At 39.7% G+C, this 216,387-nt stretch overlaps 9 protein-coding genes and 2 long non-coding RNA genes across 24 annotated transcripts in view; 6 read left to right on the top strand and 5 right to left on the bottom strand.

Moving 5' to 3' along the window:
- Window positions 1-1,248, bottom strand: part of LOC141766807 (uncharacterized) — a 3,014-nt gene extending 1,766 nt beyond the window's left edge. Inside the window, exons 1-2 of the mRNA XM_074633969.1 lie at window positions 1,130-1,248; window positions 1-393 (exon numbers count right to left, since the gene is read on the bottom strand). The exon at window positions 1-393 is cut by the window's left edge and continues 1,766 nt beyond it. Coding sequence (XP_074490070.1) covers window positions 1-393; window positions 1,130-1,137 — 401 coding nt within the window. The 5' untranslated portion in view covers window positions 1,138-1,248. The remainder of the gene's footprint in view (window positions 394-1,129) is intronic.
- On the bottom strand, window positions 565-4,507 carry LOC141766809 (uncharacterized). Its single transcript, XM_074633971.1, has 3 exons — window positions 4,446-4,507; window positions 2,794-2,867; window positions 565-2,682 (listed from the first exon to the last, which is right to left on the bottom strand). The coding sequence occupies exon 3, from the start codon at window positions 2,677-2,679 to the stop codon at window positions 1,420-1,422; it is 1,260 nt and encodes a 419-aa protein (XP_074490072.1). The 5' UTR covers window positions 2,680-2,682; window positions 2,794-2,867; window positions 4,446-4,507; the 3' UTR covers window positions 565-1,419.
- Window positions 4,508-58,273: 53,766 nt separating this feature from the next.
- On the top strand, window positions 58,274-98,795 carry ankrd26 (ankyrin repeat domain containing 26). Of its 10 annotated transcripts, none has more exons than XM_074633983.1 (45): window positions 58,274-58,427; window positions 60,414-60,720; window positions 62,372-62,486; window positions 62,639-62,812; window positions 63,387-63,493; window positions 64,172-64,309; window positions 64,503-64,657; window positions 65,106-65,142; window positions 66,095-66,164; window positions 66,251-66,302; window positions 66,396-66,592; window positions 69,003-69,174; window positions 70,964-71,025; window positions 71,105-71,204; window positions 71,429-71,533; window positions 73,143-73,210; window positions 73,296-73,365; window positions 73,457-73,501; window positions 74,023-74,289; window positions 75,101-75,202; window positions 75,284-75,354; window positions 76,627-77,514; window positions 79,109-79,290; window positions 79,600-79,794; window positions 81,699-81,717; window positions 81,808-81,949; window positions 82,745-82,958; window positions 83,092-83,275; window positions 84,378-84,524; window positions 84,732-85,194; window positions 86,275-86,780; window positions 86,879-87,031; window positions 88,030-88,205; window positions 88,437-88,530; window positions 88,695-88,724; window positions 89,120-89,197; window positions 90,633-90,767; window positions 90,910-91,022; window positions 91,568-91,715; window positions 91,820-92,110; window positions 92,914-93,149; window positions 93,266-93,509; window positions 96,990-97,035; window positions 97,164-97,267; window positions 97,387-98,795. In XM_074633983.1, exons 2-45 carry the CDS (start codon window positions 60,518-60,520, stop codon window positions 97,471-97,473), a joined length of 7,185 nt encoding a protein of 2,394 aa, XP_074490084.1. In that variant the 5' UTR covers window positions 58,274-58,427; window positions 60,414-60,517; the 3' UTR covers window positions 97,474-98,795. The 10 variants fall into 10 exon arrangements, 9 of the variants coding, with proteins under 9 accessions (XP_074490084.1, XP_074490081.1, XP_074490082.1 ...); XM_074633980.1 differs by having other exon boundaries at window positions 76,627-77,577; XM_074633981.1 differs by lacking the exon at window positions 58,274-58,427 and adding an exon at window positions 59,990-60,144 and having other exon boundaries at window positions 76,627-77,577.
- Window positions 98,796-105,772: 6,977 nt separating this feature from the next.
- LOC141766904 (myoD family inhibitor domain-containing protein-like) lies at window positions 105,773-109,825 on the bottom strand. Its single transcript, XM_074634074.1, has 4 exons — window positions 109,640-109,825; window positions 109,142-109,227; window positions 108,076-108,339; window positions 105,773-106,047 (listed from the first exon to the last, which is right to left on the bottom strand). Exons 1-4 carry the CDS (start codon window positions 109,702-109,704, stop codon window positions 105,773-105,775), a joined length of 690 nt encoding a protein of 229 aa, XP_074490175.1. The 5' UTR covers window positions 109,705-109,825.
- A 1,728-nt stretch (window positions 109,826-111,553) lies between these two features.
- LOC141766806 (uncharacterized) lies at window positions 111,554-117,652 on the top strand. Its single transcript, XR_012593689.1, has 4 exons — window positions 111,554-111,707; window positions 115,025-115,155; window positions 115,337-115,531; window positions 117,505-117,652. It is a non-coding gene; the product is annotated as an uncharacterized LOC141766806 (long non-coding RNA).
- LOC141766805 (forkhead box protein P2-like) lies at window positions 113,572-130,760 on the bottom strand. Of its 2 annotated transcripts, none has more exons than XM_074633967.1 (16): window positions 130,687-130,760; window positions 129,175-129,343; window positions 125,985-126,089; window positions 124,604-124,690; window positions 123,573-123,660; window positions 122,591-122,774; window positions 122,080-122,184; window positions 120,439-120,526; window positions 119,944-120,081; window positions 119,026-119,218; window positions 118,616-118,686; window positions 117,823-117,924; window positions 117,582-117,703; window positions 115,446-115,515; window positions 115,245-115,360; window positions 113,572-115,145 (listed from the first exon to the last, which is right to left on the bottom strand). In XM_074633967.1, exons 2-16 carry the CDS (start codon window positions 129,328-129,330, stop codon window positions 115,016-115,018), a joined length of 1,755 nt encoding a protein of 584 aa, XP_074490068.1. In that variant the 5' UTR covers window positions 129,331-129,343; window positions 130,687-130,760; the 3' UTR covers window positions 113,572-115,015. The 2 variants fall into 2 exon arrangements, with proteins under 2 accessions (XP_074490068.1, XP_074490069.1); XM_074633968.1 differs by having other exon boundaries at window positions 115,276-115,360.
- On the top strand, window positions 120,241-145,443 carry ppp1r3ab (protein phosphatase 1, regulatory subunit 3Ab). Of its 2 annotated transcripts, XM_074633966.1 has the most exons (7): window positions 120,241-120,539; window positions 123,537-123,694; window positions 131,662-131,760; window positions 137,579-138,368; window positions 139,715-139,782; window positions 139,867-140,003; window positions 141,284-145,443. In XM_074633966.1, exons 3-7 carry the CDS (start codon window positions 131,673-131,675, stop codon window positions 144,200-144,202), a joined length of 4,002 nt encoding a protein of 1,333 aa, XP_074490067.1. In that variant the 5' UTR covers window positions 120,241-120,539; window positions 123,537-123,694; window positions 131,662-131,672; the 3' UTR covers window positions 144,203-145,443. The 2 variants fall into 2 exon arrangements, with proteins under 2 accessions (XP_074490067.1, XP_074490066.1); XM_074633965.1 differs by lacking the exons at window positions 120,241-120,539; window positions 123,537-123,694; window positions 131,662-131,760 and having other exon boundaries at window positions 137,321-138,368.
- Window positions 145,444-151,236: 5,793 nt separating this feature from the next.
- Window positions 151,237-161,759, top strand: samtor (S-adenosylmethionine sensor upstream of mTORC1). The gene is given in 6 exon segments (XM_074633964.1): window positions 151,237-151,373; window positions 151,375-151,634; window positions 157,255-157,396; window positions 157,554-157,682; window positions 158,795-158,909; window positions 159,210-161,759. Coding segments are annotated over 6 exon segments (1,401 nt in total). The 5' UTR covers window positions 151,237-151,251; the 3' UTR covers window positions 159,843-161,759.
- Window positions 161,760-163,661: 1,902 nt separating this feature from the next.
- Window positions 163,662-172,169, top strand: tmem168b (transmembrane protein 168b). Its single transcript, XM_074633959.1, has 4 exons — window positions 163,662-165,182; window positions 165,928-166,070; window positions 167,694-167,968; window positions 169,428-172,169. Exons 1-4 carry the CDS (start codon window positions 164,034-164,036, stop codon window positions 169,973-169,975), a joined length of 2,115 nt encoding a protein of 704 aa, XP_074490060.1. The 5' UTR covers window positions 163,662-164,033; the 3' UTR covers window positions 169,976-172,169.
- Window positions 172,170-175,598: 3,429 nt separating this feature from the next.
- ptdss2 (phosphatidylserine synthase 2) lies at window positions 175,599-213,123 on the bottom strand. 3 transcript variants are annotated; one of them, XM_074633961.1, is made up of 13 exons: window positions 213,105-213,123; window positions 208,721-209,098; window positions 202,841-202,942; window positions 197,911-197,993; window positions 193,753-193,820; window positions 192,574-192,708; window positions 191,367-191,417; window positions 190,781-190,894; window positions 189,161-189,279; window positions 188,720-188,834; window positions 187,460-187,605; window positions 185,151-185,336; window positions 175,599-180,099 (listed from the first exon to the last, which is right to left on the bottom strand). In XM_074633961.1, the coding sequence occupies exons 2-13, from the start codon at window positions 208,954-208,956 to the stop codon at window positions 179,946-179,948; spliced, it is 1,509 nt and encodes a 502-aa protein (XP_074490062.1). In that variant the 5' UTR covers window positions 208,957-209,098; window positions 213,105-213,123; the 3' UTR covers window positions 175,599-179,945. The 3 variants fall into 3 exon arrangements, with proteins under 3 accessions (XP_074490062.1, XP_074490063.1, XP_074490061.1); XM_074633962.1 differs by lacking the exon at window positions 213,105-213,123 and adding an exon at window positions 210,955-211,145; XM_074633960.1 differs by lacking the exon at window positions 213,105-213,123 and having other exon boundaries at window positions 208,721-209,212.
- LOC141766802 (uncharacterized) lies at window positions 179,981-185,674 on the top strand. Its single transcript, XR_012593688.1, has 3 exons — window positions 179,981-180,120; window positions 180,459-180,519; window positions 185,144-185,674. It is a non-coding gene; the product is annotated as an uncharacterized LOC141766802 (long non-coding RNA).
- Window positions 213,124-216,387: the final 3,264 nt, after the last annotated feature.

The raw sequence follows: 216,387 nt of genomic DNA, 5'->3' as shown, positions 1-216,387 counted from the left end.
AGCAGCACTGGGACGATGGGTTTCCTCTCCAGGCAGTCTCTGAACAAAGACATGTTGGCCTCCAGGAGACACCAGCGGCTCCTCACAAACTCTGGGCTGAGAACCAGCAGGACCTTCTGGCTCTCCTGGATGCAGTCGGACATGTTCTCCAACACGGTGCGGCCGGGAGTGAAGTCACGCTCGTGGTAGCAGACCTGCAGGCCGCAGGACTCCAGCTGGTTGATGAGGGAGTGGGTCCACTGGTAGTCAGTGCTGCTGTAGCTGATGAAGACATGGTAACTCTCACCATCTCTCAGTGTGGGAGGAACACAAATAGAGGGAGACAGTGGGACAGCAGGCTGTGACTGAATGTCTGCAGTCTGCTGTTCATTGGCTCCATTATCTATGAAAACACTAAAGTGAGAAGAAAATATGATTTAGAAATGCAGGCATCTTTTTCAAAGATTTCATATAGCCATGTTTTTCATGTCAGCATAGCTCCAAGAGTCATTAAAAAGCACATTTAAAGTTCATCCTACTGCTCAGTGATCACACTGCTGCTCAGAATAATTCTTAAAATCTGGGAATAGTCAAATCAGAGATTTATTTATAAGCACATTATACATGTTAGAAAATAAACGCTTCTCAAAGTCACCCTGACACTCCCACATATAACACAGATCAACTGATTCCCAAACAAGTTTAGGTTTGTGCTGAACATGAGTCATATTACTAAATGCTGATTACAAATGACACAATATACTGTAAAATGAATCCTAGACAGCAAAGATTTTCAGTTGATTTCAGGTATAACAATATCCTAAATCTAAAAAGAACAATTCAAGCAACTCAGTGCTGCTCCAAATATACAATACGCATCCTATTTGTGTATAAAGAAGTAATCAAATAACCAAAAGTACAAAGTTATTGAGAAAGATCCATGTTGTATAAAAAATACTTGAAATGTGTACATAACAGACAGAAAATGTTCATCAGTAAAGTAGATTCATGAAGAAAAAACAGCTCGATGACATGTAAGCTTTCATACTAAAAACACAACAACAGCAGAATCCTACTGCTCTTTTTAAGAGTGAAAACTATAATCCCACTAAGAGGACAACATACAGTACACAGCATCGTACATCCATACCTGTTCATGATACAGTCAGTTCAAGCAAATGTAATAAAGAGTGATCGCACCGTGTGGATCAGCAGGAACTGAAAGTAAACTCAGGAAGCAGAAAATGCAAAACATCCTCACTGTTCTCCTCTCTCTGGTTTGTTAAAGTGACAGCCTCCGTTCTGATGTCTGGGGGGCTTCTAACATGAAGGAGGTTACTGTGCCTTTAATGGCTCTCAGTGGCTCGTTTTAGTCCGGACATTACATGTTGACTGGGGGATTCCTTTAATCAAATAGTGAAGACAAACATGTGGACACTGTTATGCCCATTGATCTGTGCTCTGCTGCTGGGAGACATACTGGCAGAAACACACCCCTCCCTCCAGGTGGCCAGTGGAGCTGGGCTGGGGAAAGGGAAAGTGTTTTTTAGCAAGGCAGCAGGCGTAACCTGATGAGAAGTAGAGCAGAGCTCTTTGAAACATGTCCTCAGCACAAACCTGCTCTGAAAATGTCTCTGCAAACTTATGTTTGCAACCGTCCAGAGAAACATACACCAGATAGATTTCTGAATTAGACCAACAGCCCATTAACACCTTCTCCTCACAGAGGATTGTGTTTGCCTGGCCTATAGCTTTCTGCATTTCCCTCACTATGTTCTTCAACTGATCATTTTCCCAGCGAACAACCTTTATAAAAAAACCCACTGCAAAACAGAGACAAACAATAAATAGCACCAAAGATATAGTGTTCTCACCTTTCCATGAACTACTTAACAACATACTTATCCCGCATGTAGGTAGAACTATCGTAAGGATGAGCATTATTGTATAGAAAGCAAGCATCAGTCCCCTACGCCAAAATGGGAGCACTTTATCTTGAGAGACACTGTTGATCATCCTCACAGCCTGTCTGTACTTCTCGTGGTCCTCAATGATCAGGCGTAGTTGGTCTGGAACCTCCATGTCACTGAACTGACCACAATCCCATTTATTGAGTCCCTCCTTATTGACAGCAATCAGAGGCTGCAGGGCCTTCCCGTTGTAGATAGAGGGAGGCTGGTAGGGCACCACAGTGGACCCTTGCAGCTCCTGGTTGGCGGTGCAGAGCACCTTGAGCAGCTTATTCTTAAAGTCGGGGTCGTTGGCCTCCAGGTAGGTGAGGTGGCAGAGGTGGAGAGGAACAGAGACTCCTGGCTCCAGCAGCACTGGGACGATGGGTTTCCTCTCCAGGCAGTCTCTGAACAAAGACATGTTGGCCTCCAGGAGACACCAGCGGCTCCTCACAAACTCTGGGCTGAGAACCAGCAGGACCTTCTGGCTCTCCTGGATGCAGTCGGACATGTTCTCCAACACGGTGCGGCCGGGAGTGAAGTCACGCTCGTGGTAGCAGACCTGCAGCCCGCAGGACTCCAGCTGGTTGATGAGGGAGTGGGTCCACTGGTAGTCAGTGCTGCTGTAGCTGATGAAGACATGGTAACTCTCACCATCTCTCAGTGTGGGAGGAACACAAATAGAGGGAGACAGTGGGACAACAGGCTGTGACTGAATGTCTGCAGTCTCAGGTGAACTCATTGGCTCCATTATCTAAAGAGAAGATAAATGTGAGAACATTACACAAATTATTAATGGACTACAAGGATACTATTTACCATGATGGTAAAGCTACAAAGGATATTTATAATTGAATTTACCTACAACCCTTGTCGGTGTGCCAGAAAGAAGTTCGGTCCCACATTGCCTTAGCAGTGCGGTTTTATATGAGATATGTACTGTAGTATAGAAGAGAAAGTTAAAATAATCACAGGGGCTGGACACAACATCAACACCTATAAAATATATTTGTATGGTATATAGTATATAGTATATAGTATATAGTATATAGTATATAGTATATAGTAGGGCTGTCAAAGTTAAAGCGATAAGAACGCGTCAACTCAAATTCGTTTTAGCACCACTAATTTCTTTTTGCATTAACACAATCGATGATCCTTACAAGTTGCACATCATTGTGAAGGTCAAAAACAGGCTTTCCAACGATGTAAAATACAATGCCAATTAGCATTGTAACAACAGAGAAATAATCCACCAAACACAAGTTTCCACACTTTTTTCCCCAGTTTATATAATCTCAGTTTCAAAGGAAATATCATCATTATAACCGAAATCCCATCGATAATGATACAACTGAATGTATTCTACTACTCTCTACTACAACTGTAACTGTAAATACACTAAAATAAACCCTTTATGATGCAATTTATAAAGATACTGGCAGTCTGCATGTTTTTGCCATGTTGACTGTTTACTGGGAGTTTTACTTCAAAACACTAATAATTTCCCTGTAGCTATGTTATAAATACCATAAATCTCCCAAAAAAACATTGAAAAAGTAATAAATACAATGGATATTGATTAATATTCATATATAACTGAAAAGCTCAATGCTACACAGGCACATACATGGAGAATGGAAGGGCCCTTAGTTCTCTATGAGGTATCCACAGATTCGTCTATGCAAGCTGAATAGAATGGTATAAGGCTTGTTGGTGTACTTTACCACCTCCTTCCTGTTTTGATGACAGTAGATGTGGTTGGGCTAGCTAGTTAGCTGTTGAAAGTAAATCGCAAAAATATGCCTTGGTGAAATATTCTACCAAGAACACAGGTTTATGTCAGTGTGAGTGTAAAATGTAAACTTTGACTGCTTTGATTCCCCGTTAATAGCTGACGCTGTGAGTTTTGAGTTGAGGAGCATTTAGAAAGCTTGGAATTTTTAAGTTTCCAGCGATACAAGTATGACTGACAAGAAAATCATTCTAGATCCTTTGAACACAACATGCTCGTATATTTACGAAGGTTAAATTTGTACTGACTTTAATGTTAAAATACTTCGTAATAGGACATAGTTTGGACAAAAGTTAGTTTACTGATTCTGAAAGGTGAAGACCCCATGTTTTTAAAACAGTATAACATGTATTTCTTCTATAAATAGATCTTCCATTGCAACTTTTTGTAACTACGCCACAGCGGTGGACCCGGAACCGGGTCCGTCCAGCTCAAGGAGTCACCGAACTGATCCTGTCTGCCTGGTTGTGCTGCCTCATCCACAAACATACATCGTGACACATGTGAAGGTAGACTAAATATAGCAAAAACCTCTCAGTAAAACACAATGCAATTCAGTAGGAGCGTAAACTACAGCCTCCAAAATGACCACGTTTGAATCCATAGCTATTTAAAACAGTTTTAAAAAATGGAATATTAGAATTTAGATATAGTTTAAATTCAGTTTTGTAACTATTCTGTCAAATCATTTTTGGTTTCACTAAATAAATGTATTCTCATACCTGTAGATAATAAACTCCTAAAGCAGTGCAGCAATGCGTCGCCAAGAACAGTATAAGGAAGTTGGTGGAAATAAAACAGTGCTCTGTTGGGAGCTTTGTTAAAGGCATATACTACATTGTCTTGTATCAATGGCTTTAGCGGCTGACTTTAGTGACTGTACCTTTAATGAAAATAACTATCAAATGACGTCACCCCTCACCCTGCACGCCTCAACCTGTCTGCCTGGTTAGTGATGGTCCAACCTGTCCTGGTTTGCATATTTTCAAATACATTGGAAGATTTATAATCTGCTTAAGTGTCTGATGAAGTAGTACACAACACAATATTGTTGTGCTGTGCTCTCTGGTTATTTAGCTCCTTGCATTACATTTTCAAGCTATTGTCTGCATGCAGGTGTGTCTCGAACAACTCCACATCTCACCCACTCTGTCACGTCTGCACTGGCAGAGCTAAACCCAGTTTGGTCTCTGGCTGCCTGAACACTGCTGCATTCATCACTCTGCTGGATTTTGGCCTCTCCATCTGATCACATTAAAGGAAGACAGAGAGTGACAACAGGGTTTAACCTCAACATTACCAGTGTTAGACTTTCACTTTCATTTTGTGTGTAGCTCATCAATACAGGCTATTGTTTATCATCACTTTTGTTTTACCAACTGCCACGTAACTTGAGCTGAGAACATACCTGTAGATTGGCATGTCACTAGTACTTCAGCATATAGCATATTCAGGTTTCTCAGAACCAAGATAAGGGCTTTCTTATATTTCCAGTATATCGTATGATGTTTAAATGCACAAACCATACTAGTGTCCACATAAATGCACTCCCCGACTGGTGGTCAGAAAGCTTTTTATAAGTACGGACTTAAAGCCTGTTGATAACGAAATTGTAGTAGTAGTATGTAAATCTTTTAAAAATCAACTTCGCTGTAGGTTAGAAGAGACAACTACGACAACTAGTGATGCAGTGAAGTCTCTCTTTCCCTAAAAAGTTTAAAAAAACGATAATTGTAATTGCCTGAAAATATCACTACCACAAAACAAAGCTGCTGATCTTCAGTGACTTAAGACTATACGAAAAGTGGTGAATCATACCTTTCATTAGGGCTGTCAATCGATTAAAATATTTAGTTGTGATTAATCGCATGTTGTTCCATAGTTAACATATTAGTTAACACATTCTTTGTCTGTTGAAAATGTACCTTAAAGGGAGATTTGTAAAGAATTTAATACTCTTATCAACATGGGAGTGGGCAAATATGCTGCTTTATGCAAATGTATGTATATATTTATTATTGGAACTCAATTAACAACACAAAACAATGACAAATTGTGCCCGAAAACCCTCACAGGTACTACATTTAGCATAAAAAATATGCTCAAATCAAAGGTCATATCAGAGGTCAAAGGGCTCCTTTGAAAATGGCCATGCCAGTTTTTCCTTGCCAAAATTTAGCGTAAAGCTGAAGTAGGTGAGATTGGAGCAAATATGATTAAAAAAAGTTATTTTTATAAAACGGTCGCTATTTCGTGACAGTAGTACATGAGAAAGGTAGCCTGAAAAAAATCATGTTCCTCTGTGTCCTCCAGTGCTCCTGCCATCCATGTGTCGTCTATGAGAGCCGGCTGTCAATCACTCGCGAACTCCGACCAAACGGTCAAACTAGGCAGCACTGATCAAATATGAATCAATATTATGTTACGTCAATGCCTATTTCTCTCCTCAGATGTTTTCAGAATCATCTTGTAGTGCACGGTTTAGCTGTAAAATTAGAAAGTTTGTGAAATCTGGTGAAGGAAAGCCAAGTACCGGTCACATGACCGGAGCACAGCCAATAGGAACGCTCTCTCAATGAAATGACCAGTGATTGGTCAAAGTCTCCCGTCACAGGCTAGATGTTCTAAAGCCTGAAAACAGAGCCATGAGGAGGAGCCGAAGTCTAGTTATCTCTCAGAACACTTGAATTACAATATGCTGAAGGGTTATTATTGGATTTTTGCCCAATGATGCCAAAAAAAATTACTTTAAGTTTGGAGCGTTATTTAACCTCCTTCTTGACAAGCTAGTATGACATGGTTTGGACCAATGGATTCATTAGGTTTTCTTGTTTCATATGATACCAGTATCTTCACTCTAGCTTTAAGCCAGTCTAAAACACGCATGTTGCGTTAATGCATTAAAGAAATTAGTGGCGTTAAAAACAAATTTGCGTCAACATTGTAACTTTGACAGCCTTGAAGAATATATAATGTTATTTAATAATATTATGATATACATAAATATAAATGAGATCAGATAATGCCACAGATGATGCAACATCTGTAAAATATTTAGATGAATCCATTTAATTCATTTATTTCATGAGCTCGATCAGGTTGTTTCCGATACTTCAACCCTTTAGGAGCGGTAAGATAACGTCTGGGCTCGTTGTGTTTGGTTCATCAATTCTGTTGATGTTCTTTTGACTTAATGCTCATTGGCCACTTTTCCTGTGGTGAACGAGGTGAACTGGGCTTGTTAAATGGCTGAATATTGACCAAAAAGAGCTGCAGACCTAGATTCTGTAGAGGACAGCCCAAACATATCTCACATAAAAAGAGGCTCCATGATTCACTCTGTCTAATCGTAGTAGTGACTCTGGAGAGCGACCCAATAAAGATCAGTAAGCAAGGCCTGTCTGTGTCAGTGACCTAGGGCCCTTTTAATATCTGTGAGGTATTGAAAACCGAGGGGAATTTCATTCATCAAAACTACCTTCGTATCCCAGCTGACATTAAAGAACAATTTACAGGATAGGAAATCAAACTGTGCCATCTCTACTCCGACTTTTGTTCACAAATTACATCCTCCAGATCATTACACGGAGACAAACCGAAAATATGAGAGTTCTCGGCCTCAGGGGCTTTTTTTCCTGTTCGAGTGTTTTCATGCAGACTGGTGACCACTTCTAATCTTTTGGTGACAGGACTGAACAAGTGCCTCGAGGCAAAGAGGAAAGCTGCTCTAACAATGTAATACAGCTGTAATCTAGACCAACATCTGTTGCTCTCCTGATGCGTCCAGGCTAGAGGAGCACTGAGTGGACAGGGTGCTGAACGCTCTAACGCCCTTCACTCAACACGACCCCAGTAGGGAAATCAATCTCATAGAAAGTCACAGAAGGAAAGTCACTTCAACCACACAGGGATTTATCTTGGCTGTATAGTACATACTGACTGAAAGATATTAGCATATTCATAGATTCTGGGCTTTTCAATGAGGGAGAAGGACTAGATGTATTTATTAACAATTTCAAATTTGGTAATTGTACTTTTTGTGTAGAAAAAAACACATTAGACACAATCTATTATTATTATATATGGAGGAGAGTCTGGAGGGGATCTTTAATAAATAATATAATATATATAAATATATATAACGCAAATTCCTTTCAACGCCACTAATTTATTTAACGCATTAATGCAACTTGCACTTTTTAGGTTGTAGCGGACTCAGTTTTAAGATAAGATAAGATATTCTTTTATTAGCCCTGCAGTGGGGAAATTTGCAAGAAGCAATTTAAAGCTATAAAGCTATTCAATAATAAATATATACACACATTTACATAAAGCAAACATATTTACCCAATCCCATTTTGATACGAGTATTAAATACTTGACAAATGGTACATTTTGAACAGATAAAAAAAAAGAAATGCGAATTTTAGTACATATTTTAGTAGTTATAAACCATTAAGAACAAACCTTAGAGGCTGTTATGTCTGAAAAATCCCTCCAGGATGACACTTGCTTTGTCTTTTTAAGAAAGTCCGCTTCAATAGACCGTTAAACTGCATCTTCTGGGAAAGGTTTGCTAAAAACATCTGTACCCAAATCCATTTAGCAACGTTCACAACTGCAGACTGGATGTATTATTGCAAAAATCATATTAATGACTTAATAACATTATTAACGGCAGACTTGGTAGCTTTTAACTGACTATAAAGTTAGCAAATAATTTATTAAACATTACTAAAGTCATTGGCTACTACTTAAAAACCATGATAAAGAATGCCTTATTAGAGAGTGGTATCATTCTTTTTTATATTCCATGTGCGCCAAATGTGTCCGTAAATAGCAGCTCCACAAATACAGTACGACAGCTTTGAAATGGAGTCAAAATGCCATTTATTCATATATCATATTCTACACTCAAGCAATATTTCCACTTGCATAAGCATACAAATCCCAGGTCTCACACTGCATAAACCATTATTCACGCTTTTTTCTTTTTTTTTACTTTGGCAGTGATAAAGGCATTAAAGCTATTTATTAGTTGTGACAGATTTAGGACAGGTATAGATGGGTAATGAGAAGATGGAAGAGGCGGTGGAACATTCTGCATGTGTGTGTCTGTGTTTGTGTCTCCGTCTCTAGGTTTAGGCATTACATATTACAGCGTCTGAGCTGGGAGGATGAAAAATGCAGTTTGTCCACGGCCCTCTTGTGTCACCACATCTACCTGCTGAATGTAAATTTGGAGTCATTGCTGCTGTGATCTTTGTTTATGTACCAACTGAGACTTGATAAATCATCTCCTCATGCCTGGCCCAGCCTGTTGTCATGATTAATAGAGTACTGTCGTGATGTGTGTATGTCTGTTTGCACAGGCATGGTCCATGTGGATTTGTAATATATATGCACATGGAAGCATGACTGAACATTGAAATATCTGTTTATGAAACAATGATTTAATGCTTGTGTCTTACGCTCTATGGGTGGCAATGTCAGTCTGTCCGTCTGTCCATCCACCACTTTGGTCCAGGCTGAAATATCGCCATCAAATTTGTGTTAGCTTCATCATTGTGAACATGAGCTAAAATCATTGCTAGTACAGCCTTACAGAGCCGCAAGGCCATAGACTCTGGCTGCGTCCCAAATCGCATACTACGCACTATGTGTACTATCGTTAGGTATACTTTTGTGTGTATCTTTTCAAATGCACTGAGAAGTAGTCCTCCTTGCCGGTTGGAGGCGCGTAACCATGGTAACCGGTGTCAACCTCCTGTGACCAAAAACGATAATTTCTGAGAATCCTGAAATCGGGGCTAATTTAAAAACTGTATTACGCCTAACAAAGTGAAATCTTACACTTAAGTTGAAGCGTTGTTGAAGTTACAGAGCCGTCTGCCGTTGTCATTGTTATGAACGTTGTTGTGACTACCGCATTGCATTGTGGGATATTTATGCCGCCGTAGTGTCCAGTGTTTGCATACTGTAATATTTCACCGTAAATAGTATGCAATCCATGTACTATTGGTTTCATGCTTAAGTTTCGGACGTACTGAAAAATAGGATGTAGTGTGGAAATTTGGATGCAACTTCAGTCCTGTTTAAGATGAAGGCTGTATCCGAAACCTCCGACTACGTACTACTGATGAACGCAGTATGCAGTTTGTACTGTATACTGCATATCGCTTTTGTCAGTAGTATGGAACGTAAATCAATTTATTTTGTAGTACCCGAGGTCGGGTTTCTCAGGTTTCCGGTTTAGGAAAGCGGAAGTAAACGGCACGGACAATAGCAAACCTCCGCTACTTGCTTTACATTACGAAAATGACCGAAAGTGACTGTTCCAGCGCTTTGCATTGTGGGATACAGTAGGCGAGGTAGACTGGTCCGATGCATACTGGAGATTTTTTCCAAATCAATACAACATCCAGGTATTTTTGGCATATTGTAAATTTTGCTTTTGTTTGCATACTACATGCTACATTTTTGCCAAATCAGTATGTAATACTAGTATGAGGTTTCGAAATGATTTACAGCATGTCTTACTCCCTTCCTGTTTTGTCTCAGGCCTGTAAGCATAACAACACAAGCTAACTGAGTATATATACCATATGTGTGCCATTTTTCCCCTTCATCTCATCTGAACACACGGATATTTTCACAACGACATGGCCATCTGGAATGAAGCTAAGCGGGGAGGGAGGGTGGTGTGAAAATGTTTAATGTACGTATCATGACAACGGCTCGTATATCCACCGTCCTCGGTCTTCCAGTTTCCCTTTTTGAATGACGAATACAGACTACCGCCGCCTGCTGGTGTGGAGAGTTAATTCCTCCCATGCAGGCGCAGAACATACGTGGTAGTCGTCCATCGGCTGTCATCTTTGTGGTGTGTTCCAGTACAACTTTTTGGCAAGGACACAGGCGATGTGAGGCGTTTGTCGCCACTAGACCTGTCGGTTTGGTGCGTCCGGGCCTAAAGTCACACATTGTTTTACTGTTTACATTTGTACCATCTTATTGACATCATGGCAGACATCTGTAAAGCACTTTGACTTGCACTAACCTTTAGGAAAGGGACTACACAAATAAAGATTGATTGTTTTTAGCTCTTGTAATCTAGGTTTTCAAGTCAAAAGTGTACAAATTATAAGTACAGGTGCACTTCAGGAGGAGAGGGGTTGAAATCTTCAAATGTATGCAGACATCAATGTCAGACACTCACATTGAGGTCACAATATTAAGCCTTTATTAGTTCCTCATGGCTTTATTAATTGCACAGCTTGTTCCACTCGTTTTTGTAGTGATAAAAGTAGTTGTGATAGTGATAGTACTTCCTTTTTTTCAATATGCAGCTAAACAAATTACAAAGATGTTTTACCCAACTGTGCCATCAGAAATAAGCTTTGTGTGTACATATAATAAGACTGCATTATCATATCAAATCCCTTGACAAACACAATGTAATCACAGCTAATATTTGGCTTCCTCAGTGCATAATCAGTCACTTGGCCCAGATTGTGGAGTTTATGTAATGATATTTATTGATTTAATGGCCTATAGAATGAGGTTTAAAAAGGGCCAAGGAGGATGGAGGAGCACTGTGTTCGATCTAAACAGTATGCAATGATTTGATATACTAGATAGAGGAAAGTCAAATGGCGTTTTCAAAAAAAGTGGATGAAATAGGAAAATCTGAGGGCAGCAAAGGAAAAAAAAGTGAACCTCATAGATTAGGAATCTTCTGAAGAAGCAGTGGCAGGTCCTAAACAGTCGGGAACGGCAGTCGTATATTTATCTTTTTACAGCATGTCTGGATCTCTCAACGCACACAGAAGAGAAATGTGTTTGTCATTTTTTTTGCAGCCCTGAAATTTCCAGGAAGGCTTATGGAAAAAGAAGAAAATGAAAACATAAAAGAAGCATATGAAATCAAAGGCATCATATTGATGCAGATAAGCTGATTGACTGTGAGCCTTTCATCATAAATTTCCATTGCAAAGTTCGTACAAGGACAAACTTTACATTTCTACCCAAGTAAGGCTCTAAACAAATCATTCACACTTGAAGAAAAGTACACCTCTGGGATAATCCCGTCAACTGTCTATGCGTCATCGCCCCAGCCGACCCCGACTCCATTCAAATACATATACTAGTGCGTTCATGCTCTCTAAAATCTTCCAGTACATAATCTAATTGACTGGTACATCGATAAGTAAACCGAGGGTCAGTTTGATCTGTGATGTAACAGTGGCAGCCAGACGTGGTACAATGAAAGTTAATGAACACTTCTGCTTTGTGTTTATTCAGTGTTCCCATTTTGTTCATTGGCGTATATCCTGTGCAAATGCATTATGGCAATCTGTGTTGACACTGGGAATACACAGACAGGAGGAGGGCATTATTTGCCCAGTTTTAAAATAGGTCAGCAGAAGGTGCCACAGACGAGAGCCACGGCACAGACTGGTCTCCAAAAATGTCATTAAGTCATGTCTTATAGCCTAAATGCAGTACCTGCTCCATGCGCATGAACAACTACTTTAACTTTCACAATAAAGATTAAAGGAGGGACAATGATATGCATGTTACAGAGATACCTTAAAGAAAATCTGTCAATCATTTATTAATGACCACATGACCAAGGTCGGTGGAATTTGCTATCAGTACAGTTTGAATTGATGCAGCAGAACCCAAGATATCATCTATTATATTCAACACATTCGTCTTCTGGGTGCCTACATTACCCACAATGCAACTTGACCACCGACAGTTTGGTCAGAGATTCAGATGGGTTATACTAGTAGAAGTGCCACAATATAACCCAGTCAGTTTTTTTTGTGTTTCACCAGTGATCGACGTACAATGCGTGCTGGGTTAGATTTGTGTCCGACTTGCTCCCAACTTGCTCTGACATCATGCTCACATGGGCAACAATAACCTCACAAGATCGGGACAGCCACAGTTTTTAGAGCCAGGCGCCGCCAGCGGGCAACTCTGGGGTCTGAGAAGTGAAGCCAATGCTGAAGTGCCTTAAACTTTCATTCTTTCTAACAGCCAGCAGGGGGCGACTCCTCTGGTTGCTAAAAGAAGTCTGATTGCATAGAAGTCTATGAGAAAATGAGCCTACTTCTCTCTTGATTTATTACCTCAGTAAACATTGTAAACATGAGTTTATGGTCTCAGTCGCTAGTTTCAAGTCTTCTTCAATACAGCATGATGTTCATTTAGTAAATTATGGTCCCATTTAGAGTCAAACAGACCATAAAGCAGGGGATGCTTTAGGGCGGGGCTACCTTGTGATTAACAGGTCGCTACCATGGCGTTGTCCGTGTTTTCGTCTTACAACTTCAACCTTTTCACAGTGTTTTCAGTTCATGAAAGTTAACTGTAACTTTTTGGTTCCCTGAAATATGACGATGGATGGTGACGGCCATAATGCCAAACTCGAGGCAAATGGCAGTCCACAAACCGATGGTTGACGTCTCGGTGACTACGTCCATTTCTTATATACAGAGATTCTTATATAGTTTTACACACTTTTCACCCAATATGGATGAAAAATGAAACCTCACACTCAAAGCATTGTTTCATTTCAAATCCAATGTGCTTGAGTAGGGAGCCAAAACAATGAAAAACAATCCTAATACTGTCTGACTGCACTGTATGTCTAGACTTAAAGGGCTCATTAGCCAGAAGGAATTTTCCAATGTTAAGTAATTTCATATTATATTGAGTCTGGGTGGAGCTAACCCTACTTATACTATTTTATATACTATTGAGTAGCTTAATCTAAAGCAATACATTGTATTTAATGAACTAATATGCATGAAAAATCATTATCTATGATGTAACCATAATTTAAAAAGTATGTTTAGCTTTGAAGTACCTTAAAACTGTACTTATACACTACTATACGATACGATACAACTTTATTGTCAGTTTGCACTGAAATTCATTTTGCATCCATAGGCAGCTCAGTTTGAGAAAAAGTACACATACAATAGACATACTGTTACCATAGACAGACAGACAAGTAAGACCCATCAGACAAAAAACACAATTATTCATACATAACCCATTACTAACTCCAGTAATTAAATCCATTAATCCATTGCTAAATCCACTAACTGAGGAAACGTACTTTCTATCTCTGCCATCAATTCATTCTTTCACTTTTGACCAAGTAAAGCCAAACCAAAACTTGGCAGGCACACAAAAATAATATGTGATGATTCTAGTTATTGCAAAATATTGCTTTATACTGTAGATCGAAGAATGAGGAACTTGGCAAAGATGTTGTTTATTGCAGCTGTGAACGAGAAAGCCTCCCCTTTTCTAGTATCGTTTCACCACTTACAGATAGGGGAGAAAAAAAAAGAGGAAACACGCGAACATCTGCACAGAAATATGATTTTGAAAGTAGTCGATATGATACACGTGCTTTCTTCTTAGGGAGTCTGCTCAGTGCGATTGAAGGCCGGTACCGATTTAGAGTCAAATAAACCATAAATCAGGGGATGCTTTAGGGCGGGGCTACCTTGTGATTAACGGTCTGGGAGTTGTCCGCGTTTTAATCTTAGAACTTTAACCCTTTCACAGTGTGTTTTCAGTTCATGAAAGTTAATCATAACTTTTCGGTTGCCTAAAAATGTCTTATTCAGCATTCGGTTGTACTTAGCTCCATCCGCTCGTGTCACTTCTGGTTGCAAAAAAACAAGATGGTGACGGCCAAAATGACGAACTCATGGCTTAAAAACGGGAGTCCACAAACCAATGGGTGACGTCACGGTGACTACGTCCACTTCTTATAGACAGTCTGGCGCAGCAGCTGCTCTCCGCCAACCGCAAGACCCAGGGCATGATGGGAAACTGTTGGCTGTCACCTGACCTTTTTGGCCACAATAATCGTGTAGTGAAAATCTGATGTTGTGACAGAACTGATTGGAATATTAACCGTAGTTGTTGTTACCAATATTGACTATAATGAGTTCAAGCAAATGTTGGCAATTTAAAATTCAAAGCTTGAGGACATACTTGTGGCCATTTGCATGCGTTCCTTTGCAATCATATTAGAGAATTATGCAGTATGTACTGTCAATACTGTGAACAAATGAACATTTATTCAAATGTCACAACTTAATTATCTGGTTGAGGCCTCAACCTTTTGTTACACAATAGAATAATATCCCCTAGACTCTACAGCAGGAATCTGCACAGCTTTATTTCTTTTTCTCTGTTGCTGCAATCATCAAGCTTCAATTGTCTTCAAATTTAAAGTTTAATCAAATGTAATCCGATCAAACTTTACCTCCGATATTCAGAAATGCGTCCAGCAGCAAAATTTGATTGCTACATGTGGCTTTTTTTTTTCTTTTCAGTCGTGTAATCATGGAGGATTGTACATCTTGAGGCGCAGATAATACAAAGGAATGCTTTTGTATTGTTTAAAACTGCAGTAGTCAGTATATTTTTGGCATCATTGGGCAAAAATTCCATAATAACCTTTCAGCATATTGTAATTCAAGTGTTCTGAGAGAAAACTTGACTTCTGCTCCTCCTCATGGCTCTGTTTTCAGGCTTTAGAAAATCTAGCCCGTGACGGGAGACTTTGACCAATCACAGGGCATTTCATTGAGAGAGCGGTTCTATTGGCTGTGCTCCGGTCATGTGACCGGAACTTGGCGTTCCTTCAACAGATTTCACAATGGCGGCGGCGTCACACCTGTTTCATGTACTACTGTCACGATATAGCGACCATGTTTTAATCATAATTGCACCAATCTCGCCTACTTCAGCTTTAATCCTCTATATTTGTTTCTCTCAAAAGCATGATTTCAAATCTAATTAATAAAAATAGACATTTAAATTGTACAATTTAGTGAATCATTTTGATTTGACATACTTTATCTTCTGTCTTATACCACTTTAACGCAAATTGAAGGGACTCAATGTAAGAATCAGAAATTGCTCAAGAGTAACACTTGTGGCCGTTAAGTCAACGACAGTCAGCGTCCTGTTGCTCACACTGTGTAGACGCAAGCGTACGTCAGTCAAAATAGTGATCCGCCACACACACAAGACTGAACGTGATTGACAGGCATCATGTTGATTAACGTTAGCAACATTAGCAGCTAAAACCACAATATCACTATATATTTCACTTCACTTCACTATTTCCTGGGCCGGAGTCGATAACATTACTCACTCCGGAGTTAACCGCAGTCACTTCACTCAGCAACAGGGAAACAAGACACATTTCTGCTCGAACTGCAACTTCCACTGTACATTCACTAGATATTCTCAAAGCTAAACCAACATTAACTCTCTTCTGCTCCGCTGCTCGCTAGTTTTCTCACACACTCGCTGCTGCTGCTGCTCTCTCTCTCTCTCTTGCTTCACCACTCACTTGCCACTCCCACAACACTAGTTTTCACCCCCGACGTCACTTTCCTGTTTTGCAAGACGGGCTTTGCTAGATATAACTTTGTTTTTTTGTGCTTCCGTGGAATATGTGTTGGAGTCTGAGTTAGCTATTGTTGCACACTGTTAGCCCTGTAAGCGGAGCTGAAATTCCGTTGGATTCTCCTGGAATAACCGGCCCGCATTCTTCACATTAAAAGCAGTCTACACGTTGATAGAGGAAACCCAGAATGTCACGGAAGGTCTCATTTTTTAGGTTATAGGTTAAAACCTGTTCACACAGTGGCAATGTAAAAAAAAATATTAAAACAAGTTTATATGTGTAAAAACTTATATACAGTCTCGTTTAAGACACCTACTCAAAACGTGCTCTGAATAATGTGGATAAGAATAGCAACACATCTGTCTAGATTTCATGTTTAAAAATATTATCGACCACATCCATTCTGGTGTCGTGTTTAAACATATCGGCTTCTCATGAGAAGTGCTTAATTGTAGTGTTTGTGTTATGAGTATTAATCTGTGAGTACCTATGCTTACACTTTGCTTGTCATGTGGCGAGATCGACCAGCTTCTGACATTTCAGATATGTAAACTTAACCAGGGTGAACTCAACGTTTGCAGGATGCAGCATCGGTGCGTTCACATATTGAACGGGAACAAGGTGTGAACATGTGGACTATATGGAATCTGGATGTTGTGTGGCTCTCAAGAGGCGTTAAAGGCCTGATGGTGGAACGCTGACTTGAATGCCCTGGATGAGAAAACAATCAGTGCCTGTTTTCTGCTGATATAGAATATCCCAAAATTGGACACTGGGAGTTGAAATGCTGAGGAAACATGACTCCACATCATCTACTCTCTCTAGTGGGTCAGTCCAGCTCATGAAATATCACATTCTTCCCTCTGGGCTCTTGTGGTCAAAAATATAAAAGGCGCCATTAAATCACTTGGAAATATGTTTGGAAACGAGACCGGAGGGGCAATAGCCAAAGCTTGACATACTAATACTTTTGCACAAAAACAGACCCTGGTTTTCTGTGTTCATATACTTGTATGAAACAATGTTTTCGATTAAATTCCTAGAAATCATAATCTTAGAATAATGCACACATGTGTTTTCGTCTGGCCCGCTTTGGGATTGCTCTGCATTACAGAGGTTACCATGAGGCCAGTCCTGTCAGCCAACTCGCATGCAACAAATCATTGTGTGGATGTAGGATACAGTATGTACGGCATTGTTGTTTTGGCTGTTACCTCATCACTCCCCAAAAGGAAACAGCAGAGCAAAGAGTGCGGGGTGATGATAAACATCCCTCCTATAAGGGAAGGTAGACGCAGGGCTTTTTCATATTAGGTGTGATTGATTCGTACCATGCCCGAGTACAATTGCCCCCCACCCCATCTCTCCACTCCCCCGCTGCTCAGCTTTCACATTAGTAATGTTGTTCTGTACCCGAGTCCACTTGCGTCATCTTTTACATGTATTTGAGATCAGCTGTTTTAGAGGCAGAGCTTTGTAAAACACTCAATTCAAACTTGACAGAAACAAAATAAAACTCGTCGTTAGTCTTTCCAACAATCACCAGCTCTGGTTCGGTTGAGATAAACTCTCATTTCACAGAGTTTGATGTGAAAATATGCCGACTCTACACTCTGTTTCCCCCCCGCTGTCTCTCTCTCGGCCCGCTGAGCAGCTGAGTGGTTCTCGTTCTTCGGAGGCGCACCATTAAACTACCTAAATAAAATAACAAACATCACCCGACCCTTATGCCTACTATTATTTATATTTTTAGGAACCTCTCGTCTGCTTTCCTGCTTTATCACCCACGGCCGTGCAGTTCAGAGGATGACATCGGTGCATACTGCGCGCATATACAGATTTCAGAAGAGACCCGCTGCATTGAAAAAAGCCTGCCCTTTCAAAACTACTCGCTGACTGCTAACGTTACTCGCGTTAACTAGCGGTCAACCTCCGTGTTTTGGTACAGTTGGCTTTCACACCTGAAGTGAACTGTCCCGAGTACACATGATCCGTACTCCAGACCGCCTTTTCAAGTGAACTCCAGTACGGATCGACGAACCGTGCCCGAGTACGGTACGGAGCGTTCACTCTAATCAAACGAACTGGACTTTGGGGTTAAGTGTACTCGGATCCGGGCTCGGGTCCCTGATGTGAAAGCGCCCTCAGAGCTTACAGCTGGATGCAGCACTAGCGGTATCAGCATGTGACAGAATGGCTTTCAGGTGGGCGAAGTGGCAGCAGGCATGCAGCAAAAGAGTTAATAGAACACTGATGGGTTAAGTGCACTGCCATGATTAAAAGGATGCATAGGCCTACTGTTTTTTTCCGTGATAGGCATAGGCCATGTGACTGGGACAGTCAATCCAACAAACAAGTGTTGTTTTGCTCAGTAAGACAAATCTGCTGGGTCTCCAGTAAAGGTGATGTATCTTGGTATTGGTGGTTTCCAGTCATATAAAGGAAGAGAGTAACTCAAAGTTCCATTCGTTGTACAGCAAACCAACCTGGCCTCTCTCCCAACTCGTCAAATAGGCTATCGCCGCTCAGTCAGCGCCCCTCGGCATTGGATACCAACACACGGAGGCACCCTGTAGAGACTGTAAATGTAAAATTGTTAGTTTCGTTAGTCCCGTGAGTCACATGAGTCGTTAGTGAGTGAAGTTAAAAGGATAGTTTGGGTGGTTTGAAGTGGGGTTGTATGAGGTACTTATCCATGGTAGGTGTATTACCTACAGTAGATGATGGTTGGCGTGCCCCCAGCATCGAGAAACTGACCCCACTTCATAACACCCAAACTATCCCTTTAATGTCAATCACTGATCATTTCCTAACCCTAACTAAGTTGTTGTGTTGCGTTAACCTAATTTACTGTAAAAACTGAAGTTTATTCTGAATGAAAGAGAACAAAACTGAAGACTAAGAATTTAATAAAGGAAACCCTTCCAGGTGCAGTCGTAGTTTAATTTATTTATTAGCTGCTCTTACCTGACTTGGGTTAGGTAAATACTCTATCATGTTGCAGCTCATGGGAAAGTAACATTCTTATGACATTCATGACATTGAGAACTGATAATCCAGAATATGAATTTTAAATCAATTTATTGCTTCACTGTTGACATTATTTAACAGTTAACACACTATATAACAATTAGAGCTAAAGGACCATCAGGACCTGAGCTGCTTTTCATCTCAAGGAGACTTAACGTTTTGTTTTTGCCAAAGTTTCCTTGATGTGAAGCCAAAGAAATATCGTGCATCACCGAATGCATACAACATTTCTCAGTGAACGCACATGCAGCTGTAGAAATTTACAGCTATAAACTTCCCTCAATAAATACCTTAGTATATTTTACACCCCAAGAGGACAACAGAGGTTTAAATATGTTCTTGTTCATTTCTCCAACAAGATAAGAAAGAAGCAGCATGTGACCTTTTCAAGTAATTGTTTTTGTTAAACAGATTTTTTCCCTCATATTCATTGACGGTGTTAATCATCGAGGCATAACAATACAAGTGAGATGCTCTGATCCCTCGTGAGACCGGTCAGCTAAGCTCTTTCCAAAATCCAATAAGCTTGTCAAGTATCACGTTTTGTTTTTCATTTTGTCTTCGTTTCTGGGTACATCTGCGAGCTAATGACGGGACAGTCGGGTTTTTGATTGTATCTCATTTGTTGTCATTAAAGCGGTATCATTGCAGCGTTTGTTTGTCCCCTGCTTCATTTCTATTTTCATTAAAAATGTATGCCTTGTTATAAAAAGCTATGAACAAAGACCCAGACAGTCCCTCATCTTCCCATGAGTCGGTGCCGGTGCTGTAATTGATCCAATCAGTTTTCATTACACTTCCAATATGAGGGCCGTGGAGGGTAAAGCGTTGTTGTGGCTGAGTGTTACTTGTCCTCTGCTGGATCGTTTGTTTTCATACATTATTTTTATGATTGTCATATTTTAGGGAAGCTGTACGATAGCAGCATGCTGAGCCTGGTTTTACATACAGAAATGTTGAAAAGTACAAATTCAGTATTAGTTAAACCACTCAAAGAACTCAAAAGACATTTTTATGCCTCCGTTCCAGCAGCAGCCGTGGCCAGAGGCATTGTGTGTTCTCGGGTTGTCTGTACGTCCTGTACGTACGTCCCATTCTCCTGAACGGGATATCTCAAGAACACCTGGAGGGTATTTCTTCAAATTTGGCACAAATGTCCACATAGACCAGGGTCAGCAACATGCGGCTCCTGAGCCACATGAGACTCTTTAGCTCCTCTCCAGTGGCTCCCTGTGGATTTATGAAAAATTAGAGGAAATGAATAACTGTTTTTTTGGTTTACATTTTCATTTTTATTTATCATTGTTGTAGGTCTATAGTGTGACGGTATGATGGAGTATTAGGGCCACATCAAGGATAAAGTAGTCATTTTACATGATATTACAACCTTTTTTCTCGTAAAGTTATGACTTTATTCTCGTAATATTACGACTTTATTCACGTAAATTTATGACTTTATTCTCGTAATATTACGACTTTATTCACGGAAATTTATGACTTTATTCTCATAATATTACGACTTTATTTCTCGTAAAATTATGACTTCATTCTCATAATATTACGACTTTATTTCTCGTAAAATTATGACTTCATTCTCATAATATTACGACTTTATTTCTCGTAAAATTATGACTTCATTCTCATAATATTACGACTTTATTTCTCGTAAAGTTATGACTTTATTCTTGTAATATTACGACTTTTTTTCTCGTAAGTTATGACTTTATTCTCGTAATATTACGACTTTTTTTCTCGTAAGTTATGACTTTATTCTCGTAATATTACGACTTTTTTTCACGTAAAGTTATGAATTTTTTCTCGTATAATTATGACTTTATTCTGGAAATCTCAATGTGGCCCTAATACTCCGTAGTACATTTGCACTTTGGCCCTCACTGCATTAGACTTACAGTGCCGTGAAAAAGTATTTGCCCCCTTCCTGATTTCTTATTTTTTTGCATATTTGTCACACTTAAATGTTTCAGATCATCAAACAAATTTTAATATTTGACAAAGATAACCCAAGTAAACACAAAATGCAGTTTTTAAATGATGATTTCATTTATTAGGGGAAAAAAGATATCCAAACCTACCTGGCCCTATGTGAAAAAGTAATTGCCCCCTAAACCTAATAGCTGGTTGCGCCACCTTTGGCGGCAATAACTGCAATCAAGCGTTTGCGATAACTGGCAATGAGTCTTTCACATCGCTCTGGAGGAATTTTGGTCCACTCGTCTTTGCAAAATTGTTTTAATTCAGCCACACTGGAGGGTTTTCGAGCATGAACGGCCTGTTTAAGGTCATTCCACAGCATCTCAATCGGATTTAAGTCCGGACTTTGACTAGGCCACTCCAAAACCTTCATTTTGGTTTTTTTAAGCCATTCAGAGGCGGACTTGCTGGTATGTTTCGGATCATTGTCCTGCTGCATAACCCAAGTGAGCTTGAGCTTGAGGTTACGACCTGATGGCCGGACATTCTCCTTCAGGATTTTCTGGTAGAGAGCAGAATTCATGGTTCTGTCAATTATGGCAAGTCGTTCAGGTCCTAAAGCAGCAAAGCAACCCCAGACCATCACACTACCACCACCATGTTTGACTGTTGGTATGATGTTCTTTTTATGAAATGCTGTGTTAGTTTTACGCCAGATGTAACGGGACGCACACCTTCCAAAAAGTTCAACTTTTGTCTCATCAGTCCACAGAATATTTCCCCAAAAGTCTTTAGGATCATCAAGATGGTTTTTGGCAAAAGTGAGACGAGCCTTTGTGTTCTTTTTGGTCAGCAGTGGTTTTCGCCTTGGAACTCTCCCATGGATGCCATTTTTGCCCAGTCTCTTTCTTATTGTTGAATAGTGAACACTGACCTTAATTGAGGCAAGTGAGGCCTGTAGTTCTTTAGATGTTGTTCTGGGTTCTTTTGTGACCTCCTGGATGAATCGTCGATGCGCTCTTGGAGTAATTTTGGTAGGCCGGCCACTCCTGGGAAGGTTCACCACTGTTCCAAGCTTTCTCCATTTGTGGATAATGGCTCTCACTGTGGTTTGCTGGAGTCCCAAAGCCTTAGAAATGGCTTTGTAACCCTTTCCAGACTGATAGATGTCAATGACTTTGTTTCTCATCTGTTCTTGAATTTCTTTCGATCACGGCATGATGTGCTGCTTTTTGAGATCTTTTAGCCTACTTAACTTTGACAGACAGGTTCTATTTAAGTGATTTCTTGATTTAGCAGTGATTGGCTAGTGAAATTGAACTCAGCTTTCCAAAACATGTGGTTGATCACAGTTAATTCATAATTTAACAAGGGGGGGCAATTACTTTTTCACATAGGGCCAGGTAGGTTGGGATAGCTTTTTTCCCTTAATAAATGAAATCATCATTTAAAAACTGCATTTTGTGTTTACTTGGGTTATCTTTGTCTTACGTTAAAATTTGTTTAATGATCTGAAACATTTAAGTGTGACAAATATGCAAAAAAATAAGAAATCCGGAAGGGGGCAAATACTTTTTCACGGCACTGTATATACTATATACTTAGGCTATAAACTGTGTTACCTTCATCACAATGATCAAATGTTTTGCAGCTTCGGACAGATTTTTTTTGTTGTTGCCTAAAATAGCTCTTTTGATATTAAGAGTAAAGGACCCCTGACTTAGACTCAAAGATGAACTCATTCAGTTTTGGTGGTCAAAGGTCACTGTGATCTTACAAAATATGTTTTTTTACAATAACTCAAGAATTCACATGTTAATTATGACAATTTCACACAAATGTCTAAAAGGATAAAACAATGAAGTGATGACATTTGGACCGAAATGGATGTAAACTGCAACTTGCCGGTGTGCGCGGCGGGTTAGGGTTCGGGTCACCTGCAGGAAACCTGCAGCCCCGCAGCTAAAGCTCGACCAGGAGAGGCCAGACACACAGCCATCCGATGTTAAAGATCAAAGTGGGAAAATGTCCTCACCGTGATATCCCGATTTTCAAATCAATCGACCTTTCACTGAGCCCTGCCTCCATGATTAAAATAGGGCCCAATGGCTCACATGGGTTTCCATGTGACCAGTGTTGGTTTAATCTGTTTTTGGTACAGCTTGGGGGAAAAGAATTGCTCAGTGCACAGTGTCATCAGCATAAAATATATACTTAATGTCATATTACACAATAAATAATAATCACAATATTCCAAAACAATGAAGAGTTGTCTGTATCACAGTGCAACATGCAAGAAATTAAGAGGTAGAATTCAGCATCCTCATTGCAGCAGGACAAAACCGATTTTGTCAGCTGAAATGATGACTGACACTGGCAGATGTTATCAGCTGTAGCATGCTCATAGAAAACACAGTCTCCATCTGAGTTATTTTAAAATAAAAACTCTTTGAAAGGGGGTCTTAAATCATACACTTGGTTACTATGTGGTATTATGCTAGAGGACTACAGAGGCCACAGCTGCTAGACGTGTAATGCTAAATAAAGAAACAGCAATTGTTCTTTTGTATTGTATTGTGTAGAGCCATGCAGTCCTTTAAGTATGACAATTAAAAATGTTGGATCAGATTTTCAAACAAATGAGAAGGCTTTTGTTGCATGTAGCATAACTGTCTCCATGTAAAATACCTTTCAGCGCACACTAAAACCCTAGAACAGTCACATCAAGAAACGCAATGACTTATTGGTTCTTCTACAATGTGACGCACCCAAAATAAAATCTTGAAAAGTCATCAAGTAAACTTTAATTGACCCCCGCGTTGCAACAAAATCAACAGGTGTCTGGCACAACCTGTTTTTCATCCAAATAAATAATCACCGTTTCACAATACTGATGAGTAAGTGTTGGTGAAATACTGTACAGCAGAGACCCATCAGGAAATCAGAAATGTCTGCCGAGGGCCCGTATTTCACAATACAAAATTTTATCTAATAAAGTTACATTTTGCTTCCTTGGAAACACATATCATGAGCGTGCTTCTTCCAAACAAAGAATATGAAGTGCAAAGTGAGTTCAGAGTCGCAGCATCTGGCAAAACAATCATTGCGTCACTGTTATTATTATATTGAGCAATGACAAACAACCCTATCAAACCCTCACCAGGTTTTTCTAGTGTGCTTTTATGAGGAAAAGGATAATTCTTCGCAGCTTCCAACTTACACGGTCAGAAAGAGAACCGTGAAAGAGAGTTATTGTCGAGCCCCATGTTGAATTTCACGCTCTCTTTAAGGACAATCATCAGAAAATGACCTCGGGTAGTTTTGGCAAACCTCTGTAAAAACAGAATAATTCAGGCTCTGTTTGACAGATTTACTACGTTATCATGGAACATTGGACAGGCAAAGTTGGAGTATATCGGCTACCAAACTGCTGATAAACGAGAGGCTTCATCGAAACCAGATTTTTCACTCGGTTTTGTCATTAATCTTCACATAAGTTCCGTCACTAATCAGGAACAAAAGCACAAAGAAAAAGACGGATTCAGTTTGTTTTCTAGGATTGTCTAAACTTATTGGCAAACTTCATATTTAATCCTTTAACAACATCAAGCAATTAGAATCATTTTAAAAGTTTATTTAGGTGGAATCCCCCCATGAATGCATGCTGTTGTACAGCAGTACTAATAGTTAGAGATACAGAACCAACCCCCTCAAATAGTGATTATCCAATCATAGCCATTGCAACCGTAACTATGCACATCAGGCCTGTCAAGCTTTAGATTCCTCCACATGTTGAATTGGTATCGGTGGGCAACTTCTGGGTCTAAAAGGTGCCTTAATAAATAAACTAGCCAGCAGGGGGCGACTCCTCTGGTTGCAAAAAGAAGTCTGATTGTATAGAAGTCTAGGAGAAAATGAGCCTACTTCTCACTTGATTTATTCCCTCAGTAAACATTGTAAACATGAGTTTATGGTCTCAATCGCTAGTTTCAAGTCTTCTTCAATTCAGCATGATGTTCATTTAGTAAATTATGGTTCCATTTAGAGTCAAATAGACCATAAAGCAGGGGATGCTTTAGGGCGTGGCTACCTTGTGATTGCTCTGGCTCTACCTATCTGGCGTGGAGAGGAAGTCGTGTTGCTCTGGCTCTATCTGTTTGGCGACGCTGGGAAGCTGCTTGACATCTTTCTGGTTCCACCTTCTCACATTTGTTCACATAATATGTATTATTTTTTCATATGGATTGTCTGTGTTGTATTTTCATTATGCTGTCACTCTGTACACACAACATCTATTGCACGTCTGTCCATCCTGGAAGGGGGATCCCTTTTCTGTTGCTCTTCCTGAGGTTTGTAACATTTTTTTCTCCCTGTTAAAAAGTTTTTTTTTTTGGTTAAGTTTTTTCTCATCCGATGAGAGGGTCGCACTGTAAAGGACAGAGGGTGTCGTATCCTGAACAGATTGTAAAGCCCCCTGAGGAAAATTTGTGATTTGTGATTTTGGGCTATACAAATAAAATTGACTTGACATGAATTGACAGGTCCCTAACGCGGCGTTGTGCCGTCTGGGAGTTGTCCGTGTTTTCGGCTAACAACTTTAACCCTTTCACAGTGTGCTTTAAGTTCATGAAAGTTAGTTGTAACATTTTGGTCGCCTCAAAATGTCTCATTAAGCGTTCGGTTGTAGTTAGCTCCCCTCTCTCATGTCACTTCTGGTTGCAAGATGGCGATGGCCCAAAACCAAGATGGCGATGGCCAAAATGCCGAAGGTCAAGGCTTCAAAACGGCAGTCCACAAACCAATTGGTGACGTTATTGTTGACTATGTCCACTTCTACTTATATACAGTCTATGAGTGGTACGCATTGGGCTCTCGTAAGATGATGAATGTGAACTGCAATCTTCGGCATGCCCGCTAACTAGCTTCCTACCTACAGTCGTAACCGAGCGCAACTTCCAAAGCCAAGGAGCACAGCGTAATAATTTCGGACTGTTTGACAGCAGATCATGAGGGATTAGGGTAACGTTAGAAGCTCTATCGCAGGAAGGGTCCATAAACTTAAAACAACGTTACCTGAGGTAGCGTTGCATCAATATTTTAATGTCACAAGTTAAGAAGTTAACAGAAAACATACATCAACGGACAGTTACGTAGGCTAAGAAGCCAAACAGAGAATCATTTCTAATAATTTCATGTTGTAAATCTGCCCCTATTATCAGTATAAACTACATTATGTTTCATTCTACAATGGAAAGTTTGGGACTTTACGATACAACCACTCTAAAGATGGTGCTTCCAACAGCAATGCAGTTCTTAACATCAGTTCCTAATCAGAGAAAAATACACATTTAAAATATTGAAAATTTGATTTCAAGTAATAAGTTTTGTTACTGATGAGATTACTTTCAGGTCCCTTTTTGAGCTCTCCAAATGATCAGAGATTTGTTATTTCCTGGAGTGTTGAGTGGGCTTGAATATCATAGTACTTTTTATTTCACTTCAACAAGCTCAGACAGTAAAATTACAAGGTTCTTTCTGCATCCATTATTTGGTTTTGGTGAGAAGTTTTTCCAACGTTTTTTTGTCACGGCATCTTAGTTTATGGACTGTGATAAATAAAACAACTTCCTATAGAAGTCCTGCAGACTCCTGCTGACCCCTCCTATCTATTTGACCCTGGTCTGGAAGAGGTTTATGTGTTAGAGTAGATTTGGAAATCATTTGTTAAAAGTCGACGGTTTTGTAGATGGTTTTACGATGACCGTATGCAGGTCTGTCAACACGTGATGTTGCATGTGCACGCACCTCACCGTATGTGGATAGACAGACGATGCAGCAGTGCATTCCAGTTCTTTTACCGTCAGATGAGGGGCCAAGCTAAATGGAAACATGCCTCACATGATGACACCGACCTGGCATGCCATTCTCTTCACCCATAATCTCTCTTAATCCCAGCCCACTCAAGTCAAGCATCACTCCAGATGAGCCGTCTGGAGGAAACGGCAGCTGTCTTAAATGTAACCGGGCTGCAACAAGCAGTTTGGCTTTCAAGGAGGATTCGATGCCCGTTTAGCCTCCTGCGTCTACCACACAGTGTCAATTTACCCTCATTCATATGAATTGAACGCCGGTTGTGCCAAATGCACTAGAGGAGCGAGCAACAGAGACATCTAATATGGTTATAGTGGGATTGGAACCGGGCTTTTCTTAGGCCTTTCTTCCCCTTCCCTGAATGGCTGAGCCCCACAGGCGATGTAAATTTATGATATTGTGAGTTTGTTGAGTGAATCCTGGACCCTGTCTTGGTCTTGCTCAACTCAGTTTGAAACCTGAAACACGCACAGGCCGCGCAGAGAGGCCAAGAAAAAAAGGTCAACACAGGGTTGGCATTGATCATAACTTGGTTCAGCGGGGCGGTAACGACGGGGCGGGGCGGTATCGACACGTGATGTGAGTTAAAGTGACCTGCTGCTTTGAATATCGGTACCGGCCTTCACTCACACTAAGCAGAGTCCTTAAGAAGAAAGCACGTGTATCATATCTGTGCAGATGTTCGTGTGTTTCCTCTTTTTTTTTTCTCCCCTATCTGTAAGTGGTGAAACGATACCAGAAAAGGGGAGGCTTTCTCGTTCACAGCTGCGATAAACAACATCATTGCCAAGTTCCTCATTCTTCAATCTACAGTATTTAGCAATATTTTGCAATAACTAGAATCATCATATATTATTTTTGTGTGCCTGCCGAGTTTTGGTTTGGCTTTACTTGGTCATGACCTGCTGAGTAAAAGAATGAATTGATTGCAGAGATAGAAAGTATGTTTCCTCAGTTAGTGTATAAGTACAGGTTTAAGGTACTTCAAAGCTAAACGTACTTTTTAAATTGAGTTACATCACAGATAATGATTTTACATGCATGTTAGTTCATTAAATACAATGTGTTGCTTTAGATTAAGCTACTCAACAGTATATAAAGTAGTATAAGTAGGGTTAGCTCCACCCAGACTCAATATAATATGAAATTGCTTAACATTGGAAAATTCCTTCTGGCTAATGAGCCCTTTAAGTCTAGACGTACAGTGCAGTCAGACAGTATTAGGATTGTTTTTCATTGTTTTGGCTCCCTACTCAAGCACATTGGATTTGAAATGAAACAATGCTTTGAGTGTGAGGTTTCATTTTTCATCCATATTGGGTGAAAAATGTGCAAGATCATAGACTGTATATATAAGAAGTGGACATCGTCACCGTCACCCATCAGTTTGTGGGCTGGTGTTTTGAAGCCTCGAGTTCGGCATTTTGCCCGTCACCATCCGTCGTCATATTTCAGGTGACCAAAATGTTACAATTAACTTTCATGAACTGAAAACTCTGTGAAAGGATTGAAGTTGTAAGACGAAAACACAGACAACACCATGGTAGCGACCTGTCAATCACAAGGTAGCCACGCCCTAAAGCATCCCCTGCTTTATGGTCTGTTTGACTCTAAATGGGACCATAATTTACTAAATGAACATCATGCTGTATTGAGGAAGACTTGAAACTAGAGATTGAGACCATAAACTCATGTTTATAATGTTTACAGAGGTAATAAATCAAGAGAGAAGTAGGCTCATTTTCTCATAGACTTCTATACAATCAGACTTCGTTTAGTAACCAAAGGAGTCGCCCCCTGCTGGCTGTTAGAAAGAATGCAAGTTTAAGGCACTTCAGCATCGGCTTCACTTTCCAGATTTTTACTTTTCACTCATAACCATTTATACAAATTGCCCCCACGTTTTGGAAAATGAAACAGGACAATGATCTTAAGCATACAAGACAAAACTCTGAAATGTTCTTGACTGGCCAAGTCAGTCCTTTGACCTCTATCAAACTGACCGTGTGTTAAACTTGCTGAAGACCAGACTGAGGGAAAAAAAAGACCCTCCAAACAAGCAGAGGATGACAGCATCAACAGGGAGGCTGACCTGTTTTTCGCTTATGGGTTTTTGCCAATCTGCCCATACAAAAAACATAATTTTAAAGGTTAAACAGAGGGGTAGATCCATTTAACCTAGACTGCTATTTCCTGGGAGAAAGGTTGAGTTATGTGTCCAGCACAGAGATGGGACAGGTTCAGCTTATCTTCGTTCAAAGATTGAAACCAGGTAGAATATTTGTGTCAACTAAATCCTAACCTAGGAGAAGGGTACTTGGCTAGATTTGTTCGGTATTCCTGGGCTGGTTGCCGACTCTCCTTAGATGGAAAATCACAATCATGGGCCTGTTGTTTTTTGGGGATATTGCTCAGAAAGAAATTTTTGCCGATATTCTTTTTTCGTGTCAATTTTCTTTGAGCGGCGTTGCTCTATGGATGGCAATGTCGGTCGGTCTGTCGGTTGATGCACGCCTTCATGCTCCCCTCAGGAAGAACTGTAGTAACTTTGGTGATCCTTTGACTTTTCATCTATAGCGCCATCATCAGATCAAAATGATAATGTTTCCACTACTTTGGGTTATGACTAAATACCTGCAAAACTATCGGCACGCCCATTAGTTTCATCTGAAAGCTAAACTATGACGGTGAACATGGTAAACATTACCTGCTGATCATCAGAGATTTGTATAAATCTTAAATGTGATCATGTTTGCAAAAATGTGTCCATCTTCTGACTATGGGTCAACGACTACACAAATAATCAGTGAAACTCCACACCATCCGTCTCAATAAGAAAATGTCATCAAATGGTGAAGAAAAATTGGTGATATAAAGCAATCAATACTTTATAATAGCCATCATTTATAAATGGTAAATTGATAGTTAATTGAACTTAGTTAATAGTTATTTATTTGACAAACAATGAAATGATGATTAATAATGTTTACTAACTATTAGTAAAGCTATGATTGATGTTATTTTAACATTGTGTGTAATATGAAATAAGTAGTTTATAAATGCTATATATTATAGCTGATAAGAGACAATTACATTCTGATTACAGTAGTAAAGTATTTATTATCAATTTATTGTTGCACACAACATTTTATACACTATATTAGGTATTCGTTAGTGATTACCAAATGATTTGTAAACCTTTAAGAATTTTATTTGTAAGATCTGTAAACATTATACAGATAGATGGACCAGAAACCAACTATTAACCGTAGACAAAATATTAACTATCTATCTAAATAATGTTTATAGATGCTTTACAACGTATTTAATAACCATTTAACAATGTATTATAATCATCAGTTACAACTATATAATAGCCATCCAAATATTTTTAAGGTTTACAAATAATATCTTAATCATTAACAGATACTTATATATACAGTATATAAAATGTTATGTGTATAACAATAAGTTAGTTAATTAGTAAACATTATTAATTATCATTTTGTTGTTTAACAATAAAAGAACTGTTAACTAAGTTTAATTAACTATCAATTTACCATTTGTTTAATTTATTGTTATTATAAAATGTTACTAATATTATTTAAAGAAGAAAAAAAACATCAATAAATAGCTTTAACTGCAGAATATACTGTAAATAGTGGCAATCTGAAGCATACAGTTAAATTTCAACATATTCAATCTTGAGTTCATATCTCAGTGTTTTCTGTAAATAGCTGGCATTAATGGATTACATCAACATGCTGCGAGCAGCTGGTACAGCAGCTGAGGGGATGAGAGGAATGTCGGTGGCAAGAAAAAGCCTCCGTGGGGTCTGAAAACACTAAGCCAATGTGATCTATCGACATCCTGCTGAAGTGCTCAGCGGTGAAAGGACTATTGACTGCTGCATCGATTTCTTTTGTCTGCATTCCCTGAAGCCCCGACTTCATATCTACTATACCTGCTTAAGTTTTGAATGAGGTCCTTCAGGAAAAAAAACTGGGTCAATCAATACAATATGTCTCTGATCTCTGCTCTGCTCCTGTCCCCACGTCATAGATGATTACACAGATGACACATTTTGGTTTATTTCTCAACAGTTTCAGCGTTGGCTCTTACAAAATGAGAATTACTCACTTGTTCCGTTCAAGAATTCATTGTATTCTTTCCAGCCCAATGAGGGTGCCAACTGCAATTTCCCAAAACAAAAAATGTAGGCAGCCTGACTCTAATCTGTCAGTTCACAGCGGGGTTCTGCTGGGAGCTGCTCCTCGGTGAATACCAGACCGATGTGTCTTTAGAAATTGTCTCTTACCAGTCCTGAGTTGCCGTATGCTTTAATCTGCTCAAGAGACTGAATGGATGCTGACACCAACGGGAAACTTTGGTTATTCGTTACTTACTTACTACTTTTGTTTTCTCCATATTTCACAAATATGTTCGCAATGATAGTCAACGTAGGGCGGAGGTCGGGTTGGTGGACGGGTCCACTGTTTGTGTCCAGTCTGAAACCAAAAGTCAATGTTCACTTGTTTTAATCATGTTTTTTTTACTAAACCAAGTAGTTTTCTTGTGTTTTGTTTCAGTTCACAACATTAAAGCTGCAGTAGGCAGAATATTTTTTGCATCATTAGGCAAAAAATTCCATAATAACCTTTCAGCATATTGTAAATCAAGTGTTCTGAGAGACTTCTGCACCTCCTCATGGCTCTGCTTTCAGGCTTAAGAAAATCTAGCCCGTGACGGGAGACTTTGACCAATCACAGGTCATTTCATTGAGAGAGCGTTCCTATTGGCTGTGCTCCGGTCATGTGACCAGAACTTGGCGTTCCTTCACCAGATTTCACAATGGCGGCCGCGTCACAAACTTTCAAATTTTACAGCTAAACCGTGCACTACAAGATGATTCTGAGAACATTTTAGGTGAGAAATAGGCATTAACGTTACAGAATATTGATTCATATTTGATCAGCGCTGCCTAGTTTGACCGTTTTGGTCGGAGTTCACGAGTGATTGACAGCCGGCTCTCATAGACGGCAGCTGGACAGCAGACCTCAGATCAGCTCTTACTACTTGTTTTCCTCCGGTCTGTAAAATCTTGCAGATGCCGTTAGGAGCACCGGAGGACACATGATTTTTTTCAGGTTACCTGTTTTCAGAACGCCATTTAGTTGTATGGGAACGTCATTTTGTGGCAGACAGGGTTATTTTGTATAACCCAATATCACAAATCACAAATTTGCCTCAAGGGGCTTTACAATCTGTACATCATACAGCACCCTCTGTACTTAGACCCTCGATTTGGATGTGGAAAACTTGTACATACCTCAGGAAATGTCTAGCTAAAAACAAGCTCTTAAATATCTAAACCCTCTGTGTTGATTTCCTCCTAATAGAAACCAGACAAGTGGACAAATAGTATGGAGTCTTATGCAATTTCGGCCCAAATATTGTCCAATTATGTCTATTAAATCCTGATAATTAATATCCGTTCAACAAGAAAATTAGTGTCAGGCATCATGCCAAACCTATTACTCTTCTATAATACTGCAGTAAATGATGCATATGATTATATGATTTGGGTGAAAGCTAAACATGCTATTACCTCAGTGTGCCTGAGAAAGTTGTTAAGATGCCAAACTGTCTCTGTAAGTTAAAAAATGAATGGATATTCTTTTTTTACACAATGGATATAAAATCGAGAGCACCTTAACATTTTACTGACGTCACTGTTCTTTAAGATTGAAATCAAAATAAATAATAAATAGCAAAAAGAATTACATCCATAAGAAACAGGCTTATATTCTCTGCAGTGTAGTAACCATTCAGTATTTACTCTGGCCACACAAATACAATTAAGTGTGGGCATAGTAGTTTTTTTTTTAACAATAGACATCCCATTTTCCATCCTCTTAAATTAACCCTATAGCAACCTACTCCAGGAGGAACCAGAGCACTGAAATTACATCTTCGATCCACCCTGTCACTTCAGATCTTCACTGACGTTAACCATATCTCTCGGTCCCATTTCCAATGCACATGCAGTGACTTTTGCCGCAACACAGCTGCCGTACATGCGGTATCATATGCGGTATAATTCTCAAGTGCTTATTTTTCCAGAGGCATTATATTCCCACAGATTATACTGTGGCAAGGAAATCAGAAACCAACATGTGAAGTTTCATCTCAGACAAAGAGGGAAAAGAAAATAGAAAAAGATCGTAGTAATAATAATAATAATATGGCTTTTCCAGGTCAGGAAGCGCCATTAAAACGCCTCCAAGGAAACGTCTGATGATAATGAAGTTTGGCAGGCTGAACATCTGGAAAAAGGAATTAGCATCATGGACTCAGCTGCTAATAAACGTAATTAATGGAATAATATTTTATGGCTACAATTTACTCCCCTACAAAAAGCCTCACTGTCAATCAAAACCAGATTGACCGTTCATTTCATGAATGCATAATGTTAAAACAGGTTTCAGTGCTAACAATCATAGTTTTGTATCTGTCCCTTTTCATGTACATCCAGCCCAGTCTCACGGCAAAGCGTGTAATAGACCCACCTGTCCATCAGAAGAAACGTGTCAGTGTCACATTTGTGTTATGAACATGGATGCATAAAGAGAACTGAAGGCGGGCTCTCGTTCATTCCTATGAGAGTTCCTCAGTGGCGCTTGAAACCAAAATGACTCAACTGCCGAGTGATACAGTACCCGGATCATAGGGCGATCTTCCGCATCCATTGGGCCTATAGAGCAGGCGCAGTAGCGTTTCCTTTAACTCCACCTCCCAGCCCTCGGTCCAGCCCTCGGTCTGGGTCTCATTCACATGTATGGAGGAAGGGAAATAACTCTATTTCTCTAACGCTAGTGCATTTTACAGCTTTAAGGACATAATGATTTAAATAAGGGCTGTTCAAGTGTTAGTACTGGAAAGCAAAAATGATCCGCCAAGTTACAGACATTTCTTTCCCAATGTAAGTCTATGGGAAAAAAGTATTTTTCGGCCAAATGGCATCACGTGACGGACATAGAAGTTGGAATTCCACCGTTTGGCCACTACGAAAATTTGCTTCAAAGCCCGGCGCTCTTCCTGGGGGCTTGGTTACGTCGTATATAAAGTGAGAAAGGCCACTTATGGTGGGCAGGTGGGGTGGTGGATGGGTCCAACAAATCAGTGTTTTGTTTTACAAGTTACGTTAGTGACGTTTGTCACGTGTTTTCCGTACTGACATTACGTTGTTTCCGTACAGGTTTTACTTAGTTTACATTCTTATTTTAAACCCAACCGTGACTTTTTCCCTTAAGCCAACTAAGTGGCTTTCTTGCCTGATCCTAAGTCAGTGACCATGACGTTTTCCCTTAACTTCACAACGTGGTTTTCTTGCATAAACCTCGGTCAGTAGCTTTGTTGCCGCCTGCTGGAACTGCACGTTAAAACAGACGTGTTTTATTCTCGTCTCTGCGAGGCAAAACGTGACACTGACACGCTAACATCTGGTGGACAGGCGGGTCTTTTACACGCTTTGGCGTGATATCAGATTGGTACATCACACTTGGCCGATAATTTTTTTGTGAGAGAATAAAGGAGTGATTGTGTTGGTTAGAATAATCGTCTTTGGCCTCTCAGAGAGTCTATCTGGCTTCTTGATTTGTCTGGATCAGTCACTTTCTTCTAATACAGAGCTGTGACATTCCCACTTAGAGAAAAAGAAGAAGAAGAAGAAGAAAAGGAACGTTCTGTTTTCTAAGCTGGTGGACACCCAGTATTAAATTGTGATGATTTACTCCTGGCACTGTGTTAACCACAAAAAGCAGCCTTCTGTACAGTACATGATGGTAACGTAATTTAAACTGTGAAATTGAATTATGGTGAGATGTAGTATGTGAAGCAGACCACAAGTAATCATATATGTGGCTCAGACTTTCCTAATTGCCGAACAATTTTTTTTGTATGACCTCAAGCAAATATATGTTATTTTCAAATAGGGTACATGGGATTTATACGGCTTTAATAAATTTATAAAAACGTCCCATCTAATGTTACACAAGAAGCTCGGAAATGTGTCTGCTATACCTTAAAAAGAACACGGTGAACACTTAACCAGTCCCGTCTCATGGGACTGACACACACACTTGCAGTTAATGTGCAGATAATGATTTATTTTTACTGGAAACGTTAAGTTCCACAGCAGGAAGTAATGTGGCGCTCATACAGCGCAAGCAAAAGTAAGAGTGAGGCGGTCAGTACTGAAGGTTTGGGTTTGTATCCTATCGCACCCTCGAAGTTAGTCAGCATTTATTTTCCCAGATATTTAAGCCCCTGAGACCTGCAGTCCCAACCAACTTTACTGTCTTTCCGAGGCTGTAGCAGGTTCAGTTTTGGAGCTAGAGTGACGGTACAGATATCATATCAAACTAGAGAACCTAAGGTAACAACCATGTCATGCTATCGGGAAGGAGGCTAAATAACGTTCTAAAGTTAGGTTACATTTTGGAGAGGAAAAACTGGCATGGCCATTTTCAAAGATTTCCCTTGACCTCTGACCTCAAGATGTGTGAATGAAAATGAGTTCCATGGGTACCCACGAGTCTCCCCGTTACAGACCACTTCATGATAATCACGTGGAGTTTGGGGCAAAAAAGATGCAGGTTTTTGAATGCAGTGTATATTTGTTATTTTTGCTTATTTTAAAAATGATGTGTTTGAATATTTCTGCATACTGGGGTCCCTAAACAATTTTGGAATTACATTAATTGGGTATTAATGGAAAGCTGAGACTCTTGTGGATCCGATGAGCCCAACTGTGATCATGTGTGATGATGTTAGTCCCCATAGTAGTAATTTCATTGTGGTGTGTTGAGAGCATTTTTTTAAACTTGACCACACTGTATAAAATGACCTGTTGTGACATCTAGGATAATCACATCCTCATGAAACAACAAAACAAAAAACTGGTCCGTTGTTAACCAAGACCACAATCATTTTCCTAACCTTTAAAGGAACACTCCAGCAAATATATATTATGTGAGTGTCAAATAATCACTGCCCTTTAGGCTTGAAAGGTTGGTCTGAAAGGTTTGTAGCTCGCCCAGTTTGTGAAGGACAACAGCTGTACTCAGCTTGGATTGACTGCAGTTATAATGGATTTAAATGGCAACCCAGAGTCACTGCCATATCATAATCTTTTCCTGTATATTCTGTATATTCCAAACAATCGTTGCTTCTGCAATATGCCGCCGCTATATATGTTACTTCTGGAGCATATTAACTGTGTTGGAGTAACTGTGATTGTTCGACACACGGATCATTTATCCGTCTCAAACAAGAGTTTAAATTGGAAAAGTATCTGTTGTTTGAAAACCGAAAGTATAGACAGGCTATTTGTAACTTTAGAGTGAACAACACTAGAATTCCTACGGTCATTGGAGGATATAAAGGGTTGAATAAAAACAAGAGGATTTGCACCCTTTGTAATGACAATGATTTGACGAGTATCATGTTTTGTTTGAATGTAAGAATGTAAGCATAATGAACTATAGAGAAAGGTATTTGCCAAAATATTATTTAAACCGTCCATCTATGATTACATTTTGTTTTTACAATCAGATAAGCAGAAAGTTATTTGTAAACTAGGTGCCTTTTTGAAGAATGTCCTTTCTTTGTTTCAGTAACATCTGTTGTGCTTTAGCGATGCCATGTGCCGTCGTTTTGTTATTGTTGTATGTTCTGTTTATGCTCCGTACCATGTGATCGTGGGCCTGAGCCACATAAATAAATAAATGACATGAAAATGATTACCCTGAAACAGTACCAACCCACCGGGATTACAACTGGAATTCTTGATTACCACTCCACCACTGGTTTCCTCTAAAACCTGGGAACAAAGTCGAGGGAGCCTCAGATTCTGTTTGTTGTTTTTGTTGTTGTTGTTGTTGTTGATGCTTTATAGCCGGCCTCCTCAGATTACGACCCGGTTGCATCACATTCGTACAAACATCCCGCACTGCTCTTGTTGGGCCGGAGTGGAATCCATAACAAGTTTCTGTGTAAGGTCATGTTTGAACCTCTTGGTTAAAGCTACCACGAGGAACTTTCACTTTGTGTTGACTTTAACGGTCCCCGTGGACTAAAGTGGTTGCGTTTCCGAGCACCAGGGTCCCTTCAGAAAAACTCTTATTTTACTGCAGCCGGGTCCAACAGTCTGCCCTGCTCAGTCCTGGTTCTGGTTCTCCCGTGCCTCCCTCCAATACGGCACGGCCTCAGATCGTATCTCACGTTAAGGTACTGCGTCACTTACCTAGCAGGTGGTACAATAGTGTTTTTAAAGGTGCTCTATATGATATCCAGAGCATTAATAGAGCATCAAACAACTATTTGCTATGTAAAGATAGAGAGGAGTAATGTCTACCTGAGCAGAGAATGAAGTTGCGCATGCCTTTTAGTGCATGTGAGCGCGCCCCACTGGTTAGCTCACGGCCACCGCTACAGCTGATATTGCGTCCCGACCAATGGCGCCGTTGCGGAAACACCCACCCTCCGGTTCCCCCCCAGGTTAGCACTGTTAGCTCAGTCAGCAATATCCCGTTGTTTCCACTGTCAGCGCCGTTAGCACCGTTAGCTACGAGCCAGCCATGTTGAGAGCTGTGCGGAGGCAATAGAAATGCTTTCCAATCTCACATTAAACAATGTAAGGCGACCTTCTTCAATATGAATGTGTTACCATTTTAAACGTGAGAAGCGTTTTCCTGCTGTTTATCTTAAAAGTACACAGAGTCCGAGCGTGATAGTGTGTTTATTCTTTCTCTCCACTGTGCATCATAAAATTCCATGGGATTTTAATTGGCTCCCATTTGTTAACGGAGTTGTTGTCTTCTTCCATATGTTCTGATTTTAGCCCCTTAACGGCAGACACGCAAACTGGCAAACTGCGATGAGAAAATGCTCCTTTACTGAGCCACGATTCTCACTATGAACGATTCCCTGAACACTCTGCACAGCAGGTGGAAACAGTTGGACCTCATCAAATGTGTTTATGTTATGAAGATAGTAAATGTTTTGGTTGCCAGGGATTAATATGTTTCAATGTTTGTTTCTATGAATCTGTCACTTAGTCCTGTTAGGGGGTTGTTTTGGAAATGGTTGGAACAACAAAACAAAATTGCGAAGCCTTAGATGTGTTTGTGTTTTTTTGCTCATTTGGAAAGTATGTGGTTTCATTTTGTAACACAAAAGTTAAAAAAAAAGTATTAGAAACGCCTCTCAGTACAATGCAGTACAATTCACTACAAATTACAGCCTTCAAAATAACCATAACATTGAATTAATACCTCTCTAAAACTATTTCAACAAAAACTAACCTTCATTAATTTAGGTTTTATTGAAGTGATGTCATGTATAGATGACATTCGTCGTAGTTATTAGGTGTACTTTATAAACTGGCAACTGAGAATACAATACTGTATAGATAGACTACATCTCAACAACTGTAACTACTGGGAGACCCTGGCTGGCGCTCTCTGTTGTCCTTAATGTGTTTTCTCATGGTCGGTGATGACTCATGAACCGTTCCACTGAGTAATAGCGTGCCCATACACTCCCCTCCCACCTTCTCAGCTGATGTGACTTGAGCTATTGCTGTGCTTTCCTGACGGCGAGCCAAGGTTCCCAGCCGAGCAGACGATGAGAAACAAAATCCCTTCCAGATGTTCCAACCAATGGCCCTCATTTATTTATCGACCGAGAAGTCCGAAAAAACAGGGTTGATTTCCTTTCATTCTACTGCGGGAGCAGCGCTCGTCCCTGGTGCCCCCGGTTGGGGGTGTCATATTTACAGTGTGTGGCCTCACACACCTCGCGGGTGGCTCGTAAATCGAAATAACACTACCCACGTCGACGCACACCGCTTGAATTCATGCTACCAGCAGACAATGTTTACATGTTAAAGGAGGGAAGGAAAAAAACACATCTGACCATCAGATTAGATTTTCCCTGCATGGAAGGAATATTGTTTTAGACTCAATCAAGAATCTCATATTATAGAATAATAAACCTTGGATTTTGTGGCTCGTGTTCATGTGGTTTCAGACACCTGCACCAATATATCTGTCTTCGCTCATGTTGCTATTTCTTACCTCCACTCGTGCACGCTGGCCCACCGTGCTTCTGTCAGACGGGAGTGCATGATGAAAAAGATCATGTTGCTGCTTTTAATATGATTAAAAACTCTACACTCAAATCACTGGAGAGGAATAAAGTTGATCAAAGATACAAAAAAATAAGAGTTTTCCGTGTTCGCTAAAAGACGACATGTTACTCTCAAAGATGACTGACATGTTAAGTACCAGCCGCAGTGGTCTGCCATGTGAAATCAACAGGCTGCTCACAATTCACTCCTCTGTTTGAGTGATTGCTGTAATCATGTGAATTGTGAGCGGCTATTCACACTTCTGTTGATAGCCGTAAACAGCTGGGATGTGCCTATAGGTGGCAGCTATAGGAAGTTATGGTTGAGTGTGTGTTTGTGCATGGTATAGTGATTGTGACTACATTGTCAGTCCAGTCCCAGGTGCATTGCATGTTGATGGGCATTAATGATGTGGCCATGTCTTGTAGAAAAGCCCCGTCTCAAGATCACGTTTTAAGACTTAAAGTTCACACCACCAAGTCCATTTAGTAGCTGTTTTGGAGCTTTCTATTATGTCACACGTCATCTTCATAATGCAGATGGATTTTGCCCAGTTGTCATGGATTTGTGGATGTTCATCTTGTCCAAGTTCCTCCGTGGCAACTTGGGCAAGCTCCATCTGCAGATGAAAACGATGATTGTAAGCTTCAAAACAGCTGCTAAATCGGCCTCGCGGTGAGATTCTTTTTGCACTATTTCAAGTACAAGAATTAACTTTAAATCTTTATTTTTACAACCTTTCTTATTTTAGAGAAAGCTATATTGGTGGTGCTCGCTTTGGTGCATATTCCAAAGTTGTTACAGAAATCTTCTGACCAGGCATGTAGTATTATTCCAGCATATAATAGGAGTACTGGTTGGCCTTTGGATCTTTGGTTTGAAAATATTGAAGCTGGTATTTACAGTCCTCCATGTGCACTGCACTTAAAGAGGTTTAAAGAGAGTTTCTAGTAGAAACCCAAAATATAAGTATGCACCTGGAAATGAGCAAGATATGTCCTCTTTTAAAGGTGAAGTGTGTAAGATCTGGCGGCATCTAGCGGTGAGATTGCAGGTTGTAACCGACTGAAACTTCTTCCGTGTACCAAGCGTGTAGGAGAACTACGGTGGCCGACGTGAAAACGCGAATGGCCCCATATGTAGATATAAAACGGCTCATTCTAAAGTAACGAAAACAAAATTCTTATTTGCAGGTGATTATACACTAAAGAAAACATACTTATTAATATTATATTCCAATTTCTGCCAATAGATCCCCCGAAATGTTACACACTGTTCATTTAATTCAAATTTGGCAGCAAAAGGGCACTTACAGTACACACTGGACAAGTCAAGTTCATTTTATTCATATGGCCCAATATCACAAATCACAAATTTGCCTCAAGGGGCTTTACAATCTGTACAGCGTACGACACCCTCTGTCCTTTGACCCTCACTTCAGATAAGGAAAAACTCCCCCCAAACACTTTTAATAGGGAAAAAATGGGAGAAACCTCAGAGAGAGCAACTGAGGAAGGATCCCTCTCCCAGGACGGACAGACATCGCGTGTACAGAATAACTAATATTATTCTTGTCAGCAGGACTAGTACTACAATAGATTGGGGTTGCATGTGAAGGGCTAATAGGGACCAGACAGCAAATGTTTGCCCCCGGTGCCTCGGCTGGTTAACCTGGCTATACATCTGCAATGTAATCTAAACAAAGTGACACATTGAGTCAAGACTGTTGCTTTAAATTTTTGTGTGCAAGAAAACAGACTCCTATTCAGGTCAGGATGTTCCAGAAAGGAATTGCATGGAAGAGGTTCAAAGTGTCTGAACACACCTCTTAATTCTGCAGGTGACACCTCGTAGCACCAGACATAGCAGCAGCTGCTACTGGTTCTCGTCATCACTCCTCGGACAGCCTCCTGAAGCCTAACGAGCAACACGTGTTGCAAACGCCATCAGTCATTTCTGACACCATTTCAGCTTAGCCGGCGCAACCTTTATTCAACCTCCAACCTTCACTGCATCAGTGTTACTCAATTCCAGCTTTATCATGTGTGCTTTCACTTGTAAGTTACCATTTAAAAACAAAGATTGCCGTCCTTGACCCATTGCACTTTCTGTGCCGGCTGTCAGACAGAAACAAACAGAAAAGGAATCTTTAAGGGGGACATAGCATGAAAAACTCAAATTGTCAGCACAGACATCTGGGTATCTGGAGTGCCCACCAACCTATGAACTGTGAAATAAGACGACCCAGTCAGTTTTTTGTGGGCTGCCTAGATCAGAAAACATGTGATTCAACAAGCCATTCAGATTTTGTCACATGCAGGCTCATCAGGATATACCACCAGACACCCAGTCGGTGAATACAGGTATATTCAGACAGGCAGCATGAGAAAGATAATGTGTTTTTTGAACATTAAAGCATGCAAACATGTTCTAGTAGAAACCCCAAATACAAGTATTAACCTGAATATGAGTATGATGTTTCCCTTTAACATCCATGACTAAAGGAAGCTGTTCGTGTCAGAATTGGCTGCAACTGGTTCTTCGAAACAAAAGTATGTTAATCATCTTTGCACTGATTATGAGAGACTGAATTACATGGCAGGGGCCCTGACACAGCAAAGATGTTCTTCCAAACTAAATACAGAATGAAAAAATGTTCTCATGGCTTCTACAGTACCTCAAGTTAACTTGTTTTGCTGTTGGAGCAGCTTGAACTGTAATTCCTTACTTCTGTATTTAAAAGCAGGGGATGCTTTAGGACGGGGCTACCTTGTGATTGACGGGTCGCTACACCACGGCGTTGTCCGGTCTGGGAGTTGTCCGTGTTTTCGTCTTAAAACTTTAACCCTTTCACAGTTGCAGTTTTCAGTTCAACCTTTTTAGTGGCCTTAACAATGTCTTATTCAGCGTTCGGTTGTACTTAGCTCCACCCTCTCGTGTCACTTCTGGTTGCAAATAACCAAAATGTCGAAGTCGAGGCTTCAAAGGGCAGTCCACAAACCAATGGGTGATGTCACGGTGTCTACGTCCACTTCTTATACACAGTCTATGGTTTAAGGAAATATTAAATTAAATGTATCATGAGGAACATATCAGTTCTTAAAGGTCCCATATTGTAACAAGTGAGATTTTCATGTCTTTTATATTATAAAGCAGGTTTAACTGCTTTATAAATACTGTTAAACTATCAAAACGCTCAATATACGGAGAAATTCACACAGCCTGTATTCAGGAATTGCGTTTGAAACAAGCCGTTAGGATTTCTGTCCATTTGTGATGTCACAAATATACAATATTTAGACCAGTACACGGTTTTAAACTAAACGTTCTAAATGTGTCCCAGTTTATTTCCTGTTGCAGTGTATGTAAATAACATCAGCTGACAGGAAGTTAACCAAAGCTGTTGCCTAGCAATGCAATTCCATTGAAATGCACTAAAGCGGAGCAATCACCTGATTTGGTTTCCCTGAAACCTGACACACATGGCAGGTACGACAGTAACGAACAACATCAGACTTGAGTCCAGGCCAGAAGAAATGTCTAAGGACTCTATTATAAGTTTTTGTAACCCCCATATGTCCTGACCAATGGTGATCATGAGCTAAGGACAGTACCTGTGAACGATACACAGTGGGAACAACAACTTGGTAAATTGCATTACAGTCTACATCCTCTGAAACTTCACTTGTCCAGCGACGCATCAACAAGCCATCATTTAACAGATAAGCCATTTTCTTTTTCTTAGCTTCTTCCTGACTAAAGACAGAAGACAGACATTTGGAAAGAGTGGAATCACCTTTTTGTGCAGCAATGTATTCCGCACGACTTGCCGGGAGTTCAACAACCTCTCGAGTGGACTGAGACATGATGTCAGCGGGCTGATCAGTAAGCTGACTATCAGACTGTGTCACAGCAATATCAGGAACCTGGTCATTAACAAAGACAGTGTCAGACAAATCAAGACCATACTTCTTTGACTGGGCCCTGGTAACAGCACAAGCCGGAAAGACACTGGGGAGCAGTTGTCCCAGTTGGTCAGACTCAGAAGTGGTAGGAGAGCTTTCAACCACCTCAGGAACTGGCACAACCTTACCACCAGCCAGATCATTGCTCAGAATAAAGTCAACACCCTTAATTGGTAACGCAGGAAGAACAGCAACTTTGAATAACCCACTAACCAGGGCATGGTGAACATGTACATTATGTAAAGGGGCCGGAATATAACTCATTCCAACACCCTGTACAATTGCACTTGAGTTACATGATGAGATAGACGACAATGGTAAGATACCTGCTCGAATTATCGACTGGGAACCTCCTGTGTCTCTCAAAATCGTTACCGACTGCTGGTCTTTTGGATCACCAGTAAGAGAAACAAAACCTTTTTGAATGAAAGGTTTGAAACAGGGATCAGGTTCAACATCCTCACTGTGAACTTTCTTGATTCCTGGCATGGACACAGTCTTCACCAGACCCACACCTTTCGGTTGTGTCGGGTTATACGGATTTTGTTGTTTACGCTTTAGAGTCAAACAATCAGCAATAAGATGACCTTTTTTTCGACAGTAAAAGCACTCACGCTCACTACGTGGAGGAGACCGTGGTCCCCAGGTTTTCTCCAGTGAGGGATCAGGTCTCACAGGACGCGACACAGTGACTTTATCTGGACGAGAGGAAGACAAACACATTCTTGTGAGTAAGAACAAACTCATCAGATAGTACTGCTGCTTTACTCACTGAGGTCACCTTCTGTTCATTTAAGAACATTACCATTTTCTCTGAGAGAATTCTTAAAGTCCTCCAAAAGAATCAACTGACGGAGGGACTCAAAGTTATTCTTAACATCATTGGCTGCACACCACTTATCAAAAAGAACACCTTTCTCTCGTACAAACTCAACAAAGGTCTGTCCAGCCAGTTTCCTATGATTCCTGAACTTCTGTCTGTAGGCCTCTGGCACAAGCTCATAGGCACGCAAAATAGACTCCTTAAGAACCTTATAGTTCAAACTGTCTTCCAACGAAAGAGATGATACTACTTCCTGTGCCTTACCTACCAACTTACACTGTAATAAGATCGGCCACATGTCCTTGGGCCAATCTAGTGCAGTAGCAATTCTTTCAAATGCACCAAAGTAAGAATCAACTTCTGTCTCTCTAAATGTTGGCACAAGTGCAATATGCTTACTTACATCAAACCTAGTTTTATGAACATCATGTTTTGGTACACTCTCCTCGGATGAAGGTTTTAGGGACCGATTGGAAGTGATTCTCATGGCCTCTAAATCAAGCTCCCGTATTCTAACTTCTGCCTCCAGTTCTAATTTACCAAGCTGTAATCGATGATCATACTCTGCCTTACGCACCATTTCCTTCTCTTCTAACTGAAGGCGAGCCAGACGAACCTTAAGCTTAGCATCACTGCTAGAACCTCGACTGCCTGGAGAGAAAGCCTCAAAGCGTGGTAATGTTGCAGGAGGAGGATCACTTTCAGCTAATTTCCTCGGAGGAGTAGTTGATTCTATTTGCTCCTCCTTGGTTCTTCTAGGGAACCTGCATCATGTAAACTTCCATCAGAGGAATCAGGGTTGCCTGGAACCTCTAAAACATTTAAGTCAACCAATTTTTCAATTAATTTCGCTTTTATTTCTTTTTTTACACTATATTTGGACACTACAATGTTGAAGTGTGCCGCAATGCTAAGTAAGTCGTCTTTACGACATCTCTCAACTTGCTCCAAATTAGGACCATTCACAAAATCCTGTAGATTAAACGCCATTTTTACACAGATTTCCAACTACCACAGTGACTCATCATCAATTCGGTTGTTGAGTTGTTCATGGGAAAAAGGATCCCGGACGAGCCCCCATTTGTTACGGCCACAAAGTGGAACAATAACTTAACAACCAAATTAAACAGAGTCAAAGTGAAGTTCAAAAATTAACAGTTTATTAAAGGACAACTGAAGGTTCACAAATGTGGTGGAGGTAGGGACAATATAGTTGTGCCAAATAATCAAAATTAACAAACCAAAACTAGGCCTAACTAAATCTGTCTTCTTTAAACACAACAAACAAAAGGCTGACTAAGTTATCTACAAACAGCAGTTTACAAAACATACAGGGGTTGGCAACAACCACTAAACCTAGTGTTTCTAGACATGAAAAGAACCTACGTGCAAAAGTGTACAGGGTACCCCAGACTTACCTATGCCCTCTACCTCCTTACCACAAACCTTATCTTTAATTTCCCACTGGAAACAAGTGTCTTCACAATTCAAATACTTCATTACAAATGAGTCAGAGCGAGAGAGAGACAGCCCAGAATGTGCCTCTTTTATGTGCAGCCCACGACGGCGATTGGCTGGATAGAATGAGTGTGAGCCACTCTGCAGCTGGCAAACTCTGCACAGGTGGACTCCAATCACCTCCATTAACTCTGGATCCTGAAAGCACCTGCAAGACAAGGAGGAGGGGCAGAACAACACAGGAGAAAAGCTCTGCAGGCCTGTCTGGCCCTGCAGGCACGTAACAAGTAGAAACACAAAATACAAGTATGAACCTGAAAATGAGCATGATATGGGACCTTTAAATTCATAAAGTCATGTCCTTATTTCACACTTGCAGTTTTATCCAGTTGTGTCTTTTGGCCACATTTCCCATTTGTTATTAGAAATGTTGAAGCTTGTTTTTATTACAGGAATGTTTTTGCATTGATAACAGTTTGTCTGGTTGCAATAATAATTGGGACTTATCTTGGGGGTGCAGTTAGTCGGGTCGTATTAAAAGAAACACACCTCTGCATGAAGCGATAACTCCGCTGACACCTGCTTCAGTAATCAAAGGATGTTTGACGTAATATATGACATCAATCCCAGCTTCTTTTAAATTACCTACTACAGAGGGGAAACATGGGCTTTGAAAACACTATAATAAGGGAGTGTGGCAATTTAGGTGCTCCAGACATGTTTGCTTTAATTATAAGGCAATTAAGAATTCCCCACACTACCTGCTACATGCACCAATTCTTTTATGTCCTAATTGTATTGAGCAGTGCGATTTTTCAAATCCTGTCGTTATTATTTTTTCTGTAATGATGATGAATATGTTTTGGATCATGAATGAACATATGAGCAGCGGTTACCAAACGGGACGAGATAGACTCGGTAGAGTGTAGAAAGGGCCAACAATCTACATCTAAAGAATCTAGTCCCCTTGGAATAATGAAAACCCTGTTAAAAGTCTCTTCTTTGTGTGTTTGATTATTGTACTTCCTGTCTGTGTTTTATTTCTATTTAAACCGTAGCTGGTGTGCTGCCTTGGCCGAGTCTCCCTCGGAAAAGAGATTTCTATCTCGAGGGACTTCCTGGCAAACTTTTCCCCCGATCCCGGAGCCACAGGAAAAGCCCATGAATGCCCTCAGCAGATTGTGTGTGCTCATCACTCAAGGCTCAAGTGATTTGGTCATTAAAAAAATGTAAATGTAGACTGGTGATGGCGCTATAGGAAAGTGCATCGGGTCTCAATAGTCAATAACTTTTCCTGTTGGGATCCTCAATATGCCCAACAAAATGAATTTCCAAACTATGTTGGTCAAAGACGAAAACAAGTAATTAGATGTAAGTAAATACATAACCTCCTGTTCTTTGTGAACATTTAAAAAAAAAAAAAAAGATAACTAGATAATAGTCCAGTAGAAGAAAATGAAGAAAATGTGTTTGCTTCAGCTGAAAAAAAAAAATATTTTGAATTGCTTAATTGATTTATTATTAGATGTTTTTTCCGAATGTATTTGAGTAGTAGTTCAAAATGAAGCACTAAGAATTAGAGTTTTAGCTGAAGCACTGAAAGGAGTTAAAGTGGCAGTTTAATGCTTAAAGGGGACCTATTATGCTTTTGTGCTGTTTCCCTTTCCTTTAGTGTTATATAGTTTTTTGTGCATGTGAAAGGTCTGCAAAGTTACAGAAGCCACACCAAAGGGAGTTACTCTCCCCCAACAGAAACACTGCTCCTGAAATGCCTTGATTGAAGTCCCACCTTTTCTTCCGTAACGTGATGATGTCACCAAGTAACACATTTACATAATACCTGCCTGGCGGCTAGTTTGGCACGCCCTCGAACAAAGCTAGTTAGAGCGGAGCTGGAGCGGAGTCCAAAGAGTTTGATTCAGTTGACCAATCAGAGCTGAGGTTCTGTAGCGCAGCTTATATGAGAAAAAATGTTGAAAATTTTAGTATGTCAACATGGTCTATTAGAAACCCAAAATACAAGTATGCACCTGAAAATAAGCATCGTAGGTCCCCTTTTAAAAAAACTTCAAGGGTCAGTTGAAGTGTAAGCACAGAGTTTAAGCACTGAGCGGACTTAAAATATCAGTTGAAGTGAAGCGATAAAACTAATTGGTCACAGTGTCAGTTTAAGTGCTTCGGAATGCTTCACACCTGTGATGGGCTGTACGCTTGGGAGCCGACTGCATTGATCCAACAAGCTTCTTCTGGTGCCGAAGAACAAATTAGCACTAAAAAGAGCATTTTTTAGAATTTCCCAGGAATGTAAGTTTTTTTTTCCGTTGCAGCACTGCCCTAATTTCATAAACACGTGTGCCCTGCAGATGAATCTGTGACCTGTATTTCACCACATGTTGTATACATGAGTATTCATAGTATATCCTTCCACGCATTCTTCGGGTCAGAGGGGAGCAATAAGAGACAATATGTGGAAGGGGATATTTACATGCACTTCCTTAACACCACCTAAATTAAGAATTCCAATATGTAGTTTCCATGGATTAGGAAAGTTCAATCAATATTTGTGAACGTAAGCTACTGTCTCTCTCAAAGCCAGAAAACAGAGAAGTAAGTCTCAAACTTGTGATGCTACTAGGTATAAAGTCTGGAGCTGCTCCATAGACAATGACAATGGGAGAGTGATTTTGTGCACCCACATTTTCTTTTTTATAACCAAATTAACTTTATACTATTGTAGTGTTGTCAGCGTTTGCTGATCATTTTCACACCACTTTCACTCACCACTTAGCTTCATTCCATGTCGACGTGAAAATGTCTGTGTATTGGAATGATCAGATGAAGATGAAAAATTGAAAAAAAAGTCTTCTGTTTTTCCTCTTGACTTTCCTCGTTGGCTTGCTTTCCTCACTTCCGTTTCTCTTCTCGAGTGATTTGTCTCACCGACGTGCACCGCCGGCGATTCAACATGCTGAATCGGCCAAAAAAACCTCAGACACGGGCAGACTAGAGCTGACGGTGCGGGACACACCGCAAAAGCTATAGCCAACGGACGCTCACCAACGGCCCCAAACTGTCCGACAGCCGACCATCGGCCAAGGCCTTTTGAAAGAGGCTGCTGGAACACGGTTTTGAGCTCTGGGGTATGACACAAGCGTAGTGTAACAGGAGCAGCGGTCCTGCGTTTCTATTGGCTCAATTTCGGCGAATCCAGATACGATTTTACTACGCATGTGTTGTATCCTGAAGATATGACGCGTTGGTGACGCGTGACATCTCCTCTTTTCACCCTACTTGCCGTCGGCTTGGTGTGTCCGGGCCTTTAAACCCTATGACATCACCAATTTGACTTTTAGCACTCTAGTTTTTGGATTTGTGAGAGAGTTGTTCATGTTAACTAATATTTTTTGGACTTTCTTATCACCATAGGAATAACATGTATGAATTTTGAAAATGAGCGTATAGTTCCCCTTTAAAGCTTTCACCATCCTGAGCTAAAAATAGATGTGCCCTAAAGTTACTTGAGTTGTTTTAATTAACACATGAACATCGTGAATGACATCATCTCTCGGATGAAAAACAGCAAATGGTCCAGATAAGATCTAAGGACATGACTGACTTCCTGCTTTAAACCCAATTACCTCAGAGCGAAAGGCAACTACATGGGAATATTGTGCTCCTGTTCACTTCTCAACTTCCAGTTTAATGCCACTCACACTCATGTACCATCAAGGAAATATTAGCAGACACAGGAGTCTAGTCGCTGGCTGCTAAATTGCAAGAAACATAAAGATCACGTGACAAATGAAAACATGGTTTAAAGTGAAATTTGAGATTGAGTGTCCCTCTGAAAGAGAGAAATCCATCTGCATATCAAGCAAGATGATGTGAGATTAAAGTGAATTGAATGCGGCTTAATATTGGTGCATACTCAATCCATGTTCTTTTTGAGATGCACTCATGGATAATCATCCGCTAAGGCAGAAATAAACAATCTCCAAGCCCCAATTTCCTGTCTTGCCTCAGCGTTCGCTCACTTCACTTCTGAAAAGGTTACTAATCATGAATTCACATGTGAATGTTGTTTTTCCTCCCGTCAAGCCTCACACCACCCTCAACACTAGCGCCTTTCACGGCTCTTGTAGAGGGACCACTTGTAGACTGTCAGTCAGTTTGATGAGGTGTTGATTAGCTCCGTGTGAGAGAAAGCTGAGTCTTGTGAGGCAGCGCCTCGGATTCCATCAGTGCGCCAGTGTTTGGACAGGAAAACATGTGCGTGTTCCCATCATGGTAACAGGATGGAGTTGTATTAATGTTTAAAGCTGTTTCTGTTTAAGCAGATTGCTGGAATAGCTCAAGTTGTTTACGTTGTATTATTTATTTTTCCACTTTCAATAAGCATGCGTATGAAGAAATAGAAATGAGATTGACAACCCCTGTCCTTTTTTTAACAGTGTGTAACATTTAGGGGGATCTATTGGCAGAAATTGAATATAATATTATCAACTATGTTTTCACCTGATAATAACAGTTGTGTTTTTGTTACCTTAGAATGAGCCGTTTATATCAAAATATGGAGCGGGTCCTCTCCACGGTGTCCACCATGTTGCGCTGCCATATTTCTAGCCCAGAACAGACAAACCAAACACTGTTAACCTTTCCTGCTTGGGCCGGAGTCGATTACGTTACTCGCTGCCGTCGCCTCCGCTCTCTCTCTCGCTTGCTTCACCACTCACTTCCCACGAACACACACACTCTACACACCGGCTCTGCACCAAATGGCCTACTCTATACTTACAACAACTGGCTCTAGATAGGGCCATTCATGTTTTCGCGTTTAGCTCTCCAACACGCTTGGCACACCGGAGAAGCTTCAGTTGGTTGCAATCTGCAACCTCACCGTTGGATACCGCCAGTTCCTACTGCTCCTTTAAGATATTTGTGAACTCTGATCGAGGAGGCCAGTTACTACTGACTTTGGTGATGCCCTGACTTTTCCTCCAACATCACCGTTAAGTTGACACTTTTATTGATTAGTGAAATATCTCAACAAGCAGACAGATTGCAATGAAATTTGGTACAGATAACCATGGTGCTCAGAGGATGAATCCTACCGATTATGATCCCCTGACTTTTAATCTAGTGCCACCGGTAAGTCAAAGTTCCCACTTACCCAGTGAAATAGCTCACAAAATGTACAGACATTAACCGGGTTTCCACCAAAGTCCTGGTAATTTTAATCCCGGGAATACTTTTCAAGGAACTGAAAAGGTTCCTTCAGCCCATTGTTGTCTGCGTTTCCATAGCGGTCTACAGACCTGCGAAGATTAGGCAAATTCGTCATGGTTTAGAGGATGAGCGCTATTGATTTTGTTGATCCTTTGACCTGACTTTTAATCTAGCGCCATCATCTGTTCAAAATTCGCTTTTGTCCAATCTTAAAGGAGCAGTGTGTAGGATCTGCCGGTATCTAGCAGTGAGGTGAGGAGATTGCAACCAACTGAAGCCTCTCCCGTGTGCCAAGCATGTTGGAGAGCTACGGTGGCTGCCGCGAAAACGCAAATGGCCTTCTCTTAAGCCAGTTGTTGTAAGAGTAGCGCAGATCATTCGGAGCAGAGCCAGCGCTTAGAGTGTGTGTGTGTACGTCGGAAGTGAGTGGTGAAGCAAGAGAGAGAGAATGGCGGCGACGGCAGCAAGTAACGTTATCAACTCCGGCCCAAGCAGGAAAAGTTAACAGAGTTCGGTTTGTCCGTTCTGGGCTAACATGGCGGTGCAACATGGCGGACTCTGTGGAGAGGTGACCCGCATCCTATGTAGATATAAACGGCTCATTCTAAGGTAACGAAAACATAACAACTCTTATTATCAGGTGATTATACACTAAAGAAAACATACTTATTAATATTATATTATATATTATTAATAGTTCCCCCTGATTGTTACACACTGGTCCTTTAAGTATACAACCAAATACCAGTAAATATTCACGTAGCCTTTAGCTGTGCTTTTTCTGCTCACATGCTAAATTAAGATGTTGGACATGGTAAACATACCTGGTAGCATGTTAGCATACTGATGTTAGCTCAAAGCACCGCTGTGCCAAAGTATAGTTTCACAGAGATGGAAGCATGGTTGTAAACTCTTGTTCCACTGTACTGCAGATTCTATAGCCTTATAAGGATATGGACAGTGATGAGGATGAAGGAGGAGATCAGTCTGTTAAGTTTAGTGGTTCATAAATGATATTATAGATAAGCTAAGACCATATTTATGCTACAGTACATGAAGAACCTTGAATATGACTGTTACGATGGTTTATGTCTGTACTAGGACAGGATGGGACTGTTAATACAACCGAGGGAATAAATTAAACATCCTGAAGGGCTGAGAGGCAGGCGACAAAGAGAAGGTGCTGGACAAGATATTCTTTGGGATTATGGAGGATGAGACTCATCCTCTGCACAAACTCATATAATGGAGTGACATATTGGACATAGCGGCAGGCTGAAGCTTCTGGTCACTCACCCTTATCTCCTTTATTCTCCTGGGTGTTAGGAAGTATTACAAGATGTTTGTACGGTATGGATGGTGTGAATGTTAGCATTTTCTTTTTCAGTATATCTTGTCTTTGTAATAGTGGTTGATGACGAAATCACTGTAATTGTTTTGTTTTTAATGCTTGAATTGAATAAGCCCTTAACCTTGAAACATCTTTAAGGGTCAGACGGATTGGATTTTTCGGTTTTGTACCTTTTAAAATCAAACACCTTCAGCAAGAGTAGACCAGACACAAAAGGACATCTGAGTGAGATGGCTGGCTGGATGAATGGCTTTGAAACAAGTCCTCCTCAATTCAAGAAGATAGCTGTGATTAAGGATGAGGAGCTGGAAGAGTAAACATAGAGTTAGTGCACCTTTAAGGAGACACTCAGAGATGTGACAATGATCTGCGTGTGTGTGTGTGTGTGTGTGTGTGTGTGTGTGTGTGTGTCCGTCCGTCCGTCCGTCCGTCCGTCCGTCCGTCCGTCCGTCCGTCCGTCCGTCCCATCAACAATGATAACAGAGAGTACAACACCACATAAGAACCACAAATCCACCTGCCATGCTATGAGACATGTAATTGGTCCAAGCAGAGCAGCAATTGCTCAATTCCTGTGACAATAACAACTCTCTAAACTCTGTCCCCCTTTTTTGCAACGAAGATTGGGGTCTTAGAGAGTCCAGCTCAGTATTACACCAAAAACTTTTACCAGAGTGAGTGCTCATAATCCACAATCCACGGAAAAGACCCTGCAAAGACATGAAACATTGCTGTAGTGTCCGCTCTGGTTCATCAAATAAACACAGTAGAGATTAGAGAGCATTGTTCTGTTGCTTGGAATCTTCCCTCAGTTCCTAATCCTTTAAAAAGATATAGTAATTCACAAGTAATTGGCTTTAAATACATTTATAAACCTTGACTGAATAGATGTTCGATGGAGTAAGGTGTGCAGTAGCGTTCTATAACTTGGCGATATGGAGAAAATCCAATATCACAATATTTTTAAATACCTCGATATCCATATTGTGACGATATTGTAGGGTTGACTATTGGGGCTGTTACAAAATAGTTACACAATGAGATTTTTGATAGATAATCATCAGTAATGTGGATATAATCACTAAATGGCTAAAGGCAAATAACAGAACAGCTACAACAGTCTGATAAGTTCAGAAAATTACATAATTTTACTGAATGCAGCCTTTAAAACCAGAAGAAGACAACACTTCTGCCATATTACGATATCCAAAATCTAAGACGATATCTAGTCTCATATCGGTACATCTAAGAATGCAAGCTTTCGAGTGGAGGTGGTCGTCTCATTCACAGTCTGAGTCAGTATTTGATGGAGCTCTCCAACAAAACCACTAAGATTTACAGATCACAGGGTTTTGGGGGATTTACTGTGGGGTGGAGACGTCACACATAACGTGTCGTGACATTTAATGTCAAAATTAATAACCATAAAAGGCCTCAATGAATTCCAACATCCGCCTGTAGGTTGCATAAGTTTGGAGGATAATGACAGTCAGGGCCAGCACATCTGTTAGACAACTGAGGACTCTGAAGTAAGGGATTCAATTAATAGAATAGAACATACTTTACTGTCTGCTTTTTGCATACAAAAGGTAGAGATTCATCTTTGGTTTGCATGTGCAGAAGCTGCTATTAAAAGGCTACATTAAAACAACAAATCACATCCGGAAAGGACATATTAAAACACATAAAAACACAATACACCAATAGAAGCTACATTAAAAGGAGCACCAGGTACCAGGACCGAATCAAGGTTAAATAAATAGATATAAAGTGCTGTGTGTTTCATCTACCTGGATAATCTGAGACAATTCAAATCTACATGAGTTTTTCCTACATGAGGTGTTCAAGTACAACATCCCGTATTGTATTTCTATGTCATAGAAATAATAGTATTTTAGAAGAAAAGAAATACAATGTATTTCTATTACACTTTTCTACATTTAAATATTATTGTATTTATTACAATGTATCTTTAATAAATAGAAATACTATACTGTTGCATTTGAGCGTGAATTCTTGACTTTGAAATAGTAGTTTGACAATAAAAGAACATTTAAAATCAAGGTCCACTTACTCGCCTTTTCCAGAGCATTCAAACAAATCTCACAGTCTGGAAGGGAAACATTTTGTGAGTTTACCTCGTCAGAAATATTCATTTATTTTGTATTATTTTTCTCTGAAAGTGACGTATGAGTGACTTTTTATTTCTACATCATTTTTATCAATGAGAAATGTTTTTCCATCACAAACTGTGGTTGGAATCTCTCTGAGATGTAACCCACAATATCACTTCCTTGAGATGATGTAATATTACTTCACAACACCGATAAATACATTTGATTTCTATAACACAGCTGTTACAACATATTCAGCTGCAGCACAAAGTGGGTTTGAGCGGCTGTGCTCCAGTGGAAGTGAAAAAAACGTTGTGCCAGTTTAATCATCTGTATCACATTACTCTGTACCATTCTGTTCAATTATAATTCTAATTAAGGTATATGACACCTGAACATGTACTGCAGTCACGTGGATGTCTTGCTGTGTATTCATCCTGTCAGGGCTGTAATTGTGTTCACTATTGGACTCCGAAGTTTGTCTTACTCTGTACGTTGGCATGCAGTGGTATCCAGACTACATACATATTCAAATACAAACTATTTCCCTGTATAACGTCAAACATCTCATTCTGTAAATATCATGACATCATAAAGTAGAAATAAGCAAATACTTAGAATAATAAGAGTCAAATATGTGATGAATATGAGAACAATATTCTTTTATTCACTTGGAAACATAAAAAGCTCTTAGAGGATTGTTTTGATTTATCATATTCAAGGAGCTTTTTTGGCAATAACAGTAGCTCATAAACCGGTGATATTAAAATGAATGATTTGGTGTTCTGGAAACAGTGACACCCCTGTGGCCTCATTTTTTGAGAAAACATCTCAAATCAGAGTTTAAAAAGCAGAACAGAGACGTGAGGCTGTGGATCCCTGTCCTGGATCTCAAATAGGAACACTGTCAAAGCATCTACTGAAGCTTTGAGCAGTTGTGAAAAGCAATACTGTAATGAAAATCACTTGGATGGCTTAAATTAACCTCCACTAAATAATAATTAGCACTGTTGCACAACACTTTAAACAGAAGGGAGGGATTTATTTTGTCAAGCAAACTAACGACGCCTCTGCAAAACTTTACCTTGAAGCTTATGTCATATGTTTGCATTAAATAAATAAAAAAATTTTTTAACTTAGGTATCTTTTCCATTTTTCTAAAACCATTTAGTTGTTTTTTGGTTTCCCTTAAGGAAGACATTGTCAGTGTGACTTGGCCTCTGTAGGCAAAATTATATTATTGGCGGTAAAGTCTCAATTTCACGGCTCTAGAAAAATGTTAGATGCCTCAGTGCTTCCAAACGTAACACTGTGACCACTCTTTTCCCCACAGTGGTTCAGCAGAAGGATTAGGGAGGGTACATTTGGTGAGCAATGATATACGCATTGTGTAAGAGGTCTTAATTCACTTAAATGGCAGTTTTTGAGGACATAGACTGATGTTGTGTTCGATTGCATTATATAAGGTATTTCTGTTAATTTGTCCACCAGAAAGACCTTATAATGTGACAGCAGACTTGACAACAATTTAACATTTAGAGATATAATTTCCTTACTGTTGCTTATAGGTCTACTTCAGTATGCACAATGTGACTCATGCAGGGTCGAAATGAGGATGTGTCTTTCTTCGGAGCATATAATCAGCACTAGGACGACAATTAACATTATATCTGCATGTGGTGCAATTGAAAACATGGTAATTTATATCTCTATATGCTGCAGTTCTGAGTCATCTCTTCTGAGCTTACTTCAGTCACTTAAGTTATTATCATCCCCTTATACTCCATCCAACCCCTCAAATCAATTTCGAAAACTGACTGGCTGGAAGGCTCGAAGATGAAGAAAAAGAAAAAAAACATAGGTTTGATATCTGCCACAGCCACAAGTCTCTTCAAGCCTCTGCCTGCTTAATGTCTATTTGTTGTAGCTTATTGAATGAGCACATCACCTGATTCGATATTCTACTTGGCCTATATGCGTAAATATAAAATAAATAAACAAATAAAAAAATCAAATAATCATCTAGTTTTGTACTGTGTTCTTCTCTTTTTAAATCACAATTTTTTGTGATCAACTTTTTATTAAGTTTGTCAAATGAAAATCACTGTACACAAGATACCATAGACAAGCTTTTAACACAAACATTATACATATCACCATCATCTGAACTGAATGGACTGTAATGCTGTGCAATATGCTGCCTTCCACTGTGTAATTGTCTGAAATATATTAATTATTTATCTATTTATTTTAATTTTGAGAGTTACAAGTTCTTTTAATATGGTCATGGAGCATATATACTGTATATTTGTATTCCAGGGGTATCGTTTCTATGCAGAGGGTAGTTTAGTTTATTTACTGACTACACTGAGGGTGTTTTATATTTTAATAATTTATTTATTTATTGTGTTGAGTTGAATGTGCTACTTATTTTGTACAGTAATTACCTTGGGCCTGTTCTACCTTTTTTCTTTTCTTAAAGGTCCCATATCGTGCTCATTTTCAGGTTCATACTTGTATTTTGTGTTTCTACTAGAACATGTTTACATGCTGTAATGTTAAAAAAAAACTTTATTTTCCTCATGCGGTCTGCCTGAATATACCTGTATTTACCCTCCGTCTGAAACGCTCAGTTTTAGTGCATTTCAACGGAATTGCAACAGAATTGTGTTGCCTGGCAACAGTTTGGGTCCATGTTTACTTCCTGTCAGCTGATGTCATTCACATACACTGCAACCAGGAATAAACTGGGACACATTTAGAAGGTTTACGTCTAAAACCATGTAATGGTCTAAATATTGTATATTTGTGACATCACAAATGGACAGAAATCCTAATGGCCTGTTTCAAAAGCACAATTTCTGAAGACGGGCTGTGTGTATTTCTCTGTATATTGAGCGCTTCGATACTTTCACTGTATTTATATGGCACTTAAACCTGCTTTATAATATAAAAGACATGAAAACAAAAAATAAATAAAAAAACAAATATATAAATAGATAACAAATTATGCAAGTAAGTGTGTTAGGTCTTCTTTCATTCTATCAAGGTGACACGTTATATCTGTGCAAGAATTAAGTCTCTATTTTGATTCATATTCTAAATCACTGGGTTAAGAGATTGTATGGATCTCTAAGCTATTTTGCAAACATATGATTTCAAGATAAATGTCGCCCTCAAGTGGTAAATATTTGCTATTACACAACCAAGCTTTCTTTGCTTCGAAACAACCCTCCGTGTCTGGTAAACCAAACCTTTTTACACAAACCGAAGCTTCCTATTGGTCAGTAAAACCGCTCGTTGCCTCAAACTCATCTCTGAACTGTCAAGCATGTTCTTATAGAGTGCAACAAATATGACAAAGAAAGAAGTGAATTGCTATCAGGAGTAGATGATGGAAATATTACAATCTGCTAGGAAAGACATCTAAGAAAGTACACAATCTTCTAATTAATTACTTAAGGGCAACAGGAATAATGGAGAGAATTTAATTATTAGTAGTATTATTATTATTGAATGAATTATATCTGTCAACAATTTCTTCCTCACAAAACAAAAAAGCAATGAAAACAATGAATGTTTGCAATATCTTTAAAGTTTTTAAGTGAAATTATTGTCATACTCTGGCGTGGTCTTTTTTTATTATTATCTATTTATTTATTTATTTTATTGTGTTTTTTTAATTTTATTTTATGTTGGTTTTGTTTCATTTCTGTTGTCCTTTTATGTTTGGCACAGCTCTTTGTTTATGTTTTTTGCTATGCTTCTTCTGTATATAAATGTTTTTAATGTTTTCTGCTGTTACTATGAATACTGTAATTTTGAAATAAAATAAAAAAATATGACAAAGAAAGAAGGGAATTGCTATCAGGAGTAGATGATGGAAACAATCTGCTAGGAAAGACATCTAAGAAAGTACACAATCTTCTAATTAATTACTTAAGGGCAACAGGAATAATGGAGAGAATTTAATTATTATTAGTATTATTATTATTATTAATAATTATTAATTTGTATTTTATATATTTTTTGGTTTTTATTTATTTTATTATTATTATTGTTATATTTTTTTCCTGCCACTCTACTGTTCCACACTCAACTACATGGCGGTAATGCACCTCTAAGCTGGTTTGCCAACCGCCAATAAACACCAAAGAAGAAGAAGAAGAAGAACTCCTCTCTGATTGGTTCCTTGAAAACCAAACAGCCAGCATGCTGCTCTGAGCACACTGAGTTTAGCTTTAGCTCTGTGATAGATAGAGGTCTGACTCCGACAATCAACAGGTTAGTGTTTGACTTAATATACTAGAAGTTCATTAACATTAATCACACACATGCTTGCTAGAATTAGAGTAGTATAACCCCCACATACCTCATTTGTTTTCGTTGTGAGGAAGCTAATTCCCATCTCTGCTTTGATTCTTAGCCAAATTAGCATCGAGTTAGCAGGGTTAAGTTGGTTTCACTTTAGCAACTGCTTGTTGGAAGAACAAGTGTCTTAGTAACCGAACAGAGTCTTACAACTTTGCTGCAGCTGTAGAGACAGTGTTAATGTTAGATGTGCTCCTCTCTCTAGCTACTAATCCAGTTTAAATGTGGCGGTTTTGCATCATTTGTTGTGAAGTGACGACGTGGGAGGCGCAGCACGGAGCCACAACTGAGGCTGGGTTGCTAGGCAACAAATACTCCAGAAAATAAGCATCGTTTAGTCTGACCAAAAACCTGAGCGTTTTTCTTTTTCATTCTCCATCATGGATGACAGCTTAGCCATCATCCTCCTCTCTCCCAGAAGCATAGTGTTTTAAACTGACCTTTTTTCTTGTTATGTGATAGTAGTAGATGTAGTTGGCAGTGTGTGTTGTATAATAGCATTACAAAAAGCATTTGTTTTGTAGAGTTGTCAACAAATTGGATAACCTCTAGTCCAGGGGTCAGCAACCTGAAGTTCCGGAGCCACATGCGGCTCTTTAGCTCCTCTCCAGTGGCTCCCTGTGGACTTTTAATAATGGAAATAAATAACAGTTTTTTTGTTTACATTTTCATTTGTTTATCATTGTTGTAGATCTATGGTGAGACGGTTGAGGAAAAAAAATAAATCTTGAGATTACGAGAATAAAGTCATAATATTACGAGAATAAAGTTATGATAGTACGAGAATAAAGTCATAATATTACGAGAATAAAGTTGTGATAGTACGAGAATAAAGTCATAATATTACGAGGATAAAGTCATAATATTATGGGAATAAAGTCATAATATTACGGGAATAAAGTCGTAATATTACGAGAATAAAGTCGTAATATTACGGGAATAAAGTCGTGATATTACGAGAATAAAGTCATAATATTACGAGGATAAAGTCATAATATTACGGGAATAAAGTCGTGATATTACGAGAATAAAGTCATAATATTACAGGAATAAAGTCGTAATATTACGAGAATAAAGTCATAATATTATGGGAATAAAGTCATAATATTACGAGAACAAAGTCGTGATATTACGAGAATAAAGTCATAATATTACGAGAATAAAGTCATAATATTACGAGAATAAAGTCATAATATTACGGGAATAAAGTCATATGTTTACAAGAAAAAAGTAATATAATGAAAATAAAGTCATAATATTATAAAGTAGTAATTTTATGTGTTATTTTTTCTTTTTCTCGTAAAGTTATTATTCTCGTAATATTATGACTTTATTCTCATAACATTATGACTTATTCTTTATTATGATTTTTTATTTCTTTATTTTTTGCCTAAAATGTCTCTTTAGATAGTAAAGCTTGCTGAACCAGCTCTAGAGCTACGTTAGCATCCCAGTCAGTTACCATGGTAACAAGCCACAAGATATAACGCTAACATAACGTTCATGTAAACAACGCTGAGCTGAGTAATGTTAATGTGCCCGGGTCTGTAATCGCGCATCAAAATAGTCCTAATGAAACGTTATAACATGCATTAGTGCTAAATAACGCAGAGGACATGCTGGCTTAAAGGTATGGTGATGAAAACGGTTCATGTAGCTGCAGTTAGCATTTACCTGCATGACAGCTGTGTTTTTACTGTTGCCTAGATACGAATGCTTATTATCTCTCTATATATATATATATAGTTATATATGCAGTTGATTACTATGCCGTTTATGCGTGTGAGGATTTGCGGTAACTTAGTTAACGCTATATCTTATATGCAGAGAAACAACCGCAGTGTTCCTTCAGCACGGTGTTACGGTGCTTCTAATCCGCTTTGCACGTCTTATTTCCAGGGATGGCAGAGCCGCCTGTGGTGATGATCCTGATCCTCCAGCACCTGATGAGAGGCAGCTAGTGACGGTGCAAAAAGCAATGCAATGTTGTGCTGTGGTGCACGATGAAGAAGATATTCAGCTTTACTAAGAGAAAGAAACACCCGTCGTCCAGTACTCCTGACAACGGGAGTGTGCTTTCTGTCGGATATGAACTGAAGGAGAAGGACCTCGGGAAGGTTCACAAGGCTGCCTCGGTGGGGGATCTGGCAAAGCTGAAGCAGCTGGCTAAAAAGAATGATATCAATCAACTTGACAAGGAGAACAGGTGAGTGGGATTGAAACAAGCACTTGTTGTCACATCCTTGATAGTGGATTCATTGCTGTCTACAATATACCTTAGTAATGCAGTCCACATGCAGAGCTTAGTGCAGTCATGATCTCTTTATCTGTCTTATACTCTTACATATTATTTTGGAGCCTCTTTTTTCCCACTGTTTCATCTGTATATATTCTCTTTCCACAAATCTTGACTAAAAGTTAAAGGATATTGTTACAGGATTTATATGTTAAACACATCAAATAATAATAATAATAATAAATGTATTTATATAGCACTTCTCAAAACAGATGTTACAAAGTGCTTCACAAGACATTAAAAGCAGATAAATAAAGTAAAAGATATGGTAACTGCTAAAACAGAACATCACAGAACATATCAATAATAATAGAAGTGGTCAAATGGTAGGACAAGTTCATAAAACAAATATACAGCATATATATACATAAATGTGTATAAATGTACACATGCGTCCAGAAACGGATGTGTACATACATATGTTTATACCCTTCTAATTATAGGAATGCTATGCTAAAAAAATGTGTTTTCAAAAGTTTTTTAAAAGTGGATACAGAGTTAGATGATTGTATCTCTGTAGGAAGTGCATTCCAGAGTTTGGGAGCCCTGACAGCAAAAGCCTGATCGCCTCTTGTCACAAAATTGGACCTGGGAACAGCAAGAAGTAGTTGATCAGATGATCTCAGACCACGCACAGGCGTATAGGGTGTTAAGAGATCCAATATGTATTCTGGGGTCAGACCAAGTTGTGCTTTAAAACTGAGTAATACAATTTTAAAATGTATTCTAAATTGTAGGGGAAGCCAGTGCAATGATGCCAGGACTGGTGTAATGTGCTCCCTTTTATTAATGCCCATTAGAAGCCTGGCAGCAGAATTCTGAACCAGTTGTAGTCTTGAAAGTTGCTTCTGACTGAGGCAGGAATACAAGGAATTACAGTAATCCAGTTTGGAAAAAATTAAAGCATGTATGACTTTCTCCATATCACTGAATGACAGAAAATATTCTATTTTGGAATGAATGCATCCATGCAGATGGACTTGCATTTATATAGCGCTTTGGACATCGATGGACCTCTTTCTTATGCTTTTGACATAACAAAGCACATTTAAAAAAAAAAGTTCAGCTCTAGGGTATATTATTTAGTATATTGTGGAATAACGTTTGTATAGTAGAGCTGGGATGTCCAGACAATGTCCAGTATTTACTGTTTACAGTAAACTACCAGCTGTTTTAAGCACCAAATAAAATGTAAATGACACCCCGTTGCTTCTTTTCTACTTATGTTTCAAGGTAGGATCTAGTTACCTTTCACAATTAGTGTGTGTCAGAAGTTACTGTGGTGAGTAGTGTACGGATAGTACTTCAGACAATTTACAGAATGGCTTGTGATATATCATCATTGATAGATATATATATATATATATATATGTATCTCATCATGTTCGGCACCTCAGTAACATAATAGAACTTTTAAAACAACATGTTCTTGGATAGAAGAACTAGTTAAGTAAGGCCTATGTTAAGAATAGCTATAACATCCTTGTCAAGGTCAGTGGAAGTTTTTTTAGTAAGAACAATAATGCTTGTATATGAGAAACTCTCTCCTTCCCTATTACAGAACTGCACTTCATATTGCCTGCGCCAGTGGACATGTCGAGGTGGTGCAGTTCCTCGTCGAGAGCAAAGCCAAGCTTAACCTATGTGACAATCAAAACAGATCCGCCTTAATGAAGGTAATCCTGGATGATGAGACTCCACCACCGACTGATTCTTCATTTAATGTTGAATATAATTGTGATGATGATCATTGTTGGCTTCTTTCCTCGTACATTGTTTCAAGCCTTTCTCTGACCTCTGCAATCATGTTAATTTTCCTCTTTATCAGGCAGTGCAGGGCCAGCACGAACGCTGTCTGACCACACTGCTGGAGAACCATGCTGAGCCTAACCTAGTGGACATCAATGGCAATACAGCCCTGCATTTAACAGCAAACATCCCGTCCATTCCCACTGCTGCTCTGCTGCTGGAGCATGAGGCTGACATCAATGCACAAAATAAGGTGATTCTGTCTTTCTATCTACCACAGTACAAATTCTTAGCCTCAGGCCAAACATCAGGGCGATCTTCAGATAATACAGACCTGGATTCATGTTACCAAATTTATTTGAATTGTGAGTAGATCCAGCGGTGGGACAATATTTGGCATACTCCTGTATCTCAATATATAATAAAGTAATAACAGTTATCATGCCGTCACAGCTCATATATCATAATAACAGTCTTTATTGCAATAACCAAATATGGCCAAGAGAGGAGGACCTCTTAGTGTCTGATGGTTTTCACAACAAATGGTATCGTGCACAACACCAGGCATGGCACGGCATGTCAAAATAGACCAGAGCCATCATGGAAAGTTTTAGTTTATGAAAAGTAAAATGTTTTCTTAGAGAAAGATGTATTGTGCTTATCTACATGTGATGCTTTCAGTGACGTCTGTCTGTAGGCTACAGTAAAAATCTTATAAATAAAGAAGGATATTAAATGATATCTGATACTCGGTGTATAATGAGGTACTGCTGTTCTTATGAAACCTGTCTAATGAATGAGGTTGTTGACTGTGATCTAATTTTTAGGAGGGATTCACACCCCTGACCGTGTCAGTCCGTGAGGACCATATCGAGATGGCTGAGTTTCTCCTCAAGGAGGGCGCTGGTGTGAATTTTATGGACCAAGCCCAAAGGTCAGTACTAAACAATGACACATTTGCGAAACGCGTCCAATAATCTTTGACAGTGTTTACACCTGGCTTTAACAAACGTCTTGGGCGATCGGATCACAAGTGGACAGCGCTAAATACAAGTGTAAACGACAACCGAGATGAACTGTGATCCGAACACTCAAACCACTTTCACACGTCTGTGACCACATCTTTTGTAGTGTAAATGCTAATGTGTCCTGATGCGTCCTCGACAAGGACGTAGCATAAAAGAACAGAAAATACATCATCAGAGCCACAGCTCTCCTTTTGTTCTTCCTTTTTCTCATGTCAAGTTGGTTCTCAAGTCGCTTTAGCTGGCTATGTCCGTGATGTCTGAAAATTTTGAAAAGCCCATAGAGATATATATTACGTGAAACATCTTGGCAAATTCCGGCAGACTAGGCACGGGAAGTGCATTTGAAAACAGACATGATGAAGGCTAAGTGTTTATTTGCATATAGTGCAGGTAATTGAGATTTGTTCACAAGCGGTCAGTCGAGACGCACTCTAACGGCAGGTGTGAACTGATGTACTTAGAGCTGTCAACCTGTAATCAGATCACCCAAGACGCATGTTAATGCCAGGTGTAAACAGGGCCTTAATGCTGCTGAATTCATTGTTTACAGTTGGTCATGTTGCTATCATGGATTTTACCTCCAGGTCCCCACTAATGATCGCTGCTGGCAATGGACAAATCAATATGTTGCGGCTGCTCTTGCGGTACAACGCAGATATCACACTAAAGGATACCAAAGGATGGTCAGCTGATGACTACGCGGTGATGAATGGGCATCATCCGTAAGCTGAGCTTCTTTTCTTTGCACATATGTTCCTACAGTGGTCTGTCTTCTGTAATGTATGTAGTTGTGGTGTGTGAGTGGAACACAGAACAGGAACAATCAACCAAAGCCCATTTCATTTGTTTATTCATTAGGAAACACTTATTTTTTTTTCTTGTTATGACATTTTCCCTGTCTTGACTCTCTTGTAGTTGTTCCCTCCTGATCATTGAGCACAGTACCCAGAGGAATGACGGGCCCTCACATCAAGGTCCGAGCAAAAAGAAGCAGAAAACACTGCTGGGCAGTCCTTCTCAAGATGTTGAAGCAGGCTTCTCTTTGGGAGGACCAGCCACTGACAAAGATGGTAGGGAGAGATGTTTTCATCACATAATAGTGAATGAAAGTGGTGTTAGGATATTATTATTGTGTCTATTCATTATTGACTTTGATTATTTTATTTATTCCTCATGCATTACCCTCTTGACTGGATCTAGAGCATGGAACAAATGAAGCAGGGGGAGGTATTAACTTTGCTTAGATGAACTTTGTTAGCAAAAGCTGTCAGTTTGTGCCAGTAAAGATCATTAACAGTTTCTAAGGATGGATACTCAACCTTCTCCTGTTTTCAGAAAATGCACTTTTTCATGCTGCTTAGATTTGTAGTGCTTTGTGCGCCATGCCTTTTCTGCTTCTTAAGACTTAGATGCTCTCAAGATATCGCTATTTGACAGTTTTGATATTAAAATATGACATGTGCCTTTCTAAAATTGATTCAATTGAGGCTGAAATTAAGCTCCTCTGCTTTGTTGCAGATTTTGAAGATAATTCTCAGTCGGAGTCACTAAGTCGGTGAGCACAATTTTCTTCTTATGTGATCTGTAACTTTTTTTTATGTATATTTTTTTTATTAAATGCGAGACGCTACAGGCAAAATATTTTGAGATTTTGGGCTTTTTTTGTTTCCATAACAAGAAAACATCCAAAATACACATTTAGGTGTTTATTTTTACTACTTTGTCTATTTGGGTCTGTAGATTTCTCCTAAATTCTACAAAAGTTACCATTACATAATGCCTCATTTGCATATTTAAACATACAATTTCAAAAAACTTGTAATACAAAAAAATGATTGTCTTAATTAAAATAATCAACTGGAGAAGTTTCATGGTGATATCTATTAGTTTAAATGTTTTACCTTATTCACCTGTAGTGTCTTGCATATGTAGGTATCTCAAAATGAGCCAGAAGTGTCCACTTCAGTAGCACTTCTATACACCAGATTTTCCAGTTTCGTCCTTAACTTTATTCTGAATGTTTTTATAGGGGTTTTATATCATTTATAGCTCGATTTATTGAACATTTTATTCCCAAAAATTATGACTTTATGGAGTGATAAAAAGAGATATTCAGAATCTCTTCTTTAAAAACCATTGACTCTAATATGAAATGAAACAATAATTTTGAACCTGGCTTTATCCAACGTTCAGGTTTCTGGTCCGGAAATTTATGCAAATTAATATAATATTTAATAAGATAATGCCTCATTTCCATATTTAATCATGACATTTCAGAAAACTTGTAAGACAAAAAAGAACTGCCTAATGTAAGCAATCAACAGGGGAAGTTTCATGGTGATATCTAATAGTTAAAATAGACTCTATTCATCTGGGGTGTCTCCCCATAATCTTTATTTTTCTAGTACTAGTTCTCATTGAGATTCAGCATCTTTTTTTTACAAGGGAGTCATGAACAAGACTTACAATTTACTTCCTGGCTCAAACCATTCTTCTTCCCTCCTCAGAGTTTCAAAAAGTGCTGCAGATGAATGGGCTTCATCAGAAGATGACGATGGATCGGTTTTAATCGAAAAGGTTGGTGCTACTCTTTTTTTTCTTGAAAAGTGTGTTTTTCCCTAAATTTCATTCTGGCCTTAATGTTATGATATGCTGTCTTTCAGAAACCACAGAAGCTCAACCTAAGGAAAATGATTGCATCTAAAAGAGGAGAAGGTACTGTGAATCTTTGGCCTTATTCACATGTTAGTGTCCCTCCATAGCTTGTGGTTTTTAGAAGTAATCTTTTATCCCTGCCCTGCCCTGTAGCTTCCGCACTGCCTGACAGATCTTTGAGCGGTACGGAGTCTGAGCCGGAGAATGAGAATAGAGTCCAGCGACTTCCATCCCTCCCAAAGGCTTTACCGTCCAGCAGAGCTCTGCAGCTCCCAGTAGATCCCTCTCCCGTTTCCTTCCTTTCCAAAGCACCCCAGATGACCTCTACCCCTCTTCCAAGCTACAGAAAGGTAAAACGTTTGTGTTGCCACTTGCATTTTTATGACCTTTTTTCCTCTCCTTCTATTTTTTCCCCCCAAATGCTTAAAACAAGCAGCCGACGAGCAGAAAAGCAAAGCAGACTCAGAGCAGCCTTCAAGTAGTAAAGCAAGAACAGACTCTCAAGAGGAAAGCCCAGAAGCTGAGGATTCTGAGGAGGAGGAAGAAGAAGAGGAGGAGGAAGATGATGAAGAAGAAGATGATGATGAAGATGAGGAGGATGACGAAGAAGAAGAAGAGGAGGACGACGACGACGACGACAACGATGATGATGAAGATGATGATGAAGAAAGTGAAGAGGAAGATGGGGAAGAGGATGAAGAAGAGAATGAATGTGAGGAGGAGGACAGTGACAAATGTGTGGCTTCTGTCGAGGCCAACACGGCTGAATTTGAAGATATACAAAAACCCTGTGTTACTGACGCCCTTAAGATTATTGACAGTGCCGATGCTCAAAACATACCTGGTGCTGACATTTCTTACAGCGGTGAAACTAGCCCCGGTATTGTAGGTGAGAGTGTAGATGCAGCAGAGAAAGATGCCAAAACAGAGACTCAAAAAAACGACTGCCCAGCTGGAACAGCAAGCTATGCAATGCCAGCAACTTTAGACGTAGAGGAGGATTGCGTCGTGTCAGCCATCAGGGTAGAATCCAAATTTTCTGATGAAGATGACAGCCTCGGGAAGGAATGCACATCGTCACCCAGACATCACACGGGAACTTGTTCACCTACTGCAGTTAAGGAGGAAGAGTTTGAGCGAGAAGTGGAAAAGGATGACGACGATGACTCCTGGAGCAATAAACAAAACAGCGGCGACGCAGCAAGCAATGACGGTGCTGATGAAGAGGATAATCAAACGGGAGGATTTGGTCGCGACACGGTACTGGCTAATAGAAAAAATTTGGCGCCTGAGGACGGAGTTGAAAACGCAGACGGTTCCTCTGATGCCGCATCAAACAAAGAAGCGCTCAAAGAGGGGAAACGCAGATCCTCGTGGGGCTCCTCATTAGAGGACAGCGACGCTGACCTACCCAAAGAAGATGAGGTAAACAAGGAGACGCTTGATCAGAAAAGTGATGTCCAAGCATCAGATTTACAGCCAGAAGCAGCAACACTGCATTCAAAATGCACATTACCGCAACCAAATGAAGACCACCGGGATACCTCATGGGATTCTTCATCACCAGTGGTACCATCTCCAAAATGTGTCTCACGTCAGCCAGTGATGGATGAACCAGTGACCTCTTCGAGGTTATGTTCAACTCCTCAGTCCAAAAACAGACCAGCAAAAGCAGCAGTAGATGAATCAGAGTGGGATTCTTCTTCTGAAAATAATGATCAAAATGATAATGGCTCCTTCACTAAAGGTGACGTGCAGTCACCAGTTTCTAAAACAAATATTGGAACAGCAAACCAGACTGGAGAGCAGCAGTCTTGGCAAGAAGAAGATAAAGAAAGTGTTGATAAAGAATCCAATGACCCCTCTCCTGCAGTGTCACCAGTACCTGAGGAAATACTAGATAATGATGGAGGAAAATTAGACTCAGAGAATGATCAAGGCGACGATAGTAGTTGGGATGATGAAGATAAAAGTGAGTCAGAAAAACAGAAGACAATGGTGAGAAAAGATGATGAGGTTGCAGTCTGCGTTAACATCTTGAAGACACGTCTCTCTACGCCGAGCAAGTCGAGACCCACGAGTGCAACGGACAAGAAGTTGGAGGGAGATGAAGACGATGAAGAGGCTCCTCAAGCTGTTATTGATGGGAAGGATGAGTCCCCAGAGGATAACAGTCTGGCGGGTGTTCAGAAAGACAATCCCAGCAAAGACGATGAGACAAGCGAGGACTCTGACAGCCACGACCAAAAGCTGCAGTACGATTTCACCAGCGCCACAGTCAAAGTGTCTGACGATGTCGATGGACACGAGGCTAGATTAACTGCATATGTTCCACTAGAAAATAGAAGTGCCGTTGTTCCTGACCTCAATGAAGAACCGACGAGGGAAAATATTCTTTCAAGCCCTCCCGCTGCTGGTCAGCGCCATGATTCAGATGGGAACACGTTGTCTGATGAAGCGTTACCTCAGACTGACATTGACGACGTTGATCTAGACTCACCTGATGAGGCAGAGAGCATAGGCGCGGGAAGTCGAGAGCTAAGAAACATTGAAGAGTCTGTCATGCAGGTAAAAAAACAGGAGTACAAGAGGTAGTTTTTAGTTCGTAGGGTAGCAGTTTCTGATGTAGTGTGGCTGATTTGTTTTCATATGCTTGTTCCCAGTTTGCTTTTCGTTTGTGGACACATGCACTCGTTTAAAGTAGGTTTTAAAGTACATATTATGACTAATCAACATTTATTTTTTTATTTTTTTACACAGAAAAAAGATTCCACTGGGGATGAGGATGATAATGACCAAGAGGAGGAGAGAGATGATGAGGAGGAAGACGTCTCAGATGAAAATGATCCACCTGATCGTAAAGAGAGTGGAGAGTTCCTTTACGCCTCCTCACCTGTTCCTGAGGCAGAAGTCTCTAAAGATAAGAAAAGAGGTAAGGAGCAAATAATTTCTATCAGATGTTCTGAACATGCTATGAACTGTATTTACAATACTACGACCTCACATCCGGTAGTGTCTACAGGCAGTCTTTCAAAATAATATTATAATAATAATAATATACACAATATATAATAATAATAATATACACAAAATATAATAGTATCTGTCAAAACTAAACCCATTTAGTGCATTTAAGTGCAATATTACATTCTGGGTTTTAAAGAAAACATTTTCTGAAATGCAAAAACAAATAATGAATGAATGAATAAACGAGAAGTGCACTCGGAGAGCGCAGACCTCCGCCAAGAAAGGTTTCATGTACGTCGCGCGCCCCCCGCCCCGCCATTCAGCTTGCACCATCATCCACATGTGTTTTTGTTTATGTTGAGATCAGCTGTACGTCGCAGAGCAGCATAGCGGAGCAGCATAGCGGAGCAGCAAAGCGGAGCTTTGTAAAATTACTTAAGTGGAAGTGGTCAGAAACAAAATAACACTCAACTAAAGCGTCGTCATCACTCTTTGCAACAGTCACCAAGTGTGCCTTGGTCGAAGTAAACTGTAATGTCACTGTGTTTGATGAGGAAAGCTGGCAAAAGGAGAGAGCTGGGTGACGCGTCATGAACGCATCATCAGTTACACTGCGCATGTCTTAAAGCCTGTGATGTTAATGCACAGGCTGAGCGGAGTTATTAAAAAAAATTCCCGAAGCCGGATCATGATCCGGATCGCCACCAAAATCGAATGGATTGTTCATTGTGCCACACCCCTCCCCTCCAAAAAATTTCATTCAAATCTATTACGGACTTTTGGAGTAATCCTTACGTTTTACGTGTTTTAAGTTCAAAATTGATATTGACATTATTAAAAGAAACTCATTGGATGATTTTTAGTATTCAAATTTCTCGAGGAATCGTTCCAGCCCTACAAAACCTTACAAAAGCTGTGGTTGGTCCACATTGCTCCTTGATTTAGTTTGTTTTAATAACAGTCAAAAACACTGGTAATCTTTTCCTCTGATTGGAGAAATTCTACCATGTCATTGTTACTTTCTATCAGGGATTTTGATTCAAAGGTCCCGTATTGTAAAAAGTGAGATTTTCATGTCTTTTTTTATTTTAAAGCATGGTTAAGTGCTATATAAATACTGTGAAAGTATTGAAACGCTCAATCCACAGAGAGATACACACAGCCTGCATTCAGAAACTGCCTTTGAAACAAGCTGTCGGGATCTCTGTCATTTTATGATGTCACAAATATACAATATATAGACCACCAAACATACTAAATATGTCCCAGTTTATTTGCTGTTGCGGTGTATGTGAATGACATCAGCTGACAGGGAGTAAACATGGACCCAAGCTGTTGCCTAGCAACGCAATTCCATTGAAATTAGCTAAAACGGCGCATTTCACACAGAGGGTAAATACAGGCATATTCAGGCAGACAGTATGAGGAAAATAAAGGTGTTGTTTTTTTTTTAACATTACAGCAGGTAAACATGTTCTATTAGAAACACAAAATACAAGTATGGACCTGAAAATGAGCACAATATGTGACCTTAACTTTAGTAACAATGTTATTGCAAATGTGGTCATACAGTAGAGATGCAGCAAGAATTGTTTTGAATTGAATTGTAGCACCACATGAATTGAAATCAAATCAAATTGTGGGAGACCCAGAGAGTTTATCTGCTGCTCCTATCCAATGCATCGTGCACTGCTCTGCAACTACCATTGGTATTTAGTTATATCGTTATAATGAATCTGCATCTGTTGAAACAGACTTCCTGTCAGAGCTGGGACTAGAGAAGGGAGAGGAAGAGCAGGACTCCTGGGACTCTGAGGTACAGTAGAGACACAATACCTCGTAGAATCAGATGTTTCGCCACGCTGATTCTCACAGATTGATTTTTTCTCTTTCAGTCCCACTCTGATAACCCCAATATTCCACATGAAGGGAAACAAAGCTCGCATACTCAGGATCGAGAAATGATAACCACCGTTGAAGAAGAGGTCAAAGAAAGTAGGTCTATTTTTTTTTTTTTTTTCGAAATCATTCCAGGCACCATTTCATGCTTTACTTAATCGTAATCATAGAAAACTGTGCTTTAGTGTTTTAATGCACGATTATATTTGTCTGTGATTAATGGTTCGAGCTTCCTGTTTTCTGTCTAAATATGGTGTAGAATGTACAATGCAATATAATCAAAACAGCCTTTCCAACAATATGTTACATTTCTTTTGTAGACTTGTTTTATATTCCCTCTTTTTTAAGAGGGCAAGGAGGCGCTAGGATGGCAGTCCTAGAGCCTCGGAGGAGTGTAGGCAGGTCCAGAGGCAGCCAGGGAGAGGGTATGAATGTCTTGACTCATATAGGTCTGAGGAACAGCATGTAAACCATCACCTCATGATCACCATAAGAGAATGCATGCAGCATACACTACTCCTCCCTGCCTGCTACCCCCCCTTGAACCCCATTTTCCCAAATGTGGGGCCACAGGTTCTTTCTTAGCTCGCTTGCTTTCAGTAGGTTTTGGCTCAAATGAAGGTTCAAGGTTTTCTTTATTTCTCATTTGTCAATTCCAGCAAAGCAGTGATAGGAAATGAAAATCTTTGGTCTCAGGTTCCTTCAAAAATGCTCATAATATATATATCTATAAAAGGGGAAATCACACAAGTAAATGTAAAAGCAGAATGATAATGTAAGGCATAACATAGTGCAGATGGGAAAAGTGAATGTAAACAGGATATAGTACGTATATGCATGATGAGAAGTAATATATGTACACAGAGGTGTAAACAGGAATGTAGTATGTAATAATGAGAAGTACTAAAATATATAAATAAATATAATAAATAATAAAGGTAAAGTGATGAGCTCGGGAGATTAAGAGTTCAGCAGTATGATATTAATAAATGAGTGCAGCATTTATCAGCATTCTTGGCTGATGCTGAACTTGTGTCCCAATGAAACAAGGAGTCTACGTGTGTTTTCATATAAGTTACGATCGATTCGTACCACGCCTAAGACGGCGATTTCCTTCCCTCTCCACTTCCCCCTGCAGCTCAGCTTTCACATCAGTAAAATGTAAAAAAACTTGCGTCATCATTTAGGTGACATTTGTTTATTTTGACCTTTGCATTATGCCAGCCTAGCTACGGGGATAGGTGTTAAAATTCTCACAATATATTCACGCAACACTCACCAAAACTGTCCTGATTAGTCTTTTCCAACAGTCACCACCTCTGTTTTGGTCCAAATAAACCCTCATTTCACAGAGATCGACGTGAAAATATGCCGGCTCTACCCTCTGTTTACCCCCGTTGTTTCTTTCTGTCGTTCTTCGGAGGCAGACCATTAAATTAGCTAAGTAAAAGACGAACATCAGTAACACCCTAGTGCCTGCTATTGTTTAGATTTTAAGGAACCTCTCGCCTGCCTTCCTGCTTTACAAACCACAGCCGTGCAGTTCAGAGGATGAGATTGACGCATGCTGCGTGCATATGCAGATTTTGGAGGAAAAAATGTCGAATCTACTCGCTGACTGCTAGCGTTGCTTGCGTTAAATAGCAGTCCACTTCCGTGTTTTGGTACAGCTGGCTTTCACACCCGATGCGAACTGTACCCGAATTCACATGAACCGTACTCAAACCACCTTTTCAAGTGGACTGATCTGTGCCTGAGTGCAGTACACAGCGCGTTCACCCTAATCAAACGAACTGGACTTTGGGGTCAAGTGTATTCTGATCCGGGCCCGGGTCCCCTGATGTGAAATCCTCCCAAACGCCCGTGTGATGCCTAACCACGTATCTTTATGCTAATTAACCATGAGCTCATTTGCATGGGAATGCTTTGTGCAATGTTCTGGCAAACTCATCCAGCTTCATCAGAATGTTGCTTTGTTTTACAGAAGAAGTTAATTGTGTCTCTAACACGACACGCATGTCTTCTCTCTTGCAGTTGGAAATGACGGTAACGGTAAAAACAGAGCCGAACGTGTAGATAAAGATGACAGTAAACAGAAAGAGGTATGTTTGGCAACTAAATGACAAAGAAGGTCAAATAAATTCTGATCTGTTGGATCAAATAGCAATGTTATTCCTTTTCTACCAGACTGAGAAAACCAAATGGGAACCACTTCGTGTTTTGAGAAAACTTGAAGGAGATATCGAACGAAAGACAGGTAAACAGAATAACCCGGAGCATCGGGGTTCCTGTTGGTCTAAAATTTAAACGGTTTGTATTTAACATGGTGCTTTGTTTCTCTTTCACAGATGTAATGGAAGAGCTCGGTCTGGGTGATGTTGATGATCTTGAAGGTAAGATGAAATAATGAATTCTCCACTTTGTTTGAATATTTCTTAAATGATCATTCATCTAATGCCTCTGTCTGCCCCTAAACCTAATGCACATGCATCCTTCACGGTGTCGCTGCTGGTAAACTGTCTGATATCTACAGAGTAGCACCCGGTATCCACGTCATGAAAGCTTCACTTTCAAATACTTAGGAGCTGCTGTCTTTTGAAGCTTTTGTTTAAAATGTTCTGTAACACTGGCTTCACTAATTTTTGTATGTTTCGTCACACTTTTTGAAGCTAAAAAAGCAGGTCAGTGAACATGAACTATCCGATTAGACAAGGTGAACTGTTTACACCGGTAGCTGTAGTTCCTCGTTTTATGGAGTGCATTCGGCGTTCCAGCCTCTCCCTGATCTTTCCCATTGTTTGGTGTTGTCGGGTTCTGTGGTTATCCCAATGTAAACTGACCTCCCACCCTCAGCAACATCAATGTCATATTTCATTCATTCATTGACCTACAACTGATTGTGTTAACGACACAGACGCATCAGACTGGGACTCGGCCAGTACTACCAGTAAGAGAACCCTGCCTGGCCGCAGAATGCCCTCCCCTGGACTTGAGGAGTTCCCAGAATGCTCCTATCCATCTGTTAAAGAGCAGGAGGAAGACATTGCTCCGGCAGCGCCCCTGACACCTCAGAGGAGCTTCAACTCCAACAAGACTCTGCCCAGCACACCTCCTCAACCCCAACCCCAACCGCAGCCTCGATCAAGGAAGATGGTGCTTCAGAAACCAGAGAGTGAAGAAGGTAAGGCATATTAAGCCCTTCTGCCCTTCTTCACACACATATATAAATATATACAGTATACACCGTTGTAGGGTCGGAGGAAAAAATCTATACAGCATAGTATCATAATATTTTGCGGGGCAATATTGTATCGATTCACGGACGTCAAGTATTGATCTTTTATCATATAAATTATTAATATTGCAAATACAATGTCGACTCTAATACAAACTGTTCAGTTAGTCAGGTGCATGATGCAACATTTATGTTTTTATGACAGTGTTGGTCAGTCTGTCTGCTTGACTGACGATCCCATTTTGCTAAAAATGATTGAAGTGAGATGAAGGGACTGCATTGTTTTTTTTGTGAAAGCTGCATTGTTCAAAATACCTGTAATGGTACAGTAGTCAAGTCCACACAAGTTTGCATTCAGTTAAGTTGAACTACATGTAGACTAATACAAACAGTTCAGTTGTTCAGGTGCTTTTATGACAGTGTTGGTCAGTCTGTCTGCTTGACTGTCATTCCCATTTTGCTGCAATAAAAGTTATTGAAGTGAGACGAACAGAGTGGAAACTGTATCTTATTAGATAAAACAGATGTTGACAAACTGCATAATTTGTAGTTAAAAAACATAATAAAATGCAATATATCGCAATATATCTTATCACAATACTCGGCATATCGCGAAATTGCAATAAGGTTGCATCGTGACTTAAGTATCGTGATAGTATCGTATCATGATTCCCACCCCTGGACAGTATATACCTTTGATAAAAAAGATATGATTACAGCATTGTGCTCTGTCTTCTTTGACTTGGCTCTCGTTCAGATTCAGATTGGGAACCAGACAACGTGGCGTCCTCTTGCAATACAGCCAAAATAGACAATCAGCTGCGAAGCATAGCTGAGCCCCAGGCAGCGGTCACACCAGGTAAGGCTCACTTTAAAAATGCCCACAGATATTTGTGTGCGCATGCCCCGTGCTCTGGATAACAACTCTCTGTCTCCTTAGGTTCCTCTGAGCTCTCACCGTTGGCAGGAGACAGAAAAAGTAACGTAGAGTCTGACAAGCAGCAACAAAAGGTGAGAAATACCCAGAATATACCATCTCTGCCACAATCCTTAGTTCTTTTATTCCTGGCATTTTTGTCCCAGAAACAACATCGCCATTCATGCTTCCCAGTCACATGGAAATTAAAATACATCATCAAGTCATATATACATTAGGGCTGTCAATCTATTTAAATATTTAATCGGGATTAATCGCATGATTGTCTATAGTTAATTGCGATTAATCAAAGGTAAATTAAAGGTCCCATATCGTGCTCATTTTCAGGTTCATACTTGTATTTTGTGTTTCTACTAGAACATGTTTACATGCTTTAATGTTCAAAAAACACATACTTTTCCTCGTTCTGTCTGCTTGAATATACCTGTATTTACCCTTCGTCTGAAACGCTCCATTTTAGTGCATTTCAATCGAATTACAACGGAATTGCGTTGCTAGGCAACAGTTTGGGTCCATGTTTACTTCCTGTCAGCTGATGACATTCACATACACTGCAACAGGAAATAAACTGGGACACATGTAGAATGTTTGTTTAAAACCGTGTAATGGTCTAAATATTGTATATTTGTGACATCACAAACGGACAGAAATCCTAACGGCTTGTTTCAAAGGCACAATTTCTGAATACGGGCTGTGTGTATTTCTCCATATATTAAGCGTTTTGATAGTTTAACAGTATTTATAAAGCACTTAAACCTGAAAATCTCACTTTTTACAATGTGGGAACTTTAAAGCAAGATTTGTCAAGTATTTAATACTTATAATACTATTACTACTAATACTATTAATACTTACTTATCAACATGGGAGTCGGCAAATGTGCCGATTTATTTTTTATTATTTTAGCAGAGATCAAAGACTGGCCTTTTTTGTAGTTTTGGCTAGGTATAAGTAACTATGTTGGTCCATTGGGGGAAAAATTGGGTAAAACATTTAGATGTGCACTTTCTATTGTGGGACACGGCTCCAAATTCTATGAGCATGACAGCCACATCTGTTTTTCTGGCTTTTGGCAAAACAAATCATTACTGTGCCAGAAATCAAAGGTTCTGTTTGGAAGTGTAACAAGCTATTGCCAAACAAGTTGTAACTTATCCAAAATAACATTCTTGTAAATATAATTTTGGAGTCTTTTCTATAATGTAATTTGCTAAAATGAAAGCAATGTTTAAACGCCTCCGTATTTATTTGAAAGTTGTGTTTTTTTATTTAAAGTCCAAACATGGTTTTTTGTATTTTTGTCTCGTCTGTTTTGTGTTTTTCCTCGTTCGCCCATGCCATCAAAGGAGGTAGATGATGATGATGATGCAGTAGATACATGTGAGTTAGATCTAAATAACCCATGTCCATCTGGAGAGAAGGACAATGACTTTAAAGATCAACGCGGTCCTGAAGAAAGAGGCGAAGGGGGCGGCGGCGTCCCGTGGGAGAATCGCTACGAGAAGCTCTGGGTGGAGGTGGAGAAAAGGGAGGTCAAATCCACCTTCAAGAATGTTGCCGGTGAATTAAAAGAGAAGTTTGGAGAACTGCAGAAATCAAGGCGTTCTGCAGAAGAAGAAGAAGAAGAACAGGCCATGGCTGAATCTGCAGAAGAAGAGTCAAGTGATGAAGAAGAAGAAGGGGAAGTCATTGTGCGCCCCGCGGCGAGAGCGAGGAGCACCGTCCTTCTCACCATCCCCGAGCAGAGGGAGTCTGGACCGGACGACTCGGCGACAGAATCAAGTGACAACTCCTTATGCGAGGGCGGGATGCAGGTCTACGAGCCCGCAGCTAGCGAGAGCAACATGTGTCGAGAGCCGTATCTACTCGCTGATGATTTTCTGGAGGAGCGCAGGTCTTCTTCTCCTCGACTCGCCACAGCACAGAGAGACAGCTGCATAGATCCCGTTGCCACATCTTTTGCTGATGACACCATACGCATGTCTGTTGTTGACCGGAGCACATTCTCAAAGGATGACTCCAAACTTGGGCCGTTCCAGAAAACACATCTGGACCTTATCTGCAAGGACAACGCTGCTAATCTAGATGGAGCTGAAAAAAACAATGCGAGTTCAGAAGAGGATCCCGAGGAATTCGCCAAGTCTCGCCCCCCCTCACTGAGCAGACGTTCAGCATCTGTCCCAGGTGTTTCTGATGAAGAGCTGGAAGAGGACATGGAAAGATTTAAACTTGAGGTAGGGATGCTGAAGGTTGTCTTCCTGGATTTGGAGAAAGAAAAGGCCCAACTCCAGAAAGAGGTAGAGGACAGCCGCCCCTCCTAACAGTCCCTTCTTCATCGCCTCTCTTTCTCTTCTTTTCATCCATGTGATTAATTTCATTTCTTTTAATTGTCTGTTTCAAAGGGCCTGAACTACCCATACACCATTACCTCATCTTATTTCTTTCTGTCAGTGGTTTCCATGTCTTTATGTTTTTTTTTCCCTTTAGGTTTGATTTCAAGTAGAAGAGTTTATCTTGCATGTTTCTCTTCACATTGTTGTGTCCGTTTAACTAATATGTAGAATCAAACTACCACAACCATTTGTTGAAGGTCATTTGCTCTGCACTCAAGTAACCTTTGGTACTTACATGCAGTTAAAAAAAAAATGTTGGTTGGCATTCTTGATTGTCCAAAACTAAACAACCATCAGTCTTATGTGTTCTTCAGTAGTGACTTGTCCTTCATCATGCATGGACCTTGCATGTATCTTTACATTGAATAGGTTCTGTTATGTAAACTTTCTCTTTCTAGGTCATGTGGTGTGAAGATTGTATAAATAATAGCCTTCTTTTCCCCAAAAAAGAAGTGCAGTTGTGATGCCAATTGCTGAATTTTGTTTTGCTTTTCATGCATGCTGCACTTAAAGGGATACTTTACCCACAAAAACAACCATTTATTTATCAATTACTCACCCCGTGTTACCTTGAATTTTAGAAAAAAATCTTTGCATGAGACTGTTTATGCGTTAATGTATTAAATAGTAAGGTTTTATCAAAGATGCATGTGTTTGGGAAGTAGTGAGCATACGATTTGGATCATACTGCACGAGTTGTCTGAGAGTTTTCCCCGTGGAGGCATGCGAGAAAAACTATTTTCAGTAACACGTTTTCTTGAAGAATTCAAGGTAACACGGGGTGAGTAATTGATATACAAATGGTCATTTTATGGCTGGAAGTATTCCCTTAAGTTGGTCTTTATACATACGGGGATGGATAGATTTATTTTTTTGGCCAGCCTTTTGTTCAGTGTTTTGATATCTCTTTGGAAAGAAAGCATAGAAGTTGCTACAGAGTTTGGCATTTTAATTCACAGAGAGAACGACTAATGTAACTAAAATAACATACAGTATGAACGGCTAGAGATAATACTTTAAGAGATAATAATACTGTAGTGTTGAGCTCATGTGGAATTAGTAAAACAAATTAAATTCTACTTTCTTTAGATTGTAGTTTTATTGTTGGGAGGAACACTGTCTCTTCTAGTTCTTGGATGTTTACCATTCATATCAGACTGTCCAAAACTGATGAGATTTGTCTCAGTTCAGGTATGCCACAGAAAGCATTGTAATGTATGGAATTGTGCATCCTTATAATTAACTGAAATTACCATGTCAAATAGAGTAACCACACTAAGGTGTTAGGTCTCCGAAGGGGAGGGGTGACACTAAATTATGTATGACAAAGTGTACTAGTCCCTGCTCCAGAACGCATCCTAAAAAGGCTGGCCCCAACCTGTTTCAGTTAGGAATAATCTGTGACCGGTTATCAAATATTTACTTGTCTTTTCAGGTTGGCAAAGAGACGACACAGACGGCAACGGAGGTGCAACAACCATCCACTTCTTCCTGGCATACCGGTGGAACGGCACTGGAAGAAATGCGTACTGAGAAACCTGAGACCAGGTTAGGATCCCTGTCAAGTCAAGCTGGAGCAATTCACCAGGAACAGCAGCAGCCTGTGGCCACCAAGAGGTATGCAGCATTTTGGACATTTTCAGTCGCATTAATTACAATTTCAGAACAACAACAACAACAACAGTCAGATATTATCTGCAAGAAAATATTTTGTTTTTGTGCCTGTGTGTGTGTGTTTGTGTGTGTGTAGTTAATAAGACTCTTTTTGATAAATTCTCATTTATTTTTCATGCATTCAGGAGAAAAGAGCCGAGTCTAAACTTTATTTCGTTGATGCAATTTAACGAGGTTTCCTTCACCTCCAAAGGGCCCCAAAGTGTAGATGTCACACAACTTATTGACTATCAGGTTTATTGCTCTCCATAGCACCAACGGGGCAGCAGTGCAGACCTACAATAGCAACAGACAGCAGGGACACGCTGTAGTGGAGCCCTCACAGCCGGAGCTGGTCAGAGGGGCCCAGCGCTGCAGAGCCCCTCAGACCAACACCCATGTCAATGGAGATCCTCTCTCTGTGTTTGATGATAGCACTTTAAGTGAAGTGTCCGACGATGAAGGAAGGTATATATGCAGTATGCCACTTTTTTGGTATTTCAATTTCACCTCTCTTGTCACTGACTCGTAAGGTGTGTTTAGACTGAACGCAAAGTGAATTTTACAGGCAGCACAACTGCGCACAAAGTCGATGGAAAGAAGTGTGAAAAGTCACATATTCGCTCGCGGGAGAGCAAATGAAAAATGGATAAAATCAAAGATAATTGCGCGGGTCTGTGTCCCATGCGCGCTCGCGTGTGGCTACGCTGTTCAGACGAGACTCCAACACAATAAAAGCCAGACTAAATAGATGGGTTTTTAGTTTACGTTGAGAAAAAAAAAGAAAAAAACATATCATTGATATGTTGCGTGCAAACCGTCATACGGTAGTTATCAAGAAAATTTTTCTTTAAAGGGACTGTTTGTAACTTCTTACACGTATAAATCATTGCGGGTCGGTGTCCCATGCGCGCTCGCGTGTGGCTACGCTGTTCGGTCTCGGACTCCAACACAAACTACAGAGAAGCACCAAAACCGCAAAGTTCTATCCAGTGAAGCAAAACAGTGTTGGCCGCGGTCGGAGGACGCAGGGGAGACCGTAGCTTTGGTCTCCAGGGCCGGAGTCTCTGCTGTACTCTGCTCCTCTGCCTGCCTGCTTGCCTTCACTCACACACTTCTCACTCTTTCGCTCAACTCACGTGCATGCGCGCACACTACACACTGCAGAAGAGTTAGTTTAGCTGTGAGAATATCTAGTGAATGTACAGTGGACGTTTGTGCAGAAATAATAATTCCCGTGTCTTGTGAAGTGACGGGGCTGCGCAGCGAGAAACGTTATCGTCTCCGACCAACACTCCGGTGTCTCCCCTGTTCCCTCCGGCCGCGGTCGGGAGGCTGAGGCAGGAAAAGCCAACACTAGGATCAGCATTGATTCATAGAGAGACCTTCGTCTGGTCAGCTAACATTACTGCCAAGCAGCTGAAATATAGAGTGATATTGTGGTTTTAGCTGACGTGTGTCGCCTCGCTGTTTTGAGCGATGCTCATTCATGTCTATTGCTCTCAGTGAACCTCCCCCTGAATGAAATAAAGATTAAAAAGAAACATGTAGAGCGAGCACAAGCGCGAGCAACAGGGCGCTGACTTTCGTTGACTTAATGGCCACAGGTGTCGCTGTTAACAAGACATTTCTGATTCTTACAAACAGTCCCTTTAATGAACATACAAAAGGAAGAGAAAAAAGGAGAGAAACAGGAGGAACATAAGAAAAACTACTGGAGTTGTTGGTAAGTTTAGAATCTAAACTTGCCATCAACTCCAGGGGTGTCAAACTCACTTTAGTTCATGAGCCAATCACAGCCTAATTGTATCTCAAGTGGGCTGGGCCAGTAAAATTACGCCCAGTGGACAAATAGAAATAGCAGTGCATGTTATTGGAAAATTGGAATTAATGACTTCTCTGCAATTTTCACACTTTGCAAAGTCATCCAGTGGGACCCTTTGGCGGGACGGTTCTGGCCCTTGGGGAGCGCGTTTGACACCCCTGACACTCCACCAATGCACAAACATGATCTAGATGTTTGTGCATCGGTGGTTTGTGATGAATAAACACAGACTTCTACTGAACAAACCGAGGTAGAACTTTGCTTTGCATTCAGTCCAAACAAACCTTTACACTACTGGTGGTGGGTGATCAGTAGGAAGCAATTCTTCTTGATTTTAATAATTTTCCTCTCCGCATAGCTGCATGACTAACCACTGATTTAAAAAAAAAAAAAATGAAGAGTATACTGCATTATACCATTAAACTTCCAGCAACTCTTCAATACAGCTCTCCTCTCTTGAGAAACATGCACATAAGTTTTCCAAATAACTTTTTTTTAACTGTTTTTCTTCCCTGTTTTTTTTTGTTGTGTTCCGGTTTCCAACCAGTGGACAACAGAAAAACGAGGTAAAACACAAAGGCAGTTAGTAACCGGATGGAAGTTTGAGTACACGATACAGAATGAGAAACTGAATAATAGTTTGTTTCCATATTCAGAACGCTGAAGAAGAGGAGATGGCAGAAGACTTTGATGAAGTCACTCAGTCGTCCGACACGGCCACAGACGACATCGACTCTCCCACTTCAGGCTATCGTCACGCATCCCTCCTCGTCCAGAAGCTGGACTCAGCCACTTTGGGTACTGATTCAACCTGATTCAAATGCTAATTATGTAATAATAAGTCATTATTTCCTCTTTTTTAGGACTTTGTTACTTGATCAGTTCATCATCTAATTTGCAAAACTAGTGCAGTTCTTGTTCAGAACATGCCTGTTTAGAGCAGGCTGAATGCGCGACCTGTGGAGATGCTGCTTGCAGCTTTATCAAAGAACCGCTTGTACAAACGACTTCACACTCAACACTTCCTTGGGTCCTGAGCAATACACCTGCCATGACATAGATGCGTCGCACGCCCAAGTCGTGGTTACTCACGGTCAGAAACACTGCTGAAATACGCTCTAGTTCATGGGAAAAAACACCCAGGTTGCGGTTACTTGCGGTCAGAAACATCGGTGAAATACGCTCAGCGGAGGTAATTTCCAAATAGGCGTATTCGTCACTTGCTTTTACATAACCACTGCAGTTATAAAGTTGAGCATTGATATAATTAGCGGAGGTATTTTGCTGGCGGAAATTTTATTAGTGTACTAAGTTAGTATCAAGTCTTACACTAGGGAAATACAGTCTTACTTATGGGGGAAAAACACGCACGGGTAGCGGCTGTCTAACGGTCACACCGGTGAAATACACTCTGGTTTGATTCTACTTCCAGCTGACCATCTGCTGGTGTTGACTCCAGGTCGTTCGGAATCGGATGAATGGTTCTCGAAATATGCAAAGGAAAGACAGACAGACAGATTCCTTGCTTTATAGTTAGATACGTGTACATAATCTACCTTTGAAAGCAAGATCTTGCCTTATTATATCTCACAGACTCGAGAAGCATGGTGAAGCTGCAGAACATTTTCCACGAATATGAGCGCTCCATCCAAAAGGCGAGGAGTCGCCACGGGTACCTGGCGGACAAGGTGAGCAAGCTGGAAACAGAGAGGGCGGAGTTGAAGAGCTCTCTGGAGGAAGTTAAAGATTTTAAATCTGCCTTGGAGCGCAACCAGCTGGAGCTGCAGACCGAAGTCACAAACCTCAAGTGAGAACTGGTCTTGGTCTCTCTTCTCATATTTTGTGCATCGTATGGATTTCCTTTTTTTTTTGCTTATTGACTTGATATTTTGTGTATATTGTGTATTGTGTATATATATTATGTTTGAAACTTTGTGTAGATTCCAGCTGAAACAGGAGCAGGAAAATCGCCACGACGCCACCATGATGTACAACTCAACCAGAGATAAGCTGAGGAGGACGGAGGAGCAGCATCAGTTGGAGGTTCAGGAGAGGCAGAAGGTGGAGCTCACCCTCAGGAATCTGGAGCTGGAGATGAGAACGCTGGTCAACAGCATGAAACAGGTACTCCCGCTTAAACCTCTTTTGTTTTGTTTATTTTTGTCCAAAGTGTGCAGTGATTTTGTTGTGCTGTTTTCATTGTGTTGATGTTGGCTGATGTTGTATTAATAATGTGGTATGGCTGTCTTGATATTAAAGGGATAGTTCTGATTTTCTTGAAGTGGTGTTGTATGAGGTACTTATCCAAAGTAAGTGTATTACCTATAGTAGATGGCGATCAGCACACCCCCCAGACGAAGGTCTCTCCATGAACATGATTTAGATCTGATCTTAGTGTTGGCTTTTCCTGCCTCTGCGAAGGCTGATGCAGCGGAGCTCTGCACCGTGTCTCCCTGCTCTCTCCGCCCGCAGCCGGAGAGAGCAGAGGAGACACCGGCACCCGGTAGGTAACGAGACGATAGCGTTACTCGCTGATGAGCTCCGTCACTTCACAAGACACGGGAAACCTCTGTTGGTCTGGAGGAGCTGCAGCATTTATTTCTGCACAAACGTCCACTGTACATTCACTAGATATTCTCAGAGCTACTAACTCTTCTGCAGTGTGGAGTGAGCGCGCGTTCACGTCTAGAGGTGGTGCGAGCTGAACGAGAACGCGCGCGCTCTCTGAGTGATGGCAAGCAGGCAGAGGAGGAGAGGCAGCGGCCACACGCGAACGCGCATATGCGAGCGTGCATGTGTGGCGACCCGCTACATTTATACGCTTAAAAAGTTACAAATAGTCCCTTTAAACTGATATTGATTTTTTTTAGGTGGCTAAAATACATTTTGCTGCCGGCCTCGTCAACAGCAGTTTATGGCTTTACTCCCGGTGTCTGTACTTCTGCCTGTTTCTCCAAACTGGGGACGTGTTGACCGTCATCTACTGCTGTACAACCCGACTTCAAAACATCCAAACTGTTCCTTTAAGTTAACTTAGCTTTTTTGTGTAGATCATTTCACATACAGTTTGTATTTGTACGATAAGTAATAACTCATTATAGGGCATTTATTTGGAATTTTTTGGTGATGAGATGCTTCTGAGTATTTTATCAGTATCTAGCTTGTCCAGTTGTTGTTTGGTGTTTATATAATTGTTACATAAACGTGTTATATGTCTGCCAACCAGCTTGAAGAAGACCACAGTGAGACCCAGAGGCTGCTGGCTCAGGAGCGCAACGCTCGGACGCTGCAGGAGAATCTGCTCAACGGCCATCTTCGAAAGCAGCAAGAGATACAGGACGAGAACAAAAGAAACATGAGCAGAAGCAACGAGGTAATCCTCACAGAGTGACAGCCATCATTTTAGTTTTGGTTTTAGATTTAGATTCTTACAGTTTGCTCCCATTGATATTGTGGCTTAACAGAAAAATGTTCGGTAGCTCTAAGGCTTTGAAAATGTACATTTTGGGAATAAATACTACAGAAAAGAAAACCTCCCGCCTCGAGGCGATCTTAACCTGTTTCTTTCTGTTGTTCTTAGGCCTTGTCTCAGCTCACTGAGGCCAGTGACAGGGAGAGGGAGTTGCTCCAGCAGATTGCTGCCTTACAGGAGCAGCTGATCATCCTGAGAACAGACCTGGAGCGCTCCAACGCCAACAGCAGCCTCAAAGAGAGCCACATTTTGGAAGAGAACGAGGCCCTCAAGGAACAGCTAGAAGATGCTCGGCGAGATCTCAAATTCAACAGCGAAGCCCTGACCCAGACTGTCTTCACCTGCAATAACCAGGTGACCACCCTGAAGTCCGAGTTAGCTATAACGACGAGCCGTCTGGAAAATGAGCGGCAGACTCGCGAAACGCTGGACGCAGAGGTCGAGTCCACTCGTGTCCGCCTGGCCGGAGCCGTGAAGGAGGCCGAGCTTTGCCTGACGGCTCACAACGACACAGAGAGGGCTCTGCTCCGGGAGAAAGAGGAACACCAGTGGCTCAAAGACAGACTCACAGGTTAGTAGTGGTAGGAATGGATGGCCAAGTGTTTTTGTGCCTTGTTTCAGACAACATTCCCCCCTTAGAGACATGAAAGTTATTATCAAACAGCTTGGAAGAGCCGTTTGTACTCTAAGGTGCACCTTCCACTTCTTCCTAACTGGACGCGATACGAATGAGCAAATGAGCGAACATCAGTTTGTTTAAGTTTTTCCCAATGAAGATGTCCTAACGTGCTCCGTGCGTCAGCAAACAGGCAAAGCGACGTGTCGCTTGTTTGAAAAAACGCTCGCCCTGGCTCTGTTTTTGTGAAGTTTTGCGCACCTGCTCCAACTCCGACCTATTTTCACTGGTCAAAATCAACGCTGACAGTAACTGACAGTTAATCAATATCACTCTTTATATAATGGTAAGCCTATATAAAATATCACAGAGTGCAATTCACAAAAATGAATCATTCAGCTAACTTAAGAATATTACGGTAGTTCTGAATAAATATCTCAGACAATGACTCATTTGCAGAGGGAGAAATAACAATGGCGAATCTCATCCCCCTTCTCGTGCTGCGACATCGCTCGTAGTATATCTGGACAGTTTTCCGCGCTCCATTCACCAATGTTTGCTCGCTCGCTGTATGTTAAGAAGAGGTGTTATGTATAATTCATAAAATGTGCTTCTTTTCTTCATGCATATCCATTTAAGGGGAGAGCAAGAGAAAAGGGCTCGACTGTAGCAGATTTTAATTGATTCAATTTCAATTAGTGTGACTGCAAACAATACTAAAAGTCATCAATTTATCAAACATAATATTACTGTCAACTATTTCAGTTGATCCGGTTGCCTATGTCAGCATACTTTTTCCTGTGTTTAAAATAAAACAATTTGGGGTGCAACTTCACAGAACCAGTCTTTACCGTGATACTGAGTGGCTGTTGAACGGGACGCTCTGTCTGGGTCTGAACTGCTGTGGTCTGTGCTGGTTGCAGTGGCTTGTATTTAATTGTATAAGCAGCCTTTTGTAATGATCATTTTATCCTGCAATCCTTTTCGCTGAACTGGAAGCTTGTTTGTAACTCCCAAGGGTTTTTATTTCTACAGGTGATGCAGCCGGTCAACGTGAGGCGGTCGGCAGCCTGTCCCAGAAGCTGGCCAAGGCAGAGACTCGCGCGAACAGCATGGAGAATGAAGTTCATCGGGCCACGCTACAGCTGACGGAGAAAGGCCTGCTGCTGGACGTCCTGCAAAGGGAGAAGGACCAGGCGGCCGTTCGCGTCAAGGAGCTAGAAGCGTCTCTGCAGGCCGAGAGGGAGCTGAGCAGCCGCGCCGGAGCACGCCAAGAGGCCACGCAGGAGCGGCTAGCCCAGACCCAGAGTGAGGGCATGCTGCTCCGGCAACAGCTTGAGGAGGCCCAAAACAAAGGCGTTGCGAAGGAACACGCTGTGACAGAAGCCCAAGAGCGCTTCAGTGACCTTCTGTCCAAGCTGCGCTCTGACAGCGAAGAGAGAGTACAGCTAGTGGAGGAAAGAAATAAGGAGCTCGCCGGTAAGGCCGCTGATCTCCGAGATCAGATCTACAAGTTAGAGGAAGACAAGACCGACAGAGAGGTAAGATTAGAACTCTGCTGGGTGTAAGAGGATTACCTGAGGATCTCCCTTTTATATCTAATCAAACCCTGTTTTCTTCTGATTCTGTCTGAGCACAGACTAGTCTGAGGCAGCTGCAGCAGGAGCTGGCTGACTCCCTCAAGAGGCTGTCGATGAGCGAGGCTTCTCTGGAGGTCAACACGCGCTATCGCAATGACCTGGAGGAGGAGAAGGCTCGGCTCTTTAAAGACTTGGACAGGCTCAGAGGAAAGGTAACACTGCCACCATGTGGCAGCATATTCTCACTACATCTGTGATTCCTGCTGTGTTCATGATTATGACGCAAATAGGGCCGTCATTCATCACAATGTTTAATTGCGATTAATCGCATGATTGTCAATAGTTAATTGTGATGATTGCACATTTTTTATCTGTTCAAAATGTACCTTAAAGGGAGATTTGTCAAGTATTTCTTACTCGTATCAACATGGGAGTGGGAAAATATGCGGCTTTATGCAAATGTATGTATATATTTATTATTGGAAATCAATTAACAACACAAAACAATGACAGATGTTGTCCAGAAACCCTCACAGGTACTGCATTTAGCATAAAATAATAATGAAATCATAACATGACAAACTGCAGCCCAACAGGCAACAACAGCTGTCAGTGTGTCAGTGTGCTGACTTGACTATGACTTGCCCCAAACTGCATGTGATTATCATAAAGTGGGCATGTCTGTAAAGGGGAGACTTGTGGTAAACCAATAAGAACCCATTTTCATTCACATATCTGGAGGTCAGAGGTCAAGGGACCCCTTTGAAAATGGCCATGACAGTTTTTCCTTGCCAAAATTTAGAGAAAGTTTAGAAAGCGTTATTTAGCCTCCTTCACTAAAAGCTAGTATGACATGGTTGGTACCGATGGATTCCTTAGGTTTATCTAGTTTCATATTATGCCTGTATGTCAGTATCTCCACTCTAGCTTTAAAATTGAGCCCTAAAAATCGCAAGTTGCGTTAATGTGTTAAAGAAATGAGTGGCGTTAAAACCAATTTGCGTTAACACGTTATTATCGTGTTAACTTTGACAGCCCTGGAAGCAAACGCTTTAAGCTGTACTGAAATTAGATGGCTCCTTATCACAATTTTTACATGATAGAGCAGTTGGTCATAAGCGGCAAACATTTTCAGCCTGCATGTTCACCGAACTTACAGTTAAGTCCACTGTTAGCATTGCTGATGAGGCGCTTTGTCTCTGTCATACAGCTGGAGGAAAGCGAAGACCAGCATGTGCAGGCTGAGAGACGGATCAACGGTCTGAAGAGCAGTCTCGATGAAAGGGAAAAGCAACTCACCACTGCGGCTCAGAAACACCAGGAGGTGCTGTCCGCCGCGGCAGCTTCTGATACCACCATCAAACAGCTGGAGGAAGCTGTGCAAAGGTATGTACAGACACATGCTGTCCACACACACACACTTGAGATTAAAAGATCAATCAATTTATTTTATTTTATTAAATACCACATAAACAAAATTAATCATGTCAAATTAAGCTCAAAAACTCCACAATACAGAAACACTTATATATTCACTAATGTGTTAAACGTGTTGTCAGCCATGAGTCTAGATATGTTTTAGTACACCGTGTATGAATGTTTATGATGTCACATCAGGCTGGAGATCGAGAACGCCAGGCTGGAAGCTGCTGCAAAGCAACAGTCCAACAAAATTGATGCGCTTCAGAAAGGGGTTCAGGAATCTGCCATGGTGAGTGCTGCAGAGCTAAAATCACACACTCCCACTTTACACAGGATCTCGGTGGCGCCATATCAAAATACAATATCCCAGTAAAGTATCTCTTGTGACATCAAATAGCTGACCTTACGTTGTGAAGTCACTGTTATATTTTAAGGTATCCAATCTTTTTCCAGCTATCTGACTGCTCGCCTTCAGGAGGAGGGGTTGGTATTGTGGATGTAGGCTTAGTTTCTCTGTGTGGGTTTACCTCTGTATATAAAATCATATTTTATCAATTTACACAATGAAATGCACTTGGGCTTTGTGGACTTTTTGCACAAGCTGCTAGACCAGAAATCCAAACGTACGGAGGAGAAGCAATAGCTTTGCGTCGGTTTGGGTTTTTCTTGGTGACATCAAATTGTGTTTCCTCCCTTTAGCCTGATCTTGGTACGTTGGGTCTTTCTCTCCTCTTTGTCTCCAGCTGCATGATGCATGTTACTTCCTTTAGTCCAAAGAGTCTTCTCAACTTTCTAAAATGATAAACAAAAGACAAAAGCAACACAAACAAAAACCCTCCTTAATTTTTTTTTTTTCAATGCTCTTCTTATTTCTGTAGGTCAGAGGTCATTTGGAGGACTTGGTTACAAACCTCCAAAGCAGTAAGATGACTTTGGAAGACCAACTCAATCGAGAGGTTGGTGGCATATTTTGTTTCCTCACTAAGAAAACCATCAGCTCAGTTTTCCATTTCTTACTTTCATCTTCTTTTCTAGTCTTAGTGTATGTAATTCACCTGAGACCAGTCCGAGCAGGGAGTTCCTACATTTCTGAGTAACTTGCCAAATGAGGAAAGTAGTGATCTGAGAAATGTTTGCGACCGTGATAGACAAATTTCCCCTTGTCATTATAACCTAAAGAGAAATAATCAAACTCTTTTGAAGCATGTTTTTTATGAAAACAACGCTATTAGAGTTGGTTTTTTTTAATAATATTTAGAATGAATTTAACCAGGAAAAGCCTCATTGAGATAAAAAGAAATCTGGCCAAGACAGCACCAGCACATTAAAGTTAAAGTTTCAGACATACAACAAATAACCGTTACAGACAATAAAAAACATTAGTAGTAGTAGAATACCACACAATTTTGAATTCACACATAAAACAGACGAGTAGCCCTATTTGAAAAAAGGGAAGCGTTGGACAAACTATTTTGGACAGGAGGACAGGTTAAAGCAGAGAATTAATGTTAGTCAATGCGTTGATTCCATTGAGTCCTATTTTCTTCTAGTCCCCAAATAAACATTTGAAACCGACGAAGCCAATGACGTTTTGATTGTAAATGTGTCTTGAAGCAGTGCAGTGTACAACAATATCAATAAGTAGGCCAAAAATAAACTATTGAAGCAAATAGTTTCCCTTTCTGGAAAATAAGAACCAAGTGCACGTTTTACTCTTCTCAGACTTTCTCTTACTGATACATTCTAATAAAGAAATAGATCAGGTTAAACAAATGCAAAATAGGGCCACATATTTGAGACAGAGTTCCCTCACAGGTGATCATGAATTTATTTCATTAATTAATTTATTGTCATTGTGCAACACGGTTGCGCAACAAAATGCAGCTGTAGTCCCATTTTGCTACATAAGAAATACATAAAAGCAAAACTGCTTTTTGAAGTGTAGTGTGGAGGATGAGTTGATGAGTCTGCCGGAAAAGCTGCTCTATAGTCGTGCCGTAGTACGGCAGCGGATACCTCTGAAGTACGGTGAACAGCCTGTGGCTGGGGTGGGTATTGTTTTTTAATGTCCTTTGGGCTCCTTGCAGGCACCTCTTTTCACCATGTCACTGATGCTTGGTAGATGGGTGCCAATGACGTTCTGGGTGGTTTTAATCCCCTGCTGCAGAGCCCTCCTGTACTGGGCCCTGATATTCCCACGCCAGTTTGTAATGTTTCTGGTCAGGATGCTTTCTATTGCTCCTCGGTGAAAGTGATGAACAAGACCTTGGCAGGACCTTTTGCCTTCTTAAGTTTCCTTAAAAGACATTTTGAGCAAGCTGACAGGAACCTTTTTATAATATGTATATGTATGATAATTGAAGTCCTTGCGTCCGTCTTTCTCTTTCATAGGTCCAGAAGCAAAGCATGCTGTCTCACACAGCCCAGGACTCTCAGGCCATGTGGGAGGAGGAGCTGAAGAGCCGCTCTAAGTTGGGACTGCGCCTGGCGGAGCTTGAAAAGGAGAAAGGAGACTTGAGCACCCAGGTGATCATAGTGATGCATTTCATATGCAGGCTGATGTTGTATATATTGAGTTAAACATCCAATCCCCCCCCCCCCCCCACACTGATCATAAGATACCATAGTTTGGGTCTCAAGAGTTATCGACCTGATGCCTGTGTTCCAGATGGATATAGAAAAGAAGAAAGCCAAGAAGATAGCGGAGCAGAAGAAGGCTGTAGACACGCGGCTGGATCAAGAGATGAAGAGAAACACAGATCTACAGAAAGAAATGTACAGGTGACTCCTAGCCTCCTCCTCCTCCTCCTCCTCCTCCTCCTCGCACCCTCCTCACCCACGGCAGTAACTTCCTCCTACTGTTTAGACACAACTGAGATCCAGTAGAGCGCAGTCTTTTCCAGCTTACGTGGCTCCTGGTGCTCCACCAATGTGTGTATCTGGTGTGAGGGTTTCATTTGAATAAGTCCACACAGTCCCTGTGTTTGTCTGGTGTTTTTGTTTTTTGTGTGCCCTTTGAGGGATTTTGAGTTTGCCTTTGAGGTTTGTGTGTTTTGATGTTTTTTTTAATCTGAATTTGTCACATTTAGTATAAATGAGTTGCAAGTTGTCAAAACTGGTTGTAACTTTGTGCAGTATATGAATAATAATACTGTTAATAATGGATATATTTGCATATCATTGGTCAAGCTGATCTATAGTCTCTGAGCAAAGCCATGTGTATTAGGTCATTACTTAATTCTGGGTTGTTAGCTGGTCTTCAGAGGACAGGTTTGTATTAGACACTCGCTTTGTTTACTTATAGTATTTGTGCATATGTGTTTAAGGTTGCGTACTTTATTGAAGACTGCAAAGAAGAAGTTGCGGGATCAGGACACAGGCGGAGCTGAGTTTGGCTCTCCTATGACCAGTCTACGGATGGACCAAGGCAGACACACCCAGGCCGACAGTGCCTTTGGACGAATGAAAGAAAAGGTTTGTCTGTGTGGTGTCCCCACGTAATATACAGTCTGTTACTAGTAGTAGAGTTTGAAACTTTCTCTTGAGCAACATGTCCTCTGTCTTTCTCGCGTTACCAGGTGGACGATCTGCAGGTGCAGCTGGAGAAGGAAGGGTCCCGTCGCAGCCAGCTAGAGAAGGTGAACGGCGACCTCAAGGATCAGCTGTCCTCCCTGAAGAGCTTGAGCCGCAGCAACGACCAACTGGAGAGGGGCAAGAGGCAGCTGGAGGAGGAGGTGCTGGACCTGAGACGCCGAATGGAGGCCGCTCAGATTGAGCAGAGCCAGGTGGAGCAGTACCGCCACGACGCAGAGGACAGGGCCCGTCAGGAGCTCAAACAGAAACTGGAGCAGGTCAACATCTTCCTGCAGGTAAAAGAAGCTCTGTCAACTGGATGAAGTTTATTGGTTAATATGAACAAAGTGGCCTGAACACACATCACTGAGCAAATACTCGATTACAACAACGAGTGAGTGCCCAACGGAAACAGAAATATAAAAGAAACTTAAAGAATATACACTGTATATATATAAAATCAATACGGTTATGAATAATGTGAACGCTACACTAGTTGAGTCAAAGTTAGTTGTACTAAGTTTGGAAATAACTGAACGGGTTGGTTCAGACTTTTTAAAGTGGGGTTGCATTCTGCGAGGTAAAATAACTGTTTTGTGAATTGAGTCTGGTCTGGTCTTGAAGTCCGCAATATACAGCGAGGTAAAGAGGCTGTGGACGGGAGAAGTAGAAAAACTTATTTTAGCCACCTAAAGAAAATCAATAACAGTTTCAGTGTTCGCTATATTTAGAATACTTTCACTGCTTTAGCTTTACCCCGTCAGACAGCCCTTTACGATGAGGAACTGAAGCCGTTATATTGCTGTCTTCAAGACCAGACCAGACCCCATTCACAAAAACAGTCATTTTACCTCAAGGAACACAGGAGCTGCTGGTCTACCGCTGCATCCATCAGGTAGTTTGTTTGTGTTATTGTGTGACTTTCGGATCCAAACTAACGTGGAACACCACTGGGAAGCTACAGAATGATATAAAAAAACAACTCAAAAACAATAAACCCGCCCTTCAATCGTTGTGTGAACGTGTACATAGTTGCTTTGGTCCACGTGTCTATTAAAACATCACTAAGCCTGATTTAATACATCTGTTTGTCTCTCAGTCCCAGGCAGCATCCCAAGAAGCACTAGATCAGATTAAAGCGACCAACGAGGCCAACCTGCGCTCCCAGCTGGAGCAGAAGATCCGGGAGATGGAGGGGGAACTGGGCCGGGCCCGCACCACCCATCACGACAGCCTCAACCAAAGAGACTCCACGCGCACGGAGCTAGAGCGATACCGCCAACTTCACTCCGAGGAGCTACGCCTCCGCAAGTCCCTGGCTGCCAAACTAGACAGGTGAGACCAGCTTGTTGTTCATAGTTTCTACGGAGGGATCTGTCTTTGGTGTAATCGGACATAAACGGTGCTGATGGTGACAAACTATTGTATTGTATGAATTATTTTCCCCACAGAGCCAACGGTCGGCTCGCAGACGCCAATTCCAAGTTGCTCAACGAGCGCAGCAGGTCTCTGATCACCAGCAGCATCGCAAACGGTAGCCTCGGAGGGCCCTCGCTGGACGTGGGCTCTTTGGGTCAACCGGCACACTACGGGGCCTCGCTGGGGCCCCTCAACAGGAGCCTCAACCTGGGACTGTCCCTCCGAGGCCCTGTCACTGACGGGCAGAACAGCCGGGTGGAGGACTACCTCGCCAAGGTCTGTGTGGTCATTCAATCAAATAAATAAAATCAAACACGGTGATTACAGTGTTAATATTCTTTATGGAGACAAGTTTATTTACGTTGGGCCATTTTCATTTCCATAGCGCCATGGTGTTCAGCGTTGTTATTGTGTAACTGGTGCCGTTTTGTTCATAGATGTTGCTTTTTATACACAAGTTCGACATTAATCTGGGAGTTTTTTGAGGCATTACTCATCAGTTATTTCAGATAGACATTCTTCCCCCTGTTCTTTTTCTCTTCTTCCTCCTGCACATTGTTTCTCCCTCACTCGATCTCTAGCCTTTATGGTAGTGGGACTTTACTTCTAACCTGTCTTCTATTTCTCACTCCTTTTTAGCTTCTAGCTCAAAAGTCTGTCTCTCACCTCTCCTTTCTTCAGCCAGACCCATAACCAGGTGTGTAGATGTGTTTAGCTCAGTGTCTGATTGGCTGCTGTTCCCTTCACCCTGCTTGTGGGCCTACTGTACATGTATGGCTCTGTTCACATGCAAAACATGTGAAAGCATTTAACATATTCTGCAATTTACAGAATATGTATATATATTTACTGAGCTTTCCCAATACTGCATTCAGAGGAATGCATTTATTTTTCAAATGATGAATCCTGTAATCAAATCAGTTATCTTGGAGTGGAAAACTATATTTATATATATTTTTATTACAGTGGTCCTCTTTGTTGCAGAGCTTCTTGCTGCTTCATCTTACAGGAATTACCCACTTAAAGTATTCACACAGTTGGTATTATAACTGAAATAACAAATTGTCAAAACTGATATAATAAATATTATCATAACTTAATGGTTTAATGGCAATAAACTGCAGGTTGCAAATAATGTAAATGTGCAGGAACCCTGGGTTTTGCATCGTGCGGTTAGTCACATAACTGATGATAACCAGCTGAAACTTCAAACCCTCCTCCCTCCTTGATTCTCTGCTTTGAGTCGACTCTCTCCATGCTCTGAAGTTGACTGCTAGAGAAGAGATTATGTGGCTTTCTTAAAGAGTAATTTGTACTTTTAATAATTTGTCTATTATAAAGCTGACTTTAGTATGCCCCCCACACAAGTTAATTTAATTATATATATATATATATGCCTACCTAGATGTAATTAATAATTGGAATAAAATGCAGTAATTTATTGTCTGATACAAGACAACACAGTTGAACATGTGCAACGCACAAGACAGAGTGCTATATGTGTATATTGGAGAGGTGTGACAAGCTTACATACATATTACCAACATACCGACCATGCAGTTGAGTGTATTTTGGTCCCACTAGCCTCGTGTCTTACCTTATACATACAACAAAGACAGTGTGAAGAAAAATGTTGTTTGGAAAAGGCACCGTTTAACTACAAAATGGACAGATCTCACTTTTCATTTAAGGGCTAATAACAGACAAATGAAGCTAAAGTAAATACATTAGGGTACAGGAGCTTTGAATTGATTTAAGCTTTTTTAACATGTACATTTGAACTAATACAAAATATATAATAGGTAGCTGTACCATCCAGAAATATCCATGTCTATAGGTGTGTATACTAAAATAATAACAAAACTTTACTTATACAGCACTTTTACAATTGAGCAAATACATACCAGATATATACTGTATGTATTTAATGTTTGCATATGTACACACGCATATCTAATTGTGCATGTATAGTGAAATACATACAATTCTGGAATAATAACAGTTAACAGAGCAATATCATCAATCAATCAATCAGACTTTATTTATATAGCACCTTTCAAACAAGTCAAATGCAACTGAAGGTGCTGTACGGAGGATTGAGTGTTAAAAATGGATTTAGAGACTAATGCACACCAAAACAACCAAGATAAAAGTTCATTGAGTAAGAAAGCAATAAGAGATGAGTGTTTAAGATAATAAAAGATAAATAAAATACAATGAAATAAAAATAACAATACAAACGAATAAATACAAATTTTGAAACTACACAAAATAAGCAGATTGTAATCAAATAATGTCATTTTTAATCAAATAAAATAGAATAAAAGATAATAATGATCAGCAATAAAATGTTGATTAAATAAAATAGAGTAAAATAAACACTATAATGATGATGATAAATAAAATAAGTATAAACAATAAAAACCATAAAATTATAAAACTCTACATGAAAGCCAGACTAAATAAATGGGTATTTAGTTAATGTTTAAAAAAAAATATATATATATATCATGTCATCGATATGTTGCGTGCAGACCATCATGGTTTTACAAGTTAGTTATCAAGAACATTTCTCCTTAAAGGGACTGTTTGTCACTTCTTACACGTATAAATCAATCCGGGTCGGTGTCCCATGTGTGCTGCGTGTGGCTACGCTTTTCAGACTCAGACTCCAATACAAACTACAGTGAAGCACCAAAACCGCAAAGTTGTATCTAGTGAAGCCCATCTGCTAAACAGTGTTGGCCGCGGTCGGAGGACGCGGGGGAGACCGTAGCTTTGGTCTCCAGGACCGGAGTCTCTGCTGTACTCTGCTCCTCTGCCTGCTTGCCTTCACTCACACACCACGCGTGTTCTCGCTCTACCTCACGTGCATGCGCGCACACTCCACACTGCAGGAGAGTTAGTAGCTCTGAGAATGTCTAGTGGACGTTTGTGCAGAAATAACTGCTGCAGCTCCTCCGGGAGAGAGGTTTCCCGTGTTTTGTGAAGTGACGGGGCTCCGCAGCGAGAAACGTTATCGTCCGCGGTCGGGAGGCTAGGGAAGGAAAAGCCAACACTAGGATCAGCATTGATTCATGGAGAGACCTTCGTCTGGTCAGCTAACATTACTGCCAAGCAGCTGAAATATAGAGTGATATTGTGCTTTTAGCTGACGTGTGTCTCCTCACTGTTTTGAGCGATGCTCGTTCATGTCTATGTAGAGCGAGCACAAGCGCGAGCAACAGGACGCTGACTTTCGTTGACTTAACGGCCACAGGTGTCGCTGTTAACAAGACATTTCTGATTCTTACAAACAGTCCCTTTAATGTAAGATATAGACATTCAGATATTCACCAAAAAAAATGCATCTTGTACTATTTGCATCATTTGGGGAGAATCTGACACCAGTTGACCCAAACTGACTCAGCTTTTGCCACTTGCAGTAAGATTTAAAAGGCAACATCAGACAGCCTGCAGAAACTCGACACTAAAGCAGATCTTGCATGCGTGGCATGTCCTGCTGTGTTTCACATCATAGTCCTGATTCTTGCAGTGTTTGTTTTTTTCATTATGAAAGTGTCAATAATATGTGTTGCCATTTACATTAGTATAGTGTTTGGTGGTGAAATATCATCCTTGTTTCTTTGTCTGTTCATTAAAACGTGTAAGTATTTATTTTTAAGGCCATATTTTTTTCAGTTTATTTTTAGCTGATATTTGCCACCAAAACATTGGATCTCCAATCTAACGACAACTTTGCCTTTTGTTTTCCAGATGCAGAGTGAGTTGGATAGAAACATATCAAAGGAATTAAACAATGGTGAGTGCACTGAAGCTGGAAACAGATCTTAGCGGTCTTATAAAGTCTTTAATTGATTAGATAGTGGCAGTGTTTGACTTGTAGCTGCTGCTCCGTGATGCTAACGGCGGTCTCTCTCTGGTCCTCAGCCACAGCAGAGCTGGATGTTGCTTCAGCCCGTATGTCACCGGTGGGCTCTGCCTCCAGGGTGGAGCTGGACCCCGTCAGCAGGGCGACGCAGCAGTACTTGGAGGTACTAAAGAAGAACAATATGATCTGAACGCGCATCGCAGCAACTCGCAGTCAAACATATTTCAGCCATTCAAAAAAATGTAAAGGTATAATATGTAACAGTTGTTTGTAAACACACAGCAGTCTACGTTGGCCACGCCTCCTCGGCTCAAAGAACGAGCGAGCAAGAGAGAGAAAGCAGCGATGGTCGAGCGAGCTATAGAGTGAATGAAGAGAGGGAGCAGTGTTAGTGAGAGCAAAGCAGCGAATCAGAGGAATAAAACATTTTCAGATTGCGGCGGCGGTTATGTTCTAGTGCACAAATAAACACGACCACAATTCCACACGACCTTGCGGGACGTTACTGAGTTGCCAGATTTTATAATGAATGCGGCCGAAGGTGCAGGCTTCATCCTGTCCGCTGTCACTCGGCGCTGCTCTCGGTTAAACTGACACAGAGGAGCAGTGGAAACACCGTCTGGAACACATACCACATAGTTGTCACTACATGACTTTAGCCCTGATTTTCCACTCCCTGACAGTTTTTAAAGCTCCCCTGGCTGCACACCCTGCGCGCTGTTATCGGCTGCCGGTCGCACCCCCACGAGGGGCACAAAGCCACTTTGCTAACACCCAGAAACGTCCCGAACACGGCGAAATCCAGAAAGAAAAAAATCCAGGCAGAGGGCTGCAGGGTCTCTGCAGACACAGACACCGCCACACACTTCTAGTGGGTCATAAGTGAGGATTGAGAGGGACTGTTTTAGTGTAGATACATTATTTTATTGTTGCATATTATACCTTTAAATACTGACTGCACCAACAATAAGGCCAAAGCCACCGTCCAGTCATATAACACCAACTTTGTACGTATTTACTCTGTTATGAAAGAAAGCAAACATAATGCACGTTGCACTTAACCACTCAGGAGCAAAGGGCATGAGTCATATATAAATATATATATATATTGCGTCATTGATGGGTACAATTAGAGAGAACCTCGAAAGTATTTGTTCCTTCTGACCAGTTCTGTTCCATATTTAACTGTTTTGTTTCTATTAGCACACTAGATATATATATACAGAAACGTGGTTTGGATTTTTATTTGTGAATATTGGTGTTGCTAAACTTCTCTAAGTATTTGATGTATGCATCATTAATAATTTTGCCAAGATATTACATTTGGTACGTGCCATCAAATGGTGCAATATCTGTCTTGGTCTTACTTTATTAGGCTCGTTGGAGTATTGTGTTTATGATTATTTTATTTATTCATTAACATTTGTTTTTTTATGAACATGATATACTTGAATAAGACGAGCTGGAATCCTCTCTGGCTATGAAACAGGGTGACTACATTTGTATAAAGCTTTTGGTCAGCTTGATTTTAGGGGCCGCCAAAAGTGACACACGTTTTGTTTGTTTGTTAGTTTTGTTTCATTATTCATAAATACTGTAACAGAACACATATAGGAAAACATTTATGACGCCTGTACATTACAGAAGACTCTAAAATTGTAAATAAAAAATAAAAGTAAAAAAAAAAAAAACTGAACTTGAGTGAGCTATTGTTGTCTGGACTGGACATGAGAATAAAAGACCAGGGATTTGTACCGGCTTTTCTTAAATTCATCACTAAGTTTGCTGTAAAGGAGTCTGAAAATGACTAATCTCCTTTTTAAGGTTCATTTTGAACAGATAAAAAAATTATTAATTTGCAATTAATCACGATTAAATCAATTACAAGCCCTAATTATGTTAAAATGATTGTGTTAAAATAAATAATCATATAGTATATTTACTAAAATATTATGTACATTCACAGTATAAGTATCCCCCTTTTTCCATTTACTGTAACTAAAAGTTTTTACACCTTTTAAAACCTCCAATAGATTCTGAGAGTATCTGACTGATTAGTAAAGGTGATGAACAGTATATATTATTATATATATATATTATTATAATCAGTTGAGCTGTATAAGAAGAGTATATGTTTCGTACTGACCTCTCGTTTGATGGAATCACGCCTTATTCTGCAGTTATTGTGTGCAGAACTTGCTTTAGATTCCAGGTATCTTTAAATTCAAGATAAAAAAATGCAGCTTACTATCAATATTTCATGCACAGGCATTTTTAACCCAACCCTCATTAGCTATGTTTTGATGTACTTCTCTTTACCCTCCTCCTCCTCCTCCTCCTCTTCCTCTCGCACTCCCAAACACATGAAACTTGATGATATGCGCTGGTTTAGAAAGCGTTCCCCTCACTTATTAAAATGAGACAATGTGTTTATGATTGCCCCCCTCTGGTGTGTCTCTCTTCCCTTTGATCCGTCCTCTCTGCGTCAGCCTCAAATGTTAGATATTCAAATCTGGTTACATTTATTTTTGTTTCCTTTACAGCAGATGGGCACATCTGACAGACTGACTATTAGGTGTTATTATTTCCCCTTTTTTTTTCTCAATAGACGCCACTTCATACGCTACACGTAAACCTGGTTTTGATTGAGGAGGTTACAACCGTTGTCATAAAGCTTTGGAGGCGGGCGAGAATACAAATAGACAGATACTGGAATATAAAAAAGTGTTGAAAGGGTTGTTTTTGAAAAGCAGCTCAGGTTTAAAACAAACCGCTCCTCACTGGGTCATCCTCCGTCTTGTGATGCCCGGTCTTGTTATCTCAGACTGCCAGTCCGACAACTGTTAAGAAAACAACCTCGAGCCTCCGACGCATGATGAGGTTGTCAACTGAACAGTCTGTTTTATTTATTAAATCTTACTAACATGATACAAAATGTGCAAAAGCATCTCTCAGACTCAATACCGCATGAGAGCATGACACAAAATACTGTAAGGACAGTCAAACATTTGTCAAGCCATATCAATAAGGATGCTGCTCTTCGGAAATATTGACCAAATATTTATTTATTAATTTACATTAACTGGTCATTTATACTTTATGTAAATATTATTTCCCAGGATAAAAATCAGTGGTCTCAATCTGAATGCCCCTCAATTTTATTTATTTATTTTTTTATTTTTTTTACCTCATTTAGTTTTTTCCCCTTACTTTTATTTTCAAGGCCTTAAAGTGGCAGTAGTCAGTATATTTTTGGCATCATTGGGGAAAAATCCCATAATAACCTTTCAGCATATTGTAATTCAAGTGTTCTGAGAGATAACTAGACTTCTGCTCCTCCTCATGGCTCTGTTTTCAGGCTTTAGAACATCTAGCCGGTGACGGGAGACTTTGACCAATCACAGGTCATTTCAGAGAGAGAGAGAGAGCGTTCCTATTGGCTGTGCTCCGGTCATGTGACCGGTAGTTTGCCGTTCCTTCAAGAGAATTCACAATGGCTACCGCGACACAAACTTTCTCATTTTACAGCTAAACCGTGCACTACAAGATGATTCTGACAACATCTGAGGAGAGAACTAAGCATTAACATAACAGAATATTGATTCATATTTGATCAGCGCTGCCTAGTTTGACCGTTTGGTCGGAGTTCGCGACTGATTGACAGCTGGCTCTCATAGACAGCAGATGGACAACAGACCTCAGATCAGCTCTGACTGCTTGTTTTCCTCCGGTCTGTGGAATCTAGTAGATGCTGTTAGGAGCACCGGAGGACACAGATGAACATGATTTTTTTTCAGGTTACCTCCTAACTTTTTTTAATCATATTTTCTCCAATCTCACCGACTTCAGCTTTAATATTCTTGCAAGGCTACAAAATCAGCATAGAAATTGTCTCTTTTATTTTACATTTAATTTAGCAAATTAACGCCTAACTGCCCGAGTTGTCAACGCTTGTTTGACCAAGATCTCTCTGATGTTCCGCAGCGCACTTGACACTAAAATGTCTCTTTCTAAACCTAAAAGAAAAATGTAACTGAAGGACAGACAGTTTCAAGAGAGGTGGGCATTTGATTATTTTTTTTTGTTTAATGTGACTATTTCCTGTCTCATCTACAGGGAGAAATTAAAGAAATAAATAACTCGTTATATAATATTAAACAGGATTACTAAACATAACAGGGTATGGAGAGACACAACAAAAAAAACACCAGTTACAAATCCCATGGTGTCCAAATTATCATTTTTATCGACCCTAAATAAATGATGTACTAAACTGATTTGGGGAACAAATCGTGAAGTAAAAGTAAAAGTAAACAAACTGGAGGTTTGGGAGCCCCCGACCTCAATCTTCTATTAAAAAAGTCCTTTTATTAAACATGTATCTGATGCATTGAGCAGAGGTGCCACTTGGACGCGAAATAAAGCCCACTGGAATAAATTAAATGGGAAAGCCAGATCAGAAATCCATCCCATATTATAAATTAATCGTAAGTGATTTTTCTGACTAAATACAAACATTTGAATGTAACCTGGTCTGGCTCTGCCGCTAAAGATATTTACACAATAATGAATGAAAATACAAATGGAGGTTTGGATATATATGTATATGCATATTGGTGACAGAGTGTGGCTGATCTCTGTATTAAGACTTCCTGTCAGGGTGGTAGCAAAACAAAATGTCCTATGAATCATTGTGACCACGATGAAATGTTCCAACATCTGGTGCCGGTTGGTTATGTGCCATAAATACACACATCTGGAAAACTACAACCAAAGTCGTCATTGAACAATCGACGGTCTCCAGTAATGCTGTCGGTAACCACACAGTCTTGAAGTCAACAGTTTTTGTTCTCCTCATCTGCCCTGGGACACTTTGCCGATTTAATGAATATTTATGGAATTGTCTTTGTTGTTTTTATTAGTGTTTATTGTTGTGTGTTCATCACTGCTGTAGGGGCCACTGTACCCTCACCTCTTATCTATTTTTGTGAATCGGTGGTGGAGGCTCCAGTGTTCGACGGTATATATGGTAAAGGTACGAGGCTCATTTTGTATTATTTTTTTTTTGTTGTTTTGATCAATTTCGTGTTTCTTAATGCTGCATATGTTTTAATAATACAATGTTATTAAAGTTTTATTCACAGAAAAAAAAGATATAAAATGATGAGACGATGATGACAGTGGCCCACCGTTCACTCTGAGAGTGTCTAAACAAATACATTTACTGTGTGGTGTCTGAGTCTTTTCTTATTAGCCTCAGAGCGGTTATAGTTTGAATTTAAGCCGAACAGAAACAATCAAGTTGGAGTGTTGAAGTGACCGAGAGCAACGTAGCCAGTGGAACCCAGGTAGTTTAGGTCTGAAGACACCTTGTGTGTAAATAGTGTTTCAAACACTACGATTACTTGAATCAGCTCAACAAATCACAGATCATTTGAAAGTTTTAAATTGACGAATTTAAACTCCCCAAAGATTTTTAAAATTAATAAAAATAAAAAAGAGGACAGAGTATTCATGGGGATTCAGATATGAAAAATGTGTCATTAATATTATTAATAATAATAATTTATTGTAATTAGTTTTCACCAGTTGTAACTCCTTTTCATTTTTTATACTTTTATTTAAATTTTTCTTATTTGTGCATTTGCTTTTTTATGGATTCATATTTTATCATATTACTATTTTACTATAAAAATAAACACAAAGGTTCAGGTTTGCAACTAATGATTATTATTATTATACATTATTGATTCATCTGCAAATTTATTTTCCAAATTTATCAAATAATTGTTTGGTGTAGCTTAATAACGTCTTGAAATTAAAGATATATTGAGGATATTCAATTTATTGACACATAAAATACAGAAAAGCAGGAAATCCTCACAAATGAGAAGCCAGAGCGAGAAAAGATATTTGTAATTTTTGCTTTGAAAAATGACTTAAATGTTTAATCTAATAACAAAATAGTTGCCAGCTAATTATCGTTTGGTCGACTTAATTACAAAACAGATCTTTCTCTGTTTCCTGCGTCTAATCACACCAAACGTTGTTCGCTTTATTGTGTTTGTTTTGTACCACCATATAATGAAAAGCGATGGTACTGCCACTTAGGTAGCATCATTTTAGTGGTGATTTCAAATCAGAACTCGAAGGCAAATATAAACATCCATCTTAAAACAATGTGTCTCTAACATCTGTCGCTTCTGGATTCACTGTGACAGTATCAGCCGTGTGTGACTGGTGCAGGTAGACATCAGCTGTGGGTAAAGGGTATAACAAATTGAGGGGGACAAGTGGAACAAACCTGAGTGTTTATTTGTTGGTGTACGCTCGCCATGCTCTAAATTGGACGTCACCGCTGCTTCTTGTCACTAGCAGAATCCGAATGTGTTGTGGGCAAAAGAGATACTTAAATTCGATTTACTCGCTCTAACATGATTTAAATGAGCTCTTGGCTCGCCCGGTTACAGATTGACAGTGCCGTCTTTATCGCCCGCTTTGTTTTATTTTTGGCTGTTTACTCTGCCTCTCCGCTGTCATCTCACACCGACGACTTTAAAGGGAGCCGGCTTCGATCTCCCAAGATCTGGGGGAGAATAAGCATCCTTTTATGTTCTTAAGTGCTTCATATGACAGATATGAAAAGGGATTCAAGAGAAAGCTGACAAGTTTTTTGTCGCCCCTGTTCCTCAGCTGCAAAGAGCTGCGCAGGAAGAAGTCAAACCTGCAATCTTATAACATGAGAACAACGTACAAAACTGAGCAAAGAGGTAGAGCCCTCTGGTTCAGGGTCCCGCTGGGTCAAAATCATTACATGCAACTTGATGTACAAACAAAAGGCTTTATTTCTGTAGAATAAAGCCTGAATCTTTAAATGCACTGTAGCCTGCACACGCTGCTAGTTTCTGTGCTCGTTTATTAGGAATATGACCATTTGGTTGTGCAGCAATGTGAACAAGAACAACAACATTATAGAGTATTAATGAGTCCCACTCTGGCTTCAATTGTATTCACCCTGGCTAAATGACCTTGACACATTTCTTTTAATATTTCAAAAGGTCCTTGAATCTATTTTCCACAAAATCAACCAGATGAGATAGCAGATAAGTAATGCATCTACTCCTTCCTCTTGTCAGCGTGGTTACAGTGAGATGAGAATGCACAGAGGCGCTTAGTTTAGCTTAGCATGAAGACTGGAAACAGCTAGCCTGGCTCTGTCCAAAGTTCAGAAATGTGCTCCTCTAAATCTCACTAATTAACACTCTGTATCTTGTTTGTTTAATCTGAACACAATCAGAAGTGCCAATTTGTGGTTTTACATGTAATAAAAGCACATAACTCTCAGTGTGATTGCCAGGCGATGAGCAGAGACGCCGCACCAAAGTGCTGGCAACCTCCGGGTCTGAGAAGTGAAGCCGACGCTGAAGTGCCGTAAACCTGCATTCTTTCTAACAACCAGCAGGGGGCGACTCCTCTGGTTGCAAAAAGAAGTCTGATTGTATAGAAGTCTATGAGAAAATTAGTTTACTTCTCACTTGATTTATTACCTCAGTAAACATTGTAAACATGAGTTTATGGTCTCAATCTCTAGTTTCAAGTCTTCTTCAATACAGCATGATGTTCATTTAGTAAATTATGGTCCCATTTATAGTCAGATAGACCATAAAGCAGGGGGTTGTGTCCAGAAGGTAACCTGCAAATTGTGAAAACGTGCAAAAACTTGCAAAAAACTCTTGCAAGACTTGCTACCCGACGACCTATCCTAACCTTAAACATACAAGGTCAACGCTTTACCTTAACCGTCTCGCGAGAGTTATTCAATTTGCGTCTTACCTTCTAGCCACGACCAAAGCAAGGTATGCTTGTGACCTTGTGATTGACAGGTCGCTACCATGGCGTTGTCCGGTCTGGGAGTTTTTCCGTGTTTTTTTCGTCTTACAACTTTAACCCTTTCACAGTTTGTGTTTTCAGTTCATGAAAGTTAATTGTAACATTTTGTTGCCTAAAAATGTCTAATGATGTTGTACTTAGCTCCACCCTCTCGTGTCAAATCTGGTTGCAAACAAACCAATGGGTGACATCACAGTGACCACTTCTTATATACAGTCTATGCTTTAGATATGCTGCGGGTTAGATTTGTTGTTTTTACTTTGGATTGAGCCAAGCTAGTTGTGTCCTCCATCTTCCAGGCTTCATGCTAAGCTTATAGCTAATCGCCTCCTGACTCCAGCTCGGGACTTAACGCACAGACATGCTGAGAGTGGTATCAATGTTCTCATCTAATTCTTGGACAGAAAACAAATGTGTGAATTTCCCAATTTCTTTCTACTTATTTCGAAGTGCTTTAGGTCATTTAGACACTTAAAATCCACTTTATGAGTGAAGCTTTAAAGTCAAATCTTTCCCCTTTGGAAAGTGACCGTTAAAAGTTTTGTTTTAGCAGCCTGTGATGTAAGAATAATAACTAGATAGAAGTTGATCACAAAAATTGTTGGGTTGGGTCACAGCATTGAGGGTCACGACAAGGTCAATAAGACGATGTTTAGTCACAGGAAATGTCATTTCAGTACTAACGAGTCCCACGTTGGTTTTGACGTCTGCTGTTTCAGTCTCCTCACATCTCGTCTTCTAGATTAGTCCTGAGGCCCGGGCCGGTCCAGCTGCCTCCCTAGCTGCGATGGCAGATCTCGCAGCACTCCAGGCAAAACTCGAGACACTCGGTCGGCTCGCAGCAAGACTCGAACAGCACCGAGTGGCAGTGGGCGGGGCAGTTGAGCTCCTCCACGGGCGCCTCCTGGATGGCCGAGCAGCAGCGGGCGCAGGCGTGGCAGCAGCAGGAGCAGCAGAGGGCGTGGAGGCAGGAGGAGCAGGCCTCCAGCAGACCCAGGAGCAGCACGGAGCACTGGCACGACAGGCACGCCAGCAGCAGGTGTAAACAGCAGTCTGTGGGGGTGAGGAAAACATGAGACATTTTATCTACGACAATCTGAGGTCACAGAAAAGCTGTTGTATGTTCTAAAAAGCCTGTCAGACACCATCAGAGACGGGGGATTAACGATTCTATTAACCCTAAATTAATCTCTCGCATGTTTATTTGTCGTGCCGAGTAGAACTTAAAAGAGAAGCGGTGATCAAGTGTGATTGTGTTTACTTAATCACAGAGCTTCGTTCAGTCCTCGGGGGAAAATAAAAAAGGCCACCGAGGCTGCCAGTGATGAACAACAACCAGGAAGAAGCTGTCACAAGATAATTGCTCTCCCGCCCAAATTAGGTGCAGATGAAATTGCCTACATTAACCCCTACCGGTGTGTTCCAGTGCATCTCTCGCGATCCTAACCGTTCGTATTGTTACTCGGCTACTCGTTACTCGTTTTTCATCCTCGCAAAGGACCAGATAGTGAGTGAGCTCATGCAAATCGAGCTGTTTTATCCTGTTTACTCAAGGAAGTAAATGAAAAGCAGATGGCAGAATTCCCTGGGGAGTGGGGTTCAGCGTTTTCCTGCTTAGCCGCTCAAATTATACACCCCCGCACATAACTTATGCTAATATCTATATGTGTGCGTAGATGAAAAAGGAGCATTATGTGGCTACCGTATTGATTTAATGCATAACTTCATAGAGATAACAACATGAACACAAGGATAAACAAGGAGTGGCACCGCTGCACGCTTTGATAAAAACTGGAAGGAAGTGCAGCAGTTTGAAAGTCTTCAAGGGAAACTTTTTACAGCTCCATTTGTGTAAGAAGACAGATCGTCTTTGGTGGGAACAGAAGAAAGAGTTTTTTTTATGCTCTCTCATTATGACTAATTTCCCGTTAAGGGTGGATGATAAATCAAATTTATTAAAGGAACAGTGTGTCGCATCTGTTAGCAGAAATATAATATTCATAATTATGTTTTCTTTAGTGTATAATCAGCCAAAACTAAGAATTGTTGTGTTTCGTTAGCTTAGAATGAGTCCTTCATATCTACATAGAGCGGGTCCTCTTTACGGAGTAAACCATGTTTCTACAGGAGCCCAGAACAGACAAACCAAACTCTGGCTCTAGAGAGAGTCTTTCATGTTTTCACGTCACCTGAAGACCACCGTAGTTCTCCGACACGATTGTGAAACTGCGGTAACGTGAGCTGCAGAGAGCAAAACCGTGATACTGCCAGGCCCCGTCTGTTTTGCACGCTGCGGCTCACATTACCGCAGTCTTGGAAAGGGAGGAGTGAGCGGAGGCAGTTGGTTCAAATCTGCAAACCACACCACTAGATGCCGCCAAATCCTACACACTGGACCTTTAAACACATTTTACATTTCAAATTTGAATCAATCATCTTAGTGTAAATATTTGTATATATTTTATCGAGATGTAGGTACCAGAGAGGGTTGCCACTTCTCTAGTTCTTATCACCAGATGACAGATGTCACAGCGGGCAGAACTTCCTGATATCTTTGACTCGGCATTACGACTTGACATAAATGTTTTTTTCCGACTCTGCAGTATTTCATTTCGCGTTTTTCGGTTACCTGAAGGCCACCGTAGTTCTCCTACACGCTTGTGAAACTGCGGTAACGTGAGCCGCAGATTGTTAAACCGTGGTACCGCCAGCTGCCGTCTGACTTCCGTTGCTCATAAAGTAGTGTTATTATGGTATGAGTGGGAAAGAGAGGAGTGAGCGGAGGGGTACTCAGTCGGTTGCAACTGTAACCACACCAATAGATGCCGCCAAATCTTACACACCACACCTTTAAATTACCGATATCAGCCCAAAGCTCAGTCCAGAATATGTACTCTCATATTGTAATTAATCCAAATAAAAGTATATAAAAAAGAAAGTTCAGGAACAGAAATGTCATGTACCGATGTATAAAAAAGTATTTTTACTATCGTTATCAAGATAAATGTGACAATTTATTGTGATATCAATTTATCATATTGTCCCGTCCTGTTGAAACACTGAGGAAGTGAGCGTGCCTACCAGCAGGTGTAGCAGTATGTCGGTGTGAGCCGGCCACGCTCCTACCGCTCCTCTTGCTCCTCTTGCTGCTGCTGCTTTGCACCGACAGGCTGGAGCCCTGCAGTCGGCTCAGGTCCGGGGAGAGATGGTGGAGTCCGTGGTCTGGGACTGCGAGGCCACATCGTGGGCAGGTGGGCTTCTGGAGGTCACACTGAGGCTTCTTAAACCCTGCTGCCTCCTGTGAGGCCTCTAATGCTGGTGAGGCTGCAGCAGGCAGAGGCTGGGCTGGGCAAAGAAACAGATACACATACAGTGAAGATTGTTGTACTACATCATCACAGAGCAGGAATAGACTTCCTTAATGATAAAACTGAGCACAAAGCAAGCTGACTGTAATCAATATAGAATTTAAAATTAGAAACAGACTGGTAAGTGTAAAACAGTTTTGGAGCGTAAAATTCTTGTTTGCACCCAGGAATTTATAATGATTTAATTTTTAATTATATAGCACTTCTAGATTGAAGGGACAGTGTATAGGATTTGGTGGCATCTAGTGATGTGGTTGCAGATTGCAACCAACTGAATACCCCTCCGCTCACTCCTCCGCTAATGTGAGCCGCCGAGTGCAAAACCGTGGTAATGCCGTTCTCCTCGCTCAGAGGCCATCCTTACCATATTACCACTACTTTAGGAGCAATGGAAGTCAGACGGCGTCTGGCGGTAGCGCGGTTTTGCTCTCTGCTGCTCACGTTACCAAAGTTTCACAAGCATGTCGGAGAACTACGGTGGCCTTCAGGTAACATAAAAATCTGAAAGTCTCTCTCTAGAGCCAGAGTTTGGTTTGTCCGTTCTGGGCTGCAAAATGTATGTGGAAGTGCATATAAAAATACTAAAATGATTCTAAAACAAGCACAATATAAATATGAAATGACAAAAAAGTTCAATAGAAATATAAAGAGGAAATATTTGATTAAATGATAATTCTCTCCAGATGTTTTGGTAGCGGATAATCCCCTCATCAAGAGTCACAACATTTAATTTCGGTCACTGTATTGTTCGCTGTGCAGGTCTCATGGTTTCCACTTACTGCTGATGAGGCCAGTGGGGATGGTATTTCCTCTGCTAACAAGGTCACGTGCTGAAAGGATTTCCTGTGCTGAGTTTAAAGACGCACTACCTTGAGACACATCAGAAGAAAGTCACGTTAGCTGAAAAGCTACAAGCAAAAGATATGTCATGAAAATCCAAGAATTTTAAAACAATTTGTTCACATTTTTTCGTTAGATTGTTTTGAAAATGTTAGTAATTTATCAAAATCACTACCATTTAATATGTGCAGTGTAATCCTGCCTTAAAGAGCTCCTGACCCTCACGATGTTTCATTTTGTTTCAGGATTTTTTTACCACCCTGCACAGTGTGAAGTTTCCTCTGGAAACATTGAAAACTTTCAGTATTGCTGGGATAAAGAAGGTAAACTTTATAGATAAAGAATAACAAAATATCGTCCCTCAGTTGACGCTTAAAAGCAAGTGGCAAGAAATATAAGCTGCTTTTCTATCTTATTTCAGGTCAGATCATGAGTACTTGCCTTTAGTCGGGTTGCTCTGTTCCTCCGTCCCGTCCGCAGGTAAATGGTCTCCTGGTGACATGTCTGATACTCATGACTGCTCGGGATCTCTGTTATTCATCCTCTTTCTTCTGTCAGCACCGAGAGGTCAGGAAACCTCCAACAACACCCAACATGCCGTCCTGAGTCACCGCTCAGGACATTGTCAGCTGTTCTCTCTTTGTGTGTGTTTTGTTGTTGTTCAGTGACTTAATAGCACTCCCCTTCCCAGCACAGACGGCCGAGTCCTGGTTATGTGACTTTAGGTTGCCTCTTCTGTTCTGCTTTTAGTCACCTAACACAATAGAGACACATACCCCACAAGTGTGTTAGCTGAATCGATGCACTCGCCCTCTTATGCACTCACACACACACACACACACACACACACACACACAGAAATCTGTCAAAGTCGTACACTATCTAGCATTCAGTTTGCGGATAAATGCAATTACTAATTTGCTCTGTAATTATGTTATGTAACAACCTAGAGATCAGAGATTTCCACATGGAAATAGGAGGGTCGTCCCCGACCCACTTCACCATAAAGGCCTTCCTCGCCAGCATTATAAGCGATTGGACAATGGGTTTTTAGTTAGATGGAATGGAAAAATCCCTTTGGCTTTTTGTCGAGGTAAGGTCATGTCTAGAAGGGAGCCCGCAAATTGCGAAATCTGATCTCAGATCTGCAAAGACTCTTACAAGACTCGCTGCCCGACGACCTATCCTAACCTTAACTATTCAAGGTCGATGTCTGACATTAAAGCTGCAGTAGGCAGTATGTTTTTGGCATCATTGGGCAAAAATTCCATAATAACCTTTCAGCATGTTGTAATTCAAGTGTTCTGAGAGAAGACTAGACTTCTGCTCCTCCTCATGGCTCTGTTTTAAAAAATCTAACCCGTAACGGGAGACTTTGACCAATCACAGGTAATTTCATTGAGAGAGCGTTCCTATTGGCTGTGCTCCGATCATGTGACTGGGACTTGGCTTTCCTTCAACAGATTTCACAATGGCGACCGCGTCACAAACTTTCTCATTTTTCAGCTAAACCGTGCACTACAAGATGATTCTGAGAACATCTGAGCAGAGTAATAGGCATTAACGTAACAGAATATTGATTCATATTTGATCAGCGCTGCCTAGTTTGACCGTTTGGTCGGAGTTCGAGAGTGATTGACAACCGGCTCTCATAGACGGCAGCTGGACAACAGACCTCAGATCAGATCAGCTCTTACTGCTTGTTTTCCTCCGGTCTGTGAAATCTTGTAGATGCCGTTAGGAACACCGGAGGACATGTGATTTTTTTCAGGTTACCTGTTTCATGTACTACTGTCATATTTGCTCCAATCTCGCCTACTTCAGCTTTAACTATCTTGCAAGAGTTTACCCAGTTTGCTGGTTCCCCTTCTAGACACTACCTCAAAGGAACCAGGGCGACTCTAACTTCCGGGTTGGCCTACAAATATACTTCATCTCTGTAGCGCTATATAACATTATATATACTTCTATATACTGTCAAATAACATGTATGTGCAAAATGTCATATAAATGAGATCATTAATGCACACAAATAAATTAACAGACTCACTGTTTTATAGATTATACTGTTAATGATTGTTTGGTGAAAAACCTGGATAGAGTTTGCAAACTCCTTGAGCCAAGCTGTGTTACCTTTGACACCCGCGAACATGCGGTAATATGTAAATGTATGTTAATGTATGTAAAACACTGTTATTTAATGTTAAGTATGTCATCTGAGAGCACAGTAATCAATCACTAATTCTGAGTTTGTATTCCAACCTCCCAGAACAAAACCAGACCATTAATAAGTAATTAATTACAGTCAGTGACATTTAACTCTTTGTAAATCTTGTTTTCCCACAGATGTGTATTTTGGACACCTGGGCGACAGCATCATCATCATCATCATCATCACCTGCCGATGAGGAGCTGAACAGAGCCCAGCCCCCTCTCTGAGAGGCTGTTGACTTAGTGCTGTCAAAAGTGCTGCGTTGAAAAACATGTTGACTCGCCCGCCTCACGGTGAGTAGTATGGCACATCAAAGCAACACATAAGTGAAGCTGTTGAAGTTGTCTAGCACCACGCTAACTTTCAGTCAGTGAACGCAGCGTGGAGAAGAAAATGTCACCTAATAGGCTGACAGCGAATCAAAGGAAGCCCTGAGAGGCAAACAGCAAACTTAAAGCTAACTCGTTATCAGCAAAGACAATTACTGACATTAGTCAAAACAGGGAGCTGAGAAAATCTGAGGCCTTTGTTCTGTGTTTGGTAGTGAAGTCTACGGTAACAGCTTCACTTCATGGTGCTCATCAGGGGATGAGACGCTGTGATGCCATTGTTTATCCAGGATGTTTTATTATTTTACAAGCGTCTTTGAGTTCTTTAAAAGCGCTATATAAGTTGAATTTATTATTATTATTATTATTACGTGATGATGTGATAAAAACGAGGATAAAATAAAATCTTTTTTTTACTCAAAAGACCAACAACGACGGATGATTGGTTCAGAAAAACAAACTGCTGTTTATATAATATATTTAATGTTAGTCATTATTTGTTGTAAGTATTTTTAAAGGTCCCGTATCGTGCTCATTTTCAGGTTCATACTTGTGTTTTGTGTTTCTAATAGAACATGTTTACATGCTGTAATGTTAAAAAAACAACTTTATTTTCCTCATACTGTCTGTCTGAATACACCTGTATTTACCCTCTGTCTGAAACACTCCGTTTTAGTGCATTTCAACGGAATTCCGGTGCAACGGCTTGGGTCCATGTTTACTTCCTGTCAGCTGATGTTATTTACATACACTGCAACAGGAAATAAACTGGGACACATTTAGCGTGTTTACGTTTAAAACCATGTAAATGGTCTAAATATTGTAGATTTGTGACATCACAAATGGACAGAAATACGGAAAAACGGCTTGTTTCGAACGCACAATCTCTGAAGACGGGCTCTGTGTGTTTCTCCGTATATTGAGCGTTTTGATAGTTTAACAGTATTTATATAACACTTAAACCTGCTTTATAATGTAAAAGACCTGAAAATCTCACTTTTTAATAATATGGAACCTTTAAGGTGTGGCCCCCTTTAATTCATCCATAGTCGTACATGCATTTTTACTTTCCTCATATACGACGCAACTATCATTGTTTTTTACAAAAACACCATAAGACACGTTGGATTGCAACGAATATCTACTGTATTTGAAAAGATTTTGATTTATCCAATGAATAGTTCAGTTTGATTAAATATTTCTTATTAGGAATACCCAAAAACTAAAGCCCTGAGCAACATTACCCTGTTATTGCTATTGGCATTCAATCAACAAAAATATTTGTATATTTATTTTCTATGTACAATTTTTATTCTCACAGGTGTAACCACGCCAGGTTAGGTTCATTATTGATTAATCTGCCAGTTATTTTCTAGATTAATCAAATAATCGTTTGATCTATAAAATGTCACAAAATAGTGAAAAATGTCTATTCCAATTTCTAAAAGTCCCAGATGATGCCTTTAAATGTTTTGGTTGTCAGTCCAAAACCTAAAGATATTCACTTTAATATGATATACAACAGAGAAAAGCCGGAAATCTCCATATTTGAGAGACTGAAAACAACATTTTCTGCCATTTTTCCGATAAGAATTAAATATAATAATTATATTATTTAACAATTCTTCGATTATCAAAATAGTTGGCGATTATTTTTCTGTCGATTGACTAATCGTTGCAGCTCTAAAACGTACTGGTGGGTAACAAAGCTTAACGGTGCATATCATTTAAATCTGGTCAGAAATTTTGAGTTTTAACATTAAAATTATAATTAATTTTATATAATTAAATTACTTAAAATAAACAGCATTAATTGACAAACAATTAACAGATTTACATTTATATTTATTACATTTATAATCAGACACTTTGGACATACAATTACAAACAAACACGTCTTTATAAATACAGAGAGTTAAGTTAAGTGCACAGCGTCTATTGTAAATACTCAAAATGTTATAAAAGCGGAATGTTTGGAACAATCTTTTATTTCAGTGGAAACATCGCGGTATATTAAATACACAAGTTACATAAAGAGAGACGAGACGTAGCGCTTACTTTTTTAAAAATTGACATTGATAAAACATTGAAGCAGGTTAATGTACAAAGACAACGGAGAGAGAAGCCACAGCACTGAGTATACATGTAGTCAAATAGAAAACCGTCACCACAGAACATCCCTCTCATCACATTCACCCTCTGTTATTTCTTTGAGCTATCACGATAAACAGACAACACATTCATTCTCTTCATCAGATTATAACACATGTTTCTGTACTTTGGCCTTTGGAATTTATCATTTACCCCAAAACTATCAGATCCTAACTCTATTTTTGACTGCGTATATTCCTCCGAAATATTTTTTTTGACTTTGATGCTTGTCATGATGCATTTTTCTGGTTGTCCTTTAAAAAAAGAAGAAGACATATTGTGCTTATTTTCAGGTGCATACTTGTATTTTGTGTTTCTACTAAAACGTGTTTACAAAAAACGCTTTATTTTTCTCAAACCGGCCGTGCTGCAAAACCTCTTTTCACCCTCTGTCTGAAACGTTCTGGTTGAGCTCCAGCACCGCCCTCCTGAAAAAGCCCAATCTACTCTGATTGGTCAGCTGGCCCACTCAAACAAAACTCTTCAGACTCCGCTGCAGCTCCACTCTAACTAGCTTTGTTTGAGGGCGTGCCAAAACTAGCTGCTATAGGTCAAATGTGTTACTTGGTGACATCACCACGTTACGGAAGAAAAGGCGGGACTTCAAGAAAGGCGTTTCAGACAGTTTTAGGAGCAGGACTTTGGTTTTTGTAACTTTGCAGACCTTTTACATTCACAAAAAACTATATAACACACTAAAGGAAAAGGGCAAAAGCATAATAGGTCGTCTTTAAAAAATAAAATAAAATCTCTAGCTGACCAGAAAAGCAGGAAATAATCGGGTAATAGGTCAACCCAAAAACTACAGGTGGCACTGTATTCCACTTTCTTTTCTTTAAGGTTAAATATGTCAAAAGAAAAAGTTGACTGCTGCAGACATGTCAACAAAATCAGTTTTTCATGAATATATGAACCATATAATGAACCACAGTTCGAAATATCTTAATTTGGATGTGTATTTGATCAGATATTAATATTTTGGTGAGGATTTTCAGGCCGCCTTGCACTACACACTGAAGATGAACATGAAGTTCAGATGGTATAAACTGTGGTCCACATCCCTGGAGGTTAAATGAAGGCTTCCTTTACTGCTCTGTAACTCATTCTTTTCTATTCTCTCGTCATTCAAGGTCGAACAGATGCTCTTCGTCATCTTCAGTCACGTCGTGCTGCAGACCGGCTGGTTTCACCATTGGCATCAGAGATTTGTGGTCGCTCAGATTCAGCGCTTCGTCTTTAAGGAAAAGAGATCTTGCAAGAGGTGAGAAATAAAAAGACATTATGATCAGTTACTGCAGCACATCGGTTCATTTCACAGATTATTGGAGGTCACAATAAATAGTCACTCACTGCTGGACTCGTGGAGAGAAGTTTTGTTTACTTGTTGCTTTGTTCTCTTGTGTCCGACTCCTGCTGAAACACTCCTTCTTGAATCCTGGCAGCGACGTCGCCTCAGCCAATGCCGTCTACCAAAAACGAAAGAAGTAGAAATCAAGCCTCAACCAGTTCATCAAGTTTATCAAGAAGGTGCACTCTGACACGTCCTCTCACCTGTAAGCTGGCATTCAGAACACTCCCGAAATCAAGGTTGGAGGACACATTTTTCATCAGCGACGGACTCCTGTGGAATAACAAAGGTAACTAGCATTTTAAAAAATGGAAACACTCTAAATGTCTAATTCATGGCAAAGCAAATCAATAACTGTGTATATATATATTCAACAAGCCACAACATGGTAAACAGCAATAGTTTGAGGCAAGGTCAGCTGTGATGACAAATAATTCAGTGGACTGAACAATCAGGAAGGAAGCTTCGACTAGAGCCTTGAAACTGTCATCAGGATCATATTTATCATTCATTTACTGAGGCCTGTTATCAGCGAGCAAACATGTGCACCACTGTAGTAATAAGGAACCTATTTTGACACAAGGGGGTATCCAGGACAGCGCTGTACAACAGACAGGATTGTGGGGATTATGACTTGATGACAACACAGTGGTCACAGTGGCTCCACAGATCGGTGTACCGAAATGTTATTTCTTATTATTAAATATCTCTGACTGCAAGTGAAGAGGACAGTGTGCAGGATTCTTTTTGTTCTATAATATCGACCTCAGGTCTTCCCCTACTGCACCTGTTGACCTACAGGGGTGCAAAAGTTCTGCTCTTTCACATGGTGTGTGTCAAAACGGATCACAGACACTTAGAAAGTCAGTTTATGAAAAAAAGGTCTAAAAAACTAGACAATAAGCAGTTTTTTTTTCCAGTTTTCATGTTGTGCTTTATCCATTATATCATCAAGATGTCGATAGAAAATTTGATTAAAAAAAAATAATAGTAATGCTATCATTTAAATTCATCTTTAACTTTGTTTACTGTGCATTTGTTCTCTTTTTTGGCAAATGAATTACACTCAAAATACAAAGGTAAGGAGGTGGAGAGAGAGTCTGTAACCATAGACAATTATACAAATTATAAAAAATATGCACAATAAACAAAGTTAAAGATGAATTTGACTGATATCATTATTATTATTATTTTTTTCAAATTTTTTATGGATATCGTGATGACATGACTTGACAGTTGTTTATTGTCTAGGTTTTTAGACCTTTTTTCATAAACTGATTTTTTAAGTATCTGTGATCCGTTTTGACACCACTGAGTTAAATAGCAGAACTTTTACAGGTCGACAGGTACGTAGGGGAAGACCTCAGGTCAATAATATAGAACAAAAACACTCCCGCACACTGTCCTCTTCACTTGTCATACTGTAGATATTTAATAATAAGAAATAACATTTCGGGAAACAATGCATCTCCAGAGTCTGTAACTATAACTATATTTATACAATTATTTAAGAGGTGCTGGATTATTTACACGATATTATCATATGCATATTGTTAACAGGATATCAATATTTCATCTTTAGAATATCACAGCTATCGTCAATACCACTATATTGTGACACCCCTACTCACAACAACGGCAATTTGCAAAGAATTATTTGCATGTTAAATAGCCGACACTCCACTGAATATTAGGCAATACACCTACACTTACTGCCATGATAATGAGTATATATATATATATATATTTATATATACATACTCTACATTACATTCAGCTTATTCATTTGTAACTGCTGTCTACCACAAATATTACTATAAAATAGTAATATTAAGTATTTCATATTTATTTATGTTATATTTTATCTCCCTATATTTTAACTTGCACTATTTTATGTCTTATATTCTCAGTTTTTAAAATGTTTTACTTTACTTATTGATTTACTTTTATACATATTTAATTAGCTTTGTTGGAGGGAACTTGAGACCCGAGATTTTCATTGACAACAACTGCCTCTGTAATTGTTGTGCATTTGATGATAAATAACTTGAAACTTGAAACGTGATCTGTGTTAAACCCCAGTATAGAGGCAGAAGAAAAAAGTTTTTCAGAGTTTTCCTACTTGAATGCTGAAGCAAAGACAGGAAACCCTTGAGTGTCTTTGCTTCCACACGTTTTGCCAATGAAATGGTATCATTTATTGTCTCGGATATTTAAAGACATGTCTTTAATATCATTATATTTGACTTGAAATATGTGCAGATACCCTGGGACCAGCACAGACAGGAAGGCTGCCTGATACCGGCGCTGTGATAAACAGGAAGTCATCTCCATCGTACCCTGTGATCTTCTGGGATCTCCTCCTCTGGTACTCCACCTCGTCCACCGTCCACACGGCGCCTTTCACATTCTCCACACGCACAAAACACTTGTGCAGGCTCAGGTTGTGGCGTACTGCGTTCTGATCCAGAGAAAATCAGAGTGAAGGAGATGTATTACTGGATACACGCTGCATAAATCAGGTATGACACCACACTGGGATCACACCGTTAATTATCTGAGAGAGGGGGGGTGTGATACCTTCCAAGTGGCAGCGTTGCGTCTGAAATAAGCAAACGTCCGTGTGAACCAGTTGTATATCTCGTTGAGTGTTAGTTGCATGTCTGATGTTTCCATAATAGCCTGAAGATAGAAAAAGAAACTGTAGCACATTACAGGATCAAATTAAAGCTCTGACTTTTTCACTTCTGATCCAAGGGAGGAGGAGACAGTCGCTCAGTCTCAACTCTGATTCTTTTTAGTTTCTAGTTCTGTTAATCAACTGCCCTTTTTAGGATAAAAGAACAGTAATCATCTCAACGACACAAAGGAGAAGATTCTTTATCGATTAATCTGCCAAGTACTTTCATGATTAATCCATTATCCAATCCATCTTTTGATGTCAGAAATGTCAGAAAATAGCCGAAGTTGACCTCTTTAAATCCCTTTTTTTGTCTGATAAACACAAAGATATTCAGTTTTTATCATAGGCCACAAAGCAAGCCAGCAAATAATCATATTTAAGACTCTTGAACAAGGAGATTTGGTGCATTCGACTATCAAAATTGTTGACAATAATTTTCTGTGGATGTTTGCCCTGGGCGCCTCCCTAGGGAGGTGTTCCAAGCACGACCAGCTGGGAGGAGGCCACAGGGAAGACCCAGGACTAGGTGGAGAGATTATACCTCCACACTGGCCTGGGAACGCCTCGGGATCCCCCCCCAGTCAGAGCTGGTTAATGTGGTTTGGGGGTATTTGCTCAAAGTTATCGACCGCAGCTTTTTAAAGTTAAATAAAGAAACAAATAATTTCTATTCCAGTTCATAGACTGTACCTGTCTTATCAGTGTTGCGTAGGTGAAAGGTGGTCTGATGTCGGTATTCTTGTAGAGCTCATATTCATTTTCTGAAACAAGACAGATCATAGTAAGTGGAAAATGTCATATGAAGTATTTATTTTCTGTCAATTAATCTGTTGATTATTTTCTCGATTAATCGATTAGGCGTTTGGTTTATAAAATGTCGATCAGCGTTTCCCAAAGCCTGAGACGACTTCCTCAAATGTCTTGTTTTGTCCACAACTCAAAGATATTCAGTTTACCATCATAGAGGAGTAAAGAAACCAGAACATATTCACATTCAAGAAGCCGGAATCAGAGAATTTTTACTTTTTCTTTTCGTAAAAAAATGCTCAAACTGATTAATCGATTATCAAAATAATTGGCGATTACAGTATTTGGTTTACCTGAGGACAGCGAGAAGACCAAAGGGTGATGGCGATGTCTTATGGCCCCGGCACATGATGATGTATGAGTGGGTGACTCTTCTTCACTCCCCTGGGACGGTGTGCCGAGAGGGGCCGGAGGTCGTGGGGACACTCGGGGCGAGTCTGACGGGCTCAGCGAGGGCAGGTTGTCGGTGGCAGCGACTGAGCTGAGCTGAGAGCAACACGAACAGATGATCTAAAGTTAACAAAGGAACGAGTGGGATGAAAAACACTGAAACAAAAACAGAGTGGGAGTGGGGAGATCTTCAACAGAGTGTAACAGAGCGATTTGATTCGCCTCCTCAGAGGTGATTCCACTAATATGGCAAGAAGAAGGAAGCCAATTATTGTTAATTATAGGGTGAAATTGTTTGGTGAGTGTTGTGATTATGGTGCAATATTTGCAAGATTAACATCTGATTAGATTCACACATTATGAGAGCATGTCTGCTGTCTGAAAACACAACGGCAGCAGACACCTGGTGCCAACATCTGGGCACCGAAAGGAAAGGAAGTGTGCTGTGAGAGTCACACTCAATAAGGATGGAGATCTCAGCAAAGGAAAGGTAATTTGAGAGTTATGGTACAAAAGATGCAAAATGAAATGCATTTGTGATCCGTTCTGACATCATTTTTCTGAGGAGTTCAAAAATATTTCTGACCCTCATCTCATTTCTTTTGTTTCTAAGAAAATGCCAACATATTTATTGCAACTCATCCAACTGTAAAAGTTCACCAGGTAGATTACAGGCTGGCTGGATCTTCATCAGAGCTACAGAAGATGAGGTTGCAGCCAGACCACATATTTGGAGTTTTGCTTACAGCTCAATACAGTTTACGGCTCATTTGCTTTGCCTCTGTTGTTCACACAGCAGCTGTCACCGCACTACCATCTACCTGAAGACCGTGTGGGTCAGCGGTCGTATCAGATCGCGGCGACTGCAGACTCGCAGGTGCAGAGATGGACTGAGACTCTAAAGACGGCAGATGCAGGTGAGCCATCATCGCTCGCAGACGCTCTCGTTCTTTGCAGAGCTGTTAGAGGAGATGAAGGGAGGGAGAGGAAATCACTGAACACACATTGTTGAAATGGAACGCTGTGAACCAAAACACATTTCTTTTGCAAAGTACATTTTCCTGCTGTGTCAAACATCAGGAAGGAGGCGGTGATGGCAGAACTTTACATGAATATTTACCACGAGCAAGACGGTGTTGGAAGTTTTGTGAAAACTCAGGAAAAATAATCCAGTGTTGCAGACTAATATTGTTGCTCAAATTTCCAATTTTCTGTGTTTGACCCAAACAAGCACAGGACAGGTTTACATGCTCACATCCAAGCAGCAGGTCTACCTTCTGTTGTTGGACGTCTTTACAGGACTCGTGCCTACGTACCTGAAGCTCCAGCTGCTGAACCACCTGCATCTGGACTCGGCACTGCGCCGTGCTTCTGTCGTCCAGAGTGTGCTCGCTGCCTAAGTGCCTGAAACACACACGTAAGATGCATTTATATTACTTTTCACATACATGACTCACAAAGTGCTTAACAAGGGAATTAAACATACAAGAAGGAAATCATATAAAATGTAAGTGACCACATGAGCCACGTGTACATAGTATAGTTTAGTGAAGAAACACAGTACACAATAAATACATAAAGTGCAGGCCTGGTGCGTAAAGGTTACCCAAATGCCTGTCTAAAAATCTGTCTATTGAGTATCAAATACTCTGAATAGTCTGCTAGCAGCTACAATGGCTTCCAATGGTGACCCGGAGTCATGGTAAAAAAACATTTATGGAAACTTCATTCAGACCACTCACACAGAAATGAATTTAATGATTTGAAGCATACTGAACATATGCATCAACAGCATAGAAGTGGATTATGCTTAAGTTTCTATGGATGTTTGGATATTACATGTTTGTTTTGTTTTGGGTTTTTTTCACCATTGAAATACATTTGTAACTGTGAATCTAAGCTGACTGATATTTTAGCTCCAGATTGTGCCTCTCATGTTTTATCCTTACGTTTAAGTCACTGAGATAAGCATCAGTTTTTCTGAAAAAAAAGTCATTTAACAAACATTTTTGAAAGTATTCCCAGAATCCTCAAATACTCTCCTGTCCTTCTCAATAAAATAATATTCCGTCTGCTGCACAATGAATATTTCCCATCCAAACAATGGTGGTAGGAATGACATATGTCATTTCAAATTAAAAAAGTTATGTTTATCTATATTAATGTTCATTTCCATTATTTTTATATTGTCATGTGTTCATATTTTTCTTACGTCTTGTTAAGTGAGCAAGAAAGATTGCAACTTCGCAAACAGGTTAAACATGTTATTATTATTGTGCGGTGGACAGAATGTTTGTTATCCAGATGTTTAGAAGAGTTCTTGATGATTCAGAAAATACCTTACAAGCAGCAGTACGTGTTGTTAACCGACCTACTGGGTTTTTCAAAGATCACCAGAGATTCATCTTTTAGAAAAATGGATGCATATCTCTGAGACTGACGTGAATGTAATGATAAAAACTGGGAATACAAACATTTCAGAGCCACCGTTTAAGCCTACAGGAGTAAAAGATTTCCAGCGGAGTATTCCTTTAAATTAGAGCTGCAACGTTTAATCAATTAATCGATCAGTTGTCAACTATTAAATTAATCACCAACTATTTCGATAATTGATTCATTGGTTCAGAGTAATTTTTTTAAGAAAGAAAAGTCTGTATTCTCTGATTACAGCTTCTTAAAATGTGAATATTTTCTGGTTTCTTGACTCCTCTACGACAGTAAACTGAATATCTTGGAGTTGTGGACAAAACAAGACATTTGAGGACGTCATCTTGGACTTTAGAAAACACTGATCGACATTTCCTGACATGTTATAGACCAAACAACTAATCGATTAATCGAGAAAATTATGGACAGATTAATCGACAATGAAAATAATCCTTAGTTGCAGCCCTACTTAAAAACAGAACAGTGCAAAGAGTCAGAAAACATTACTGTACGATGGAGTTAAAACCTACCTGATGAACTGGCTGAAGTTTTCACACAAGGACTCACATCCGGGCCAGTTGCACACACCGTGACCGTAGAGAGCGTGCGTGGCAGCGCGCTCAGCTTTCACAGCACTAGAGTGAGATTATTGTCATAATAATTAGCAGCCAGACAACAGCACACAAAACGAGAGCAAAGCAGCAATAAAACAGACATAAGCGTGTTTTGTTTTTCTTTTCAGGTGGCAGAGAAATGACAGAGAGAGGTGGAGGGGAGCAAGTGAAAAACAAATGGAGAACTATTTACTTTTGATTTGGGACGTGTATCATATAAACTTAATATTCTTTGCTGGCGGTGGAACACAAAGCAAACAAACAAGACGAAATGTATCTTCCCCGAGGGGAATTAGTCTCAAAAGCAAACAGCTCCTCGCCCGCACCTTGAGACAAATGAAACGTCTGCACATGACAAGACTTTGATGTTTAGAGAGAAACAGTTCTCACTATCAGTTTACAGCACCAGCAGACAGACAGATCGTACCATTCTGCCCTGCGAGGAGAAGAAGACTGCCGGTCACCGGTCTGCCTCCCTGTGACTTTGGTTGACATGATGTTGTTAGCAGAAGAAGAGTCCTGGCTGCCCTTCCATGTGGTTTTATCTTCATTCGTTATTCCGTTTGTGAGCTCTTTCCACATCTGCTGCATCTCTGCAGGGCTGAAACCAGCTAAAAAAAACATACAGTATATAGTAAATCTGAGCGTTTTCTTTGTCATGTTGTACGTTAGAGGCAGCTGAGTGGCAGATTATTCTCTAATTATGACATTTATTTGTCGCACCTCAAAGCTTGAGGGCAGAAACGAGGAGAGCATGACCTCGTGTGACCTCTTCACTGTAATCCAGGAATAATTATCACAGCTTGAATATGAGCAAGGATCAGTTTTCTACTTTTAGGTTTCGCTTTCATCATCGTCTCTTTAGAGTTTAGTGCGGTTATGTAACTGTAATTGTAAAATCAACAAGAAACAAATCTTCCTGTGTGGAGGTCTCTGTGACAAAACCTTATCAGATGCATGTCTGTGTTTGTCTATTTTTTAGGGCTGTGGGCATGTCTCATGAAGTGAGCATGTCTGTAAAGGGGAGACTCGTGGGTACCCATAGAACCCATTTTCATTGACATATCTGGAGGTCAGAGGTCAAGGGGCCCCTTTTGAAAATGGCCTTGCCTGTTTTTCCTCATCAAAATTTTGCATAAGTTTGCAGCATTTAAAAATTAGTGGCGTTAAAACAAATTTGCGTTAACACATTATTATTGCGTTAACTTTGACAGCCCTACTCTTTTTGTGTCCTTGTGATATGATGCCACATACTATAGTAACCTTACTGTCAATTTTAACCTAAAGCATGCTCTGATCACAGCACTAAAAACAGAAAATGCAAACACAGTACATTAAAATGAAACGGCTGACATCACCATTGCTATCAACAGACACTACTGCTACTGAGGGAGAGGAGACATAGTGACCTGGAGAGGACAGGACCGGTCTCTGCACCCGGAGGAGCTGCTGCTGGAGCTGGAGGAGCTGCTGGAACACAAGCTGCTGTGCAGGGAGCTGGAGGACCAAGAGAGACAATTTCAACAGAGAGGTGATGTAAAACTCTGCTCACACTTTATTTTCTCCTGGTAGTTGTCTAGGTATTGATCCTAGACTAAAATCAGTGGCATATACTGCATCTGTAAAGACATCCTTCAACAATTCACTTCACTTCGGCTAGAAATCATTGTTCTCAAATCCCAAAAGCAAGTGACAAAGCACATAAACATCTAAAAGCTTCCTATGTTTTCATTATTTGTGTCACTTACAGGCCACTAAATTGTTTAATTTATTACATTTTATTTATCTTACTCATAACAGCTTTTACGCCAATATATATGGAGGACGGAACCTGCCAAAATCAAAGGCAGAAATGCCTAAAGAAATGTAAAAAGAAATGTGTAAAGTAAAGAATACTGAAATAAATAAGTTTGGGGAAATAAATAATGGGTGAAATGCAAAAAAATGTGCATAAATAAATAAATTCATAAATTCATAAATAAATAGATAAATACATATATTTAAAAATAAATACAAAATAAATGCATAAATAAAAAATGCATGAATAATTAAATGCAAAAATAAATAAATTAAAAAATATATAAAAAAATAAACACATATAAATAAAAGGGAAAAATTGTGAAAGTAATAAATAAGGGAATTACTACAAAGATAAATAAATAAAGAAGCAAATTAAAACATAAATATCAATTTATGTCAATTTTTATCAATTAATTAATGACTACATTTATTTTTAATATTATTTTTGCTACATTTAATGACGTATTTATTTTTTTATTTTTTATTTATTGAGTCATTTATTTATTTATTTTCTTATTTATTTTCTTATTTTGGTAGGTTACGTCCTCCATAAATATGTATTTAAACTTTAGTGCAAAGCCAGTCAAATAAACTGAAAAAAAATATATAAATAGAATTTAAAAAAACATTAACTGCTTACCTCTTTGACTTTCTTGCTGGGCTTCTGTTGAAGCAGCTGCAGGTGAATCTGTTGTTGTTGCTTCTTGTAAAACTCTTTCAGATGTTGCTAGAAAAATAGTGATGGACCATTATTATAACATTGTTATTATTATTTATTATTATGACATTTACCTCACTCTCAAACAACTCACAGTGAAATAAGTGAAACAGTTGAATATATTAAATAGAATAAATTATTAAAAGACAAAGGAACTTAAAGGCAGAGCGAGAAGGATTTGTCGGTTCCAGTTTGTAACCACAACATTCAAAGTTGGCCCCTCCTCCCCGGCTCAATGACATCAGAAGCACACGACAGCGGTTACAGCGCTCGCAAGCAAGTGAAGCTGACCCAGATTCACTCTCGTTTTGAAACAAGCTTTGTCCGTTTGGCGTTTCACCTCGCCGTATCTGTGCTTTTTCAGCACATTTTTGTAGCTTCCTCTTTTATGCGTGATTACGATCTGGCACTTGGTCGCTACGTTTTTATAGAAGTTGACGCCCAAAAACGTCCCGAACACAGCAAAAGGAGAAAATACAGTCAGAAGGCAGAGAGAAAATCCCACTAAGTCTGCCTTTAAACCGAAATTTATTTTTTAGCTTAAAATACATTATTATTATTATTATTATATTATTATTATAAGTTTAATTATAAAGCTAATTATTAATAAATTGAAGTTGGAAGGTTAGGTAGTAACTAAAGTCAATGTTAATCAAAATAAATAAATAAATAAATAAAGTATTCTTTTAGTTTATTTATTTTAGTTTGCTAGCCAACAATTAGATTACCTTAACTGCATAAATTAATTAATTAATAAATGCATAAATACAAAGATAAATACATTAATTTGAAAATAGATATATAAATATATATATATATATATATATATATGTATATATATATATATACTGTATATATATACAGTATATATAAATGCATAAATAATGCATAAATAAATACAAAATATATGCATGAATAAATAAATAAAAAATAAATACATTTAAAAAATAATACAAATAAACATAAATAAAAGGGAAGAAGAGTGAGTAAATAAATAAGGGAATTAATACAAAGACCAATTAGTTTACTATAACATTAACTGACCAATTAGATACCTTAGCAGACCAATTAGCTTACCTTGATGGCTCTAAGCTACTAGGCTATTGTTTGAACTTAGAGTAACGTTACCTGAGTTTCAACTTACTGTATGAGGACAACTAACTAACTACGGTTAGGTAATTAACACACCTATGGCTAATGTTAATGTTATATTGCATTCACTCACTTTAGTTACTCAAACTCAAACTTTATTCTACGAGCAGTAATAGTACTACCTCCATTAGTGTTAGTAGTTCATGCATACCTGCTGTAGCAGAAGGGCTTGTTGCTTCTGGTGGATCAGAGCCTGCAGCTGGTTGGGGGTCAGGAGCTGCTGCATCTGCTGAGGAGCCATCATAGCCAGAAAGACCTTCAAGAGGAAGAGTCAGGATAAAATGATGAAGGAGCTCAGTGTGCAGACAGAGTGAATGCAAGAGGAGTAGTGAGTGAGACAGAAGGCGAGTGCCAGGTGTTAAACAGCAGGCTAATAACCATCGAATAGGAAATCTTTCCAATCCAATTACAAAACAGCGCTGTCAACCTTTTGTGAACATCATCATGCTGGATTGTGTCATTGACCCTAAATGAGATTGGGAGATAGGCTGAGCAGTTAATTAGCAACACAATTACATGCTTGTTGTGACTCCTAATAGAAGTGTATGGGTATTAATAAAGGCAAACACTCACAGAATAATAACTGATCTGCACTGTTACGGATTGAGCGGCAGATAACAGAGAGTGGTTGTCTCCTTTTGTATTCAAACCGAGGCCATGAATGCATTAAGAAACAACACTTACAAATTCAACATGTTGTATTACAAACACTGCTAAAAAAAATAATATGAATGCTGTCAATTGATTTTTATGGAAAATATAATAAAACAATATCTCTTTTTTTCTACATATAAAAATGCCACTTGCTGTCTAGCAGACACGTATAAAGAGTGTAACCTGATGTTCTTCACAGGTTTCAGTGAAGCCCTGTGTCTATATTGGAGTAATATCTTGCAGGATGTAATGAAAGAGGAACACATCAGGGACCTCAAGTTTGTCATTTTTTTGTCGTCAGTCCTTTGAGATAATACACCTTCTGTGTTTCAACCAGACTGAGGTTAAGAACAGTGGAAATTAGATGATGAATTCACACTTTGGCACAGCAGGTGTAACAGTCTGCATCGCTTGTAGACATGTATGATTTGGTCTTATTTAACAATCAGGCCGATTAATTGATTGGGGGTGTTAGAAAATATAGAATATATTGCACCTGCTCAGTGTGTGTGCCCTCTCAGAGCAGTGCTATGATGTTGGATTTTTTTACTCAGATTTTATGCATATGGTGGTGTGTTCTTTATACTGTGACCGTTTTCCTAAAAATCGAAATGTATCGCCAGATTCTTGCCAATATAGAGCCCTATAATTGATTAGTCGTCAGCCAAAAAAAATGGTCAATTTTAAATTTGAGTTATAAATGAATGTGATGATCTGCTGCTTTCCTGCTTTTATATTTTTCTCAAATTTAATATATTTTTTGGACTAAAGGGACCAGAGACGGTCACAAAAATCAGACAAAATAAAGAGGAAAGAGAAGGTGGTGGAATAAGCAGAAAATGTGCAGCATTTATCTGAATATTTGCAGTATTTAAATACACACACACACAAAAATGTTCTCTAAATGTGAGGGGAACAGGACAAAGTGGCTTTGCTAAAATGACCAAAACAATACTAACTAAACTCAACTCACCTAACTAAACTCTATAAACCAAACACCTAACCAATCAACATTACAGTGGGTGCACCAGCCTAGTGTGTCTAATATAAATCACATTTATTTGAATATTTTCAGTATTTAAATACACATACAAGGTTCTTTAAAAGTGAGGGGAACAGGACAAAGTGGCTTGGCCAAAATTAACAAAACTAACTAGTGGGTGCACCACAATAAACCGAGTATGTCTAATAAAAAATCACCTCTGTGTGTAAAATGCACACGATACTCTTACTCACCTAATGTCCTCCCCCCACCACTACCTCTTAAATTCTCCAACATTTTTAGTGAGGCAAAACAAGCAGTTTAAAGAGGTCACTTTGGGATCTGGAAAATTGAGATTTTCTGACAATTTATGGATTAAATTGTTAATTGATTGATTATAAAAAATACTGAAGAGATTAATTGATAATAAAAACAATTGCTAGATGCAGCCCTAGTCTTACACTTTTTGTATCTTTCCTGATTCTTATTGTGTATATAGTAGTGTTGTCAAAAATATCGAAGTATCAATACTGAATATTTGAAACGTTTTCAATACTCATTTTCCACAGTATCGATACACAGGTACCAGCTGTGCTTTCTGCTCTCTCTTCTCTCCGAGTTGACACACACGGCGCTATTCATCTTTTGATAAAAATCTAAAATTTTAAGCCCTCAATGTTACGTCAATTTTTCCCTTATCGGTTTTGAAAATCGTATCGAATATCGATATTTTTCAAGGTATTTTATCGACGTTAGAAATTCCAGTATCGTGGCAACACTAGTACGTAGCTTTAAAGAAGGCACTGACATAGAGCTGGGTTCATTATCATCGCTTTACAAATCACTGGATTGGATGCTACAGTTTGAATAGAAATACATTCCAGATGGAGTTCCTTCTCTTTAGTTATCAGAGAGAACCAGTATTCACTGTAAAAAATTATCTTCATTTGTAACATTTTGCAGAGTTTGCAGGTTTAAAAACTTTCATATCTCAAGTCATTATTATGTTTTGAAGACTGGAATCGCATTCTGACAGCGTTGCATCGGTGGCGTTATGACATTGTCACTTACTATTGTCATATTTGCTGAAAATTACCCAAAAAATAATGTGGTTAAAAATTCAGCTCACACGGTTGCAGACCCCTTTTCAATGGATAGAGCCAATGTTTTTTGTAGGGCCACAAGTTGAATGTCTTGTGCAGGTTTAGAAAGTGAATTAAGAGAAAAAAAGGCAGAGCAAAACTGACAAGACGTGAGGACAGACTGAAGGAAATGGCGTTGACCAGCCTGCGTTCATTATCTTGTTGTTCCATTGTTCCCCTAGATTAAGATTCCCAGAGATGGAATCACAACAGACAACCATAAAATGATGTTGGGTCATGCTTATTTGCCTTTTACTTGCATCTGTTTGGCCCAGGTCTGTGGACAATTATTCCTCCCTGGCTCTGACTCCCAAACTAATAATGAAGGACAAACATAGTTCTGCGTGTCAACTCCCCAACCCGGATCAGATCTCATATGAAATCCTCGCCACTGTCAACAGAGCTGCAGGCTCCGGGGTTCGGTGTCCTGTCAAGAGGACGTCCAATAAGGGAGCTGACGTGCGAGTATTTTCCTCTTGACGTCTGTTTGCCTAAGAATGTTCTATTTCCCACTTATGAAGAGGAGGCTGAGGGGGTGGTTGAGGAGTATAGGATGAAGATACCTGTTTATGGTGTAGACTCTGCCAGTTTTCTCCACTCACTCCACTGCAGGAGTCCCCATTAGCTACTCTCTCTCCGGCGCCGGTGTCTGTGTGACTGAGGAGGCTGCTGGCTGGGGTTTGACGGGCTGCCGTGGGACTGAGAGGAGACTCAGGCATCCCAGCTCAGGTCCTGAAAGGAAAAACCAGTCAACTCTAAATAAACTGCAAAGACTGTAGAAACAGTTCAGGATCATTGCTAAATTTGTGTGGCTTTGCGTCAAAGACGTGATGGGCATGCTTTTGAGGTGCTGGACATACTGAGAGAAAGAAAAAAAATACAGTCAAAAAGATATTCCTTTGCACAACTGAAATAAACAATGCAAGGTTTCAAATCTATAAAATTCAATTAAATTCTATAAATGCAATTTACAGAACCTCAGACTAGATAAAGTTATTAAATCTGTGATTTTCCATGCAAGAATTTAGGTGCATGTGAGTGGAAGCAGCAAAAAAAGCATCACTATTTCAGTTAATTTACATTTAAAAATACCAATTTATGGACATCAAAATCATCCAAGACTCATGCACAAATAATATTGACACCTTAACATACTGTAAGTTTGCAGCAGGCTCTTAAATGAAAGTGTCATTTACTATACATGCAAATATTTTTTGATATGCATATATATATATTATTGTGCATTATCACTTTTCTCAAATCAGTGTTATATGACACAGAATATAGTCAGTAAATGTATCTGTGGCTTCTTATTGGCAGTGCATGAACATCCAGGAAGGCTTGCACTGAGTTTTTCAAGTCCAACTTTTTATCTTAACTTTTTTTATCTTCACCAAAACATCAAGACACAAGAACAGTTTCTTCCCTCAGGCCATCACTCTGATGAACACTTGATCAGTCATACACTGTCAATTAACCCTGTAACACCAAATATCCACCGCTGCTCTGATAGACTATAAGTCGTACAGTCTTTAATGCACATTTTTCTGTAATATGTACATATCATCTGTCACTTTATGTACATATTATAATATGTATATACCTGTCACTGTAAATATTGATCCTACTCACTGTACATAGAGTATATAGACATCTCCACATGTGCATAATGTACATAATCATCTAGTCCACGTATATCCATCCAGTATTTATTTCTTTGCACTATTGGTATTGTTTAAACCTCCTGAACACTTGACTTGTATATATTATTTTTATTATGATATTCTTTATTCTGTTATTTATATTCTGTCTAAGTACATTGAGAGAGCTGCAAAAAAAACAGAGTCAAATTCCTTGTATTGATTCTGATCTTAACTTATCTCACCAGTGCATGAAGAAGAAACTAAGAGGCAAAAAAAAGATCCAAGAGAGCTATAAAATACAGCTGATTGGCTCTACAATAGAGCACAAACAGGAGTTTAACTTTAAGCATTAACTCCTAAAAACATACAAGAATCTCATGAAAGCTCTCTGACAATCTCTATTTCCGTCCGAGTTGTATTAAAGCTACGTACCGTCGAGGTGAATAGTCAAATTCAGAGCAGCCAGGCAGAGTTGACGTCTCCAAGTCATGCAGTTTGGAGTGAGGATGAGGAGAGAACTGATGGAGTTGTGTGTCTACCTGAGGAGGAGGAGGAGGAGGAGGAGGAGTCCCAGTGTCAGCCAGTGAATTAAACAGTGACATTACCAGGATGTGAAAACAGGAAAACCAGCTATAGAGCTTTTATACATCATTTGTTATTATAGGCTTAAAAGTAAACAGGGTTTACCTGGTGACTGTCTCCACATTTATAGTGATGGATTTCTTTCAGCATTGTGTACAAAGATCCTCTACAATGTGCATTAATCAATAAACGTCACATCTACATTGCAATGATATAAAAATATAATGTATATATGTAGACAAAACATGATGTTGTGCTTTCCAGTTGCCTTTTTTTGCAGTAAGAATCCATTTTTAAAGGCTTTTTCTTTGTTGATATTCATAGACAAACTCAATGTTTCAAAACAAGCATCATTTATTGGTCTTTCATGATTAAAACAAAGGCTTCGCTTTGAGAAAAGACAAGTATTTTAATAGTTTTCTGTGACTTTATTTAGATACGCAGCATCGACAACAAAAAGAACTCTGCAGCTACACAACTGTCAAGCTGTTATCAAAGAGCTATTTACAGTAGCGTCTTGTGCTTTTATTACAACAGCATATCAGTACATCTGTTAAAAAAACAAATAAAGGTATTTTAATTTTGGGTGTTGATAAATGCAGTGTATGCCCTAGGGGTGTAAAACTTCCAACACAGCTACACTGACAAACCTGAAATGACTCTAAACTTTGTAGAGAACATTTCTGCACAGTCATGTCTTCATGTTTTTAAGCATTTTGCTTTTACTCTTTTCTCCCTTTTTTTCTTCTTTTGAGCATATCACCTTTGTTACACTCCCACAGTGACTTCCTGTAATGTGTTTTTATTGCAAAATATCTTTTACAGACTGCGACTACATGATGAAGGAAGATGATGAGGACCAAAGGCCAGGCTGCCATGGCATCAGGAGTAATTATACTTTGGAGAGACGAGAGGAATATCAAGGTAAAGAACAAAGACCATGAAGTGTTTCTGTCTTGTCATGGGCATAAGAATAAAGAAATAACACTCCATAGCTATGAATCTACACAACAATAATGTTAAAGATGATATCATACACCGTGTAAATTATGATGCATTTCTATAAGTGACAGTTGAGCAGAGAGGTCAAATAGATCTTCTCTCTGCAAAACACGTCAGACCAATTAATGATTGAATTGAAGACATTGTTACTAAGGTAACTTTCTGCCACCTACTGGATTAGTATTTACCTGCCCCTCCAGTTGTTTTATTGGTAGAAAAAAGTAATGTAAATTTATTCTGTGTATTCAAAAACAGGAAAAAAAAAACTTCCATGTTGTCTCCACTTTGTTGTACTTGTTCTAGTTTTCATTATACCGCTTTATGGGGGGAGACAGTTTTTCATGCACTGGCTCTATTTTGAGATTTTGCTTCCATAACATGTCTTCTTTCAGACGAGCGGGAAGAAAATGTACCAAATACACATTTAGGTGTTTATTCTGTCTGTAGATTTCTCCTAAATTCACCAAAAGTTACCATTAGATAATGCACTCATTCGCGTATTTAAACGTAACATTTCAGAAAACTTTCTGTTTTATTTAACCTTTATTTAACCAGGTTAGTCCCAGTGAGTTTAAGAACCTCTTTTCCAAGGGAGACCTGACCAAGACGGTCAGCAGCGAGAACACAAAGTTGCAGACACAAATAGAAATAAAATACAATTCACAAACCCTAAAAGCACTAACATTTGCATTAAAAAAGAACTATCTAAAGGCAAGCGGGGGAACTTTTCTGTGAGTCAGCTGTACAACAAGGGAGCTAAAAACATTGGCATGCCATAGAGTCTGCTTCTAAAGCCATAATAATATGCACTATCTCTTATGGCTCTACTGGGCAGCGCCCTCTTGGCTTCTAAACATCACCATTTTACTCCGTAACACTACGTACAGCATTGCTACATATACAAAAAAAATGATTGTCTTAATGTAAGTAAACAACTGGGGAAGTTTCATGATATCTTTTAGTTACATATGTTGTTCACCTGTGGTGTCTTGCAAAATGTATGGAATTTTACAATAAGGTTTTTCTCCACTTCAGTAGCACTTACATCCACCAAAACTTTCCAGTTTCATTCCTCTCTATATTCTGAAGGTTTTTACAGAGGGGTTTGTTCGTATAGCATTCATAGCCTGTTATACAGAACATTTTATTCCTAAAAACATGACAAAAATTGTTTTTTTTAATGGCTGTTGACAGTATTTTCTGATTTATGGAGTGATAAAAAGAAGTATCCAAAATTCCCACTTTAAAAACCTTTAACCTTTTTTATATGTCAACAAAAAGATTTTGACTAAAGTTTGAAACATATTTTACAAGATAATGACTCATTTGCATATTTAAACATACATTTTTAGAAAACTTGTAATATAAAAAATAATTGTCTCAATGTAAGTAATCAGCTGGGGAAGTTTCATTATGATATCTATTAGTTAAATGTGTTTACCCTATTCACCTGGGGTGTCTCCCTTTAAGACAGTTAAGGGATGAAATTAAAAGCTGACTTTGTAAGGTAAAGGTTTTATCAACTCTTTGACGACGGGAGATGTACACCAGCAGCCAGGAAAGCTGAGCTCCTGCACTGGTGGTGTCACACGCGACTCTTTCATGCCTCCCAGTAGTGGTTCATTCATCTCCCAACAGCCCAGTCTGGAGGTCACAGGTTGACCGGCGTGTCCTCTCCCAGCTGTAGCCCTGCAGCCGTATGAGTCGGCTAGAAAATAGTACTGTCTCATCCAGCTGGGGTATTGTACCCAGCTCGTAGTGACCCAGCTCCAAGGCTGATTGCTCCAAGGTTGGGTCCAGTCCAGAGAACTCATCTGATACCTCCTTGGTTCCTGCAGAGGGCATTGTGGCTCCACACACTCTGAAGATCTGCTCTCATAGAACCTGCCCTGGAAGCAGCTGGTCTCCATCACAGCCAGACAACCCTCCCTCCTCTCCCTCTTCCTCCTCCTCCCTCTGGCCTTCCTGCTCAGCCTGAAGTTCCCCTGCTGGAAGTCCCTCAGGTGAGCCTGGTGGACACCCCAGTAATGTCCCCGGCCGTCCTCGCAGCGGCTCACCTTCACGAAGCAGTCGTTCACGGACAAGTTGTGCCGGACGCTGTTCCTCCAGCCAGGACCACGGCTCCTGAGGTGAGGGAACTGCTCCTCCATCGCTCTGTAGATGGACGCCAGGTTGAGTTTCTGGGAGGGGGAGGACAAGAGGACTTTGGCAATCAGGGCGATGTAGGAGAGGGAGGGCTGTGAGAAGAGCTGTGTGTCCTCATAGGAGGGAGTATCTGAGGAGCTGGTGTTATCTAGAGGGTGAGCTGGGTCGGTGAGGATGCTCTCATCTGCCATTGTTGCAGCCATTTCTTGTCCTATAGTTTCTCTGCTGCTCTCTTCTGTTATATTCACGAGGTCACATCCTGCTTTTTCTTCTTTCATGTCTGAAGTACCTCTGAGATGTTGTCTTGTTCGTCCTTCCTCTGTATTCATTGTTTATTTTACTTCCAAGTCCAATCCTATCCTGTCTGTATCAGATCCCACATCCTCTGAGAGTTGACATCTTTCCTGTTGGACTTTAACTATTATCTTCCAGACAGCCTTTTTACAAGCTTTTTATACCGTTCAATTCAGGAAGGGGTTCACCACTCTTCCTGTTAAGACCACATCACTCTTACTCACTGTTAAAATATGTATTTTATTTGCTCAGTAAGATTAAGGACTAACCGCTTTGGTCACGGCCGGAGCTGGAAGCGCCCACTTTGTCACAGCCGTGAGATAAACACAGAAGATAGCACAAACACAAGATAAATATTGATATGGGATAAGCAGATAAAAGAATGAGCTTATGTGGAATGGTTGTTATGGTTATTGCACCATCAGAGAGTCAGCGATTGGCCAGTGGAAATTATTTTGGAGGCCTAAAAGGGAGACAGATATCGCCATGAAACGTCCCCAGTTGATTGCTTATATTAATACAATTATTTTTTTGTATTATAAGTTTTCTGAAAATGTATCTTTAAATATGCAAATGAGGAGTTATTTTATTAAATATGTGCTAATTTTCATACATTTTCAGAACAGAAATCTGAACATAATATATGTATATAAATAGATTTTATTTTATTCTTTTTAAAAAAATATATTATTATTTATTTATTTTTTATTTTTTATTTTTTTACTTGTGTATATTATTTTTATTTATTTATTTATTCTTGTATATAATATGTTTTTCCTGTATCTATACTGGCTTATTTTATATTAATATTAGGTTTGTTAAGTTTCTTTGTACTGAGAATGTTATTATTAGGGACGTTTGTGAATGTTTGTTCTGTTGTTTAAAAAATATATATATATAAATATAGTATTGAAAAACCAAAATAGAAATATGAACATTTGATAAAGCCAGGTTCAAAATTATTGCTTCATTTTGTTGACATATTGGAGTCAAAGGTTTTTTACAGAGGGCATTTAGGATATCTCTTTGTATCACACTTTGTATACTCTCAACAGCCATAAAAAAATCACTTTTCGCCATATTTTTAGTAATAAAATGTTCTATAAATCAGGCTGTGAATGATATATCAACAAACCACTCTGTAAAAACCTTCAGAATATAGATAGGAATAAAACTGGAAAGTTTGGTGGATGTAAGTGCTGCTGATGTGGAGATTTCTGGCTCTGATTATGAGAAAAAAAACAAATTTTAAGAAAGGTATTGATTATAAAATTCCATAGAGTTTGAGAGACACTACAGGTGAATAGGGTAAACAGATTTAACTAATATATATCACCATGAAACTTCCCCAGTTGATTACTTACATTAAGACAATTATTGTTTTGTATTACAAGTTTTCTGAAATGTTATGTTTAAATATGCAAATGAGGCATCATCTAATTGTAACTTTTAGTGAATTTAGGAGAACTCTACAGACACAAACAGACAAAGTGTAGAAAAATAAAAACCTAAAAGTGTATTCTGGGTGTTGTCTTTCCACTCGACAAAAAATCTCAAAATTGACTTGTGCATGAAAAGCAATGTTTTTACCTTTAGTGTCTTTTCCCTAAACAGTATTTGCTCTGTTTTAGACCTCATGTGACCCATTGTGGGCCAAAAGCAACAAAACACAAATAGCTGCCAGCATGGTGGATCTCATGCTTGTTTTTACAAATAGCATTACAACTCTCCAGGGATGAATTACTACAGTTACATAAGAACAATGGGCCTCATGCAAGAACATTTTTGTATTTTTGTCTTAACTCTCTCTTACTTTCTTTCTCCTGTATATCGTGGGCTTGTACGAGTGTGCCACATCAGATTCAGCAAACGCTCCTAACTTCAGATACCTGTAAATGACCTGCGTAAACATGATGAATGCTACCTGTGCGTAAATGAACGTGCATTGTTATTAACGCCCCAAAGATACCAAATAAGGTCTAGCGTCCTGGTCCACGCTCTCTTCCAAGGGCCTGACGCACATCCAAAAGAAGTAAGTCAGCCGTGATGCGTCTGGTTACACTTCCATTCAGTCGTTTTGCAGTCTGAGATGTTTATATTTATATTGTAGTGTTATACAATAGCATCAATGGCCAATTTAACTTGATGATATTTAGGCTATATATGAATACATATAGAATTATTTTAGGCCATAATTCAAATTGCAGAGTCAAACAGGTTTATGCCAATTATAGACTAGAATGGCATTCGGAGAGCGCAGACCTCCGCCAAGGTGCCTGTCTTTAAAAACAGATCACAGCTCACAGCCGGCGGTACCGTGAGGCGGTCGGCTTATTATTAACACGGTGTGTTTCCATGTAACGTGTCGGTGGATGCCTCTCTCATTCAGCAGCCTTTTTATGTCTGTATAACGTTACACTACGTTGTCTCTCATCCCGTCATTCTACTCACCACACATCCACACACGTATCTCTCTGCTCTCAGAAGGAAGAAGGCGTCATCAACGCGTCATCAGTTACACTGCACATGTTATACCCTGTGGTCTTAATGCTCAGGCTGATCGGAATCCTTAAAAAGATTCCTGAATACGGATCATGATCCGGATCGCCACCAAAATCTAATGGATTGTTCATTGTGCCACACGCCACCGCGCCAAAAAAATGTCATTCAAATCCATCACAGACTTTTGTAGTAATCCTGCAAACAGACAGATAGACAAACAAACAAACCAATGCCGGTGAAAACATAATCTCCGGCCTTGACGGAGGTAATTATGAATGGTAATTTTTATAGAATTTTCAAACTCAAAATTGAAAACTTTGGATAACAGCAGACACATGACCCCTCGACAGGTCATACACAACATAAATTGTTTTCGTACCAAAGAGAAAATTCAAAATACGAGAAAATTGGTGAATGTGAAATTGTGAGTTCTCCTAAATCACTCGTACAAGCCACTTAACGAATCTGTCCGTATGAGGGATTCTTGCATGAGGCCCAATGGCCAGAAACATTTTCAGTGTTGGAGAAGTTTTGCTGAAAGAAAATTAGATAATTATCGATCTATATCGTAGATTATATCACACGAACATTCTGCCCCGAAGAGGCAAGAGGATGATATGTTCTCCTCCTGAGATTAGACTACTGTACATAGTTTAAGTCCCTTCTGGCCTATTTATAGTGTTGGCCCTTGCAACAATGTCATCTGTAACTCGACTCCATCTGTTAAGTCAGAGCATGTTGAATGTCAGCTGCCAGAAGCAGAAGCGCTGCAGTTCACTTCCCGCTGACTCTCCCGCAGAGAGCCCCATGGCGTTTGTGGGACAACCGAGACCTTCTGAGGCCTGTGGCTTCTTAGGAGTGCCGGGCCTCAGCTTCTTGGACGCGGACGACGATGACGAGGTGGTGATCGGCATCAGGCCCAAATCTTCTCCTCGCCCGCGGAGAAGGAGCTCCAGCAGCGACGAGGACTCGGAGCCCGAGCCACCCCTGTCCGGCTCCAGGAGAGTGTCCTTTGCGGACGCCTTGGGCCTCAGTTTGGTGCAAGTGAAGGAGTTTGACACTTGGGATGTACCCAAGCTGCCTGAATGTGACTCCTCTGAGGGCGAAGGTAAAGATGCAGAGGAGTTCTTCATATCTCCTGTCACTTTCTCCCTCCCGTTGCCCACCGAGGAGCTGTTCGTCAAAGTCCGGGATCAGAAAGTGGAGTTGGAGACTATCGAGTTACTTCCAGGGACCACGATATTGAAAGGAGTGATCCGTGTCCTCAACGTGTCCTTCGATAAGGCGGTGTACGTCCGAACCACGTTGGACACCTGGTCCAGCCACTTTGACCTACTGGCAGAATACATGCCCGGTTCCAGTGACAGTCTGACGGACTGTTTCTCGTTTAAGCTCACCCTAGTGCCCCCGTTCGGAGAGCAGGGGGCCAGGGTTGACTTTTGTCTGCGTTATGAGACTCCGGTGGGGACATTCTGGAACAACAATAAGGACATGAACTACGTCCTGTCCTGTCACCAGAGGGTGAAAGAGAGGAAAGAAACGCCACAGAAGGAGAAAGTGAACAAAAGAAGCTGCCTTAAGACTGTCGGGTGAGGATAATAAATTTCATTGATAGGGTTTTTATCATGTTGTTTGACACAATTCAAAGTATTTAATTATGAGAATAATGGTCAGGAGTAGGGCTGACACAAATGCTTCGAAGCTTCGACCATTGCCATTGTAATCGACCTCCAAATCACTATTCAAAAGCTTTTTTTTTTATTTTAAGTATGTAATAATTATGTATAAATCCCGAAATAGCCCATGAAATAAGGAATAATCCCACAACATTATTCATTATTCAACATTAATCATTATTTGTTATTCTCAGACGGATATCACTGTTTGCTGTGTGTAGAGGTGCATGTGTCTAGAGTAGTGCATCAGCGGCACTGTCCCGGGCACTGAAACGGGGTAGATGGAGACAGACAGACAGACAGACAGACAGACAGACAGACAGACAGAAGAACATGTCAGCCTGCTGCACTGCTCCGCGACGCTTCGAATACCTTCGAATATTTCTCACCGAAGCTTCGTAGCACAAAAAATGGTATTCTGGACAGCCTTAGTCAAATGAGATGTCCATCAGGACAAAGCCGGCTGGCCAATTTCTGACATACGATTTGAAAAATATTGGCTACTGTTAATCTGATTTACCAAAAGTGAAATTGTTGTTGTAATTATTGTGTGAAAGCTGTTAATATTCTAATAGCCTTGATATTATAGAAAAAGCAAACTAGCCAATCGGGTTTATCTAAGTGTAGACTATGTGAGGTGTGTGTTTTCTTTAAAGGAACAGTGTGTAGCATTTAGGGGGATCTATTGGCAGAAATGGAATATAATCGTTGTGTTTTCATTACCTTAGAACGAGCTGTTTATATCTACATACGGAGCGGGTCCTCTTCACGGAGTCCACCGTGTTTCTACAGTAGCCCAAAACGGACAAACTGAACACTCAGGTTCAGGTTACTTTATTTGTACCTATAGGTAGATTAGGTAACACTGGCTCTAGATAGAGCCATTTTTGTTTCAGCCACAAGAAGGTTCAGTTGGTTGCAATCTGCAACCTCACCGCTAGATGCCGCCAGATCCTACACACTGCACCTTTAAGTTTGAAGCAAATTATTTCACATAACTAGTGTAAAGATCCTCTATATTATTGCTAAATTAAATATATGATGGATTGACAGAACTGTGTTGAGGTGCAGGGGTTGATTGTGAATAGGGAAAATAAAACTCCAATCTGGATGATCACATCTTGCACCATCAGCAAAATGATTTGAACTATTTTTTAATCAGAAGGATTAATGTATCTAAACGTTGTGGCCTTATGTGGTTTGTTAATTGGTGATAGTCACATAAAAGTCTGACTGATCACAGATGTATTGATTCACAGTCAGAACTTCTCCAGTGTGGAGAACATTTCTACAACGGGAGCTCCATCTCAGGAAAACATTTCGACAGGTGAATATTTATTTTGCTGATTTTAAAAAGACTCGTCTGTAATAGTGCAGCCTCGATATGAATTTAAATGTCCATTTCCTCCAGATGTGTCAGAACATGGAGAGGAAGCTATGAAAGCCAAGCAGATCTCTGACGGCCAGTCAGGAACATCAGAGGAGGATCGAAAGCAGATCTCTGACGGCCAGTCAGGAACATCAGAGGAGGATCGACAGAAATTACTGGTCAGTGAAAAAAAAAACACTATGGCTGCGTCCGAAATCCCATACTATGTACCAGATACTCAATATCTGTTTCATCGTTCAACATACTTTTGTGTGAATAAACAGTAGTATGTATCTTTTCGGATGCACTGAACTGTAATTACCACGTCACTTCTTGAGAGCCTCCTTGCCGGTTGGAGACACGTAGCCATGGTAACCAGTACCAACATCATGTGACCAAACAATGATTTGTAATAATCATAAAGTCTGAACTAATTTAAAACTATATTACGCCTAGCAAAGCGAAATATCATACTTAAACTTAAATGTAAGAGTTATTGGCAGTACAGAGCTGTCCGCCATTGTCTGTGATGAACGTTGTCGTGACTACTGCATTGCATTGTGGGATATTTATGCCGCCGTAGTGTCCTGTGTTTGCATACTGTAATATTTCACCGGAAGTAGTATGCAATTCATGTACTATTGGTTTCATACTAAGGTTTTGGACATACTGAAAAGTCTCACAACTGTTTTAGCGTACTAAACAGCATGTTAGTGTGGAATTTCGGACACAACCAAATATTTATATTACTTTATAATTTTCTTTTGATACATATAAACCAAGACACCACAGTCCATTTTATGGTTTGCCCTTAGACTTCCTAGCCAAATTATCCAGACTTTAAAGGCCAATTTAATAAATTTGTGCTTCCAACTTAAGTGTATTTGCAGGTTAAGTTAGCATACTACTATATACTGTGTAAGTTACAGTGACTGACAAGTTACTTGAGACTATCTAATTGTTCTGAAATCCTAAATCCTTCTCATCAAACACCGCAGATTATTTTTGATTGTTTAAACGATCTCTTATTTTCTAACTTGATTTGACAAGTTTGAGGCGTTATTGGCTGTGAAAGGGAGTTTTAAGACACCGTGGCATGTCTATGAGGTATACAGGAGAAACAGGAAACTTTACATGACCCCTGGTGCACTTTCTGAGAGAATATCACATGACCGGGGCTTCAGTAGCACCAGAGTGACATAATGTCCTGTGCACTTAAAGGACACTCAGTGCATGCCGTTTGCACTTTGTTGGTGTCTCATATTTTGTCATTTAATTACTGTTTAAATCGTTTACTCCTTGCATATTTAAGAAAAATGCAGTCATGGGCATTATTTAATCCGAGTATGTTACTGTGTGAGATGCAACTTTAAATGTCACCCCACGAACTTTTCTTAAAACAGCATCACTGTTGTGTGAGCAAACTGAAATTAATCTATCCCCTGTTGTTGACGGATAGGCCGAGAGCAGACAGAACTGCGGCCGAAGGAATCGCAGAAAGGCTGCACGGATGGCTCGGGTGAGGGACTACTTTTCTCAGAGGAACGGAGGAGCGGACGACACCGAAAGAGATGAGTCGCCTCCGGAAGCAAAAGCTCAAGAAGAGGAAAAGCACTCCGATGTGCGATCGTGTCCTGAGGGGAGCAGTAAATCAGAAGGTTCTCACTTTGTCTCTGAATCTCTGGAAACAGGCAGCGAACCTCTCCTCGACGTTCCACATGACACGTCCTCACCGGCACACGACTACATGCCTAACGGCGAGACATCCGAGAGCATTGACATGGCTGACTCAGCCACATTAACAGGAAGCGAGAGCGTCACGGATGTTACGGACAACCCAATGCATTCAAATGATAAGCCTGCTCCTGCAGAGTGCCAAAATATCAGCGAGGAAAGCAACGCCACAGCCAAACCGGCTGACAGTGTTATTTCAGCAGTGAGCAGCAGCAGCTTCACATTTGGAACCGTGGTGGCTCCGCTGTATCATCATCAGGTGTTTGGCAGAGCGGGAAGTGAAAGTGATCGGGGAAATCCAGTACGGGCTGTGCAGCATGCTGGAGACTTAACTCAAAGTTACCCTCACGCTGAAAGAGGACAGACTAGCTGCACCGTTCCAACAGATGCTAGAGGTAGCGAGGTCAAAGTTCAGGGAAGTGTTATTCAGACTCAGGAAGCAAACCAAGAGTGCTTAGATGACGCTCCAAATAGTCTTCCCATGGAAGAAGAAGAAGAAGAAGAAGAAGAAACAAGTTTGAGTATGACATCAAACGACATCCTGGACCTTGCAGAAACTCTGCAGGATCCAGATGAGAATATATATTCACACCAGACATCTATTGTGGGAGAAACAGTCGTACATCCACACACTGTAAACATTTTAAATACAGATTTGTCGAATCCACAAATACCCGCTGAGAGTTCACATCTCCAGGGAGAAGCACAGGAAGACAGTCTAACCCTTGATCTCCAAGTGCCAGAGCAAACATGTACACAAACTAATCTAGATGAAACACTTGCACAAAGTGGAACACGAGAAGTCATTACCAGTCTGGAAACCTCACTTATGTCACCTCAACCTCCTCAGAGTTTATTATCAGAGCGCGTTAGTGACGAGACAGACCAACAGACCAGCGGTGTTGGAGCAGACGGCTGTAAGTGTGATCATGAGTCAAACAAAACAGTAACTATATCAACAACCAATGCCATTTCAGAAGAGGATAAACTTATAGAAGCTTTACATGATTTGAAACCTGAGCACATGAATGATTCAGCTACGAAAGAAACTAGGAATAGCTACGTATCTTGTTTTGAAATTGTAAAGGAAAAGGATGTCGCAACACCTCAGATATCTCTCATAACTAATAATGTGGAAGAAGGAAATAAAGTGGTGAACAACTCGTGTGAGCATGAAACAAAACACTCAGGTGATATTAAAGTGATTGATGAGGCGGCTGAGTCGCCGACACGAGCGACGATAAGTAATCACATACATGGTGACGCGTTCGTGGAGCTCAGAGATGAAGACACACGGAAAATAGAGCATCATGAAATGGAAGCTGCTGTCACTTTGGATTTTTGTTTAGCAGACACCGCTGAGGTAAACTGGGAAATGATGGTCGAAGAAGAGGAGATAGACATATTAACAGATGAAGAGGAAAGTGAGGCAATAAGTTTAAAAACAGTGGAGTTCGAGGTCGCAGGGAGAGAGACGGCATCAGAAAACGGAGGTACAACAGAGACGGAAAACGAGGATGAAGTGGTTTGGGAGATCACAGCTGCAAGAGAGAGAGATGCTGAGGATGCAGATGTTTTAGAGAGCAAGCAGGGGATTGGAGAGGAGGAAATTGTGTCTGGAAAAGAAGAAGAGAGAGAGTTAGAGAAAGAAAAACACTTTGCAGAGATACGAGAGGTCAATGTTGAAAGGACAAATGTCCAAGATGAAGAGGAGATAGAGGAGGAGGAGGAAGAAATGGAAATAGACTGGAACGATGACGATGAAGCAGGTGAGGAGTGGGAGGATCAAGAAGAGGAGAATCCAGATTACGACGAGGAAATTCTAGTTGATGAAACAGGAGAGTCAGAGAGCATGTCAATAGAGGACAGGGAAAGTGAAGCGGGGTGTTTCGAAGAGAGGTTAGACACGATGCAAAACAAGGTTGAGGATAGTTTATCCGTTCCGGTGAACAATGTGGAGCGCAAGAGAGTAATCGAAAAAGAGAATGGACACGTCCCAACTGGAATGCATCTTTACGACGAGAACGTCACTTACGAGCCATCGGAAGCTGCGAGAGACGAGAATGAATCCGTTGCCGCTGCAGAGGGAGATTCGTGCGTTTTCGCAGACGAACCCGAAAGCGACCAAATGAGCAACGACAGCGCTTCGGCAGAGTCCGACTCGGACGACGAGGTGGAGTTGTACATGCACTGTCTGAGGGCCGTGCACACCGGGGCCCAGGCCCAGAAAGACAGGAGCAAAGATGCAGGTTTTAGTGTGGGCAAAAGGCCCTCTGTAAGCAGAAGCAAACTGCTGTCCATGCCGTCCATCAGCGAGTCCCTGGATGAGGAACAGCACCTCAGCCGCCTACAGGACAATCTCGAGGACGCGGAGACGGCAGACTTCCAACCCGCAGCTGCAGCTCTGCCAAGTGGACAGGAGAGCATCAGTAGAAATGTTTCATGGTTGAAAGAAACTTTTTCCTGCAGCAATATCTCAAAAACATTGTTATACGCCACCTCGTTAGTGGTATTTTTAGTTGTGGCCTACCGCTATGATTTTCTTGCTTGTTTTGGGCTCTACTTGGTCTCAGTGGTTTGGCTCTACTGTCAAAGAGAGAGGCAGCCAGAACAACAAAAACGACAACAGAATAGGTTGAATTAAACGGTGCTGTACACTGTAATACTATCATACCACCATTTGATACAGAGTGCGCCAGGGATGACGTATTTTTATAGGTCAACCAGGAAGTTAGGATCGCCCTGGGTTCCCTCCACAAACAGCCACTGTGATTTTTCCACTGTGTTTTGGATTAATGCAGAAAATAAGCTCTCTTGCAAACAAACGTTTATGACACTTACACATTTTGTTCAGCAAGATAATTTCCAAGAATGAACACCACCTTTTATGATTTTTGAAGCGTAAATGCAATCGCCAGAAGTAAAAAGCTAACGTTAGGCTATAAAAAAACTACACCCATGGATGTATTAAAAGAACTGGATATAGCGTACAGGTCATTCCTATGAGAGTTGTTCAGTGGCGCATGACGTCTAAATGGCTCGACTTCCATCTGGAAAAGTACCCGGATCTTGGTGGAGTAGCGTCCGGGATGATTGGCGCAGTAGCGTCCGCTCGGTCACATGACCTCTGTCACGGGGTCCCAACGTCACCCCGTCATCACGGCTTGCGCTCCAGCCTCGGCTTGCGCTCCAGCCTCGGTCTCATTCACATGAATGGAGGAAGAGAAATAACTCTGGATTCAGCTATTAGTGCATATAATGGAAGAAGAAAACACACAACAGTGAATGATAATGGGCATTAATTTAAAGTATATATAACACATATCAGAATACATGCTGTATATTCCCTATGGGAGGACGCTAACTCTCTGTTGTCGAGAGTATGAACCAATTTAACTTTATGCTTTTACTGTACATAAGATTTAGCAGACAACAGGCTGCGGACCATCGCTCACACTGATCACTTCTGCAGAGCGTTAATGCATTTTTTGAGGTGTGTACGAAACTCATCAGTGTGCTGTGTGTACGGATTCCACCTATAGATAGAGTTTTGTTTGTGTAGGGCAGTGGTTCTCAACCAGGGGTCCGGGGACCCACTGGGGTCCTTGGAGGAGTTCCAGGGGGTCCCCAGAAAAATGGGGAATAGTTTATTTTCACTATTTAATTCACTATAAAAGTGAGCCAAATGTGAGGAGGAGTCATAAGAGTGACTCTTCTGACAGGTTTCACTTCCTCCTCGTTTATCTCCTCAACTAGTTGACAAGTGAAATCTTATCTAATGGGGGTTTGTGATCGTAATCCTTGACACGAAACAGGTTGAGAACCACTGGTGTAGGATACATTTAGCTTTCATAAGTCTGGAATGAATAAATTGTGCCATAGATAAATAATTCACTGTGTTCAGTGGCTTTTTATTACATTACTAACAATAGTAGCCAGCTGAGTGAATAACAGTAAGAATAGATTTAATTAAGATTTCTGCAATTTAATTATAAGTTTACTGTACTTAACAAGACTATAACCTACAGTAATGCTCGCAGCGTTGAAGCAGAGCTAAATGATAAAGTCAGCATGCTCACAATGACAAGTCTAGATTTGTGTTGTTTAGCAGGTATAATGTTTAGCAGATTCACCATCTTAGTTTAGCTGTTAGCATTCTAATATAGGCTTATTAGCACTAAATACAAAGGACAACTGAGTCTGGTGAGAATGTCATTAGCTTTGCAGGTTTTTGGTCACAAACCAAAGAATTGGACAAATTAAATTAAATACAATTTTGACCATGGAAAAGTTATTGCAATGCATCTTGTGAGGAAATTTGTTGGATTGTCTGTTCCAAATTTTATGGTAATCCATCCAATAGTTGTCGAGACATTTCACTCATAACCACAAATGTGAACCTCATGGAGGCGCTGAAAGTCAGGGGGGTCGCCAAAGTCATTAGGATTCGTCTTCAAGAGACCATGAATGTCTGCATAAAATTTCAATTCAACTGAAATTTCAATTTTAAGAAATATTAAGGGATAATGTACGGCGAGCCGGTCAGGACGGGGTCCATCCGCAGCACCCTGTCGGGTTTATTTCACAACAATGACCTGCTAGCTGTACATTATCCCGCTTATTACACGGCTACTTACTGAAAAAATCAATAATTTGACACAGAAACGGTCCGTCAGAGTCCGTCATAAGAACTGCACCCATAGCAACGGTCTGTTATACATAGCAACGGTCTGCTATAAAGAAATAACAGACTGTAGAACGCCATGATTGACCAATCAGAATAGAGTATTCAACAATGCCATGTAATAAATGGCAGAAATTTTAAGATATTTCAGTCTGTAATGCATCAATGAAAAACTGAACTGCACTTAGATTAACTCATTTACAAGTAAACGGCAATTGTAATATACTTGGAATATATTTTATTTCCTCTAAAAGTATGCAGGTCAGTAACAGATTATCCAACCCACAATCAGTGCTTTTCAAAAGAAAATATGAATGTCATCAGGGATATGTTATGTGAGAGATTTGCGGTCATACCCTGAAACTCTACAAGAACAAAGAAACCGGATTCAGGCCGGACAGTTTATAGATTCTTGTTTGTGTTTCTGGTGTGTTGAAATGTTTTTTTATCTCTCGCTGCATTCTGAACAAATCAGCGATCTTGTTATCACCGCTTATCAGTCTTAAAATATGTTTGGCATCGAGCTGATCATCGGAAGTATGAAGCTGTGTTTTCACTCTGTTTAGATGCTATGTCCGGGGTTTTCAAGGTTTAGCCTGAAAATCAATATTTACGCATGAACAAACGGAGTAGAAGTCAATTTAAGGATTACCAGTCCTTTTCTAATCTTTCTCTGGGAAACAGTGACACACTTATTTTGAGTTGATCCAAATAGAGGGCAAACCTTGAGCCAAGTCATGTGTGCATCTCTAACATGCCACCGTCTTTAGTGTCAGTCGACAATACATCTAGTTAAGCAGAGAACTCTTCTGACAACTTTCAATGCCTGATCAAAGTAGTTGGGTAATTTTGTCTCAGAATGAATCAACAAAGAGTCAACTTGAGTCACTTTTAGCGATAGCATGTAGTTCCTGCTCTGTGTTTGAACTTTGGCTTTTAGCTGTTTTTTGAGCTGAGCACAGCTGCAGTAACGCAGTCGCCAGGGGATTTCAGTGCAGTTCACTGGGAGGATTACCACTCTCTCTTTTTCCAGATGAACGGGAGCATTTTAGCCACCAAAAAATATATTTTTAACAAGTGAGACAAACACAAGGGCGTAATTTATCTGTGCAAAGAGAATGAATGACCTTTCTATACATTCCTTATAGTTCAAATTCCAATTATAGCCTTCAGGGACAAGGGGTTATATCCTTTTTTTAATAAACTGGTAATCTGTGAGTTGAGTTCTGCAATTCAGCCCAGGCCTTTCTGTGTTTTGGAGGTTCTTTATAAGACCCTGATGTTTTTAAAGAGGGGTATCAGTAAGTGAGGAATTTCTGTCTGTCTGTATGGCTGTGTGTCCTTCGCATATCTCAAGAACTATTCATCCGATTGACTTCACACTTGGCAGGTGTACTGCTCAGGACCCAAGGGAGTGCAATGCCGAATGTGGTGCAATTTGACCAGATGGTGGCGCTATAACAGTGACCTTTACATTTGGCCTGTAACATGACGTTAACTCTCAGAAATGATTTTTTAGTAATCGTCACCAAATTTGTTACAGAACATCTCTGGACCAATCCAGAAAAAGTTACCTTTTTGGATTGTTGATGTTCCGAACAGTTTGCTCCAATGCCGTGGGCAGGGCTTATATTGCAAAAAAATGTCATGTCTCATTTGGTGGTAATGTGTAGACATGATGTCTGAGTGACCATGGCAAATTTGATGCCAATTTGGCCAAAAGGTGACTGTGTAGCAGCAGCATCTAACTAATAAGGAAGAAATCTCTGTCTGTCTGTCTGTGTATGAATGTATAACTGTCCTTCGCATATCTCAATCAACTTCACATTTGGCGGTGCAAGCAGTCATACCACGGTTCTCAACAACGCTGCAAGCAGCACTTCTGGTACCCGTTCCGGACGGGCACTGCACTAGTACTTTTTAAAACATGAAATCACCCTGTTATCTGACCTGAAGTGATGAGTGTTGCCCTTGCAACAAAACCCATGAGAGTAATAATAATTAATTTTTATTAAATGTGCAGGTGGAGCTTATGTTGGCCACGTATCATCAGAACATGTTGGCTGACCCCGCCACCTGTTGAACTGCATATTCTGATAACGACCACAGTGTTTAATAGCTACTGCAGCCAGCCAACTGTCTTCATTTCCACACTAACAGATGCCCGTCTGATCTCTTTCCAAGACTTTTATTACTCGAGTGTAGTGATAAATCAAAATGTGTATACGACTATGTGGATCAATGTTTAAAGCCAGGGAGTGTTTCACTAAGAAGCAAAGGTGCTGTCTTAATACATGAAGAGTATAAGAGATATTTTCATGTTTATTTAACATGAAAAAAATCATGATTTATGATCTGACATTACATTTCTTTGTTACAAACAACTTTCCCTGTTTACTCCTTGAGCCTTTACGTAAAACCTCACATGATGATCCTCTATTAATACAAACTAACGTTAGTACGTTTTTTATGGTGTAATTACATCCCGTGCATGACAGTTTCACAGTGCAACAAGCAGGCGTATCAGCAGCTAAAAAAACAACACAGTTACCATCATGTGCTGTGTGTTATTTTTGGAAGAGATGAGTTATGTTCTATAATAAATGCATAAATACAGTCTGGATAACAAAGCTTTAGATACAACTGCATAGGCTTTGCTCCGCACTGAATTCAATATTAAATCAGGTCAAATGCAGTGTGGAAACTGTAAAATAATTTTAATTTTATAATTTTCATTGCTGCAACAACCAAACTCTTTAAAAATCAATCCTGATAATCTTATTCTTTTTGACAAATGTAGACTTAAATGTACAGGCATATTAGCATAAAAGGATAAAGTGGAAATCTGTCTTCGGAAATGTGGGGTACACATAAAACTGGAACCATTGGGTGGCACTATATACACAGGTAGTACAAGTCAAATTGGATGCGCAAGAATTAAATACATATACACAATTATCCTTATAACCCTTTATGGGTTGTAAAAAAAATTTTTATCATACTGAATGTAACATGTGTATCTTTATTTTGACTTCAAGTGCATACACTGATGCTGAAGATGCTGCACTTTTATCACAGAAAGCGTAGACTGAAGAGAAAATGAGCAACATTTCAGTTGTCACATACACAAACAATATGTGTAATGCATGGGTTGCATACTCTGCTTAACTGTGCATAAAGGCGAGTGTGCAATGAATAATACTATTTAGAATCAGATTAAACAAGAGGAATATAAAGGATAAACATTCTAAATTCTAAATATATTGAATGTAAAGTATTAGATGTATAAATGGAAATTGAAAAGATAGATACAATTAAAAAGAAATTCCAATTAATAAGAGATGTGAGAGCAAAAATAAACATAAGAAATAAAAGAGAATAAATCAATTTATACAAAAAGGATGCATCTGTTACATTTTTAACAGTTTTTTTGTTGAAAGAGGAAGAATCTGTCACATACACAAACAATATGTGTAATGCATGGATAATATAAAGGATACAAATTCAAAATTCAAAATATATTTAATGTAAAGTATTAAATATATAAATGGAAATTAAAAAAAAGATGAGCAAAAATAAACAAGAAATAAAAGAGAATAAATATATCTACACAAATAGGTTGCATCTGTTCAATTTTAAAGTCTTTTTTGTTGAAAGAGGAAGAAGCTGTTTAAATATGACATTATTCATGAAAACATATTTAACAAATACAACCCTATTTTTGTGTCATGTCATGAGGGTGTTGGGATAACTTTGGAAGTTGTGGGATTTACAAGCTGCACTTAAACTTTTTAAAATTAAAAAGATAGATACAATTTAAAAAAAATCCAATTAGTAAGAGATGTGAGAGCAAAAATAAACATAAGAAATAAAAATAATAAATAAATCTACACAAAAAGGATGCATCTGTTAAATTTTTAACAGTCTGTTTTGTTAAAAGAGGAAGAAGCTGTTTAAATATGACATTATTCATGAAAACATATTTAACAGAAACAACCCTTATTTTTGTGTCATGTCATGAGGTAGCTTAACTGTGCTTAAAGGCTAGTGTGCAAGAGAAAAAAAGAGAAATATAAAGGATTAAAATCAAAATTATAAATATATTTAATGTAAAATATTAGATATATAAATGGAAATTAAAAAGATAGATACAATTAAAAAAAAGAAAAAATCCAATTAATAAGAGATGTGAGAACAAAAATAAACATAAGAAATAAAAGAGAATAAATAAATGTACAAAAATAGGTTGCATCTGTTAAATTTTTAACAGTTTTTTTGTTGAAAGTGGAATAATCTGTCACATACACAAACAATATGTGTAATGCATAATAATATTTAGAATCAGAGTAAACATAAGACGTGACTAAAGAGAAATATAAAGGATACAAATTTGAAATTATAAATATATGTAATGTATGTATGAAAGTATTAGATGTATAAATGGAAATGAAAAAATAGAAAAAAATGGAAAAATAAAATTTTAATTAAGAGATGTGAGAAAAATAAACATAAGAAATAAAAGAGAATAAAAAAATGTACAAAAATAGGTTGCATCTGTTAAATTTTTAACAGTTTTTTTGTTGAAAGTGGAATAATCTGTCACATACACAAACAATATGTGTAATGCATAATAATATTTAGAATCAGAGTAAACATAAGACGTGACTAAAGAGAAATATAAAGGATACAAATTTGAAATTATAAATATATGTAATGTATGTATGAAAGTATTAGATGTATAAATGGAAATGAAAAAATAGAAAAAAATGGAAAAATAAAATTTTAATTAAGAGATGTGAGAAAAATAAACATAAGAAATAAAAGAGAATAAAAAAATGTACACAAATAAGTTGCATCTGTTAATTTTCTTTTTGTTGAAAGAGGAAGAAGCTGTTTAAATATGACATTATTCATGAAAACATATTAAACAAAAACAACCCTATTTTTGTGTCATGTCATGAGGATAACTTTGTGAGTTGTGGGATTTACAAGCTGCACTTGAACGCCCCATGTGCACGCAGGTCCGCTTCCAGGCCTCTGATTGGACGACGGACTGTCAGTTCCGAAGCTCGTCTGTCAAAGTTAACCAATCAGGAGGCTGTTTGTTGGCCGGTGCGCCGGTTCGCCGGTCGGGTTTGCAGCTGGGAGAAAAGGGGAAGCTACTGGAGAAGGCAGCAGCAGCTTCGGTATCGGTGCGGTGCGGTGCGGTGCGGGTTGTGCGGTGCTATGGACCTCAGGGATAATGTCGAGACCGGAGAGACGGAGAACCACCTGGAGAACCTCACGGAGAACCACACCGAGCTGTTCTACGTGCCGGCCAAGAGGGAGCAGGAGAAGCTGTCGGGGGTCGTCAAGAACGTGCACAGAAAACTGCGCAGGAAATACAGAGAAGGTGAGAGGACTCAAGCTCAGCGGGCCTGCAGACACACTAACACTAACGCTGAACCTCAGCTCTCTAATGCAACATTACAACAGCAATCCCGGTAAAGATAAATGGTTTTGCTCGGTAACGTCCGAGATAACGGTGTGGTGTGAGTCTGGTAAGCTGCAGACTGCAGTAGAGGTTACATTCAGCAAAGCAAGGCCTTTAAAACTACTTAACAACATCACACATATACTGGGAATAAACATCACACACACTGGGAATAAACATCACACACACTGGGAATAAACATCACACACACTGGGAATAAACATCACACATACTGGGAATAAACATCAAACACTGGGAATAAACATCACACACACTGGGAATAAACATCACACATACTGGGAATAAACATCACACATACTGGGAATAAACATCACACACACTGGGAATAAACATCACACATACTGGGAATAAAATGGGAATAAACATCACACATACTGGGAATAAACTGGGAATAAACATCACATACATACTGGGATTAACGTCACACACACACTGGGAATAAACATCACACATACTGGGAATAAACATCACACATACTGGGAATAAACATCACACACTGAATAAACATCACACACACTGGGAATAAACATCACACACACTGGGAATAAACATCACACATACTGGGAATAAAATGGGAATAAACATCACACATACTGGGAATAAACTGGGAATAAACATCACATACATACTGGGATTAACGTCACACACACTGGGAATAAACATCACACATACTGGGAATAAACATCACACACTGAATAAACATCACACACACTGGGAATAAACATCACACATACTGGGAATAAACATCAGACACACTGGGAATAAACATCACACACACTGGGAATAAACATCACACACACTGGGAATAAACATCACACACACTGGGAATAAACATCAAACATACTGGGAATAAACATCACACACACTGGGAATAAACATCACACATACTGGGAATAAACATCAAACATACTGGGAATAAACATCACACACACTGGGAATAAACATCACACACACTGGGAATAAACATCACACACACTGGGAATAAACATCACACACACTGGGAATAAAAATCACACACGCTGGGAATAAACATCACACACACTGGGAATAAACATCACACATACTGGGAATAAACATCACACACGCTGGGAATAAACATCACACATACTGGGAATAAACTGGGAATAAACATCACACACACTGGGAATAAACATCACACACACTGGGAATAAACATCACACATACTGGGAATAAACTGGGAATAAACATCACACACACTGGGAATAAACATCACAGTTATTTTAAATTCCCTCAATAAAACCTTTAAATATAAGATATCAGCAAAATGAAACAAGAATTTTGAATCTTGCTTTATTCAATGTTCAGATATCTGTTCTGGAAATGTATGCAAACTTAAGCTAACATGTATTATCTCTCTCCTAAAACCAGTGTACATTAGTCCAATAGGTTACTAATAAAGAGACTTGCAGAGCCTATCTGTTGACAATCAATGACTTTCTATTGCCTCTTTATTGCCAATAAATAACTGTGTGCACTGAACAAATATTTGGTGCAACTTTTACAGCCGAATTAGCTTTATTTATCGGAGTATTGGTGTCATTCTGAACTAGACAACATACCCACAATAAGTTAACACTAGTTAGTGCCCCACAGATCCACTGATGCAGATTTTACAGACACAAAAATAAACAGTTTGTTTGATGGCATGGAGCTGATTATATGTCAAACTGCAGGGAAGGATCTGAAGGAAGGGCTGGTATCATGGGAGCTAAGATAAAGATTGGCCATTTGTGCTAAATAAAAAGAAAAGAGATTGAGTCTGACCTTTTGCTAGTACAGTTAAGTAGTACAGAGGTGGCACAACAGGTGAATGGTCTGCTGCCACTAAGGGTGGACAGTATGGCTACAATATCATAAAGTAAATTATATATTCAAAGAAATTCTTAGTCGGATAACACTCATACGATTTTTCTTACTCATCGGTTAGTTATTTAATCAACAGATCTGAGATTTCTCCACAAAGAATCACACAAAAACACCACTTTTTACCAGAGGTGTGCTCATCGATTCTTGGAAATAAGTCATTCAGCATGAAAAAAGCATAAAAAACAAGTATACCTATACCAAAACAACCAAATAGTCGACTAATCAACTAAGTGTGGGCATCCCCAAATTCATTCATTCATTCAAATATGTGGAAAATCATTTGGGAAACATTTCATAGACAGAATGACCTGGTTGACCTATGGCTGTTAACTTCTTTTCCAGTACCTGGTATGGCAGGAGGTCGGGCTTCATGTTAGTGAAGAGTTTGCACATGTTTCGGGCTGCACAATTTTATCGAAATCGCAATATCGCCTTCTGCAATTTTCAAATCGCAGGAGGCGTAATGTGTCAAAATACCATTTTAGATTTAATACTGTTGTGCAGCAGAGATGTCCCGGCCTACACATCATATTCTACAGACTTAAGAAAACATCTTTATTTAGTACAGATCCCCTCAAAAAATCACACTGTAATCATTTTAATAATCATTTCAATGAAAATTTGAATAATTTGTAAAAACAGTTACTCCCTCTTATATCGCAAATCTAATCGCAATATCCGTCAGAGGAAGCTAAATCAATCCCTCATTGCCTAGAAAGTCACCTTTGTGACTCACCACCTGTTAAAGGCATGTGGAGAAAGTGTCACCTGCTGAGAACATCAGAGAGACACTGAAGATTTTACCCTTTATTTCTACTTTTTTAGAGAAATGTTCCCGATTTATTACTCACAGATAAAGTTAAGATCCAAACTGACACTTACTTCTGCTTTTGCGATTTGGAGAAGTGCAAGAAAGGCCAAAAAAAGAAGTAACCACTTAGTAGGAGCAGATGATTCTGTATCTCTGAAACTGTGATTTCTCAGACAAAATGTTCACCTCGGGGATGTTGCTCTCGTTCACCTCGTCTGCCCTCACGCAGAACAATGCCATAACTATTTGCAAATAAAATTCGCAAGACTATAATCGACCCCTCCGGATGCAAGAATGCAAAACAAAATGCAGCTTCATTGTCTCATGTTTTTGTGTTCCAGTGACTGAAATAAAAAGAGTAAATGGATCTTTTTCAAAGTTGTAAAGGCTGAGTCAGGGTTGGATTTCAACAGTAGTGTGTGTGTGTGTGTGTGTGTGTGTGTGTGTGTGTGTGTGTGTGTGTGTGTGTGTGTGTGTGTGTGTTGATCACCAGCTGTCTGTCCTGAGAACAAAAACATCAGTCTTCTTTCCTCTTGAGTCAATCTGGATAAGAGCATGATGTAAAATGGGAAGTTTGGAAAAACCCTTTTGCAACACATCAGCACTGACGTATGAAATCTAATATGGCCAAAATCTTCTATCCGGATATCGGTCATTTCATATCTCAATAACTATATATATCACAATATAGCATTTTTTGGTGATTTAATAAATAAATAAATAGTCTCTAAATAACCCCATAATAAAAATCATATTTGTGTTACTCCTGTGTGAATTAAATACTTATAGAGAATAGATAAATATAGGCCTCACCTAAACAAAGGGGTCAACAAATGTAATATAAATCAATAACATCTGATGCATTTCATTTTACAGGACAGGTGTCAGACATTAAGACCCATAATAATGTATATCTACACATCTTGGTCTGAATCGACTGCATGTAAAGCCTACATAAACTCACTGATTATTATATCATTGGTTAGAGTAGTTTTTTATTCTAGTTTTAGACATGCGAGGAACGTAAAGCGTCTTCCAAATGACGGGAATATTGCCGTAACGCTGTTCGGCCGCTGTTTTTTCAACATCACAATAGAAATGTTATAGATAAATATAAACTAGGCATTTTTTTTTATTGTTTGACGATATAAATCGATATATATATCGTCATATCGCCCAGCCATAAAATCGAAGTGTCAGTCAGACTGCTCAACATCTAGATAGAGGGGTTTATTCCAGCTACAAGCTTGAAGTTGAAGACTGTCGTAGTAGTTTAAAGTTCCTACCGGCAATGCTGAAGTGCCCTGGATTTAACAACTTGCTACCGTGCCTACCCACACTGAAACTTCGTGCTGTTGTTGACGCTCATGTTCTTTCTGAGGAAATTCATAGTCCTACTGAGACTGTGTAGGAGGGGAACACAAAAAGGCAAATTCAAAACGGCAGGTGCAAAATATTTAATTAAAGAAGGGAAACAATCTTTTAATTGTAGCAAAACTATTTTTTTCTTAAAGGGCTATTTTTACTGCTTCTTATATTTTATTATACAATTTTAAGGTATAATATTTTATATTTACTATTTATTTTACGGAGCCTCTCAGCAAAAGCATTTCACACAAAGATACTTGTAAAACTGGAGTGTCAATAAACATCTTGAATCTTGGAACAACAGTCAACAGTTTGTAGTCTATAGGTTTTATTTGACTTTGCAAGTATACAAGCAAACAAATATTGTGATTTAAGTTGTCTTTGCTTGAATGCATGGCTTGTTTGTTCCATTTGACTGCCTCTGAATCAAAAATTATGCATTTGATCAGGTCACTGCTCTCAAAGCAAACAGCAGAAAGAGAAGACTCAGCACAGGACAACTTTTACTAGTTTAAAACAGCTCATTAAAAATGTCAAAAAGGAGTTTCAGTAATATTGTGGAGTCAGTGTTGTGCTGTTGCAAATGTTGCCACACTCTCTACTATCAGTTATGTAGTAAGCAGTGCAAAAAGAGGTCAGGCTTTGCTGTTATTTGTGTAGCCTCTGTCCTACTTTTCCACCTTAATAACATTACATAACCACGATGTTGTGTTTTAAAATGATGTTCAATCAAGTCATGTTTTGAAGAAACCAGAAAATAATGAGAGTAAAATGAAAATAGTTTGTTGTTTTGGAGAACTGCACAGGGAAGTTGTCCTGCTACTAGCAGACCTCATGAGTGGTTAATAAGTAAAGCATGATCTGGTAGGCTTGGCATTGAATCACGGTGGTCATGCTTCTAGAGCGCTGCTGTTTACCACCACTCCTCTTGTTGTCCTTTCATTTCTGCAAATGTGAACGGGAGTCTTTCCCTTGTGGTCATGGGATTTCTCCCTTATCAGGGTGTTTGCCTTTGCTACAGGCTGTAAACTGTGAAGATGTGCTGAAGGTTTTTTTTCGTGGACTTTATTATAACTGTGAAATGGCAATTTGAGGATGATTTTTTTAATTTATTTTTTTATATGAGGAACAGTTCCACTTCTGTGCTGGCAGAGATGAGTGAACATGTCAGCAATGTAGCGGCAAGTGTGGCCTGAGCTTTTGTAGCAGTTTTTTTTCCAAAGGAGTGCTGCCATGTTTTGGTGCTAAAGGGGAGGACCGAAGTTGGCAAGTAGGTTGTGAATGTTTCCTACTAGCTGTGCATGGATGTGTCAGATGAATAGAGGACAAAAACAGGACTTCAGCATCATGATACCAGTAGCTTAAGCGAATTTTGAAAGTCTCAATTGATTACTTCTTGTGTGGTTGTTTTGTTTGTTATTTCTGTCCTGATTTTACTTTTTGTTTTCTCAGTGGGTGACTTTGACAAGATCTGGCGCGAGCACTGTGAAGATGAGCAGACGCTGAGCGAGTACGCCCTCGCCATGAAGAATCTTGCCGACAACCACTGGACCAAAAACTGCGAAGGAGAGGGACGCATCGAATGGTGCCGCAGGTGTGACTTGATTTCAAATGTCTTTCAGCTGCAGTGTGTTGGACCTCATGACAGTAAAGTCTGACTCATCTAAACCTGTAGGATGTGCTTTTTTTATAACATGTCGCTGTCGCTTTCACAGTAAAGTTTGAGTAGTGTTTACATTCCTCTTCCACAGTGTCTGTCAAGAGTATTTTTTGGATGGCGGGATGAAGAGAATGGTAGAAAAGGATGAGAAAAGTGCCATGCTCGCTATGGTTCTGGCTGCGGCATCTGTATGTGCCCAACCACACTGCACCATCCCCAGGTAAACTCTCACCCATTACCTAGCACAATAACTACAGTAACTGGCCTGAATGTGACTTTACAGATAAAAAAACAACATTTATAATGAAATAGGTGTTTGGTTTCTATTGTTTCTTATAAAAAGCATCTTCAGTCATATTGGCAAATTATTGTTGGACTTTGCTCCTCATCAAAAGCATCTATATTTAATTATGTTTAACACATCCGTACTTGCATAACGTTTACAGTAACAGTCGGAAAGATCAATTGAAAAGCTTTATCGGGCTCTTGCATGTGATGTTCAGACTAATAGAAAGAAAACATCCAGAATACACATTAAGATGTTTATTTATTTATTTTTTTTCAACATATTTTTATTATTTTCAGAACAGAAGGCTCACAGCAATGTTATGTTCAACAGTTATTCTATACAGTCAGACCCCCCCACCCTCCTCCAAAACCAATAAATAAAAATAAATGAATTATAAAAATGGGTAAAAAGGGACATTTTGCATAAAATAACAGTGGTTAAACTGACCGTAAAAATAAATATATATATATATATACATATATACACATACATACCTACATAAAGATGTTTATTTTAATACTTTGTGTATTTGCGTCTGTAGATTTCTCCTAAATTCACCAAAAGTTAGCATTAGATAATGCCTCATTTGCATATTTAAACATAACATTTTCAGAGAGCTTCCAATACAAAAAATGTCTTAATGTAAGTAATCAACTGGGGAAGTTTCATGCTGATATCTATTAGTTAAATCCTTTTAGCCTATTCCTCTGTACTATCTTGCAAAATGTATGGAATTTTACAACCCTTATCTTTAAAGGCTGTTTTCTCAAAATTAGGTTTTTCCCCCTACTATGACCAAGAAATCTCCACTTCAGTAGAACTTGCATACGCCAAACTGTCCCGTTTCATTCCTATCTATAATCTGAAGGGTTTCACAGTGAGTGAGCAGTGATACAAAGACATATTTTAAATTCCCTCAATAAAAACCTTTAAACATAAGATATCAGTTTCACAAGTTTCACAAGTTTCATGGCGATATCTATTAGTTACTACTGTTGGATGCAAAAGTTTGTTTTGACACTTGTTCCACCTTTGTGTTGTAGTTCTCTCTCTCTGCTGGGGAAAATGCGCCTTCTTGACGTGGGAAGCTGCTTCAACCCTTTCTTGAGATTTGATGAATTCCTGACAGTCGGTATTGACATAGTGCCTGCAGTTGAGGTATGCGTGCTTGTTTGGCTCATGTTTTTTTGTTTTAACTCCTTGTTGACACAAATAAATTGCACGGGGTTTTCCTGTCTGGTGCTTCAGTGCTGGCATTACAGAGCAAAAACAAGGGCAGAAATGACTCATGCAGGGGCATTGCTGTTGTGGTTAGGCAGTATGCGTGAACACATTTTGCAGAAAGCGGAACAAAAAGCGTCGTGCATTCTGCAACTGCAAGAAGAAAAACGACATGAGAAAAGATCACATCAGAACCGTTTCAAAGTGCTGAATTTCTGCCTGTTTTCTCTCCTTCAGAGTGTGTACAAGTGTGACTTCCTCAACCTTCAGCTCCAGCAGCCTCTCCAGCTGGCAAGTGACGCGGTAGAAGCCTTCCTCCGCCAGCTCCACAACCCCATCGACGCGCTGCCCGCGCAGCTTTTCAACGTGGTGGTCTTCTCCCTGCTCCTGTCCTACTTCCCCTCACCGTACCAGCGCTGGATCTGCTGCAAGAAGGCCCACGAGCTGCTGGACTTGCACGGCCTGCTGCTCATCATCACGCCCGACTCCTCCCACCAAAACCGCCACGCCCTCATGATGCGCAGCTGGCGCGTCGCGGTGGAGTCGCTGGGCTTCAAGCGCTACAAGTACGTCAAGTATTCCCACATGCATCTCATCGCATTCCGCAAGGTGTGTCTGGCCACCACCAGCGACCTGGTGTCACGCAACTACCCGGAGATGCTCTACATCCCTCAGGACTTCCACTCCAACGAGGAGGAAGAATGTGCCGACGTGCCCGTGCAGGTGCGCTCCGATTTCGAGGATGACCAGATGGCTTGGGGCTTCACGGAGCTACCTGACACGCCCTATGATTCAGATTCTGGGGAGAGTCAGAGCAGCTCGGTGCCTGGCTTCCATGAGCTAGAAGACCCCATCCTGCTTCAGAGCTAGGCTAAACCAGCTAACCCCCCCACCCCACCCCCCCCTCTCTCCTTTTCTCTACGTAACTATCACCTCCCCTTCAACTGCTGCGCTGCCAAATCTAACCTGCTGCATTCTTCTCCCACTTCTCCTCCCTCTCCTCAAAACAATGCAGTTTGCACAGTGTGAAAGAGAGAAGTTTACAGATTATTTTCTCATATCCACACTCCTCTGAGAGTACACACGCATACACAAACACATACGCATTCGCACACACACTAAGATGGATATATTTTGATAAATATCTAGGTTTTTTAAGAGTTGGAAAAGTGAATGCCCTTAAGATATCTAAACTCCCCTAGCTCCTTGATTTCCACGCCATCTTCCAATCAGCTTTCAATAACAAAAAGTCAGCTTGTCTACGTCCTGTCTCTATTTGAATAAGCTAGTGAGGCAGGCTGCTTTAGTACAAAAGACAAATACAGCAACCCCCAGCAGTCTGACAGGAGTTTGGTTGCACTGGAGAGATTGAACGACTGGACTGGTACGCTTGCTTCTGTCTTAGTCATGCAGCTAGACTTTCTGAAAAATTCTCGATGTGCATTTAGTTTTCCAAATCCAGAAAAAAAAAAAGAAGTTCATTGTTTTGAAACATATATATATATATTCTCAAAAGTCAAAACATTGGTGTCGTCCAGTGTAAAGTGTGACAATGCCGTTTTAACTTGGCATCCTCTGAATGATTTGTGTATCTTTTACAAGAAAGTGGTATTTGTAGCATTTTAAAACATTTCCAGAACCATACGGTAGGAGTATTACTAGGTTTACTAATGTGAAACTGTAACTGTGTTTACTCATTGTGTAACAAGGTACGAGTGTTTCAAAGTAGGTATTAGAATTTTTTTCCTCCTCTCGTTGTCCTCACAAATATTAAGACTGAATTATCTCCTGTTAGATTTCCAATACATGTTTGTTCTCTAGCAGAGGAATAGTACAACACTGCAAGTCAGTGACCCATATCAAACGGACTTTAAAAGCACCAGTATCCTTTGACACAATTTTGTAACTTTGATGTGAAACTACAGTTAAGCCTCGAAAAAAGATCTGAGCTCCTCACAGGAAAAAAATCACCTTGACAAGAAGAGATTTGCACTAATTTACCGTTTGGTCACACAGAAGCTCTGAAACAGGTGAGAAACTGTAGATTTTAGCAATAGCAAGCGAGACCAGATGTGAAGATACTGTGTCCGACGGATGGAGGGGGAGGTTTTAGCTAAAGACACTACCAGATGAAATGCTAGTGTGTGTTCCTGCCTGTCCCTGAACGGGCGAAATGTGCCGGTGTGGTTGGGTTTGTCAGTGTGAATGAAGGAATGTTGATGTGTTGTTGTCAGTGGCACTTTATCACTGATCCCAAAGGGTGTCACAAAAAATGTAATTATTTTCCTATGATGACAGTTTTACAACCAATATGATGGGCCCATAAGATAATACCAGTACGTCGAAGGTGCCTTCTTTGTTCACATTTACTGTATGTTGCAAGCAGACTTTCATGCCCCCTGGAGAAAACAGACAGATATCACGCTTCTTTTGGTCAAACAGTACATACATACAAACTATCCAGTTCTCCTCTGTCATATTAATAACAAGAAACATTTCCAGTGTTGATGTAATGCAGTGTGTTTGTTGCCATTCCCATTATCATTTTCCAGTTAATGCACATTTCTCTGCTGATATCTTCTCTGTTTTTATCAGAAACAAACACATTTCACAGTACCACACATATTCAGAAGTTTTGTGATTAATTGGTGCATTTGTCTTCCAATGTTTCTTTTGGCCCATTCGCATGAGTTGTTTCATCTTCATTATCAACATTTTCAACAATGCAGAACAATGTGTGCTTATAGTATGGTTGTATTTCTCTTTTATAAATGAATGTAAATGTAAGGTGTCTGTGGAGTTTTTTGTGTGTTGTACCTTTTACTTTTGAACATTCAAAATACTGCTCTGTGTACTGCTTATGAAGTTATGAAGGGGCAGTTGTGACAGACAATATTTGCCAACACCAGGAGCGGTTGAAAGCATGATTAAAGCAGCGGCATGTATCATGAGGCAGGATTACTTCCATTATGTAGTAATAATGCACATGATGCGTAGTGTTATACCTTGCGTTTAAGGACATTTTGACACTGAGGCCATGTCCTCAGGGTTTTAAGTGTTACGCTGGAACCATACACTAGTATTTTATAATAATACCTTAAGGCCAACAAAAAAATAAACTGATAAAGTAAATAACTGAATAAAATGTGAAATACAAGATATTTAAAGACAATTTTACAGTCTTTCTCAGAAAGGTACGATTGCATTTGGGAGACTTTTTGCGAGGTCAAGAACTTTATTTTTTTTAAATCCCAGCAGTGGTAACCTGCTACCATTTTGCTTACATTTTTTTAAATGTATTTATTTTTACTTATTTTACCGCATTGTTGACTAAAGTGCAGCAGCAGTAGGCAGAAACAACTTGTCTGAGTTAACTCCCTCAAATCTGGAAGATAGACAGAAATAAAGACAGCTGGTCCCAGTTCAGTTGAATTAAACATTCTTCTGTGTAAAAGTTCATTCTTGACCCGTAAAAAAAAACAATCTTCTTAACTCAAGTCCAAGTAAGTGAAACTTGCTGCATTTGCAATTATACTGGAAACTTACACTAGTATTTTACTGAAAAACAATACCTTAAAGCCAACAAATAGAAACTAATAAAGTAAATAACTGAATAAAATGTGAAAAAATACAGACATTTAAAGACACATTTAAAGACTTTCTCAGAAAGGTAGGGTTACATTTGGGAGACATGTACTCTGACTTTATTATTTATTATTTATTTATTTTTTAAATCCCGACTATGGCACTGCTACTGTTTTGCTTAGTTTATTTTTTTTTATTTAATTTAATTTAATATTAGTTTAATATTAGTTTTTTTTATTTTATTTAATATTTTATTTGTTTTACTTCATAGTTGATTAAAATGCTGCAGCAGTAGTAGGGTAGACAGTAGAGTTAATAACTCCCTCAAAACACTTTTACAGACTTTCTCAGAATGGGAGACATGAACTCATGACTTTATTATTTTTTTTTAAATATTATTATTTATCGCCTTAAAAAAAAATAAAAAAATAAGCAAAACCGTAGCTTAGTTTTTTTTTTTTTTTTTAACTCATGACTTTATTTATTATTTTTAAATATTATCATTTATCGCCCTGGAAAAAATATTAAATTAAATTAAAGTAAACAAATAAAATAAAAAATAAGCAAAACTGTAGCTTAGTTTTTTTTTTTTTTTTTTTTTTTTTTTAATTTATTATTATTATTATTATTTTAACTTTTTTACGGCATAGTTGATTAAAATGCTGCAGCAGCAGTAGGGTAGACAGTAGAGTTAATAACTCCCTCAAAACACTTTTACACACTTTCTCAGAATGGGAGACATGAACTCATGACTTTATTACATTTTTTTTATATATATATATTATTATTGATCGCCTTAAAAAAAATATTAAATTAAATAAAAAAAATAAAAAAATAAGCAAAACCGTTGCTTAGTTTTTTTTTATTTCATTTGAATAAATTCAATTTTTTTTTTTATTTAATTTTTTTTACGGCATAGTTGATTAAAGTGCTGCAGCAGCAGTAGGGTAGACAGTAGAGTTAATAACTCCCTCAAAACACTTTTACACACTTTCTCAGAATGGGAGACATGAACTCATGACTTTATTTATTTTTTTAATATTATTATTGATCGCCTTAAAAACATTTTTTTATTAAATAAAAAAAAAAAAAAAAAAAAATAGCAAAACTGTAGCTTAGTTTTTTAATTTTTTAATTTAATTTAATAATTTTTATGGCATAGTTGATTAAAGTGCTGCAGCAGCAGTAGGGTAGACAGCAGAGTCAATAACTCCCTCTAATCTAAAACGCGGATTTGCCCGTTTTGACCCTCAGCTCTCCCCGTAGCCGAAGCCGAGGTGTCATGGCGGCTGCTGGCTGTCAACTCAAAACTTTGAACTCGACAAACTTTGTAAACAGATAAAATGTCATTAAACATGTCTCTAACTCTGCTGACAGCTGCTCTCACCTTCCACCCTCTAACCCTCACCGGACACCAGATGAGTACTACCAGTCTATAAGTCATTAAAGGTCCTTTAGAGAGTCCTTATCATCATCATGTTGGGCTGTCTGCGTTACTGTGTGAGCCACTGCCTCCGGGCAGCGATGACCCGGCTGGAGGAGGTGAACGGAGAGGTGAGCAGCCGCTCGTCTGTCCGCTGGCTGGGCTACCTGTCCGGCTTCAACCTGCTCGTCGCGCTGTGTCTGGGTCTGTACGCCCGCTGGGAGAGGACCCTGGACACGTCTCTGCTCGTCATCTTCATCCTGGCTCTCATCGTGCCCCTGATAGCCAGCATAGTGTACTACTACTTCAACATGGAGAGGGTCAGCCTCAGTATACTCCACCTGTGGTTCGGCTTCTTGCTCGGACTTCAGTGTTTCTTCCACACACCTGCTGCTGTTAACCTGGACCGAGACGTGAAGGAGCAGGCGGCCAACTACCTGCTGCTGGCCAGCGTGTCTCTGCGGACTCTCTGGGCGCTTCTGGAGAGGCTCTTCGGATGCACCATGTACAAACCCGCCTTCCTGACCTCTGCAGAGCGGCTGGAGCTGCTGGGGTTCACCGCTGCCAGCACCTCACTGCTCTTCCACAAGTCTCTGAGTGTCATGGTGCTGGTTGTGGCTCTGGCAACTCTCATGGTTGCTCTCCGGATGAAGGCTGTTCTGGCTCTACCTAACTTAATCTGCTTCTCCATCATCACCTCTGTGCTGTTCTTCAAGGCGCTGGACATCACCACCAACCCTTTTGCACTCGCCTGCTTCTTCAGCCAGCTCATCTGCGACCCCTTGCTGGATGTTTACTTCAGTGGGCTCTCTGTGATTGAGCGCTGGCAGCCCTTTCTGGTGTGGAGAGCTCTGTGGCGGAGGATGTCCTTGCTGCCTCTGCTGCTGGTGGAGGTGACCTTCATCATCCTGGCTACGAGGAAGCTGAACGCCTTGGACCACCAGTGGTACCTGATGATCCCAGGCTTTGTGGTCTGCGTGATCTTCTGGCTCATCTGCCACATGGTGTTTGTCATCACAGTGTGGGGCTTCCACACCAAGCTCAGTGAATGCCAGAGGCTGTGCTTGTCCCAGGGGTCAGGGGTCAGCGGCCTAGACAAGGTCATGGCATCAAAGGGGATGAGACACTTCTGCCTCATCTCTGAACGCCTGGTGCTCTTCTCGCTGGTGTCAACTGTTGCTGTTGCTGCTCTTTGTTGGCAGGTAGGGGCAGTCGGGCGACATGTATCTTCTCATATATCAACTGTTTATCACTGGATTTATTAATAAAAATGTGCTGCAAATTTGAAAATACTGCGAGCACAAACAGAGTTACGACACTGTGGATGAAACAGCAGTTAATCATCAGGAGGTACATGCACATCCATAAGTTATTTGCAGTTGCTGGGTAACACTAATCTACTCTGCACAAAAGGATGACAAAATATATCCGTACTCTGCTATTTATTTCCCAGTTCTTCTTTTATTCTACATGGACATGACAATATTTCGAGCATGTCCTCTGAGACAGAGGTTGGAACGTTGTTATGTCCGTGTAGAATAAAAGGAGAACAAGCAGCGTTTGGGTTTCTCTGTGCTCTTAGACCAGCATTTCTCAACCTTTTTGGCTTGTGATCCCTTAAAGGGGAACTACACCCATTTTCAAAGTTCATTACATACATAAATGCGTTCATTACATACATACATACATACATACATGTTATTCCTATGGTCTAAGACAGTCCAACAATATTAGTAAACATGAACAACTCTCTCCTAAATCTAAAAAACTAGAGTGCTAAAACTCATATTTGTGATGTCATAGGGTATAAAGTGAAATGTATTCATGCAAATGCAGATGCATGTTACAGTTTCTTCCACAGCATTTTCCTTCATACGTCTTACTCTTGTCAATGCAGCGTACGCCAATATTTAATTGATTTTTAATGATCGTGACTGTCCTCCACAGGCCTCCAGCAGTATCTTTGTGAGCATGTTCCTGCTCGTCCTGCCTCTGGAGTCTCTGTTCCACGGCCTTTTCCATGAGCTCGGGAACAGCCTGGGAGGAACCTGTGTGGGCTACGCGGTGGTCATCCCCACCAACTACTGCAGGTAGTGTGTGTAATGCAGAACTGCTGGGAGAGTGGGAAACAGTTACCAGCCAGATGTCGGTACTGTGTGGTCCTACCAGGTCTAAGTGACTAATGGAGACAACGCTTTCTGAAATGAGTCCAGTATTGAGGGAGAACGCTGCAGCCGCCAGCCGCCAAACGGGCTGTAATGTAACATTTGGGACAACCTGGTACCGTCATTTTACGTCCACTAAAAGTGCTTGTCTTCGCCACTGACAGGCTCAGATTGTTATTATATGTGTCTGACAACATTATGGAAAGGACCCTACAGAGAAATGAAATGTTTTTAATAACCTTCTCTTGATCCGGTCTGTTTGTTATTGTGTGTCTCGCTCAGAGAAGTCTCGTTGTGAAATGTTGCGTCGCCTCCACATTGTTGAAATCCGCGAAATATTCGGCCGTGACATTGACAATCTTTTAGATTAGACACTAAGCTATGCTTTCTATACTCCCAACACAACAAACTCTGATAACACCGGCACTCCTCTCTCCACTATCACTCACGTCTCCACCATTGTCTTTCAGCAACAAGTCACATGACACAATGACAAACAGGAAGCGAAAGGTATGACAAACAGGTTTTTTCTCTGTAGGGACCTTTCCATAATGTTGTCAGACACTTCTAATAACAACCTGAGCTTGTCAGTGGCAAAGACAAGCACTTTTAGTGAATGTAAAATTACAGTACCAGGTTTCCCCAAATGATTACATTACAGCATGTTTATCTGCAGCGTTCTCCCTCAGTACTGGACTATATTTAAAAAAGTGTTGTCCCCCATTAGTCACTTAGACACAAAAACATGGGAAGATAGGGTCACCTTTTCCCAAAGTTATCCTTTAAAATCAACATTTTGTGTGTATTATTCCTGATATTTGAAGTGTTAATGTATCTCACCACAAAGCAGTAAGACATAGCCGTTCTGTGAGGAAGAGAAAATATTGATGAATCCCGGATTTGTTCGTACGCACGGTTTAAACACAGATTTGTGCATTTACATGTTAGTGAATGAGGCCCAATGACTTACAACTCTTTGGTTTTAAATATTCAGCCAACAAATGTTGCAGGAATGTAGTATTTGCCTGCTTACTTAGAGCTGTCCACTTGTGATCCGATCACTGAGGACACATGTTAATACCAGGTCTGAACAGGGCCTATGAGAATGTACATACTGAAATGTTACAGTTTTGGTTTTCATTGTTTTTATTGACTTGTCCTATAATGATCGGCTACTCCCATCAATTTCTAGTGACATATGTAGCCATATGTTAAGTCGTGAAATCCTTTAGCTTTTTTGCTCTGTTACAACAACTTCACTGCTTTCTCCGTGATACACCTCAAGGCAAACCTATTTCCTTATATAAAGAAATGGGGGTTTGGCAGTGTGCACACTCGTCATGAATTTGACAGTAATTTTGCATGCACACTTATTTTGTGCACAAAGTAAGAACATTTCTACGCACATGTCAGTGAATGAGGCCTATTCTGTATTCATGAAGTCGTCTTTGACTCATTAGACGTGCCCTGACCTGTGCTGAATGACCGATCTAAATAGACATGATTCATTCTCTTTCCTCCTCTGTGTTATTTTTGTCTTCCTCACAGTCCTGACGGCCAGCCCACGCTGCTGCCTCCAGGCCAGGTTCAAGAGCTGAACAGACGTTCTACAGGCATATTGAACAATGTGCAGCGCTTCTTCGCCCACCACCTGATTGAGACTTTTGGCTGCGACTATTCCCTCAGCGGGATGACCCAGGACACTCTGCAGGCCAAGATCAAACGCTTCTTGGAGCTACGCACGGCAGACGGGCCTCGCCACGACACCTACGTGATTTTCTACAGCGGTCACAGTTACCACTCTGGAGAGTGGGCGCTGGCAGGTGAGAGGGGAAATTCTGATTAGTAACACAGTTGATTAATTAATCATTTTAATGGTAATACAATTACAATTTAGGCACAAGTATTAATTTTAAAGTTAATGAAGCTGGATTAGGTGCAATATTGTTGCTTTGAGTGTGTTCTCAGTGTATCAAATGAAGCACTGGATTTTCACTGCAATTTTTGTTTTGGGTTACATGCTGTGGTGGCATAATAATATTTTATAATAATGTTTTATTTATTAATATTTGATTTATATCACTGTGCTTTTTGATTTTTGTAATTTTCCAGGATTTCCCACAGAATTTTGTGATAAGATGGAAAAGGCCTAAAAAAACAGTATTTAGACCAGAGGAAACTTGTAAAAAAAAAAATGTAATAAATTCAAACTAATGACCGATGTAAGGGTGTGAGGATATCTCAAATATAATATACCCGTAATATCACACAAAACCTTCCACCTGTTTAATTTAATTAGTAAATAAAGAAGTTTTAATGTAGGTGAGGTGTGAAGAGAAATAATTTGAGTGAAAAGTCACTCAGATATAAGAAACATCTGCAATCTTAAAGAATTTACAGGATTATTCTGTGGTCACACTTTGAATCTTTTTACTATCAGAATACTTTTTTAATAACATTTTTATGACATACTATACTATGACTTTTTCATGGTACACATTTCTATTATTTTATTTATTTTTATGTCATACTATAATGACGTTTTAATGACTTTATAATATTTTATATGAAATTCAATACTATGACTTTTTCATGACATTTTTGTGACATTTTCTATAACATATTATACTATAACTTTTAAAAAAAAAACATTTTTATGACATACTATGCTATGACTTTTTAATTACATTTCTATGGCATACTATAGTTTTTTTTACATTTTATGATGAGTTTTTAATATATATATATATATATATATATATATCTTTTTATGACACCTTTTAATGATTTTTTTATGGCATACTATACTATGACTTTTAATGACATTTTTTATGTCATACTATAACATGACTTTTTCATGACATATTTTTATGGCATACTGTACTATGACTTTTTTGTACTTCTTTTATGACACACCTTTTTTATGAAATTGTTATGGCATACTATGCTATGACTCTTTAATGACATTTTGTATGGCATACTATAGTTTGGCATATTTTATGGCATAATATACTATCAATTTTAGATATTTTTTAAGACACCTTTTTCATGAAATTATTATGACTTACTATACTATGACATTAATGACTTTTTATGAAATTTTTTATGGCATACTGTACTAAGACTTTTTAAAGAGTTTTTTTATTGCATACTATACTATGGCTTTTTTATGGCATTCTATTTAGGTCTTTTTTAATAATGTGAGAATCTTATACTATTCTCCTCATGCATAGTTTGTTTCTGTGTGATCTGTAATCAGCTGGTTTCTGTGTTCCTCATCAGGAGGAGACACTCTTCGCCTGGATAACATCTTGGAGTGGTGGAGGGAGAAGAACAGCAGCTTCTGCTCGCGCCTCATCTTGGTGCTGGACTGTGACCACTCGTCGGCGTGGGTGAGGGAGGTACAGAAGGTGGAGGGTCCGTATGTGGCTGTACAGGGAGCGACGCTCCTTCGAGTGACGGACGTCGAGCTGCAGGACCCCCCGCAGCTCGGAGACTTCACCGCTCAGTGGGTGGAGTATAACTGCAACTCAAACAGCAACATCCAGTGGTCTCAGCCGGGCAGGGCAGTTTCTGCCGCCTACGGCATCTCCAAATACTGGAGCGACTACACGCTGCACCTGCCCACTGGAAATGATGTTGCCAACCTCTGGAGCATGTACTTCCCTCGGATGACCTACCCGGTGGTACAGTTGGCGCTGTGGTCCGGCGTTTCCAATGAGTTGGGGCTCTGCAGCATTTGCCTGCGATTTCTTAGGAGAGTCAAACTGAACTGGTTTCCACCGGCGATACTGGACACTGGCCAAGGCTTCAAACTGGTCAGATCATAGAAATATGAAAACAGGCTATTTTTGTATTTTCTAAAAGGCGAAAGGCGAGTTTCTTGGACCCTTAAAATAGGCAGCTATTGGATTGTTAACGCGCCGCTAACCAGTTTTCCTGTTAGTTACTGAAAAACAAATCACTGACTGATCAGTCGGTTTGAAATTTATCTATTTAGTACCAGCTTTTATACTCTTTGCGATTTTTTTCTATTAATGTGTGTTTTTAGCTTTGATCTTAACATTGAACAGATATATCAACGTGTGAGATGAGACTCGGCACATTGACTCTATTTTGCACGTTTGCATCGTATTTACTGTTAGATCTGATTCCACCTTAATTATAAGAACATTCGTGCCTTTTATTGTAAAAATCACCAAAGAACATCCGGCTGGCTAGGCTCATTTTTTTTTTTTTTTTTTTTTTTTAAACCTTTAACCAAAGTGGCCGTGGTACATTTTTTTCAAAGGACGATCTCAGGCGTAAATCATATAAGCAGCATTTAAGCAGTCCAGAGCAGTTTTTTTTAGAGTTCAAACTGTTATATTGTTCTTGTATTTTGATTGTGGAATGATTCCTTTTACACCTCTGTACTACACTATGCATTTTACGCTCCAAGCTTTGAGTTAGGGCTGGGCGATACGGCCTAAAAATATAATCTTGTCCGTTTTACAATTTTAATCGTGTTTTTTTTCTTCTTAAACACACAAAAGGAAAAGAAGAGAGAGAACCTCCTCTTTACAAGCGTCGGTCGCTTCTCATCCTTCACTTCACTCTTTCTCTCGTTGCAGATTGTGTCTGAGTAAAACCCCGGCCATCGTTGCGTCTTTTCATGCGACGCATCCCGTTGCGGCCATCGGGCTTGTGGGAGGGGAAACGATGACGACACACTGTCAGACTTACGGTCATTATTTACTTATATTGTCTGATGAGAGATGAGGACAAAAATCCGACTTCAAGGATTTTCCTTTTTTATTAAAACGAAAACGGCGACAAAATGTGGAATAATCACATCAAATAAATTACAGCGATAGTCCATGAGAGTGAATTTGCTCATATGTAGACCTATAAACAAATAATATATATAAAGAATAAATATACTAAAATGGCACTCGGAGAGCGCAGACCTCCGCCAAGGAGCCTGACTTTAAAAACAGATCACAGCCGACAGCTGGCGGTACCGTGAGGTCGTTGGCTTATTATTACCACGGTGTGTTTCCGTGTAACGTGTCGGCGGATGCCTCTCTCATTCAGCAATCAGCAGCCTTGTTATGTCTGTATAACGTTACACTACGTTGTCTCTCATCCCGTCATCTACCGCTTTTTTCTTTTTCTCACCGCGGACGGACAGCAGCTCCCGCACCTCGAAGTCTCGCCACACATCCACACACGTATCTCTCTGCTCTCCGAAGGAAGGAGGCGGGGTCACGCGTCATCAACACGTCATTTGTTACTCTGCGCATGTGTTATACCCTGGCTGATCGGAATCTGTAAAAAAAATACCTCCCTTGGAAGGAAGTAATAAAACTGAAGCCTATACCAACATATAAAATAAGAGACCTGGTTGAAACTGTCTGTCTATCGATCTCCGCTGCGTTTCAGTACCCGAGACAGCGCCCAGATGCTGGAATAACTTAGTCATGCTGCTTTTAGGTTCCACAGATTTTAGACGTACTTAACAGCGGATAGTGGTTTGCTCGAGGTCGGACGCTAAATGGACGACGCTATGGGAGCTCTGGGAAGCGGCGGCAGTTCCGTACTGTAATTACTCAAGTTAAAATGAAAATCAATTTTCATTTCTAAACATTGTCATAAAACATTAATTCGAATGAATTGATAAAATCGATTTATCGCCCAGCTCTACTTTGAGTATATTCAATGCACTGCTTTGCACTTGTTTGTTGTAACAGCATTTTGTATTGCTTTTAGGGGTGATTTTTAAATACTCTCCGATGCTTCAGGGAGTCCAGAAAGAGTTTTTTTTTAAACTGTACTAATGAATGCACTACACACAGACATGTGTGCGAACCACAGTATGTATGTCAATGTATAAACCCCAGGAATTAAATGCATCACATGATAGAGATGCATTTTCTACTTGGGGTTTATCGCAGCGTACTGGGCTATGCAAGATTATTCAGGTAAAAGATGAGTGAAACTATGCAATAAAGGAGAAGTGGGACTTCACTGCTTAAATCATGAGTTTAATGGCCTCCTCATTGGATACATTCTTCCATCAACAAAATGAAACATTACAACAAATCCATTCATAAAAAGTAAAAGGTCTGCACACGGTTTAGTGGGGTTGTTATTTCCTAAAACTTTCTTGAAAGTTTCCTGGAGAGAACTTTGTAATTTTCCAAATTATAGAGAATATATACAGAAAGTTCTGAGACTGTAGTTTAGTAAATTGTTGAATCCAGAAAGATTTCCTTTTAAAAGAACTGCTTATTTTAAACCCAGGTACCGGAAAATGTTTAACCTTCATTCATTAATTTATTTTGTAGACACATTTGAACTTACCTGAGTATATGCCAAACGACATAGTTACTTTACAGGAAATTTATGCGGAATTTACAGGCCTTTAAAATAATAATACTAAAAAACAAAACATTACTAACAGAACAAAGCACTTTACAATGTCTCTCATTCATCCACACACACAATGGGGATTGAAGGCAGCTTCCTCACTGGGAGCAGTGTGGGGTTTAGTGTCTTGGTTTAGGCCACTGTAATGCACAGACTGTGTATTGAACCACCCGTCCTTTGATCAATGGACAACCTGCTCTACTCCGTGAGCCAACAGCTGCTCAATGATGAGGAAGGTAGTTGCTGAGAGCATGAGGGAAGTGTTGTACTATTGCAAAGACAGCCGGCTCCAAAATAAATTGACGCAAATTGGCCAAAAATAGATAAAAAATGTATTAGCATACCTTTTCTCTGATTATTGCTATGGTTCCAGGGTTTCAGGACAATCTCATCTGCTTGAGGTACTTGCCCAACCGGTTGGCCTTATCAGTGGATATGGTGATGGAATGCTGACTAGTTTGCTGGTATGTAGCCTCCTATACTTTGACTCTATACTCTTTTTATGGCACAGGCCCACTATGACATTTTTATGGCATACTGTACTATGACTTTTTTTCTGACATTGTTATGGCATACTAATTGTTTGAGACATTCCAGTGGTGACCAGTGAGTGGCGCTGTGGGTTGCCATGGTAGTGTAGACTCATTTGGACCAAGTTGATTCAGGTGTGACGCACAGAGAGGTCCATCCATGTTGTCTGACTGTAGAGTCTGGTTAATGATGGTGGTGTTTATTTGAAGAAATGTAACTTACTTTTGTGACAGTGGGAAAATAAATGGATTGATATCTAAACACAGTTAGAGCAACTATGTTTATCTGGATCTGTATGTTGTCCATCACAAGGGAACAGCTGTGCAACCGGAGAGACCTGTCCCATGAACAAGTGAAATGAGGTAGGCCTGCTGGTTGCACTAATTAATTAAAAATGTGTGTGACAGTTAAGTTAAAGGTAGTATAGTATGTCGAAATTTTCATAAAAAAAGGTTATAGTATGTCGAAATTTTCATTAAAAAGTTATTTATAGTATTTCGAAATTTTCATGAAAAAAATTCGTAGTATTGTATGTCAAAATTTTTATGAAAAAAATGTCATAGTATAGTATGTCGAAATTTCATTAAAAAAAAGTTATTTATAGTATGTTGAAATTTTCATGAAAAAAAGTAATTTATAGTATGTCAAAAATTTCATGAAAAAAAGTATGGTATGTCGAAATTGTCATGAAAAAAGTTATTTATAGTATTTTCTAAATTTTCATGAAAAAGTCATAGTATAGTATGTCAAAATTTTCATGAAAAAAATTCATAGTATTGTATGTCGAACTTTTCATGAAAAAAATTGTTCTAGTATAGTATGTCGAAATTTTCATGAAAAAAAGTAATTTATAGTATGTCGAAATTTTCATTAAAAATAATCATAGTATATTACGTCGAAATTTTCATGAAAAAAAAAAAATATATGTCAAAAAATGTCATAGTATAGTATCTCGAAATTTTCATTAAAAAAGTTATAGTATGTCGAAAAATGTAGTGAAAAAAGTCATACTATAGTATGTCATAAAGTCAGAGTTCAGTACGTTAAAAAAAAGTCTTTGTATACTTTGTCAGTCATAGTATAATATGTTTCAAAAACCTATAGTATGTCGAAAAAAAAATCAAAACAGTAATACTGTCAAAGTCATAAACTTGTGTCAAGGAAAACCATAGTATAGTATGTCAAAAAACAATCGTAAAAAAGACTTTGTATAATATGTCAAGAAATGTCATAGTTTAGTATGTGCAAAAAGTCAGAATAGTATATTGAAAAAAACTAAAAAAACTCATAGTATACTATGCCATAAAAACTGTCATAGAATAGTATGTCATAAAAGAAATCATGAACTGGAATTACTGCTCGGCGGTTGTATGCCTCCAACAAACAGTCAAGTTGCAGTTTACGTCATGTCTGTCCAAAATGTCCCTTTACTAACACTTAATCATTTTATCCTGTTAGACATTTGTGTGAAATTGTCTTAATTAAAGGGACTGTTTGTAACTTTTTAAGCGTATAAATGTAGCGGGTCGGCACACATGCGCGTTCGCATATGCGCACTCGCGTGTGGCTGGAGCCTCGTCTCAGCTGCCTGCTCTCCTTCACTCACAGACAGCGCGCGCGTCCTCGATGTCTCGCTCCACCTCTAGACGTGAACGCGCGCTCACTCCACACTGCAGAAGAGTTAGTTTAGCTCTGAGAATATCTAGTGAATGTTCAGGGGACGTTTGTGCAGAAATAAATGCTGCAGCTCCTCCAGACCAACAGAGCTTTCCCGTGTCTTGTCAGAGTTACGTTGTCTTCTCGTTACCGACCGGGTGCCGGTGTCTCCTCTGCTCTCTCCGGCTGCGGGCGGAGAGAGCAGGGAGACACGCTGCAGAGCCCCGCTGCCTCAGCCTGCACTTAGGCAGGAAAAGCCAACACTAGGATCAGCATTGATTCATGGAGAGACCTTCGTCTGGTCAGCTAACATTACTGCCAAGCAGCTGCAATATAGAGTGATAATGTAGTTTTAGCTGACGTGTGTCGCCTCACTGTTTTGGTATATTTAGAGCGAGCAAGCGCGAGCCCGACGCTGACTTTCGTTGATTTCACGGCCACAGGTGTCGCTGTTAACAAGCATTTCTTAAAGTTACAAATAGTCCCTTTAACATAAGAAATGTTGAGTTATGGCAAAAAAAAAAGTTGTTTTCTTAGGTCACAGTGACCTTTAACCACCAAATTCTAATCGATTCATCCTTGAGTCCTAGTGGACGTTTGTGCCAAATGTAATGAAATTTGCTCCAGGTTTTCGTGAAGCATCGCTTTCACGAGAATGTGGCGTTTGTAAGGTCACAGTGACCTTGACCTTTGACCACCAAAATCTTGATCAATTCGTCCATTTGTGCCAAATTTGAAGAGATTCCCGAAAGGCTTTCCTGAGATGCCGCGTTCATGAGAATTGGACGGACGGACAACCCGAAAACATAATGCGTCTGGGGCTGGCACAGAGGCATAAAAATGAAGCAAACTAAACTCAGGTTTTCAGTTGATTTTATTGAAAACATTATAAAAGTATGTGGTGCAGCAGCATATTTCAGTTTTTATGATCTTTAACATGTTCACATTTACACAAACCAAGTTGAAAATGGCTTTTACAGCAAGTTGCAAATGATTATTGTCAAGGAGACAAGAACAAAGGGCAGAGACGGTAACATAGCATCTACTGCCCCCATGTGGCTGCAACTGAAACTACACTGATCCCTAAAACGCTTAAAGGAAAATGTCCTTTTTTTTCAGGGGACAGTTCCTATTTCGTTCCACCGCTCATTAATGAGTTCAGTTTCTGAATTCAATATTTTGTGATTTCAGAGCTGATGTGCAAATTCATGACTTGGGTTTGGTTTAAGTCTTCAGAGACTTCAAACAGAAGCACTTATAAACCAATCCAAGGCATGGACACAGGTACGCAGTGAACCCCCAGCCCGTGTCTAAAAGCTTTCTTTATCTATCATCATTTAAGAAAGGAAAACAAAAACTTGCTGAACTCCTAACCAAGTTCACAAGCAACTGAATTAGCACAGCACAGGATAGCAAGTACAGACTTTGACATATATCAGCTAAACATTGTTTTTAGGGTTGTACATTTGCACAGCAATCTCTGTATTCAAAAAAGAGGGTGAAAGATGCAAACAGTTGCAGCCTGGAATAAGCATGATAATGAGCCTTGCAGAAATGGCAAAGTTGAGTATAGTGTTTATGGCAAAATAAACTGAGAACATGATGACCTCTCATTTGAACAGCAGATTCTGCTGGATTACATTCACAAGAAAGTTACTATAGTGTTATTAAACATCAGCCTAGTTTACAACAGGAAAACTTGGAGCTAAATTCACAGATGTTGTCTACTTTGTCTTCAACTATGCAGTATGTAGTCACTGAGACATTTACAGTTGATTCTCTAACAGCCACGAGACCTGAACAGGACAAAGACTAAAAGCTTTCTGAGGGACATTTTTGGGACGCAAGACTGTTATTTTCAGTTGGACTTTCACTGTAAAGCTTTTTATTTTTGTAGCATAATGAAAAGTTCAGAACATCTTAGGCTGCAACTAACTATTGTTTTAATTATTTTAATTAGATTATTTTCTTAACTAGTTTTGTCTATACAAGTTCAGAAAAAAAGCGGAAAATGGCCATTTCTAAGTTTAATAAGTTACTTAAGTTGTCCAAATTCCTTGTTTTGTCTGCCCAACAGTCCAAAACCTAAATATATTCAGATTACTATCACATAAGATAAAGAAAAGCAGCAACGTCTCCCACTGGAGAAGCTACTACCAGAGAATGTTTGCCATTTTTTTTGCTCGGAAAAAACGGAAATCACAGAAACAATTAATCGATCGTAAAAATAGTTGCTATTTAAATTTTCAGTCGACTTATCGTTACTGCTCTACATTTAGTAACTTTGTAACCAACAATGAGAACTACTGAGATGAAACCACATTTATAGACAGACATTCAACGTTATAGAAATAAGGGAGTTGAGGTCTCTAATTTTGACGTAAAAGTAAATTTGGTTTTAATTGTCTGACCTCGATTTTACGCTAACATGACTGATCCCGATGGCTTTGGGACTCTGCTTCAGTTGAAATGAAAAGGAATGTAAATGAGGTTTAACAGCTGTTTGAGCGGCTCAAGTGGGTCTGAATGGCATTTATGGCTTTAACAAGAATGGGATCTACGCTTTGGCTTGTTGCATGTGCAATATGGCAACCTCCACAGAGCTGGAAAAAGTATGGTTCTCTTCCCAAACCAAAACTAAACCTTCATTTCCCCCCCCCCCATCTCTTAAGACGAGGCTGGTTTTCATTTTGTTTCAGCTAATTCAGACACCGCAGAACATGATGTTTTAATAAAATTCAAGAGTTAAATAAAAAAAACATCCATTTGGCATAAAAGGAATCGGATATTAAATTCACAGTCTGATGTGACCATAGAAATAAAATAGGAGTAGAAGGGTCATTAAACTGTTTGCTGTGGTAATAAAAACCCGCCTCGTTGTGTTATACTCGCGCTCATGCGACCGTGGTGTTGTTCGTTTATAGCCTAACGTTAGATTTTTACTTCTGCCGGTTGCATTCACGCTTCAAAATCATAAAAGTGGTGTTCATTTATGAAGATGATCTTGCTGAACAAAACGTGTAAGTATCATAAACGTGTGTAAGTATCATAAACGTGTGTTTGCCACAGAGCTGATTTTCTGCAATATTACAAAACCCAATGGAAAAATCCCGTTGGCTACATTCGGCTCATTTTCTGTAATCAGAGCAGCACCAAAGCCTGGCGGAACCAGCCCAAGAGCTAACCAGCCAGTTGTCCGCTAGCGAGCCATCTTGCTAATTCCACCGTGCTTCAATGCCACTCTGCTTACAGAAAACGAGCCGGACAAAGTCGTCACTCATCTGGCGATAGCAATGTGCTTCCCTCTGCTGTGACCAGAGTGTGTGATTGAAACATTAAGTTGTTCAATGTGATTCATTTACTCTTCCACTGCTCGTTTAGTCGCCGTTACTGCAAAACCTCACCTCCAGTGAGTTTAGTTTATGCAAAAGTCAGCCCACTACAACGGTCGCTATGGCAACGGTACTCATTAAAATGGCCAGCGATCTGACCATCCTGCCACGTTGATTTGGACAGGAACGTCTGTTCTACTCCTATTTTATTTCTGTGGATGTGATTGAATCCGTTGAGCCCAGCCTTATAAACAGTCCAGATCTCTGCCACTCGTCACTGTGCTGTATTTGAGCCAACATGTCTCGATCAGAAGGGAGCACATCTTCCTATCAGTGTAATTGTCATGATGTGTTCATTAAGAGTGCTGCAGATTTCTCAGTGCCTCATTTCACAAAAAGGAACTTGAGTACAATCTAGTGTTCATCATTGATTTACCCTTAAAGAAATAACATATATCATATCATATAATCAGCAGTTAAATAACTAGAATATGGTACATCTTGATTCTTCTTGACTCTTTTCAAGAACAAAGCCAGAAAGGAGAAGAAAGGCTTTGGCCACTTTCTCCTCTCGGTGTCACACCGAGCGAGGATCCCCAGCAGTTCCCAGGACCTCGAGGCTCAGTACTTCCAGGAATGACAACCCTAACAATTAGTATTATTTACCAAGCTCCATTTAACTGCTGCTCCCAGGTTGATACTGAACATCAGTTACCTACACCTACAGAAACTTATCACTGCTCCGAATACTCTGAACGAAGCATATTTACAGTGCGGACATGTTTCGGACGCTCGCCTCTCGTGTTCTAAGACAAAGAGCGCAGCTGAGAAAATGAAAAACTGCTGATGATTTATTGGTCACAAGTCTATCTACTTCCCTGGTCACCTATATATCCCTCCTTCCACTACTATACCTCTCTTTGATTTAGGACTGTCAACAAATATTCTAATAGTACAAAAAAAACAGATATTTGAATATGAAAATTAATATTTCGATTGAAAAAAAAAAAAAAGCACTGGAGACGAAATAGTAGTACTTGCTATCATCCGACGTTTATACTTTTTAAACAGGAAACACATGTCATATTGTGATATTAACTAAAAAAGACATACAATATAGCCAACAGCAATAGTAGGATACGTTCAGGCGATCTCCCTCCAGCCAGCTGACACCTCATTTAGGCTTTTCTAGTGAAATGAGGAGTTATCGTAGATAGATAACTCCTCATTCTAGCTTCACCAATCAGCCGTTCCCTCGTCCACTGCGGCCTTTCAAAGCGAGCGATGGGAATAAATCCAACAAAAGTTCAGCTCAAAACGGCGCGCTGTGCAGTGCTGCCTTTCTCTCTGCCAGTTAGGACACGCTGTTGTGGATATAATGCGCAACAAATAAATATTCTAATTGTTCTAACCTATGTGCTTTTTTTTTTTTAGAAAGAATATTTACACATCATTTTTTTGGCCAATTTTGACAGCCCCTACTTTGAGTCCGCGTTTTCTTTACTTCCCCTGATCACCCAACATCCAAACTAATGTATAAATAACACAAACATGTATCTTGTCCTGTCTATAATTCCCCAAAACGCTCTTAAAAATTAGAATGAGGTAAATCCCTGTAGTAAGACAATAACTAGACAATGCACCGAATGAATGTTGCCCCTTCCAACCCCTCCTCTCTGTTGAATGACTACTCGGTTCATGTAGGCACAAAAAAAGTCTACACAGCATGTGTCCATCTGTTTGCCTCTACATGTGTCTTTGTGTCGCGTCTCTTTTTCAGTCTTCTCATTTTCCCCCCGTCAACCCTTTTGTCCTTCCCCCTTCAGTTGTTGCTGCCGCTGACTGACCGGTTACCAGTGACGTTCCTCCCTCAGGACTTCCTCTGACGCACCGTCTCGGAGCTGCCGTTGAGTTTGCTCCGCCCGGAGGGGGTGACCGTGCTGCCGTTGCCTAGGGGGCGCTCCCGGTCCGTGGGGACTTCCTGTTTGCGTCGACGGGTCTCTTTGTAACGAAGTGTGATGTCACTGTGAGAAGATCGAAGAAAGGTAAACACGTTACTTTTAATAGAAAGTCAGCCTCGGAAACCATTCCTCCCAGCTAGTTTCTGTTCCGCCTGCTTTTATGGCTCAATGTGTTTTCTGATAGAAAGCCTCTTTAAACAATCTCTCTTTGTCTGAGTTAAATAATGACCATGTCTACTGTGTTTTTAAACCTCATCACAACAAAGATAAAAAGATAAAACTTTACTTAAATCTAAATAATCTACAGGGACGGGAGCTGTTTTCAGTCTGTTTGTTGAAACAGTGCTATGATGATACACTTAATGATAAGCTGCCTCACTTTCTCTCTGAACAATGACTAATACAGTATGTCTTTTACACAGGAAACTTTCTATTTCCACCATAATATGCATCGTCATGGAGAAAAGCCAAGAGTCCAAGCAGGTTAGGCACTCCCCTCTACAGTGACGGAGATCGTAAATTGCAAGTACCAGATATCACTGTCCAGTGTGTCCAGGTATTTGAGGGATATTACACAACAAAACTTTGGCTTACTTCAGTGCATAATATTTCATAGGTCATGAATATTAGATCAAAATGTCTAATTTGGCTGTCCTGAGGCCTGTACTATGAAGCGAGTTCTACATAACCCTAACAACCGCGATCCTGCTAAGTGGTCCTACGACGGTGGTTATCAACCCAGGGTTCACAATCTGTCTGTGAGCGCGTTCACACGAACGGGGCGGGGTTTGCAGCATATGACCAATCGTAAACATGTAGTCTACTGTCTGCAGAGCAAACTATAACACACAAATAAGTAAGCACTAATTTCCCTCCTGCTGTTTTCTGTTCAGATTATGTTAACTCAAATAGTCAAATAGCTCCGGGTATCCCGTGAAAGTAACCACAAGAGAAAAAAACGCTAACGCTGTCAGGTGCTTTTCTGCTCTGAGTTGAAGTTTTTTCAACTCAAGGCGTTTACATGGCGCTCCTGCAAATACGCAAGACACATGAAGCAGAAAAACACTTTGAAAACAATTACGAAAAGCTGCCCGAGGCTGCTAAAATGTGCTCTGTCTGATCAAGGCCTTGTGGTGGAGCACCAATACTCTTATAAGTCTATGGAAGTGAAGTGAAACATCCCCACAATACTCACCTTGGTCTGCTGATGCTAATGCGGTGTATTAGATGCGGGAGAGGGACATGACACACCTGAACCTGAACTACTGGGTCAAAATGTGTTTGCAAATAATTCTCCATCTGTTTCTTTGAAGCTGCTTGGAGTGGCAGACGAGTTGGGTTTGCAGCAGCAACGTAGATCAGTGAGACTAACCATGACAGAAAGTATGTATATAATATATACAGTATATACACACTTTTTTAGAAAAAAAACAACATAATGGTTAAAATGCTTATCTTTGGGGAAAAGCCGGCCTATTTGTAACCAAAGAAAGCTAAAACAAACCATTTGGTATTTGGGCCAGACCAGATATCGGTTCTTTCCAAGGTGGCAAAACTTCAATGGTGCAGTTTTAACTGTTACACCAACAGAAGTAAAATAACACATGATAACCCTCCAAATGAGCAGCTGTTTCAGTTTATTGCAGGAAACCTGTTTTTGCACCTCATAGTCACACGTATTCACCCGGACGTTACAAATATAACATTCTAACACCTCCGCTCTTAATGAAGACAATGAACAGTTTACAAAGTGGATGTTTGTCCCCGAGGCATGTAGTCCATACATATTCTACATAAGTCTGGAATAGATTGGCGCTATCTGTTTTCCTTCTGTTTCTAGCAGCTCATGATCATTTACTGGCATGTGAGGTAAGTAAGTACGGGTGGTTCTGTATTATTTCTGTTCAGTAAAGATATCTGAAGTGCTAACTTTACCATCAATGTATTGTTAACGTACCTGTTGAGATGATTAGTTAATTTAGTTTAGATGAGTTTGACCCTTCATCAATGTTAGTTTTGCTCTTAGGTTGTAACTCTGCTGCCGTCAAAGTGTAACTAAAGTACTGACATTAATTCAGGTTTTGCATCAAAGTAATGATGATTTCTGATTTTTTGTTGCAGGTGAAAACTGACTGAATATGGCCACTGGTGAACAAGCAAGTAAGAACCCAAAGAGACCACGGTTGGAGTGCATCAACCACTGTTCTGATAATACAGATAAGCTGGTTTCACCACAAAGTGTTGACTCCTGGAGAACATTGCTCAGATATGAAATCATGCAACAGTTTTGGAACTGGCATCCTTGCAAAAGAAAAGAAAAATGCAGAGCAGAGCCATTGGCACTTTGTTTTTCCTCTGCAAGGATGCCTTCAAGGACTTTCTTCATAGTGAAGAGACTGGTAGATTGCTGAAATCTGTTTCTCTGGAATGTGTTTTGTCAGTTCCAAAACTGTTGCATGATTTCGTATCAGAGCAGAGTTCTCCAGGAGTCAACACTTTGTGGTGAAACCAGCTTATCTGTATTATCAGAACAGTGGATGATGCACTCCAACTGGGGTTTCTTTGGTAGTGGCTTGTTACTTGCTTGTTCACTGGTTGTCATATTCAGTCAGTTTTCACCTGCAACTACAATCAGAGCTCATCATTACTTTGATGCAAAACCTGAATTAATCTGTCAGTACTTTAGTTACACATTGATGGCAGCAGAGAGTTGCAAAACTATCATTGATAAAGGGTCATCTTAAATAAATTAGCTAATCATCTCAACAGGTACGTTAACAATACACTGAGGGTAAAGTTAGCATGTTAGATATCTTTACTGAACAGAAATAATTCAGAACCACCAGTACATAAATGATCATGAGCAAACAAGCTGGACAAACAGAAGGAAAACAGATAGCACCAAATCTATTCCAGACTTAAAGTGTGAACAAATGCAATAATATGTATGAAATGCCACGGGGACAAAAATCCATTCTGTAAACCGTTCTCTGTTTTAATTAACAGCAGAGGTGTTGGAATGTTATATTTGTAACTTTCGGGTGAATGTGTGATTATGATCGGTGCAAAAACAGGTTTCCTGCAAGAAAACTAAGCTCATTTGTAAAGGTTATCATGTGTTATTTTACTTCTGTTGGTGGAACAAATAAAATAGCACCATTGAAGTTTTGCCACCGTGGGTGGTACCGATTAGTTTTGTTTTTTTTTTGGGCCCCTCGGACTAATTAAAACTATTTGCAAACACAATCTCACCCAGGTCTGAGTAACTATAACATGGCATGCTTTAGTGTCCTTGATGCCCTGTAACTGTATGACTGGAGGAGGTGCACCGTGACAAGTGGGGGAGCTGATCTGATCACGTGATGGCCAGTTCAGTCGGAGGAGCCGGCATGCTGACTGGCACATAATGTGTGTGTGTGTGTGTGTGTGTGTGAGTGAGGTGTGCAAACACTTCCTCTGGGTTTCAATTATCTCCTACAGTGTCGGCACAATCTGACACAATGTCTTCTGTATTACTTAACTGACTGCAACTAAGAATTAAAAAATGATGTGAAGGGAAATGCTAAAAAATAAAGATGATGAAATTCATCACAGCAAAAAACTGAAAAGTGCCATGCGGGAGAAGGACCCATGTAATATCTGTGTGTTTGTCTAGAGGATCATAAAGATCTTCTGAGTATAATTATGGATCCAAACAGTGATGTATTAGAGGGGAAATAAAACAAAATACAACACTGCTGATAGGAGGGAGCGCCTCTCTCTCCTATACCTACCTCACTGGACATGGACATTACTGCTGAGCATGAGCAGGAAGGAGAAAGGAAGGGAGGTTGGGGGAGGAGAAAATAGATGAGAAGCATAAAGGGATAGTTCGGGTGTTTTTAAGTGGGGTTGCATAAGGTACTTATCCATGGTTAGTGTATTAGCTACAGTAGACGGCGGTCTGCACGCACCCATGTCCCAGGAGTTACTGCACGGAAGCAAAGCAGTGTACTGCTGTGGACGGGGACGGCAACAAAACAGATTTAGCCACCTCAAAGAAAGGCTCACCTCAGTTTAAGTGTATGCTATATTTAGAATAGTTTCACTGCTTCACCTTGACATTAGACTGCCCTTTCAGACAGGGAACTGAAGCCATTGTATTCATCTATGCTCTCGCTAATTTGACCTTGCAGAACACAATGGTTGCTGGTCTACCGCTGCCTCGATCGGTTGGTTTGTTTGTGTCATTGTGTGACTTCGAAGTCACACAATGACACAAAAAAACAAACTGGTAGACCAGCAACTCCCGTGTTCTGCGATGTAAAATTACAGTTTTTGTCAATGGAGTCCGGTGGCTTCGGCGAGAGCATATGGGTACAACAGCTTCAGTTCCCCGTCAGAAAGGGCTGTCTGACGGCGAGGTAAAGCGGTGAAAATATTCTAAAAACAGCGTACACTTATACCGATACTGATTTTTTCTTTTAGGGGGCTAAAATACATTTTGCTGCCGGCCCCGTCCAAAGCAGTACATCGTTTTGCTCCCATGTTGGTACTCCTATCGGCTTCTCCAAACTGGAGGGCGTGCTTACCGCCATCTAATACACTGACTATGGATAAGTACCTCATACAACCACATTTCAAAACACCCAGACTATCCCTTTAACATGCTGGGGGCATGGCTATGCTTGAGGAAAGAACAGAAAAGAGTAACCTAATATATATATATATAGCTGCATGTAGTCATGAGGAAAAAGAAAATCAAAGACAGGGCCTATCGATGAAATAATCTCATTGGATGGGATCACAAGCACATAAAACTATGTTCATGAAATTCAAGTGATTAAACTGTACTTTCTTTGCAATGCAACAGAGACTAAGAACACATGGTTATCTATTAAACTGCAAAAGTCAGTGTTACCTGACTGTAAAACAGCAGAAGACTAGCTGAACTAATTGTTATACTCTTCCTGTATTTGAATCTTTAGTGCGTTAAGGTTTATAAAATAAAAGTTCAATTCCCTTTTCTCTTCTTATGTCTGAAATATCAACTGAAAACTAAATCTGGATTATTTGCACTGAATGAGCACAGAGTTTTCTAATTTCTTTTCTTTTTCTTCCCGCTTAGTTCTTACCGGATGAAAAACCGCCACAGGGTCCAGGTAAAGATGAGGAGGAGTCCTAAGAACCAGCACTGCGTGACGACGAAGGGGATGGGCAGCATGATGGTCCTGGGGTCGTACTTGACCACTATGAGGAACTCCGTCACTGTGATTGCTGCCACCAGCCACGCCTGCTGGCCCAGCTTCCTGTAGAACCTCCTGTAAGGAATAAAAAAAAGTGATATAACTGGGGAGGATGTGTTTCACTGTTTATAGGTAAGCTTGTGATGTTGGCAACACACAATACACATTATATCATAGTAATACTCGAGGTTACACAGCTGCATAACAAGCTTTCTACACAATACTACTATTAAGACAAAGCTGCTGGGAGCTGATTGATAATATTTGTAACTCCATTTCTAACTGAAACCAAGTCACTATGCTATATTAAGCTGTTTTTATTGGATTCTGTTCTGAATAACGCCACAGATGGAGTCCTGGTGTGTGTGTGTGTGTGTGTGTGTGTGTGTGTGTGTGTGTGTGACAACGGGGAACGTTAAACTTTCCCAAAAGATGACCTTAAAGAAATGACCAAACTTGTTTAGCCTGCCCGTCTTTCTTTCTTTAACCGACTGATTCAGCTTTGTTGTCACGAAGACTAATCCAGGAAATCTTTCCTGCCTTCACTTCACCTCTGTCTAGCAAAGAACTCTCAGCTTTATAGTTTCTGTCTCAGCCATATTCCACTCTGTTTTGCTCCTTTACTAACCTTACACATGTTGAGTTTACTACCTCATTTAATTGTTATTTAAAAAGGGACTGTTTGTAACTTCTTACACGTATAAATCAATGCGGGTCGGTGTCCCATGCGTGCTCGCGTGTGGCTACGCTGTTCAGACTCCAACACAAGCTACACGGAAGCACCAGAACCGCAAAGTCCTATCTAGTGAAGCCCGTCTGTTAAACAGTGTTGGCCGCGGTTGGAGGACCATAGCTTTGGTCTCCAGGGCCGGAGTCTCTGCTGTACTCTGCTCCTCTGCTCCTCTGCTCCTCTGCCTGCTTGCCTTCACTCACACACCGCGCACGTTCTTGCTATTTCGCTCCACTCTCACGTGCATGTGCGCACACTCCACACTGCAGGAGAGTTAGTTTAGCTCTGAGAATATCTAGTGAATGTACTGGAGGTTTGTGCAGAAATAACTGCTGCAGCTCCTCCAGACCAACAGAGGTTTCCGTGTCTTGTGAAGTGACGGGGCTCCGCAGCGAGAAACGTTATCGTCTCCGACCGGTTGCCGGTGTCTCCCCTGTTCCCTCCGGCCGCGGTCGGGAGGCTGAAGCAGGAAAAGCCAACACCAGGATCAGCATTGATTCATGGAGAGACCTTCGTCTGGTCAGCTAACATTACTGCCAAGCAGCTGAAATATAGAGTGATATTGTGGTTTTAGCTGACGTGTGTCGCCTCACTGTTTTGACGGATGCTCGCTCACATTCAGGTAGCGTGTGCACATTGGCGAGTGCAAGTAACAGGACGCTGACTTTCGTTGACTTAACGGCCACAGGTGTCGCTGTTACAATCAATTTCTGATTCTTACAAACAGTCCCTTTAAAACAAAAACTGCAACAAATTTACACTTTGCGAATGAATACAGTATGTTATTCAATGTTTATATTTCATATTTTCTATGTTACTTGTTGTAGTCTGGTATATTTTTAGTGTATTCTAATATATTGTTTATTCTATAGATATTTATCTTTATTGTTTATATCTATATTTACTGTTCCTGTGCAATGCCTGGATAACCTGCTGCTGTGTCAATAAAGTACATCTCTCTCTCCACTGCATAAAAAAAAAGTGTTGTCAATTGTTAAAGGCAATGCAAACAGTGTTTGCATATTTGTCAGACAAGCAGAAATGTTTGCTTTCTGTAGGCAGATGCGATAAGAAGGTAAATACACTCACTCCTTAAGCTACTCTGAGGGCTTCCCAACAGCAAACCAACAAACTCACATGCGGCGTATACTGGTACGTCTATAAGCACTGAACTGGAAATATGAGTTTTAATTGCCTACGGAGATAAAGAGCACAGACTGAACATCCATATACTATCATTTTAAGTGAAATGTCCCTTTACAGAACACTTTATGGGAACCAGAACATGTTTTTGAGCATTCTTCCCCTCACACTGCAGTTACTTATTGTTCATTTTTTTGCTTAAGAACAGGGATGCACGATATACATCGGGCCTGATTAGCTATAACACATTACAGCTACAGTATGTGGTGCACCAACCAAGCCCTGCACCCCCACCACCAGCCAACTTTATGTAGCTTCTACTCACGGGTCGTCCATGAAGTCGTAGATTTCCCTCATGGCTACGCCTCCCACGTTGACAAAAAAGACCAGGCGGAGCAGCACCAGGTAGTGCTCGGGAGGCATCCACAACACAAACTTCAGGTAGAAGGTGTTGAGCTCTGCCAGGAGGAACTGGGAAGGGAGGAGATAAAACAACATGCGTCTTAATTTAGGAGCACTGAGAATATAAGTAATTAAAGATAACAGAATAGGACGTCACTTATGTAAGTGTATCTACATTTGTGGGTAGTGACTCCAAACAGAAATTGATTTTTGAGATGGACTGAGATTCGATCGCTCAGACCACATTCAGAGGTGGTCTGGGCCACATATGGCCTCATTCTTTTATCAGTGTTTACGCAAATGTGTCCTGGACCACATTGAAGGACGGCCTACTCAACTGACGTCCCGCTTAGATCCACAGGGGTTTCACTGCGCTCCTCATGTAAATAGACTGGCAGAAGCGAGGGATTATCTTCCTTGAGGTATGGAAACATCTTCTGTGCAGCACTGTGTTCTGTCGGTACAACTGTATTTTCTATATAGGCTTCATTCAAATATAGCTTATCTATAGGCTGTATACCTACAGACTATCAGACTAGGCACACAAAGTGCATTGCTGCCTGCTGCTGCTGTATTTCTCATGTCACAGAAACCACTGAGAGTGAATCTTGTGTTTTGAATGTTCTTATCATAGGCTGTTTTTGTTTATGTAATGTATCTGTGTTTTTGTTCCGATGATCTGCACAGATCTGACACAGGGACGCACGCCCGCCTGCCCGCTCTCATCCTGGTCCCTCTGAATCTCTATACAACGCCGCTGCCTGGAAAAGACGGTGGTGTCGGCGGCACGGAGGTTCCTGGGAACCACTGTGACAATAACCTTATATTTTTATGTTAATGAAATGCACCCAAATTCACAAATATGTAGGATATTACTACTACTATTCCTGTAATATTGCGCCGCGTCATCTGCTGTATTAGCCATGTTTTTACTACGTGTGTTTATTTGCATATAGAGCGGGAAAGTGAGATCGGATCACAAGTGGTCACTCACTAATGCCAGGTGTGAACCGACGTCTGTCCTCTTGTGATCAGATCACCCAAGATGCATGTTAATGCCAGGTCTGAACAGGGGCTAAGTACAAGTTTAATTTTCATTTTATTTCATTGTAATGTTATCTCATTCTTGGTTGCCATTATGCCCTTTTTCAAGTCAAAACAAAACAAACAGGATATTTCTTACCATAAAGATGATGCCTAACACAGCGAGCCAGCGACGAAGGTTCGAAGCAGGCTTCCACTCAAACTTCACCCAACTGTACGGAGTGAACTGGAATGCGATGCGCTTTATCTTCCCCCTGGGAGACGGCACAGCGGAGATAGAAATAAAACACACATACATTTCCAGTACAGCAATGCGGGTGCTTATAGAAATTAAAGGGCCAATACCACCCCACTATCTCATAGCAAAGGTCAACAAAGAAGTTCTGTCAAAAACTAGTCAACATCTTTAAATGTGAACATTATACCTTATATCTGACACCTAATAAATGAGCCAATAAGTGTGGAGAAGTTAAAAAATTAGCATAATTTTAGAGTAGAGTTCTGAGAGTGGGTTAAAGCAAATCCTGCTTTAGGAAGTCAGTTGTTTTCAGTATTAAGTTCAGCGAGTGTTAAGTCGTACTTGTATGTAGGAATGTTCCACAGGCCCTGCCACTGGTAGGGCTTCATTGATAACCAGCCCAGGGTCTTCATGCCACAGTAGATCCCCATACCGTTACACACCAACACATCCATGATCCACTAGAGAGAGATAAACATAACAATTTTATAAAAAAGGGTTTAAACAACCTAAAAAACGCACCTACACAACTTTGTTAGATTAAACCTTTTCTTAGGACTGTGTGGGCGTGTACAAATCTCCTTGACTCTCCTATTAGTTTTGTGGCAAGCTGGGAGGGAAAACTCACACTTTAGCATTCTATTAAAACTATGGCATTAGGTGACCTCAGAAAAAAAATCCCATCATAGCTCCTCAAACCTTAAACCTGACAAAACATCAGTCAGACAGAATGAAATGAAAACATCAATGTGTGTGCCGAGCCTCGTTTTTAATGTACATCCTCTGGAGCAGCATAACTGTCTGTTTTCAGAGTTGTTTCTCTTTCTCGCTCTTAAAATTATATATATATATATATATATATATATATATATATATATAGTAGATATTTACAACCCATTATGTTTAAACTTGTACTATAATCCATTTTTACTATAAATAAGCAGTTCTTTGTGTAACTAAAGTAACTGTCCTTACTTTCTATTGATGCAGTCTGCTTAATATGTTTATACAGTCCACAATCCTTCTTTAATACCCCCACTATTTATTCTATTATGTTGCTCTATTGCTTTCTAATGGCGTTCATATGATTGTCCCTGTTATCACTTGTATTGCTTGGACCGCCTAGCTTCCCACTGGCATAATATAAGGTTCTTATCATGCAAACAAATGACCACTTTTAATTGCTACCATAAATTCCAGTAGCAGCTTTAATACTGCACCAGCAGCCATCAGGTACCGGGACAGTCAATAGACTGGACCTGGACTTATATTTCACCCGTCAGCAGCTACTACTCCATCATTTCTTATTATTCTTATGTGCAATACAGATTAAACTGTACAATAAATTGCATAATAATTCAGCTCTGTCATTAATACTGCATTTATACTGGACATTTCAAGAATTTAAATTATTAAAACAATTATTTAATTCTTATTTATACAATTCTTGCATTTATATTTCACAGCATTTTGTATTTAATTATTTACACTGTGGTTATTTACTGTATGTTTTTGATGCACATGTTTCTTATATTTCTGATTTCTTATTTTTATCATTATTTATATTTCTCTACATATATTGTGTTACATATTGTAACATTATGTACATAATTTACATGATATATACACACCTTTATTTCTATTTTTTTGCATTTCTTTATGCTTTTATATAACAGCAACTGTATAATGTTCCAATTTCTTGGAAATCCAACAACATGTTTGTTTACTCCTACAGTTATAATACATTTTGTAAAGTATGTTAACAACTGCAAGTCATGTCTGTTCTCACGGTGACTCTCCATCTAATATGTACACATTTAAACAAACACGCCTGGGGTCCTGCTGACTATACTGGTGTTTGTTCACTGCAGTATATTCCTATTTAACACCATTCTGAAGACACACCTGTTGATTCTTAGGTAAGCAAGAGGAAAAGAGCAGTAATAATATATGTTTACGTACATGGTCCCACCAGCACTCCGAGAAGTTAGGTAACTGGTGCTCCAGACTGTATTCCAGGAACTCAAACATGACACTGATTATCATACACATCCACCAATCCCGAATCATCAGAGTCTGAGGAAGAAAAGAGAGCAACAAGGGGAGGATGAGTAGGAGGCGGTGAATGGTGTTTAGTGGGAGGAGGTCAGCAAGATACCATAGATATAAACATAACATTTTTCATTGCTGTAAATGCAACAGAGCATACCAGTGCTGTCAGTCTGTTTCGTACAACAGCAGGCTGAAAACCTTGGTTGTCAATGTTGCATTTAACATTTTTTTTTTAATTCAGATTGACTCTCCAAAACTCCCTCTGCTTACACAACCTGGGTTAAAACATTTTACCAAAATAAGTATCTCTGTGCTTAACGATACATAACTAAGGAATGAGCTAATTCGCCTACTAATAAAATGATGAGTGTCAGATAATCTAACAATGTAGAACCCCATAAACTTAGAATTTAAGCAGGATATTTAAATAAAAACGTGCTGATATTGCTTTTAACAATCAGTTATCAGCTGTGTTAAGCCTACACTCCATACATACCTTGATATACCATCCCAGGAAGTGAGCTGGAACAAAGCCATCCATCTTGTCCTGCAGAGACAAACCAAAGTGTCAATTTAACAAGTTATCTTCACAAAAAAAATGTTGTTAAGCTTCTTTTTATCATGTTAAAGTCAGTCCCAACACACAATTTAACAGGCATTTTTCACTATTTTCTGACATTTTATAGTCCAAACAAGTAATAAAATAGTCAACTGATTAATCATTAATGAAAATAATCATTAGTAGCAGCCCTTCTCTTAACTATAACTCTCTATGTTCTCATTAAAAACCACATCTAGTTCACGTTGGTACCAACCAGAAATGAGCACAGTGAGTACTGGGTCACCAAACAGGACAGAACTTGGCTGGGCATCATAAAGAAATACAGAAATAAAATACATCCATAGTTCAGCCACATAGCTTTTGTATTCATTTCTTTCTGCCTAGTAATTTAGCACATTTTAGTTTTAATGTTCTTTTACCTACAACTCCAAATCTGTTTTATTTTCTCTAAATTTGTGCTTGGCATTTTAAGAAAGGTTATTCGCATAGGTCAACTGTAATTTAGTGGAGGATGTGGTGAGTTTGACCCACTCTCAGAGACAGAAATCAGGCCAACAGTAGGGATGGGGACTGGGTTATAGCGGCGGCATCATCAGCAGACTGCCTCCCCGGAGGGGGAGTGAAGGCCTGGTTCTACTGACGGGCTATAATCTGCACCAGACACAAGCCTCTCGGGCCGGCCAGCACACAGCAACGCTAACTGTGAGTTTGTGCATGTGTGTGAATGAGAGAGAAAGCAAAGGAGAAGGAGACCGGGAGGGAGACCTCCTGTCTATTGTACAACGAGTGTGTGAATGGATGAGGGAGAGAAACAGACTCATTCAGGTTGCCACACTATTTGAGATCTGGGTCATTTCCTTATTAGTAATAATTGAGGGCAAAGCCTCCCACCGTATAAATAACAAGTCCAAGTCAGGAAATTTCACTTCTTGGAAAGTGGCCTGTTATTTGCCAGGTAGTTTTTAATACTATGAGCATGAATGGTACTGCATATTCAAAATAATAATAATAAGAATTTATTTAAGAATGGCATAGCTGTTGCCTTCAATAAAACATGTTCCCAAACAAAATGAGTTATACAAACTTTCATAACTGAAAAAAACAGGCGGCGTATTTGTGACATAAAATAAAAATGTCTTACCCAGATGTTGTGGAAGGGGTCGGTGGTGTTGCCTGGGTCGTACATGAGGCAGTTTCCGCCATAGTCGCGCTCAGGGAGGGGGACCCCAAGCTTGGGGTCAATGTACTTCATGAACTGTCGTCCATCATGCACCGTCTGGATAACAGCGGGGTTCAGAGGAGAAACTATCAGCGCTTATTCTCCCTGAAAAAGGAGCTCTTATGGAGAAACAGTCATATTGAGACTGAAAGGTGTATACTGCAATTTCACTTTCCACCACTGATTATTATTATAGGAAGTTGACATGTACAGAATATGGAAATAAACTGATGTAATTATAAATAAATCATAAGTCAGCAGCTCAAAACAACAAAGATCATTTCTACCAAAAATAAAGCAAAAGTTATTTTAGCTGTACCTTTGTAGCACTACAAAGAAAACTACATAGGTTTTCACTGCATATCACTTTTACAGTGTTTACACAAAATTGTAAAAACTATCTGTCAAATCACAAATATACATAAACTCTGTATACACTGAATTTGTGAAACTGGGTGCTCAAAACATGTTTTTTTTTTGCTAATACCAATTGCACATCTTTGTGATACAACATTACAGTTTTTAATGAAGGATTTCACCAAGCTACAATTTAAATTTTCCTTGCATGAGTAAAGAAAGTAGATAGTATTTAAACCTTTTTTTTGAACAGTGTCCAGGCCCGATTAAGATACAGTTTGCCAGCTGTAAAGTATTGCTTTTTTAAAGGGTCTGGCTCAGTGACATTTTAATTAAACTGGGTGAGTGCAAAGAGGCTTCCAGATGTGGGAGGAATGACGATCGCAGCAGAAAAAAAGTAGCAGAGATTGGCAACGAACTCTGAAACAAATCCAGTAGTAAGTCCTGGTTTTAAGATGCCTGTATGTACTGCACCACATGTTTTTTTCAGGATGTAGCTACATTGTGGACACAAGTCCATAAACTAAAAGGTCAATGTGAACGTCAGAGGAGTTCTTCTGCCATGTTCTGGGGCAGAGACGGTGTCTCCAAAATGGTCCAGTAAAAACACCCGAGAAAGACGAGCATGTGCTGCAATTGATATACTTTATGTGTGTGATTGCTATGTAGTTTTCCCTACAGCAATGAATGTTTTAATGTGAGTGTTTCAGCCCATCAAGACATCAGTATCATCAGCACACCAACCTGGAACAGGATGAAGATGAGGAACAGCTCGTAGACGACAGTGACACAAAGCCAGAACCTCCAGTATGCTACAGAGAGAGAAAAGACAGAGAGAAAAGACACAGAGAGAGAGATGGTTAGAGTTGAAACAAGTTACTTCCAAAAAAATTAAAATAAAACATGTTGGATGACACCTGGGAATTAGTCTTGCATAGCCAGACCTATCTCCACAGCGCTGTGTCAGAGCTAAAGAAAGGTCTGGCTTCACACATTCATCATTCTGGTATAGGGGAATAAAAAACGCTCTGGCTTGTTTGTATATTTTGAAAACAATCACAATTGTCTTGGCAAGCGCTAAGCACAGGATGTAGCAACGGTGCCTTGCAAAATAGATAGAGACGCAATGGCAGACTTATACCCACAGTCTACATCCGGTAAATCAGATTATCTGGGAATTAATATGACTTCAGTTTTAGTTTCTCTGTTGTTTAAAAGGTGCAAATTAAAGATTATGTAGCTACATGTTTTACAGTCTGAATAGAATCTGAGTGATGCTTCATTCTGTGTTGAGTACCGTTGAGTACAGACCTTGTTCGTTGACAATCCTAATTGTATTGCTAGGTTATGTCATCGTAACTTCTATGTTCCTGCCCTGATTTTGACATGTAGTCTTTTCACTGAGGCTCTTAATATCCAGACCAACATACAATGAATAAACGGGTAATGTAATTTACTCAAAACACATGACTGGACAAGATGAGCTGCTATAGAGACATTAGTGCAATTAAGTCCCCCAGTGTAGTCTATTGACTTTGTATTGCGTGAAGGTGCCTCCTTGTCAATTCTGTTTGCTAGCAAACAACAGAAAAATGCCTAAAAGCTGTTGCGTGGTGGGATGCACCATCAACATAAGCTGACGAACCGGAAAACTGAGGCTTTAAGAAGACAAAAGTGAGGCATCAGCGGGGATCCTGACATTCGGTATGAATACGTGTGCAGCAAGCATTTTGTCCAAATGACAGTTTTAGGCTAACTACTATATTTATGTAAGTTAAGCTTTTTGACAGTAGGCAACTTGCGTTATAGTGGAATGTGGATAAATCAGAAAGCTATGCAGTATTATGTTTGCAAGTGCTTTAGCTAACTACAGTAGCTTGCTAACATATAGCTAACATAGGTTGTTAACAGCTAACTTCATCTTAATCACCGTCCATCATCGTTTTACTTATCAGCTGCACCCCTGGTAGACATAGGGTGCTAAAATAATCTTTTGACATGCTGAAATCTAATGATTTTAGCTAGCTACAGGTATTCTGTTAGCATTTCAGCCCTTGGTTGCATATTGTGGGGCCAATTGTTTTCCCCATCTGGTGGCCGGAGTATGACGCGTTGCGCTCAGTCTTTGTGGGTGTGCGGGTTAGTGCCAAATCAAATCATGATTCTAACATGTGGTGATTTAATCATTTTCAGTATAGTGTGTATTTCTATTACCAGGGATACAGTGAAATTCAACGATTGAGTACTACAGTCAGAAGGATTGCAACAGATAATCTGGCTTCCATTAAAGTTCAGTTTCATCAGTACATTTTTCTTTTTTAAAACTCATGTGGAAGGACTATTAGTGGGTGCGGTAAAAGCCTAATGCTATCGTAGCAGTACCTTGTAGTAAATGACCCACAAAAGGATTAAAGTCAACCGTCACTGTTACAGTCATTCCTTGTGAATCTATGTGTATAATCTCCCTTTGCTGTGACACTCCCAGCCGGTGATCCACCTGGAGTTGCAGGTTGTAAATGTTTAAGTCCCTCTGGGTTTTTTCCCAGGATACAAACGTGTTGGAGTTTCAACAGAAGTGCAACAAGGTGAACAACAACTGAACATACTTGGCTGGCTCAACAGGTCAGAGAGTATGACTCAATAATACACACACAGAAACAAACCCACCCTTGTCTTTCAATCCACAAAATGAGGGGGCAAGTTATGCAACAACGGCAGCCCAAATTCTTGCCCGGCTACTCCACACCTCTAACAACCGACAACGTTCAGTGTGCGTCTCTATCTGACCTCCACACCCTGTTGTCTGTCTTCCTTCCTTCCTTCCTTCCTTCCTTTCCCTCTGGAGTTAGTGGGAAACATGTTGTGTGAGAGACGAGATGAGTCTTTTGCATGACTGACCTGGTTAAAAACCTAAATAGGAAACTACTTTTACGAACTGCCACTTCTATAAAAAGAAGCATCCCTTTATAGTATGTAGCAGATTAAAAAAAACACAGCTGATGCACTCATCAGAAGCAAGTAGAAAGCAACAGTAAGCTTAAACTCCAAAGCACTAATGATGCAGACTCATATCAACTATTAACAGAGAAATCCAAATGCCACGGTGCTTCTGCTGCATTCAGGACAACGCGGTTTAACATGTGGTCACTTTTCCTTTCTCCTTTCCTTTGCAGCTGTACCTCAAACACACCACCTGCCAGCCAATCACAATTGAGAATTCACTGTGGTCATGGTATAATGCCATATAAAGCCAACTATCTTTAATGGTTGGTGTTGGTGTTATTGCAATTAATAAATGTAAATTTGCCTCAATAGTGTGGCATGAATAAATTGTAGTGGTCTGGCAGCTGTGTAAGCAGAAATAAGACAATGTTGTTTGATGTCTTTTTTCTGCATTTAAACAGCAGCTCACTGATCTGTGGGAGAGGTTTATGTGTTTAGCTGGGCTGAGAATGCCCCGTTAAAGAGTACAGCATCATTTTCATGTGTAATCTATTGACTGAGCACTAGGCTTGTCACGGTAGTCAGTGTTACCAGCGTTGCACGGTGGTCGATTACGTACCCACGGCCCCCACCGTTGTTTTTTTACAGAAATAGAACCAAAATGTAATAGTTCATTTTGGCGTGTCAGCGGCATGTTATCAATAGATAGTCGGATGACGGACGCTACAAACTGAAAGTGAATGCATCTGCTGCATACGGAGTGTGAGCTCAGAGTAGCAGGTGTCATATTTCACACACACTGGACGAGAGAGACTTGACAGACCGAGAGATGGTGGAGGATTTGGTGTCGAAGCGAAACGCAAATGCACCAATTTGGCAATATTTCAGATTTAAATCTAATGCTATAAGAGAACCGTAACGTTAATGAGGTAATTGCAGCGAGGAGGACGGAGCGTTCACAGGCGGTGTGCGTGGCGCTGCGGCGCCAGGTAGACCCCTGCAGCTCCGCATCAAAACCTCTACCAGAGAGGGCAGACACACCGCCACTGGATGGTAAAGATCAAAGTAACCACGCTACTCATATTGACTGTCATATTTTCTTTTAAAATAACTGGTGTAATCGGTAACACCGGTGTTGTCACAACTTTATTAACCGGTGAGAAAATGTCCTCACCTTCACATCCCTACTGAGCACTACAGTCCTTTAGATATTACTGCTATAAGCCAGAGAGACTTCAACAACATGTAATGAAGATGTTCACCCAGCGTGTTTAATTTGTTCTCTAAGGGATATACTTGGATATAATCCATGCCAGGAAAAAACACCCCACCTCCTTTCATTTACCCAGATGTCTCCTTTATTTTGACAATTACATATAGCCAGCCATTGTGTGTATTGATTCTCAGCACTCAGAGGATCTTTATTCTATATTAGAGGCCAACATGAGATTCTCAAATGTTTGCTATTGATTGAATTAGTGGCAGTAACAGCTCTCAGGTACTCTTACCTCTTTACACAGGAAAGGAACGGAGAAACAAATAATGCACCATCAAAAAGTCAGACTCAACACCGCGGCTTCTCCTGATAGCAGCATGCTATGTGAACAGTGTAAAGGTCCTGTCAATTACTGTAATGGCAGATACATTTCCAATAACAATTGATTTTTAATGCTTAGGAGGCTGTTCATAGATTCATTTTAACCTTTTCACTTATCTGAAAGTTATACTCTAACAGGGAAAACTAATTCTGGATATGTTTCAGAGTAGAATAAAACAGCTCTGCAAAAGCTTGACCTACTCATTTTTATTTTTTTTATTAAACCTGCATTGTACAAGATGTATGCTCATATTCTGTAGGTTTTAAAAACTGGAAAAGACAGCGTTGTTTGACTGACATACATGGAATGAAGAAGATGGCATTAAACTGGGAAAAGCCGGTTTAGATTGAGCCGTTCTTACCTGGATGCGGTCGGGTGAAGGGTCCATCTTTGGCTTGCGTCACTCCAAAACAGAGGAACACCAGGATGCTTGCCACAATCCCCCTACAAGACCACAATTAGAAACAGAAAAATCTATTTAAATTTATGATATACTATAGATTTTGACTTTTGTGTTGCGCTCTCAGGTGCGTCTGCCATTACTGCAGTGGCAGAGTGAAACTGAACATATTCACACGGACAGTGAAAGCTGAGATGCTTAATTTAATCACGGTCGACAGTCACCTTCTCCGACAGAAGAAGGTAGTCTGTGTGAATGTGTGACACTGAATTTGGGGGAAAAGTAACATTGAAAAAAAAGGTACCACTTCTGTCCAGCCTCCGCGGTTTGGATGTAAAGTGCTGTGTACTGGAGTAGCTAATTAAGCCCCGCAGGAATTATGTGCTAGCTCAAGATTTGAATCATTAAACTTGGAAACTTGGAAAAACACGATACTGTAAAAGTGTCAGGAAACGTAGTACTGAGCTAGTGAGAGATATGCGGGGAAGCAGATCACCATCGGTCCTGTGTAGGCAGATCGGTTGCTCTTGTGGCCGTCACTGGTCGGTCCTTTATTAGCAAGACATGAGGATTTAATAATAATAATAGAGATTTAGGGAAATGAAATAGATTTCATGGAGCAGAGGCTTGTGACTTTTACTTTCTGCAACCAACTGAAGCCTCTCCCGTGTGCCAATATATATATACATATAAGAACTACGGTGGCCGCCGTGAAAACGCGAATGGTCCTATCTAGAGCCAGTTGATGTAAGAGTAGCGTAGGTCAGTTGGAGCAGAGCCAGTGCTTAGAGTGTGTGTGTGCATGAGAAGTGAGTAGTGAAGCAAGAGAGAGCAGCGGCGGCGGTGGGAGCGAGTAATGATATTGACTCCGGCCCAAGCCGTTCTGGGCTACTGTAGAAACCTGGTGGTGCAACACGGCGGACTCCGTGGAGAGGACCCGCTCCCTGTGTAGATATAAACGGCTCATTTTGAGGTAACGAAAACTCAACAATTGTTATTTTCAGGTGATTTTACACTAAAGAAAACACACTTATTAATATCCATTTCCATTTCCATTTCTGCCAATAGATCCCCCAAATTTTTACACACTGTTCCTTTGAAATGTGAAATACATTACAATGTTATATGCAGGTTTACAAATCAGTTGGCAATGGCGGCTTGTCTACCTCCTCGTCCTACAACCCAGATTCGTAGATATAAACAAATAATACGGCATTTTTTTCTGTGGACTGAAAACAATTCCAAAATCTGTGAGGTCAGTGGCCTAAACCTGGTTACAAAGAACAGGAAGAGGAATGTAATGGGGCATAATTTGATTTGGTGACCTGTCTCAGCAGCTGACCATGGACAATTACTCCCTATCACAATACCCTTCTATGTTTGCTAAGAGATGAGGCCGATCCGAACCTGCTGCTGTCAGGTTGTGTTGTCTTAAATCGCTGCCGTGTTGAGTTTTCTGAAAACAAGGAGACCAGGCGAGGACGCTGCTCTGAACTTACTAATGAACAGGGGAGGCTCATTAACTGGACACACAATGAGATTTCCACTTGAGCTTGCCAACGAGGGTGGGAGCACGAGTGTATGTGATTAAGTAACCGACAGTGCGAGTGTGTGTGTAGGTGGGAAAATTAGTTTTAGTGATTACAATTATGTGTCAAAGTGAGGGAACATGTGTGTTAACTATAGTGAGAACGACCGATTAGCCCAAATGACAGAGGAGGAGAGGATGAGTGCATCCATAAGTAAGGGTGTGACTCGTTCTGTATCTCATTATTCAATACAATTTCAATTCTTGGGGTCACGATTCGATTCAAAAATCAATTCTCGATTTAAAGCCATTCCTGATTCAAAATCGATTCTTGATTCAGTAAATGGGGTGCTAATTTCAGGATGTACTCCAGTCCGCTGTGCGCTAATAAAGGCGGTGTGGCAAATTATGGCATGAAATCAGAGTAAAGATTATGGAGTTCTTATATTTTAAAAAGTGATATCAACTGATTGCAATAATGTAAATACACAAAGGCAAAAGGTAACTTGTATTCATGCTAAACTTGCACAAATTCTATAAGGTTTTTAGTATTTATTAATTCTCATTGACCTCAAGAATAACAAGTTCAAGTTGTACAAAAAATGTAAATGCTGCCTGTTACATAAATAAATTGGTAGGCTATTATTTCTCAAAAACTTGCCAATTTCTGAAATAAATTGTACACAAAATAACACTGTAAAACTGGTGTTTTGTGAGATTTTTCAACAAATTACACAATAAATAAATAATATTTATTTATTTATCAATAAATAATAAATAAATGTTCGTTATTTAGAGCTGTCTGCACGCCTTTGTATACAGCTCATCTTTGGTTTAGCCACAAGAAAAGTAGTATGCGAAGACTCATAGTGGCTTACAATGATGAAATGAGGTTGTTGCTTCGGGCATAGTAGTGCCAGTCAACTGTTTGTGTCCTCTGTTATTCCTACATGTGGGGCACTTTTAAGACATTTGATGTATAATTTTATTTGTCGCTTGGATGAGTCAGAGAACATTATCATAGAGGCTTTAACCAGCCCGAGCTAAAGCTGCACTCGGTACTCATCCAGGCTCAGAAAACAGTGGCGAGATAACCTATACATATGAATTGAATGATGAATTGCTGTGGTCTTAGCTTGTATGTTTTTGTTTCTCTTTTCTTTTATTGCTATGGACCCTCCTGTGTGTCTGAAATAAAGTTTGAATAGAATTGAATAATGCTTGACACAAGCACAACCTACAATCACTCCATCTCTCTGTCACAACCACACACACATCATTTATGCAGCTTGCTTGTACTTGGCTGCCTCGTACTATTCTAATTAAACTCCCACACACACAGCCACTATTGCTAAAAAGCAAATTAAACTTAAAAAGGAACAGTGTGTAACATTTTGGGATATCTATTGGCAGAATAATCACCTGAAAATAAGAATCGTTGCGTTTTTGTTACCTTAGAATGAGCCGTTATTATCTACATAAGGAGCCGGTCCTCCTAACGGAGCCGGCCAACATGTTTCTACAGTAGCCCAGAACGGACAAACCAAACACTGTTAACTTTTCCTGCTTGGGCCGGAGTCGATAACGTTACTCACTCCGGACAGTCACTTGATATTCTCAGTCTCAGAGCTAAACTAAATGTCTTCTACTCACTTGTTCGCCAACACCTTTGCCGTCTTTCTTCACCACTCGCTTCCCACATACACACTAAGCACTGACTCTGCTATACTCCAAATAGGTCTACTCTTACAACTAATTCTAGATAGGGCCATTCACGTTTCCGTGTCGCCCCCACACAATTTTAGGTTGGTTGCAATCTGCAACCTCACCGCTAGATACCGCCAGATCCTACACACACTGCACCTAAAAATGAATACCCTTCATTATCATAGGAAACTGTTTTTCCCCTCTTTCAGTTCACATGAGCCATTAAACAAAGCGGGCCTTTTCCCGTAATCAAGCAAGCCTCCAAACTCTAACCAGAGCCAAGTCATGAGTTGGTAGAACAGAGAGAAGCTCAGATGGTTGTCATCAGACTAAGCATGAATCCGATGTTAACTCCTGACCAACCCAAGTGAGCCAATCCAGGTCAGTTCTAAAATTTATGCCTAAAAATGTTTGTGTAAAATTTCCACAAATTTCATCGCATGAGAGCTCAACTTTGGTTAACTTTGACACACAAATTTGAGTGTTGAACCAACTGCAAACCAACTTGAGAGTTGCGGGAATAGAGAGACCCAGTATGTTCAAAATGCTCTGCAGAATTAGAAGCAACAGCAGTAGAGCTTTCCTCTTCATTTCCATTTTGCCACAAACAAAACTAGCAATAACCAACAGCAGCCACTGCATGACCCACACGTTGTGGAGACATTTGTCAAGCCTATTGACATCAAATCTTCCCAAATGATAAAAACATAAGCTGATTTTTTTATGTTTTTGCCTTCTTGTGTGCTGCCTATTTTTTCCTCACACTGTTTTCAGGAAGTGTAATCTAGTCAGTAGTACAGTTCGCCACCAAACTTCCAGGACCACCAGAAGTCCAATATGCCACTTTTTGGTACGATCAGGCGCTAATAGGGGAAACTGAATCACATCTCAGTCATTTTGCATTTATCCAAGTCTCTATGGTTCACTTTATGTAATTTACTGGGTTGCATATTTTCTCTGTGTTGAAAGAATAACACATAAAATCCAATCTCCAAATCTTAAATCAGTAAACAGTGACCGGACATTCATGCTCTTCCTTTTCATGGTCATCGGGGTTTGATTTTTCTGGGAGAAGGCTACACGTGGCCTTGAAAGAGGGCCAGCTGGGTTCGAGGTGAACGCTACTGAAAAAGAAGGAAGTGATTCAATGTGAATCGGTGAAATCTGCACTTCGCCCATGATGCTGTGGCTTCATGCCAAATGGCGTTAAAGGTGAGATTGAAATTGTGATGCCTATTGGCTGGTTTTCTTATGTGACCTAGTCATCACGATTTGAATGTCAATATGACATGATCCACAAAAGATTGACAAACACACACACTAAAATTTCACACAAATTAAGGCAAACTACTTGAAATTGAAACACTACACAAAGTGGTGGTCAATGTCTGGTTATAAGAGAAAGGAATACACATTTAAACCCAGCATGACTCAACATTCAAAAGCCAAAATTTGAATAAACCTTGAAATTATTAGTGATGCTGATTACTAATAAAAACAAGTTTTCTCTCAAGATAAACTGCTGCCAAAATGATTATTCAGTCCAACCAAAAAGCCTCAGTGGATTAAGTGGATGTTCTTTGGGCAGCCTGCTGGTTCCTGCAGGGTTTTTTGGCTTCGAGGACACGGAGGAAGTGACGAGCGCGGCCTACTGACCTCTTAGTGTTGTAGGTCGTGTCCTGGGGGGTCTCTTCCAACAGCGTGACGTAGACTAGAGCACAGGTCAGAATGAACAGCACTGTCACAGTATGGGCTCGCCTGCAGAGAAAGAGGGAGAGAAGGGATATTAATGACATTGGTAAAGAGGAAAATTCAATAACTGGAGGAGAGGGGGAAATATCTGAGGTCACCAAAGGAGAATGTTAGCAATATTGATGCACTGTAATTTAAGCTAAAAAACGTGTCTTAAAGCTTTTAGACATCCTGCGCGTGTGACTGAAAAAGCTTTGTCTCTAATAATCAGAAGTAAAGATGATGAAGGGACTGGAGAGGAGATAAAACAGATGGGTTGAAACACTGTTGAGAAACTGGGTTACTTCAGCTGAAAATAGTCATAAAAAGGGTGTGCAATGAAATACACAATGAGGTATGGATTTTATGAATCAGATCAATATTTTCTTTCCCTTAAATGGAGGAACAGAAGTCAAAAATAGCTTTTTGTATCAATTTTCTGGTGACCTGCCTGACTGTGCACTGTGAAAACCTCAGCAGGGTGTATCTAACATTTGTATACTGTGGTGGACAAGCTGAACTGGAGTTTGAAGGCCATGATGTTGGCAATAGGCTCACATCTCCAGTATCACCCGACGGCAGGGAGCAAACCTTGGCCTTTGTCGTACGACAGTTAAACGCCACAGTGGGTTAGATATACATCCATGCTATTGGTGGGATTTATCTCAACTCAAGGGTCAAAGTTTTATTTGTCCACTCACTGATATGAGTCACAAGAACGTATAGTATGCAATGGATTACCCCAAGAATTCTCAATTAGAAAAGGGGGAAAAGAGTTAATCGAATGATCTTTGGCAAGCTGACAAGGACATAGTTGCAAGTAGGGATGTCATGAGGTATTGGTATCAACTACTACATTTCTGGTATTGTGACATCCTTAATTGTAAGATAATTTATAGGGAGAGTGTATGGTGGGAGCAATGGCAAGGTTCAAGGTTTAATACCTATACTTGGGATTAGGGCCATTTTTGTATACTCCTGTGTGAATTAAATACTTGACACATGAACAGTAAGGAGTATTTTTTCATTTTAAGAACTTGAGTGCAAAATGAATAATGACATTATAGAGAAAAAATAAATATATCATCATAATGCCCAGCCCCTACTTGGGATGACCAGATTTATCAGACGGCCATTGGAATCAGACAATATTCATTGTTATCCCCAAGGCAATCCACGGGGTCGGGATCGGGGCCAATCGAAGCACTTTTAAACGCTTGACCTATTGCCTGGTCCGTGTTTGTTTGCTCAGGGTACCCCCAGCTGTTGAAAACGCTCCATGGAGCTCCGTTAAAACACTGACAGCATTGTGAGCGAGTGACCTGCGAAGCTCACTGTGAAATAAAATAAACAGCAGCCCAGCGGTGTCAGTTAACCTAATGATATGACAACGTGTCGTGCACTAATGAGTACTGCGAGCGGTGCCGCTTTAGGGAAAGGCAATTATAAAGCAATTTTGCTTGAAATTTCAGTGACAAGTTGCGGGTGCACAAATCCTATTAACAGTTTCTGAACTTTTTGATCCACTATACAGCACCTGTCGAGTACCAAATAACAGAAAAAGTTATATCACAATATGCAGAAATACCAATGTAGGAACTGGCGTACCATTTCTATTCTATAAAAATCTTAGATGGCTGTGTGGTTTTCTAACATATAACAAACACATTTCTTTTATAATTCTTACTTAAATATGATTTTTTTTTCAGGTGTGACAATGTTATGAACTATGACATTTTACAGTTGCAAACTAAACTTGTCAGTGCTCTCTTGTGGACAAACTGCAATGATGACAATGGTGTCCAAATTACCTAAAACGTCTTGCAATGTCTTGTACTTTTCAACCGACATATACACCAATACAGATACAGTATATCTGTGATCAGCTAAAATCAACCGACAATATCAGTGATGTTGCTATCTTGGTCAGGCTCTGGTTAAGACACCAAAACAGAGCTAATAGGATTGTGAATATTGGACTTGCATTCGTCAGCTGACCAGAAACACAACGGCATTTGGAGGCCTGTGTCTCAGCAACTGACAATGAACAGTAAACAACATTTGTTTGCTAACAAGTAAGCCTTGACAGCTTTTAAACCTGATGGTATGTGCTGTATATTTCTCAGCTTGTTTGCATTTGTTCTTACCCCCAGTGGCTCATCACACTAGCAAACTAAGCAATATATAAACATGAAACTATGTCCCCGAGCATGCTTAGTGACATTTGACTGACACAACTACTCTCCAGAGATCAACAATCAGAATAAATACACTCCACAGTCCATGTTTAGTGTCTGTCATTAAGGAAGATGTCACCCGGTGCAACAGTGTGGCTCTTTTATGAGTTTTTAATACTTTTAGGACAGCAATCGAGGTCAGTGGCACAGAGGCATTGGCTGTATCAGACTGTAACAGACAGGGGACTTGGTAACAAAAAGATAAACCGCCAGTCTTATTATTTAAGGGAGTTTAATATTGTAATAAAGCATTGGTTTAAAAAGCTCTTATTTTGTATTGAGCTCACTGCTGTCATCCGTCATACCTCCTCTGTCAGCCCTGTGGCTCAGAGTATGAGTCACGTTGTCGGCACGCCAGGTGTCATTAGCATTTTCTCCCTGTTCCACCTCCTTATCCAACCTGTTTGGCAGGAGACACAGGGGAGGGCCTGGCTCCTCTCTTGCCTAACAACCACACAACACCACCGGGAGTGAAAAGACGCAGCGGAAATACCAAGCTGGTGCAACTGAGAGGGAAGCTAAGCTTAGGGCAAAAAATTACCACTAAGATTGAAGTTGAACATCCAGATAAAACAAGCTATGGTGAAGACAGTCCAATGACTAATCATATGCAGAAATAGCCTAATGTTGTCCCGCAGGGTTGGAACAGGCTTGACAAACAGTTTGTGACTTTACTGAGCTAAAAAAAGTGACTTTATTTAATACAATATGCTTGATTGTCAGTTTCAAATATTTGACCACAGCAGCCTCTGGTTCTCAATTTGTTATAAAACCACAGGTTCACTGGCCTTGTGACACTTCACATTAAATCCTGTTATGAGCTCAATGTTCTTTCCAGTGGTGTTGCTACCCTAATGTAAGAGTTCTTCTCTTAAAATACATTTAATAAATCTTTTTCCAAGACACTGTCAGTAGAAAATATGCACAAAGCATTCTCAGAAACCTCTTAGAACTGAAATGTGTGGGCAGCAGTGCTATTTATGGAAAAATCAAAAGTGGTGTGCCAGCACAACATTTTGTTTCATCAGGCTGACTTCTATATAAGGCTCTATCCAAGCTATTCCTCTTTTCTTAGAAAAAGAGACACTTCCCTCTCAGCTCCAATCTCATAAGGCAGGTTGCATGCCCCATGGTAACCCTCCTTAACCAGAGGAAGCGGACAATATCAACAAACAGCTCGTTGGTGTATCTCTAAAGTCGTCTACTCATGATGAGTGGTAAAATTGTTCTGCGCTGGCTGTGCCATTGTTTTCCTATGGGGAGAGCGGTGCCGCCTGACTAGGCGATACCTTTGGCGTGGCGCACCGTTCAAAATCGCCAACGAGCGCTGCGATCAAAGTTCAAATCATTTCAACTTTGACCTTGTTGCCACTGACCCCCAACGAGAACTGCTGCAACTGTTGTTGTTGCCGAGAAACAGTGGGTGGCGTTCTCTTTTTTGGGGAGATATTTTACCTGCAGCCTCTGCAAGTCTCTGTGCCCAACCTCGCAGTGAGTGAAGAGCAAAACTCTTATCATGTGAAGGCAGCTTCACACTTGGGAGACTCCCACAGCACAGCCAACGTGCTTCTGTACCGACTCCATGATCAAAAATCCAACACAAGCAACCAACTTTCTCACAGCCACTTCCACTATATTTCAATGTCGGTGTGTGGTTGACTTACTTAACACCCACTTTATTCACAGTTTTTCACAGTCAGCTCTTAAAAAATTGTCCATCATGGTTAACTATGAGGTAGTGGTTGGGATAAGTGCATTTCTGACAGCTGAATGTACAATTTGAATGACTTATAACAGGAAGAAAGGACTAAGATGCTACACGTTTTCAATGAAACATAATTTTCCCCTTTTACATACATGCAATATTAGCCCATAGATATCCAGGATATCGTATGATTCACGATGGCCACGGGTTTGCGATTAGACCACAAGGCAAACAGCTACATTCTTCATCATTATCAGTTCTCGATTATAACAGACTGGGAGTGCCGACCAACCGCTACGAGGCCAAATTCCAGAGCTGGTCATTTTGTGACCAATCTACATATTGCATCTTGTTATTTGGCGATACACTCAGTTCCAAGTTTAATCAGGTACACCAAGCTACATCAAATGCAGTCCAACAACCCTGCATTAAACCATGAGAGCCATAAGGTTCAGTATGTTTTTGAAGCATCTTTATAGAAGTGTTGTAGTTCAGTCTGTTGAATTATACTGCATAAACTAAGCAGAGTTTAGTCTACCCATAATTGATATAAATGGGGTGGCCATATATTAAAAAACACTCTACAAAACTGCAGGATGTTGGTCTACTATAAAAACTTTAATAGACAAAAGTATCATAGCATCTTAGTCCTGTTAATGTCTCCACTATTAGACTAACAGGAACCCTGGATGTCAAGGCTGTAACACGGTAATGAGAAATTCTCATTAAGGTTTCTCTCAGGGACGACCATCTCCTGCGCTGTCAAAGATATCGGAGAGCTTAGCAGTTTCTTGCTGACCCCTTGCTTTACACACAAAGCGAAGATGATATGGACATACACTTACTCAGGCTTTAATATCCCTGGAGCGACAGGTTGAATGGCCATGGCAGCAGCTATATATTGAAAAAGGCTGCAGAACAGAATGTCACTTTTCCAGACTGGCCCACAATGCCCACACATGGAAACACCTGGGTGTGTGCATTTATGTCACTTGGTGCATACAGAGCTCACTCCTCCAGTTTACCGCATAGACAGAGAGTATCCATCTCGACTTTAGATGTGTCGTGGTGGATCTCTTTCTGCTGAAGGTGCAGGCTGTGGAGATATTGGCTTGTCAACAACTAGCTCCATGCGCTCGGATGTGCAATGTAAGTGTTCCTTTCTATCATTTGAATAATTTTATCAAAACACATTCATCTACATATACCCTGAGAAATGAATACAACACCTTTCTGAAGATTTGGCAACCCTATTTAACCTAAATGGACTCCTTACCAACACCTATATCGGATTTGATATAGCAAAATTGTCAAGACTTGATACATCATTAGTCATCTGAATAAGTCAGAACACTGCATCTTGTTATTTATGATTTCTTTATTTGTTTATTTAATTTGTTTTTTCTATATCCTTTTTAATTCAATTGATCGTTAACTAGTCTATACTCCTTTTGAGTATATGGTTATTTTTCAGTTTGTATGTGGGTGGGATAGGGAGGGAATTTGGGGCAATGTTTGTGTGAGTTTGTGTTTTGTATATTTGGTTAACTAAAAAAAATGTTGAAAATAAAATATTCTAAAAAAAACAAACACATTTCAGCTTGACTCAAGACACACTATTTAATCACTACATTTTAAAGATTTGAAACAAGGTCACATGTGATTAAAGGAGGTCACTTTAGCCTGTCTTTCAGCTCACCTTGACAGCTATGTAACTAACCTTGTTGTGTGCATCTATCTGCAGGAAGGAACTGTGAATGTGAAGTCTCGTCACTGATAAATACAACAGCATCACCTCAGATGCTGCAGCAGCATGCATGACATTTACATTCAGTATAGTTGACATTGACAGAAAGAACTCACCAGAAAAAGGTGTTGGTCCCGTCGTCATAGACTTCACACTCCGTGTGTCTCCTATGCATGCTCTCCCTGGAAGACTGCTTCATCACATTAGCTCTGGTATGCGAGCTCTGCTCCGGACAAGCCGGCTCCATAGAGCCGTTTTTCACCTGCTCGGAGGCGGCGGATGTTGCGCACTTGCCGGTAGCGTTGATTGCTGCTGCCACGGTGCTTTTCTTCGACTCGGGCTTTGTCATCATGGCTTTCACCCACCAGCCAACCAGCCAACCAGCCTCAGCTCTCAGTGCTTTGCAGCTGATCCTGTGCTGGTTTTATTCCTCCTGAGCTCCACTCCTCTGTACTGTCATCCGAGTCAGCCCCACCCAAGTGACTGTCAGCATCCTGAGGTGGTCAGAGAGGAAATGAACGTTAATAAGACATATACTAGAGGAAGAGAAGAACCTGAAAATCACGTCCTGCGGTTTGTTTGACTCCTGGTCGCACAGCACAGCACAGCACAGCACATATGTAGTCAGAGACTTCTTCTTCTCCTCTTGACACCGCCTACTTTACTCTTATCAACGCATTTCTGCACAAAATAAACATGTCATGTGTCAACAATGGTTCATCTCGTTTCTTTCTTGTGTTGCAAAATGTCTATTCTTAATGTGCACATTTATTTATTTCTCTTAATTTATGTGACATGCATTTAAATAAAGTGCAACCAATGCAATGCATGCAGGACTTGTTGATTTGTTTTCCATATTATTATTTACTTTCTGTCATAGACCTAACAGTGAATTCATCTATAGGCTTTCAGGTGTCTAATTAAACAAATCACAGTAGAAAACATGCTGGCTAAGTAGGTTAGCTAACATCAAGGATTATAAAAGGAGGCTAGATCACGCGTCATATCTGCAGGAGGGTTTTACACATGCGCAGTAGAATAATAATTTTATTTGTAGAGCACTTTTCAAGCATAAAGTGCTTTCCAAGGAAATTCAAATCACGTACATCAGAATACACTGAAACATAAATAATTAAATAAAAAACAATATAATGGGAAAATAAAGAAACAAACATACATATTCATAGTTACATATATAAACATTTCTGGTGTGCACTCGCCAAAATTGAGCCAATCACAACGCAGTTATGAATGAATGAAAGACTTTATTTCGAACATAAAAATAAATAAACAGATACAAAATAATAACAAACAAAACAGGCCACCTTTCCTGTTTGCTGCTGCCTTTTATTAAACCAGATAATGATCTTATACTGCACTAGAGCTTTTACTCTTCTGTGTTATACTCTATTTTAGCTTCTATCCTATAGCTCTTATTTTTAGCTTGTTTTTATTTTCTAATCTTTAATGTTTTTATAACTGTTTTAATTATGTCTTAATGTTCTTTTGCACTTTGTCGCAATGTTCTTAAATGTTTATGTAAAGCACTTTGAAATGCCCTGTTGCTGAAATGTGCTCTACAAATAAAGGTCCCACATTGTAAAAAGTGAGATTTTCATGTCTTTTATATTATAAAGCAGGTTTAAGTTCTACATAAATACTGTGAAAGTATCAAAACGTTCAATATACACACAGAAATACACACAGCCCGTATTCAGAAATTGTTCGTTTGAAACAAGCCGTTAGGATTTATGTCCATTTGTGATGTCACAAATATACAATATGTAGACCATTACACGGTTTTAAACGTAAACATTCTAAATGTGTCCCAGTTTAGTACCTGTTGCAGTGAATGTAAATAACATCAGCTGACAAGAAGTACACATGGACCCAAACTGTTGCCAGGCAACGCAATTCTGTTGCAATTCTGTTGAAATGCACTAAAACGGAGCGTTTCAGACAGAGGGTAAATACAGGTATATTCAGGCAGACAGGATGAGGAAAATAACGGGTTTTTTTTATATTACTGCATGTAAACATGTTCTAATAGAAACACAAAATACAAATAAGCATTATATGGGACCTTTAAATTATAACCCCCATCCAGGTCATAAAACATCACACTGCGCATGCGTCATATCCCACAACCCATCCTCCTTTTATAGTCCTTGGCTAACATGTAGCAGGCTAGTTAGTGTGACTAGTTGACCTTGTTAATAAAGGCGAAGTTGACGGAGAAGCTTGTTAACAATTAACCAATAATACCACCATTAAAGTCGAGTTATGTGTTATAAACTGTCTTTACGTTTAGCTATTCCGTGACGTTGAGTTTAAGCTAACATGAACTTACCAGTTGATTTAAGCTGCTACATCAGAGCAGAGCGCTTTAAATCCGGTTTGTTTTGTAGGAAAAGAACAATAATTCAGAGTTAAACTGTGTCACAGCCCGCCTGGAGACATTTAAACCCGCTGTAGACTGTCTCTGCTGCTCTCCAGACTCTCATCACATCACATGGAGGGTTTATTCATGCTAACTTCATGCTAACAGCAGCAATGACACCGCATCCGGTCTGCTCTCTTCAAAATAAAAGACGCTCCTATAGTCTGACATGGAAATGTGTTTTTAGAACATTTTATTTATTTATTTTATTATATATATACAAACTGAAAGAGAACCATACTCAAAAGGAGTAGGCTAGTCTTGAGTCAAGTGATTCACATGTTTTGTTATTTCAGAGTTCTTTTTGCCATAGGTTTATTTTATCAATAATTTAATTTAAAATCAATACACGGGCTAAATAAGACCTGGGACCATTAAAGTAACCGTGTTTATTTCATTGAATAAGAGTGCATTTAGACATTAACCATCGGTGTGGCATGTCTTGATAAACCACAGTGAAGTTAATAATAATAAATAAGGTCTATGACTCTAAATTAGAAAAGTTCTGATCAGTCAGGAATAGGCCTGGTTTTAAATATTAATATCTATTACAGACTATGGGCTATAACACACTAGAAGCCTGATTCTCCTTTACAATAATTCACTACATGTTTACAATCAGACAGGCAAACTCATTAAAATACACACTAATTAAGATCAGTGTATATGATGGAATAGTGCCATTAGAATGTACCAGAGGTCACCAAAATTGGGTTTTTATAAAATAAAATTGCTATACACTTCCTGGCGATGCATAGTGCTATTTCTAAAAACTTTTTATGGAAGTTTTTTAATGGAAATGTTTTTTTATTTTGAAATCTCAATCTGTAACTCGGAAGTGTGTTTCCTGTGATGTTGTTGTGTTTGACGGTCTGACCTATCTGGCGGGTTTAGCTGAGGATCATCCATTTAGACGCTTTGTTTTGTAACAGTTGATGAGTTAATGTTAAAGCTTTGAAATCACTTAGTAACAGTGAGTTTAGGCTACATTACAGGTTACTTCACCACAGTGGAGCCGTTGAATGGGTTAAAACTGCTAAATTATGTTCTCAAAAAAGCGTGTCAACATGTTTGTGTAATTTGTTATGTCGTCACTTCCGTTCACTGTTGCAAGAAATGAGCAAATACTGTAATACAAAAATAAATACAAAAATAGCACATAATAATAAAAAACATTTAAAAAGAAAAAAATTAGAACAATAATTTCTTCAGCAAATTGTAAAATATATTATTAAATTTTATTATTACAAACTAATTAAAAAAAATAAGCAGATAAATTGAATAGTTATCATTATCACACAAAATAATGATAAAAGATTATGATGAGCTAACTGGCTGCAGCTTTTGATTATCACATTTTTCCAGAAGATAGTTGTACATTGCAGTCTGCTGCTGGATTAATTAAAGAGCTTAAAGCAAATGCATTGCAAAAAGCATTTTTTTTTTCCTAGCCTACACCTCAGTCGTCATTAGCCGTGATGAATAAAGAAATGAACAAATACTTTAATACAAAATAAATAAATAAAAATAGCACATAATAATAAAAAAAAAACATTTTAAAAAAAAGAAGAACAATAATTGCTTTAGCAAATTGTATTATCTATTATTACATTTTATTATTACAAACTAATTAAAACAAATGTAATAGTTATCATTAGTAAAAAAATAAATAAAAAAACTAACAATAATAATAACAAAGATAAAAGATTAATTTCAATTATCACATTTTTCCAGAAGATAACATTCAAGTTGTACATTGTAGCCTGCTGCTGGATTAATTAAAGAGCTAAAAGCAAATTGCAAAAAGAAATTTTTCACAACATGGGAACCCGAATGATCTATCATATAAAGCATGAAATGAGTGATTGACTATCCATAAAGTTACATATTATTAAAACCTTTACAACGTTTTTTGTCTTTCTTGATACTTCATGTTTATAGCACCATATAGCATTGTAGTCACATTCACTTAAGAAATCTAGAGATTCAAAACTCGTGGCTACTTTTAATGCAAGATGCATAAGATCTCCTCTCTGTCAGCCAGTGTGGTGTAAACTCACCCAGCCGTCTTCAACAGCCTGATTTGCCCACAGATGGAGCAGCCGCTTTCTGTTCTTCAACAACTACGAGAGAAGCTTTTAAGAGCTTTCCAAGCAGTCACTGTTGGGCAATTTTTAACCTTTGCTTAGACTCCACCACCAAGTTTGGCTTGTCAAAGATACATTCAGAAGATTCTCCTTGAGACTTCATTTTTCAGCTTGGAAAATCCCTCAGCTGACCCCACATGGCAAAACCACCTTTATCTCGCTTTTATGTAATTTCAGGGTTAGGGAGGCCTGAGGTAAAAAGGAAAAAAAGCTCTTCTGAATGAGGACTTTATACTTTTACTCAACTGTATCTCAGAGGAAATTATTGCACTTTTTAACTCAACTACATTTATGTCGGACGGTTGGAAATGACATTCAATCATGACCTATGATTGATCGTTAATCAAACAGCATGGTGGTTACATTAAAGTAATTTATATTATAGGATTCAAGTGCTTTTTCAACCACTATAGGCATTTACTTTTTTTGACTGATAAGGGGTCTTCTTTGCACATTGCTTTGTAGTGATAAGCTGACCTTTGAGTTTATTTTGTGAAAAAATAAAGGAGAGAGAAAAAAAGTGTGTGGGTATTATAGTACCCAGAGCCAAAGGCAACATTCTCTGCAGTCTGGATGAACCATAACGGCCACTGAAGGTCATAAACTGTGAAGACAAAGGTTTTGTTATTGTAAGGGTAAATGAATAGCAGAAGTAGCCCAAGGCTTTGAGTATTTGTCTAAACTCAGTTTATAATGTTTGACTGTATGCCATATAAAACACTTAGCATACAAACACAAAAAAACCTTGAGTGATGCTGCTCCTTTGAAGACATTTATTGTCTCTAAACAAAGAAACCACAAAATTACAAAGAAATGTAAAAACTACAAAGCTTCCAACAATACAAATCTGCCCTTTTTACACGCTGTAAAATGAAGCTAAAAAAAAAAAATGGAGAAGCCGAGTTCAAATGTAGTTCAAGGGACAGCGAGACAAAAGCACATATCTTTATAGTCTTATCTTGAAAGGAACAGCACAAGTCCAGTGCAAACAGTGCAGAGCTGCCTTTCCATCATTTATTTCAATTGACTTCTTTGCTGCTGCTACAGAAGTATTATGAAAACATTTCAAGAGCTATTTTTAACTACTGAACAAGCAACTCTGTAAAAATGTTTTTAAAGCTCTGGGCACAGGTCGTTCTATTTCAGAGCATGTTTGACTGAAACATCAGCCTATTGGATGACTGATTTATACCTGTTGGAATCTGCCGGCTCTCGCCTTTCAAATCAAGATTTTTATTTTCATAAATAACTGTTTTTATTATAATATAAATAAACAATTGGTCCCTGATATTGTTGGCTGACTTAACACTTTTATTAAGTCAGTTTCAATACAATTTACGTTTTTATTAACAAATAGGTGTGGCCGGGCAAATGACAAAGTGTGAGAAAGAGAGTTACAGGGGTGAAAAGTGTATTTCTTTATTTGTTCATTTGTTACCTCAATGTAGAAAATGTGAAAGGGCTCCCACCAGCATTTGTTTTTAAATATATATATTTTTTTTTAGAGGGCGACCAGCGCCTCCCAGAGGGTGGTGCCCTATAGTCGACGTCTATATGGCCTATGCCTTTGACTGGCCATGGGAAAATGGTGTATACATTTTTATAAATTGTTTGTTAGAAGGAGGGTTGACTTTATAACATTCTTGCCTTTATCCTACAAAAATAAGAACATCATTTGTTGGTTATGTCATATTTTTTGGCAACAAATACTGGTCCTAAAAAGAATTCAGGATTGGTGAATGCTAAGAAGTTGGCTAAAGCAGCAAAAGCCAAAAAGATAGCTAAGATGAAAAATTCTAGTCAATCGAAATTGCAGATTGGAGCTAAACCAAGCCAGCCAAAATAGCTTTTGGAAGAGGCTTTTTCTGTTCTATTTTTGTTGAGAAAAATTAACTATAGTAAATAAAAACGACGGCGATATCAGCTGCCATCAATCAGAAAATATTTAAAGTTTAAAGAATAAAACCATAGGAGTTCACAAAGCCGGGATGTGTTATATCAATACATCCAGACTAGAGTAATAAAATCAAAGAGGATGTACAGAATGAAGCTGCAGGGCTTTAGTCAAATAAACCCTCAATAAACTTATTATGAGCTGGAGTCTATCAATAGATGCTGGTACTCCACACATTATTAAATGACTGAGGCAATGCACTGAATCAGCTCCTTTGATTAGACATTGCTTTAAATCAATAGACATGTATGGTTATTATTAGGGCTGTCCTCGACTTAGTCGACCAACACACAATATGATTTTGTCGACTAATCGATTAGATGATTTAATCAGCAGATCTGTAAAACTGAGTTTCTCCACAAAGAATCACACAATAGAAAAGAATAGATCTTTATTGTCATTGTGCTAAGAACAATGAAAATCTGTTAAGCGGTTCTTCTGCTGTGTGCAACATAAAAGTACGTAAATACGTAAAAACAACAAATAACAATGGAAGTAGAATATATATATATATACATATATATATATTTCAAGACAAGCGATGAGAAAAATTAGATAAAGTGATGAGTGCAATATTGGTTAAGTAGAAACACGGTGGTATAGCAGCAATATGTGCAATATGAAGTGTGTAGTGCGTATGAATGGGTGGATGGGATATTTGCTCACAGCAGTCAGTCTTTTTCAGACAAAACACAAAAGCACCACTTTAAATCTGAGAGATGTGCTCATAAGTTTCTTGTAAATAAGTCATTCAGCGTGAAAAAAAGCATCAAATATTACTAATCGACTAAAGAAATCTTCGTCGACGAAGACCAAAACGACCAATTAGTCGACTGAGAGGGGGTAACTCTATAAGATAATAGAAATGTCACCATCAGATATTGTGTGTATTCTATAATTAAATGAGCTTAGAATGTAAAATCATCTGTTTTCTTTCTGCTCTCTGCACACCTGACGTTCCATCAAACAGGAAAACGTAATGAAGTGTTTGTTTAGCTCATTGCTGTTAAAAGTTAAGTCTCTGAAAGGTCAGCTTACAGATACAAGCATAATGTGGCGGCGTGTGTCATTAGGTATAGGAAACAGTGGCTAACTCATCCAGGAAATCACTCCAGCCGGGCGTAACAAACAATGGCCAACTTCAAGTGGAGAAAACTGTTTTATGGGTGTAGCATGTGGCTGTGGGAGTCAAATTACCACGTATCCTCCTTCTAAAGGGGCCTGTGGTGAGGCCTGCAGCAT

Source organism: Sebastes fasciatus, chromosome 4 (genome assembly GCF_043250625.1).
Source record: "Sebastes fasciatus isolate fSebFas1 chromosome 4, fSebFas1.pri, whole genome shotgun sequence".
Classification (NCBI taxonomy): domain Eukaryota; kingdom Metazoa; phylum Chordata; class Actinopteri; order Perciformes; family Sebastidae; genus Sebastes; species Sebastes fasciatus.
Note: the sequence above shows the minus strand (reverse complement) of the source record. Positions and strands in the feature narration are given on the sequence as shown.

Excerpts from the sequence above, each read along its gene's own strand:
- LOC141766809 (XM_074633971.1), bottom strand. The coding sequence starts at position 2,679 with ATGGAGCCAATGAGTTCACCTGAGACTGCAGACATTCAGTCACAGCCT.
- LOC141766805 (XM_074633967.1), bottom strand. The coding sequence starts at position 129,330 with ATGCCTGAGTCTCCTCTCAGTCCCACGGCAGCCCGTCAAACCCCAGCC. Across the intron at positions 123,661-124,603 it reads CCAGCAAGAAAGTCAAAGAG|CTCCCTGCACAGCAGCTTGT; the intron begins GTAAGCAGTTAA and ends TTGGTCCTCCAG. Across the intron at positions 118,687-119,025 it reads GGTCTTCTCGCTGTCCTCAG|AAAATGAATATGAGCTCTAC; the intron begins GTAAACCAAATA and ends GTCTTGTTTCAG.
- ptdss2 (XM_074633961.1), bottom strand. The coding sequence starts at position 208,956 with ATGATGACAAAGCCCGAGTCGAAGAAAAGCACCGTGGCAGCAGCAATC. Across the intron at positions 192,709-193,752 it reads TCATCTTCATCCTGTTCCAG|ACGGTGCATGATGGACGACA; the intron begins GTTGGTGTGCTG and ends GCTGTTATCCAG. Across the intron at positions 190,895-191,366 it reads TCCTGGGATGGTATATCAAG|ACTCTGATGATTCGGGATTG; the intron begins GTATGTATGGAG and ends TTTCTTCCTCAG.
- ankrd26 (XM_074633975.1), top strand. The coding sequence starts at position 66,624 with ATGACCTTTTTTCCTCTCCTTCTATTTTTTCCCCCCAAATGCTTAAAA. Across the intron at positions 68,811-69,002 it reads TTGAAGAGTCTGTCATGCAG|AAAAAAGATTCCACTGGGGA; the intron begins GTAAAAAAACAG and ends TTTTTTACACAG. Across the intron at positions 93,150-93,265 it reads CTGGCTGCCAAACTAGACAG|AGCCAACGGTCGGCTCGCAG; the intron begins GTGAGACCAGCT and ends TTTTCCCCACAG.
- LOC141766904 (XM_074634074.1), bottom strand. The coding sequence starts at position 109,704 with ATGTCACCAGGAGACCATTTACCTGCGGACGGGACGGAGGAACAGAGC. Across the intron at positions 109,228-109,639 it reads AGCAACCCGACTAAAGGCAA|TGCGTCTTTAAACTCAGCAC; the intron begins GTACTCATGATC and ends GTCTCAAGGTAG. Across the intron at positions 108,340-109,141 it reads CCCCACTGGCCTCATCAGCA|CCCAGCCTCTGCCTGCTGCA; the intron begins GTAAGTGGAAAC and ends TTCTTTGCCCAG.
- ppp1r3ab (XM_074633965.1), top strand. The coding sequence starts at position 137,476 with ATGTCATCTGTAACTCGACTCCATCTGTTAAGTCAGAGCATGTTGAAT. Across the intron at positions 138,369-139,714 it reads AGCTGCCTTAAGACTGTCGG|TCAGAACTTCTCCAGTGTGG; the intron begins GTGAGGATAATA and ends ATTGATTCACAG. Across the intron at positions 139,783-139,866 it reads TCAGGAAAACATTTCGACAG|ATGTGTCAGAACATGGAGAG; the intron begins GTGAATATTTAT and ends CATTTCCTCCAG.
- tmem168b (XM_074633959.1), top strand. The coding sequence starts at position 164,034 with ATGTTGGGCTGTCTGCGTTACTGTGTGAGCCACTGCCTCCGGGCAGCG. Across the intron at positions 165,183-165,927 it reads TTGCTGCTCTTTGTTGGCAG|GCCTCCAGCAGTATCTTTGT; the intron begins GTAGGGGCAGTC and ends TGTCCTCCACAG. Across the intron at positions 167,969-169,427 it reads TGGAGAGTGGGCGCTGGCAG|GAGGAGACACTCTTCGCCTG; the intron begins GTGAGAGGGGAA and ends GTTCCTCATCAG.